This window comes from Melopsittacus undulatus (assembly GCF_012275295.1).
Source record: "Melopsittacus undulatus isolate bMelUnd1 chromosome W unlocalized genomic scaffold, bMelUnd1.mat.Z SUPER_W_unloc_9, whole genome shotgun sequence".
NCBI classification, from domain to species: Eukaryota; Metazoa; Chordata; class Aves; order Psittaciformes; family Psittaculidae; genus Melopsittacus; species Melopsittacus undulatus.
In genome coordinates this window covers 41,729-330,086 of record NW_022993951.1, presented here as the reverse complement: position 1 = coordinate 330,086, position 288,358 = coordinate 41,729, and the positions used below count along the sequence as shown (strand labels likewise).

The 288,358-nt window shown below is 43.5% G+C and overlaps 1 protein-coding gene across 1 annotated transcript; it reads left to right on the top strand.

The window, feature by feature from the left end:
• The first annotated feature begins 54,801 nt into the window (after positions 1 to 54,801).
• On the top strand, positions 54,802 to 258,330 carry LOC117438313 (C-Maf-inducing protein-like). The gene is made up of 21 exons (XM_034073862.1): positions 54,802 to 55,608; positions 118,031 to 118,156; positions 160,181 to 160,231; positions 200,486 to 200,647; positions 201,867 to 201,905; positions 203,790 to 203,852; positions 204,377 to 204,457; positions 206,230 to 206,333; positions 206,901 to 207,005; positions 207,708 to 208,061; positions 228,668 to 228,733; positions 229,786 to 229,812; positions 236,103 to 236,151; positions 237,937 to 238,044; positions 240,566 to 240,682; positions 242,122 to 242,262; positions 243,224 to 243,271; positions 244,007 to 244,153; positions 253,574 to 253,679; positions 254,798 to 254,868; positions 257,929 to 258,330. The coding sequence occupies exons 1-21, from the start codon at positions 55,312 to 55,314 to the stop codon at positions 257,980 to 257,982; spliced, it is 2,316 nt and encodes a 771-aa protein (XP_033929753.1). The 5' UTR covers positions 54,802 to 55,311; the 3' UTR covers positions 257,983 to 258,330.
• Positions 258,331 to 288,358: the final 30,028 nt, after the last annotated feature.

Here is a 288,358-nt window from a genome sequence, read left to right as displayed (position 1 = left end):
TGGTCTCTTTTCTTGCAGCTCCCAAAGTCCATTGTCTTGTGGTCACCTCATATCCTAGGTATAATACTTGCTGTTGGGCTATTTGTGTTTTCTGTGGAGAAACTCGATAGTCATTAAGTCCCAAGAAATTTAGCAGACTTACTGTCTAAATAATACATTGTTCTTTTGTTTCAGTGGCTGTTAATAAGTCATCCACATATTGTAATAGCACATTATCTCCTGGTAGGTTTTCCCACAACTCCAAGTCCTTTGCTAACTGGTTTCCAGAAAAAGTAGGGCTGGTTTTGAACTCTTGTGGTAATACTGTCCAGGTCATCTGTATTTTTTTTTCCTGTGTCAGGGTTTTTCCACTTAAAAACAAGCAATATTTGGCTTTCAGTACTTAAAGGTAAACAAAAGAAGGCATCCTTCAGGTCCAATACGGTAAACCAAGCCAATTCAAATCTTAGTTTTGTTAGAAGAGTATATGGATTAGCAATCACTGGATATAAATCTCCTACTATCTTATTTATTGCCCTTAAATCCTGTACTATTCTGTAATTTCCATCTGCCTTTTGACAGGTAATATTGGAATATTATATTCTGACTTACATTCTGCTAATAATTTAGTTTCTATACTCATTTAATAGTCCCAGATGAATTGCTCTATTAGGGTCCTATTGTGGGTCTTAAAGCTAAGACTATATATTACTTATATTACTTAATGTGGAGACAGTATTCTCACAGGAGAATGGATATTTGGTACATGAACTCTGAATAACTCTGAAAGATACAGCAAGGCCATGAGAGGCCTGAGGAGGCTTAAGCAAGCAAGATAAGAAGAAGCTGGAATTCACTGAGTTATGAGAACTGTGGACTGTTGGCAAGCTTTCGAGGTCAAGTTCTCACACCTGTGCTTAATCAATTATATGTTAGTCCCTGTTCGGGCGCCATTTGCCGCGGAATGGACTCAGTCAGAGATCAGTATGATCAGACAAAAAGCCATTTATTGCAAAGCATTAACTCCTTATATACTATTGCTTGCACACACCTACAGCAATTTGGCATATCATGATTGGATACTTGTCTTGAAGACCCTTAGTGACTAACATATAATTGGTTAAGCACAGGTGTGAGAACCTGACCTTGAAAGCTTGCCGGCTTACATAATTGAAAGAATCCAGAATTGTTTTCTGAGGGTGCCTTTATATAAATATTAGACTGTAATAATTAGTATAAAAATATGTAATTTTGCTTTTCTTTTTGGTGAGGCTTTGAGTTTAAAACTGCTCAGTTCTGGGTGAAGATTATAATGAAGTCATGGTGATCTAAAATAATTTAAAAAAAAAAGAATAATTTTAAATTGTTCCTTAGTCTTGGATTAATTTTTCTTTAGTTTTCATTCTTGCATGCTACAGTAATTCATCTGTCTCTATTTGTTTATGTCCCTCTCTGGGCACTTTCTGAAATCTACCAACAACTTTTGGTGCAACTGTTGAGTTGAATTAGCTGAGGGGACTGGGCCATACTGAATGCTAAGGCCATCTCAAATGGATAGCCCCTGTTACAGGCAGAGGCAGCAGGAGTGAGGAGGGTCAGGTGCAGAGAGAAGGGAGAGGACAAAGAAGAGGGGGAGAGAGCAAGAGCTTGTTCCTTCTGCAGCAGGGAGCAGTGAGATCAGCTCAGGTTCTCATGCAACCTCATCCCAAATGCTCAAGCTGTTGTCATGGTCTAGAGCCATGGTTCCCAACCTTTTTTTTTTTTTTTTTGGCCTCAGGATGACCACCTCTAGATCGCATAGAAGCAGGGGCATGCATTAAAGGACCAGGATGTCCTTCAGTTACTTGTTACACCTATGGAAGATATGGGAAGTAGACAAAAAATGTGTTTCAATTGTAGATGAGGATGATACATTGCAGGAAAAAAAAGAGCCGTGCAATAGTGATGCTGCACCAGCTTTATCACTGGCTTTGCATTACCAGTTGTGGCACAAGTGAGGGTTGTCAGAACAGACAGGAGTTGCCAAGAATACTTTAGCAGTGAAGAAGGGAGAGGGGTGATATCTGAAAACCAGAAGTGCTTTTGAGTCCTAAGAAGTGCAAACTCATTCTATCTCATGGATTGATTTTCATGGTTAAAGGTATAAGTGCTTTACCTCCATTAAAATACATCTCTAAGAAAAATACATTCAATAGCATAAATAAACACTATAAATAAATGACAAATAAAACAGCCTAATAGCAGAGGATGTAGGATGCTTGTACTGCATTAAAATAGAACAAGTGGCTAAATTATGTTTTGTCAGGAAGAGAGGGATATCAATATTGTGAGGCAAACTCTAACCAATCCAGATACCGCAGGTTAAATTCTCCTGCCAAGGACCATTCCTCTAGGACTGTCTCTCAAGTAGAGTGGGGAAAGTGGAGAAAGTTACAGTGAGGGTACTCTCAAAGCCTGTCTGTGCCATCTGCAGCATATCATGCTGATAATTTACACTGATGGACATTGCTCAGGAGCAATGTTTTAAAGCCATGAGGTCATATGGCTTGCCCAGGGGTGTTCAGTTTTCAATCAGTCCAGTCACATTTCACCACATTTAAACACATTTGTCTGCAGAAATGGCACTGTGTCACAGAGATGGCTTTTGCAGTCTCCCTATGTTTGATGCAGCTTCATTAATGTTAAAGCGCTTTCACCTGTGACTTTGGTGGAAGATTCTTCTTCCTAAAGCTCCCATCCAATCTCCCCTCTGTTATTGAAAGGCTCCTGTTGATCTGATGGCTGGCATCATGTTTGGAACTTGGTAACATTTTAGCCTGTCCATGCACACCTCTTCCCCACCAGGCCAGATTTTAGACATGCTACAAAAAAGGGGAAGAGCAGATTAAGGGAGGAGAGAGATGCTAAGGTGATAGGTACAATAAAACAAAGTTTAAGTTAATTCCTTTGTTACATATAGTGCTGTAAGGAGTGGTTTGTAAGCATTTCAATGAAGAAAGATGTGCTTAATATTTGTTCTGATCTTGAAGCTGACCTAGGGAGCTATCTGAGCTGTCACCTGTCAGCCACAGAGCAGATGAACCACAAAACCGCCCTTCCCTCCCGTGTTCCCATCTTTAACGTTCTGAGTGCCATCGTGTGGAGAAATTATGCAATAACTTTTTTAACATGGAACTATGCTGATGCACGTCGCCATTTGACAACCTGGAACATTCCACCCCCTGGTGAACTCGCGTTGTTAAGTAATCATGCACTGTTCTTAGGATTTCTTTCTCTTCTCCAAAATACGCTGTGCAACTGGTGCAACTTCCTTGCCTCTAGCTGGCTGACATCTCTCAACATCACAACAGAAAAGCCTCACATGCTCTGTTGAGGAGCTGAGGAACATTCTAGATTGATTTATCAATGCAGTTCTGTTTATTCACATGACTAGGCTGACAGAAGATAGATGTTACAGCCTTTATGTACCTGTTAGGGATGTTAGAACTCTGTTATGTGAGCCATTACTACAGGAAGATTGTAAATTCCCAAGCTATCAGTGTGAAGAAAAATGAAAGAGAATCCTTACAACTGGAGAAAGGGAAATAAAACCCACATATTCAAGAAGGAGAAAATGGAAAACCCAGGGAACTACAGACCAGTCAGCCTCACCCCTGTGTCTCGCAAAGTCTTGGAGCTGATTCTCCTGGAAAGCATGCTAAGGCACATGAAAAACAACAAGGTGCTTGGTGACAGCCAACATGGCTTCACTAAGGGCAAATCCGTCAGGCAGGATTTGGTGGCCTTCTATGATGGGGCTACAGAAATAATGGAGAGGGGAAAAGAAGTAGACATCATCTACCTGGACTGATGCAAAGCATTAGGCACTGTCCCACATAACAGCCTTCTCTCTAATCTGGAGAGACATCAATTTGATGGATGGACCATTTGGCGGATAAAGAACTGGCTGGATGGCTGCATGAAGAGTTGTGGTCAACAGCTCAATGTCCAATCGGAGAACAGTAACGAGTGGTATTCCTCAGGGCTGAGTGTTGGGACCGATCCTGTTCAACATCTTTGTCAGTGACATGGACAGAAGGACTGAGTGCACCCTCAGCAAGTTTGCCAATGACACCATGCTGTGTGGTTCAGTTGATACACTGGAGGGAAGGAATGCTATCCAGAGGGATCTTGACTGTGGCATTTCACGACACAGACTCAAGGTGATGCAGAGACTCAAATCCTAGTTTATTATCACCAAGCCCTTTTTATCCCCTTGTTCGGTATTTTCCCAACCTGCACATACATACAACATTCAATCTCTTTGGCCCCTGTAAAACTCTCCAAGTAAACAGTCCAATCACAGTGTTGCAGAACCTCTCACAACCCCCACATCCTCTGGCCTCCAACTGAGATTCCCACCACAACTACATTATCCTGGCCCATCCTCCCAAGGCTTGCTTGTTTACCTTCCCTGTCCTTCAAGTTCCAACTCATCACCCCAGGGCTTGTCAAAGCACCAAGGCCTCAGAGCTCATTCCCAAACTCTTTTTCATGCAAATCTTATCACCTTCACTCCCCACACTTGACATGCTTGAGTGGTGGGCTGATGCCAACCTTATGAAGTTGAACCATGGTTCAAGGTCCTATACCTGGGTCAGGGCAATCCTAGGCACAGCTACTGTGATAAACACATAAATGTGTTAGAAAAAGGGTGAAATTTTATGTTAAACATAATTATATTTGAAAGTTTGTAAATTTTGTTGTAAAGGCCTTTATATATTGTAATTTTGCTGTTCTGTACCTTAGTTAATCGTTTTGTACCTTAGTTGTAACTTTGCTGTTCTGTACCTTAGTTTTAATTTAGGCATGGGTGGATTTAAGAAAGTATTGTAAGACCTTATCCAAGCAGAACATGCAGGCTGACCAGAGGCAGCTAAGTGAAAACAAGAGAATACTGGCATCCACATAATGGTTGGGGCCTGTCCAAAGAACGGACAGGTGAAAAGGACAAAGCGAGGAAGACTTCTTACTTCATCTGAGGAAGACTCCTTACTTCATCAGGACAACCACCAGAGGGGGACTAAGCAAGCGCAGAAGAGGCTGATGTCATAATAGACTGATGAGGCAATCCCTAATGCATATGTATTAGTTAAGGTAGCAATTTAGGTTTAATATGCATTAATTGCAAAACTTTTGATGTATAAATTGCGAACGCAATGTGACAAGGTCGAAGCCAGATTTGGGCGAGTGCCTCTGGTTTCCCAGCGCTGCAATAAAGCACCTCATATAACCATTCCGGTGGTTATGTGTCTGTTCTTACGCTAACAAATGTATTGGCTTTCGCAAATCATAGGTGTGGTTATGCAGATATAACTCTATGAATTTACAATAAAAGAAACAAAGCTTGCTAAGGACACAAGATTAGACAACAAGTTGAAAATGGCCAGAACTCTTGAGCAAAACAAAGTCACACAGCAAAAGAATTTGTAAAGGTAAAAGAAAGAAAAGGGGGGTGTCTTGATATAAGAAAAGCTAGTGCCTGGAAAACATAGTTAAAATAATTTTTGGCTTAACTTAAGGTTGTAGAAAGAGAACAATGTGTTGTAAGTCTGTGGAACTTAGTGGCCCCACTAAACCTGAGTTAATTGTTTCACACTAATCTTCTAAAGTATCTTTAGCTTCAAAGAACAATGTTTATGTTGTAAGTCTGTGGTGAGATAACAGGATTTAGTGACCCCACTAAACATGAATGAGTTATTTCACACCATCCTTCTACTTATCAGTTAGTTTAGAGACAGTGCCTCCCAAACATCTGCGAGCTTGGGATACTCCTTGTCTGCCCATCCTGCAATAAATTTTGCAGGAAGGTTACACTGTTTTAAATCTTTGCTAGTTATCAGAATAATTACAGATATAGCTAATTTCAGCTAGTTGTGTGATTACTGGGGCGTCCATTTGTGCCAAAGGTGAAAAGTACACTGTGAGGAAGGCTGCTTACTTCATCTTGAAGAATCCTACTCACAAGAGGAAGACTGCTTACTTCATCCTCAAGACCTCTGCCCACAATCACCTGAGAGCAGTGTGCAGATGCCAAGAGGAGGAGACTTATGATAATAAGTTCCTGGAGCTAGTTATAATATTTCCCACCTATACGCAGGAATTATGAATATGTATGTGACTGATGCAATAGTGAAAGTATATAAACCTGTAACAAATACTAATCACTTGCACCTCTGGCTACGGTCACATGCCTGGTGCTGTTGCTTTTGCTTTATTGACTTTGTCCCTCAATAAAACCTTGTTATCTCATTTAGAGGAGTGAGTTCGTATTTCACAGCTACATATCGGACAGAGAAGAGATTCAGAGCAACCTTGTTGTCGTGGTTTAAATCAAGTCTCCCTACTCCCGGAGAGTTAGGAAGAAGAATCTAAAGAATGTAGCCCCCACGGATTGAGATAAAAACGGTTTAAACTAAATCTGCACAGTTCCCCCTCTGTTCCCCTTCCCCCCCCTCTCCTTCCCACTCCCGGAGGGATGGGAAGGAGAGCCGGAGGGATACAACTCCCACGGATCGAGGTAAAATCAGTCCAGCAATCAAGGTATAACAGAAGTAAACTACCGGTACCAATAACAAATCAAAGTTAGAGGAGACAAACAGAGAGAGAGAATACGATACCACCCGCTGCCACGAGGCCAGCAGCCGGAACCCCACAGCCGGAAGCCCCAGCCCGAGCTTCCCCTTCCCTTCCCGAGCTCAGCCCGGCGTGTTAACTCCTTCCCTCCCGGCCAGCTTCCAGTCCCCTCCCCAAGCAGGACGTGCTGTGGTATGGAATACCTCCCCGACTAGCCCAGACCAGGCGCCCTATCTCTCCCTCCTCACTGGCAGAGCATGAGCTACTGCTGAACCCATGACATTATCCACCCCTTATTCCATACCATTCACGTCATGCTTAGATCCCACATTTTTCAATACATCATCACATAGATATACACACACATATATATACATCTGCGCACACCCAGACAAACAAAAAGAAATCATTTCTTAATATATGGACCAATCCCTACAATGCAATTGAGTCCATTTGGTCCATGACATTAAGTTTGTAATAGTCCTTTATAGCAGGGAAGTCTGTGTGCAGTGCTGGATAGTTGCCTGCCGATATTGATCATCCCTTTACTGCAGAAGTCATCTGGTTCTATCAAAGTTCATTCTCTGTTGGGACGATGGTTAGAGGGAAGTCAGGGCCAGTTGCTGGTGACCTGAAGACATCTAGTTGATGGACTATATATAAAAAAAAATTACACAGCAAGCAACAACGTATAATTAAGTTCATTGGCTGTTTTCCCCTAAAATCAAATCCCCTTGAGGTATACATCGGACTTCCCCATCTTCCTGCATTACCCACCAAGTATATCCGGGTCCTTGAGCAAAAGCAATCCCACGAGTGGGTTTGCCTTGGCCTGAAACAGGAGTAACCCAGACTGTCTTCCCTAGCAAATTTCTCATGTGCACTACAGGCACCTTGTCCCCCTCTACAATATGTAAAAGTTCTGACTGGGCTGGGCCAGCCCTGTTAGCAGATCCTCTGGTGTTGACCAACCAGGTGGCCTTTGGTAAATGGGTATCCCAATGCTTGAAAGTTCCCCCACCCATTGCTCTCAGTGTAGTTTTTAACAGCCCATTGTACCGTTCAATTTTCCCAGAGGCTGGTGCATGGTAGGGGATGTGATATATCCACTCAATGCCATGTTCTTTGGCCCAAGTGCCTATAAGGTTGTTCCGAAAATGAGTCCCATTGTCTGACTCAATTCTCTCTGGGGTGCCATGTCGCCACAAAATCTGGTTCTCAAGGCCCAAGATAGTGTTCCGGGCAGTGGCGTGGGGCACAGCATATGTTTCCAGCCATCCTGTGGTTGTTTCCACCATGGTAAGCACATAGCGCTTGCCTCGGCGAGTTGGTGGGAGTGTGATATAGTCAATTTGCCAGGCCTCCCCATATTTATACTTCAGCCATCGTCCTCCATACCAAAGAGGTTTCAACCGTTTAGCTTGTTTAATTGCAGCACATGTCTCACACTCATGAATAACCTGGGCGATAATGTCCATTGTTAAGTCCACCCCTCGATCACGAGCCCATTTATACGTTGCGTCTCTGCCCTGATGGCCTGAAGCGTCGTGGGCCCACCGGGCCAAAAATAATTCGCCTTTATGTTGCCAATCTAAGTCCATCTGAGCTACTTCAATCTTAGCAGCTTTATCCACTTGCTGGTTATTGTGGTGTTCCTCAGTGGCCCGACTCTTAGGTATGTGGGCATCTACATGGCGTACCCTCACCACCAGCTTCTGCACCCGGGCAGCGATATCTTGCCATAATGCAGCAGCCCAAATGGGTTTACCTCTGCGTTGCCAGTTGCTCTGCTTCCATTGCTGCAACCATCCCCACAGGGCATTTGCCACCATCCATGAGTCAGTATAAAGATAGAGTACTGGCCACCTTTCTCGCTCAGCAATGTCCAGGGCCAGCTGGATGGCTTTCACCTCAGCAAACTGACTCGATTCACCCTCTCCTTCAGCAGTTTCAGCAACTTGTCGCTGAGGACTCCATACAGCTGCCTTCCATCTCCGATGCTTTCCCACAATACGGCAGGACCCATCAGTGAACAAGGCATACTGCTTTTCACTTTCTGACAATTTATTATATGGTGGTGCCTCTTTGGCACGCATCACCTCCTTCTCTGGTGACATTCCAAAATCTTTGCCCTCTGGCCAGTCCATGATGACTTCCAGAATGCCTGGACGACTGGGATTTCCTATCCGAGCTCGTTGTGTAATTAGTGCAGCCCATTTACTCCAAGTAGCATCAGTTGCATGATGTGTAGAGGAGACCCTGCCTTTGAACATCCAGCCCAACACTGGCAAGCGGGGTGCCAAAAGGAGCTGTGCATCAGTGCCAATCACCTCCGAAGCAGCTCGAACCCCTTCATAAGCTGCCAATATCTCTTTCTCCGTTGGGGTATAATTGGCCTCCGAGCCTTTGTATCCCCGACTCCAAAAACCAAGAGGTCGACCTCGAGTCTCCCCTGGAGTTTTCTGCCAAAGACTCCAGGTAGGACCATTCTCCCCAGCTGCAGTGTACAGTACATTTTTCACATCTGGACCGGTCCGGACTGGTCCAAGGGCCACGGCCTGAACTATCTCACGTTTAATTTGCTCGAAGGCTTGTTGTTGCTCAGGACCCCATTTGAAATCATTCTTTTTCCTGGTCACATGATAGAGAGGGCTTACGATTGAACTGTAATTTGGAATGTGCATTCTCCAGAACCCCACAGCACCCAAGAAAGCTTGTGTTTCTTTCTTATCAGTTGGTGGAGACATTGCTGTTATCTTATTGATCACTTCTGTAGGGATATGTCTACGTCCATCTTGCCATTTTATTCCCAAAAATTGAATTTCCCGTGCAGGTCCCTTGACTTTATTCCGTTTTATGGCAAAACCGGCTTTCAGCAGGATTTGGATTATTTCCCTCCCTTTCTCAAAAACTTCTTCTGCTGTATTACCCCACACAATAATGTCATCGATGTATTGCAAGTGTTCTGGAGCTTGCCCCTGTTCCAGTGCGGTCTGGATCAGTCCGTGGCAGATGGTGGGGCTGTGTTTCCACCCCTGGGGCAGTCGGTTCCAAGTGAACTGGACACCCCTCCAAGTAAAAGCGAACTGTGGCCTGCACTCTGCCGACAAAGGAATTGAGAAAAATGCATTGGCAATATCAATCGTGGCATACCACTTGGCTGCCTTTGACTCTAATTCATACTGCAGCTCTAACATATCCGGCACGGCAGCACTCAATGGTGGTGTGACTTCATTCAGGCCACGATAGTCTACTGTTAGTCTCCACTCTCCATTAGACTTTCGCACTGGCCATATGGGGCTATTAAAAGGTGAGCGGGTCCTGCTGATCACTCCCTGCCTTTCCAGTCTACGGATCAGATTATGGATGGGAATCAGGGAGTCTCGATTGGTGCGATATTGCCGCCGGTGCACTGTTGCGGTCGCAATTGGCACTTGTTGTTCTTCGACTTTCAGCAACCCCACAACAGAAGGATCCTCTGAGAGACCAGGTAAGGTGGACAACTGCTCAACTTCCTCAGTCTCCAAAGCAGCAATACCAAAAGCCCACCGGTACCCTTTTGGGTCTTTGAAGTACCCCCTCCTGAGGTAGTCTATGCCAAGGATGCATGGAGCCTCTGGACCAGTCACAATGGGGTGCTTTTGCCATTTCTTCCCAGTCAGGCTAATTTCAGCCTCTAGTACAGTCAACTCTTGGGACCCTCCTGTCACTCCAGAAATATAGATGGTTTCCACCCCTTGACAATTTGATGGCATCAGGGTACACTGTGCACCGGTATCAACTAGAGCCTTATATTTCTGTGGGACTGATGTGCCAGGCCATTTGATCCACACAGTCCAGTAAATACGATTGTCCCCTACCTCCACCTGGCTGGAGGCAGGGCCCCTCTAATAGTCATCGTCGTCAGAATCTTGGACACCTAAGTCGTATTGAAATGGATCATTCTTCTTTATCACAGGAGCTGGAGTAAAATCAGCTCTTCCGCTCCATCTGGGAACCTGTTCACCAGAGACTGAAGCTGCAGCTCTCATGGGGCGATCAATCTTGGCCCTTGCTCCTCTTTTCAATTCACCCACACGTTCCTCCAAGACTGAAGTAGGTTTTCCATCCCACTTTGTCATGTCTTCTCCGTGATCCCGCAAGTAAAACCATAGGGTGGCCCGTGGTGTGTATCTTATATATCTTCTCTCTCGAGCAATAGGACGCCTTTTGTTAATAGCTGAAACACGTATTGGCACACGTGAAGAGCTAGATAAATCAGACAGATTATCCCTCAACTGTCTGAGATCCTGTCTGAGATCCTGAGACATTTTTTCCACAGCTGAGATGATGGAAGGGGTAAGATTGTCTTCAAATTCTCGGAGTTTATGAACCATTTCATCCACTGTTGGTGGTACTATGTCATTCCAAGTTACCGTTGCCAATGAATGGGCATATGACGACGGTGCGTTTCGTGTAAGCTTTCGCCACATGGGTCGTGTGCATTCGACTTCATCTGGGTCTATGGGTACATCCCCATTATTCGGCTTGATGTGATAAATCATCTCTACGATAGCTGATTCCCTCAGGGACTGGATGCCTTTGTCTATAGTATTCCACTTGGCCGAACGACTCATAACATCATCCTTGTATGGAAACCTTTCTTTCACAGCTGCCAAAAGCCGCCTCCAAAGACTGAGGGACTTTTTCTCTCTTGCAATTGCTTTGTCAATTCCCCCTTCTTTAGCAAGTGACCCCAGCTGCTTGGCTTCTGTACCTGCTAGTTCGTGACCATCGGCCCCACTATCCCAACATCGGAGCAACCAGGTGATGATGTGCTCCCCTGGCTGACGGGTGAAATCTTTTCGCATATTCCGCAGCTCAGTTGAGGTCCGAGATCGAGAAGTCACCTCTTCTTCTTCGTCGTGTGATGATGACCCCTGATCAGATACTAGACCAGGTAGTGGATGCGTAGTTTCTTCATCCTGCCTCGTCCTTCTTGCCTCTCTTTTGGTTTTTCTCTTGTGTACAGGAGCAACCGATATTGGTACGAATTGGTCCTGTAGTTCAGCTGCACTGTCTATCGCAGTCGAGGTTTGAGTAGCTGCTGTACTTGTTGCTGGGGTAGCAGTTTGGGTAGCAACTGTACTTACTACTGGGGATGGTGTAGCTGCTGTACTTGGAATTGGAACAGCTGCGCTGACTTCTGTGTTGCTATCAGATCCAGGGGCATTTTTTTCCTTTTGAAGATGTTGGACAATGTCGATCAAGGCCCTATAAGCATAGGCCAAGCCCCAGCACGTTGCTGTAATTTGTCCATCTCTGGTATGGCCAGGACGACAACACACCTCATTTAGCTGTTTTACTAATTCTTCCGGATTCTTCACTTGTTCAGGAGTAAAATTCCAAAGTACTGGAGGGGCCCACTGACCTAGATGCTTGCCCATACTATCCCATACACCCTGCCACTCATGACTATCCAGCCTCTGGGAAGATTTCCTGGTCCTCCTATTTCGTCGTTTAACCCCAACACAGGACCAGACCTGACTCCGCTTAACTCTTGAAATCAGATGAAATAACTGTGGGCAAAACACACTCTGTATGCGTGCTAATATGGCGATCCCCATCGCAATCAGCATACAAGTCTCAACAGTATTGAAAGGCCATTCAAAAACTTCAAAACCCTCAAATGATGTTGCAGACCATCTGGAGAGAACACTGGGAGGATAGCAGAATGTCTCCTTCACAGGTTGACCACCCGAGAAGGAGAAAAAAGATGTGAAATTCCCAAGCATTTCTATTATATACCTCCCAAAATATAAAGTTGGTGACCATACCGGGAGCATAAACCAAATCAGTTTCATGATTAATGTTTCTATTGTATTACAAGTCATTACCATAAAGTACAATGAGACCAGAACCTTAGCCCAAATCCCATGATTGATAAACACTAACACAGCTAGTATATATGAAAAGTAATTGGTAAAATCCTGAAACCGTGAGAGCAAGAGAAAAAACTGTGAGAGCCAATAAAACAGCATTGTGACAAATGACTATAAATCCGCTCAGATCTGTTCTTATCTCAAACCCTCTGCCCCACGTTGGGCGCCAAAAAGTGTCGTGGTTTAAATCAAGTCTCCCTACTCCCGGAGAGTTAGGAAGAAGAATCTAAAGAATGTAGCCCCCACGGATTGAGATAAAAACGGTTTAAACTAAATCTGCACAGTTCCCCCTCTGTTCCCCTTCCCCCCCCTCTCCTTCCCACTCCCGGAGGGATGGGAAGGAGAGCCGGAGGGATACAACTCCCACGGATCGAGGTAAAATCAGTCCAGCAATCAAGGTATAACAGAAGTAAACTACCGGTACCAATAACAAATCAAAGTTAGAGGAGACAAACAGAGAGAGAGAATACGATACCACCCGCTGCCACGAGGCCAGCAGCCGGAACCCCACAGCCGGAAGCCCCAGCCCGAGCTTCCCCTTCCCTTCCCGAGCTCAGCCCGGCGTGTTAACTCCTTCCCTCCCGGCCAGCTTCCAGTCCCCTCCCCAAGCAGGACGTGCTGTGGTATGGAATACCTCCCCGACTAGCCCAGACCAGGCGCCCTATCTCTCCCTCCTCACTGGCAGAGCATGAGCTACTGCTGAACCCATGACACTTGTGGAGAAGGACTTGGGGCTGTTGGTTGATGAGAAACTGAACCTGAGACGGCAGCATGCGCTCACAGACAAGAAAGCCAATTATACCCTGGGCTGCATTAAAAGAAGTGTGACCAGCATGTCAAATAAGGTGATCCTGCCTTTCTACTCTGCTCTTGTGAGACCTCATTTGGAGTATTGTGTACAGTTCTGGTGTCCTCAACATAAAAATGATATGGAGCTGTTGCACCAAGTCCAGAGGAGGCCCACGAGGATGATAAGGGTGCTGGAGCACATTCCATATGAAGACAGGCTAAGAAAGTTTGGGCTGTTCAGCCTGGAGAAGAGAAGGCTGCATGGTGACCTCATAGCAGCCTTCCAATATCTGAAAAGGGCTTACATGGATGCTTGTGAGGGACTCTTCATTAGGGACTGCAGTGATAGAACAAGGGGTAATGAGTTCAAACTTAAACAGGGGAAGTTCAGGTTAGAGAAAAGGAAGAAGTTCTTTACTGTGAAGGTGGTGAAGCATTGGAACAGGTTGCCAAAAGTAAATGCTCCATCCCTGGCGGCGTTCAAGGCCAGGTTGGACATAGCCATGGGCAACATGGTTTAGTGTGAGGTGTCCCTGCCCAGGGCAGGGGGGTTGGAACTAGATGATCTTAAGGTCCTTTCCAACCCTAATTATTCTATGATTCTTACCCACAGGACATAAACTGTCTGGACAAATCAGTGAAGGTGAGCAGTAGAAACTGAGATCTGCTGCACTTCTTACCCAGTCATCAGAGCTGCTTAGGCAACTGTCTTACTGTTAATTGGAACAAGGGGGGCACAAAATCACAAAATGGAATATATAAAACTTTAGAATTAGTTTTAAGCAATGTTAAATTTGATGGCTTTGTAACAGTAGCAATGGAAAATTACTGAGGTGCATGGTACATACAAAAAATAGAGTACAGCTAGAGAACATACTGGCACAAGATAAATCGTTATAGTTGATGCAGTTTAAAGAAAAACAGTCTAAAAGAACAGGACACAGGGATAAGGAGTATCTGGGAATGGCAGGTGTCCAGGATGGGCTACAGTTAAACTAACTGATAAGTAGAAGGATAGGAAGATTATTATGTCTCTGGTGCTAAAGAACCAATTAAACTGGTATAAGTATCTCCTGCACATGCTTCAAAGGCTGCCAGAAGTGATGAAGATTGTTGGAAGAAGTAAACGACCCTCAGAGACCACCACCACATTTTTGTGCGTATGCAGGAAACTTTCTGGAAAATAACGTAATCCATACGTAGCCTCATGAATATGTATGTATGCCCAGGGACTATATAAGGATGGCTTGTGACTCCCTTATCTCCCAGCGCCACAATCATAGAATCATAGAATAGTTAGGATTGGAAAGGACCTCAAGATCATCTAGTTCCAACCCTCCTGCCATGGGTAGGGACACCTCACACTAAACTATATCACCCAAGGCTTCATCCAGCCTGGCCTTCAACACTGCCAGGGATGGAGTATTCACAACCTCCCTGGGCAACCCATTCCAGTACCTCACCACCCTAACAGTAAAGAATTCCTTCCTTAGATCCAATCTAAACCTCTGCTGTTTAAGTTTCATCCCGTTACCCCTTATCCTATCACTACAGTCCCTAATGAATAGTCCCTCCCCAGCATCCCTGTAAGTCCCCCTCATATACTGGAAGGCTGCTATGAGGTCTTCAGGCAGCCTTCTCTTCTCCAAGCTGAACAGCCCAAACTTTCTTAGCCTGTCTTCATATGGAATATGCTCCAGCACCCTTATAATCCTCATGGCATTCCTCTGGACTTGCTTTAACAGCTCCATGTTCTTTATATGTTGATAAAACCAGAACTGCACACAGTACTCCAAGTGGGGTCTCATAAAATGTCCTGGGTTCAGCTGTAGCAGATATTTTTCTCCTCCTTAGTAGATGGTGCAGTGTTGTGTTTGCAACTTTAGCTGGGAACAACGCTGATACCAAACTGATGCTTTTAGTTGTTGCTAAGTAATGCTTACCCACATCAAGGACTTTTCAGCCTCATGCTCTGCCAGTGAGGAGGAACACAGGAAGCCAGAAGGAAGCAGAAGCAGAACACTTGACCCAAACTAGCCAAAGGGGTATTCCATACCACAGCATATCATGCCCACTATATAAACTGTATACAATACTCCAAATGAGATCTCACAAGAGCAGAGTAGACGGGCAGGATCATCTCATTTGACCTGCTGGTCACACTTCTTTTAATGCATCCCAGGATACGGTTGGCTTTCTGGGCTGCAAGTGCATGCTGCTGACTAGGGTTCGGTTCCTCATCAACCAACACCCCTAAGTCCTTCTCCACAGGGCTGTTTTGAATCTCTTCTCTGCCCAGCCTGTAGCTGTGCCTGGGACTGACTTGACCCAGGTGCAAGACCTTGCACTTGGCTTGGTTGAGCTTCATGAGAATGGCATTGGCCCACCTCTCAAGCATGTCAAGGTCCCTCTGGATGGCATCCCTTCCCTCCAGCATATCAACTGACCCACACAGCTTGGTGTCATTGGCAAACTTGCTGAGGATGCACTCATTCTCGCTGTCCATGTCACTGACAAAGATGTTGAACAGGATTGTTCCCAACACCCAGCCCTGAGGGACACCACTCGTTACTGGTCTCCAATTGGACATTGAGCTATTGACCATAACTCTTTGCGTGCAGCCACCCAGCCAATTCTTTATCCATCAAGTGTTCCACCCATCAAATTTAAGTCTCTCTAGTTTAGAGACAAGGATGCTGTGTGGGACAGTATTGAATGCTTTGCACAAGTCCAGGTAGACGATATCAACTGTTCTGCCCCATCCATCAGTTCTGTAGCCCCATCATGGAAGGTCACCAAACTGGTCAGACAGGATTTGCCCTTAGTGAAGCCGTGTTGGCTGTCACCAATCACGTTGTTTTTCATGTGCTTTCCAGGAGAACTGGCTCCAAGATTTTGCCAGGCACAGAGGTGAGACTGACTGGTTTGAAGGTTCCTGGGTGATGAACCATAAGAATGGAGAATGACAGTATCTCAAACCCAAGCTGAACATCTATGACACTACATATGTCACAAAAGCCAACCACTTTTTTTTTTTAAATGTAGGATAACAATATTGCATAAGATTAGTTTATAAATCAAGGTTAAAAATAAAAGAAAACCAGATGATTTCCATTATCAGTTTTGAACAGAGCAGTAAAATATTCTCAACAGCTGGAAGAACACTTAATTTTCTTGTAGGACAAAGAAAACAGAAATTAAAAATTCTAAGCATGCAACAAACCACTGCAAATAAAAGTCAAATTAAAGAGTTAATAAGTAGTCTTAAAATCACATGTGATCAGCCCACTAAATAAATCAAATTAAACAAATATGAATTGTCAAAGCACACCAAATCTTTTCTGTGAGCATTCTTTTTCAGGAGAGCAGCAAAATTTACTCTAGCTTCATTCATTTCAACAGGACTTTGGTTTCAGTTTAACTAGCATGTTCTGAATTCACACAGAATCACAGAATCCCAAGGGTTGGAAGGGATCTCGAAAGATCATTTAGTCCAACCCCCCTGCAAGAGCAGGGTAACCTAGGGTACATCACACAGTGACTTGTCCAGGCGGGCCTTGAATATCTCCAACATAGGAGACTGCACAACCTTCCTGGGCAACCTGTTTCAGTGCTCTGTCACTCTCACAGTAAAGAAGTTCTTCCTGATGTTCACATGGAACCTCCTATGCTCCAGTTTATACCCACTGCCCCTTGTCCTATAACTGGATATCACTGAAAAAAGCCTAGCTCCATCATCCTGACACCCACCCTTTACATATTTGTAAACACTGATGCTCAGACCTTCACTTAGCTTATCCTGCCTCTATTAAGTATTTCATAAATATATACCTGAAGAGTGAAGGAAGACTCACACCTCCACAGAGGCAAACAATTTTTTTCCTCCCTGCCTAAAATAAAAGCATAGTTTGTTATTGCTTCAAGTTATAGCTATAAAAAAATGGATACATTAATTAGAACAGTGAAAAAAGCTTAAATTTCCGACTCAATTTGCAAATAATGACTAATAAATTCTCTTACTTGGTGCAGAAGACAGCTAAAAAATAGGTTAAAAGACTATCTGGAAGGAAATTTATTACCTCTTCTTAGTGGCAATCGTTACTTCTATAGCATATTCTCCTACCTTTTCAAAGTTTGTTTGCTGGGGTACCACTATTTTTCAGACTTTCATTCAAAGGGAGTTTGGCAGCAGCAGATACTTTCAGAATTAACTACATTAACTGCAAAAATCATACCAAGCACTGATGTGCAAGTCCACCTCCTACCTTACTGCTCCTGCAGCTGTGCTGCACAGGAGCTGCTGAGGCAGAGCCAAACGTTTTTATCCCAAACAGGCCCAAGGCCCTAAAAACCTGGCTCAGATTTCCTGGCAGCTCACCCAACCTAACTGTTGCCGGCCTATCTCCTCCACCCACCTGGCTGTGCCTCTTTTTCTAGTCCTGCTGCTGCTGCTCCTCAGACAAGGATCCTGAGAAAAAAACACCCGCTTCCTTTATCAAGTTCATGTTCTCCATGCTCGCCTCACTTTGCAAAGCCCCCGGCTGGGGTTGGAATGGGACAAGGCCACTTGGCTAAAGAACTGCATCATGGAAAAGAGATTAAAAGTTTTCTGCCAATTAACAGAGGGGAACCCACTTCTCATAGGAGAAAGAACCGGGAGAGTACCAGCACCAGGGGCAGGTGAAACCGCATTCTGATTGCCCACTGCATTTATGAGCCCTCGCCAGGCTTCAGCCACTTTGCAGAGACATCCAGGGTCCCACGCTTGCAGCCAGGGTGGAGATGTCCAGCCTCAGCCCAGGATAGACTGCAGCACCCTGCTCTTCCCAGCCGCAGAAGCTCCGAGTGCAGCGCACAAGGAGCACTTCTGCTCGCCGTGTCCAAACAGACGGAAAGGCAAACTCCTGTACTACTCTGCGCACCGAGTGGTGGTTATAACCACAGTCCATCCACCCTCCCCTCCCGGCAATCCTGACAGAGCACAACCAACGACTCTGCAACTCACCGGACAGCAACAGCGAGTCGGTTTCCAGCCTGTGATCGACGGACACCAGTAACAAGAACGGCAGTAGTGAAAAACACAACCCAATCTGCTGCAGCACTAGCCACGCCATCTTCACCACGGCAAGCAGGTGGTGCCGCGCCAAGCTCCCACCTTGTGGGGGTGTGTCAGGAGTGTGGAAAAGCTAGTGCCTGGAAAAGTACTTTTTACCTTAACTTAGGCTGTAGAAAGAAAACAATGTTTATGTTGTTAGCCTGAGGAATTTAGTGACCCCACTAAACATGAGTTAATTGTTTAACACTAGCCTTCTAAAGTATATTTAGCTTTAAAGAACAATGTTTGTGTTGTAAGTCTGTGGTGAGATAACAAGATTTAGTGACCCCACTAAACATGAATGAGTTATTTGACACCATACTTCTACTTATCAGTTAGTTCACAGACAGTGCCTCCCAAACATCTGCTAGCTTGGGATACTCCTTGTCTGCCCATCCAGCAATAAATTTTGCAGGAAGGTCACACTGTTTTAAATCTTTGCTAGTGATTTGGAGAAAACTCAAGGAACGAACGTGCCAACAAAGTTTTCAAGCTGACAAGCAGGTATTCTTTATTGCGGCACTGGGAGACACAGGGGATAACTCCTCCTAACATGTGTCTCTCTACTGCTACACAAGCCGTCCTTATATAGTCCCTGGGCATACATACATATTCATGAGGCTACGTATGGATTACGTTATTTTCCAGAAAGTTTCCTGCATACGCACAAAAATGTGGTGGTGGTCTCTGAGGGTCGTTTACTTCTTCCAACAATCTTCATCACTTCTGGCAGCCTTTGAAGCATGTGCAGGAGATACTTATACCAGTTTAATTGGTTCTTTAGCACCAGAGACATAATAATCTTCCTATCCTCCTACTTATCAGTTAGTTTAACTGTAGCCCATCCTGGACACCTGCCATTCCCAGATACTCCTTATCCCTGTGTCCTGTTCTTTTAGACTGTTTTTCTTTAAACTGCATCAACTATAACGATTTATCTTGTGCCAGTATGTTCTCTAGCTGTACTCTATTTTTTGTATGTACCATGCACCTCAGTAATTTTCCATTGCTACTGTTACAAAGCCATCAAACTTAACATTGCTTAAAACTAATTCTAAAGGTTTATATATTCCATTTTGTGATATTGTGTCCCCCTTGTTTCAATCCCCCCTTTTTCTCTCTTTTTGCAAATTCTTTTGCAACATTTTATATAATACTATTACCATCAAAAGCCCTTTTGAAATGATTTCCTATTTCTACTAGGTGCTTAATTTAATTCCTTTTCCAATCTTCATAATTGATCATAGTTTACAACACCAGAGGGAACATTGTATCATACCACAACTAATCAATATTAAAATAATTAACATCAGTATTCTTGCAGCCAGTTGCCTCAACCAGGAGAGATTAGGTAACCATGAAGTTAACTTTTTCCATATTCAAAACCGCAGGAGGTGTCATCCATGGCCATCTCATGAAATATCTAAGTTTGTTTCCAAATTTCCTCCAGATATGTTTCAATTCTGCCACTTTGGTCTATGTAGGAACAACAACTTCCCTTGATTATGGAACAAACTCCTCATTGCGATGCCAATAACATGTTTAGAGCCATTCGGTTTTATAATACCATCTTTGATAGGCTCGTTATATTTTGTTGTTCTGCCTGGATTATATCAATGTCTTTACTTTCCATTTCCTCTATGATTGTTGAGGTATTTACAATTGCCTTCTCTAATTCACTTACTCCCAAAGATGGAACTAGCACTCTCACAGAACTTTGAAATGCAGTATGCCATTCAATAATAGGGTTTAACCCTTAATCCGTTTAACGAAATTTCTAAAACAGGTCCCGGAATGATACCTGGCGATAATAGTAAAATTGGGTATTACAGCACCTAAGGTGCATGCCCCCTTCCAATTGGGGAGTAAGGTCTTATAACCATTTTCTCCACATAACCAATACCATCCTTTCCCTTTAGGAACGAGCCGCCACTGAACTACGATACCATCTATATTAATAGTGTGATTGCAATTTGAATGGTGACCTACATCTGTGGCAGTTAAGCAAGTATAGTCTCCTACCCTGGTTCCTGATGTAATACATCTTTGTGCACAGGTGAGATATTTATTACCTGGATTAGGATTAACTATTCCAAATCTCAACCTTCCCTTTGAATACAAATTGCTAGTGTTCACAAACAGATTTGTCCATGAAACAGTGTTAGGAATTGGAACTCCAATTGATGGGAATTCCAGGCTTTCTCCTGATTTAGGCAACTGTGCACACACCCAACAGTCACTATGATTAAAGACTTCAGTAACATTTTGCATTAATTTCAGGTATAACTTCTGGTCCCAAGCTTGTGCACCAGTTCTCATACGAGTCCAAATTATGACCGACACAATTTCATACATAAGGGTCCTGAAGGTTCGATCTGCCATGTCTTCTCTGGTTCTGGTGCTTTATTTCTTCCTGAATAATCATAGAATCATAGAATAGTTAGGATTGGAAAGGACCTCAAGTTCATCTAGTTCCAACTCTCCTGCCATGGGCAGGGACACCTCACACTACACTATATCACTCAAGGCTTCATCCAGCCTGGCCTTCAACACTGCCAGGGATGGAGCAATCACAACCTCTCTGGGCAACCCATTCCAGTACCTCACCACCCTAACAGGAAAGAATTTCTTCCTTATATCAAGTCTAAACCTCTGCTGTTTAAGTTTCAACACATTACCCATTGTCCTATCACTACAGTCCCTAATGAATAGTCCCTCCCCGGCATCCCTGTAGGCCCCCTTCAGATACTGGAAGGCTGCTATGAGGTCTCCACGCAGCCTTCTCTTCTCCAGGCTGAACAGCCCCAACTTTCTCAGCCTGTCTTCATATGGGAGGTGCTCCAGTCCCCTGATCATCCTCGTGGCCCTCCTCTGGACTTGTTCTAACAGTACCATGTCCTTTCTATGTTGAGGACACCAGAACTGAACACAATACTCCAAGTGAGGTCTCACAAGAGCAGAGGGGCAGGATCACCTCCTTTGACCTGCTGGTCACGCTCCTCTTGATGCAGCCCAGGATACAGTTGGCTTTCTGGGCTGTGAGTGCACACTGCTGGCTCATGTTCATTTTCTCATTGGCTAACACCTCCAAGTCCTTCTCCGCAGGACTACCATGAATTTCCTTTTTGCCCAACCTGTAGCTGTGCCTGGGATTGCTCCCACCCAGGTGTAGGACCTTGCACTTGGCATGGTTAAACTTCATGAGGTTGGCATCAACCCACCTCACAAGTGTGTCAAGGTTCCTCTGAATGGCATTCTGTGGAGACAGTGTTCTCACAGGAAAATGAATATTTGGTATATGAGCTCTGAATAACTCCGAGGGATACAGCAAGGCCATGGGAGGCCCGAGGAAGCCTAAACAAGCAAGATAAGAAGAAGCTGTAATTCACTGAGTTATGAGAACTGTGGACTGTTGGCAAGCGTTCGAGGTCAAGTTCTCACACCTGTGCTTAACCAATTATATGTTAGTCACTAAGGGTCTTCAAGACAAGTATCCAATCATGATATGCCAAATTGCTGTAGGTGTGTATAAGCAGTAGTATATAAGGAGTTAATGCTTTGTAATAAATGGCTTTTTGTCTGATCACATTGATCTCTGACTGAGTCCGTTCCGCGGCAAATGGCGCCCGAACAGGGACCCTCTATAAGTTCACATTGAAACGGAGGAGGGTGTGAATCGCTGGGCCGTGAAGAAATCGGCTGGAATCGATCTGGCTGGACCAAGATCGGGAGGCAGAAGCCTCGGAGGAGGGAATCCTCGGATCGGAGCCTTGTGAACCCGGAAGACACTGCGCAGTGCAAATAAGGTAAGCAGCCGGACGGTTGGAAGGGAGCTTAAGGATGGGAAACCAGTTAAGTAAAGAAGATGAAGTAATGCTTAAGCCTTTCCAATATATCCTCTCTGAGAGAGGGATAAAGTATGATGATGAAACTCTGAAGAGGCTTTTACTCTGGTGTAAAAAGAAAAAGCTAATTGTGGAGGTTGGTGAAGCTTTTAAGACTGAGACTTGGGAGAAAGTTGTTTTTGCGTTTGCTTGTGTTTGTTGTATTTGGGTTTTTTGTTTGTTTTTTGTTGGTTTGTGTTTGTGTGTGTTATGTTTGTTGTGTTTGTGGGACGATAATTCCCAAGGGTCAAAGGAGGCAAGGCCCCTTGCCACACTGTGGCGACTGTTAAAAGACACATTAACTGCTATGAAAGCTGAGAAGGAAGTAGCCATGTCTGCCTTTCCGATGTTTTCGGACTTGCCTGAGCAACAGCCGGCTGCTGCTGGTGCGCCGGTAGCAGCCGGAGTGTTGGTTTCGGGTGAGGCGGCTCCAGCTCGAAAGCCCATGCGTCAGAAAGTACGGATGTTTGAGGACCCAGTGCCCCCCTCCTACCCCGTAATATGCGATGAGGGGGCTTGGGAGAGGGAGGGTGTGCGACCACGACCACCTATGGTTAATCCTTTTCGTGATGCTACTGCCCCAGAGGCAGGCAATATCTCTCCCCCGGCCCACCACCCCCACCCCCCACCCCCTACGGACAGGGAGAGAGAACCTTTTGAGGAGTATAATAAAACTCCCACTTTACAACACCCCCCCTTCGCCTTTGACACCAGCACTTGCATCGCTCCCGTCGGAGCCGCAAATTAGCCAGGAATGGCATCGCTGGTTAAAGCTGTTAGATCAAAAGCTACAAGATTTACGAGACCGCCTGGAGGAGCTGGGGCCTAAAGATAAGGAGCAAGCTCTCAAGCAATCCACAGAAGTTAACCCTTTTCAGGTGCCGCTACCACCAACTCCGGCACTCTCTCAGCAAGCTGCTCCCAGTGCCCTGAGATGGCGTGGTCTTATTCAAGATGCGATTATAGATGGCACTATTTTACCGATTGATGTCCCTTCTGCATTTCCAGTTATTGTGAATGCCCAAGGGCAACCTCTCTGGACTCCTATGGATTGGAAGGCTATGAAAGCACTAAAAGGAGCAATTGCTCAATATGGGTTGTCTTCCTCATATACTCAACAGATGCTAACTGCCTTATTTTCTAGTATGCTGTTAACTCCTAGTGATTGTTATCGAATAGCTGCAATTTTATTAACCCCCTCTCAGGTCTTACACTTTAAGAGTGGGTTTGAAGAGTTAGCTGCAAGAGCTGCTGATGACAACTTAGCTCGCAATCCCACTGACCCTTTACATGGTATCACATCTGACATGTTACTAGGGAGGGGCCAATTTCATCCTGATGCAGTACAGGCTCATATGAGGGTTGAGGTTTTACGGCAAGCACAGCAATTGGCATTAGCTGCCTTAAAAGCTGTACCAGAGGCAGGAAAACCTAATCCCTCTTATACATCTGTAAAACAGGGAGCTACTGAGCCTTACATGCAATTTATCGATAGATTAACAGATGCTATTGGAAAAAATATTGATTTGGCATCTAATGCTAAAGAGTCTGTGCTTATGTCCTTAGCTATGGAAAATGCTAACCCGATTTGTAAGCGTATTTTACAGGCTTTGCCAAAATCTGCTGGATTACAAGAAATGATGGATGCATGCTCTAAGGTGGGCACAACAGAGGAAAAGGCGGAATATATGGCACATGCCTTTGCCGCTGCTCTCAGACCTCTTCTACAACAAGGTCAGGATGATCGAGGGGGCATGAAGGGTTTAAAATGTCATAATTGTGGACAGCTGGGACATCTTAAAAAACAATGCACTGCAAAGAAACGTCGCCCCCCCCAGGGCAGCAGCTCAAGCGTTTGTGTCAGATGTGACAGACGTGGTCACACAGCAGCAGCATGTCATTCTAGGTTTAAGAAAGATGGAACCCTGTTGGGAAACTTGGTGGTGAGCGCAACACCACCCCGCGCGATGACACAAAATCAGGGTGTCTGGACTGCGTCCCCTCCGCCACAGCAGGGAGTGCCGGAGTGGACGTGGCAACAGCAATAGATTTTACCATTACTGATACTTCTGTCCATTGCATTCCATCTACATTAAGTGGGCCCCTTGGTCATGGGTTATGTGCTTTGCTATTAGGACGCTCATCAACATCCAGGACAGGAGTCTTTGTATTACCAGGCGTAGTTGATGCTGATTATACTGGAAACATTGGGATCATGGTGCAGACACATGCACCCCCAGTACACATCCCCAAGGATTCTAAAATAGCTCAATTAGTCCCATTTGAAGCAAAAGTTCCCCAGATGGGGCAAAAAATCAGAGGAAATCAGGCATGGGGTTCCACAGGAATCCCACACATTTTGTTTGCATTGGATATTGCAAAGCACAAACCCGAGGACCAGGTCTCTATACGGGGCCATAATAATCAAATAATTAAACTGCCTATGCTAATCGACACGGGGGCTGATGTTACTATCATACCATATCGTCAGTGGCCAAAAGCTTGGCCCCTACAAGCCGTTGCCACAGGAGTTATTGGAATCGGAGGAATGCAATCGACAAAAATTAGTACAGAATTGGTGGATGTTTTTCTATCTGATGGCAGTCATACACGCATCAGACCATATGTCATGCACTCTCCAATTGCATTGCTCGGACGGGATGCTCTTAGTCAAATGGGAATGAGATTGACTACAAAAAATGTTTAATGGTGGCCATTGATGGACGGCCAACCTATAAATTATGATGGCTTACTGAAACACCTGTATGGGTTGATCAATGGCCGCTGACAAAAGAAAAGCTGTCCCATCTTCATGAATTGGTCGCTGAACAATTAGAAGCAGGCCATATTGTGCCTTCCACCAGCCCATGGAATACTCCTATATTTACCATCCCCAAGAAAAGCGGAAAATGGCGATTGTTACATGACTTGCGGGCTATAAATGCCATCATGCAAGACATGGGTGCCTTGCAAGCTGGTTTACCTAGTCCCACTATGATACCCGAAGGATGGGATTTAATGATAATTGATTTAAAAGACTGCTTTTTCACAATTCCCCTGCATCTGAGTGATCGGGAAAAATTTGCTTTCTCTGTCCCAGCAATTAACAAAGGAGAACCAGTAAAAAGATATGAATGGGTTGTGCTGCCTCAAGGTATGAAACATTCTCCTACTATTTGTCAGCTTTACAGCCAATTCATCAATACTTACAGCACTGTTTAATTTACCACTATATGGATGATATTCTGATTGCAACGCAGGATTTAAATAAGGACCACCTACTTGGACTATTACAATCAGAGTTGGCCACTCAGGCCTTTCCGGAAGCCTTTGCGATAAATTAGTTGCTCCAGCATGGGCAGGGCCACCAGTAGATATTTTTCAACAAGCCCGGACATCTCATGCCTTCTTCCACCAATCGGCAAACATGTTGGTTCGACAGTTCGGCCTGTCCTTGACAGATGCCCGAGGACAAGCTATCATTGAATGAACACATCAAACACTGAAACAGTTATTGGAAAAACAAAAAAAGGGGGAAGAAGGGCTTACGCCGGTACCAAGAATACAGAAAGCTGTATATGTTATGAATTTCTTGTGACTAACAGGAGACTTTAATGACCCTCCTGCTGTAATACATGGCCAGGCGTTAGGCTCAGGTTATATGAATAAGACTCAGGGTATCCTGGTCCAATACAAGGACATGGAAACTGGTGTTTGGAAGGGTCCTGTGGAAGTAAAATTAAGTGGTCGAGGATACATGTGTGTAATTACGGACTCCGGCCTGCGGTGGGTGCCAGCTCGGTGGGTGAAGCCCTGGAAAGAGCCAGCAGCACCAAAGGAGAACCAGGATATCCCCCTTGTCAACAGCTGAATGAGTTAACTGGATGAACTCTGAACTTCTTTACTGTGAGAGTGACAGAGCACTGGAACAGGTTGCCCAGGGGGGTTGTGGAGTCTCCTATGTTGGAGATATTCAAGGTCCACCTAGACAAGTTCCTGTGTGTGACGTACTCTGGGTTACCCTGCTCTTGCAGGGGGTTGGACTGAATTTTTCAAGGTTCTTTCCAACCCTTGGGATTCTGTGATTCTGTAATTTATCCAATACATGGGTCTTGTGAACTGTGGGTCTCTCATGAGTGTTTAAAATATAAATTATGATTATGGGTTAGGTTACCCTTTTGAATATAAGTATATCCATGTTTCCAGTGACCTTTGGAGACCTTTATAGATATGGCTGACCACTTCTTCCAACATAGGCTGGCCACCTGTGTTGGAATGAGTGTGCTTTTTGGTCAATATAAAAGCCCAAGCCTCATGCAATGTGAGGGAGGCAGAGCCTCTGCGGGGACGCCCGCTAAGGTTGAGCCTGCCACCTTGCACTGCGATGATGCTTCTTGGAGCTGATTTCCTGATACTCTTCACAAGGTCCTTGTGCTATGCTCTCTATGTGGGACTGTGTAGAGGGAGTAATGATTGTATGGATTTTGTGTTTCAAATATTGTAGTTGGGTGAAGTGTGCTTGTGGGATCCCAAGCGTGTGTGTGTGTGATGAGGGCAGACAGTGTTTTGTTTTGTTGTTGGGTTCATGCAATAGTTTTTACAACTATTGGGTAAGAATTTTATGCATGCTAAATAATTAACTCACTCTAGCTGTTATTAATGACTGCAGTTTTGATGTATATTGCTTCAAGCTTGTTTCCCAGACAATATGCATGTCTGATCAAAAAAAAAAAAAAAAAAAAAAAAAGGTAATGCTATGGCAAACTTGACTGTTAACACTGTACAGTTGACTTCTACAGCTGCTTCACATCCCCTTTGCATTAGAATGCTTCTGCTTTAAGGAGTCACTTTAACCTGTCTACTTCTCAAGAACTGATAACCCGGAGGAAGGGGTATATTTCTGTCCTACTACCTACAGGTCCACGGTGGCTGCCTGCAAAGTTTGTCAAGCCTTGCCATGAGCTGAACAGATGAGTGGAAGAACTCGATGCATCAGCTACAGGAGCTGACCTTGAAAACCCCAAGCAGAATGAGATAGAGAGAAACAAATGATTGTAAAACATCACTTGAGGGCAACTGAAAATTAACACCTTGAATATGTATGCTTGTAAAGTAGCTATTATTAGAGGTTGGGATTTCGCATATAAAACCACCTGTATTTACTAGCCAGTTGCTAATAAGAAACTATACCTTGTATTGTATGGAACTGTCACTTGTAAAAGAGATGTTAGAATATACAAATTTGCAGCAGCTGCTAGAAGATGCTAAGGCAAAAGGTAGAAAGATTCTAATATGATGGTACTGTTACAAAGCAGGTAATGGAACAAATTAAGAGGGTGGGAGAACTCCACTGGTAAGAAGTTTCTTTGGTTAGTCCCTCACTGCCATTGGCATCTTCAGCATGCTGATGCACTCTGTGATAGTTACTCTGCTAATGTAAATCTGTGTGTGCTTTGCTGTAGTAGTGACTTGTTACTGGGTGAAGCAGGTGAAACTGCATTGACAACAAGGTGCAAGGACTGAGATTGACCAAATGCCTGCTACCACAGTCAAGGGCAAGACTGGGTTGGCCTTTGTGTCTGCCACCAAGAAGAACCTTTAGCTCCGCTGCTGGCTGCAACCCAGCAGGCGTAGAGCGGTGGAGGCACATGCCATGCCAGACCTTGATGTGAGGGATGGCCTCCGCTGTTATCAGAGAGCCATCCAGGGGAAAAGGGCAGGCCCAGCTGTGTACAGCTATCAACAGGACCATACTGGCTGCCAGCGAAAAGTACAAAGCCGCAGAACTCAGCAACATAAAGAAACAGCAATGACAGAAATCTTTGTAATATCTGTTCTATTATTTGTGATCGTGGGTAATGGACAAGTATACTGAGCACATCTGTTAAATCCCCATTAGTCCATCCTGTTACATGGTGTGTAGGATTCACTGGTATGCCACATGTTATAAAGGTGACTTCAAGTGACTTCAAGTCAGACCAATCTTACTGAAATAATGCTACCTAGAGTAGTGGGTTGTTATGTTACACAAGTCAAGCAGTGATAGAGCAGACAATAAATTGTCAAAAACTTTTAATAAAATTAAAAAGGGGGAGATGTGGAGACAGTGTTCTCACAGGAAAATGAATATTTGGTATATGAGCTCTGAATAACTCCGAGGGATACAGCAAGGCCATGGGAGGCCCGAGGAAGCCTAAACAAGCAAGATAAGAAGAAGCTGTAATTCACTGAGTGATGAGAACTGTGGACTGTTGGCAAGCGTTCGAGGTCAAGTTCTCACACCTGTGCTTAACGAATTATATGTTAGTCACTAAGGGTCTTCAAGACAAGTATCCAATCATGATATGCCAAATTGCTGTAGGTGTGTATAAGCAGTAGTATATAAGGAGTTAATGCTTTGTAATAAATGGCTTTTTGTCTGATCACATTGATCTCTGACTGAGTCCGTTCCGCGGCAGCATTCCTTCCCGTTAGCCTATCAACAGAACCACACAGCTTGGTGTCATCAGCAAACTTGCTGAGGGCACACTCAATTCCATTGTCCATGTCAGCAACAAAAATATTAAACAACACCGGTCCCAACACCGATCCCTGACGGACATCACTCGTTACTGATCGCCAGCCGGACATTGAACCATTGACCACAACTCTTTGCATGCGGCCATCCTGTCAGTTCTTTATCCACCGAGTGGTGCACCTATCAAATTGATGACACTCCAATTTAGAGACAAGGATGTCATGTGGGACAGTGTCGAACTCTTTACACAAGTCCAGGTAGATGACGTCAACTGCTCCACCCCTGTCCATCACTTCTGTAGCTCCGTCATAGAAGGCCACCAAATTGGTTAGGCAGGATTTCCCTCTAGTGAAGCCATGCTTGCTGTCACCAAGCACCTTGTTGTTTTTCATGTGCCTTAGCATGCCTTCCAGGAGAATCTGCTGCAAGATTTTTCCAGGTACAGAGGTGAGAGTGACTGGTCTGTAATTCCCTGGGTCATCCATTTTCCCCTTCTTGAAAATGGTGGTTATATTTCCCTTTTTCCAGTCATCAGGAACTTCACCTGACTGCCATGATTTTTCAAATATTATGGCCAGGGGCTTTGCAACTTCATTCGCCACCTCCTCAACGAACTGTGGATGGATTTCATCAGGTCACATGGACTTGTGTACATTCAGGTTCTTAAGATGGTCTTGAACAAGATCTTCTCGTACAGTGGACCCAATGTCTAGGTTTTCATAGGACCTGCGTCCGCCTTCCAAGACTTGGGTGGTACAGTCAGAGCCTTTGCCAGTGAAGACCGAGTCAAAGAAGCCATTCAGAACTTCAGCCTTCTCCAAGTCCTGTGTAGCCAGTTCTCCTGACGGTTTCCAGAGGGGTCCTACATTGTCCTTAGTCTGTTTTTTAGCCACTAAATACCTATAAAATCCCTTCCTATTATCTTTAACATCCCTTGCCAAGTTTAGCTCCAATTGGGCCTTAGCTTTCCTAACTTGGTCCCTAACTCCCCTGACAACATCCCTGTATTCATCCCAGGCCACCTGTCCTTGCTTCCACTTTTTATAAGCCTCTTTTTTCCTTTGAATTTTTCTCAGCAGCTCCTTATCCATCCAAGGTGGTCTCCTGGCCCTTCTGCTGCACTTCCTTCTAGTCGGGATGCAACACTCCTGAGCTTGGAGAAGGTGATCCTTGAATATTAACCAAGAGTCTTGGGCCCCCTTGCCCTCTAGGGCTATATCCCATGGAACCCTGCTAAGCAGGTTCCTGAAGAGCCCGAAGTCTGCTCTCTTGAAGTCCAGGGCAGTGAGCTTACTGCATGCTCTTCTCACTGTCTTGAGGACCTCAAATTTGACCATCTCGTGATCGCTGCATCCAAGACTTCCCTGGAGAGTCACATTTCCAACGAGCCCTTCCCTGTTGGTGAGCATGAGGTCAAGCAGGGCACCTCTCCTTGTCAGCTCCTTTATTGCTTGCAGAAGGAAGCTGTCTTCCACACAATCGAGAAATCTCCTGGATTGCTTGTGCCAGGCTGTACTGTCCCTCCAACAGATGTCAGGGTGGTTGAAGTCCCCCATGAGAACAAGGGCCTGTGAGTGTGAGGCTTTTCCAATTTGTCTGTAGAGTTCTTCACCCACAAGTTCCTCTTAATCAGGCAGTCTGCAACATATCCCCACAGTAATGTGTCCCGTCACCGATTTCCCCTTAACCCTGACCCACAAACTTTCTGTTAACTGATCACCTGTCCCCAGAGAGAGTTACATACTCTCTAGCCTATCCCTAACATAAAGGGCAACTCCCCCTCCCCTCCTACTGGGCCTGTCTTTTCTAAAAAGCCTATAACATTCCATTCCAACACTCCAGTCAAAGGAGCCATCCCACCACGTTTCTGTGATGCCTATTATATCATAGCCCCGTAGATGTGCCCACATCTCTAATTCCTCTTGTTTGTTCCCCATGCTACGGGCTGTTGTATAGAGTCATCTGAGCCGAGGTACAAATGAAGCTGGCTCATTGGCTGGAGTGGTTGGAATATCTCTACAGTGCTCAGAGTATTTACTATAGGTGCTGGCAACTGACTGGGTGTGTTGGGATGGAGGGATGCCCCCCTCCCCCAACACATCTAGTTTAAGGCATCCTTGACAAGTCTTGCAAGCCTCCCAGCAAAACCACTCTTCCCTTTCCTTATCAGAGCAGTTCCATCAGCCCCCAGTAGGTCTGGCCAACAAATTTGGGCCCCATGTTACAGACCACCTGATCAAGAGGAACCTGTGGATGAAGAACTCTACAGACAAATAGGAAAAGCCTCACACTCGCAGGCCCTTGTTCTCATGGGGGACTTCAACCACCCTGACATCTGTTGGGGCAACAGTACAGCCCAGCACAAGCAAACAAGGAGGTTTCTCGATTGTGTGGAAGACAACTTCCTTCTGCAAGCAATAAAGGAGCCGACGAGGAGAGGTGCCCTGCTTGACATCATGCTCACCAACAGGGAAGGGCTCGTTGGAAATGTGACTCTCCAGGGAAGTCTTGGATGCAGTGATCACGAGATGGTCGAATTTGAGGTCCTCAAGACAGTGAGAAGAGAGTGCAGTAAGCTCACTGCCCTGGACTTCAAGAGAGCAGACTTTGGGCTCTTCAGGAACCTGCTTAGCAAGGTTCCATGGGATATAGCCCTAGAGGGCAAGGGGGCCCAAGACTCTTGGTTAATATTCAAGGATCACCTTCTCCAAGCTCAGGAGTGTTGCATCCCGACTAGAAGGAAGTGCAGCAGAAGGGCCAGGAGACCACCTTGGATGGATAAGGAGCTGCTGAGAAAAATTCAAAGGAAAAAAGAGGCTTATAAAAAGTGGAAGCAAGGACAGGTGGCCTGGGATGAATACAGGGATGTTGTCAGGGGAGTTAGGGACCAAGTTAGGAAAGCTAAGGCCCAATTGGAGCTAAACTTGGCAAGGGATGTTAAAGATAATAGGAAGGGATTTTATAGGTATTTAGTGGCTAAAAAACAGACTAAGGACAATGTAGGACCCCTCTGGAAACCGTCAGGAGAACTGGCTACACAGGACTTGGAGAAGGCTGAAGTTCTGAATGGCTTCTTTGACTCGGTCTTCACTGGCAAAGGCTCTGACCGCAGCACCCGAGTCTTGGAAGGCGGACGCAGGGACTGTGAAAACATAGACCTTGGGCCCACTGTACATGAAGATATTGTTCAAGACCATCTTAAGAACCTGAATGTACACAAGTCCATGGGACCTGATGAAATCCATCCACAGTTCGTTGAGGAGGTGGCGAATGAAGTTGCAAAGCCCCTGGCCATCAAATTTGAAAAATCATGGCAGTCAGGTGAAGTTCCTGATGACTGGAAAAAGGGAAATATAACCACCATTTTCAAGAAGGGGAAAATGGATGACCCAGGGAATTACAGACCAGTCACTCTCACCTCTTTGCCTGGCAAAATCTGTGAGTAGATTCTTTTGGAAGTCATGCTAGGGCACATGAAAAAGAGAAATGTGCTTGGTGACAGCCAGCATGGCTTTACTAGGGGAAAATCCTGCCTGACCAATTTGGTGACCTTCTATGATGGGACTATAAAAGTGATGGACAGGGGTGGAGCAGTTGACGTCATCTACCTGGACTTGTGCAAAGCGTTCAACACTGTCCCACATGACATCCTTGTCTCTAAATTGGAGTGTCATCAATTTGATAGGTGGACCACTTAGTGGGTAAAGAACTGGCTGGATGGCCACAAGCAGAGTTGTAGTCAATGGTTTAATGTCCAGCTGGAGACCAGTAACGACTGGTGTCCCTCAGGGATCGGTGTTGGGACCGGTCTTGTTTAATATTTTTGTCGCTGACATGGACAAAGGAATTGAGTGCGCCCTTAGCAAGTTTGCCGATGACACCAAGCTGTGTGGTTCTGTTGATAGGCTAACGGGAAGGAATGCCATTCAGAGGAACCTTGACACACTTGTGAGGTGGGCTGATGCCAACCTCATGAAGTTTAACCATGCCAAGTGCAAGGTCCTACACCTGGGTGGGAGCAATCCCAGGCACAGCTACAGGTTGGGCAAAAAGGAAATTCATGGTAGTCCTGCGGAGAAGGACTTGGGGGTGTTAGCCAATGAGAAAATGAACATGAGCCAGCAGTGTGCACTCACAGCCCAGAAAGCCAACTGTATCCTGGGCTGCATCAAGAGGAGTGTGACCAGCAGGTCAAAGGAGGTGATCCTGCCCCTCTGCTCTTGTGAGACCTCACTTGGAGTATTGTGTTCAGTTCTGGTGTCCTCAACATAGAAAGGACATGGTACTGTTAGAACAAGTCCAGAGGAGGGCCACGAGGATGATCAGGGGACTGGAGCACCTCCCATATGAAGACAGGCTGTGAAAGTTGGGGCTGATCAGCCTGGAGAAGAGAAGGCTGCGTGGAGACCTCATAGCAGCCTTCCAGTATCTGAAGGGGGCCTACAGGGATGCCGGGGAGGGACTATTCATTAGGGACTGTAGTGATAGGACAATGGGTAATGTGTTGAAACTTAAACAGCAGAGGTTTAGACTTGATATAAGGAAGAAATTCTTTCCTGTTAGGGTGGTGAGGTACTGGAATGGGTTGCCCAGAGAGGTTGTGATTGCTCCATCCCTGGCAGTGTTCAAGACCAGGTTGGATGAAGCCTTGGGTGGTATAGTTTAGTGTGAGGTGTCCCTGCCCATGGCAGGAGAGTTGGAACTAGATGATCTTGAGTTCCTTTCCAATACTAACTATTCCATGATTCTATGTTCAAGACACCCAAACCCTTGACTATGACACCACCCTTTTAACCATTTATTAAGCTGTCCAATCCTCCTAATCTTTGGAAGGTCCTCCCCTGTGTCTTGGAGAATTGTCGAAAAGACTATCTGAGCTCCAGGGCCCCTAACCCCCCTCTTCCAGGGCTCTGTAGTCGTTCTTTGTACTCCTCAGGCTACTACTATCTATATCCCTAGCACCCACATGTATCACTAGAAGCAGGTAATAGTCTGTTGGACTTACTAGAGCAGACAGCCTCTCTGCAACATCCCTGATCCGTACCCCAGGTAGGCAACACACCTCCCTTGTGACCGGGTCAGGCCGACAGATGAGCGCTTCTGTCCCTTTCAAGGCAGAGTCCCCTACTACTACAACCCGCCGCTTTTTCCTGGTGGCACCAGTAGAGATCTTCTGTACCAGTGCACTAGCCGGCTGTTTCTGGTGCAAGTGCATTTCCTCATCAGCCCCCTGCAGGACAGCAAAGCGGTTCTGGGTGGGTACATCAGATTTAGGAGGAAGCCCCTTGCTTTTAATTGCTCTCTTCCTCCTTTTGTTGTTTTTTTTTTGTTACTAATTCCCAGCTTCCCTGATCAACAGCCTCCTTTCCTCCATGAGTTAGAGGGGAATCTTGAGGCCCCTGCACTGTTTGGGCCTGGAGCAAGCAGTCCTGCTTCCTCTTAGCTTCCCTGACATCTTGCAGCTTACTGACAGCATCCTGCAGCTCAGGCACCTGCTGGAGGTGGAACTCCACCAGGGAGCAGCGAGTGCAGCCCTGCCCATTCTGCACCTTTCCCTCACAAGACCAGTGCAGGCACTCTCTACACTCAGAGCTCTGCACCACAGCCTCCCCTCTTACCGGCTCTGTCTGGGTGCCTATGCTGGCCACCACTGGGGCGGCCAAGGCAGAGCTCCCAGACCGGACCCTGGTCATACGGCGAGTGCTCACCATCCCGCTCGTCTGCCTGCACGAACTGCTGCGCAAACTGCCTCAACCCGCTCTGTTTGCCCGCTCTGTTCACCGCACTCCTGGTTGTCGCACTCCTTGGGTAGGTGTTTAACTAATAGTATTTGACCCACAACAACTGTTCCAACGAGGTGGTAGTTTCACACCGAATGCAAAAGAACTGCAATTGATTCCTCAAAAATTGTTCCTGGTCTCCCCTACAAGTAATAATATACTTCAAACAATTGGGACACTTGGCTCTAATATACCAATTGCAGCGTTTGCATATAGGACATGGACTGGTACTGGCCCTTATCCTATGGTTTCTTAAAATAATTTCAACTATATCTGCATTTCCCATGTCATATTTACAGGAGTCAATATGAATTCCCTCAGTTACTTATTCAAGTCTTCTTGAGGGTCAGCTTGGTGTCTCCAGGTTCAGTCACAACTTTCCATTCTTTTATGGGTCCTTTTACTCGTGATGCGTGTGTCCACCCTTTTTCAGCAGTTCTTATCGCTTTTTCTGTAGTTAAAAGAACAAGAAATGGTCCTTCCCAACGAGGGGATAAACTCTCTTCTTTCCAGCTTTTTATTAGTATCCTGTCATTCTAGTTCCAATTCATTCACTGGACCCACCCCATGGCACTCCTCCCTAGGGCAGTCTCACTTCCAGGGTCCAGACTCCCCATAGCACACACACCGATCCGGTTTCAAAGAAGAAGAGCCTACTCCCCCACGTCTGCTCAATATTCCTCCTCCACCAGTTTCAAAGCAACCACCACAGCCGTGGCTATAGCATGACTCAGCTTTTTCTTTATACACTTTCCATGTTTCCTCCTTTACTCCCATCTACATTTATTCAACAACCCCTCAGTCCCGTCTGTCAACATGTCTGTTTCCACTTGTTTGCCTATCCCAGCACCCATCCCATGCTCAAACACAGGAGCTGCTTGAGCTCCCCTCTGTTCCCCTAGTTTTCCCTTTTAATTTTCAGTTTTGCCCTGTCCTTTTCCAAAGCAAAAATTATGGGATCTAGTGGAGCTATATTAATTTTGCATTTAGTTTGTCACTCTGGGTGGTTTCTGCATACATTATTTCACTTCAAAACCAACATTACTTGTAACAATGTATTATTCAGAATTCCATTTTTAGGCCATTTCTCCTGATCTTCCAAAGGATATGAAGGTCAGCATTGGTTACAATATTTTACCAATGTTTTCTTGTTTACAGAGGCCCCAGAAGACCCTCTCAGTTCCTTCCAATGTGCCAAAATGTAACCCAATGAGCTTTTCTTCAGAATTTCCTTGTTTTGACCGGCTCCCGTTTTAGCCAATCTTTTACAAATCTCTATAGCTTCTCTTTCTCAGTGCTCTGCAAATGCACTTATGAAAATATGAGAGCACCTACACACAAGTTTTATGATATTCTTAAGGGGATCAGTAAATTAATATCTCTGGGTTCTGCAGATCAGCTCCCCTGTTGTTAGATCATAGTTTCAGTTCCAGTGAAATTTCCTTTGTAACCATGCCTCTTCAAATTTTCTTTGATACTTTTACAAACCCTTTCCCAGTTTTCCTTTCTAACCTCCCAGAAGTCCTCCGGAACTTTTGTGGCTTTTCCCACAAAATAATCCTTTTATTTCATTTCTCAGAGAATAACCAATTGGGTAATGTTATAAATTGAGACCACAACGGATCATAATCCAATTAAAATTTTATTAATTATAGCAAGTAGAATATGAGCAAAAACAGCGCTGGACGACAGGGGAGTCTGCGCTCCGCCAACTGCCGTGCTGAGCAGTTCAAACAGCCCCTTTTTATACATCTTTACTTCCTGTTTCTGTCGGTTCCTGGGCCTCTGGCGGTTATCTTATCTTGCACAAGCAGTGTTTGGTGGCTGTTTGCATAAGCGATTTCCTGGGCATCTGGCGGTGATCTTATCAGTGTCTGTTGGCTACTCTTTAAATTGGGCTTAACATAAATCTTAATAAACAATACCCTAGTCTATAGTTTCTTACAGGTAACTATAATTTCCCACCCGCCAGTGTGCGTGACTGTAAAAGTGGAATCTGCACCGAGGGCACTGCCACAATATCCATGCAAAATGCTACCCGTCACATACAGTTACACTCCCACAAGGCACACAGGGACTTTCTGAGCTACTTAATGACCGTACACAGACAAGAAGATACACAGGACAGAAAAACATAGCGAGAAGGGCAGCCGGACCCCCACACCCCTTTTTTTAAGCTGCTTACACAGACAAGACACACAGGTTTATACAGAAAGGACAGCGGAAGGTGCAGCCAGGCCCCACCCCTGCTCACACAGACAGGACACACAGGACCAAACAAACAAACAGAAAAAAAACGTAGACGCGTTGTCTGTCTCCGGCCGCTCTCCTCGCAGAGACACGGAACTGCGGATTGGGACTCCACACTCGCTTCGTAGCTCTGCTATGTCTCAGTCACACAGAAACACAAACTTACACATGGGATCCCACACACTCACACTATGGTTCCGCCTACCCTTCTCCTGCTTCTTATGGTAGCAGATCCGTCCTGGCTCCCAAAACTTGGGATGTAGCAAAAACCCGGACTCGCCCGATCCGCTCTCAGGATCTCTAGCAGCTGCTCTATCAGTCGAGGAGCCCCTTGCTTGCAAGCACTACCTGCCGAGGGGAACTTCGCTGTGCTCCAGACGTCTCTGCGTGCCTTATCAGCAGCCCCGGGCCATGCATCAGGCCGAATTTCCTCTTTAGTCCACACTTCCATACTGTAATGGACCTTTTTTTTCCTTACTCTTTCCTTCCTGGGATGGCCAAGAGCCCCAATATTTAAGGATTAACCCTGTTATAAATTGAGATCACAACGGATCATAATCCAATTAGATTTTTATTAATTATAGCAAGTAGAATATGAGCAAAGACAGCGCTGGACGGCAGGGGAGTCTGCACTCCGCCTACTGCCGTACTGAGCAGTTCAAAAAGCCCTCCCTTATACATCTTTTACTTCCGTGTTCATGACGTAGTTGAGGTACTCTGCGCATGCTTCAGCTGTTGCTAGGGGGTCGACCTCTGCCTCCCGGTGGTCGGTGAGGCCGAAGTAAGAAGTTTTCCTCCTTTGTTCCATAGTTGACCCTTCATTTATGTCCTTATATGGAGTGGTTTGTCTTATTTCTGCCAGTTCCTGGAACATCTTGCAAGCCAGTTTCTGTAACACCTTGTGGTCATCTTATGTTTGCATAAACGGTTTCTGGTTTAATTGGTGTAAGCGATTGTGGTTTAATTGGTGTAAGCGATTGCGGTTATCTTATCTTGCATAAACTGTGTCCGTTAACTGTGTGCATAAGCAATTTCATATCTTTTGTTGTCTAACCTTTATATTGGGTTTAACATATATATACCTAACATATATCTTAATAAACAATACCTTATTCTTTAGTTTTTCACAATCCCCCCTTTTTCTTTTTATCCTATTATTGTTTATTAGATGCTGCTTTCATTCTCAGCACTGCAAATAAACCTTTTTCCACAATCCCAACATTTATCACAACACTCACAGGGTAATACCTCACAATTACAATCAGTGTAGGCCCTACGTGGCATAATATATTCACAACAATCTTCATCCTTATCAATAGATACACTTTTATAATTTGCCCCAGACCTCGTAGTTAAAATAAGCAGTTTAGCTATGTCAAATCATTCCCTAATAAAGTGTAAAATATAGCATAATATACAAGGCCCAAATATAAGTCCCAAAATCAACATGATAAGCGGTCCTGCTAAAGTGGACAACAAAGTGGTTAGTCAAGGTGAAACATTAAACCAGTTTTCATACCATGACCTGCCCACTTCACGATCTTTTTTACGTTGATCTAACCTTTTCCGGAGTTCAGACATGGTGTCCTGGACTACTCTAGTATGGTCAGCCAAAGAACAACATTCTTCATTGAGAGCTACACATAACCCTCCTTCTTTTAAGAACAATAGATCTAATCCTAAACAGCAATCACTAAGATTAAATTTCCCACAGACCACTCCTTCTTGAGCCAACAGGTCATCTAAAACCACACGATTCTGATATATTGTAGTTTTCATTTTAGTATTTTGCTTTGTAATTAATCTTAATGCATTTTCTGTTTTATTTACTACTATTTCTACCACAGCTTGTGACCTTATAATTCTACTCAACATCCATATAGGAGTTCTGTATCCCCAGGATGCATCTTCGGCCCAAGTTGCCAAATCATAATAGATTATTCATTCAGGTGGCCACTCATTGTCTTTCCATTTTGTAACTCTCTTTTATATTGTTTTCTCCTTAATAAGAAGAAATTAGGTCTGATCATTCCTAATATACATGAACCTGTCCAATTTTGGGGTAAAAATGCAAAAGTTATTTTACCACAGATTCAATAATATCCATTTGGAGTAGGCCAACTGTTTGGTATGTTAGTTTCATTAGTCCAGTTACTGAATTGGTGATTTATTTCTATGGGATTTCCCCATCTTCCCCAGTCTTTCTTTGCTCTCTTCCACATATAACCCCCTTCACAAAGTAAATTTCTTATTGGTTTTACACCATTTTCTAAATTTTGCCAACAACTTTTTCCGATTATACCCATTTGCAAGATCCATTGTTGTCTCCTTTTGTTTCCTTTTCGATTTTTCCAGATTGTAGGGTCGCTTATATTACTCTCCATTGCCTCCCAGGCCCATCTCTTTCTCTGGTTAGTTCCCCTACAAACATAGCAGTTAGTTACATTCAATGCTTTAGATATATTTTCAGCAAGATTTACAAGGAGATTTTTAGCAACTGTGAGAATTTCATATTGGACTCCAGTTTTTTGTTTTTTTGTTTTGTTTTTGGTTTTTTTTTTTTTGATCTTAATACTAATAATCACAGCTGGGTCTTCCCCAGTTCCATATATTTTAAGTCCAATTTTAGTTACTTGCTTCTGTTTCCAATTTTTTTCAAATCTATGAGAGTTAAATTTATTGGATTGCAGGCACGGGTTGTACAGTTATTGTTTGTTTGCATTCTTGCTATTGAAGCTTGTAAAGTCTTACATTGATAATCACATCCCTAGCCTGCAGTATCCCAGCATACACAAGACTATCCTTTTCTTCCACAGAGGTGTGATGATTGATACCTAGCTGTTTGATTAGGTACATAATCAGGATTTATATGACATTGGTATCCACCTGGGCAAATATATTTTGGTTGGCTACTGTAGTACTGCCTCCACTCTGAACTTCCACTATGAGTATCTAAATCATCATCTATAATATCACATGCATCAAAAATTATTGACAGTGAGGTACTCAAATTGGTTATAACTTCATTATAACTTATTCCAATTAATCTTCCTTCTGAATTTGTTCTCACTGAGTTTGATTGTATATGCAACTGCCTGTCTTTGTTCCTTTGCATTCATAAAAGGTGTGGTAGACCAGCATTTGAGTGGTTACTCTCCCTTGTCTAGTTGTGGTAATGCATTCACTACAGTTGTTGTGAATGATTTTAGAAGCCACGGCATCTTCCCATATGGTTCCTATCAGAACCGACACCAAAAGAGGTCCGGTCAGGATCATAGTGCTCAGCGGTCACAGCCCCAGGGGTTGCAGCCCTCGGCAGACCTTTTCAGCTGCAGCACCGATTCCCTCCGGTCTTGCCCTCTCTGGTAGGTTAAAAGTATATTCCCCATCGGCTACTATGACAGTAGTATTTGACCCACAACAACTGTTCCAACGAGGTGGTAATTTCACACTGAATGCAAAAAGAACTGTAATTGATTTCTCAAAAATTGTTCATGGTCTCTCCTATGAGTAATAATATGCTTCAAACAATTGGGACACTTGGCTCTAATATACAAATTGCAGTGTTTGTATATAGGAGGACATGGACTAATACTGGCCCTTATCCTATGGTTTCTTAAAATAATTTCAACTATATCTTCATTTCCCATATCAGATTTACAGGAGTCAATATGAATTCTCTCAGTTACTTATCCAAGTCCTCTAGAGGGTCAGCTTGGCGTCTCTGGGTTCAGTCACAACTTTCCATTCCTTTATGGGTCCTTTTACTCGAGACGCATGTGTCCACCTTTTTTCAGCAGCTCTTATCGCCGTTTCTGTAGTTAAAAGAACAAGAAATGGTCCCTCCCAACGAGGGGATAAACTCTCTTCTTTTCAGCTTTTATGTAATTCTAGTTCTAATTCATTCACTGCAGCAGCCCCATGGCACTCCCCTCCAGGGCAGTCTCACTTCCAGGGTCCAGATTCCCCATAACACACACACAGATCCGGTTCCACAGAAGAGCCTACTCCCCCACCTCTGTTCAACATTCCTTCTCCACCAGTTTTAAAGCAACCGCTTTCTTTTTATTCACTTTCCATGTTTCCTCCTTTACTCCCAGTCCACATTTATCCAACAACCCTTCAGTCCCATCTATCAACATGTCTGTTTCCATTTGTTTGCCTATCCTGGCACCCATCCCATGCTCAAACACAGGAGCTGCTCGAGCTCTCTCCTTCTAACATCTTAACTTCTTAACATCTTTCCCCAATATCACAATCTGAACAACATTTCTTTAGCTTTTAGTTTTTCCTGTCCTTTTCTAAAGTCAAAATTAAGGCATCAGGAAGAGGTATATTAATTTTGCACTCTGTCATATCTGCATACATTACTTCATTCCATTTTCCTTATCACCTCAAAAACAACATTAATTATAACAATATATAATAATTCAAAGTTCCATTTTAGGTCATTTTTCCTGATCTTCTAAAGTGTATGAAGGTCAGCATTGGTTACAATATTTTACCAACGTTTTCTTGTTTACAGAGGCCCCAGAAGACCCTCTCAGTTCTTTCCAATGTGCCAAAATGTAACCCAATGGGCTTTTCTTCAGAATTTCCTTGTCTTGACCGGCTCCCATTTCAGCCAATCTTTTCTAGATCTCTATAGCTTCTCATCCCCAGTGCTCTGCAAATGCACTTATAAAAATGAGAGCACCTACACACAAGTTGTATGATATTCTTAAGGGGGTCAGTACAATAATATCTCTGGGTTCTGAAGATCAGCTCCCCTGTTGTTAGATCATAGTTTCGGTTACAGCAAAATTTCCTTTACAATCATGCCTCTTCAAATTTTCTGATACTTTTTTTTTTTTTTTTTACAAATATTTTCCCAGTTTTCCTTTTTTAACCTCCCAGAACTTTTGTGGCTTTTTCCACAAAATAATCATTTTATTTCTGTTCTCAGAGAATTACCGATTGGGTATCTATAATTTAATGGCTGTACACACACAAGAAGATGCACAGGACAGAAAAAAAGCAGCGAGAGGGGCAGCCGGACACTCCCCCTCCGCCCTTTTCTAAGCTGCTCACAGACAGGACACACACAGGGTTACACAGACAGGACAGCGGGAGGGCAGCCAGTCCCCCGCTCACAGACAGGACAGCAGGAGGGCAGCCAGGCCCCCGCTCACAGACAGGATACACAGGTCCAAAAAAAATATAGACGCTTCGTCCGTCTCCGGCCGCTCTCCTCGCGGAGACACGGAACCGCGGATTGGGACTCCACACTCGCTTTGTAGCTATGCTACGTCTCAGTCACACAGAAACACAAAGTTACACATGGGATCCCTCACTCACACTATGGTTCCGCTCACTCTCCTCACGGTTCTCAGAATCTGAGATACAACAGAAACCTGGTGGGTTCGCTTACCCTTCACCTGCCCCCCTAGCAGGTCCGTCCTGGCTCCCAAAACTTGGGATACAGCGAAAACCTGGGCTCACCCGATCCGCCTATACGTATTTATTATCTATCCCCGCTTCGTATTATAATGAGCCAGAAGGTCCTTTGCACTTGCGCAGTGCCCCTTCTAATCACGAGCAGGGGTTTCAGGATGAAGTAAATGAGTCTCCCTCTTCTTAACCTTTACACCTTTTAATCTTCAGACATGGACTTAGGGTTAGTCGGCGCCCAGTCTGCTTCTCCTGCCGCTTATTAATAGGACCAAACATTTGTGCTTTTGTTATGGTCTTAAGGCTTGATCGCCCAGTCTGCCTCTCCCTGGCTTATCAGCAGGACCTTTCATCTGCTTTTGTCAGTAGAATTAGCATCTGCTTCTTCCCCTCCAGCAGTAATCAATGCCTTGGCAAGATGGCAATGGCAGGTATTTAGGACAGACAATACTTTTGTTTAAGCATAGGAATTCTTTTAACTCCCTTATACAATTTCTCTGTATTACCTCCCTGTACATTGGTTACCCGTGTATCAGTTTCCCCTTTTTCTATAAAGTGAGTAAATTCTTTTATTCTATTATTTATGACAGACCTATCCATGTTACCTGGAGAAGGCCTTGGTTAAGTATATCTCTGAACCATCCAATAACTCCTTATCCAATCCACTTCCAACAATTTTAAGCTTTTGCATATTCTCCTGCAGTTTTCCCAGCTTAGTATGGATTGATTCAGAATGGTCAGATTACTTTCATACAGCACATACCTTTGAAATCCTCAAAACCTTTTCTGCAAGACACCCACTGTATCTTGCAGGATTCAGACCATCAGATGTCTGCTGCCTAAAAACCAAAACTTTTTTTACAAGACACCCACTGTGTCTTGCAGGATCCTAACTACAAGATGCCCACTGCCTCCTGTGATTGTAAACCATAGGACGCCCGCTGCCTCTTGTGCATAAAACCTTTTTGTACAAGACACCCACTGTGTCTTGCGGACCCAAATATCGGGACGATTTTTTTTTTTTTTTTTTTTTTGCCCATATTTTCATACAGTAATGGACCATTTTTTTCCTTACTCTTTTTTCCTTCCTGGGACGGCTGAATGTCCCAGTACTTTATCATTAACCCCAGGGGACCGTCCGGTGGTGCATCCGGTGGGCTGCTCCCTGCTTTATTCTTAGGATCTCTCCTTGGATCCTTTTCTGGGTTATAATTACGACTCTTACTCTGACCCATTGTCTTACTCCGGGGACCTCTGCCTGGGACCCGTCTTCCCTCCCCATATCTTAGTACAATATTCTATCATTTTTTTGCTTATCTTTCCCTAGGGTTCCAGGGAAATCTCTCCAATTATCTAAGGGGTATTCATGTGAGTCGAAGGCTTGCTGCCCTTCGCCCCCCATCTTCTGGAATATCCACAAATATACGCTCACTCGCTCCCCCTTGTTCCTGGCCCAGTCCCTCGCGGGAGATGGAAAACGCAGTACTTAAGGGTCCACACTCGCTTGGTTCAGTATATCGAACCTCTCATTCGTTATATTCCAGGAAACCCAATCCCGCCCGAACGGCAAACCTGCGAACAATTTCGCCGCGGACAATTCCGCTCTGCGAATTTCGCAAAATACTTACGCGTCCTGAGTCTTCGTCCGGACTCCAGTGCACAGAATTTTTATGGGATTTTACCGGTTTTTCCTTTGCTCATTATTCTAGAATTTAGGTTCGTCGGTAAGGTTGAGGTAGGCTGTTGGTCGCGGGGCCGCGAAATGTCGCGGGGCGCCTCCCCGGAGGACCAAAGCTCACCGTTCCTTATCCGAGTCACGGCACCAGAAATTGTTATAAATTGAGATCACAACGGATCATAATCCAATTAGATTTTTATTAATTATAGCAAGTAGAATATGAGCAAAGACAGCGCTGGACGGCAGGGGAGTCTGCGCTCCGCCTACTGCCGTACTGAGCTGTTCAAAAAGCCCTCCCTTATACATCTTTTACTTCCGTGTTCATGACGTAGTTGAGGTACTCTGCGCATGCTTCAGCTGTTGCTAGGGGGTCGACCTCTGCCTCCCGGTGGTCGGTGAGGCCGAAGTAAGAAGTTTTCCTCCTTTGTTCCATAGTTGACCCTTCATTTATGTCCTTATATGGAGTGGTTTGTCTTATTTCTGCCAGTTCCTGGAACATCTTGCAAGCCAGTTTCTGTAACACCTTGTGGTCATCTTATGTTTGCATAAACGGTTTCTGGTTTAATTGGTGTAAGCGATTGTGGTTTAATTGGTGTAAGCGATTGCGGTTATCTTATCTTGCATAAACTGTGTCCGTTAACTGTGTGCATAAGCAATTTCATATCTTTTGTTGTCTAACCTTTATATTGGGTTTAACATATATATACCTAACATATATCTTAATAAACAATACCTTATTCTTTAGTTTTTCACAAACCCCAAGGGACTGTCTGGAGGTATATCTGGTAATTCGCTCCCTGCCTTTCCTGGGACCTCTCCGTGGTCCCCTTTTCTGCGTTAGAGTTACGACTCCTACTCTGATCCTTTTCCCACTGTATCTCCTTTCAGTCAATCACTATCCCTTCTCTCCTTTAGCGGCCAAGTCCCTCGCGGGAGATTGGAAACACGCTTAGAAGAGGTCCACCTTGGTTTTAGCCTTGCTTTAGGATCAGATGACATCTGGCTTCATCACTCTGTGAGCCTTCAGATAATTTACTGTTTCCATTTTTCTTCCAACATAATCTATACTATCCTCCCCTGAGATGTTTTAATGTCTGGAATGAACTCCCCCATCTTTTCTGGTGAACACTGAGGCAGATATGTAATTGTAGCCAAATCTACCCCTTTTTCTCTCCAAATTATTCATTACTGTGTCCTTCTACTTTTTTTGAACTAACAACCTCATTTGATGCGCGGATAGACTCCACAACTAGTTAAAGTTGTAAAGTAGGTATGCTTTTATTCAGTGCTGAGGTGCATGGGGATAGCTCCTGCAAAGCATGCACACCTCAGGGTTGTTCTTCCTTTACATTTATTCTCTTAAGGTATACATAGACATGAGGTTGCTCAATCCGCCTATACATATTTATTATCTATCCCCGCTTCTTATTATAATGAGCCGGAAGGTCCTTTGCACTTGTGCAGTGCCCCTTCTGATCATGGGCAGGGGTCTCAGGATGAAGTAAATGAGTCTTCCTCCTGTGTGTAGGGGTCTTCAAGATGAAGTAAATGAGTCTTCCTCTTCTTAACCTGTACACCTTTTAATCTTCAGACATGGACTTAGGGTTAGTCGGCGCCCAGTCTGCCTCTCCTGCCGCTTATCAGCAGGACCTTTTATCTGCTTTTGTCAGTAGAACTAGCATCTGTTTCTTCCCCTCCAGCAGTAATCAATGCCTTGGCAAGATGGCAATGGCAGGTACTTAGGACAGACAATACTTTTGTTTAAGTAAAGGAATTCCTTTAACCCCCTTGTACAATTTCTCTGTATTACCCCCCTGTACATTGGTTACCCGTGTATCAGGTTAAATGTCTGACTTTGTTTTTTTCTAGGGGGAAAAAAATAAACAAAACCACATTCAGACACGCTGACATAGACACACAAAGCATGAACAGTGAGTGCTCACAGTCAACCAAGAATATGCTCACAGAGGCATGTCTGTATCAAGTGATGTAAATCAACACCCAGAAGCATTTATTAAGTTACACGGATATATACACAGAGGGCAGGCAGATTGGTTAAGGCTGGGTTTTTTTCTGGTTGATAAATGAAAACATCACTTTAAGGCTCACAGGAGAGTGTTTTGGAAAAGCACTGTCAGCACCAGATATTAAAGGTGATATCTCTTTATTCAGTCTTGCAGACTAATTGGTTTATCCTAGGACGTGACAACTCCTGCTGCATAACAATTGTGAACCCATACACTCATAATCAAAATTAGTATGAAAACAGCATAGCAGTCTTTCCTGAAACCATCCCCTTTTCCCTGGCAAGGCATGGTTCCTGCAACTTGTATCCCTAAACTCCCTCTTTAGATTGCTCTGGGTAGCCTTTTCTTCATTTTTTTCTTTCTAAAAGATATGAAAGCAATTATATGAATTATTTCCAGAACCTAGCTGCACACCTCCTAATGTGTTAAATAGACTTTTTCTTGATTGCCTATTGTTCTCTGTATATGGGGCATTAAATACTGCAGTGTACTAATGCCTGGTACTTGATTACGCCCACACTCATTTTGGGAAGCATTTTAGCCACAGAAGGAAATTAAGTGAATCAGCTGCATGAAGTAAACCAGCTGAATGCCTTTCTTTTCTTGCCTTCATGCAGGTTTTCTCATTAAAAACTACTGGTAAACTAACTGTAATCTCTTTAGATGACCTAGAACCATGGTATTCATCTGTATTCTCTATGCTTATATATGTAAGCATATATAGTTATATATGTAAGTATATGTTTATACTGAGTTCAGTTCTGTAGTATGAGACCTCTAAACATGTTAAATCAGCCCCATGGTCCCTACTTGAACCCTTCTACCCAGTGCCCCATTCCTTCTAACTTCACCCAACATTTTATTTCTTGTTTCACTGTTAAAATTTGGATAGTTTTTAAAACTGTAATGACCTTTGTTCTTGATTGCAGGACAACCAAGAGGCCAAACCCCAGCTGTCTGTACTCACAAACAAGACCCAGTACACACAGAATGCCCTTATTCTGCTACTGTTGACAATGGTAAACTAGCCAAATCCACGTGTTACATCCACTAATTCCTGCACCTCCTCCCTTTCCTCCCATCACCTGTGTAGATGTGGTAAACAAATGTAAATTGATACCTGCATCTGTGCAATTTGCTGATGGAGTTACCAAAGTCACAAGTTATTTTGCAGTAACAGCTGTGCCATCCCTAATACTCTCAAGGTCTTACTAAAGGCTTCAAGAGCTAGTGTTTTCCTGGTAGCTTTTTCTGCTTTTGTATCTTAAAGCTTTCCTCAGCATTAGTGAAAAGCTCAATCAAAATGCACTCTTTTTAGCCTTTTTTTTTATTATGAAAGGATAGCCTTATATACTGGAAGCTCATAGAAAATGCCTCCATTTTGCAATACTGTAATAGCTCAAACTCTGGTTTTGATGGTCAGCTGCAACCTTGGGGACTATCAAAGTTATATGTGTGATTTTGTGTTGTTTTTTTTTTCTAGTTATGATGCATTTCTTCTAGGTATATGGTACAGCCTGTCCATTACTGACCATCTGTTCTTTTCAGAGAATTCTCTGTATTTGTTATCTTCTTCCTCTGTTGCATATCAGCTGGGTACTGTCCTAAGCAAATTGCTGCCCTTCTCTTATTCTGTTTCCCCTTGGACTGTAAAGTCTCTAAGGATATTATGCTTTCAAAAAATCAGCTATACTCAGCTGATAGGTAAAGATTATAAAGTGTGTAATTACTACAGTGTACCCAAACATCTGATTCTTTCAGTTTGTATCTGGGAATATTTATATCATGAAAGATAACTATGTTAAACTGATGTTTCTCTCTGTCCTTTGTATTTGTTTTCTTAGACTTCTTAGGCCAAGGACTACATTATTTTTGCAAGGTGCTTAGCACAACAAAGCTACAACAAGCACTGGATGATGTCCACTATCATCAGATGAGAGTTTGTACTTTGCTATAAACTGCTCATATTAAGGTAAGGAAAGGACTGAAGACAAGCGAGAGAGTTTCAGCTGCCTTTTGTTTAACGTTGTTTTGAAATGATTGTAACACAGGAATTTATTACTAAAACCAGTAAAGATGTTATTTTATCTTCTCATTTTTGAATCTGATACCTCTTTACCAGAGGAAGTATCTGTGGATACTAATCCTCCTAATTCTTGATGCTCTTTCCTACTCGGCTTTTTTTCTCCCTCTGGTCTTTTAAAAAATAATCCAAGTCTTTTGGCATTTCATACACTTCTAATTTTACTTCCCCAGCATGTTGGTTCAGTGAGTTAAGATATACTTCCCTAATTCATGGACTACCTTTTTCTTTTTTCATTGTTCTTCCTCTGTTTTGGGGAAACTTCATCTTGCTGTGACAAGTTCTCAGCTGTGCATCATATTCTGTTTCCCTTTGACTTTTAATGCTTATCTATGTTACAGTGATGTTTTATATGTAAGAGATAATAGAGCATTTTGGACCGATGAGCACACAACTTGTAATGGCTGGTAGGATGTGACCTTTTGATGAAACAGGAAATAGTAGCTGGGGGTGGGAAATAGTAATGCAGGCTTTTCATTACATCCTGCCAAATGACAGGTTTTTACATACATCTTGATGGCAGTAAGTACTAAAAGAAAAAGGGATGTCAGCCTGATGAATTTTGTTGGGAGCTCTTCTTTTTCTAGGGCTTTTTCCATGACTGGGTCTGGTTGGCCCTGGAAGAACATAGATGCTTTTAGGGAAGAAGTTCAGCACTTAGGGCTGCTGTCACTCAGAAGGGTGAATACAGGGGAAGGACAGCTGATACATTAGCTGCACTATCTGATCAGGTGCAGCAAAGCAGAAAAGACATTTCCGGCTCTTCCTCTTCTTTGTATCTTCTGCTTATTTCTTTCCTATTTCCTTGTTTGTTTTAGTTGCTTCTTTGTTTCTGTTTGTTCAATTCAGACTTAGACCTGAGGTTATAGACTTGAGACTTTCTCTTTTCACTTATATAAATTCTTTCACCACACCAGGTCTGTTAATGCTGTTTCTTTTCAGATGTATTTTACCTACTTTGTATAGCGCTCCATGCTACTGATATCAGATCAGGTGAAAGTCAGACTGGAGCACTGTTCAGATCAGCAGATGGCAGGCTCCTTCTAGCAACTGATACCACCAGCTTCATCCTATACCCCCCCTACATCAGAGCATCTGATGGTGACAGGCAGGGGACAAGTACAATTTCTGCATCATGCACTCAAAAGTGTGCATTATGTCAGTGAGGAATCAAAGATATTTGTCACTAGAGTCTGCGCAGCACGCAGTTAGCCCTGTAGTGTAATGTGCATCAGCTGGGAAAAAAGAAACACAGCTACTACTGAGTAAAACAGAGAAGATGAGAAATCTGGATGTCAGAGATGTCAGAGAATTATAAGTTCATGTCAGAGTCTGGTTTCCTGCTTACTACTCCAACTGTGAGGTATCCTTCAAAATTAGTATTGGGCTCAGAAGTGGGTGATGAGAAATTCAGGGTAGAGATGCCTGTAAATGCAGTCTTTATTTTATGTGTGTGATCAGTGGTATCCTAATCAAGCCTTCCCTTAGGGCCAACTACAGGACTGCTCCTTGCAGGGTGGTTTCTTTAATCTTTATCTAGTTAGGTTTTAAATGTCCATCACCCCTTCTGGGAAACAATTCTGTCTCCCAAAGTTTTATAACTTACTGAATCTCCTTAGCACCACCATGCTGATTAATTTAAACAAACTTCAAATGCAGGCTGCTTAGCATTACTGAGACAGCATCTCTTTTATGTTTTATATGTTTGCTTGAATGTATTGTATTCCCCAGTTTCAGTAAAGAATGGTTTAAAAGTATTTTTTAATGATACAGTGTTGTTATGAAAATGAGCTGACTAGTGAACACGAATTTGCTCTGAGTCAACAGTGGCAAGTTGCAAGCATTGACTAATGGATTTCGTAATCCACACAGCACCTCTGTGCATAAGGGAAGAAAGCTGCATTATCTCTTATATGCATCGGGGATTCAAACATGAGAGGGACAGCTGCTGTGTGAGTCTGAATTGATATTGAATACAAGCTGGGAATTCCTGGTGCTTGCTTCCCTGCCTGGAAAAATTGTATCATGCATCTCTGTATGGACAGTTCCTAGGGACATAGTAAGCAGACAAGAGCAGCAGGGGTTTTTGACAGAAAGTGCAAATGTAGTAGGCCCTCACAGCCTCCAACAGAAAACTTCAGTGAGAGACAAAAGGATTGACTTGGGGAAAGAGGTTGCCAAAACACCTGTTAATACCATAACATTCTGTAAAATAAATCGGGAATAATTAAAAGGTGTAAGAAGGGCTTATTTTATTCCTTTTTCTTGTTTTCCCTTTTAAAGTATACTACAAATCCAGCAAAGCCCCTCTGGGGACAATGCTCTCTCCCCTGGTAAGTGCATCCCCTGCTGAGGCATCTCAAGGTTTGTATCTGGCCAATGTCACTGCATGGATTTACTCTCAAGCAAGGTGCCTTTAGGTAGTATTTTTTTCCTGTGTAGTTTTTGGCATATCAAGTGTTTTCTCATGGCTTTTTCAAGCCCCCTCCTGCTATGCAACCTGTGTTGTTGGCACTGAGCACTACTCACAAATTGCTGTCTTTTCCTTCAGAATGTCACATTTTTTGTTTTAACACATGGTTATAAGTGGGTGTTACCAAGCTTCTTAAGAAGCTATGTCAGGACAGTGCTTCTGTTTTGCTACTCAGCAATGACTTCTGCAGAACACCTGGTGGACTTGAGCATAGACAGGCAAGAGACCAAACTCTGAAAAGTGTTTTTTCTTAAGACTCGAGTCCCATCTGGTACTTGCAAACAATTGTGTTTCTGGGCCTTCCTGGTTTTACGGGCATAAAACTGAACAGGTGAGTGTTCTGAATAATACAGATCACAACCGAAGTAATTCTGAGGAAGGGAACAAAAAGATAGACACAGAAGTCTATCTGCCTTAAACTGCATGGTGAGTATATCCCAGTTTTCCAGGCTATGGTGTCTTTCAGGAAGTGATGATTCTCTTTACAAAGCCAATTATGAAACTGTGGTGAATAATAAAAACAGATCAAGATACAAGGAAAGGCAAATGAAAAGGCAGAGCTCAGGAGTAGGGCACGGGACTGGCAGATGGATCAGAGCTGTACTTCTGTCACTGACCTCTCTTCTGGAGGAACCCTCTTTACCTCTGCCTACTTCCCCACCAGCCTGTCTGGGTTTGGTCTACTTGCACTGGTATTTCTGCAGAGTGGAACAAGTCTCTCTTTTCTCCTTTAAATTTAACCCGTATCTAGAAGCCTTGACTTAAAAGAACTTGGTAGTAATATCAGTGACAAACTACTCAGTTTTTATTTCCAAAGCCTGTTTTTCTCTTTTAGCACAGAAATTAAGTATTTTATAGAAAATCTCACAAATTCTCAGATTATTCAAAACCAATAGCATACCCATAAGCACCTTGTGAGTAGCTAGAGGTACATTTCCACTGATGTACAATTTATTATGGATTATTTGCTCAGGGATTATTATATGAATTAATATCTCCCAATTTCACAATGAATTTATGATTGGATTTGCACACAAAAATTAGGTTCTGGGGAGAAAACAGCAATCCTCAAACACCATATTGAAATGCTGCCAAGCATGGCAGCATGCCTGAGATGTCTACTGGGCCACATAGAGACAAAAGAGAAAGTGTGGAAAAACACAAAGCCAGGAATGCAATTCATCTGACTTGTGTTAGTGTAATTTATAAGAGATATGAGAAGGGGTGTTAGTTTCCATGTGTTCAGCCTTGGGTCATATACCAGCCATTTACAGCAGGTTGGATGTGTGTTTTGGCAAGCTGTGCAAGCAGTGTGTTTCAATTTCATTTCCCTAGACAGGGCTTTTGGTTGTTCTGTTCTGGCAGGCAGTGTGAGGTTTCAAGCCTTGATTTTATCGTTCTGTGTTGAATTTACTTCAGAGAGAACACCTGTAGCCTGAGAGTATAGATTCAGTGGGAGCTGTAAATGCAGAGCACCTCTGAGGGCTTAGACATCTGTCCTTGACAGGGGTTGCTAGGAGCGGCACTGCCTGATGTGCTGGGCTTTTGAAACATTTCAGTGGATTTCAACACTTCAGAATGGTGGATTTATAGCGGAGGCTTGGATCTTTTCAGGTACCTCTTGGGTTGACCACTATAGACCAGCCTCGCTCTAATTTGACAGGAAATTCACTTAAGAACATCAGTCTCTTTACATATCTTCCTTCCACTGGCGCAGCTCTCGGAGGTGACAATTACAGTAGATTTAAAGCAGTGGTTTGAGGAGGTGGCTAGTTTGCACAAGCTTTCACAAAAATAGTCACACTAGTTGCGGTTCTTGCTGAGGGAAGTGTTGGCGCAAGTGAGTGTATGCGCATAGTCCTACTATTGACACTATTATTGTCTGTACCAGAACAGGGCCTCAAGTAAAACAAGAACAGGTCTCCCTTGTACCAGGCACCCTAGGAACTCTTAGAAACAGTAAACAGCTTACATCTAAACAAAGCTGTCCTTTTAAAATTTGGCTTGCAAGTCATCTTTTTATTATTCTTATTACAGATACACACATAGTTACAGGCTTTAATAGATCTGGTTTTATTTCAGTGTAAATGTGTGTCATTCACCCCTAAGCAGTATATGGTATCCAAAGCTCTGTGGGAACCACTTGTGCTGCTTAGTGCATAATGGATTTGTTTAAGTTCAGGAGTGTCGTGGTTTAAAACCCCACCTCAGTCTCCCTCTCACCACATCACATCCACCCCCCCACACCCCCCCCCCCCAAAAGGGATGGGGAGGAGAACCGAAGGAATGCAACTCCCACGGGTTGAGATAAGAGCAGTCCAGTAACTAAGGTATAACACAAATCACTACTGCTACCACCAATAAAAACAATGATAGAGGAAATAAACAAGGAGAAAGAATACGATACCACCTGCCGAAATGAGCCCGAACCAGAAGAGAGCTAGCCCAAGCCCTTCCGGCCAACTTCTAGTTACCTCCCCGGGCATGACGTGCTGTGGTATGGAATACCTCCTTGGTCAGCTTGGATTGGGTGTCCTGTCTCTGCTTCCTCCCAGCCTCCCCTCTTTCCCTGGCAGAGCATGAGACTCACAAAGTCCTTGGACAAACCAAACATTTGAGCAGTAACTCAAAACATATGTGTTATCAGCACCATTCCCAGCCTGAAAGTCAAAACACAGCGCTGCACCAGCCTACCAAGGAGAAAAAATGACCGTTACTGCTGAACCCAGGTCAAGGAGGTAAGTAATTACCAGGGCTATGAGATACTGGCAGTTTGAACCTCTGTAAATGAGGGTGGTTTTTTTGTTTTCTTGTTGGTTGTATTATTCATGTCATTAAATGAGTGTCTTTCTTCTAACCTTTGCCAAATTGTGTAATTCTGCATCATTCATGGAGTACTCCAGAAACATCCTAGCTTTTTATAAACAATTTGATTCTAACATGCAACAGAAATATCCCTCAAATTTGCTAGTAATTGATAGGTTACAAAACCTTCCCTCCTGAAATTGTTTAAACAGCAATTCTCTTGTCAAATGAAAGCCTGTTTCAACACAACAGCTCTATAGCACATGATGGACATGCTTGTAGTAACTGTAGTCCAGCCAGTCATGCATTGTTTTAAACAAGAGCCACTATACCAGGCTTTATGGCAAAGGATCCCAAACTCTTCCAGGGATCATCCCTTTCCCAACTTACCTCAATTAGAGAAGCATAAAGGTTTCTGCAAGTATTTTTCTAGCATCAAGTAAAACAGCCTTGTAAATTCCTTCTGCATTCTGGACCTTGGCAATACCCATGATTGGGTATTGATACTATGATGAGTTCCACAGTTTAATAGCAAGTGCATGTGTTATATAAAGTGTAATATTTTTTTTTGTTGTTGGCCCTAACCTGGTTGTTCAAATGAGGAAATTGGAAAGGAAATCCAAGTTTTACTGCTACTTTTTAAATAGCTGAGATAGTATAATTGAAGCAAACATAAATGGTGCCATTTCTCTTGCCATGCCATCCATACTGCACACAGCTGAGCTGTTAAACAGAGGTCTTAGAAGGGAATTATTTTTTTCTTCTGCTTCATGGATGGTCAGCATGGTACTAGTGAGGTGCCACGCTCACGGGCTAGTGCTCTGACCCCCTGCCATTCCCAGGCTGGTGCTTCAGGGGAGCACAGCAGTTACCAGTCCCCCCGTGAATCCAGAGGTTCACCAGTGAGGGAGCCACTGGTGAAGCGACAGGCATCAGGAATAGGGTTTTCCTCGCCCTTTTCTGCGGCGGCTGCGCAAAACCTTAATGCCGGAATGAATACGCCCGAAAATCAACCTGTAGCGTACCGTCACCTCACACTTCCCTCCTCCCCATGGCAGAATCGGCCACCCCCAGGGCTCCCGTCAGCTCAGAGACTGAACCAAAGCGAGATGTATTTCACTTCCCCCCTACCCCTTTTCCCTCACGTCCTACCCGCGCTAGGCGGTCCCCTCATGGCGGAAGGCCCTATAGTGGCGGGACTACCTCACGCAGGTGTACGGAGTAGTCGCGCACGTCCCACCCGCCCTGCTCCAGCCACATCCCCTGAGGGGGAGGGGACGCAAGCCCCTCTAACGGGAAGAGGCCTAAGGAGGGAGGAAGGGGAGTGGCATAACGACCGCGCGCACCGCTTCCCGCGCACTTCGCGCGGCCGCTGCCCTCAATGGCCATTGACGTCAGGGAGGGCGGCACATGATCCCGCTGTAGCCAATCTGGTGTGCCCAGTGCCTCTCTGGCGACAGGCTGTCGGCTGTACTTGTTAGTCTCACCATCTTCTTTTCTCGTGGCTGTAGTAGCGCGTGTGGATACCTTTCCCGTTCTCTGCACTCGCCTTGTTGGGAAGGGGGAAGGACACGCGTCTGGACGCCGCGCTGTCAGTCTTCACTGTCGGTTTTGTCAGCAGTCCCTGCCAGGAACCGACCCTCCGCTCGGCTGGCGTCCGCCCGCGAGCATAGACAAGACGCTCTGAGGGCGCGGGGGGCTCGCCGAGGGCGGATCTGAAAGTTTTAATAAGAATTTTTATCGCTTCCCTTTCCCCCTGTCCCCTCTCCCGCTCCGGTGTGATTCAGTCCCTTCCCCCATTTTTCCTTGGCAGGTTTATTTTTTTCTCGTAATAATTTTTTCTTTTTTAATCCGCTAGGTGGGGTTGGATTTTTTAATTATTTTGTTAATTTTATTTTACTTGGTTATACTAAATTCTACCGCCCATAGAGACTGGTGTCCCCGGGCGGCCGCTGCAGAGCGCCACCCCGACTCGCGGGGCTGCCATGGATCGCACCGGCGGCTCTGGTGGGGGCAACGACTGCAGGCAGACTGAGGAGAGCAAGCCGATGCTGGGTGAGATGTCTGCTCTTGAAGTGAATAATATGGGTGCCGCGCCGTGCCGGAGAGCCCTGCTCCACCGCAACGGCATGAGGTATAAGCTGCTGCAGGAGGGGGACATCCAGGTGTGTGTCATCCGGTACCCCCGGACGTTTCTCAGCAAGATCCTCACCTCCAAGTTCCTGCGGCGGTGGGAGCCGCACCACTTGATTCTGGCGGACAACAGCGTTACCTCGGCCACGGTAAGAGCCCGGCGGGGGACGGCCACAGCGCGGCCCCTGCGGCTTCCTCGCCCCGCGGGGCATGTGCGGGGAAGGAGACGCCTGCGCCGGTGTGTGTGGCAGGTCCGCGCGGGGCCTCTCCGGGGGCTGTATCTGTGTGTGTGTGGCTTCCGGAATGGCTGCGGGAGTTTTGTTTCCTATCAGTAATGCTGCGGATATTTAATTTTGCAGTTTCGGTTGGGTTTTTCGAGCAAGTTTATTATTATTATCATTATTATCATCATCCTTTTTTAATTATTGCTGTTATTAATATTATTTGGGCTTTTGCTCCCTCCCTTCTTTTGTAATTTTAATTCCTTCTCCACATGATACTGACGCGAAATTGTCCCACTGAGCTAGTTCAATCAAAACCCAAAGCTGGCAGATCCCTGCTGCCACATTGGCCGGGTTGGAAGTGAGGGATGCTTTTAATTAGAGAGCGAAGACATGGGGTTTTCACGGTGTGGATAGTTTAGGCCTGGTTTTGGGGCTCTGATTTTGACAGTCGTATCATACCCTGCCCAGGCACTGGCAATGTGATTGTAAAACATCGAGATTCCTTCAGGGTTTTCTTCCTGATGGAAAATGATGCTAGAGAAAAGTGCAAGGTGATGATATCAGTGGTACAGAAGCTGTACAATAGATAGATATAATCTTTAACACATACGACTTAAAATTTCACGGCCGGTGTTATTTGAACATTTATATAGTATGTGATATGACTATACTATTCCTAAGTATTTTATGTATATAAATAGCAAGAAGATACTAAAGCATTGTATGTACTATTGCAGGCTCCATTTTGTTCGGCAGTGCTCTTTGTGCTTGGTCTTGTGCCTTATATTTTTTTTTTTAGTATTAACTCACCGAGCACAGGAGAAAGATACCTGTAGAGAGAGGCATGATTGTGCTTCAGATGTTAATCTCTGCAATGTGGCAATACCAGGCATGAAGTTGTATTTGTACAGGATACATCAAACTCTGCTTGCTGGCAAAGCTGTTGACAAGCCATCTCTGAAAAAATGTATAAAGTCCTATGGGGTCGTGATTTAATTAACATTTAGGTGTTCTCATTCCTAAGTATTTTATATATATAAATAGCAAGAAGATACTAAATCATTGTATGTACCATTGCAGGCTCCATTTTGTTTGTCAGTGCTCTTTCTGCTTGGTCTTGTGCCTTATATTTTTTTTTTTAGTACTAACTCGCCAAGCAAATACTGTTAGTTGCAGAAATATCTGTACTTTATTATTTCAAATAGTGTCTTTGGTTTCCATGGGGTAACTAGGATAAGATCTGTGTTCACTTGTTGCCTGAATGTGTGGGTATGTTTAGCAGGTATCTTTCAGATGTTGGTTCTATGATATCTAAGTTTTACTTTTTTCTTTTTTTTTTTAAGCTGGAAAGGTATGATTTAAGCAATATCTATGGCAGTTTAACCCCGGGTAGATACTTAAACACAACTAATTTGGTTTTCAAGAGCTGTGAAGAAATATCCATACCGTCCATTCAAAGTGAGCATTGGGAGCACTCAAAAACTTTGATAACAGGGCTATTTTTACACATAGGGCTTTCCACTGGCAGGTTGCTTTATGAGCAGCTTGTAATTTATCTTCCCATCATCCCTTTGCAAATCATCTGGCATGACGAGTTTTACCGTATTCTATGTAATGTGAATGAAATTGAACAGGAAAATAATATCACTTTTTTTGCATTTGAAAGCAGAAGTTGTAATGACAGCTAAATCCAGATCTGGCAATTTTATGTCCCTGACTACAGTGGATAAGTCATTTGTTGATTCTGTCCTTTTTTGTTGTCACTTGACATATTTGAATTCAAGTCTTTGTCCCACAAGCTCTTACTTGTCAATGCCTAGGCTGTAATATAGGAGTTTTTGCATGGGGTTGTTTATCTGCAGCTTTTTCCATGAGTAGACACTGTATGTGCCCATATATAAGGTTGCATTATTCAGACTTTTTTTTTTTTTTGGAGAGATGTGATTACTTCTGCTTTTTTAATTAGACAGTCACATGTTTTGTGCTAGCAAGGCAACAAAGATAGCAGAAGCGCTACACAAGAATGCATTGGAACAAGCATTAGACTTGTTATTTTAGCTAATTTCAGGGATGAATAAACTAATTTTCTCTACAAAGTGCTTTTCCTGACATTGTCACAAATAATTGTTGCAATTTAAGTCCATGTTAATAAAAATATTATGAATTGGTATATGCACTCAGTTAACAAATAGAAAGGTGTATTAGGTTGTGGAGAGTCCCATAACTAGGTATTGGGTGTTTATCTGGTTTATATGTTGTTTCCATTGTTTCCTTCATCTTTCTCATTTGTGAAAGAATGGGTAAAATGTAGTACAGTTTCATCATTACAGTTTCACTCCCATCTTGGCCAAGCTTTCACTCTGATTAAGGTTTATTTGGTGAAAGTAAATAGAGATCTGTTTTTTTTATTATTTAAAAATGTAAATGCTAAAGTCTCAATAGGAAACATTGATACCTGGAAGCTGTTTGCCAGACATCAACTTGCCTGAGGATGAATCTGACTTTCTCCACCATGGGAGGAATATTGTTTATTTTATAAACACTTACCAAACTCATATGTAGCTCTCGTACTAATTTATTTTTTCCTAGTGAGATCTGTCCTTGCACAGCTGGAAGGGCAGCAGTTGTAAAAACTAAGACAGAAGTAAAATCAAATTTAATGTTCCTTGTGTGACTGTGTGTGTGAAGAAGAACCCTGGGGCTATCTTCAGCGGACATGTTAAATTTTAATTTTCAGTAGTTTAAAGGTAGCTGTCATAACTGAACTTCCATGCCTTTAATGTCCTCCTGCATTGTCTGTTTCATGTCTCTGCCCTGCTTTTCTTTTTCCTTCTTTTTTTTTCACCAGTTGGGAGTAGATGTTTAGGTCAATGAGTTCTAGAGTACATATGTATGAGCAGCATGCAAGGGAAGAATAAACAAGTGATTAATTTTCCCTGGCTAGGGGTCCAAGTGCAAGGTCCTACACCTGGGTCGGAGCAATCCCAGGCACAGCTACAGGTTGGGCAAAAAGAAAATTCAGGGCAGCCCTGCAGAGAAGGACTTAGGGGTGCTAGTCAATGAGAAAATGAACATGAGCTGGCAGTGTGCACTCACAGCCCAGAAAACCAACCGTATCCTGGGCTGCATCAAGAGGAGCGTGACCAGCAGGTCAAAGGAAGTGATCCTGCCCCTCTACTCTGCTCTCGTGAGACCTCACTTGGAGTACTGTGTGCAGTTCTGGTGTCCTCAACATAAAAAGGACATGGTACTGTTAGAACAAGTCCAGAGGAGGGCCACGAGGATGATCAGGGGACTGAAGCACCTCCCATATGAAGACAGGCTGAGAAAGTTGGGGCTGTTCACCCTGGAGAAGAGAAGGCTGCGTGGAGACCTCATAGCAGCCTTCCAGTATCTGAAGGGGGCCTACAGGGATGCTGGGGAGGGACTATTGATTAGGGACTGTAGTGATAGAAGAGGTAATGGGTTGAAACTTAAGCAGCAGAGGTTTAGACTTGATCTAAGGAAGAAATTCTTTACTGTTAGGGTGGTGAGGTACTGGAATGGGTTGCCTAGGGAGGTTGTGAATGCTCCATCCCTGTCAGTGTTCATGACCAGGTTGGATGAAGCCTTGGGTGATATAGTTTAGTGTGAGGTGTCCCTGCCCATGGCAGGGGGGTTGGAACTACATGATCTTGAGGTCCTTTCCAGTCCTAACTATTCTATGATTCTATGACTTCTCTAATTCCCATCTGGGTAGACATAACTGAAACCATTAAGTTACTCATTAATATACCTCAAGGAGGTGGAAACTTTGGCTTTTTATGTCCATTTCACATTTCTTGGTTTTGCCTTGGCAGGTAAGTTGAGATTAATGTAATGTTATATTCAAAGCTGGTAACAGTTCTGAAAAGATGTGTCTCTTATGCTTTTTCCTGTATAAAAGTGATGTGTGAGGGCAATAGTTTGTTGACAAGTTAGCTAATCAGAAGTGTATTTGAAACAAGAATGTAAATGGATTAGGGACCTGCATGTATATTTTTTTCGAGAGACAAAAACATACACAATTGATATTAAATGAGGCAGGGGAGGATGTTCTTTTTTAAACAGGAGAACAGGAGTAGAAAATTGTATTCTAATTGTTTTTTGAAATTCAACAATTCTGCTATTGCATGTCATGCCATCCTTCTTTTGGTAAAGATAGAGCAAAAATTCCTATCAGGCTGGACTACTTGTTTACTTTAGCACAGGTTCCCATTACAGAATCACAGAATCCCAAGGGTTGGAAGGGACCTCAAAAGATCATCTAGTCCAACCCCCCTGCAAGAGCAGCTAACCTAGAGTATATCACACAGGAACTTGTCCAGGCGGGCTTTGAATATCTCCAACATAGGAGACTCCACAACCTCCCTGGGCAACCTGTTCCAGTGCTCTGTCACTCTTACAGTAAAGAAATTCTTCCTGATGTTAACGTGGAACCTCCTATGCTCCAGTTTATACCCACTGCCCCTTGTCCTATAACTGGATATCACTGGAAAAAGCCTAGCTCCATCATCCTGACACCCACTCTTTACATATTTGTAAACATTAATGAGGTCAACCCTTAGTCTCCTCTTCTCCAAGCTAAAGAGACCCAGCTCTCTCAGCCTCTCCTCATAATGGAGATGTTCCACTCCCTTCATCATCTTTGTGGCTCTCCGCTGGACTCTTTCAAGGAATTCCCTGTCTTTCTTGAACTGAGGGGCCCAGAACTGGACGCAATATTCCAGATTCGGCCTCACCAAGGCAGAGTAGAGGGGGAGGAGAACCTCTCTTAACCTACTAACCACACCCTTTCTAATGCACCCTAGGATGCCATTTGCCTTCTTGGCCACAAGGGCACATTGCTGGCTCATGGTCATCCTCCTATCCATTAGGACCCCCAGGTCCCTTTCCCCTTCACTATTTTCCATCAGGTCAACCCCCAACCTGTACTGATACATGGGGTTGTTCTTCCCCAGATGCAAGACTCTACACTTGCCCTTGTTGAATTTCATCAAGTTTCTTCCTGCCCAACTCTCCAGCCTGTTCAGGTCTCACTGAATGGCAGCACAGCCTTCTGGTGTGTCAGCCACTCCTCCCAATTTAGTGTCATCAGCGAACTTGCTGAGGGTACACTCAGTTCCCTCATCCAGGTCGGTGATGAAAATATTGAACAGCACTGGTCCCAGCACCGACCCCTGAGGGACTCCACTAGTCACAGACCTCCAGCTAGATTCTGCCCCATTGACCACAACTCTCTGCCTTCTTCCTTTCAACCAGTTCTTGATCCACCTCACTACCTGATCATCAAGCCCATACCTTCTTAGTTTATCTATGAGGATGCTGTGGGAGACAGTATCAAATGCTTTACTGAAATCAAGAAAAACCACATCTACTGCTCTACCATCATCCCTCCACCTAGTCAGTTCCTCATAGAAGGCTATAAGGTTGGTCAAACAAGTTAGAAAAACACTGTAAAATTAAATTTCCCTTGAAAAACTTAGATTAAGTGGGAAGTATGCACAGCTCAGAAGTTTCAAAATGATCTTACAAGATTTTTTTAAGCTTTCCTTGAAAAGGAATATTGTAACATTATCTATATTTTAAATAGAATAATTATGAATTAACTATAATAATAAAAAGTAAACTGTTTGGTAAGCCAAGTGCTGTCCCTAAGCTCTGTGTTATTGATGGAGCTCTAGGAATGTGACTCAAAATTAGCTTGATAGACCTGCCATCATCACATGTATAAATAAGTAAGAACACATAAATAACAAAGTGTCGTGGTTTAAAGCCCCACCTCAGTCTCCCGCAGTACCACACACTACTTTGTTCCCCACCCCCCCCACCTTCCCACTCCCGAAGGGATGGGGAGGAGAACTGGAGGAATACAACTCCCACGGATTGAGGTAAAATCAGTCCAGCAATTAAGGTATAACACAAATCACTACTACTACCACTAACAAATCAGTGTTAGTGGAAATAAACAAGGAGAGAGAATACGATACCACCCGCCAAAACGAGCCCAGCCGGGAAGAGAGCTAACCCCTCCCCTCCCGGCCAACTTCCAGTTCCCTCTCCGAGCCCAACCCGGAAGAGTGCTAACCCCTCCCCTTCCGAGCAGCTTCCAGTCCCCTCCCCGAGCAGGACATGCTGTGGTATGGAATACCTCCCCGACTAGCCCATACCAGGTGCCCTATCTCTCCCTCCTCCCAGGCAGAGCATGAGCTACTGCTGAACCCATGACAGTCATTTATTGGAAAACATTAACTCCTTATATACTATTGCTTACACACACCTACAGCATTTTGGCATATCGTGATCGGATACTTGTCTTGAAGATCCTTAGTGACTAACATATAATTGATTAGGCACAGGTGTGAGAACTTGACCTCGAACGCTTGCCAACAGTCCACAGTTCTCATAACTCAATGAATTCCAGCTTCTTCTTATCTTGCTCGCTTAGGCTTCCTCGGGCCTCTCATGGCCTTGCTGTATCTTTCAGAGTTATTCAGAGTTCATGTACCAAATATCCATTCTCCTGTGAGAACACTGTCTTTACATTTCTTAATTGAGGTGATCCTACATTGAAAACTGTCAAAGAGGAAACACCTCTTGAAAAACGTCAGGCAGTGTTTGTTTGGATCCAGAATTGCTCTCTGTGGTAGAGTACTCTACAAAAGAAATAATTATGCAAAACCGCATTCTAAGAACAACATGGTTTAGGACTTTGTCTCATTACCTGAGTATAATGACCAAAGTTTGGACCCAACATGTAAACAAGCGGCCATTTAAAACAATTATGTGTTTTAAATTAGGAAACATAAAGGCATCAGAAGCGTAACTTTCCTTGTAGTTTACCTGTGGCCAAAGGCTTTTTCACTTTTTTTGCATGCTATAAATGAGATGCCATGGAAGTTGCATAGGGTTCTTCCAGTCACTAATCATCTTTAAAATTCTATTCCAAACCCCCAGATTTTATCAGCTGGTTTACCGTCTTCATTAATGTAGGGTTTGAGTCTGACCTGCAAAGAATGAGATCCTGCCTGTTATGTGATATGACTCCTCTTCTGCTGCAGTTCTGGGATTTATGGCAGATGACCTTAGCTGGAGGCTGTGTTTGTGTGTACTGACCATGGGAAGAGATTATTAACTCCATAAGCTTGTTTTTTTGTTGTGTTTTGAAGGAGCCTTACAGTTTTCGGTGATTATGCTGAACAATATAAAGTTGTTAGGTTCTGCACTTAGGGGTTTTTTTTTTTCACTTTCCTTTCCTTGATGGATTTTGAGACTAGCCTTAGAATAAGCCTTGAGTGGCTGCTCTTTTTGTGGCTGGATCATTATTTATAAAAATGAGCCGTACTACAGTTACCAGGGATGCTGTGCAATGGCATTTCTGGAGTAGAAATTGCAAGCATAAGGAGACAGGACTTTTTAAAAGAAAACCTCTCTTTGGCTGATCTTCCTTGCTTCTGAATGACATGTGGTTTTGTTTACATGAATTGTCTACATACATAGAACATTTATATATGTTCTATACATTGAGCAATCTATTTTACAGACAGTTATTAAAGATCTCAAATCTGCAGTTGTCTTGTAATGCTGTACCAGACATGCTGGAATTTCAGTATGAACTGCAGTCAAAGGCAGCCAAGTGATATTGCCAATGCATTTTTCTCAGTTCCCTTGGCAGCAGAGTGCAGGCCACAGTTCGCTTTTACTTGGAGGGGTGTCCAGTAAACTTGGAACAGACTGCCCCAGGAGTGGAAACACAGCCCTACAATCTGCCATGGAATGATCCAGACTGCACTGGAACAAGGGCAAGCTCCAGAACACCTGCAATACATTGATGACATTATCGTGTGGGGTGATAGTGAGGAAGAAGTTTTTGAGAAAGGGAGAAAAATATCCAAATTCTGCTGAAAGCCGATTTTGCCTTAAAATGGAGTAAGGTCAAGGGACCTGAACAGGAGATTCAAGTTTTGGGAAAAAAATTGGCAAGGTGGACATCGCCAGTTCCCCACAGATGTCATCAACAAGGTGTCATGGGTTCAGCAGTAGCAGTCATTTTTTCTCCTTCTTGGTGGCTGGTGCAGTGCTGTGTTTTGACTTTCAGGCTGGGAGCGGTTACTGGTGGTGCATACATTTTTGACTTACTGCTTAAATGTTTGGTTTTTGTCCAAGGCCTTTTCTAAGCTCATGCTCTGGCCGGGAGGAGGGGAGGCCGGGAGGAGGGAGAGATAGGGCGCCTGGCCTGGGCTAGTCGGGGAGGTATTCCATACCACAGCACGTCATGCTCGGGGAGGTAACTGGAAGTTGGCCAGAAGGGGGGGGTTAGGCCTTCCGGGTTGGGCTCGTTTCGGCGGGTGGTATCGTATTCTCTCTCCTTGTTTATTTCCTCTAACATTGATTTATTAGTGGTAGCAGTAGTGATTTGTGTTATACCTTAATTGCTGGATTGGTTTTATCTCAATCCGTGGGAGTCATATTCCTCCGGTTCTCCTCCCCATCCCTCCGGGAGTGGGGAGGGGGAGGGGGGGGGGGGAAATGGGTGTGTGGTACTGTGGGAGACTGAGTTGGGGTTTTAAATCACGACACAAGGTAACAGCAATGTCTCCACCAACTGATAAGAAAGAAGCAGAAGCTTTCTTGAGTGTTCTGGGGAATGCACATCCCAAATTACAGTTTGATTGTAAGCCTTTTCTATCATGTGACCCAGAAGAAAAATGATTTTAAATGCGTCCTTTAGCAACAACAAGCCTTTGAAAAATTAAGTGAGAGATAGTTGATGCAGTAGCTTTTGGACCAGTCCGGACTAGGCAAGATGTAAAAAATGTACTCTGCATCACAGCCAGGGAGAATGGTCCTACCTGGAGCCTCTGGCAGAAAGCTCCAGGGGAGCTTTCTCCAGGGGAGACTTGAAGTTGCCCCCTTGATTTTTGGAGTTGGGGATACAGAGGTTCGAGGCCAGCTATACCCCAATGGAGAAAGAGATACTGGCAGCCTATCAAGGGGGTTTGAGCTACTTCGGAAATGATTGGCACTAATGCACAGTTCCTCCTGGCACCCTGGTTGCCCATGCTGGGCTGGATGTTAAAAGGCAGGGTCTCCTCTACACATCATGCAAGCGATGCTACATGGAGTATTGGGCTGCACTAATTATACAAAGAGCTCAAATAGGAAATCCTAGTCGTCCAGGACGTCTTCCCTTGTTATTTCCCTTATCATTGTTATTATTGGTGGAAGCAGTATTGGTTTTGTGTTATACCTTATTTAGTGGACTGTTCCTATCTCAGGCCATGGGTGTTATATTCTTTTTATTCTCCTCTCCATTCCTCCGAGAGCAGGGGGAGGAAAAAGGGTTTTGGGGTGGAGTGAGCAAGCTACTGCGTGTTTCTGAGTTGCTGGCTGGGCTTAAACCACGATGCTCAGCTTCCCACGAAACTGTTTTGTGAAAACTTTGTCTTTCTCTAATACTTGGTTTTCAGTTTTGGCAGCATAGTAGTGCTTTTGTTGTTTAACTTGTGCAACAATAGATTAACGTGACTCAGCTGTGTGCTAGGAAAAACTAATTTAATTGTCTCTAGTGCCTTTGAGTTTTTTGTATGCTTCTGTGATAGTGTCATTTATCTTCAGTGCAGTACTGTAAATGGGAATGTTTCATAGTTTTCTGTTTGTGTTCCCTCTCATGGTGTGTCTGTAAACCCATCTTGGGGCTGGTGGCTGTGCAGATGCAGAGCACAAAGCCTCTATCAGGAGCCTTGCAGTCAGTGGAGTAAGAGGTACCTGGGTCAGTTCAGACCAGAGGGTCTCAGGGAGGTTTTCTCCTTCATCCCTCATAAAGCATCAGTCTGATACAGTGGCCTCATAGTATTTTTACTATTATTTTAATCTTGCTTCTCCTTTTCACTACACTTTTTGAGACCACTGAATACAGCTTTTCATCAGCTGCTCACACACCAGGGTCTAGTCTGAATGCTGACCATTTCTTTCAGGTGGTATATTTATGGTAAGACACAGAAATACCTTGAAGAATATGCTTGCCCTTTTCTTCCCTTCATCTTGGAACAGCAGTAGAACTTGGGTGGGAGTCTTCCCATTTTTATGTAAGACATTGTGTTAATTACACAGTTTAGATGTATTCTTGATGAAAATAATGTATTACCTAGTATAGAACAGTTCAGTAAACAGTATGATGCTGGTTTTTTTTCCATTTGTGCTTTGAGGTTGGTTGTTTCCTAAAAGAATATGTGTCCTTGGATAAGGTTGTTTGTGCACATAAATAACTGTTTCAACTTCTTTGGTAATTCTCTGATTAGAACAGAAGATAGTCCAGTTGTAGTTAGTAAACCAGTCTGTGAAATAAAAACAGTAATATTTTATATGTGGAGTAAACACAAAACTGCTAAATCCTTTTCAAGCATACCGTCTTCCTGTATTGTATTGATTACTAACATACCTTAGAATAGGATTCATAAATATTGACCTGCATGAGAACTTGGGAGGTGGTTGAAAACCAAGCGAACAACATTGCTTAGGCCCCCACCCTTACTGTCTCATATTTGTCCCTCTGCCATCCAGATCCTGATGACTTCTTGGGGCAGGTGCTCACTGAGAAATGTGGTTTCCTGTTAAATTAGCCTCTTGTACAAGCAATGCTCACACAGAGTGGTATTGGGTCCTGAAAAGCTCCAACCTTAGTGATTGCTTTTAGCTCCAGCTCATGCTCCTCAGGTGTTGAAGGGTCTATAACAGACAGATATGTTCATTATTTTCTGTTTAGTTTAATTTTAGATGAACCAGAAATGAGGTATGATTTCAATGAAAAATAATGCCAGGGGGGTGAAGAGTTGTTGAGATGCGTGAGGAAAGACAATGTTGTGTCAAGTCCGCAATACCTAAGAAGAATGTCATGTTCCTCAAAAATAGGCAGTGACTGTTTACCTTTCTAATTAATCAATTTTAGGTTAATCATTTAATAATTCTGCTTGAACATGAAACCTTGGAGTGGGTTTTTACTTTTGGTCACTTGCAGTTGATCTCTTAAGACATAAGTAATGTTTGCATGTCTTACGATAATACTTTTGTGTGTTTAGCTGAGTGATACCCTAGGAATTTTTGATTTGCAGCTGACCCTGCACTTAGTCTTCAAAATGGTATTTTCTCTTTTCGCCTTAGTTTCATTCCCTGTAAAACAGTATTAATCTTTAATTCTTTCACAATAGATTATAAAAGTATTAATCATCTAATATGTGTGCTTGTCTTCAGTGCAATAGTCAGTTAAATGAGTACACTCACGTCATAGGACTTGGATGGAGAAAGGAGTGACTGGGGTGTGAGACATCAGGAGCTGTGTGAGGGAACTGGCTGAGCAGAGAGGCTGGCTCAGCCGTTAAGTGCTTGATGAGTTACTAGTGCTACAGGCTGAAGATGAAACTTGAGTTACAGTTTGAGCTTGAGAATATGATAATCTTTACAGGTGGAACTGTAACATTATTTATTTTTACTCCACAGAACTTGGCTTGTTCCTGCATTCAAAAACAGAGTTCTAACTTGAAATGTAATAATGCAGTCAGCTGTCCACAAGTTAATTTCAAGGAGGAAAAGGCAATTAAAAAAAGAAGAAAAGCAGCATTTATTATTAATTTGTATTAAAAACAGCTTATCTTGGTCAATATTGACATATTCACTTGAAACCTGCCATTCCAAACAAGAAGCCCCTTGCAGGGAGTAGAAATACAAAAGCAAAATGATAGCTTTCCATGTGCTGTCTAAACTCTTTCAATAGCTGTGGCCTCTTCCTTTGTCTGTGTGGTACACAATTTCTAGGTTGTGCCAGGGTTATTGTAGTTTTGTCCTTGAAGATGGTTTTATTGCTGAAGGAGGAATAAGGACCTTACAATTGGAGTGTGATAAAAGTCTGTTAAAACTTGAAAAATTGCTTTTTGGACCTTGACTTTTATTGCTTGTTTTTTGTTGTTTTTTTTTTTTTTAATTTTAATGTAGTTTAAGGGGATTTTTGTAGTGGAATTGATCTATGTGAGGTGTTTTTTTTTCTATCCAGAGGAGTCATGAATTGCTGGAGGCTGGAAAATTATTACAGGGGAAATCACTGTGTTTCCCTATTCTTAGATTCTTCACTAGAGGTATATTGAGTGACAGTGTTAGAGAAAGAGGACAAGATGGGACATTTGAACTCATCAGTAGGGCTTTCTTACATTCCCTCTCTGCCAGGAGGGCAATTCTAGCAGTGGATGTGGGAAAAGGTGTAATCTGAAAAAGAGTATTTAGTTTGGTCTGGGTATTCTTGTGGTATGAGGGAGAATGGGTTTTGAGTCTCTGCTCTGAGGACATTTCTACATAGATATTTCAAGGTAAGCAGTAGTGAGAAAGTACAGTTAAATACCTCCTCCTGCATGATCTCATTTGTGCACTAATAACTTCATAAAAGGCAGGAAATTGGACAGAACAAAGCTTTAACGTGAATCCCCATTGTTTTACTTGAAAACTCTGGCTTTATAGCTCTGCAGGACTTGTATCTTTTCATCAGGATCAGAGAAGGAGTCCTAGATTGCATGTTTGTTTGCTTTTCTTTTTATCCTATTTCTATTTATTGGGAACAAAAAAAGGGTACCACAAAACAGTTTGTAAATAAAAAGTGGGTTTGTTTGCAGTGGAAATTATAATGTTTGCGCCTTTTGAATTAAAATTTCTTTCTTGAATCAGAATTCTCCTGCAGGATAAGAACTAGCAACAACACCAACAAAATACTTATCTAAGTGCTCTGGTTGTACAGGAAGGAGAAAGGAGGATTGCATGGAGGTACTGGCACATAACTCAGAATTTGGTTTTAACTTGCAGATACTTCTGCTGGTAAAACAGTTGCCAAACTTTTGATCCAAAAGAAGTCATGACAGTAATTACTTGTTCGTATGGTACAATGTTGTGTTTTAAGACAAGCTGGTAACTCAGAACCATGCAGCTGCTTGCTCACTCCCCCACATTCTTCCCCCCTTCTTATAATTCAAAACTATTAATACTACCACCAATAATAATAATGATAAGGGAAATAACAAGGGGAGAGAATATAAAACTAAAAGGGGAAAAGGAAAACAATAAACACATGTGATGCACAATACAATTGATCACTGCCTGTGCAGACAGTGTTCTCACAGGAAAATGGATATTTGGTACATGAGCTCTGAATAACTCCGAAAGATACAGCAAGGCTGTGGGAGGCCCGAGGAAGCTTAAGCAAGCAAGATAAGAAGAAGCTGTAATTCACTGAGTTATGAGAACTGTGGACTGTTGGCAAGCGTTTGAGGTCAAGTTCTCACACCTGTGCTTAACCAATTATGTTAGTCACTAAGGGTCTTTAAGACAAGTATCCAATCATGATATGCCAAAATGCTGTAGGTGTGTGTAAGCAATAGTATATAAGGAGTTAATGCTTTGCAATAAATGGCTTTTTGTCTGATCACATTGATCTCTGACTGAGTCCATTCCGCAGCAACTGCCCGCTGACTGATGCCCAGCCCAACCCGAGCAGCAATCTGGGCCTTTCAGGTAACTCCCCTCAGTTTATATAGTGGGCATGACGTGCTGTGGTATGGAATACTCCTTTGGCTACTTTGAGTCAGGTGTCCTGTCTCTGCTTCCTCACAGCTTCCTGTGCAACTCCTCACTGGCAGAGCATGAGACTGATCAGTTTAAGCATTACTTAGCAGCAACTAAAACATCAGTGTATTATCAACACTATTCTCAGGCTAAAGTCAAAGTCACAACACTGCACTAGCTACTAAGAAGGAGAAAAAGAACAGTTACAGCTGAACTGAGGACATAAAACCACTGAACTCTCTTCAAGAATAGCTATGAGACTAGTAGCAATGATTGTGTCTTAGGGATCTATTACTGCTCCCTCTGCATAACACTATTTTGTGGGAATATTGATCTTGGAATTGATACCACCTGTCTGGATTCTAGTGCATCTTGGTTGTGATTTTTGAGAAGTGAATTGCATCTTTTGGATTTTTTTTCTTTCTATTTATACTCCTTCACTTTAACTGCCCAGAAGATACTAAAGCATCAAGGGTGTAAATGAATTAACTGATTCGATAGGAAAACTACCAGCGTGCTATCACATTTGTGCACCTCAGATCACATCTGATGGTGATTGTTCTCTCTAAGAATGCTGTCATGGTTTAAGCCCAGGCGGCAACCCAGAACCACGCAGCCGTTCGCTCACTTCCCCCCCTTCCTCCCCCTGCTCCCGGAGGGATGGGAAGGAGAATTGACAGAATGTAACTCCCATGGGTTGAGATAAGAACAGTCCAGTAACTAAAGTATAACACAAAACCACTACTGCTACCACGAGTAATAATAATGATAAAGGAAATAAGAAAGGAAGAGAATAGCACTGCTCACCACCCTCCGACCGATACCCAACCCAACTTGAGCAGCGATCTACCCTTCCGAGTAACTCCCCCAGCTTATATACTGGGCATGACATGCTGTGGTATGGAATAACTCTTTGGCTAGTTTGGGTCAGGTGTCCTGTCTCTTCTTACTCCTGACTTCCCGTCCTCCCTGGCAGAGCATGAGACTCAAAGTCCTTGGTCAGACTAAACATTATTTATCAACAACTAAAAACATTGGTGTTATCAGTGCTGTTCCCAGGCCAAAAGTCAAAAACACAGGATTGCACCAGCTACTAAGAAGGAGAAAAATTACTATTACTGCTGAACCCAGGACAGTATCCACCCCTTATTCCATACCATTCATGTCGTGCTCAGATCTCACATTTTTCAATATACCATCACTCTTGTCTCATATATATATATATATATATATATATACACACCCACACACACACAAAGAGAGTGAGAGATCGTTCCTTAGTGTATGGACTAATCCCTATAATGCTGCTGAGTTCATCCAGTCCATGATGTCAGGCTCCTTCTCTTGTAACAGTCTGTTCTGAGTTCAGCAGTAGCAGTCATGTTTTCTCCTTCCTGGTAGCTGGTGCAGTGCTGTATTTTGACTTTCGGGCTGGGAACGATGCTGATAGCACCTGTGGTTTTAGTTACTGCTCAAATGTTTACTCTGGCCAAGGAATTGCTGAGCCTCATGCTCTGCCAGGGAGGGCGGGAGGCTGGGAGGAAGCAGAGACAGGACACCTGATCCAAATTGACCAAAGAGGTATTCCATACCATAGCACGACATATCCAGGATGTAACCGAGAGTTACCCGAAAAGGGCTCTGGGGGCTGGAGTAGGTATTGGTCGGTGCTTGGTTGGGCAGGGTGGGTTGAGTTATTGGTCAGCGGGTGGTGAGGTGTTGTATTCTCTTCGCTTGTTATTTCCTTCATCATTATTATTATTATTATTATTATTGGTGGTAGCAATAGTGATTTGTGTTATACCTTAGTTATTAAACTGTACTTATCTCAACCTGTGGGAGCTACATTCTTTTGATTCTCCTCCCCAACTCTCCGGGAGTTGGGGGAGCAAGGGGGGGAGTGAGTGAACGAGCTGTGTGGCTAGGTTTAAACCATGACACAGTCTTTCAGAGCAGGACAAACGGTGTGCAGTGTTGGATTTTTGCCTGCTGACGACACCTTGGAACTTGTCTGGTCACTGCTGAGCTCTTCTGCTTTTGCCAAAGTTCATTCTTTGTTGGAATGATGGTCGGAGGGAAGTCGGGGCAGTCGCTGGTGACCTGAAGACATCTAGTTGATGGACTATAAAAATATTACACAGCAGGCAACAGCATGCAATTGAGTTATTTGGCTGTTTTCCCTCAAAATTAAATCCCCTTGGGGTACACATTGGACTTCCCCATCTTCCCACATTACCCACCAAGTATATCTGGGTCCCTGAGCAAAAGCAATCCCACGAGTGGGTTTGCCTTTACCTGAAGCAGGAATAACCCAGACTGTCTTCCCCAACAAATTCTTTATGTGTACCACAGGAGCTTTATCCCCTTCTACAGTATGTAAAAGTTCTGACTGGGCTGGGCCAGCCCTGTTGGCAGATTGTCTGGTGTTGACCAACCAGGTGGCCTTTGGTAAATGTGTATCCCAATGTTTGAAAGTCCCACCACCCACTGCTCTCAGTGTAGGTTTTAACAGCCCATTATACCGTTTGAGTTTCTCAGAGGCTGGTGCATGGTAGGGGATGTGATATACCCACTCAATGTGGGAATTCTTAAAGAGCCAAGGCCACGTAGTGAGTGATCCCGATACCCTGAGCCTTATTACTGTAAAGTAAGAAGATTCTTGGCAGGCATAAGCAAGGTCAATTGTCTTGTTAGGCCTCTGTAATTTTCCACTGAAAACGTGCAGAGAATGATCTCTGCCAAGGTTGTTGTTTCCCACTGTATTTTTAGAGTAAAATATTTAATTGCAATTATAACAAGTTATAAACATTAGCTTTGTAAACGGTAGTAACCTCTAGACTAACCAATTAGAGCTCAGTATTCAAGGCTGTTACATAAGAAACCTAAGGGTGTAAGGGTATAAAAGGAGCACTGTATCTGAATAAACTTTGGCAATCGCTTGATCACACTGTTCATCTCCGCGTTGTCTGTGACTCCTGCGTCAACACTCTTTTGCCCAAGTGTCTATAATGTTGCTCTGGAAATGAGTCCTACTGTCTGACTCAATTCTCTCTGGGTGCCGTGTTGCCACAAAATCTGTTTCTCAAGGCCCAGGATAGTTTCTCAGGCAGTGTTGTGGGGCACAGTGTATGTTTCCAGCCATCTGGTGTTTGCTTCCACCATGGTAAGCGCATGGTGCGTGGGTTGGTGGGAGTGTGATATAATCAACCTGCTAGACCTCCCCGTATTTGTACTTCAGCTCTCATCATCAATACTAAAGAGGCTTAAACTGCCTGGCTTGCATAATTGCAGCACATGTGTCATAGTCATGAGTAGCGTGGTCCATTGTTAAGTCTACTCCTCTATCATGAGCAAATCTGTATGTTTCATCTCTGCCCTGAAGGCCTGAAGTGTCATAGGCCCACTGGGACAAAAAAAAATTCACTCTTATGTTGCCAATCTAAGTCCATCTGAGCCACTTCAATCTTAGCAGCTTTATCTACTTGTTCGTTATTGTGGTTTTCTTCAGTGGCCTGACTCTTGGGTACGTGAACATCTACATGGTGTACCTTCCCTACCAGGTTCTGCACCTGGGCAGCATTATCTTGCCACAGTGCAGCAGCCCAGATGGATTTACCTCTGCGTTGCCAGTTGCTCTGCTTCCATTGCTGCAACCAGCCCCACAGGGCATTTGCCACCATCCATGAGTCAGTATAGAGATAGAGTACTGGCTGTTTTTCTTATTCACCAATGTCCAGCATCACCTGGATGACTTTCAACTCTGCAAACTGAGTTGATTCACACTCTCCTTAAGCAGTTCCTGCAACTTGGCGTCGGGGACTTCATATAGCTGCCTTCTGTCTCTAATGCTTTCCAACAATATGGCAGGACCCATCAGTAAACAAGGCATATTGCTTCTCACATTCTCATGATGCATTGTATGTTGGAGCCTTGTTAGCAAGCATCACTTCCTCCTCTGGTGACATTCCAAAGTTTTTGTCCTCTGGCCAGTCCATGATGACTTCTAGAATGCCTGGACGACTGTGATTTCCTATTTGAGCTCGTTTTGTAATTATTGCAGCCCATTTACTGCATGTAACATCGGTTGCATGATGGGTAGAAGAGACCCTGCCTTTTAACATCCAGCCCAGTACAGGCAACCAGGGTACCAGGAGGAACTGTGCATTAGTGCCAATCACTTCTGAAGCACTTCTGAGGCACCCCTTCATAGGCTGCCAGCATTTCTTTTTTAGTTATAGTATAACTGGCCTCGAACCTCTGTATCCCCAACTCCAAAAATCAAGGGGGCAACTTCAAGTCTCCCCTGGAGAAAGCTCCCCTGGAGCTTTCTGCCAGAGGCTCCAGGTAGGACCATTCTCCCTGGCTGTGATGCAGAGTACATTTTTTACATCTTGCCTAGTCCGGACTGGTCCAAAAGCTACTGCATCAACTATCTCTCACTTAATTTTTCAAAGGCTTGTTGTTGCTAAAGGACGCATTTAAAATCATTTTTCTTCTGGGTCACATGATAGAAAAGGCTTACAATCAAACTGTAATTTGGGATGTGCATTCTCCAGAACACTCAAGAAAGCTTCTGCTTCTTTCTTATCAGTTGGTGGAGACATTGCTGTTACCTTGTGTCGTGATTTAAAACCCCAACTCAGTCTCCCACAGTACCACACACCCATTTCCCCCCCCCCCCCTCCCCCTCCCCACTCCCGGAGGGATGGGGAGGAGAACCGGAGGAATATGACTCCCACGGATTGAGATAAAACCAATCCAGCAATTAAGGTATAACACAAATCACTACTGCTACCACTAATAAATCAATGTTAGAGGAAATAAACAAGGAGAGAGAATACGATACCACCCGCCGAAACGAGCCCAACCCGGAAGGCCTAACCCCCCCCCGTCTGGCCAACTTCCAGTTACCTCCCCGAGCATGACGTGCTGTGGTATGGAATACCTCCCCGACTAGCCCAGGCCAGGCGCCCTATCTCTCCCTCCTCCCGGCCTCCCCTCCTCCCGGCCAGAGCATGAGCTTAGAAAAGGCCTTGGACAAAAACCAAACATTTAAGCAGTAAGTCAAAAATGTATGCACCACCAGTAACCGCTCCCAGCCTGAAAGTCAAAACACAGCACTGCACCAGCCACCAAGAAGGAGAAAAAATGACTGCTACTGCTGAACCCATGACACCTTGTTGATGACATCTGTGGGGAACTGGCGATGTCCACCTTGCCAATTTTTTTCCCAAAACTTGAATCTCCTGTTCAGGTCCCTTGACCTTACTCCATTTTAAGGCAAAATCGGCTTTCAGCAGAATTTGGATATTTTTCTCCCTTTCTCAAAAACTTCTTCCTCACTATCACCCCACACGATAATGTCATCAATGTATTGCAGGTGTTCTGGAGCTTGCCCTTGTTCCAGTGCAGTCTGGATCATTCCATGGCAGATTGTAGGGCTGTGTTTCCACTCCTGGGGCAGTCTGTTCCAAGTTTACTGGACACCCCTCCAAGTAAAAGCGAACTGTGGCCTGCACTCTGCTGCCAAGGGAACTGAGAAAAATGCATTGGCAATATCACTTGGCTGCCTTTGACTTAGAATCATAGAATCATAGAATAGTTAGGACTGGAAAGGACCTCAAGATCATGTAGTTCCAACCCCCCTGCCATGGGCAGGGACACCTCACACTAAACTATATCACCCAAGGCTTCATCCAACCTGGTCATGAACACTGACAGGGATGGAGCATTCACAACCTCCCTGGGCAACCCATTCCAGTACCTCACCACCCTAACAGTAAAGAATTTCTTCCTTATATCAAGTCTAAACCTCTGCTGTTCATGCTGAAGTTCTAGCATGTCTGGTATGGCAGCACTCAATAGTGTGACTTCATTCAGGCCATGATAGTGTTCTGTTAGTCTCTACTCTCCATTAGACTTTTGCACAGTGGGTCTAGACTTTTGCTGTATGGGGCTATTAAAGGGTGAGCGGGTCCTACTGATCACTCCCTGCCTCTCCAGTCTATGGATCAGATTGTGGATGGGAATCAGGGAGTCTCAATTGGTGCGATATTGCCGCCGGTGCACTGTTGTGGTCGCAATTGGCACTTGTTCTTCGACTTTCAGCAACCCCACAACAGAAGGATCCTCTGAGAGACCAGGCAAGGTGGACAGCTGCTCAATTTACCCTGTCTCCTAAGCAGCAATATCAAAAACCCATTGGTACCCTTTTGGGTCTTTGAAGTACCCTCTCCTGAGGTAGTCTATGCCAAAGATGCATGGACTCTGGACCAGTCACAATGGGGTGCTTTTGCCACTTCCTCCTAGTCAGGCTGATTTCAGCCTCCAGTACAGTCAACTCTTGGGATCCTCCTGTCACTCCAGAAATATCGATGGGTTCCACCGTGTCGTGGGTTCAGCAGTAGGAGTCATTTTTTTCTCCTTCTTGGTAGCTGGTGCAGTGCTGTGTTTTGACTTCTGGGCTGGGAACTGTGCTGATAGCACCTATGTTTGTAGTTATTGCTCAAATGTTTACTCTGGCCAAGGACTTTGTGAGCCTCATGCTCTGCCAGGGAGGAGGGGAGGCCGGGAGGAAGGAGAGACAGGACACCTGACCCAGGCTAGCCAAAGAGGTATTCCATACTATAGCACGTCATGGCCAGGATGTAACCGAGAGTTACCCAGAAGGGCTAGTGCCCTGGGGGGGGGGGGTTGGTGGAGGTGTTGGTCAGTGCTCGGTCGGGCAGGGTGGGGTGAGTTATGGGTCGGCAGCTGGTGAGATGTTGTATTCTCTTCACTTGTTATTTCCTTTATCATTATTATTATTAGTGGTAGCAGTAGTGTTCTTATCTCAACCCATGGAAGCTACATTCTTTGGATTCTCCTCCCCAACTCTCCGGGAGTGGGGGAGCAAGGGGGGGAGTGAATGCTCGAGCTCTGTGTGGCTTGGTTTAAACCACGACACATCCCTTGACAACTTGATGGCATCAGGGTACATTGTGCACCGGTATCTACTAGAGCCTTATACTTTTGTGGGACTGATGTGTCAGACCATCTGATCCACACAGTCCAGTAAATCTGATTGTGCCCTACCTCCACCTGGCTGGAGGCAGGGCCCTTCTAATAGTGATCACAACATTGGTCACTTAAGTCTTGTAGAAAGGGATTATTCCCAGCATCTGGCTTGTGATAGATCCACTCTACAACGGCTGATTCCCTCAGAGGCTAAATGCCTGTCTCTGGAGTAGTCCACATGGTTGAACGACTCATCATCCTTTCTTTCACACCTGCCAAGACCTTCCTCCAAAGGCTGAGAGACCATTTCTCTTTTGCAATTGCATTGTCAATTCCCCCTTTCCTAGCGTATGATCCCAGCTGCTTAGCTTTCCTACCATCTAGTTTGTGTTTTTCAGCTCCATTGTCTCAGCACCGGAGCAACCAGGTGGTGATGTGCTCCCCTGGTTGACGAGTAAAATCTTTTCACATACTCTGTAGCTTGGTTGAGGTCCGAGACAAAGATGTCACCTTTTCTTCTTCTTCCTCTCATTCATGTAATCATAACTTCTAATCAGATTCTGTCCCCTGTAGTAAGTGCATTGTTTCTTCATCTTGGTTCATCTTTTTTGTCTCTTTTTTTTGCTTTTCCCTTGCGTACAGGGGCAACCGATATTGGCATGAATTGGTCCTTTGGTTTAGCTGCAGTGATTATCACTGTGGTTGGAGTGGCTGCAGTATCTGTTGTCACGGTTTGAGTAGCTGCTGTACTTGTTGCTGGGGCTGGTGTAACATTTGTGCTTGGAGCTGCATTGTCTGTTGTGGTCGGAGTTTGAGTAGCTACTCTATTTGTCGTTGGGGTTTTTGTAGCTGCTGTAGTTGTAGCTGGAGTAGCTGCGTTGTCTGTTGTAGTCAGATTTTGAGAAGCTGCTGTACTTGTTGCTTGGTTTGCTGTAGCTGCTGTACTTAGAGTTTGAGTAGCTGCATTGTCTGTTGCTTTGCCATCAGATCCAGAGACATTTTTTTTTCCTTTTGAAGGTGCAGGATTGTGTTGAACAGGGCTCTGTAAGCATAGGCCAAGCCCCAGCACATTGCCATGATTTCTCCTTCTCTGGTATGACCAGGATGACTACACACCTCATTTAAATGTTTTACTAATTTTTCTGGATTTTGCACTTGTTCAGTGGTGAAGTTCCAAAGTACTGGAGGGGCCCAGTGGCCTAGATACTTGTCCATACTATCTCACACACCCTGCCACTCATGACTGTCCAGCCTTGAGGAAAATCTGTTGATCCTCCTATATCGTCATCTAACCCTAGACAAGACCCAGACCCGACTCTGCTTAATTTTTGAGATCAGACAAAATGGTTGTGGGTAAAACACACTCTGTATGTGTGCCAACATGGTGATCCCCATCACGATCAGCAGGCAGGTCTCAAGGGTACCCAAAGGCCATTCAAAACATTCAGAACTCTCAAATGATGCTGTAAATAGTCTGGTGGGGGTGCTGGGAGTATAAGGGAATGTCTCCTTCATAGTTTCTCCACCCAAGGAGGGGGAAAATAATATGTAATTGCTAAACACTTCCATTTTATACCTCCCAAATTATAGAGGTGATGACTACACTGGGAATGCAAGCCAGATCAGTTTCGTAATCAATGAGTCTGTTGTATTACAAGTCATTACCATAAAGTACAGCTAAACAAGGACCTTAGCCCAGGCCCCCAGCTGATAAACACTAAAACAGCAGATACCATCTGTAAGTATGGTATGACATGCTGAAATTCTGAGATCAAGAGCAACAACTTTGAAAGGCAATAAATCAGCATTGTGACGAGTGACTATTAATCCAAAACAATAAATGCTTATCACAAACACAATTAGACACACTCTAGTCAGATCTCTTGTTATCTCAACCCTTTGTGCCCCACATTGAGCGCCACAAAGAACTGTTATGGTTTAAGCCCATGAACTTAGAACCAGAACCAGGCATCCACTTGCTCACTCCCCCCCCCCCCCCCCCCCCCCCCCCCCCCCCCCCCCCCTTTCGCTCCTGGAGGAATGGGGAGGAGAATCGAAAGAATGTAACTTCCTCGGGTTGAGATAAGAACAGTCCTGGAACTTATGGTATAACACAACACCACTACTGCTACCACCAATAATAATAACGATAAGGGAAATAACAAGGGAATGACTGATAGCCAGCCTGACCTGAGCAGTGATATAGCCCTTCGAGGTAACTGCCCCCAGTTTATATACTGGGCATGATGTGCTGTGGTATGGAATACTTGTTTGGCTAGTTTGTGTCAGGTGTCCTATCTCTGCTTCCTCCTGGCTTCCTCTCCTCCCTGGCAGAGTATGAGATTCAGAAAGTCCTTGGTCATATTAAACATTACTGAGCAACAACTGAAAACATCAGTGTTATCAGTGCTGTTCCCAGGCCAAAAGTCAAAAACATAGCACTGCATCAGCTACTAAGAAGGAGAAAAATGACTGCTACTGCTGAACTTAGGACAAATGCTTGTTCTGCACATAGGCATGTTTTGGTGAGAGGTGATTGTGGTATTACCACGCAGCAACGTCCATGGGCATTATGTGGACAGGCTCTGTGCCAGGTAGTTAGGTGCTGCGCAATTGCATCACTTCTGTCCCTTTGTTAGTCTCTCCTGAGTATCTGTGTCATGTAGAAATTAAAACAAAATGTCATACAACTGTGTTCCCACAGCAGCTATTAGTTTTCTTGTTGGAGGACTTAAAGGCTGAAGAACAAACTGGTGGTTGAGCTGTATTGCTATGTACATAGGGGCTGCTCTGTAGTGAAATATGGTGGTGGCCTCATCATGATGCCTTTCACCTGCTCATATCTGTTGTTGCATTCATTTTTGAAACTAACTAGTCTAAATTCTGTTGTGACAACAGGAGTGCAAACAGGCTGTGTTAATTTGTGTTCAGTATGGACACCCAGTGGCTCTGATGTCAAAAGTGACTTGTGCCGCACTAAAAAAGTAGATAGAGAAGCTGTTAAACAATCCAATTTAGCAAAGTTAATAAGTAGTTCAGCAGCTGAAGAGGCCAGATGGACAGCCTATGTGACAAGTGTTTCAAATGCCCTCTCTGTCTAGTGTTACTAGTGGAGCTTGTCCTATGGATAGATTACCAATGTTTTGCCTTGGACTGCTTGGGTGAACAGTTGGGCCAAGAGCTGCTAATGCTCTGGGACTTTGTCTAAAAGGTGGAATGTAGCAGTGTAAGCTAAAGAAAGGGAGTAAAAAGCAGAAATTAGGAAAATAAATATTCCAGAAACTGAGCTGAGAGCTCTCTACTTTCTTCCTCCTTCCTTGCCCTCTCAGAAGAAATGTAAAAGAGGGTTATATACAATCTGAGGGTAAAATAGTTGCATGGAAAGGCAGTTAGAAAACCTTGTCACTAATTTTAAATGTATTTAATGAAATGCTGTGCTAATTAATGTGCTGAAATTGAGCCATTTCGAGCAGAAACCCAGAATACCAGTACTTAGACCTATAAAAAAGCTGGTTGTGTTGTAGGTATTCAGGTGATGCTGCTGGTGTGGTCTTTGCAGTTAATTGAGTTGTGGAAGCTAAGAAAGGAGGACCTCAGCTTGACTTGATGCTGCAGAATTTTTACCCTGGTTAGTAATTTTGAAGACTTGCTTGCAAGCAAGGGTTCAATGGGCACACTCACAAAATTGTGTTGGTAGTGATGTCAGAAAAATTTACTAGCTGCATGTTACCCAGAAGCCTCAGAATCTTTTGCCTCAGAAATGTAAGGAGAATGGGAATGAAAACTGATCTATGGGCTTTTTAAGAATGCCAGTTAGGAGAAACTGAAGGAGATACTAATTTGATTTTTGCTAACACAAAGCTAATGATAGAAAATTGAATGATTTGATCTATTTTTAATAGTTCTCTAAATCTTGACCAGTACATTATATTCTGTGAATGGGACATTTGAAAAGATTTGGCTTGCCATTACGTTCTATAAATTAGAGTAAGTACACTAGCAGTTAGCTAACTAAATAAAATAGATAATACAGGAGTGTAGGCTAGTAAAAGCATTACCAAAGGAAAAACAGAAGAAAAAGGGAAAAACTGGAATTTCTTTAAAGGAACTAGGAGCTATTACTTTCAAACCTCATTAACTGTTTTCCTTTTCCCCCTATTTAGAAGTGTCTTACCTCAAAGGTAATTGGTTTTATGCTCATCCAACATTAATGGTATTAATTTTTAATTGACAGTAGCATTGTCCATCTGTCAGTGCAAACCTAATCTGTTAAACAGATGAAGTCAGCAAGTCTACAAGTTCATTGTAGGTCAGCAGGCAACACTTGCGTATATGTGTTCAAGGTTCTCTGTTAAATAATGGAGAGACTTTTATGGAAATACACAAATGCAGAGACTTCTGAAACCAAATGTGCCTTGATATGCTAATACAGGATGGCAGATGAAGTGTCCTAGCTCATGGTTAGAGGTTACCTAAAGCTGGTAATCTCCTTAGCCAAAATCTGAAATTTGTCTCTTTGACAAATGTCCAGTTTTTCAGTAGGGTGGAGCCCTTTGGAGATGCTGATGAAGAATGCTACAGAATGCTTAATGTTTCTCAAATTTGTTCTCTAGTTGAACATCCTCATTTGGAAACCCTATCTCCTCCATGTTCACTGCCCCCTGAGTTTGGATTACAAAAGACATTTTGAATGGAAACAATTGCTGCATGTGTTTTTGCTTTTGCACTTTTTAAAGTTGGCTGTGCAGCTGTGAATAGAGGAGCATGTATATGTATCTGTGGGAACATATTCCTGTTTGGATGCTAAAATATGCTTTTGAACAAGTTAAATTTAACACTGTGCTTTTGGTTTGGACAGAGATAAGCATCAGAAGCATGAGGAGAGCAGATTCCATTGCTACACTTAAAACAGTGTCTAAATGGTCTTTATGAAACACCCAGATAGTGTGTCTGTTTTGTACCTGACTGGTGGGAGCTAGAGCAGTGCTGTTTCTAAAAAGTGGGCAGATACAGGCTTAGATTCCTCAGGGATTTTTACTATTGCAATAACGTCCTCCAAGAGCAGTTTAAAGTAGGCTCTTGCATCTCACCATGCTGCTCCAGATTTAAACTGTGTTGCCTAATCCAATGATACTTGGATAGAGAGTTTACTCATCTTTATCACTTGAGCAGTGCGTGTCCTGTGTTCTCGGCTGTTGTTGGGCTTGTATCTCAGGTAAAATCTCCCTGAGCTCATGTCAGGCTATGTGTTCCTCTCTGGACTGCAGAGAAGAAAAGTAGATTCTGTCAGCCTCTGTAGCTACAAATCCAGTTGTAAATTCATCCTAAAATACTCTACACAATGCCTATGACTAGCTGGCATGTCGTACTAGCCTTTTAGCTAAAAAGCTAAAATTTTGGGTTTAAAATCCCAGGTTTTCTTAACAAGGGTATTACCAGACACTGCTAACTAGCTCTGTTTCTTTTACAAAAGAGGAATGTCCTTCCAGTTTCTGGAGTGATGGCAATTGCTAAAGAACTAACTTCATTGGGAGGAGTTGCTTTCCACCATTCATTGTTTGGAAACTAATTGCTCATTGTTTCAAACTCCACTGAGAGTACCTGCACTGAGATCAGGTTGGCCAGTAAAAGCATTTTGAGAAAGGAGATTTTTCTTGTTGCTTTTACCCAAACGGCTGTTCTGAGCCAGTTGGAAAGGTTCTACAGATATTTATGGAGTTTGGGCCCCAAACTGACCCATAGTCTTTATCAGCCAGTATAATATCTGCACTCTTGTGTGTGGTGGATCTCTTCCTAGCCCAGTGTCTGTGATGAGGCAACATTGTAAAGTTTGGTCCACAGAGAAATGATTTTACTTGTTTACTAAAAGTGCTTTGCTAAGGTGAGATGGTTTGCCTGGTGGAGGTAGACCTGAGGTGGGAAGAGACCTCACATAGGAGTGTTCAGAGAAAGCTCAGTTTATCTGCCTTTACTCTCACCATCCTTAGCTGAGCTGAGAAATTGGCATTTGTAATTTTTGCTTTCAGTGCCAGCATTGGCTGCCAGGAACTGCTGCCTCCCTGGGCAGGGCTCTCAGAGTGGAAAACCAAGGGAGCACAGAAGAGTTGTTAATTACTGCAGATAGACAAATTGTCTTCTGAAGGACCAATCAAGGCCTAAGCACCCTAGTAAAGATATGCTTGGGTAAGGAGTACTAGAGGAATCTGGACAGGCTAGATCCATGGGCTGAGGGCAATTGTATGAGGTTCCACAGTGCTCGGTTCTGGGTTCTGCATTTGGGTCACAACAACCCCGTGCAATGCTATGGACTTGGGGAAACATGGCTGGAAAGCTGCTCAGTGGAAAAGGACCTGAGGGTGCTGATCAACAGCCAGCTGAACACGATCCAACTTGTGACCAGATGGCCAAGAATGCCAATGGCATCCTGGCCTGTATCAGAAATAGTGTGGTTAGCAAGGACAGGGAAGTGATCATCCCCCTATACTGGGCACTGGTGAGGCCGGAACTTAAATCCTGTGTTTGTTTTTGGGCCACTCACTCCAAGAAAGACATTGAGCTGATGGAGTGGGTCCAGAGGAGGGCAATGAAGCTGGTGAAGGGCCTGGAGCACAAGTCTTCTGAGGAGTAGCTGAGGGAACTGGGGTTATTTAGCCTGGAGGAAAGGATGCTGAGGGGAGACCTTATTGCTCTCTACAAATATATGAAAGGAGGATGTAGTGAGATGGGGGTCAGTCTCTTCTCCCAAGTAACAAGTGATAGGACAAGTGATAGGATTTGAACTAGATGGTCTTTAAGGTCCCTTCCAACCCTAACCGTTCTTGATTCTATGACAAAAGGAAATGGCCTCAAGTTGCACCAGGGGAGATTTATACTGGATATTAGGAAAAAAAATATTAACTGCAAGGGTTGTCAACCATTAGAACAGGCTGCCCAGGGAAGAGGTTGAGTCACTATCCCTGGAGGTATTTAAAAGATGTGTAGATGTGAGGCTTTAGGGACATGGTTTAGTGGTGGACTTGGCAGTGCCAGGTTAATGGTTGGACTTGGTGATCTTAAAGGTCTTTTCCAACCTAAATGATTCTACGATTCTACATCCTGAGAACTCTGGGGAAACTTTCCCTTGAAATATGAGCAGAAAATTTAAATCTGTTGGACTACAAATGTGTTCACAATAATTTCAGCGCTGTATGAAGTTTTCAGTTTTTGAGAGCATGAGAGAAGCAAAGAGAATGGACTTGATGTGAATGCTGCAATGTGGTGTGGCATTCTGACATTCTCATAGAACGGCTTTTGATAAAAGTCTGGGCTGATGAAGGTCACCACCTGCATAATATATCTCCCAGCAAACTCAGGTACCAGGACTATTAAACTCTCCATCACTTTCAATTCAGTCCCTTTCTCCTACTCTGCTTTCTTCACATCACACACTATTTACCAGTTCAGGGCAGGTGAAGATGAGTTCAGCCATTGCATTGTGGGTCCGCCCATGTTTAGGGAAGGTTCTTGCATTTGCACAAAGATTGCACATGAACAGCAAATTACACTTTTTTTGGGAATGGTACTTCTGTTTTAGTGTATGTTCAACTCCAGCTAATAACTGACGATAACAAGTGCCAAGTACCAATCAAAGAGGAGGTTGAAGGGCATGAACAGAAATGCATGGTGGTTGCTGAAGACGTCATTTGCTCAAGTTCATCAGGAAATTTGGTGATTGTAAGTTTTGCTGGTCAGTGAAGTGTTAGTGTTTTAGAAGTAGGCAGGATTTCCAGCAAATATGAACATAAAATACATTTGCTGTGAAAGAAAAAAGTACTTTTGTGATAGTTAGGAACATACTAAACTCAGTCCTTTGAAGCACAACAAATTGTCATGAGGTGTTTTTTTAAAACATTAGATCTACTTAATTTTTTATTTTCAAATGACTGTCTAGTGGTGATTTTTGTAAATTCTACTTTGTAAAGTACACTAATGATTAAAAAAATGTCAATTTTTATACCATTTTCACTAACTTTTATCCTGTTCTAGACATTGAGTCTGGATGAGGTACATTAGAAGTAAATTTGTGAAGAATTATCTACTGTTTCACACACACCTGGGATGTGTGGCTTTTATTGTGGTGTACGTTATGAATACAGGAGTTGGGTGGAGACTCATAATTTTACTGTTTAGTGTATAAATAGTAATTACAAATGGAACTTGAACATCTAGCAATTTCTAACAGTATTTGACCAAGAGTGATCTGTGCTTTTATGACTGTAAGAATGCAAATTGTGCTGAAGATCCTCTCTTCCTCCAGAATCCTTTGTGCATGTCTCCCTGTGTGTGTATAGGTATATGTCTGTGTGTATAAATATATGTGTATATATATATATATATAAATATAAGGACAGGCAGCCTGGGAAGAATACAGGGATGTTGTCTGGAAAGCTAGGGACCAGGATAGGAAAGCTAAGGCCCAGTTTAGAATTAAACAAGGCTAGGGAAGTGAAAGATAACAAGAAAAGATTCTATAGTTACATTGCAAATAAAAAACAGACTAGGGACAACGTGGGCCCTCTCTGGGAGCTATCAGGAGAACTGGCTACCCTGGATTTGGAGAAGGCTGAGGTTCCTAATGACTTCTATACCTCAGTCTTCACTGGCAAATGCTCTGACCACACCACCCAAGTCTTGGAAGGCAGATGCAGGGACTGTGAGAATGAAGACCTTGGGCCCACTGTAGGGGAGGATCTGGTTCGAGACCATCTTAAGAACCTGAATGTACACAAGACCATGGGACCTGATGAAATCCATCCACAGGTCCTGAAGGAGCTGGTGAATGAAGTTGCAAAGCCACTGTCCATCATACTTGAAAAATCATGGCAGTCGGGTGAAGTTCCCGATGACTGGAAAATGGATAATAAAACCCCCATTTTCAAGAAGGGGAAAACGGATGATCCAGGGAACTACAGACCAGTCAGTCTCACCTCTGTGCCTGGAAAAATCTTGGTGCAGATTCTCCTGGAAGGCATGCTAAGGCGCATGAAAAACAACAAGGTGCTTGGTGACAGCCAGCATGGCTTCACTAAGGGGAAATCCTGCCTGAACAATGTGGTGGCCTTCTATGACAGGGCTACAAAAATGATGGGCAGGGGAAGATGAGTTGACATCATCTACCTGGATTTGTGCAAAGTGTTCAACACTGTCCTGAATGACATCCTTGTCTCTAAATTGGAGAGACATCAATTTGATAGGTCGACCACTCAGTGGATAAAGAACTGGCTGGATAGCCACACACAAAGAGGTGTGGTCAATGGCTCAGTGTCCGGTTGGAGACCAGTAACGAGTGGTGTCTATCAGAGATCAGTGTTGGGACCAATCTTGTTCAACATCTTTTCCGCTGACATGGACATTGGTGATATAAGGAATAAACCTAAGCAAGTAATATGAGGAATAAACATACCTGCTTTAATAAGTCCCTCTGAGTTCTAGAGTCTGATTCCATGCTTCAGTTTGACAATCTCTGTCCGGCTGCAGGACCTGCTGAGGACGGGACTCCTCTGCGCACCCCCTAGATTAATCGTGAGGATTCCCCAATCACTCAGATCACCGCAGGGGCAGACAAGGAGCATCACTAGTGAATCGTCAGGTATGTTTGAACGAGGTAAAGGGGATACCTGTAAGTCGTAAGTAGACATCCTACGGGAGGTAAAGAGTGCGGGTGCTCGTACAAGGGTTTGGTAGGGTATCGATAAAAGGGTGGTAGGTAAAGGGGTATAGACAGCTGCTAGCATCAGTTTGGTATACACCCACAAGAAGCAGGGGGCATCTTGTGCTTTGGGTCCTACAAGACACAGGGGTGTCTTTTGGAAATGGTTTTGGATCTTATTGGTATTCGACTTATTTTGTGGCTTTTTACAGTAAATGCTTTTGGTCTTGTGATTTTGGTATTGGTGACAGGATGTTATACTGTGTTATTACTTGTTGTTTGTTTGATTGAATTTTAGCCTCTGTCTCAAGTGTTGTAACTGTGTGGAGTATGTCTATGGGATCCCATGTGTGTGCGAATGTGAGATTGATAATGGAAAATCAGCAGAGTGGAGAGATCTTGATAAAAAGTCCTTTAGGGTGCATTTTGGCACATTGGAAAGAACTGGGAGGGTCTCCTGGGAGTTCAGTAAACAAGAAAAAGTTGTTAAAATATTGTAAACAATGGTGGCCTTTGTATACTTTGGAAGATCAGGAAAAAGGGCCTAAAATGGAACTCCTATCTATCATGGCTTGACTTCGCGAACAGAGATTTGGGAAAGGGTTTTACCCAAGCTTTCTACAAGCGCGCTGATGACTAAAAAGGCCAGTGTGGGATAGGCAGATCCAGTTGCAAAAAGCACAGGGAAAGGTCTCCTTGAGTGGTATAGATGAGGCACGATTTTTTCAACATTGTCTTTTCTCCTCGAGACTAATTCTGCATGTGTTCTCAAAGGAGACAACAGTGTTATGTATAGTGTGTCTCCAAGTCTCCTGATTGGAGGCCAAGGTGGACCACTGATGGTAATCAATATGGCCAAGGCTAAGGTATTGTTTTAGGAAGTCCTTATATCTCCTCTTTGGAGCACTTCTCTTACAGCAGTCGGTGGCGAGTTCACCGTAAAACACAATCTTAGGGAGACAGTGATCCTCCATCCTGGAGATGTGCCCTGCCCAGCGCAGCTGCAATTTCAGCAATATGGCGTCTATACTGGTCACCCCTGCCTGTTCAAGGACAGTAACATTTGACACAGTCAGTCCAATGAATGTTTAGAATTGTACGGAGGCAGTGCTTATGGAAGCGTTCGAGGAGTCACAGGTGATGGCGGTAGATAACCCATGATTCAGACCCATATAAAAGAGTAGACAGTACAATGGCTCTATAGACACTAATCTTTGTACTTTTATTCAGGTGTTTATTGCACCAGACTCTTTTATGGCGTTTTCCGAAGGCTCTGTAAGCCTTTGCTATTCTGTTGTCTCTCTCTTTGTTGATCGTGACATCCGAGGAAGTAATGCTTCCCAGATAGCTGAACTGCTGAACTGACTTAAGCTCTGACTTGCCAATGGTAATGTGAGTATGTTGATAATCTTCTTGTGGTGCAGGTTGGTAGAGAACTACTGTCTTCTTCAAGCTGACTTCCAGGCCAAAAAGCTCAGCCGCCTCCTCAAAGCAAGATGTTAAACACTGCAGAACTGCTTCTGTGTGGGCACCAAGGGCGGCATCATCAGCAAAAAGCAGTTCATAGACAAGATGATTTAAGGTCTTAGTGTGGGCCTTCAGCTGCCTTCGTTTAAATAGGCTCCAATCGGTACGATATCGAATATAAATGCCGTTTTGTTCGTCAGGGTCTACCATAGCCCTTTGAAGCATCATGCTGGAGAAGATTGTGAATAAAGTTGGTGCAAGAATGTAGCCTTGTTTCACACCATTGGTTATTGGCAAGGGCTCAGAGAGTGCATCGCCATATCTGACTTGGCCTTGCTGATTCTTATGTGACAGAATAATAATTTAGAGGAACTTGGGGGGACAACCTAATTGTTCCAAGATCAGCCACAGGCCTTTCCTGCTCACAGTGTCAAAAGCTTTGGTGAGGTCACCGAAAGTTACATAGAGCCCCTTATTCTGTTCTCTACACTTTTCTTGCAGTTGCCTGAAAACAAATACCATGTCTGTGGTACTTCTATTAGCTCTGAAACCACATTAACTTTCAGGTAGAAGTTCTTCTGCAATAGAGGGTACTAATCTGTTCAATAGTATTCTTGCAATGATTTTTCCAGCAATGGAGAGCAGAGTTATACCTTAGTAACTTGAGCAGTCTGACTTTATACCTTTTTTCTTATACAGAGTGATGATGATTGCGTCATGAAAATCTGATGGTAATTTACCTTGTTCCTAACAGTGCACAGCTAGCTCGTGAAATTTAGCATGAAGTGTTTGGCCTCCGTGCTTCCAGATTTCAGGTGGGATTCTGTTGACCCCAGCTGCCTTGCCAGTTTTCACCTCTTTTTAAGAGTCTCTCCCATGGTAGGGTCTATATCCAATTTGTTTTTCACTGGATGTTGTAAAATGTGCTGTATTCCTGCTCCTTGGACTACACAGTTGTAAATGTTCAGACCAAGGATTCAGGATGGAGGTTTTATCTGTAAGAAGCGTTTGGCCATCTGCACTAAGTAAAGGGCTTTGAACCTGGTATGTGGGTCCATACACTGCTTTCAGAGCCTTATAGAATCCTCTGTAGTCACCCAAATCTGCATATAGTTGAGTCTTTTCTACTAGGTCGAGCCACCACTTTTTCTGGATGTCTCGAAGCTTCTGTTGGAATTTACTGCATGCAAGACGAATGTCTGCTTTTTTTACATGGCAAAGTGGCTCAGTGAGATGTGCTTGATGGGCAGATCTCATCTTTGTCAGCAATTCCTGGACCTCCTGATTGTTATCATCAAATCACCCCTTGTTTTTCTTTAAGGAGAACCCAAGGGATTCTTCAGAGGACTGCAGGATGCTGTTTTTAATATGTTGTCAAAGTGCTTCAGGAGAAGAATCTATAAGATGGTCTTCAAGCCTAGTTTGAAGGTTACCCTGAGATCTGTCCTCATTGCAGCTATTTGAAGATTATTAACTTTGATCTTCCTCCTCAGAATGCCACCCCTCTTAGGTTTGTGCTTGAAGTGGAAGTTAAGTTTGCAGTGCACAAGACAGTGGTCTTTTTGACATTCTGCACTAGGCATCACTCGGATGTGACAGACATCACAAACATTTCTCTGGTGCACTAAGACATAATCAATAAAGTGCCAATGTTTAGATTGAGGATGCATCCAGGTTGTCTTCAGGCTGTCTTTCTGCTGGAAAATAGTATTGGTGATGCTAAGCTGCTGCTCTGCACAAAACTCTAGCAAGAGGCGTCCGTTATCATTGCAGCTACCAACACTGTGCTTGCCTAGTACTCCTTTCCAGACTTCAAAGTTCTTACCTACTCAGTGTTGAAGTCACCAAGGATTATGATCTTATCATCTATAGGAACCTTTTGAGTGAGGCGGCGCAGATCGGAGTAGAATTTGTCTTTTTCTGCAGGGTCAGCTTGCAAAGTTGGAGCATATATGCTGAAAAGAACAGCATGTTGCTTATTGTGTAGTGGAAGGCATAAGGAAATAATACAATCGGAATGACCTATCAGCAAATTTTCAAGTTTAGAGTTTTTAACCATGAAGCCAACTCCAGAAAGAAGACTTTCAGTTTTGGATTTGCCTGACCAGTAGAGTGTATAGCCGGCACCATGTTCATTAAGGCTACCTTCCTCATGAAGGCGAACTTCACTGAGAGCAGCAATATCGATGTTGAGTCGTGACAGTTTGTGGGCAATTAGCGCAGAATGGCTCTCAGGACACCCACTGTCTGCTGTATCAAGCATGGTTCTGATGTTCCAACATGTGAGTGTCAATTTGGACACACCTTTGGAGGCAGGTGTATGCTTTTGTCTCTTTGTCTTTAATCGACCGCAACAGAAGATGCCTGTTGGCCACGGCTAGCCAACCAGGTGGAGGGGGAGATGAGCTTTGATTAGGCCGCCTTTTCTAGGCCTCTGTCCATATGGAGCAAGCAGTTCTCTCCTTGAATAAAAAAAAGCTGCTTTGTCATTCAGGATGTTGCCAAACAAGACTGTTATCTTCTGGGTCAGTCTCGAGCGACCAATGTCATGAACCACCTGCATGCAGGGTTGGGTCTGTGACTTCCAGTGTACCTTATCACCTGCTGTTTCGTCCCTTGCCTGTCGCTACAGGACTTTTCAAGTGTTGGTAAACCCTTTGGGCCTGCGCAGTAGAATTTTTAGGTGAGGCACAGCATGCATGGAACTGGCGCCACCCTTTACCCCTGATGTTTGTCTGCCAGGGCTTAGCATGCTTTGACTGTGACAGCAAGGTCCTCAGGTCGTATGTTTGATTAGAGTATCCTTCTCTTAGATGGATGGGCAAGGAAAATGGTTTGATGTAATGTCTGCAGATATATTTTTCACTTTAAGAAACTACCTGGCATGACAGACAGAATGCAAAATTAATATTGCTCCCCAAGATCCCTTAATTTTGGCTGTGGAAAAGGAGAGGGAAAAACAGAAAGCTTATCTGGAGAGGTGTTCAGCCTGTGATGTTTGGGAAATGTTTAAAGTTAAAAAAAAAAAAAGAACAAAACCTCCGAAATAATCAGCAAGATAGGTTGGAAAATTATGTATCAGAGATACCTCCAAGAGGAGCATCCTCTGCATCTATCTTATTTGATATTGATAAGGAGGAGGAAATGACTGTCACTGGCAACAAGCAGCAGATTCACATTTAGAGTTAAGAAAGGGTTAAACCAGAAGTGCTGTTGCAGAGGTAGGCATCTGTAGCCCCTGCTTAGCAGGGTGAGCAACTGTGAGGAAAAAACCTCACCTGTCACTGCAGGGCTTTGCAAGTGTGAGTAAACCCTTTGGGCCTGCGCAGTGGATTTTTTAGGTGTCACAGCATGCATGGAACTGGCCCTGCCCTTTACACCTGAGGTTTATCTGCCAGGGCCTAGCGATCTTAGATGGTGACAGCAAAGTCCTCACATTGTAGGTTTGGTTAGAGTATCCTTCTCTTAGATGGATGGCCTTACAAGGCTAGATATGCTCCATCTGCCTGGGTTTCAAGTTAGATTTGTCCTTTTAGGACGGTTGCCTGAAGGCTAGTGGGCCCATCCTGCCCATGGACACAATTTGTCTGACTCTTCAGTTGAGACCTGTCTGGCATGGGAGACCCTACCAGCGGCATATGCCACCACCAGCATAGCTTTCAACCTCAAAAGGGCATGCAAGCTCTTTCCCCATGACAAGGGAGTGTCCGTGAAAGAGTAGCCAGGTAACTAAACCATTGGCAACTGACCATGAATCCGTAAGGTCACAGCATTGTCTTCATTCTTCTTGTTTAATTGCCACATATATGGCATATAATTTGGCATACTGGCTGCTTTTACCTTCACCCATAGTGACTTGGAACCTATTCTGGTGTGGGTTATAGGCTATGGCTTTCTAAAAATGTTTCCCATTAATATATTTAGCTGACCCATCAGCAAACCAGGCATGCTTCCTTTCATCTCCTGTCAATTGGTCTGGGCATTTTCCCCATTTTACCCGTGATTCTTGTTTGCTGTCCAGGTGATCTCCATTTGCTGGTTCACTTGCACGGGCACTGGCAACTTTCTCATGAAGCACTGCCACTCCCCCATCCCCTACTTTAGCTGAGTCTTGGATATACTATTTCCATTTAATTATGCTAACTTCCTGAGCATGACCTATCCTGTGTGTCTTTGGTGAACTGTTTACCCACTGCATTATCAGAATTTGAGGCCTCAGTGCCACATTATGCCTCATTGTCATTTGTTCCATTTCCACTAAGGCCCAGTAACCTGCCAATAACTGCTTCTCAAATGGTGTGTATCCTTGTCCAGCTTCAGGTAATTTTTGGTTTCAAAATCCAAAGGGCACTTTCTTCTTACCCTGCTTCTTCCAAAGACTCCAATTAGCATAATTATAATTTACAGAGACATTCAGTTCTACATCTCCGGCCTGTATTGGCCAGAGGTCCAGAACCTGTTGAATTGCTTGTTTAGCTGCTCATTTTCCCACTCAAATTCATATTTCTTTCACGATACTTTATATAATAGAGCAAGTATTTGCCCCAAGTGAGGGACGTGTTGTTGCCAAAAGCCAAACAAGCCAATAAATCACAGAGCTTCCACTTTACTTTGTGGGGTAACAAAATCTAAAAACTTCTGCCCAAACTGTGAAATTTTTAGGAATTCAGTGGCACTGTGGTCATTGGGCAGGTTCTTGAATTTTGTCTGTATTAGTTTCCCATCCTTTAATTTTCATATTCTGCAACACTAATTCTAATTGTTTTTGTATTTCTTTCTCAGTTTCTCCCTGAATCATTATGTTGTCAATATAATGTATCATTTGTACCATCTTTGTCCAAATGTTCTACCACAATTTGGTAGCAGAGGGTGGGACTATGGAGCCACCTTTGAGGTAAGTGGATAAATGTATATTGCCTACCTTGCCTACCTTGCCAAGTAAAAGCGATCTGATCCCAATGTTCCTCAGCAATGGGTATTGTAAAGAAAGCATTAGCTATATCAATCACTGCATACCAAGTTCCAGGGTGCTGTTGTATTTTTTTAACGTAACTATGTCTGGTATCGCAGCTGTTAGTGGTGGGGTGTACTTGTTAAGCTCCCTATAGTCAACTGTCATTTGCCATGTCCCATTACTCTTCTTAATAGGCCATATAGGATTATAAAGGGAGTAGTTGTTGGTTTTAATACTCTCATATTTAATAAATGTTTAATACCCTGTGAAATCTCTTTGTGTCCTCCTGGTATACAATACTGTTTCATTGTGATTACCTTGGTGGTAGATGGGATTTGTATCAGAGGCATTTTAACTTTCCCATCTAAAACTGGCCAAGCTGATACATATATCCTGGTTCTGAATTGGTGCTTACCATCAGGTAAACATAAAGTCAATCCTTTAAAAATGTCAATTCCAGTTATATATTCAGGGACAGGAACAATCATCAATGAATAAGTTCGTTTAGGCAGAGTGCCAATTTTCATCTCAGTTTTTGTCTGTACTACTTTGTTTGCCACCTAGTCCTGTAATCAAAACATTGTTCCCTTTAATATTTTTAGGATTATCATAAATTAAATAGGCCTCTGCTCCAGTATCAATGAGGGCCTTAACTGTTTGACAAGATCTATATTTCCAATAAATTTGAAGCTCTATGTGAGTACGATGATCTGTCCTTGCCCATCCTTGTGCTGGAGCATGGCCCTCATCTCAGTCAGTTTTGAAAATTCTCTCAATTATTTTAATGTTTTAACATTTTAATATATGGGCACAGATAAAGTTTGGTGTACAGATCCCATTCCTTTTCATCCCCCAGAACCATCGACTCACCAATGGTAGCCCTCCAATGGTAAGTGTACCACCCCGTTGAGGCTCGAAGTGGGGAGCAGGTCAAATTGCTACATCTGTTGACATCAACTTTGAGCTTTAATTGTTTACCCTTTTCACAGATTTATGCAACCCACATTGCTTGTACAGTCTCCACTTTTCATTGGTGGAAATCCTGTCAATCTTATCTTGGACCATCCCATCTTCCAGCAAGGCAGCAAACATAGACTGAGAGAGTCCATTCTCTTTCCCCTTTCCCCTCCTGGTATCGTCTCTTGTGTTTTCTTTGGGGCCCTATTCCCCCAAATCTCCTAACTGCTGGATTTTTTTTTCTATGACTTCTCCTATGGGTTTTTCAGTTTCATTTATCAATACAGTCATCATAATACCTTTATATGCATGTGGTGCAGTCCTAATAATCCTGTTCCGAATTGAAAGTGGTAGTGGAGTCTGCAGCATAGCATCTGCATCTCGGACAGAAGTAGAAGTTTTCATTCCCTCCTCCTTAACACACTGAACACAGTCCCGTAAAGTATACCAAGGTCATTCTGCACCAGGCTATTCCCCTTCAGTGGGGTATTTTCTGCTACAGCCTTTCACTACCACTGCTAACAAATTAGTCTCATCCTTGGTGCCTCAGGTGTCCTGAACAAATGACACTACAATTTTCTTAACATTGTCTGGATCCAATTTAACTCCCAAATCATGTGACCTGATGGCTCAAGAAAGCAAAGATTCTCCAGGCTTTTGTTTGAACCTGTCCATAATATCATTAATTGTGTGCTGAGTTAAATCTTCTACCACATCCCACCTAACCAGATGACCTGGAGGGTCGTGTTTCAATTTTCTTCATAATATTCTTTGCTTCAACAAACATCTCACCCTCTGAACTACTATCCAAATCGATTGAAACCCACACATCTCCATCTCATTTCTCAGGGTCCCAATTCCTTCCTGCCTCTATGATCGCTGTGTGCATGTTTTTCTGGTTAACTCAACCCCTTTGCTTTTGATATTTATATTGGGTGACACAAACAGCTACTTTTTCTGCTACAGTTTGATAAGTATACAATTTATCAGTTAATAGGCAATTTGGGCACTGGACCATAACTATTTTTCCCTGCAGTTTACAAACTTGTTTCTCTGAATCAGTCTTATCCTGCATTTGCTCTATGCTGACATTGCTTTCAGTATGCAGCCAGCTGAATCCACCCTTGTCTCCCCAGAGCAATCAATTCCTCCCCTTTTTCTACTGAAACTTTTTGCAAATAATTAACTATATCAGGAGGTTCTGCCTCATTCAAACAGGAGTCCCAATTCTCACATAAACCATAACACAACTGTTCAGCAGCTATGTTACGATAAGGTAATTGTTCCCAGCTGGGGATATCCAGCTCCACCATCTTAGAAACTGCCGCGGAAAGGACTCGGTCAGAGATCAATATGATCAGACATTCTTTATCTTAAAAATAAAATGACATTTTGTTTTGTGTCCTGCAGACTACGCCAAATTGTTATGCTGATAGGCAGGGTAAGCCACAAAGTGACCATGTACTAGCTGTATAGTGTGCACAGTTTATTAAGCAAGCACACTAAAGCGAATAAGCTCACTAACACAAATAGGGTATATATATCTCGATAAATGCAGTAAATAAGTTCAACGAAGCAAATCAGAGATCTATATAGAAAGAGTAAAGTACAGAGGAAAATTAACAGCACATGAAATCATTACTGCATAGAGAAAACAGAGATTAAGAAAAAGTACATCACCAATTATCACCCAGGCCCACAGATGGGAAGGCCCGTTGCAGCCGATGCCAGTCTCAGGTAATTGGGAAAATTCTCACATGTCACATCCAGCCCCCTATAGGTGAGGCTTCAGATTTGGCTACAAGAGGGTCCTGTTTTTATACCCTTAGAAAAACAACTGCCTTTATGCCAGATCTCAAATTGTTTACTCATGGGGCTGTGCAGTTTCTCATCTCACTGTTGTCCATGACAAGAGCGTGTCCCAGCGTGGGCAAGTATGAAGATCATAGGCAGCTTCACACCTTTGTTTTCCTGTCTCTTTCCGACAAACAATCACAGTGAACTTAAACATATATACTCTACCAAGTGTACTTTGACAAAAAGAAACCATACTTTGTTATATCTGTCAGTCATAAGAGGGAATCAACTCTCAGCTAGGAACCCATCCATTACACACTCCCAGCCAACTCGCTGTCCAAAAATTTACTGAGGGTGCACTTAAACCCCTCATTCAGATCATCTATGAAGATATTAAACAACACTGGCCCTAACACCAAGCCCTGAGGGACAACACTAAGTGACCAGTTACCAACTAGATGTGATGACATTTACAACCACTCTTTGGGCTCAGCCATCCAGCCAGTTTCCAACTGTCATGGTTTAAGCCCAGCTGGTAACTCAGAACCATGAAGCAGCTTGCTCATTCCCCCCATTCTTACCCCCTCCATGCTCCTGGAGGGAGGGAGAGGAGAATGGAAAGAATGTAAATCCCACAGGTTAAGAACAGGTGTCCTGTCTCTGCTGCTTTGTGGATTCCAGTGCCCCTCCTCTACTGGCAGAGCATGTTATCAGCATTGTTCTCAGACTAAAGTCAGAAACACAACACTGCACCAGCTACTAAGAAGGAGAAAAGTAACTGCTACAGCTGAAACCAGAACACAAACCCAGCGAAGAATAAACCTATCCAGGCCATGAGCAGCAAATTTCTCCAGGGAGACAGTGTCAAATGCTTTACTTAAATCCAAATGAGCCTTTCCCTCATGAACCAGTTGGGTCACCTTACCATAGAACCCCCAGCTCCTTTTCTGCTGAGCAGCTTTCCAGCCACTCTTCCCCAAGCCTGGAGCGTTCCATGGGGTTGTTGTGGCCCAAATGCAGGACCTGGAATTTTACCTTGTTTAAACTCATGTCATGGCCACAGCCCGTCTATCCAACCTCTCCAGATCTATCTGCAGAGCCTTCCTGTCCTGCAGCTGACCAACACTCCCAGCCAACTTGGTGTCATCCACAAGTTTCCTGAGGGTGAACTCAAACCCATCATCCAGATCATCAATGAAGATATTAAACAAGACTGGCCTAAAACTGAGCCCTGAGGAACACCACTAGTGACTGGTTGCCAACTAGATGTGATGCCATTTACCACCACTCTTCTGACTGAGCCATCCAGCCAGTTTCCAACCGAAAAAAAATCCACCTATCCAGGCCATGAGCAGCCTATTTCTCCAGGAGAACGCTGTGGGAGACAGTGTCAAATACTTTACATAAATCCAAATAGACAATGTCCACAGCCTTTCCCTCATCAACCAGGTGGGTCACCTTACCGTAGAAGGAGATCCGGTTGGTCAAGCAGGACCTGCCCTTCATGAACCCATGCTTACTGGCCCTGATCCACCCGTTTTCCCACACTTGCTCTATGTTCTCACTTAGGATCATCCGCTCCATGACCTTCCCTGGCACCAAGGACAGGCTGATAGGCCTGTAGTCTCCAGGGTCATCCTTCCTGCCATTTCTGTAGAGAGGCATCACATTGGTCAACCTCAAGTCCTCTGAGACCTTCCCACTAGACCAGGACTGCTGCTAGATGGTGGAGAGTGGCTTAGCAAGCTCCTCTGCCAGCTCCTTCAGCACTCTTGGGTGTAACCCATCTGGCCCCATGGACTTGCAAGTGGAGCGATAGGTCGCTAACTGCTTCTTCCTGAATTATGGGGACTTGAATCAGCTCCCCATCTCTGCCATCCAACTCAGGGAACTGAGTACCCTGAGGATGGCTTGTGTGACTATTAAAGACTGAGGCAAAAGCAGCATTAAGTACCTCAACCTTTTCCTCATCCTCAGTCACTAGTTTTTCCCCTAGTGCACAGCAGAGGATGGGAGGTTCTACTTGACCCTCCTTTTATTGCTAATATATTTGGAAAAGTACTCTTTATTATCTTTTATAGCAGTGGCCAGATCTAGTTCCATCTGTGCCTTCGCCTTTCCAACTTTCTCTCTACATAACAGCATCCTTGTACTTTTCATGGTGTAACGGTCCTTTCTTCCACAGGTGATAAATTCTCTTTTTCTTTTTTTTTTTCTTCCTGAGTTCAAGCAACAATTCCCTGTTCAGCCAGGCTGGTCTCTTTTCCCCACCGATTTGATTTTCTGCACACAGGCACCACCTGCTCCTGCACCTTAAGGGTTTCATTCTTGAAGAGTGTCCAGTCTTCCTGGACCACTTCGTCCTTCAGTAATGTTTCCCAAGGAATTCCGCCAACCTGCATACGGCATAGAGGTAGCGTTGGTTTGCTTTGCTAACCAACACCCCAACTTTCTGAGAGTTGTTAAAGCTCGAGCTGCAGCAACTCCTGGGGCTAGCAGTGAAGGTGCTATAGTTTCACTGGGTCCCCAGAACCCTACCTTGTCATTACAATCACTGTTAAAGGCGTGAATGCTCTGATTTCCCCTATTCTTCCTCCTCTGAGCCAGAATAGAGGAAACGTTAGGAGTTAACAGTGTTAACTTCCCTAGAGAGCATGGTCCTCCTTTTACACACGAAGGAACCTCTTGCCATGCTCTATCACCACAGATTAAAAATATCCCATAAGGTAATTTTAGAGGGGCATCAGTAGATTTTGAAATATTGCTGCTGGTGTAATTACACCAAATGGTCTGATTGCAATATTCTGGAACAAATGCATTTACTATCTGCACAGGGGAGGCGGATTTCCGTCCTGAATAATTCAAATATACACAATAATCCATTTTTACCGAACCCAACAATTAGATTTCTTGAGATTCGATACCGCTATGCGGAAGATATACAGTCCATCTATCCCAATAGTCTGTTATGTTTTTACCCTGGAGCTGTAATGGCTTGGCTGGTTTAGGGATTGGCCAAATGTTGAGAGGGATATTGACCAGGCACGTTGAAAAAGGATTGCTTGGCAATGCAGTAGCTAGGCAAATAGAGTCCTGACCCGTCATGTTAGCCAGAGTTATCCAAACATTGGTCTTCGGCTGTAACGGGAACCAAAAGGCATAATTTACATTCAGCACAATCGCAAAGACACTTATTATTACCAAGGCACGCATTATTGTTCCATTGAGTCCTCAGCTGGCTGTGTTAAAAGATGATCTGCTTGACTGTTTCCCTCTGGCTTCTCCTGTAACCACGGCTTAACCCACTTCGCTGGAATCCACCTCGGCCCAGCCTCTGTTGAAACACAAACATAACCATGCCCAGTCATTGTCACTTCCATTGGTCCTTTCCACACACCTGTACTTAATTCTCTAAATTGCACTCGCGCACATGTAGTCTTAACACATCCTGATGCTAAAGCATTCCCATGAACAACTATTGGTGACTCTGAACGGTTCCCAGTAAGTCGCAAAAAATTCATGGTATATATGACTTCTGCTAAACGCTCCCCTGGGGGACTAGGGGCTCCCCCTTTTTGTTTAGCAAGAAGAGATTTCAATACTGCATGTGTACACTCTATAATAGCTTGTCCCGTAGGCGAATACGGGATACCAGTGCTATGGCGGATACCCCAAAGAGAACAAAAGTGAGCGAAAGAGCGAGAAGTATAAGCAGGACCATTGTCTGTCTTCAGTGACACCGGAACTCCTAGTGCAGCAAAAGCAAGGTGAAGGTTGAAACAAGGGGAACACAAAATTGGAATATATAAGCCTTTAGAATTAGTTTTAAGCAATGTTAAGTTCAATGGCTTTGTAACAGTAGCAGTGGAAAATTACTGAGGTGCATAATACATAGAAAAAAAATAGAGTACAGATAGAGAACATACTGGCACAGGATAAATCGTTATAGTTGAGGTAGTCTTAAGAAAAACAGTCTAGAAAAACAAGACACAGGGATATGGAGTATCTGGGAATAGCAGGTGTCCAGGATAGGCTATGGGTAAACTAACTGATAAGTAGGAGGATAGGAGGGTTATTATGTCTCTGATGCTAACGAACCAATTAAACTGGTATAAGCATCTACTGTGCGTGTTTCAAAGGCTGCCAGAAGTGATGAAGATTGTTGGAAGAAGTAAACGACCCTCAGAGACCACCACCACATTTTTGTACGCATGCAGGGAGCTTTCTGGAAAGTGATGTAATCCATACGTAGCCTCATGAATATGTATGGCCAGGGACTATATAAGGATGGCTTGTGTAGCAATAGGGAGACACACATTAGGAGGAGCTATCCCCCGTGTCTCCCGGCACCACAATAAAGAATACCTGCTTGTCAGCTTGAAAACTTTGTTGGCAAGTTTGTTCCTGGAGTTTTCTCCGAATCAATTTGGGGACCCAGATGGGACCCTCTCTGCTCGGCTGCAGGACCCGCTGAGGACAAGGCTCCCTAGGGCTCTCGGGAATTTTTCCCGGAGGGACCCCTCGACTCATTCGGATCACTGCGGGAGCAGACAAGGACCATCTTCATAAAAGGTATTCTTTTCTATAGTCTGTAAGGTGCAGGGGGCATCTTGCATAAAGACTGCATTGGTAATTGGGTTGGTTTGGTAAGCGTATGCAAGGTTTGGAAGCCTTCCGTAAATCGAGATAAGAAATCTCATAGGTACAGGCATATACCCGGCTGCTAGTATCCCTTTGGTATACACCCACAAGAAGCAGGGGGCTTCTTGTGGTTTGGGTCCTACAAGACACAGGGGTGTCTTGTGGAAATGGTTTTGGATCTTGTTGTGGCTTGTTACATTAAGGATTTTGGTCTTGTGATTTTGGTATTGGTGACAGGATAACTGTGTTATTAATTGTGTTTTGTTTGATAGAATTTTAGTCTCTGTAACTGTGTGGAGTGTGTCTGTGGGATCCCTAGTGTGTGTGAGTGAGAGACTGATAATGGAAAATCAGCAGAGTGAAGAGGTCATGCAAAAGAGTCCTTTAGGGTGCATTTTGGCACACTGGAAAGAACTGGGAGGGTCTCCTGGGGGCTCGGTAAATAAGAAAATGTTGATAAAATATCGTAACAGATGGTGGCCTTTGTATACTTTGGAAGATCAGGATAAATGGCCTAAAAATGGAACCTGAACTATAACACATTGTTACAGTTAATGTTGTTTTGAGGCTGCAAGGAAAATGGCATGAAGTAATGTATGCCGATACGTTTTTCACTTTAAGAAACAACGTGGGATGACAGACGCAATGCAAAATTAATATGGCTCTGCCAGATCCCTTAGTTTTGGCTTTGGAAAAGGACAGGGAAAAACTGAAAGTTAAGATGGAGAGATGTTGTTCAGCCTGTGATACTGGGAAAACATGTTTAAAGTTAAAAAACAGTAATCAGGAAGATAGGCTGTAAAATTATCACAGGTACCTCCGAGGAGCACCCTCTGCATCTCTCCTCTCTGATATTCATAAGGAGCGAGAGATCACTGTCACTGGCACCAAGCGGCAGATGCATATTCCGAGTTAAGAAAGGGTTAAACCAGAAGTGCTGTTGCAAAGGCAGGCATCTGCAGCCCCTGCAGAGCAGGGTGAGTGACTGTGAGGGAAAAAAAAAAAAGGAAAACCAAGGGGGAAAGGAGGGGAGCTCACGCAGCTCCTTTTTTTGAGCATGGGATAGGTGCTGGGGCAGGCAAACAAGTGGGAACATACATGTTCATGGACGGGACTGAGGGGTTGTTGAATAAATGTGGACAGGAGGAAGCATGGAGAGCGTATAGGAATCGGGAACAGGTAGAAAAGAAAAAGCTGGGTCCTGCTATATCCACGGCTGCAGTGGTTGCTTTGAAACTGAGGGGGGAGAGTTAGGACGCTGGAAGTGAGACTGCCCTTTGGGGGGGAAGTGCCATGGTGTGGCTCTAGCGACTGAATTAGAACCAGACTGACAGGGACCTAGGGAATCTACCTTAGCAGATCCACTGGTTAAATTAAAAGTAGGAACTAGAGGAAAAAAAGTGGAATTTTAGTGGATAGAGGAGCAACTTACTCGGTGTTAAATCTGAGAGAAAGGAATTTGTTATAGATGTGGGAGCTACTGGCCACCAAGAAAAAGAGAAAAAAAACCCCACAAACAACCCGAGGCATTCTTTCTGAAACCCTTAATGTATAAATTGGGAAAACAAATAGGAATGCATAAATTTTTATGCATGCCAAATTCTCTAAAATCTTTCTTAGGGTGAGAAGCAACATTTAAAGAAGGCAGAATGGAATTTAGAGTTAAAAACAAGCAGTTAATTGCAGTTTTGAGTTTATCTTTAATTCAACAGAAAAGCAAACAGGAGGACCTCCCTGAAATAGAAGAAATCCTTAATCAGGTATATCTGAGAGTATGGGCATCCGAAGTTCCAGGTAGGGCAAAAAATGCTTTTCCTGTTAAAGTGGAAATAAAAGGGGAGCCTGCCCAATTAGAATAAAACAATATCCCTGAAAATTAGAAGATCAAAGGGAATTAAAAAAAAAGTAATTGATAAATTTTAAAATATAATTATTAATTGAATGTGAATTGGAATATAATATTCTGGACAGTTTAGTTTTACTAAAACTAAAAAACATTTTACTAAAACTAAAAAACATTTAGTTTTACTAAAAGTTTTTTACAATTTCGTATGTCTGCTCTATCACTGCTGGACTTGTGTAAGATTACAACCCACTACTCTAGGTAGCATTATTTCAGTAAGATTAGTCTGATTTGAAGTCACTTGATGTCACCTTTATAACATGTGGCATACCAGTGAATCCTATACACCATGTAACAGGGTGGAATAATGAGGATTTAACACATGTGCTCAGTATACTTGTCCCTTACCCACGGTCACACATAATAGAACAGATATTACAAAGATTTTACACAGATTTCTATCATTGCTGTTTCTTTATGTTGTTCTGCGGCTTTACACTTTTCGCTGGCAGCCAGTATGGTCCTGTTGATAGCTGTACACAGCTGGGCCTACCCTTTTTCTCCTGGATGGCTCTCTAATAACAGCAGAGGCCATCCCTCACATCAAGGTCTGGCATGGCATGTGTCTCCACCGCTCTACACCTGCTGGTTGCAGCCAGCAGCGGAGCTAAAGGTTCTTCTTGGTGGCAGACACAGAGGCCAACCCAGTCTTGCCCTTGACTGTGGTAGCAGGCATTTGGTCAATCTCAGTCCTTGCACCTTGTTGTCAATGCAGTTTCACCTGCTTCACCCAGTAACAAGTCACTACTACAGCAAAGCACACACAGATTTACATTAGCAGAGTAACTATTACAGAGTGCATCAGCATGTTGAAGATGCTGATGACAGCGAGGGACTAACCAAAGAAATTTCTTACAGTGGAGTTCTCCCACCCTCTTAATTTGTTCCATTATCTGCTTTATAACACTACCATGATATTAGAATTTTTCTAGCTTTAACCTTAGCATTTTCTAGCAGCTGCTGCAAATTTGCTTTCTTTAACATCTCTTTTACAAGTGACAAATCCATACAATACAAGGTATAGTTTCTTATTAGCAACTGGCTAGTAAATACAGGTGGTTTTATACACAAAATCACAACCTCTAATAATAGCTACTTTACAGGCACGCATATTCAAGGTGTTAATTTTCAGTTGCCCTCAAGTGATGTTTTTTTTTTTTGGTTTTTTTTTTTTGGATCACACATGCATATTGTCTAGAAAACAAGCTTGAAGCAATATACATCAAAACAACAGTCACTAATAACAGCTAGAGTGAATTATCATTACCCTTTTTTTTCTTTTTTTCAAAGTCGCTCACCCTGCTTTGCACAGCTAAAACCACCGGCCTATCGGCAACTGCACTTTTGCATTAACCTTTTCTTGCCCGAAAGGTTAAACTGCTACCTGTTAAAACTTTTACATGAACCTGACAACAAAAAATATACAGAACACTGTCTGCCCTCATCACAAACACACACAGACACACACACACACACATATGGGATCCCACAAGCACACTGCACACAACTACAATATTTGAAACACAAAATCCAGACAATCATTGCTCCCACTGCACAGTCCCACATACAGGACGTGGCACAAGGACCCTGTAAAGACTATCAGGAAACCAGCTCCGAGAAGCATCATCACAGTGTGGGGTGGCAGGCTCAACCTTAGTGGGTGTCCCCGCAGAGGCTCTGCCTCCTTCACATCGCATGAGGCTTGGGCTTTTTTACTGACCAAAATGCACACTCATTCCGACACAGGTGGCCAGTCTATGTTGGAAGAAGTTGCCAGCAGTATCTATAAAGGTTTCCAAGGGTTGATAGGAACATGAACATACTTATGTTTACCAACTTCAAGTACATGAGTATCACAGAGAGACTGTATCAAAGGAGTTGTATACGGGGTCCCAACTCCACGGTCTGACACATTCTGCCCGTTACCCCTGATAAGAGCATACAAGAGACCTTCCCATCTCAGGTGGGAAGCACACACACCACGGGAAACCGTGCAATACATCCACATCCCCCACCCATCTCACTTCTCCCTTTACAGCTACCCATTTATCGTGAGGATATGGGGGATATAAATCAGGCTTCTTTTCCGGATGAATAGGCTCCAGGTCAAAAGCACCATCCAGGTCAGCATTGGCATTATCAGGCATCAGAATCTCAGGATCAGCAATAACAAACTGATGAATGTGCACAGGCTCCTTCTCGGGGTCAATAGGGCTCAGGTCGAAAGGATCGTCTTCATCCTCATCTTCAGTCTTCACAGCCATGGCAGCAACCAGCGGAGGTTTGGGGGGGAGGGTGGGGGGGGGGAGTTGCACGCTGGTCTCCATGATCTCATTTTTTTTTTGACTTTAACATCTCTAAAACAGTTCTCCAAATGACTAACAAACTTTTCACAGCTTCATTGCCTTTCGTGGCTGCATTCCACAGCTTAACTCCTGCCCCATTCCACAAGGATATCTCAAATCCGGTAGACTCATAAATCTCTGGGTAACGTGTCTTCGACCATTTCAACATTAACTTTAGGTCTTTCTCTTTAAGGGTTGCTCCCTTCACCTTAGGAAGGACTGAAAACATCCATAAATCAGGGGCTTCTTCCTTAGTAATTTTCTCCCAAGTCTCGAGATTAAAAGCTTCACCGACTCCCACAATTCTTCCCCTATCTTACGCCATTGATCTTTGGAGAATAACTGTCTCGTATTTTCTAACAACCCCCTTCGTTGGCACCAAAATAAAAAGTCCACAAGTTCCTGTCGGGGTATCGAGTACCCTGTTTTCTTCGCTACGCATAGCACTCCTTCTATTGTAGCCTTTTCTATCGCTGATACAGCGAAACCCATCCCGAACCAGACCGCAGTCTGCCTGACTCACCGGTCAGCCGTGGCCACGTAATTTGAGCTCCTTTCCTGCCTCTCTCGGGCAGCCGGGATCTCCACCTTCTCTCGTCCGCGGTCTCTCTCTCTCCTGGTATCACGTTGGGGTCACCAGAATGCCGCGGCCAGGTGGAGGGGAGAAAACACCGATACGATGTAGGTTCACAAAATGCTCCGTTTATTGATTACAAGGCTGCTCTTAATATACTGTCTTACACGCGATCACGCATTACTTGATTGGCTGCTTCACTTTGCCCACGAGGGGTACACGCTCCACTTTACCTCTCCTGATTGGTTTCACACCTTCGCTTCAGCTTAGCGTTACATCATGCTTCTGGCATCTTGTTATTGCGTTCCTGTTTTGCTGATCTTGACGCTTCTTCTTTTAGCCTGGGGTCAGAGGTTCACTTTCTCACAGCTTGCTGTAAGCCTGTTAAAGCGCCCATGCTCGACCCCCAACAAACTTGGACAGTATTGCCTAAAGGGTTTAAAACAGTCCAGCAATTTCTGGAAATCAGCACGAGAACTAGGATCATGGAAGCCACCTGCTCAGATGGGGACTCTGTTACAATATGTGGATGACCTATTAATTGCTACAAAAATAAAGGAACAATGTATCCAGTGGACAGTGGAATTATTAACTTTTCTGGGACTGAATGGTTATTGGGTATCCAGACAAAAGGCCCAACTAATCCAAACCCTAGTTTCCTACCTAGGATATGAAATAACAGGAGGACAGAGAGGACTTGGAGCTGCTACAAAAGAAGCCATCTGTCAGACTCCACGACCATCAACTGGCAAGGATCTCCGGACATTACTGGGAATGACTGGATGGTACAGACTTTGGATCCATGATTACGGTGTTCTGGTAAGACCACTATATGAACTGTTGAAGGGAAACCCTCCCTCTTTAGAATGGATTGATTCAGCAGAGGGGGGTTTTAGAAATTTAAAAACAGAGCTAATGAGAGCTGCAGCTCTGTGACTTCCGGATGTAACTAAATCCTTTTGGCTATATTCCTATGAAGAACAGGGAATAGCTTTGGGGGTCCTTGCTCAAAAACTAGGACCCTACAGAAGGGCAGTGACGTGTTTTTCAAAACAGCTGGATGAAGCCAGCAAAGGATGGCCCAGATGCCTAAGGGCTGTGGCAGCAGTTGTCATGAATATTGAAGAAGCTCGCAAATTCACCTTGGGACAAAATTTACTGTGCTAATGTCCCATGTTGTATCAGCAGTCCTGGAACAGAAAGGAGCCCACTGGTTATCTCCTTCATGTTTTTTTAAATACCAGGCCACCCCTGTGGAACAAGATGATATAGAAAGTGTGGTCACTAACGTCAATCCAGCATCCTTTTTGCAGGAACAATCGACAGAACCACTAACACATGACTGCTTGGCCACTATAGAGACTGTATATTCGAGCCGACCAGACTTGAAAGAAAAACCTCTGGAAGATGCTGATTCTTGGTTTACTGATGGTAGTAGCTTCATGAAAAATGGTAAACTAAAGGCAGGATATGCCATTAACACCACTTCACAGGTAACAGGGGCTAAACCTTTACCCTGGAACACCTCTGCCCAGAAGACAGAAATAATAGCATTAACGAGAGCCCTGGAATTGGCTAAAGATAAAAGGATAAATATTTGGACTGATTATGCACATGGTGCTATCTGGAAAGAACGAGGACTTTTGAACAAACATGCTACAGGAATTCTACAATTACTGGAGGATGTTCAGCTACCTGAAGAAGTAGCTGTTATGTACTGTAAAGGACATCAACAATTCGACTCTGATCAGGAAACTGGAAATAATTTGACCAATTTTGAAGCCAAACGAGCAGTTGAACAATCACAAATCATGTCCTTAATCCCTGATGGAAAACTAACAATTGAAAAATCTAAACCTAGGTATTCAAAAGAGGATAGAAAATTGATTGAGGATCTAAAAGGACAGGAAAATAAAGAGGAATGGGTTCAGATACCTGACGGGCGCATTGTAATCCCCTATAACCAACTCTGGAAGTTAGTTCAGGGAGAACATAATAAAACTCATTGGGGTAGCAACTCTTTAGATAAAAATTTAGACAAACAAATTGTAGGAAGAAATCTATACACCACAGTTCAATCCGTGACAAAACAATGTCAGCTATGTCTTAAGAATAAGCATAAAACTAGCATGAAAATAGAAATCAAATTGGGACAATTGGGAGAGGAATTTACCCGGGACAGCACTGGCAAATAGATTTTTCTGAATTATCAAGAAAAGGGGGTTGTTGATATTTGTTGGAGTTAACAGATACTTTTTCTGGCTGGCCAGAAGCATTCCCTTGTAGAATAAATTATGCAAGACAACTGATTAAAACATTATTTAAGGAGATAATACCTCGCTTTGGAGTACCAGCGGCAATTTCTTCCGACTGAGGTTCACAGTTTAGTGCAAAATTGTTTCAAGAAATTTGCAAAAGTCGGAAATTGATTGGCAAGTACATGTTCCATACAGTCCTCAGGCCAGTGGGCACGTAGAAAAGATAAACCATCTGTTCGAACAACAAATTAGTAAAATATGTCAGGAAATGAAATTATATTCCTACCAAGGTTTACCACTGGCTCTAATAAGAATTCAAACTCAGTCGAAAGAAGAGGTTAGCGCATTTGAAATTTTATATGGAAGACCATAACAGTCCCAGTTTAAGGTAGAAAGTCTTCAGGAAGTGAGGGAAGGCTATCTCCGACAGTTTTTGATCAATCTGGGAAAAGGAGGAGTTTGTTCCATAATCAGTGAAAGTTGTTGTTCCTACATAGACCAAAGTGGCAGAATTGAAACAGATCTGGAGGAAATTTAGGAACAAACTAAGATATTTAATTAAATGGCCATGGATGACACTTCCTGAAGTTTTGAAGAAATATGGAAAAAGTTAACTTCATGGTTACCTAATCTCTCCTGGTTGAGGCAACTGGCTGCAAGAATATTGATGTTAATTATTTTAATATTGATTAGTTGTGGTATGATACAATGTTCCCTTTGGTGTTGTAAACTATCTATGATCAATTATGAAGATTGGAGAAGGAATGAAATTAAGCACCGAGTAGAAATGGGAAATTATTTCAAAAGGACTTTTGATGGTGATGGTAATATATAAAATGTTGCAAAAGAATTTGCAAAACGGCAGAAAAACGGGGGAATTGAAACAAGGGGAACACAAAAATGGAAAATATAAACCTTTAGAATTAGTTTTAAGCAATGTTAAGATCAATGGCTTTGTAACAGTAGCAGTGGAAAATTACTGAGCTACATAATACATAGAAAAAAATAGAGTACAGATAGAGAACATACTGGCACAAGATAAATCATTATAATTGATGTAGTCTTAAGAAAAACAGTCTAGAAAAACAGGACGCAGGGATAAGGAGTATCTGGGAATAGCAGGTGTCCAGGATAGGCTACAGGTAAACTAACTGATAAGTAGTAGGATAGGAGGGTTATTATGTCTCTGGTGCTAACAAACCAATTAAACTGGTACAAGCATCTACTGTGCGTGTTTCAAAGGCTGCCAGAAGTGATGAAGATTGTTGGAAGAAGTAAACAACCCTCACAGACCACCACCACAGTTCTGTACGCATGCGGGGAGCTTTCTGGAAAGTGATGTAATCCATACGTAACCTCATGAATATGTATGTATGGCCAGGGTCTATATAAGGATAAACACCAGAGGGAACATTGTATCATACCACAACTAATCAATATTAAAATAAGTAACATCAATATTCTTGCAGCCAGTTGCCTCAGCCAGGAGAGATTAGGTAACCATGAAGTTAACTTTTACCATATTTCTTCGAAACCATAGGAGGTGTCATCCATGGCCGTCTCATGAAATATCTTAGTTTGTTTCCAAATTTCCTCCAGATCTGTTTCAATTCTGCCACTTTGGTCTATGTAGGAACAACAACTTTCATTGATTATGGAACAAACTCCTCCTTGTGATGCCAATAACATGTCTGGAGCCATTAAGTTTTATACCACCTAAGATAGGCTGGTTATGTCTTGTTGTTCTGCCTGCATTATATCAATATATTTACTTTCCATTTCCTCTATGGTTGCTGAGATATTTACAATTGCTTTCTCTAATTCACTTACTCCCAAAGATGGAACTAGCCCTCTCACAAAACTTTGAAATGCAGTGTGCTGTTCAATAATAGGGTTAAATCTTCGCTTAGTCCATTTAACGAAACTTCTAATCCAGGTTCCGGAAGGATAAAGTCTTATAAGCATTTTCTCCGCATAACCAATACCATCCTTTCCCTTTATGAAGGGGCCACCACTGAACTACAATACCATCTATATTAATAGTGCAATTGCAATTTGAATGGTGACCTACATCTGTGGCATTTAAGCAAGTATGGTCTCCTACCCTGGTTCCCAATGTAATACATCTTTGTGCACAGATGTAATATTTATTGCCTGGATTAGGATTAATTATTCCAAATTTTAATCTTTTGTTTGAATACAAATTGCTAGTGTTCAACCACAGATTTTTCCATGAAACAGTGTTAGGAATTGGAACTCCAATTAATGGGAGTTCCAGGCTTTCTCCTGATTTAGGCAACTTTGCACACAACCAACAGTCACTACGATTAAAAACTTCAGTAACATTTTGCATTAATTTATCTAAAGAGTTGCTACCCCAATGAGTTTTATTATGTTCTCCCTGAACTAACTTCCAGAGTTGGTTATAGGGGATTACAATGCGCCCGTCAGGTATCTGAACCCATTCCTCTTTATTTTCCTGTCCTTTTAGATCCTCAATCAATTTTCTATCCTCTTTTGAATACCTAGGTTTAGATTTTTCAATTGTTAGTTTTCCATCAGGGATTAAGGACATGATTTGTGATTGTTCAACTGCTCGTTTGGCTTCAAAATTGGTCAAATTATTTCCAGTTTCCTGATCAGAGTCGAATTGTTGATGTCCTTTACAGTACATAACAGCTACTTCTTCAGGTAGCTGAACATCCTCCAGTAATTGTAGAATTCCTGTAGCATGTTTGTTCAAAAGTCCTCGTTCTTTCCAGATAGCACCATGTGCATAATCAGTCCAAATATTTATCCTTTTATCTTTAGCCAATTCCAGGGCTCTCGTTAATGCTATTATTTCTGTCTTCTGGGCAGAGGTGTTCCAGGGTAAAGGTTTAGCCCCTGTTACCTGTGAAGTGGTGTTAATGGCATATCCTGCCTTTAGTTTACCATTTTTCATGAAGCTACTACCATCAGTAAACCAAGAATCAGCATCTTCCAGAGGTTTTTCTTTCAAGTCTGGTCGGCTCGAATATACAGTCTCTATAGTGGCCAAGCAGTCATGTGTTAGTGGTTCTGTCGATTGTTCCTGCAAAAAGGATGCTGGATTGACGTTAGTGACCACACTTTCTATATCATCTTGTTCCACAGGGGTGGCCTGGTATTTAAAAAAACATGAAGGAGATAACCAGTGGGCTCCTTTCTGTTCCAGGACTGCTGATACAACATGGGACATTAGCACAGTAAATTTTGTCCCAAGGTGAATTTGCGAGCTTCTTCAATATTCATGACAACTGCTGCCACAGCCCTTAGGCATCTGGGCCATCCTTTGCTGGCTTCATCCAGCTGTTTTGAAAAACACGTCACTGCCCTTCTGTAGGGTCCTAGTTTTTGAGCAAGGACCCCCAAAGCTATTCCCTGTTCTTCATAGGAATATAGCCAAAAGGATTTAGTTACATCCGGAAGTCACAGAGCTGCAGCTCTCATTAGCTCTGTTTTTAAATTTCTAAAACCCCCCTCTGCTGAATCAATCCATTCTAAAGAGGGAGGGTTTCCCTTCAACAGTTCATATAGTGGTCTTACCAGAACACCGTAATCATGGATCCAAAGTCTGTACCATCCAGTCATTCCCAGTAATGTCCGGAGATCCTTGCCAGTTGATGGTCGTGGAGTCTGACAGATGGCTTCTTTTGTAGCAGCTCCAAGTCCTCTCTGTCCTCCTGTTATTTCATATCCTAGGTAGGAAACTAGGGTTTGGATTAGTTGGGCCTTTTGTCTGGATACCCAATAACCATTCAGTCCCAGAAAAGTTAATAATTCCACTGTCCACTGGATACATTGTTCCTTTATTTTTGTAGCAATTAATAGGTCATCCACATATTGTAACAGAGTCCCCATCTGAGCAGGTGGCTTCCATGATCCTAGTTCTCGTGCTGATTTCCAGAAATTGCTGGACTGTTTTAAACCCTTTAGGTAATACTGTCCAAGTTAATTAAGTTTCCCTTCCTGTGTCAGTATTTTCCCATTCAAAAGCAAATAAATTTTGTCTTTCTTTGGCCGATGGTAAGCAAAAGAAAGCATCCTTTAAATCCAAGATGGCAAACCATTTCTGATTATTATTATTCAATTTAGTCAATAAATCATACAAAGTAGCTACTACTGGACAAATATCCTCTGCAATTTTGTTGACTGCTATCAGATCTTGAGCCAGTCTGCAACTTTTATCATCCTATTTCTTTACTGTCCAGAATATTATATTCCAATTCACATTCAATTAATAATTATATTTTAAAATTTATCAATTACTTTTTTTTTTAATTCCCTTTGATCTTCTAATTTTCAGGGATATTGTTTTATTCTAATTGGGCAGGCTCCCCTTTTATTTCCACTTTAACAGGAAAAGCATTTTTTGCCCTACCTGGAACTTCGGATGCCCATACTCCCAGATATACCTGATTAAAGATTTCTTCTATTTCAGGGAGGTCCTCCTGTTTGCTTTTCTGTTGAATTAAAGATAAACTCAAAACTGCAATTAACTGCTTGTTTTTAACTCTAAATTCCATTCTGCCTTCTTTAAATGTTGCTTCTCACCCTAAGAAAGATTTTAGAGAATTTGGCATGCATAAAAATTTATGCATTCCTATTTGTTTTCCCAATTTGTACTTTAAGGGTTTCAGAAAGAATGCCTCGGGTTGTTTGTGGTTTTTTTTTTTCTCTTTTTCTTGGTGGCCAGTAGCTCCCACATCTGTAACAAATTCCTTTCTCTCAGATTTAACACCGAGTAAGTTGCTCCTCTATCCACTAGAATTCCACTTTTTTTCCTCTAGTTCCTACTTTTAATTTAACCAGTGGATCTGCTAAGGTAGATTCCCTAGGTCCCTGTCAGTCTGGTACCAATTCAGTCTCTGGAGCCACACTATGACACTAATCCCCTCAGGGTAGTCTCACTTTCAGCGTCCGAACTCTCCCCCCCCCAGCGAGTCCTGCAGCCGAGCAGAGAGGGTCCCATCTGGGGTGCCAAATTGATTCAGAGAAAACTCCAAGAACAAACTTGCCAACAAAGTTTTCAAGCTGACAAACAGGTATTCTTTACTGTGGCGCCAGGAGACACAGGGGATAACTTTTCCTGATGTGTGTCTCCCTATTGCTACACAAGCCATCCTTATATAGTCCCTGGCCATACATACATATTCATGAGGTTACGTATGGATTACATCACTTTCCAGAAAGCTCCCCGCATGTGTACAGAATTGTGGTGGTGGTCTCTGAGGGTCGTTTACTTCTTCCAACAATCTTCATCACTTCTGGCAGCCTTTGAAGCAGGCGCAGTAGGTGCCTGTACCAGTTTAATTGGTTTGTTAGCACCAGAGATATAATAACCCTCCTATCCTCCTACTTATCAGTTAGTTTACCCGTAGCCTATCCTGGACACCTGCTATTCCCAGATACTCCATATCCCTGTGTCCTGTTTTTCTAGACTGTTTTTCTTAAGACTACCTCAACTATAACGATTTATCTTGTGCCAGTATGTTCTCTATCTGTACTCTATTTTTTTCTATGTATTATGCACCTCAGTAATTTTCCACTGCTACTGTTACAAAGCCATCAAACTTAACATTGCTTAAAACTAATTCTAAAGGTTTATATATTCCATTTTGTGATTTTTTTGTTCCCCTTGTTTCAAAGTAGTTCAAATAATCCTGGGTTATTGGTTTAGAAATAGAAGCTGGGTCCTGAACCACAAGATCAATAATTCGAGTGGACCTTTCATAATTAACTGCGCAAATTGCTCTGGTCTGGTCACAATAGTCTTTTTGGGTTGAAACAGAAGAAAAATCCATTTTAATATACGCAGCTGACCTTCAGGTAGCTGGCCGATAATGCCAAACAGGTGGGCATTCTGAGAACTGGAATTGAGGATAAAGAACAAAATCAGTAGGTCATGGATTCTACGAGAAACCATCGCCAAGCCAATCTTGTCTATGATGCAAAGCCTCTCTCTGGATATCAGATAATTGCCGTAGGGTGTCGCCTTCTGATGCCTGTCCTAACAATGGCATTAATGGCGCTAAGTCATCATTAGTGATTCCACAAACAGTTTGAACCCATTTAATGTCTCCCATCAACTTTTGAACATCTGTTAATGTTTCAATCTTACTTGTTAAAACAATCTTTTGAGGCTTAATTGAACTGCCAGTTATCTGCCACCCCAGATAGTTCCAGGGGGCTTGTCACTGGATTTTTTCAGGGGCAATAGTCAATCCTCTTGTTCGCAATGCTGTGGCAATGGTTGCTAAAATATCATCTGGTAGATTTTTTGCTGCAAACAGGATGTCATCCATATAGTGATAAATCAGCATATCACGATACTGTCTATGCAACGGAGTTAGTGCCCATGCCACATAAGTCTGACAAATTGTGGGGGAATTTTTCATACCTTGTGGCAAAACGATCCAATGATATCACTTTGCCGGCGTCTGTTTGTTAACACTAGGCACCATAAATGTGAACTTTTCACAGTCCTCTGGATGAAGTTTTATAGTGAAGAAACAGTCTTTCACATCGATTATCAGCAGTTCCCAATCCTCTGGAATGATAGTTGGTGAGGGCAGCCCTGGCTGCAGTGCACCTATATCCTGCATTAACTGCATTAACTGCTCTCAGGTCATGTAACAGTCTCCACTTTCCTGATTTTTTAGGGTTAGTGAACACCGGGGTGTTCCAGGGACTAGTGGACGGGACTATATGTCCTGCCTGCAATTGCTTGTGCACTAATTCCTGTACCTTTTGCTAGATCACTGCTCAGGTCGGGCTGGGTATCGTTCGGTGAGTGGTTGTATTCTCTTCCCTTGTTATTTCCCTGATTATTATTATTGGTGGTAGTGGTACTGTTTTTGTGTTATACTTTAGTTACTGGACTGTTCTTATGTCAACCTGCAGGAGTTACATTCTTTTGGTTCTCCCCATCTCTCCGGGAGCACAGTGTAGAAGGGGGGGAGTGAGTGAGTGGCTGCTTGCTTCTGGGTTGCCGTCTGGGCTTAAACTGTGACATGGAGTCAGAGGGCCATACCAGATTAGTTAGTTTTCTCGTGTCATCCCTTATCCTGCCCCCAGGGAGGCAGCAGACTTCTCTGTGAGTCTGGTCAGGCCGACATATGGAGTCCTCTGTTCCCCTTAGTGCGGAGTCACCAATTACCACCACTTTTTTTTTCTCGTATAGCTGGTCAGAAAATGAAGTGTTCTCTGACTTTTCTGTGGGAGCTCTTCTAACCTGGATCCCTTATCATCAACTTCCTCATTTTCCTGGTCCTGTAGTACCAGGTCTCATATTGTTCTGTCTGTACAAAGTGCCAGGCAAACTGTCGCATTATGCTCCCAAGGGCAGTGTTTTATCTGCTTGGGGTGATGCCATCCCTCTTGTCACTGCTCCCTATGACTCCACTGCTTAAGTTGGCAGAGATGACATCTCATGGGAATGTCCTGATGAGGACTTGAGGCTCTTTTGGTGGTTCTTGCTATTCAGGATCAAGACTCCTGGAACCTGTGTTTTCTTCAGTCTGGTGCTGAAGGCGTCCTCTCTGGAGCTGCTCACCTCGGCAAATCATGAGAATATAATTCATAAACGTAATGAGCTCTATTCTCTGACAAGTCATGGCCAATCCAAGGGTTTTCCACATGGTGGGATTAATCATTTTTTAAGAAAGCATTTTCTCTGCCATAGCAATACTAGTCAGCTTCTTTACACTCTAGCAAAGCGAAATAAATTATGTCTTTGAGGACCTCTGTTAATTATTCAGATTACTTTAACGACATGAAGACTTGCATAAAGTATGGTGTATGTATGCATACTTGATAGATAGACAGCTATATTTCTGTGTGTTTACTTATGTTCAGGACATAAGTTTATGCATGTTTGTATACGTACATATATATATTTCAGCTTATCTCAGAGATATTGCTGAGGTGAGTAGCTCGAGAGAGGACATCTTCAACACCTGAGCGAGGGGATCCTCATGGGGGATTTCAACCACTCCGATACCTGTTGGAGGGACGGAACAGCCTGGCACAAGCAGTCCAGGAGGTTCTTCGATTGTGTGGAAGACAGCTTCCTTCTGTAAGCAATAGAGGAGCCGACAAGGAGAGTTGCTATACTTGACCTTGTGCTCACCAACAGGGAGGGGCTCATTGGAAATCTGAAGCTCTGAGGCAGCCTTGGTTGTAGCGATCATGAGATGGTCAAGTTCGAGATCCTCAGGACAGTGAGAAGAGCATGCAGCAAGCTCACTGCCCTGGCCTTCAGGAGAGCAGACTTTGGCCTCTTCAGGAATCTGCTTAGTAAGGTTCCATGGGATATAGTCCTAGAGGGCAGGGGTGCCCAAGGCTGTTGGCTGATATTCAAGGATCACCTGCTCCAAGCTCAGGAATGTTGCATCCTCACTAGAAAGAAGTGCATCAGGAGGGACAGGAGACCCCCTTGGATGGATAAGGAGCTTCTGAGGAAACTTCAAGGGAAAAAAAAAGAGGCTTATAAAAGGTGGAAGCAAAGACTGGCGGCCTGAGAAGAATACAGGGATGTTGTCTGGGAAGCTAGGGACCAGGTTAGGAAAGCTAAGGCCCAGTTAGAATTAAACTAGGCTAGGGATGTGAAAGATTACAGGAAGGGATTCTATAGTTACATGGCAAATAAAAGATAGAATAGGGGCAACGTGGGCCCTCTCTGGAAGCTATCACGAGAGCTGCCTACCCTGGATTTGGAGACGGCTGAGGTTCTTAATGACTTCTGTACCTCAGTCTTCACTGGCAAAGGCTCTGACCGCAGCACCCAAGTCTTGGAAGGGGGACGCAGGGACTGTGAAAACCTAGACCTTGGGCCCACTGTAGGAGAGGATCTGGTTCGAGACCATCTTAAGAACCTGAATGTGCACAAGTGCATGGGACCTGATGAAATCCATCCACAGTTCATGAAGGACTTGGCGAATGAAGTTGCTAAGGCACTGTTCATCATATTTGAAAAATCATTGCAGTCAGGTGAAGTTCCCAAAAACTGGAAAAATGGTAATGTAGCCCCATTTTCAAGAAGGGGAAAATGGATGACCCAAGGAACTACAGACCAGTCAGTCTCACCTCTGTGCCTGGCAAAATCTTGGTGCAGATTCTCCTGGAAGTCATGCTAAGGCGCATGAAAAACAACAAGGTGCTTGGTGACAGCCAGCATGGCTTCACTAAGGGGAAATCCTGCCTGACCAATTTGGTGGCCTTCTATGATGGGGCTAAGGAACTGATGGACTGGGGAAGAGCAGTTGACATCATCTACCTGGACTTGTGCAAAGCATTCAACCCTATCCCACACAACATCCTTGTCACTAGGTGGATAAAGAACTGGCTGTATGGCCGCATCCAAAGAGTTGTGGTCAACAGCTCAGTGTCCGGCTGGAGACCAGTAACAAGTGGCGTCCCTCAGGGATCAGTGTTGGGACTGGTCTTGTTCAACATCTTTGTTGGTGACATGGAGAGTGGGATTGAGTGCGCCCTCACCAAATTTGCTGATGACACCAAGCTCTGTGGTTCAGTTGATGTGTTGGAGGGAAGAAATGCCATCCAGAGGGACCTTGAAACACTTGTGAGATGGGCCGATGCCAACCTTATGAAGTTTAACCATGTCAAGTGCAAGGTTCTACACCTGGGTTGGAGCAATCCCAGGCACAGCTACAGGTTGGGCAGAGAATGGATTCAGTGCAGCTCTGCGGAGAAGGACTTGGGGGTGTTGCTAGATGAGAAATTTAACATGAGCCGGCAGTGTGCTGTCACAGCCCAGAAAGCTAACTGTATCCTGGGCTGCATCAAACGGAACAGTAGGTCAAAGGAGGTGGTCCTGCCCCTCTACTCTTCTCTTGTGAGACCTCACTTGGAGTATTGTGCACAGTTTTGGTGTTCTCAACATAAAAAGGGCATGGAGCTGTTGGAATGAGTCCAGAGGAGGGCCACAAGGATGATCAGGGAACTGGAGCACCTCCCATATGAAGATAGGCTGAGGAAGTTTGGGCTGTTCAGCCTAAAGAAGAAAAGGCTGCATGGAGACCTCATAGGAGCCTTCCAGTATCTCAGAGGGGCCTTATAGGGATGCTGGTGAGGGACTCTTCATTAGGGACTGTAGTGATAAGACAAGGAGTAATGGCTTCAAACTTAAATAGGGCAAGTTTAGATTGGATATAAGGAAGAAATTCTTTACTGTAAGGGTGGTGAGGCACTGGAATGGGTTGCCCAAGGAGGTTGTGAATGCTCCATCCCTCGCAGTGTTCAAGGCCAGGTTGGACAGGGCCTTGTGTGACATGTTTTAGTGTGAGGTGTCCCTGCCCATGGCAGGGGGGTTGGAACTAGATGATCTTAAGATCCTTTCCAACCCTAACTCTTCTATAATTCTATAATTGTACTTCTGTAATGCCTAAGAGTTACTGCGGTACTAATAAAGATTTTCAGGTTTATTTCCTTGCTACTACCAATTTATGTTGTACATGTGATTTCAAATTACTTTTTTATGTTTTATTTGTTTCTTTCACTTTAAAATGGGCATCAGCAGTCTGTGCAGGAAACCAGTACTTACATATAGGCTTAGGTTAGTAGGTTGGTTGCTCTACTTAAACTTGTTTGAGTTCAAAAGCTGAGGCTTGAATCTTTGGAGCCCCAATAACCACTGTCAAATGAAGCAGTCTAGATTTTGATGATTGCTTGATCAACCTTGCAACCAGGTAGAAGAACAAGTGGATTTAAACTACTGCTGTTCTGTCTGTATGATTGAGGTGCTTCTTCATATGCGGTTAGCGCATGTATGGCCAGATTCTTTCATGTTTAGTTCAACTTGAATTTGCCTTCCATTGATTTTGGGTCCAGAGCAAATGTAGTTTGACATTTTTGTATTTCAGGCACCTAGGTCTAGCCTGGTTTTGTTTTTATGTGAGTGATCTTAACACTTGAGTGAGTTGAATGAGGGTGTCTGGGTGGATCTCTCTGTTGAATGGCCTGTATAGGAATTTTGCTTTCCAATTAGATATTTTTCAGATATTTTCAACACCAAGACTAACTTTAATAGTGCTGTTCTTACTTTCAAATTGTGAAGCTTCTGATGACTAAGTAAACATTTCTTTCCCCTCTCCTTTGTTTTCTTGCAGCCAACTGGGTACATGGAAAACTCCATTTCGTACAGTGCTATTGAAGATGTTCAACTGCTCTCCTGGGAGAATGCTCCTAAGTACTGTTTACAGCTCACAGTCCCTGGGGGTACTATCTTACTGCAGGTACCATAAACACCAAAATACAATTTTCTTTCTCTCTTACTATAAATTTCCTTTATCTCGTCTGCTATGCATGAAATCTTAATTAAATGGACTCAGAAAAGACAGAAAACTCAGTGCTGTCAAATTATCTAACCACCAGAAAATTTGATCAGGGTGATAAGTCTGAAATTCTTTATGTTGACAGTCAGAATGGAAATTTTGGGCCACAGTGGTTAAATCTTCTTCCTGATTTTGTGCATCAAAATAATACCCTATGGAGAGGCACATTGATTCGGGACTGGAACAATTGTGGTTTTGCATATAGTCCTATTCCTGCATGAAACAAATTAAAAATTTCATCCTTCAATTCATATAGGAAACCCATAACTTGCACTGATACTGACAGGTATCTTTTTAAAAAATATATTTTATCTTCACTGGAAGACATATGTAGACATTTGTATGTCTACATATGCTAGTTCTCTAAGTGTTGTTTTCAAACTGAACATGCTGTGTTTACGTTATTCCAGATTTCTTCATCCTCTCATGAGGCTTAGGTCAGTGCAAGTTTTAGAGACAGAAAAGGACTCCACTGAACTTTGGAACTGCTTTCAAATAGGAAAAGCAAAGCACTTGAAAACCCAGCTGCTGTGCCCACAAATAACTTTGAATAGTCAGAACGTAGGCTAAGTTGACTCCAACTTAATTCTTACCACATTGTTTCAAAGACAATTTTACCTGTTTCCCTTTGGGAATTTACTTTTTCACTTGAATATACAGCTATGACTATTGTATATGCATTTCATGCAGAGATTGTCAAGAGACTGGGTGAGCAATTTCTGCAGAAAATGTGAAGATCAGTTTAACCTGTGGATAACTCCTGAAAAATCAAAACGGATATTTTTTCTTGAAAAAGTATGAATCACTGGATTGATCATAATAGAACTTGTGTATTTGGGTGTGTACACTCACACATTAACTCTACTGCTTTTGCACAAAATGCTGTCCAATAGATAAAAATATGGGAACATACTGAATGATGTGATGTTTTTAGTTGCTGGACAGAATGTTTACTCTGACCAAAGAATTTCTGAGTCTCATGCTCTGCCAGGGAGGAAGCAGAGACAGGACATCTGACCCAAACTAGCCAAGGAGGTATTCCATACCACAGCACGGCATGCCCAGTATATAAGCTGGGGTAGTAACCCGGGAGGGATCACTGTTTGGCTCAGGCTGGGTATCGGTCGGCGGGTGGTAAGCGGTTGTATTCTCTTCCCTTGTTATTTCCCTTATAATTATTATTATCGGTGGCAGCAGTAGTGGTTTGTGTTATACTGTACATTCTTTAAATTTTCCTCCCCGTCCCTCCGGGGGGGAAGGGGGGGGGCAGTGAGTGAGTGGGCTGAGTGGCTGAGTTGCCGACTGGGCTTAAACCACGACAGTTCTTTCTGGCGTCCAACGTGGGGCATGAAGGATTGAGATAATGACAAATCTGACCAGAGTGTGTCTAATAATATTTGTGATAAGAATTTATTGTTTTGGATTAATAGTCACTCGTCACAATGCTGATTTATTGGCTCTCAAAGTTGCTGCACTTGATCTCACAGTTTCAGCATGTTGTACTTTACTTACAGCCCGTATTTGCTGGTTTAGTGTTTATCAGCTGGGGGCCTTAGCCTAAGGCTCTTGTTTCACTGCACTTCATGGTAATGACTTGTAATGCAATGAATCATTGATCATGAAACTGATCTGTCTTGCGTTCCCAGTGTGGTCACCACCTCTCTACTTTGGGAGGTATATAATGGAAGTGTTTAGCAATTACACTTTTTTTCCCTTCCTCGAGTGGTCAGCCTATGAGGGAGACATTCCCACACACGCCTGCAACAACTACAGCAGCTACTCAAACTCCAACGGCAGCACACAGCACATCTACTCCAGCTCCAAGCACAGCAGCTACACCAGCCCCAGTGACAAGTACAGCAGCATTGTTTGAAACTTCTGAGGGTTTTGAATGGCCTTTGGATACCCTTGAGACCTGCCTGCTGATTGTGATGGGGATCATCATGTTGGCACACATGCAGTATGTGTTTTATCCACGACCATTTTGTCTGATCTCGAAAGTTAAGCAAAGTTAGGTTTGAGTCTTGTCTAGGCTTAGATGACATTAAAGGACCACCAAGAGATTTTCCCCGAGGCTGGACAGTCATGAGTGGCAGGGTGAGGGGAACAGTATGGGCAAGTACCTAGTCCACTGGGCCCTTCCAGTGCTTTGGAAGCATTGCAGATGTAAGGCAGCTGTATGGAGTCCCTGATGACAAATTGCAGAAACTGCTGAAGGGGAGGGTGAATTATTTTGAGCATGGTGGACCCATGACACTTCAGGCCATCAGGGAAGATATGCAGCATAGAGATGGACTCATGATAGAGGGGTGGACATAACAATGGACACTATTGCCCGTGTCATTCATGAGTGTGAACACTGCACACAGCCTCTCCTGCTCTGAAAGACTGTTACAAGAGATGGAGCCCAACATCATGGAATGAATGGACTCAGCAGTCCTATAGGGGTTGGTCCATGTACTAAGGAATTATCTCTCTCTCTCTCTGTGGATGTATATATATGTATATCAATTCAAAAAAATTCCAGGAACATAATTGCCAACAAAGTTTTCAAGCTAACAAGCAGGTATTCTTTATTGCAGCTCCGGGAGACACAGAGAATAACTCCTCATAACCTGTGTCCCCATATTGCTACACAAGCCATCCTTATATAGTCCCTGGCCATACATACATATTCACGTAAGGATTACATCATTTTCCAGAAAGCTCCCCGCATACATACAGAATTGTGGTGGTGGTCTCTGAGGGTCACTTACTTCTTCCAACAATCTTCATCACTTCTGGCAGCCTCTGAAGCATGCGCAGTAGATGCTTATACCAGTTTAATTGGCTCGTTAGCACCAGAGACATAATAATCCTCCTATCCTCCTACTTATCAGTTAGTTTAACTGTAGCCCATCCTGGACACCTGCCATGTTCTTCCTGATACTCCTTATCCCTGTGTCCTGTTTTTCTAGACTGTTTTTCTTTAAACTACATCAACTATAACAATTTACCTTGTGCCAGTATGTTCTCTAGCTGTACTCTATTTTTTTTTTCTATGTACCATGCACCTCAGTAATTTTCCACTGCTACTGTTACAAAGCCATCAAACTTAACATTGCTTAAAACTAATTCTAAAGGTTTATATATTCCATTTTGTGATTTTGTGTTCCCCTTGTTTCAATCCCCCCTTTTTCTTTCCTTTTGCAAATTCTTTTGCAACATTTTATATATTACCATTACCATCAAAAGTCCTTTTGAAATAATTTCCCATTTCTACTTGGTGCTTAATTTCATTCCCTTTCCAATCTTCATAATTGATCATAGATAGTTTACAACACCAAAGGGAACATTGAATCATACCACAAGTAATCAATATTAAAATAATTAACATCAATATTCTTGCAATCAGTTGCCTCAACCAGGAGATATTTGGTAACCATGAAGTTAACTTTTTCCATATTTCTTCAAAACCCCAGGAAGTGTCATCCATGGCCATTTTATTAAATATCTTAGTTTGTTTCCAAATTTCCTCCAGATCTGTTTCAATTCTGCCACTTTGGTCTATGTAGGAACAACAACTTTCATTGATTCTGGAACAAACTCCTCCTTGTGATGCCAATAACATGTCTGGAGCCATTCCCAAAGATGGAATTAGCCCTCTCACAAAACTATGAAATGCAATACACCGTTCAATAATTTGGTTAAACCCTCGCTTAAGCCGTTTAATGAAACTTCTAATCCAGGTTTCGGAAGGATACCTGTCAATAATAGTAAAAGTGGGAATTACAGCACCTAAGGTGCATGCCCCCTTCCAGTTGGGGAGTAAGGTCTTATAATCATTTTTTCCACATAACCAATACCATCCTTTCCCTTAAGGAATGAGGCGCCACTGAACTACGATACCATCTATTTTAATAGTGTGATTGCAATTTGAATGGTGACCTACATCTGTGGCATTAATCAAGTATGGTCTCCTACCCTGGTTCCTGGTGTAATACATCTTTGTGCACAGGTGAGATATTTATTACCTGGATTAGGATTAAGTATTCCAAATCTCAACCTTCCCTTTGAATACAAATTGCTAGTGTTTACCCACAGATTTGTCCATGAAACAGTGTTAGGAATTGGAACTCCAGTTGATGAGAGTTCCAGGCTTTCTCCTGATTTAGGCAACTGTGCACACACCCAACAGTCACTACGATTAAAGACTTCAGTAACATTTTGCATTAATTTCAGGTATAACTTCTGGTCCCAAGCTTGTGCACCAGTTCTCATACGAGTCCAAATTATGACCAACGCAATTTCATACGTAAGGGTCCTGAAGGTTCGATCTGCCATGTCTTCTCTGGTTCTTGTTCTTTCTTTCTTCTTGAATAATGCATCCAAGCAGGTTGTTCCTTTATCTTCACTGCTGTAAAGGTGGTCAGTAATATCTGGTACGGTCCACTCCACTTCTCCTGTAGAGGATCTCCTGAAAAATTCTTAACATAAACCCAGTCTCCAGATCTGAAAGGGGGAATCGGATAATCCAAACCTCTGGCTCTTGTCCCTGCTATTCTCTTATTATCTCCTCGAATTGTTTTCCCAGATTGATCAAAAACTGTCGGAGATAGCTTTCCCCACTTCCTGAAGACTTCCTCCTTTAAACTGGGACTGATATGGTCTTCCATACAAAATCTCAAATGGGCTAACCTCTTCTTTCGACTGAGGTTTATTTCGAATTCTTAATAAAGCCAGTGATAATGCTTGATACCAATGTAAATTTGTTTCCTGACATATCACAGAATCACAGAATCCCAAGGGTTGGAAGGGACCTCGAAAGACCAGCTAGTCCAACCCGCTGCAAGAGCAGGGAAACCTAGAGTACATCACACAGGAACTTGTCCAAGCGGGCCTTGAATATCTCCGTCGGAGAATCCACAATCCCCCTGGGCAACCTGTTCCAGTGCTCTGTCACTCTTACAGTAAAGAAGTTCTTCCTGATATTCACGTGGAACCTCCTATGCTCCAGTTTACTCCCATTGTCCCTTGTCCTATCATTGGATATCACTGAAAAAAACCTAGCTCCATCATCCTGACACCCACCCTTTACATATTTGTAAACACTGATGAGGTCACCCCTCAATCTCCTCCAAGCTAAACAGACCCAGCTCCCTCAGCCTCTCCTCATAAGGGAAGTGTTCCACTCCCTTCATCATCTTTGTGGCTCTGCGCTGGACTCTTTCAAGCATTTCCCTGTCCTTCTTGAACTGAGGGGCCCAGAACGGGATGCAGTCCTCCAGATGCGGCCTCACCAAGGCAGAGTAGAGGGGGAGGAGAACCTCTCTTGCCCTACTAACCACACCCTTTTTAATGCACCCTAGGATGCCATTGGCCTTCTTGGCCACAAGGGCACATTGCTGGCTCATGGTCATCCTCCTGTCCACTAGGACCCCCAGGTCCCTTTCCCCTTCACTACTTTCCAGCAGGTCAACCCCCAACCTGTACTGGTACATGGGGTTGTTCTTCCCCAGATGCAAGACTCTACACTTGCCCTTGTTGAATTTCATCAAGTTTCTCCCCGCCCAACTCTCCAGCCTGTCCAGGTCTCACTGAATGGCAACACCGCCTTCTGGTGTGTCAGCCACTCCTCCCAATTTAGTGTCATCAGCAAACTTGCTGAGGGTACAACTCAGTTCCCTCATCCAGGTCGGTGATGAAATTTTGAAACAGCACTGGTCCCAGCGCCGACCCCTGAGGGACTCCACTAGTCAGAGACCGTCAGCTAGATTCTGCCCCATTGACCACAACTCCCTGCCTTCTTCCTTTCAACCACTTCTTGATCCACCTCACTACCTGATCATCAAGACCACACTTTCTTATCTACGTGGTAGACAGTATCAAATGCCTTACTGAAATGAAGAAAAAACACATCTACCACTCTACCGTCATCCCTCCACCTAGTCAGTTCCTCATAGAAGGCTGTAAGGTTGGTCAAACATTACTTCCCCCTCATAAAACCATGTTGGCTGTTCTTAAGGACCCCCTCATCCTTGATATGTCCAGAGATGGAGTCAAGAATAAGTTGTTCCATCACCTTTCTAGGGACAGAGGTAAGGCTAACCGGTCTATAATTACCCGGGTCCTCCTTCTTGCCCTTCTTATAGACTGGCGTGTCATTTGCCATCCTCCAGTCCTCAGGCACCTCTCCCATTTCCCATGACTTACCAAAGATGATGGAGAGCGGCCCAGCAATGAACTCTGCCAGCTCCCTCAGCACCCGTGGGTGTATTCCATCCAGACCGATTGATTTATAGATGTTCAGATTGCATAGCTGATCCCTAACCCAATCCTCATCTACCAAAGCAAACTCCTCCTTTGTCCTGACTCCTTCTGGGGCTATAGGAATCTGGGGCCGCTGGGGAGAGTCTGCAGGAGTAAATACAGAGGCAAAGAAGGCATTCAGCACCTCTACCTTCCTTATATCTTCTGTATCCAGGGCATCCACCTCATTCAGCAGTGGGCCTATATTGCCTCTTGTGTTAGCTTTATTCGCTATGTATTTGAAGAAGCCCTTTCTATTGTCCAGTCTGTCTCTTAATTCGTACCCACAGACATTCCACTTGCTCCTCATCTGCCCCCAGACAGAACTCAATACATTCTAGTTGCTCTCTCACATAAAGGGCGACTCCACCACCTCGCTTTGCTGACCTATCTTTCCTAAAAAGGACATAGCCATCCATGACCACATTCCAGTCATGTGAACTGTCCCACCATGTCTCTGTAATTGCCACCAGATCATAACCTTTAGACAGCACACAGACTTCTAACTCCTCCTGTTTATTCCTCATGCTGTGTGCATTGGTGTACAGGCATTTCAGGGAGCGAGCAGAGCACGCTGATGGCACCCTTGGGAGGCAGGATGCCTTCTGGTCTTCATTAACACTAGAACAATGCCCCACTAGTTCAAACCCAGCTACAACCCCCTCGCACTTTGAATCTAACCTGAAGCTCTGTGAGTGAGCTCTGCTAACTCTTGCCCTAGTACCCTTTTTCCTCTGCAGGAGAGGGTCTAAACAACTATCCTTTCCCACAAATGAAACAACAGATTGATAGTCCTTCCTAGTCCACCATCCTTCAAGCCCTAGCATGTTTCTCTTGGGCTTGTTCCCAACAGGCCCAGTTAAATCCCCTCCCCCCTTCATATGTAGTTTAAAGCCCTGTCAATAAGCCCTGCTAACTCCTTCCCCAAAAACCTTTTCCCCCTCTGGGACTGGTGTATCCCACCTGCCACTAGCAAACCAGGCATCTCATATAGCAGCCCATGACTGAAAAACCCAAAACCCTGCCTCTGGCACCAGTCACGTAGCCATACATTAATCTGCAGACTCTTCCTATTTATCTCTTCACCCTTGCTCGTAACAGGTATGGAGGCAAACACCACTTGCACTCCAGACCCTTTAACCAGCCATCCCAGGGCCCTGAAGTCTCTCTTCATTGCCCTTGCCCTCCTTGTAATAATTTCATCACTGCCAACCTGAAAAACCAGCAGTGGATAGTAGTCAGAGGGCTGCACCAGATCAGAGAGTTTCTTTTTAACATCTCTAATCTGAGCCTCAGGTAGGCAGCAGACTTCTCTGTGGGATGGATCTGGCCCTTCTGTCCCCCTCAGAAGGGAGTCACCCACCACAATTACTCTTCTTTTCTTCTTGGTTGGGGAAGTTCTAAGGCATGGGTGTGAATGACAAGCCCTAGGTGACTCACTAGATAGATTTACTTCTCCATCTCCATTTACCTGGCCCTCTAGTTCCGAGACCTCATACGTGTTATTCAAGGGCAACTGGGAGGGAAGAAGGGATTGCGAGGGTTTTCGCTTACCTCTCCAAGGAGAGACCTCCCTCCATGCATCCTTGTCCCTTAAGTTCTCTCCTTCTGTCTGATGGTAGGAGGGAAGGGGATCCATCACTTGTTCAACCACTTCCCTCTGCCCTTGCCTTAGCGTGTGGCTCCACCAATCTATTTCACTTTTGCATTCTCTGATGACTCTCAACCTTTCTACCTCCTCCCTCAGTTTAACCACCTGCCTGAGCAGATCATTTATTTGCTCACAGCGAACACAAGCAGTGTCACTGGCTCCCTCCAATACAAGTGCCAGGCTCAGGCATTTGCTGCAGCCAGAGACCTGCACGCCTGCATGTCTGCAGGAAGGCTCAGTCTAGATACCCACATTATTACTCACTACAGCTTTTTATCGTGTTGTAACCATGATCTATCTGGTCGATCGATCCGTCTACGTCTCTCCACACAAACAAGCACTCCTTCCTCATCCTGCACTCCAGGTGAGTCCTCTTAATGAGGCGGTTAGCCCGCTTGCCTGCCCGCTCGCCTGCCCGTGCAAACTGCCGCGCAAACTGCCTCGACCTGCTTTGTTTGCTCGCTCCATTCGCCCTGCTCCTGGTCGCCACTCTCCCTGGGTAAATTCTTAACCACTCACAGCTGGTGCCACTCCTCCTGGCTCCACCCTCGGTGTGTCATCTCCTCGCATGAGCTGAGTCACTGGTTCCTGGGCAAGTCGTGTCGAGGACTTCAGGCTCCCTCCTCAGTGGATCTTGTCACTCTGAGGTGAGGCTCCTGGATGCTGATATCCCCCGCTTCGCTCCGGAGTTGCAGGCATCCTCTCACAAGCCACTCACTCTTTATACTGCGGAGTATAAATAAGGACTACAGAGCCCTGGGAGAGGTGGTTAGAGGCTCTGGAGTTCAGATAGTCTTTTCGAAAATTCTCCAAGACACAGGGGAGGACCTTCCAAAGGCTAGGGGGATTGGACAGGTTAATAAATGGTAAAAAGGGTGGTGTCATAGAATCATAGAATAGTTACGATTGGAAATGATTCGGAGAAAACTTAATGAACAAACTTGCCAACAAAGTTTTCAAGTTGACAAGCAGGTATTCTTTATTACGGCGCCGGGAGACATGGGGGATAGCTACTCCTAACGTGTGTCCCGTATTGCTCTACAGGCCATCCTTATATGGTCACTGGGAATATTACATCATTTCCAGAAAGTTTCCCGCATTCATACAAAAATGTGATGTTCGTTTACTTTTCCCAGCTTAATTAACATTACAGACATAGCAATCATCCTGTTCTTTTACTTATCAATAGGTTTAACTGCTCCCATCCTGGCCATCAGCTAGTCCCAGGTGCTCCCCACCCCCAGGTCATTTTCCATTCTGTTTTTGTCACACCTTTTGTATTGAGGTTCTGAGGACCTGAAACTGCCTTCAGGCAAAAAGGGTTACTTTTCATTACAAAGCCATCAAACTTATCATTACTTAGAACTGATTACATTTTGTGCCTCCTTGTTTCAATCCCCCCTTTTTCTGTCCTTTTGCAAATTCTTTTGCAACATTTTATAATACCATTACCATCTAGAGTCTTTTGAAATAGTTTCCTGTTTCTACTTGATACTTAAATTTCACTTCTTTTTCCAATCTTCATAACTTATCATAGATCATTTACAATACCAGAAAGAAAATTTTGTTATACCACAAGTAATCAATATTAAGACAATATTAATATCCTGTAACCAGTTGCCTTAAACAGGAGAGATCAAGTAACCATGAAGTTAACTTTTTCCATATTTCTTTAAACCCCCAGGAGGTATCATCCTTGGCCATTTTATGAAAGATTTTAGTTTATTTCCAAATTTCCTCCAGATTTGTTTCAGGAACAGCAACTTTCACTGATTATGGACCAAACCCGTCCTTGTGAAGCCAATAACATCTAGAGCCATTCGGCTTTGTAATACCATTTTAGATATCCCCTACAAATTTGTCCATGAGATAGTGTTGGAAACTGGAATGCCAATTAATGGAAGGCCCCGATCTCCTGATTCAAGCAACTGTGCACACACTCAACGGCCACTACAATTAACAATTTTGGCAACATTCTGCATTAATTTCAGGTATAAGTATTGGTCCCAAACTAGTATGCCAAGTTAACATATAAGTCCAAATTATGACCGATGCAATTTCATACACCAGGAGCCTGAGGGTTCAATCCGCCATGTCTTCTCTGGTTCTGGTGCTTTCTTTATTCTTGAATAATGTATCCAAGCAGGTTGTTCCTTTATCTTCACTGCTGTAAAGGTGGTCAGTAATATCTGGTACGGTTTGCTCCATTTCTCCTGTAGAGGATCTCCTGAAAAATTCTTAACATAAACCCAGTCTCCAGATCTAAAAGGGTGAATTGGATAATCCAAACCTCTTGCTCTTGTCCCTAATATTCTTATTTCTGCTAATTGTTTTCCCAGATTGACCATAAACTCTCAGAGATAGCCTTCTCCCACTTCTAGAAGACTTTCTCCTTTAAACTGGGACTGATATGGTCTTCCATATAAAATTTTACATGGTCTAGCCTTTTCTTCCGACCGAGCTTTAGTTCAAAGCCTTAATAGAGCCAGTGGTAAGGCTTGGTACCAATATTAATTAATTTCCTGACATATTTTACCAGTCTGATGTTTTAATCAGATGAACCATCTTTTCTACTTGCCCACTGACCTGGGGCCTGTATGGTACATGTAGTTGCCAATCAGCCTCTAATTTTTGCTAGTTTCTTGTAACTATTTTGCTCTAAAGTGCGAGCCTCGGTCGGAAGAAATTGCCTCTGGTACTCCAAAACAAGGTATATCATTCAACTGTATTCCAATTGTTTGTCTTACATTATTTATTCTACAAGGGAATGCTTCTGTCCACCCTGAAAAAGTATTCGTTAACACCAACAAATATTGGTAACCTTCTATTCTTGGTAACTCGGGAAATTTTTTTTGCCAATACTGTCCTGGATAGCTTCCTCCCTAGTTGTACCAATTTGATTTCTATTTTCAAATTTTAGGATTATTCTTGAGACAGAGCTGACATTGTCACTAATTGAACTATAGTATATAGATTCCTTCCTACAATTTGCCTATCTAAGTATTTATACAAAGAGTTGCTACCTCAATGAGTTTTATTATGTTCTTCCTGAAGTATCTTCCAGAGTTGATTACAGGGAATTACAATTCGCCTATCAGGTATCTGAACCCTTTGTTTTCCTGTCCTTTGAGATCTTCAATCAATTTTCTATCCTCCTTTGAATATCTAGGTTTAGATTTCTCAATTGTTAGTTTGCTGTCAGGGATTAAAAGAATGATTTTAGATTGTTCAGCTTCTTGTTTGGCTTCAATATTGGCCATATTATTTCCAATTTCCTGATCAGAGTCACCAGCTTCCAGTAGTCATAGAATTTCTCTAGCATGTTTATTTTTTTTTTTCCTGTGTGTTCAAAACTTTTCATTCTTTTCAGACATCACCATGTTCATGGACCACAAATGCATATTTAGAATCAGTCCAAATATTTCTCCTTTTGTCTTTAGACAGTTCCAGGGCTCATGTTCAGCATGTTCCAGAGGTTTATTTGGTAAAAAAACATGAAGGAGATAACCAGTGGGCTTCTTTCTGTTCCAGAACTGCTAATACAACATGGGACACTAGTACAGTAATCTTTTGTCCCAAGGTAAATTTGCAAGCCTCCTCCATGTTCATGACAACTGTAGCCACAGGTCTTAGGCATCTTGCCGCGGCCAGGTGGAGGGGAGAAAACACCGACACGATGTAGATTCACAAAATGCTCCGTTTATTGATTACAAGGCTGCTCTTAATATACTGTCCCACACGCAATCACGCACTACTTGATTGGCTACTTCACTCTGCCCGCGAGAGGTACACGCTCCACTTTGCCTCTCCTGATTGGTTTCACACCTTCGCTTCAGCTTAGCGTTACATCATGCTTCTGGCATCTTGTTATTGCTCTCCTGTTTTGCTGACCTTGACGCTTCCTCTTCCAGCCTGGGGTCAGAGGCTCACTTTCTCACAGCTTGCTGCAAGCCTGTTAAAGCGCCCATGCTCGACCCCCAACATCTCCCCCTCTTTTTTCAAATAAGGCATTCGTCATCTGCTGCATGCGTTGCATAGTACATTGTAACAAACAAGGTTCAAAAACAAAATTAACAACATAATCATTATTGGTCCACTAAACATCATGATTAAACTCCTTAACCAACTACTTATTCCTAACGATTTTAACCAAGAGTCTATAGGATTTGTTTCTACAGTATTTTCTTTAAGTTCAAACAATGATCAGAAAGATTGTGAAGGATGTAAAGCAGCTGCAGAAGTAAACTGTACAGTGTTAACAGTCAAGAAGTTTGCTCCATCATTACACTCCCCCCCTTTTTTTTTTTTTTTTTTTTTTAGTGGTCAACCATAAATACCTGCTGCACTTATGCATTGACCCTTTCTTGCCCAAAATGTTGAACTGCTACCTGTTAAAACTTTTTACATGAACCTAACAACAAAAAATATACAGAATACTGTCTGCCTTCATCACACACACACAAACACACATATATGCATATATGGGATCCCACATACACTCTCCACAGAACTACAATATTTGAAACACAAAATCCAGACAATCATTGCTCCCACTGCACAGTTCCACATACAGGACGTGGCACAAGGACCTTGTAAAGACTATTAAGAAACCAGCTCCGAGAAGCATCATCGCAGTGCAAGGTGGCAGGCTCAACCTTAGCGGGCGTCCCCACAGAGGCTCTGCCTCCCTCACATCACGTGAGGCTTGGGCTTTTATACTGACTAAAATGCACACTCGTTCCAACACAGGTGGCCAGCCTGTGTTGGAAGAAGTGGTCAGCCATATCTATAAAGGTCTTGTGAGATACCAGAGGGACTCCAATCAAACATGTTCGAAATGGATCAGATGGGGTTGTTATGGATAAACAAAAGGAATCCTGCCCTATCTCATTAACCCATGTTACCCACATGTTTTGCCGATGATCCATGTTATGTGACATCATACTTCCCTGTTCCATCAGAACCACAGGTGCTGCCAGACCTAATTTCTTCATTTCGTTTTTCTTCCAAAAGTTCCCTAGCTAGATTCCACAAATAGTTTATTAAGACACCATCTGCTGTCCTCTCGTTTCCTCAGAATCTCCCTTCTTTTCCAGCCACGGTTTTACCCATTTAGCTGGGACCCATCGAGGTGGGTCATCACCTGTAGAGACACAAGCATATCCCCGTCCCCAGGTGAATAAAGTTTCTTTTTCTGTTCCCCAGGCCCCTTTTTTAGGGTCCCAAGTACGGACAGGCATTTTTAAAACAGAATTTTGTGAAGTATAGTGCAAATGTATCGGAATAACAGTTTGCTTATCATTGGTTGAAACAGGATTTTTCCAATTTAAAACATAACATGCTTTAGCTAACATATCGTGTGGCGAGAGGGTTATCTCCCCCTCTTTTTTCAAAGCGCCAAGCAAGCGTTTAATATCCTGATGTCGTCTTTCGACAATGCCCTGGCCAGTAGTATTGTAAGGTATGCCTGTAACATGTTTAACACCCCATTGCTTTAGAAATTGTTCACTCCAGTGTCCTACATAACTTGGCGCATTGTCTGTCTTTATCGTTTCAGGAACCCCTAGGACAGCAAAAGCCTGTAACCAGTGTTGTTTCACTGCTTTAAAGGCTGTTGTAGTTAGTGCTGAGGCCCATGCTGCATGACTATGAGTATCAACTGAGACATGTAAATATTTCAGTCGACCAAAAGGGGGGTATTCTGTAACATCAGTCTGCCATACTTTTCTTGGGCCTAAGCCTCGCGGGTTAACTCCCTGTTGTTGTAATGGAGCAATACGGGCGCAATCAGGGCAGGCTGCGACAATATTTCGAGCCTGAGACCTAGATAGTCCAAATTCCTGCTGTAGACCTCTTGAGGATTGATGAAAAAACTCATGTGACTGACGAGCCGCTTCAAAGTTCTGTAGCACGACTGGTCCTGCAACGGCTCGGTCAATTACAGCATTACCCTGGGAAAAGATACCAGGTAAGTTGGTATGACTTCGCATGTGGCAGCACCAGATGGGCTCCTTACGTTCTTGAATTATACCCTTTAGGTGAATTACCAATTCTTCAATTTCCAATGTTCCAATTTTACCTATTTTTGCACAGTCAATACGATTGACTACACTGACTGCATATGCTGAATCGGATACAATATTTAAGGCTTGTGAGGAAAACCAATTTAAGGTTTCAACAATGGCTTGTAGTTCTAAGATTTGCACTGATTTTCCTGTGTCAGTCCATGTCTTTAGTTTCCAATTTTGATTGTCTTGCCATGCGAAGCCATATTTCCCAGTACGTCCACTGGCATCAGTGAATACAGTAAGTGCATTTGATATAGGTTTTTGTTTCACAATAGGCCCTCTCATTATAATAGAGGTTGTTTGAAACAGCGGATGAGAGGGATAATGTGTTGACAATTGTACCCCATTAACTGCAAGAGCAAAGGTCATAGAACATAATGACCATTCTTGGATTAAATCAGTAGTTTTCCAAGGTAGTACAAATACAGAAGGATCAACACCAAACACCAACCTGACACGTTCTTTGGCTTTTAACAATAGGGACCCAATATAATCCTGGAGCGTGGTAACAGATGCAGAAGGCTGATACGATGGGAAAACCCATTCTAGGATCGCTAAGTGTTTTTCAATTTGTTGCGCTATAATAGCAGATCTGTATTGCTGTGATCCATAAACCAAAACCATAACTGGATATTCAGGGTCATATCTATAAACCTGTTGTTGCTCAATTTTTGTCTCAATTACTTTAAGAGAGTCATCACCTTCACCGTTTTCATTATTCTCTGTGACCTCTGAATTCTTGATTTCTGCTAATGGATCCCTTGAGGAGCCTACTCCAAAGCCATACTGGAACTCTAGTTCTTCATGAACTAGCTCATCTTCACCTGTCAACTGGTGTGGCTCATTCCACATCGCATCAAATTCTGCTCTCGTCTCTGGTAAAATCTGGTTTTCCCTCAAAGTCATTACCTTTTTATTGGAGACATTGTCTTCATCAGGCTTTTGCCTTACATCTGTAGTGGCTTTAGCCTCATAAAGTTGCTTCTCATTTAATTCCTTGATGAGAGAATTCAGTTTCTGAATCTTTCCACGCGAGGACTGTTTTACTTGTTTATATTGCTCAGCTTCCTTGAGCTGCTCTTCTGCATCAGAAAGTTGCAACTTAAGCCCATCAATCAAACCCTTGTATTTAGTTTCAATTTCAGATTTTTTTCTCTCAAAGTCTTCCTGTTGGTTCTCAAGTCTCTTCCTCAAAGATTCTTTATTAACTTCCAAAACCATTTCTTCTTCATATACCTGCCTGGCTTCTGCAATTTCCCTTCTGTGGCACTTCTCCAGCTCAGCCCTCAAGTTCTCCAACTGTCTGCAAATATCCTTCTCATGGCTGATTGTCAGTTCTTCAACATGTTGTTGTTCTTTCATTTTGCATAAAGCTATTTCATTTTTCAATTCTCTTATTTCTGAGTCCCAGACAGAAAGGGCACATTGTAATACAGACAACCTTTCTGATGCCACTAGATCTTGGAGACTTTTAACATCTTGTTCTTTTTCTTCCGTGCTTTCGCATAGCTGTTGAATTGTATCTTCCATATTCTCTTCCATTTGGGCAAATGTATTTTCTTTATCTTTGGCATTCTTTTGAGAAGACTCAAGCTGTACTTCCAGGTCATGTGCTTTCTCACGCAGCATCTCCAAATGTGCATTTTGCTCTCTGATACGGTTCTGAAACAAGGACATCTGTTGCTGGGCTTCTAATGCTTCATTTTTCTCAGGGCTTGTACTCCTCAGCACCTCATTAACCTCTGTCTCTGTTGCTGTCTGTAGTAGGTTGGCATCTTCAGCCTTAAATTCTAGTAGGTTGGAGTCTCCAGTCTTAATCTTGAGCAGGTTGGAGTCTTCAGCCTTAAACTCTAGTTGTTTTAGCTCTAAGCGTTCCTGCCACTTTACCAGAAACATTGTAAAAGCCGTAGCCCCTAGGAGAGTTTCCATAAGCAATCTAATATCGGCAGGAACAAGCTCCTGGTATTTCATAAAGGCTGTCATCTGTCTTCGTACAACCGAATTAGTGGCTCCGTAGGCCATAACACTTTGTTGTAATTTTGAGACCAAATTCCAGTCTAAAGGTGTCCATTCTGCTCCATTCTGTGTAACCCGTACTGGAGCAGATATTAATGGTTCTAAAGTAACCTCCTCATTCAAATTAGCTTGTGTGATAACTCCTTTCCATCTCCGCCCCATGTCAAAAGAATGATCTGTAGGGATATATTCGTTTACTCTTTTAGGGATATACCCCTTTGCCCTCTCATCCTCTAACATTCCTTCATCTAAATCATCCTGTAAGTCTCTTTTTTCTTTTTCTGTTAATCCTTCCCCTGCCCCATACAAGCGTTTTATTTTTTCATGACCTTCTTTAATCGTTAGCTTTCCCTGTCTAATTGCCCTCTTGATCCCTTCTCGTCCCCCGGCGTCTAATTTCTCCTTTTGGTCCAACTGTTTTTCAATATTCTTGATTCCTTCTTTAATCGCATCCATGGCTTTTTTATACATTTCTTTCTTTTTACCCGTATCACCATCCTTGTCTAAATTTTTCACAGCTATCATTAACCTTGCCATTTGGTGGCGCTGTTGCCTTAGTTCTTTCACAAGTTCAGCATAAGGCGATTCTTTTTGTAGTTCGTCAGACGGCAAGGGTACATTTTCGGGCAGTACCTCCATAGGTTCTGGCTCAGGGGGTGCAGATGGTTGCGTGGGCAACTCATCTGAGGGGTCCCAGGAGATAATTAAGTCATCAAACTCCCCCTTCTTATGCACTGGTGCAGCAATTTTTGTTTTTTCAGGAGAGGTACGGGGGGGCACTGGATCAGGGAGGGGGCCCCACTCGATTAAGTCCGTTTCCCCCAAGTCCGATTTTTTCGTACTCTCACTCAAGGCACCCTTCAACGCAGCTGCGATTTCCGCTTCTGCATGCATTTGATCAATCATGAGCTTAATGGAGCGGTAAGTGCGTGTTAATTTCTTTGCCCCTTTATGCTCTGTCTGAACGCTCTCCCACAATTCTTCTCCTATCTTACGCCATTGATCTTTGGAAAATAACTGTGCCGTACTTTCTAACAACCCCCTTTTCCGGCACCAAGACAAAAGGTCCACAAGTTCCTGTCGGGGTATCGAGTACCCTGTTTTCTTCGCTACGCATAGCAATCCCTCTATCGAAGCCTTTTCTATCGCTGATACAGCGGAACCCATCCCGAACCAGACCGCAGTCTGCCTGACTCACCGGTCAGCCGTGGCCACGTAATTTGAGCTCTTTTCCTGCCTCTCTCGGGCAGCCTGCCTCTCTCGGGCAGCCGGGATCTCCACCTTCTCTCATCCGCGGTCTCTCTCTCTCCTGGTATCACGTTGGGGTCACCAGAATGCCGCGGCCAGGTGGAGGGGAGAAAACACCGACACGATGTAGATTCACAAAATGCTCCGTTTATTGATTACAAGGCTGCTCTTAATATACTGTCCCACACGCAATCACGCACTACTTGATTGGCTACTTCACTCTGCCCGCGAGAGGTACACGCTCCACTTTGCCTCTCCTGATTGGTTTCACACCTTCGCTTCAGCTTAGCGTTACATCATGCTTCTGGCATCTTGTTATTGCTCTCCTGTTTTGCTGAACTTGACGCTTCCTCTTCCAGCCTGGGGTCAGAGGCTCACTTTCTCACAGCTTGCTGCAAGCCTGTTAAAGCGCCCATGCTCGACCCCCAACAGCATCTGGGCTCTCTTTTGCTTGCTTCATCCAGCTATTTTGAAAAATGCACCACTGTCATAACAGTTGTTACATTTTGTGCCTCCCTGTTTCAGAAAGGACCTCAAGATCATCTAGTTCCAACCCCCCTGCCATGGGCAGGGACACCTCACACTAAACCATATCACCCAAGGCTTCATCCAACCTGGTCTTGAACACTGCCAGGGATGGAGCATTCACTACCTCCCTGGGCAACCCATTCCAGTACCTCACCACCCTTACAGTAACGAATTTCTTCCTTATATCAAGTCTAAACCTCTGCTGTTTAAGTTTCAACCCGTTACCCCATGTCCTGTCACTACAGTCACTAATGAATAGTCCCTCCCAAGCATCCCTGTAGGCCCCCTTCAGATACAGGAAGGCTGCTACGAGGTCTCCACGCAGCCTTCTTTTCTCCAGGTTGAACAGCCCCAACTTTCTCAGTCTGTCTTCATATGGGAGGTGCTCCAGTCCCCTGATCATCCTCATGGCCCTTCTCTGGACTTGTTCTAACAGTACCATGTCATTTCTATGTTGAGGACACCAGAACTGCACACAATACTCCAAGTGAGGTCTCACGAGAGCAGAGTAGAGGTGCAGGATCACCTCCTTCGACCTGCTGGTCACACAGCTTTTGATGCAGCCCAGGATATGGCTGGCTTTCTGGGCTGTGAGTGCACACTGCTGGCTCATGTTCATTTTCTCATTGACTAACACCCCCAAGTCCTTCTCCGCAGGACTACCATGAAATTCCGTTTTGCCCAACCTGTAGCTGTGCCTAGGATTGTTCCGACCCAGGTGTAGGACCTTGCACTTGGCATCAAGCAGCAAGCTCACTGCCCTGGACTTCAAGAGAGCAGACTTCAGACTCTTCAGGAACCTGCTTAGCAAGGTTCCATGGGATATAGCCCTAGAGAGCAGGGGGCCCCAAGACTCTTGTTTAGTATTCAAGTATCACCTCCTACAAGCTCAGGAGTGTTGCATCCCGGCAAGAAGGAAGTGTAGCAGGAGGGCCAGGAGACCCCCTTGGATGAATAAGGAGCTGCTGAGAAAAATTCACAGGAAAAAGAGGCTTATGAAAGGTGGAAGCAAGGACAGGTGGCCTGGGATAAATACAGGGATGTTGTCCGGTAAGTTAGAGACCGGGTTAGGAAAGCTAAAGCCCAGTTAGAGCTAAACTTGGCTAGGGATGTGAAAGATAAGAGGAAGGGATTTTATAGGTATGTAGCAGCTACAAAACACACTAGGGACAATGTAGGCCCCCTCTGGAAGCTTTCGGGCGAACTGGCTACACAGGACTTAGAGAAGGCTGAGGTTCTGAATGATTTATTTGCCTCGGTCTTCACTGGTAAATTCTCTGACCACACCACCCAGGTCCTGGAAGGCGGACGCAGGGACTATGAAAATCTTGACCTTGGGCCCACTGTACGAGAGGACCTGGTTTGAGACCATCTTAAGAACCTGAATGTACACAAGTCCATGGGCCCTGATGAAATCCATCCGCGGGTCCTGAAGGAGGTCGCGAATGAAGTTGCAAAGCCACTGGCCATCATATTTGAAAAATCATGGCAGTCAGGTGAAGTTCCCAATGACTGGAAAAAGGGAATGACCCAGGGAATTACAGACCAGTCAGTCTCACCTCTGTGCCTGGCAAAATTTGGGAGCAGATTCTATTGGAAGACATGCTAGAGCACACAAAAAACAAGGTGGTTGTTTACAGCCAGCATGGCTTTACTAGGGGAAAATCCTGCCTGACCAATTTGGTGGCCTTCTATGACGGGGCTACAGAAATGATGGACGGGTGGAGCAGTTGACGTCATCTACCTATACTTGTGCAAAGCATTCAACACTGTCCCACATGACATCCTTGTCTCTAAATTGGAGAGACATCAATTTGAAAGGTGGACCACTCAGTGGATAAAGAACTGGCTGGATGGTCGCACTCAAAGAGTTGTGGTCAACGGTTCAATGTCCGGCTAAAGACCAGTAACGAGTGGTGTCCCTCAGAGATTGGTTTTGTGACGGGTCTTGTTTAACATCTTTGGGCAGGGACACCTCACACTAAACCATATCACCCAAGGCTTCATCCAACCTGGTCTTGAACACCACCAGGGAAGGAGCATTCACTACCTCCGTGGGCAACCCATTCCAGTACCTCACCACCCTAACAGTAAAGCATTTCTTACTTATATCCAGTCTAAACCCCTGCTGTTTAAGTTTCAACCCGTTACCCCTTGTCCTATCACTACAGTCCCTAAGGAAGAGTCCCTCCCCAGCATCCCTGTAGGCCCCCTTCCGATACTGGAAGGCTGCTAAGAGGTCTCCATGCAGCCTTGTCTTCTCCAGGCTGAACAGCTCCAACTTTCTCAGCCTGTCCTCATATGGGAGGTGCTTCAGTCCCCTGATCATCCTTGTGGCCCTTTTCTGGACTTGTTCTAACAGTACCATGTCCTTTCTATGTTGAGAACACCAGAACTGAACACAGTACTCCAAGTGAGGTCTCACGAGAACAGAGCAGAGGGGCAGGATCCCCTCCATCGACCTGCTGGTCACGCTCCTCCTGATGCAGCCCAGGATACGGTTGGCTTTCCGGGCTGTGAGTGCACACTGCTGGCTCATGTTCATTTTCTCATTGACTAACACCCCCATATCCTTCTCCGCAGGACTACCATGAATTTCCTTTTTGCCCAACCTGTAGCTGTGCCTAGGATTGCTCCGACCCAGGTGTAGGACCTTGCTCTTGTCATGGTTAAACTTCATGAGGTTGGCATCAGCCACCTCACAAGTGTGTCAAGGTCCCTCTGGATGGCATTCCTTCCCTCCAGCATATCAACCGAACCACACAGCTTGGTGTCATCGGCAAACTTGCTGAGGGCACACTCAATTCCATTGTCCATGTCAGCGACTAAGATATTAAAGAAGACCATTCCCAACACTGATCCCTGAGGGACACAACTTGTTACTGGTCTCCAGCCAGACATTGAACCGTTGACCTGAACTCTTTGAGTGCGACCATCCAGCCAGTTCTTTATCCACTGAGTGGTCCACCTTTCAAATTGATGTCTCTCCAATTTAGAGACAAGGATGTCATGTGGGACAGTGTTGAATGCTTTGCACAAGTATAGGTAGATGACGTCAACTGCTCCACCCGTCCATCATTTCTGTAGCCCCGTCATAGAAGGCCACCAAATTGGTCAGGCAGGATTTTCCCCTAGTAAAGCCATGCTGGCTGTCAACAACCACCTTGTTTTTTGTGTGCTCTAGCATGCCTTCAAAGAGAATCTTCTCCAAGATTTTGCCAGGCACAGAGGTGAGACTGACTGGTCCTTAATTCCCTGGGTCATTCCCTTTTTCCAGTCTTTGGGATCTTTACCTGACTGCCATGATTTTTCAAATATGATGGCCAGTGGCTTTGCAACTTCATTCGCGACCTCCTTCAGGACCCGCGGATGGATTTCATCAGGGCCCATGGACTTGTGTACATTCAGGTTTGCAGATGACACCAAGCTGTGTGGTTCAGTTGATATGGTGGAGGGAAGTGATGCCATCCAGAGGTACCTTGACACGCTTGTGAGGTGGGCTGATGCCAACCTCATAAAGTTTAATCATGTCAAGTGTAAGGTCCTACACGTGGGTCGGAGCAATCCCAGCACAGCTACAGGTTGAGTAAAAAGGAAATTCAGTGCAGCCCTGCAGAGAATGACTTGGGGGTGTTGGTCGATGAGAAAATTTACATGAGCCAGCAGTGTGCGCTTACAGTCCATAAAGCCAACCGTTTTCTGAGCTGCATCAAAAGTAGCGTGACCAGCAGGTTGAAGGAGGTGATCCTGCACCTCTACTCTGCTCTCGTGAGATATCTCTTGGAGTATTGTGTGCAGTTCTGGTGTCCTCAACATAAAAAGGACATGGTACTGTTAGGACAAGTCCAGAAAAGGGCCACAAGGATGATCAAGGGACTGGAGCACCTCCCATATGAAGACAGGCTGAGAGAGTTGGGGCCATTCAGCCTGGAGAAGAGAATGCTGCGTGGAGACCTCATAGCAGCCTTCCAGTATCGGAAGGGGGCCTACAGGGATGCTGGGGAGGGACTCTTCCTTAGGGACTGTAGTGATAGGACAAGGGGTAATGGGTTGAAACTTAAATAGCAGGGGTTTAGCCTGGATATAAGGAAGGAATTCTTTACTGTAAGGGTGGTGAGGTACTGGAATGGGTTGCCCAGGGAGGTACTGAACGCTCGATCCCTGGTGGTGTTCAAGACCAGGTTGGATGAAGCTATGGGTGATATGGTTTAGTGTGAGGTGTCCCTGCCCATGGCAAGGGCGTTAGGACTAGATGATATTAAGGTCCTTTCCAACCCTAACTATTCTATGATTCTATATTTTACTAATCTGTTGTTTAATCAAATGGCTTATCTTTTCTACTTGCCCACTGTCCTGAGGCCTGTATGGAACATGTAGTTGCCAATGGATTTCCAACTTTTACTAATTTCTTGTAACAATTTTGCGCTAAACTATGAACCTCAGTCGGAAGAAATTGCTGCTGATACTCCAAACCAAGATATTATCTCGTTAAATAATGTTTTATTTAGTTGTCTTGAATTATTTATTCAAAAGGGAATACATCTGGTTAGCCGGAAAAAGTATCTGTTAACACCAACAATCATTGATAACCCCGTTTTCTTGGTAATTCAGAAAAATCTATTTACCACTGCTGTCCCGGATAATCTCCTCTTTCATTTGTCCCAATTTGATTTATATTTTCAGTTTTATGATTATTCCTACGACTCAGCTGACATTGTTTTGTCACCGATTGAACTGTTGTATATAGATTTCTTCTTACAATTCGTTTGTCTAAATATTTATATAAAGAGTTGCCACCCCAATGAGTTTTATTATGTTCTCCCTGAACTAACTTTCAGAGTTGGTTATAGGGGATTACAATTCACCCATCAGGTATCTGAACCCAATCCTCTTTATTTTCCTGGCCTTTTAGATCCTCAATCAATTTTCTATCCTCTTTTGAAGACCGAGGTTTAGATTTTTCAATTGTTAGTTTGCCATCAGGTATTAAGGACATGATTTGTGATTGTTCAACTGCTCGTTTGGCTTCAAAATTTGCCAAATTATTTCCAATTTCCTGATCAGAGTCGAATTGTTGATGTCCTTTACAGTACATAACAGCTACTTCTTCAGGTAGCTGAACATCCTCCAGTAATTGTAGAATTCCTGTAGCATGTTTAACCTGCTTCCTTTGTGTTCAAAAGTCCTTGTTCATTCCAGATGTCACCATGTGCATGAACCACATCAAATGCATATTTAGAATCAGTCCAAATATTTATCCTTTTATCTTTAGCCAATTCCAGGGCTCTCGTTAATGCTATTATTTCTGCCTTCTGGGCAGAGGTGTTTGATGGTAAAGGTTTAGCCCCTATTACCTGTGAAGTGGTGTTAATGGCATATCCTGCCTTTTGTTTACCATTTTTCATGGAGCTACTACCATCAGTAAACCAAGAATCAGCGTCTTCCAGAGGTTTTTCTTTCAAGTCTGGTCGGCTCTAATATACAGTCTCTATGGTGGCCAAGCGGTCGTGTATAACTGGTTCTGTCGATTGTTCCTGCAAAAAGGATGCTGAATTGACGTTAGTGACCACACTTTCTATATCATCTTATTCCACAAGGGTGGCCTGGTATTTAAAAAAAAAACACGGAGATAACCAGTGGGCTCCTTTCTGTTCCAGAACTGCTGATACAACATGGGACATTAGCACAGTAATTTTTGTCCCAAGGTGAATTTGCGAGCTTCTTCAATATTCATGACAACTGCTGCCACAGCCCTTAGGCATCTGGGCCATCCTTTGCTGGCTTCATCCAGCTGTTTTGAAAAACACGTCACTGCCCTTCTGTAGGGTCCTAGTTTTTGAGCAAGGACCCCCAAAGCTATTCCCTGTTCTTCATAGGAATATAGCCAAAAGGATTTAGTTACATCCGGAAGTCACAGAGCTGCAGCTCTCATTAGCTCTGTTTTTAAATTTCTAAAACCCCCCTCTGCTGAATCAATCCATTCTAAAGAGGGAGGGTTTCCCTTCAACAGTTCATATAGTGGTCTTACCAGAACACCGTAATCATGGATCCAAAGTCTGCACCATCCAGTCATTCCCAGTAATGTCCGGAGATCCTTGCCAGTTGATGGTCGTGGAGTCTGACAGATGGCTTCTTTTGTAGCAGCTCCAAGTCCTCTCTGTCCTCCTGTTATTTCATATCCTAGGTAGGAAACTAGGGTTTGGATTAGTTGGGCCTTTTGTCTGGATACCCAATAACCATTCAGTCCCAGAAAAGTTAATAATTCCACTGTCCACTGGATACATTGTTCCTTTATTTTTGTAGCAATTAATAGGTCATCCACATATTGTAACAGAGTCCCCATCTGAGCAGGTGGCTTCCATGATTCTAGTTCTCTCGTTGATTTCCAAAAATTGCTGGACTGTTTTAAACCCTTTAGGTAATACTGTCCAAGTTAATTGAATTTCCCTTCCTGTGTCAGTATTTTCCCATTCAAAAGCAAATAATTTTTGGCTTTCTTTCGCCAATGGTAAGCAAAAGAAAGCCTCCTTTAAATCCACGATGCAAACCATTTCTGATTGTCGTGGTTTAAAGTCCACACACTCCTTTGTTTCCCTCATCCCCCCACTTTTCCACTCCCGTAGGGATGAGGAGGAGAGCCGGAGGAATACAACTCCCACGAATTGAGGTAAAATCAGTTTAGCAATTAAGGTATAACACAAAATCACCACTGCTACCACCAACAAATCAATGTTAGAGGAAATAAACAGGGAGAGAGAATACGATACCACCCGCCAACACCAGCCCAGCCCGGAAGAGAGAGCTAACCCCTCCCCTACTGGCCAGCTTTCACTTCCCTCTCCAAGCCCAACCCGGAGGAGAGAGCTAACCCCTCCCTGAGCAGGATGTGCTGTAGCATGGAATACCTCCCCGACTAGCCCCGACCAGGCGCCCTATCTCTCCCTCCTCCCTGGCAGAGCATGAGCTACTGCCGAACCCATGACATTATCCACATCTTTTTCCATACCATTCACATCATGCTCAGATTCCACATTTTCAATATACCATCATATATTTATATATATATATATACGTCTGCATACACCCAGACAGAGAGAAATAAATAATTTCTTAATACATGGACCAATCCCTATAATGCTATTGAGTCCATTTGGTCCATGATGTTAGGTTTGTAATAGTCTTTTGTAGCAGGAGAGTCTGTGTGCAGTGCTGGATTGTTGCCTGCTGATGTTGATCATTCCTTTACTGCAGAAGTCATCTGGTTCTATCAAACTTCATTCTCTGTTGGGACGATGGTTAGAGGGAAGTCAGGGCCAGTCGCTGGTGACCTGAAGACATCTAGTTGATGGACTATAAAAATATTACACAGCAAGCAACAACATATAATTAAGTTCATTGGCTGTTTTCCCCTAAAATCAAATCCCCTTGAGGTATACATCAGACTTCCCCATCTTCCTGCATTACCCACCAAGTATATCTGGGTCCTTGAGCAAAAGCAATCCCACGAGTGGGTTTGCCTTGGCCTGAAACAGGAGTAACCCAGACTGTCTTCCCTAGCAAATTTCTCATGTGCACTACAGGAACCTTTTCCCCCTCTACAACATGTAAAAGTTCTGACTGGGCTGGGCCAGCCCCGTTGGCAGATCATCTGGTGTTGACCAACCAGGTGGCCTTTGGTAAATGTGTATCCCAATGCTTGAAAGTTCCCCCACCCATTGCTCTCAGTGTAGTTTTTAACAGCCCATTGTACCGTTCAATTTTCCCAGAGGCTGGTGCATGGTAGGGGATGTGATATACCCACTCAATGCCATGTTCTTTGGCCCAAGTGCCTATAAGGTTGTTCCAAAAATGAGTCCCATTGTCTGACTCAATTCTCTCTGGGGTGCCATGTCGCCACAAAATCTGGTTCTCAAGGCCCAGGATAGTGTTCCGGGCAGTGGTGTGGGGCACAGCATATGTTTCCAGCCATCCTGTATTTTCTCTCTCGAACAATAAGACGCCTTTTGTTAATAGCTGAAAGGTGTGTTGGCACACGTGAGGAGCTAGATAAATCAGACAGATCGTCCCTCAACTGTTTGAGATCCTAAAACAGTTTTTCCACAGCTGAGATGATGGAAGGGGTAAGATTGTCTTCGAATTCTCGGAGTTTATGAACCATTTCATCCACTGTTAGTGGTGCTATGTCATTCCAGGTTACCGTTGCCAATGGATGGGCATATGATGACGGTGCGTTTCGTGTAAGCTTTCACCACATGGGTCGTGTGCATTCGACTTCATCTGGGTCTATGGGTACATTCCCATTATTCAGCTTGGTGTGGTAGATCATCTCTACGATAGCTGATTCCCTCAGGGACTGGATGCCTTTGTCTATAGTAGTCCACTTGGCCGAACGACTCATAACATCATCGTTGTATGGGAGCCTCTCTTTCACAGCTGCCAAAAGCCGCCTCCAAAGACTGAGGGACTTTTTCTCTCTTGCAATTGCTTTGTCAATTCCCCCTTCTCTAGCAAGTGATCCCAGCTGCTTGGCTTCTGTACCTGCTAGTTCGTGACCATCGGCCCCATTATCCCAACATCGGAGCAACCAGGTGATGATGTGCTCCCCTGGTTGACGGGTGAAATCTTTTCGCATATTCCGCATCTCAGTTGAGGTCCGAGATCGAGAAGTCACCTCTTCTTCTTCGTCATGTGATGATGACCCCTGATCAGATACTAGACCAGGTAGTGGATGCGTAGTTTCTTCATCCTGCCTCTTCCTTCTTGCCTCCTTTCTGGTTTTTCTCTTGTGTACAGGAGCAACCGATATTGGTACGAATTGGTCCCCTAGTTCAGATGCAGTGATTATCACTGTAGTTTGAGTAGCAACTGTACTTGTTGCTGGGGTAGCTGCACTGTCTGTCACAGTCGAGGGTTGAATAGCTGCTGTACACGTTACTGGGGTAGCTGCACTGTCTGTCACAGCTGAAGTTTGGGTCGCAACTGTACTTGACGCTGTGGATGGTGTAGCTGCTGTACTTGGAGTTGGAACAGCTGCGCTGACTTTTGTGTTGCTCTCAGATCCAGGGACATTTTTTTTCCTTTTGAAGGTGTTGGATAGTGTCGAACAAGGCCCTATAGGCGTAGGCGAAGCCCCAGCACGTTGCCGTAATTTGTCCATCTCTGGTATGGCCAGGACGACAACACACCTCATTTAGGCGTTTTACTAATTCTTCTGGATTTTGCACTTGTTCGGAAGTAAAATTCCAAAGTACTGGAGGGGCCCACTGACCTAGGTGCTTGCCCATACTATCCCACACACCCTGCCACTCATGACTGTCCAGCCTCTGGGAAGATCTCCTGGTCCTCCTATGTCGTCGTTTAACCCCAATACAGGACCAGACCTGACTCTGTTTAACTCTTGAAATCAGATGAAATAATTGTGGGCAAAACACACTCTGTATGCGTGCTACTATGGTGATCCCCATCACAATCAGCATACAAGTCTCAACAGTATTGAAAGGCCATTCAAAAACTTCAAAATTCTCAAATGATGTTGTAGACGATCTGGAGAAAACACTGGGAGGATAGAAGAATGTCTCCTTCACAGGTTGACCACCCGAGAAGGAGAAAAAAGATGTGAAATTGCTAAGCACTTCTATTATATACCTCCCAAAATATAAAGTTGGTGACCATACCGGGAGCATAAACCAGATCAGTTTCATGATCAATGCTTCTATTGTATTACAAGTCATTAACATAAAGTACAATGAGACAAGAACCTTAGCCCAAACCCCATACTTGATAAACACTAGCACAGCTAATATATATGAAAAGTAATTGGTAAAATCCTGAAACCGTGAGATCAAGAGAAAAAACTGTGAGAGCCAAAAAAACAGCATTGTGACAAATGACTATAAATCCTGTCAGATTTGTTGTTATTTCGTGGGTTTGTGCCCCAAAAACTGTCGTGGTTTAAAGTCCACACACTCCTTTGTTTCCTTCCACCCCCCCACCTTCTCACTCCCGGAGGGATGGGGAGGAGAGCCAGAGGAATACAACTCCCACGGATTGAGGTAAAATCAGTCCAGCAATCAAGGTATAACAGAAATCACTACCGGTACCAATAACAAATCAATGTTAGAGGAGACAAACAGGGAGAGAGAATACGATACCACCTGCCGCCACGAGGCCAGCCCGAAAGAGAGAGCTCACCCCCCCCCCCCCCCCCCGGCCAGCTTCCAGTTCCCTCTCCGAGCCCAGCCCAGAGGAGAAAGCTAACCCCTCCCCGAGCAGGACGTGCTGTGCTATGTAATACCTCCCCGACTAGCCCATACCAGACGCCCTATCTCTCCCTCCTCCCTGGCAGAGCACGAGCTACTGCCGAACCCATGACACTGATTATTATTCAATTTAGTCAATAAATCATACAAATTAGCTACTACTGGACAAATATCCTCTGCGATTTTGTTGACTGCTATCAGATCTTGAGCCAGTCTGCAACTTTTATCATCCTATTTCTTTACTGTCCAGAATATTATATTCCAATTCACATTCAATTAATAATTATATTTTAAAATTTATCAATGACTTCTTTTTTTTTAATTCCCTTTGATCTTCTAATTTTCAGGGATATTAATTTATTCTAATTGGGCAGGCTCCCCTTTTATTTCCACTTTAACAGGAAAAGCATTTTTTGCCCTACCTGGAACTTCGGATGCCCATACTCCCAGATATACCTGATTAAAGATTTCTTCTATTTCAGGGAGGTCCTCCTGTTTGCTTTTCTGTTGAATTAAAGATAAACTCAAAACTGCGATTAACTGCTTGTTTTTAACTCTAAGTTCCATTCTGCCTTCTTTAAATGTTGCTTCTCACCCTAAGAAAGATTTTAGAGAATTTGGCATGCATAAAAATTTATGCATTCCTATTTGTTTTCCCAATTTGTACTTTAAGGGTTTCAGAAAGAATGCCTCGGGTTGCTTGGGTTTTTTTTTTCTGTTTCTCTTGGTGGCCAGTAGCTCTTACGTCTGTAAAAAATTCTTTTCTCTCAGATTTAACACCGAGTATGTTGCTCCTCTATCCACTAAAATTCCACTTTATTTCCTCTAGTTCCTACTTTTAATTTAACCAGTGGATCTGCTAGTGTGGATTCCCTAGGTCCCTGTCAGTGTAGCTCCAGTTCAGTCACCAGAGTCACACCATGGCACTACTCCCCCAAGGGCAGTCTCACTTCCAAACTCTCCCCTCAGTTTCAAAGCAACCACCACAGCCGTGGCTATAGCATTACCCAGCTTTTTCTTTTCTACCTGTTCCCGATTCCTATGCGCTCTCCATGCTTCATCCTGTCCACATTTATTCAACAACCCCTCAGTCCCGTCCGTGAACATGTCTGTTCCCACTTGTTTGCCTGCCCCAGCACCTATCCCATGCTCAAACAAAGGAGATGCGTGAGCTCCCCTCCTTTCCCCCTTGGTTTTCCTTTTTTTTTTTTTCCTCACAGTTGCTCACCCTGCTCTGCAGGGGCTGCAGATGCCTGCCTTTGCAACAGCACTTCTGGATTAACCCTTTCTTAACTCGGAATGTGCATCTGCCACTTGGTGCCAGTGACAGTGATCTCTTGCTCCTTATGAATATCAGATAGGACAGATGTAGAGGGTGCTTCTCTTGAAGGTACCTGTGATAATTTTACAGCCTATCTTCCTGATTACTGTTTTTCAACTTTAAACATCTTTCCCCAGTATCACAGGCTGAACAACATCTCTCCATCTTAACTTTAAGTTTTTCCCTGTCCTTTTCCAAAGCCAAAACTAAGGGATCTGGCAGAGCCATATTAATTTTGCATTGCGTCTGTCATCCCACGTTGTTTCTTAAAGTGAAAAACGTATCGGCATACATTACTTCATGCCATTTTCCTTGCAGCCTCAAAACAACATTAACTGTAACAATGTGTTATAGTTCAGGTTCCATTTTTAGGCCATTTTTCCTGATCTTCCAAAGTATACAAAGGCCACCATCTGTTACAATATTTTATCAACATTTTCTTGTTTACCGAGCCCCCAGGAGACCCTCCCAGTTCTTTCCAGTGTGCCAAAATGCACCCTAAAGGACTCTTTTGCATGACCTCTTCACTCTGCTGATTTTCCATTATCAGTCTCTCACTCACACACACTAGGGATCCCACAGATACACTCCACACAGTTATAGAGACTAAAATTCTATCAAACAAAACACAATTAATAACACAGTTATAACATCCTGTCACCAATACCAAAAACACAAGACCAAAATCCTTAATGTAACAAGCCACAACAAGATCCAAAACCATTTCCACAAGACACCCCTGTGTCTTGTAGGACCCAAACCACAAGAAGCCCCCTGCTTCTTGTGGGGGTATACCGAAAGGATACTAGCAGCTGGGTATACGCCTTTACCTATGAGATTTCTTATCTCGATTTACGGAAGGCTTCCAAACTTTGCGTACGCTTACCAAACCAACCCAATTACCAATGCAGTCTTTATGCAAGATGCCCCCTGCACCTTACAGACTATAGAAAAGAATACCTTTTATGAAGATGGTCCTTGTCTGCTCCCGCAGTGATCCGAATGAGTTGAGGGGTCTTTCCAGGAAAAATTCCCGAGGGCCCTAGGGAGCCTTGTCCTCAGCGGGTCCTGCAGCCGAGCAGAGAGGGTCCCATCTGGGTCCCCAAATTGATTCAGAGAAAACTCCAGGAACAAACTTGCCAACAAAGTTTTCAAGCTGACAAGCAGGTATTCTTTATTGCGGTGCCGGGAGACACGGGGGATAGCTCCTCCTAACGTGTGTCTCCCTATTGCTACACAAGCCATCCTTATATAGTCCCTGGCCATACATACATATTCATGAGGCTATGTATGGATTATATCACTTTCCAGAAAGCTCCCCGCATGCGTACAGAATTGTGGTGGTGGTCTCTGAGGGTCGTTTACTTCTTCCAACAATCTTCATCACTTCTGGCAGCCTTTGAAACACGCACAGTAGATGCTTATACCAGTTTAATTGGTTCGTTAGCATCAGAGACATAATAACCCTCCTATCCTCCTACTTATCAGTTAGTTTACCCATAGCCTATCCTGGACACTTGCTATTCCCAGATACTCCTTATCCCTGTGTCCTGTTTTTCTAGACTGTTTTTCTTAAGACTACATCAACTATAACGATTTATCTTGTGCCAGCATGTTCTCTAGCTGTACTCTATTTTTTTTCTATGTATGTCCTGGTTTAAAGCAAGTCTGCACAGCTTGTTCACTCACTCTCCCCCTTGCTCCCCCAACTCCCGGAGAGTTAGGAAGGAGAATCCAAAGAATGTATCCCCCATGGGTTGAGATAAGAGCAGTTTAATAACTAAGGCATAACACAAATCACTACTGCTACTACTACTACAAATAATAATGATAAAGGCAATAACAAGTGAAGAGAATACAACACCTCAGCAGCCACCGACCCATAACTCACCCAACCCTGCTCGACTGAGCACTGACCAATACCTCCTCCATCCCCCCAGAGCTCCAGCCCTTCCGGGTTTCTCCCGGTTACATCCTGGGTATGACGTGCTATGGTATGGAATACCTCTTTGGCTAGCCTGGGTCAGGTGTCCTGCCTCTCCTTCCTCCCGGCTTTCCCTCCTTCCCTGGCAGAGCATGAGGCTCAGAAAAGGCCTTGAACATACCAAACATTATACAGTAACTCAAAACGTACTTGCTATCAGCAACCGTTCCCAGCCCGAAAGTCAAAACACAGCACTGCACCAGCTATCAAGAAGGAGAAAAATGACTGCTACTGCTCAAACCAGGACAATGTACCATGCACCTCAGTAATTTTCCATTGCTACTGTTACAAAGCCATCAAACTTAACATTGCTTAAAACTAATTCTAAAGGTTTATATGTTCCATTTTGTGTTCCCCTTCTTTCAATATATATGAGATAAGAGTGATGATATATTGAAAATGTGGGATCTGAGCATGATGTGAATGGTATTGAATAAGGGGTAGATGCTGTCCTGGGATCAACAGTAGCAGTTATTTTTCTTCTTGTTAGTAGCTGGTGCAGTGCTCTGTTTTTGACTTTCAGCCTGGGAACAATGCTGATAACACCGATGTTTTTAGTTGCTCATTAGAATGTTTACCCAGGACTTTCTGAGTCTCATGCTCTGCCAGGGAGGAGGGGAAGCTGGGAGGAAGCAGAGACAGGACACCTGACCCAAAGTAGCCAAAGAGGTATTCCATACCACATGCCCAGGATATAGAACTGGGGGCAGTAACCTGGAAGGGCTAGATCACTGCTCAGTTGGGCTGGGTATTGGTTGGCAGGTGGTAAGTGGTTGTATCCTCTCCCCTTCTTATTTCCCTTATCATTATTATTATCGTGGCAGCAGTAGTGGTTTTGTGTTATACCTTAGTTCCTGGACTGTTCTTATGTCAACCCATGGGAGTTACATTCTTTAGATTCTCCTCCCCATCCCTCTGTGAGCAGGGGGAGGAAGAAGTGGTGGAGTGAGCGAGCGTCTGCATGGTTCTGAGTTACCGGCTGGGCTTAAACCATGGCAGTTCTTTGTAGTGCCCAACATGGGTCACGAAGGTTTGAGATGACGACATATCTGACCAGAGTGTGTCTAATTGTATTTGTGATAAGCATTCATTGTTTTGGATTAATAGTCACTCATCGCAATGCTTATTTATTTGCTCTCAATGTTGTTGCACTTGATGTCAGTGTTTCAGCATGTCATATCTTACTTACAGACAGTATTTGTTGTCTTAGTGTATATCGGCTACAGGGCTTGGGCTAAGGTTCTTGTTTTGCTGTACTTTATGGTAATGACTTTTAATACCATAGACTTATTGATTATGAAAGTGATCTGGCTTGCGTTCCCAGTGTGGTCATCACCTCTGTCCTTTGGGAAGTGTATAATGGAAGTGTTTAGCAGGCCTTTTCCCCTCCTCATTTGGTCAGCCTATGAAGGAGACATTCCCTTAGGTTCCCAGCTCCCCCATCATACTATTTCCACATCATTTGAGATTTCTGAAGGTTTTGAATGGCCTTTGGATACCCTTGAGACCTGCCTGCTGATTGTCATGTGGATCACCATGTTGGCACACATACAGAGTGTGTTTTACCCACAACCATTTCGTCTGATCTCGAAAGTTGAGTCTTGTCTGGGGATAGACAATGATATAGGAGGACCAGGAAATTTTCCCAGAGGCTGGACAGTCATGAGTGGCAGGGTGTGTGAGATAGTATGGACAAGTATCTATGCCAGTTGGCCCCTCCAGTACTTTGGAACTTCACCACTGAACAAGTGCAAAATCCAGAAAAATTAGTAAAACAGTTAATTGAGGTGTATTGTCATCCTGGTCATACCAGAGAGGGCCAAATCATGGCAATGTGCTATTGCTTGGCCTATGCTTACAAAGACCTGTTCAACAGTATCCAGCACCTTTAAATGCAATAAAATGTTTCTGGATCTGATGGCAAAGCAACAGACAACGCAGCTACTCCAGTTCCAAGCACAGAAGCTACACCAGCCCTAGTGACAAGTGCAGCAGCTATTCAGACTATGAGTACAGGAGACAATGCAGCTAATCCAATTCCAAGCACAGCTGCTACACCAGCCCCAGCAGTAAGTACAGTAGCTACCCAAACCCCAACAGCAACAGGCAGCACAGCTGCTGGCGCTACTCAAACCCAAAGCACAATGGCTACACCAACTGCAACAACAGATACTGTAGCCACTCCAACCACAGTGGTAATCACTGCAGCTAAAGCAGAGGACCCGTTCATGCTAATATCAGTTGCCCCTGTACGTAAGGGGAAAAGCAAACAAGCGGTACAAAGAGCAGTGAAGAAAAATGAAGAAATAAAGCACTTACTACATGGTAGATCATGTAATCCGGTGTTATTATTATGTGAGTCAGAGGAAGAGGAAGAAGAAGTAGTGACTTCTAGACCCCGGACCTCAACTGAGCTGTGGTATATGCGAAAAGATGTTACCTGTCAACCAGGGGAGCACATGGTCACCTGGTTGCTCCAATGCTGGGACAATGCGGCCACAAATTAGATGGTCACAAATTAGAAGGTAGGGAAGTTAAGAAGTGGGGATCACTTGCTAGGGAAGAGGGAATTGACAAAGCAAATGCCTAAGAGAAATGGTCCCTCAGCCTTTGGATGAAACTCTTGACAGATGTGAAGGAAATGTTTCTGTACATTTTCTTCAGCCAAGGTCACTTCTCTAGAGAAAGGCATCCAATATCTGAGGTAATCAGCCATTGTACAGCTGATCTATCACAAGCTGGATGCTGGGAATGCACCCATAGATCCAGATTAAGCTGAATTTACAAGACCTATGTGGCAGAAATTTACACAGAATACACCATTCATTGGGAACAGTGACCTGGAATGACGTAGTACCACAAACAGTGGATGAACTGATTCATCAACTCCGAGCGTTCGAAGACAATCTCACCCCTTCCATCATTTCAGCTGTGGAAAAACTGTCCAGGAGTTCAAACAGTTGAGAGACAATCTATCTGATCTGTCCAGCTCCCCACGTGTACCAACACATATCTCAGCTATTAACAAAAGGCACCCTACTGCTCCAGAGAGAGAGAACATATAGGAGGTACATGCCACAGGCCACCCCATGGTTTTAGCTGCGGTATCACAGAGAAGACATGAGGAAGTGGGATGGAAAAACTACCTCATCTCTGGAGGAATGGGTAAGTGAATTGAAGAAGAGAACAAAGGTCAAGGATGATTATCCCATGAAAGCTGCGGCTTCAGTCTCTGGTGAACAGGTTCCCAGATGGAGTGGAAGAGCTGATTTTGCTCCAGCTCCTGTGACAAAGAAGACTGATCTCTGTCTAGAAGACATAAGTGACCAATGTTGTGATCACTATTAGAGGGGCCCTGCCACTAGCCAGGTGGAGGTAAGGTACAATCGGATTTACTGGACTGTGTGGATCACATGGCCTGCCACATCAGTCCCACAATAGTATAAGCCTTTAGTAGATACCAGTGCATAGCACACCCTGATGCCATGAAAGCTGTCAAGGGGTGACAGCAGAATCCTAAGAGCTGACTGTACTGGAGGCTGAAATCAGCCTGACTGTGAGGAAGTGACAAAAGCACCACACTGTGACTAGTACAGAGGCTCTATGCTGTTGGTTGGCAGGTGGTTAGCTGTTGTATTCCCTTGTTGTTTTCCTTATCATTTTTATTGATGGTAGCAGTAGTGTTTTTGTGTTATACCTTAGTTACTGGACTGTTCTTATGTCAACTTGTGGGAGTTACATCCTTTTGATTCTCCTCCCCATCCCTCTGGGAGCAGGGGTAGGAAGCGGGGGGAGAGTGAGCAAGCATCTGCGTGGTTCTGAGTTACCAGCTGGGCTTAAACCACAACACCATGTCTGCTGGATCATTTGTCCAAGAAAATCATGGTACACGTTGCAAGGATCTATGGTGCACAGTCCAACAGTTCATCATTTCTTGGTCATTAATTGTTTGCTGGAGACCCTGTAGGACCACAAACTGTGTGACACCTTCTGTATCTAGAGATGATTTAGTTATAGCTCTTCTGAAATGGCTCTACCTGCATATCATGAGAAAATTAGCCCAAGTAAGTGTCATTCAGTATACCAAGGCTAGGTGCCAAGCTGGTCTGTGGTTTCCATACTGTTCTACTTTTTTAGAGATGTGGAACAGCAAAGCTGACTATGAGTTGGGAACCCAATATGACTAAGTGGTAATAATATTATGTCCAGCTCTCCTTTGCTTTAATTTCAGACTGACTGATGGGTTTGTCCATACACAGCTCTGATGCGGAATGGACTCAGTCAGAGATCAATATGATCGGACAAAAAGCCATTTATTGCAAAGCATTAACTCCTTATATACTATTGCTTACACACACCTACAGCAATTTGGCATATCATGATTGGATACTTGTCTTGAAGACCCTTAGTGACTAACATATAATTGGTTAAGCACAGGTGTGAGAACTAGACCTCGAAAGCTTGTCAACAGTCCACATTTCTCATAACTCAGTGAATTCCAGCTTCTTCTTATCTTGCTTGCTTAAGCTTCCTTGGTCCTCTCATGGCCTTGCTGTATCGTTCAGAGTTGTTCAGAGTTCATGTACCAAATATCCATCCTCCTGTGAGAACACTGTCTCCACTCTGACATTTGTTTATTTAAATAAAACCCAACAAACTGAACACACAGAGAATTACAGTTCTGAGAAAGTAACATCTTAGCATGGCTGATTTCGTATTTTCTTGGAAAAGATCTGTGTCCTTATGTAACCTCATAGGACTCAAGAAGGAAGTGGAGTGAGCTGGGCTTCTGTTATGTTTAGTGCTGATTGGCTGAGTCAACTGGATCAGATTACATTAGAACTCTATGAGAATTTCAGCATAACTGAAAATACAAACTATAAAAATGTTTTGAGTATGACTTGGTCCTTGGTAGTGTCTCAATTCATCAAATGTGGTCAGATTAAGGGAGTATAAAAATAGATTTCCCTTATACAGTTGTAATGTGTATTCAAAAATCCACACCAGTACTAAAACTTATGTTTAGTATACTTAAGACATCAAGATGAAAAAACTGTATTTATCATGTAGTTGAGTTCAGCTGAAATTCTTTAATATATGCTGTGTTTCGGCTTTTTTCTGAGAACAGTGCTGATAACACGCCAGTGTTTTAGTTGTTGCTAAGTAATGTTTTCTCTGATCATGGACTTCTCAGTCTCTCATTCTCTGCCAGTGAGGAGGGGCACAAGAAGTTGGGAGGAAGCAGATACAGGACATCTGACCCAAACTAGGCATTCCATACCACAGCACATACAGTATATAAACTGGGGGGAGTCACCCAGAAGGCCTAGGTCACTGTTTGGGTCCAGCTGGGTATTGGTCAGCGAGTGTTGAGCAATTGTATTGTGCATCACTGTTTTTATTGTTTTCTTTTCCCTTCCTTTTATAGTGTCCTGGGTTCGGCAGTAGCAGTCATTTTTCTCCTTCTTGGTAGCTGGTGCAGTGCCGTGTGTTTGACTTTCAGCATGGGAACAACACTGAGAACACCAATGTTTTCAGTTGTTGCTAAGTAATGTTTACTCTGACCAAGGGTTTTCTGAGTCACATGCTCTCCCAGGGAGGAGTGGAAGCCAGGAGGAAGAAGAGACAGGACACCTGTCTCAAACTAGCCAAAGAGGTATTCCATACCACAGCATGTCATGCCCAGTATATAAGCGGTGGGGGGGGGAGTTGCCTGGAAGGGCTAGATTGCTGCTAGAGTCAGGCTGGGTATCAGTTGGAAGGCGATGAGTGGTTGTACTCTCTTCCCTTGTTCCCTCTTAACATTATTATTATTGGTGGTAGCAGTAGTGGTTTTGTGTTATACCTTAGTTGTTAAACTGTTCTTATCTCAACCAGTGGGAGTTACATTCTTTTGATTCTCCTTCCTATCCCTCCTGGAGCGGGGGGAGGAAGAAGGGGAGAAGTGAGTGAGCTGCTGTGTGGTTCTGATTTGCCATCTAGGCTTAAACCACAACAGCAGCAGAGATGGGAAATATTTTTAGGAGGATAATAGCAGATTTCACTTACAGGCCTGCCCATGTCATGGAGGTGCAACACTGGAGTTTGCATCAGCAGTGTAAATTTTTTTTACAGTCTGCATTAAGCAGCAGTGTGTGTTCTATGCGGGTTTGACTTCCTGCAGCCCTGAGCTGTTCTGCTCTGCTGATCCTTTGGTTGATAATAAATTGGTGCATAGAAGCCAGCAATATTTTATGGGTCACAGTAACGAATATTAGCTGGAGGAAAGCATATCAAAATCCTATCACACTGAACAGAAAGCAAGTGAGGGAGACAGATAGATAAACATAGAATGAAACCAGGAAGAGTTAAAAAAATCTAGATCATCAATTCCCATTTATTGCCACATCTTTTCAGATGGCCAAATCCCTTAGAAAGGGTATGTGTGAAGAATGTTGTTGTAAGGAAAAGTGGGAACTTTTTGCTGCACAGTCAAGCCTCTTTTTGTATTCTGAGTAACACACATGCCAGTAAAAGGGGATGTCATAGTGCTTACTGTTAAACGAATTTGGTAGCATGGCATGTGTGGTATGGTAGAAATGACAAATTTTCTGCTGATGTTTGCTGCTGTAGAAGAATTGATATCAGTGGAGATATGAGTATATTAGCTAGAGGTCTTCACCATCATTTCTGGAATGGTTGGTTTCCTGCAGAATTTCTGTTCTGTTTCTCAGCAGCACACAGGTTCCTATTTTGTCTCCTCCTTGCCTGGGTAGAAATCACTGCAGGGGCTGTAATGCTGGAATGAAATGAGTGTTCAGTTTCCTACTTCTGTGATAAAAAAAAAATCTGCTTTTAAAATGTTTGCTGCTTTTTAATAAAAAAGTGTATTCAAACTTATTGACTAAGAAATGAAGTAGTTTGGGTGCAGAGAAAAATACTTCCCCTTTTTGAGCAAAGATGTAAACTTATTCATGTTGACCAAAGCTCTGCATATGCAGACATTTAATCTTTTGCACAATTTTGCTCCCCTGAGCAGTCTGTTTGAAGCTGATTAAATTAATCCTATGAGCAAACTTGGTACTGGAGCTGATCTCAGGTGGCTTTTCCTCCCTGACTGAACATTTACACCCTAAAAATTAGACTATAAAATCTTTCAGAACACAATTCCAGGATCAACTCATCTTAAAAAAAAAAAAAAGCTATTCTTTTTGTTTCAATATGTAGAAAATTCATATTCTGATATGTCTGCGTTCTTCATGAAATGGGATGTTGTCCTGGTTTGAGCAGTAGCAGTCATTTTTTCTCCTTCTTGATAGCTGGTACAGTGCTGTGTTTTGACTTTCGGGCTGAGAACGGTTGCTGATAGCAAGCATGTTTTGAGTTACTGTATAATGATTGGTTTGTTCAAGGCCTTTTTCTGAGCTCATGCTCTGCAGGGAGGAGGGGAGGCCGGGAGGAAGGAGAGACAGGACACCTGACCCAGGCTAGCCAAAGAGGTATTCCATACCATAGCACGTCATACCCAGGATGTAACCGGGAGAAACCTGGAAGGGCTGGAGCTCTGGGGGGATGGAGTAGGTATCGGTCAGTGCTCAGTCGGGCAGGGTGGGGTGAGTTATGGGTCGGTGGCTGCTGAGGTGTTGTATTCTCTTCACTTGTTATTGGCTTTATCATTATTATTTGTAGTAGTAGTAGCAGTAGTGATTTGTGTTGTGCCTTAGCTATTAAACTGTGCTTATCTCAATCCGTGGGGGCTACATTCTTTAGATTCTCCTTCCTAATTCTCCGGTAGTCGGGGGAGCTCTGGGGGGGGAGTGAGTAACGAGCTTTGCGGACTTGGTTTAAACCACGACAGAAGTTTGGTTTTGATAAACTCTGTAGTCAGCCAAGATTATTTATCATAGATTTATTATGCTTTACTGCCTAGAGGTCTACTGGAAGAGCAATAGATTCTCATTATTTCATAAACAAATAATATGTAATACATATCTAAATGAGCATTATTCCATTTAATTCAGAGAAACCAGTCCAAATTTATGTCACTGAGGCATCAGTATCTGACCTTGAGAATAAGCATGGTTTTGGTAACCATTCATCATTTGTGCTTCCAGTATTCTTGCCAATATCAGTGAACTGAACCAGTGTCAGGAAATAAAATTCATTCCGTGATGTGGATTTTGAATAATTATCTGAAAATGTGTTGAGGAATGAAATTTCATGAATGATGCTTTAATTTGCTAGAAGTATGTGGCATTTAGCTGGTGAGGTACCTCACTTTTTATTTTTGCTCGGTTTTTAACATAGATTTGTATGCTACGCTGTAATTTTCACTGGTTGTGTAAAGCATTTTGAATTCTAAGTAGAAATTGCTCATTGGCGGCGATGAGATAGCATTGGAAAAGCCAAAGGGCATCTCTACCCACTCAAAAATTTCAAACTTATGTCACCTTGCTAAGGCATGCATATTTATGTCACTGTAGATGCTTTTATATTTTTTGATACTGAGTCTTTTGACCTTTGGAAGCATTGAACTATTCCTTCATTGGCTATGAACCTGCCTTCACACTGAGCGTTTCTGGCAGCTGTGCTCAATATGGACAAAAACAGGCAATCGCCTGGAGTGATTATTGCAACATTTATGCCATTGCTGCAAGCAGTCTGTGCATGTAGTTGCACGTCTGTGTGTATTACACTTTTCACTCTGTTTTAATAGCACTGAAAGAGCTAAGATGCTGTTTGAATTGCTTTGGGGTCAGCTGAGGAGCAGTACAAGAAGAGAAACTAGAATATGGATGCCTTCCCCCCATGTAAAATTTCAACCCAACTTCCTACTCTGCTCCTGGTGATTAATAGCAAAGGCAAATGTCCTACCTAAAGATCTGATCAAAGCCTGACTAAAACCAGGGAGGACTTTTCAGTCTTTGTCTTGTACACTGTTTTATAGGAGGTTAATGTTTTGTAAGGTTTTGGTTCAGTGTTTTGCATTTGACTCAGGGAACTACAAGCAAGTCAGTCTCACCTCTGTGCCTGGCAAAATCTTGGAGTAGATTCTCCTGGAAGGCATGCTAAGGCACATGAAAAAAAAAAAAAAGGTGCTTGCTGACAGCCAGCATGGCTTCACTAAGGGGAAGTCCTGCCTGACCAATTTGGTGGCCTTCTATGATGGGGTGTCGTGGTTTAAACTCTGTCAGCCATGCAGTCTTGCTTGCTTACTCCCCTCCTTCCCCAACCCCCCGCTCCCAGAGGGACAGGGAAGAGAATCAAAAGAATGTCACTCCCATGGGTTGAGATAAGAACAGTCCAGTAACTAAGGTATAACACAAACTACTACCACCACCAATAATAATAATGACAAGGGAAATAACAAGGGAAGATAATACAATACCACCCGCCGACTGATACTGTTATGCCTTAGCTATTAAACTGTGCTTATCTCAACCCATGGGGGCTACATTCTTTGGGTTCTCCTTCCTAACTTAACTCTCCGGGAGTTGGGGTAGCGAGGGGGGGAGTGAGTGAACGAGCTGTGTGTGGACCACGACACCAGCCCAACTGAGCAGTGAACTAGCCCTTCCGGGTTGCTCTCAGTTACATCCTGGGCATGACATGCTGTGGTATGGAATGCCTCATTGGCTAGTTCGGGTCAGGTGTCCTGTCTCTGCTTCCTCCCGGCTTCCCCTCAGAAAGTCATTGGTCAGAGTAAACATTTGAGCAGTAACTAAAAACATCTGTGTGATCAGAGCTGTTCCCAGGTTGAAAGTCAAAAACATGGCACTGCACCAGCTACTAAGAAGGAGAAAAAATGACTGCTACTGCTGAACCTAAGACATGGGGCTATGGAACTGATGGACAGGGGTAGAGCAGTTGATGTCATCTACCTGGACTTATGCAAAGCTTTAGACACTGTCCCACATGACATCCTTGTCTCTAAATTGAAGGGACATCAATTTGATAGATGGACCACTCAGTGGATAAAGAACTCTCTGGATGGCCTCATGCAAAGAGTTGTGGTCAACGGCTCAATGTCCAACTGGAGACCAGTAACAAGTGGTGTCCCTGAGGGATCAGTGTTGGGACCAGTCTTGTTCAACATCTTTGTTGGTGACATGGACATTGGGATTGAGTGCACCTTCAGCAAGTTCACTGATGACACCAAGCTCTGTGATTCACTTGATGTGTTGGAGGGAAGGAATGCCATCTAGAGGGACCTTGAAAACATGATGTGTGACATGTTTTAGTGTGAGGTGTCCCTGGCCATGGCAGGGGGGTTGGAACTAGATGATCTTAAGGTCCTTTCCAACCCTAACTGTTCTGTGATTCTATGATTTGCAGCAAGATCTTCATGTCACTGCTTTTTGTGAAAATAAACTGGTTATAATGTGATGTAGCTTTGAGCGAAGATTTTCCTTCATTCTGATGAGGCTGGGTGTAAAGTTAACTAGGTTCAGAAAGTTCAGAAGAGTATGGTGAGTGTAGCCTCATTAGTTTTAGGGCACACATGCGTGATTTGCTTAGTTTTGGCTGGGTGATCTGAAATGCTGGTAGAAACTTAATGATTCTGTAACTTTTGGTTGTTACAGGCTGCAAACAGTTACCTGCGGGACCAGTGGTTCCATTCTTTGCAGTGGAAGGTAAGTTCTGCACTTCACTGTCTTCCTTGTCTGCCTCTAAGAATACCTTTTAGTATTCCCTATTCCTTCATTGTAAGAATGAATGGATAAAGTCCTTGTCTTTCATAAACCTAGATCAGAACATGTATGCAGTTTTAACTTGTTTATAACGTGAATGAAGTGGACAAATTAACTTACATAGCCCAGCTTTATTAGCATGTGATTGGCTTCAAAAAGTAGATAGGCAGTAAATTCACATTTAAACAGTATAGTGATAGGATAGTTTTTGTTTTGTATTATGAAGTGTAATACGTTACAGAATGCCTACAGCCCAACCACATGCTCTGGACTCTAGAGATACTTGGGGGTTTTGGTGTGGTTTTTTCCGAGAAACCAGGGAGAAAGGGTGTCTTTTAGAGTTGCTTACTGTAAGTAGCATCAATCAGTTATGCATCAGTCTGTGTTTATGCTTTAGAATGATTTTGATTTAAGGGCAGTTTTCATTTCAGATGTCTTGAGCCCGTTCTCATTTTCAGTGAGAACGATGGATTGACTGCCCTCAGTAGGGGAAGTGGATCACAGTGACAAGATTGTCTCTCAAAAGCAGCACATTCCTCTTCAAAAACTGTAGCTGTTGCCCTTTGGATGGAATCTGTATGCATTTTGATGCAGCTAGAAACAAGTTTTGGCCAGATGCTGAATATGGTTGTCCTTTCTTGTCTTGTGGTGGAAACACAAGCAGTAGCCTTTCATCTGAGGACTTGTCTTTGGCAGGGCCCCAGTGAAGTCAGCCAGGTTGGCTGTGTAGCATATGAAGATTTCAGCCTGCTGACAGCAGCCACATACAAAAATATAAGGAAGCCCCTCCCACCAAACTGTTTTTGTTGTAGGTGTATTTTATAGTTGCAAAATAGTTGTGTGGCAAAACTACAGTATAGTTGTGCTTTGTATAGCCATCAGCATGTGGCAGAATTGTATTCTGAGCAGATCCAGGTTCTTATCAGTAAAATCCAAGTGTCAAGATCTTTTCCAGACCACTGGCATATTCTCCAGCCTGTTACCCTGATTGCCTAAATGAGTGTGGGACAGCAGTGCTGATAGTAGAAGGCTGGGCTGTGGTGTGGCACTTTATTTTGGCCTCTTGACAGTATCATTAACACAATGCCTAGCCAGTCTTGCTTTCTTTGCAACTCCTGAGGGTAGCAAAGAGCTTAAAGCATGCAGAGACAGTATCTCCATGTGTCCGTTATTTTTCCTCCTGCTTTGGCAGGCAAGGATGATAAGAGAAAGCATAGACAGAAATGATGCTGGAATTTCTTTTTCTACCTTGCCCCAAACAAGGATGGTACTGATGTGCTGGTGGCATGTGCCTGCTTTGCTCCTGTAGTGAGGGGAAAATTTGTGTCAGAGGTGCAACTCTGTAAAAAAAAAGTAAAGACTGGTAAAAATGCAACCTGGCCCTACCACTACACACCCCATCAATTAAATTGTAGAAAGAAAGGAAAAAAGAAAAAGCAAGCCTAGACAGAATGACCTAGCTTGCTCACATGCCTTTCACTCATGGAGAGAGAGCTTTGCTCTGTGGAAGTTGTTTTTAAAGGAGCATTTCTTAAACTTTCCAATGCTTCTGGGGAACTGAGTAATTTAACTTGTTGAAAAGTAGAATTTATTTTTGCTTCCTTGCTTCTCTCCCCACCCCCATTAAGTTCGTTTCTGAAAAACAAGTGAAACATTATCTTGATTTGAAACTTTCCCTTTACCAAGAATAGCAAGTAGCTTTTTCCCATAAGAATAGTGACAGGGTTCAGTCACTGCCCAGGTACTTTACAATAACAAATTCCTCTTTACTAAAATGAAGATAGTTTTGATGGGTTTTGTTGCTTAATAGTTCAGAGGAAGAACACCTGGTAGCTTTCTGCTCTTTACTTTGGTTGATATTTGTCAGGTTTAAGTGAGATCACAACCGAACTAAGAGGCAAGACAAGAGGTGTATCTAGAAGGGGAGCAGAGTGCAGTTATGTGGTCTACCTTAGGTTTATCACTTTATTAGCACCATAACTTATGACTTTAAAAGCCAGGTGCCAAGGTTCATCTCACTCCATAATTTGTATGGTTTGATGACTAAGTACGTAGTGAGGGAACCCACAGAAAACCAGGAAGCATATTCTTTTGGAATGGGTCATTTACACAAAGGACCGGCCGGCAGAGAGATTGCTGCAGCTGTATTATGATTGGGTGGCTGTGTTGATGAATGATATATTTGAGGGTCTCCAGCTGAACCCAGAGTCCCATTCTACTAGGCACTAGATGTAGGTGGAGCAGAGGACCTTCACTTCCTCTGCCCTGCCCAAACAAGAGCCCATTTTACAGACAGCAAACTAATATTCCGAGTGTTTCTAAGCAGTAGGGATTGCCCCTCCCCAAATTACAGTTGTGGGAGCAGATTCTGTCAGTGTCCTTCTGGGTCCTTTTCTTGTGCTTCAAGCTTTTGGGAGTCACATGCTGCATGCAATCTGAGCTACCTGGAAAATGTCTGGATGCAGTGAATAGCAGTGTTGTTAAATATTTGGGGAAGCCTTTTAGGTTCAGGCACATATTGGTTATCTTTTGGTCTTGTATGAAGGTGCTATGGTCTGTGAGATAGCTTTTATGTAGTGAAGTTTTAAGGATTAACATGCTGTGGGAATTAAATTTGCCAGCCAGCACCCTGGAAATAATTTTTTGTTTTAGAGACAAACATTGAAATAAAAATCAAGAATAATTTATTTCTGCAGTCCAGAGAATAATAAAAGAGATGCTACAGATAAACAGAAATAAAAGAAACCCAAGCACATAATTATCCATGTTTTAGATCCAGCTCCAAGTGGTTTTCTGTGTTATCCAACTAACCAGCTGTCAAGATGCTTACACAGCATCTTAGATGCGACTTTCTCCTTTAATGCTGTGCTCATTGAAGAGAGCATGGATGTAGGGACAGACTGTTCCTTATGTAGTAATTTTCTTTTTTGGTTTTCCATTTAAATCCTCCCAGTAAGGGGATACAAACAAGCAACAATGCAGATAGATGCTCTCTGGGAAAATGCCAAGGCTACATACTTTCTTATTTGTGTGTGTCCCAAAATTACTTGTCACAGTACCCCTCAAAGCCAAGCTTAGCTGTGTTCGACCCCTACAGGAGTGGTTGGTTACCCCTGTATCTAGCCTAGATCGAAAAAGGGCAATGAACTGCATGCGTTATTCTCTTTTGTATAGTCACAAAAAGTGTTATCTTTACTGATACACTGTTATGACTTATCAGCTTCCAAATACCAAAGATTATAATGGATCAACCAATCTCCTTGGTTGAAAGGAACATTCCTTACACAATGGATTAATGATGTATGTTTGAGGATCTGGAGAGTTGTGAACATGTTCTGTTTATTCACTAGGCAAAGATAGTTTTGCTTAGCTCTAACCTGAAGGAAATCAGGATTTCTAAAAATCAGCTGAGGTGGTAAATAATCCTTGAGCTGTGATACACATAGATATCCAGATTAAATGAGGAATTATTGTGGAGACAATGCTTGTTGCTTGTTTGTATCTTGCCATCCGCAATTTCCCTCCCTTGTTTCCCCATCAGTTGGGTACTCCAAGGTTCACAGCCTATTTGACACGAATAATCTACGTGCTAATTACAATCATAGAATAGTTAGGATTGGAAAGGACCTCAAGATCATCCAGTTCCAACCCCACTGCCATAGGCAGGGACACCTCACACTAAGCCATATCACCCAAGGCTTCATCCAACCTGGTCTTGAACACTGCCAGGGATGGAGCATTCACAACCTCCCTGGGCAACCCATTCCAGTGCCTCACCACCCTAACAGTAAAGAATTTCTTCCTTATATCCAGTCTAAACCTCTGCTGTTTAAGTTTCAACACATTACCCATTGTCCTATCACTATAGACCCTAAGGAAGAGTCCCTCCCCAGCACCCCTGTAGGCCCCCTTCAGATACTGGAAGGCTGCTATGAGGTCTCCACGTAGCCTTCTCTTCTCCAGGCTGAACAGCCCCAATTTTCTCAGCCTGTCTTCATATGGGAGGTGCTCCAGTCCCCTGATCATCCTCGTGGCCCTCCTCTGGACTTGTTCTAACAGTACCATGTCCTTTTTATGTTGAGGACACCAGAACTGAACACAATACTCCAAGTGAGGTCTCACGAGAGCAGAGTAGACGGGCAGGATCACCTCCTTTGACCTGCTGGTCACACTCCTTTTGATGCAGCCCAGGATACGGTTGGCTTTCTGGGCTGTGAGTGCACACTGCTGGCTCATGTTCATTTTCTCATTGACTAACACCCCCAAGTCCTTCTCCGCAGGACTACCATGAATTTCCTTTTTGCCCAACCTGCAGCTGTGCCTGGGATTGCTCCCACCCAGGTGTAGGGCCTTGCACTTGTCATGGTTAAACTTCATGAGGTTGGCATCAGCCCACCTTACAAGCGTGTCAAGGTCCCTCTGGATGGCATTCCTTCCCTCCAGCATATCAACTGAACCACACAGCTTGGTGTCATCGGCAAACTTGCTGAGGGCACACTCAATCCCACTGTACATGTCAGCAACAAAGATGTTAAACAAGACCCGTCACAAAACCAATCCCTGAGGGACACCAGTGGTCTCTAGCCGGACATTGAACCATTGACCACAACTCTTTGAGTGCGACCATCCAGCCAGTTCTTTATCCACCGAGTGGTCCACCTATCAAATTGATGTCTCTCCAATTTAGAGACAAGGATGTCATGTGGACAGTGTTGAACGCTTTGCACAAGTCCAGGTAGATGACGTCAACTGCTCTACCCCAGTCCATCACTTTTGTAGCCCCGTTATAGAAGGCCACCAAATTGGTCAGGCAGGATTTTCCCCTAGTAAAGCCATGCTGGCAGTCACCAAACACCTTGTTGTTTTTCATGTGCTCTAGCATGCCTTCCAAGAGAATCTGCTCCCAGATTTTGCCAGGCACAGAGGTGAGACTGACTGGTCTGTAATTCCCCGGGTCATTCCTTTTTTCCAGTCATTGGGAACTTCACCTGACTGCCATGATTTTTCAAATATGATGGCCAGTGGCTTTGCAACTTCATTCGCGACCTCCTTCAGGACCCGCGGATGGATATCATCAGGTCCCATGGACTTGTGTACATTCAGGTTCTTAAGATGGTCTCAAACCAGGTCCTCTCGTACAGTGGGCCCAAGGTCTAGGTTTTCACAGTCCCTGCGTCCGCCTTCCAGGACCTGGGTGGTATGGTCAGAGCCTTTGCCAGTGAAGACTGAGGCAAAGAAGCCATTCAGAACCTCAGCCTTCTCCAAGACCTGTGTAGCCAGTTCTCCTGAAAGCTTCCAGAGGGGGCCTACATTGTCCTTAGTCTGTGTTTTATTCGCTACATACCTATAAAATCCCTTCCTATTATCTTTAACATCCCTAGCCAAGTTTAGCTCCAATTGGGCTTTAGCTTTCCTAACTTGGTCCCTAACTACCCTGACAACATCCCTGTATTCATCCCAGGCCACCTGTCCTTGTTTCCACTTTTATAAGCCTCTTTTTTCTTGTGAATTTTTCTCAGCAGCTCCTTATCCATCCAAGGAGGTCTCCTGGCCCTCCTGCTGCACTTCTTGCTTGCCGGGATGCAACACTCCTGAGCTTGGAGAAGGTGATCCTTGAATATTAACCAAGAGTCTTGGGCCCCCTTGCCCTCTAGGGCTATATCCCATGGAACCTTGCTAAGCGGGTTCCTGAAGAGACCAAAGTCTGCTCTCTTGATGTCCAGGGCAGTGAGCTTACTGCACACTCTTCTCACTGTCTTGAGGACCTTGAATTTGACCATCTCGTGATCACTGCATCCAAGACATCCCTGGAGAGTCACATTTCCAACGAGCCCTTCCCTGTTGGTGAGCATGATGTCAAGCAGGGCACCTCTCCTCGTCGGCTCCTTTATTGCTTGCAGAAGGAAGTTGTCTTCCACACAATCGAGAAACCTCCTGGATTGCTTGTGCCGGGCCATACCATCGCCCCAACAGATGTCAGGGTGGTTGAAGTCCCCCATGAGAACAAGGGCCTGCGAGTGTGAGGCTTTTCGTGTTTGTCTGTAGAGTATTTCATCCACAGGTTCCTCTTAATCACGTGGTCTGTAACAGATCCCCACAGTAATGTGTCCCATCACTGATTTCCCCTTAACCCTGACCCACAAACTTTCTGTTAACTGATCACCTGTCCCCAGAGAGAGCTCCATACTCTCCAGCCTATCCCTAACATACAGGGCAACTCCCCCTCCCCTCCTACTGGGCCTGTCTTTTCTAAAAAGCCTATAACCTTCCATTCCAACACTCCAGTCAAAGGAGCCATCCCACCATGTTTCTGTGATGCCTATTATATCATAGCCCCGTAGATGTCCCGCCTCTGTTTACATCTCCCCTTACTCGATTTTCTATGCCCTTTCCTCTTATTTATCTCTTTTTATGGTTGAATTTCATAACTCTCTGGCAGACATGTGGTACCCCAACATACTGTTTAACCACCCTGCACCTGCTTAGTTTCATAGGTTGTACAAATAGTATTATTTTCAACCACAGAGTATATCTTTCGTCCAGAGATGATATTGTCTTTACCTACAGAGTGTGTCTTTCTAAGTTATGGTATCTCAAACCCTTTGTTTCATTTCTTTAGTAACTTAGCCCCAGCCCCAATATGTGAAAACAATACTGTTTCTTTCACAGCCCCACCTCACTACAACCTCCTTTCAGGTAGTTGTAGAGAGCCATAAGATCCCCCCTGAGCCTTCTCTTCTCCAGACTAAACAAACCCAGTTCCTCAGCCATTCCTCAAAAGACTTGTTCTCCAGACCCTTCACCAGCTTTGTTGTCCTTCTCTGGACATGCTCCAGCACCTCAATGTCTCTCTTGTAGTGAGGGGCTGTCGTGGTTTAAATCAAATCCTCACAGTACTCTCACTCATTCCCCCCCTTGCTCCCCCAACTCCCGGAGAGCTAGGAAGGAGAATCCAAAGAATGTAGCCCCCACGGGTTGAGATAAGAACGGTGTAATTGCTAAGGCACAACACAAATCACCACTGCCATTACTACTACAAATAATAATGATAAAGCCAATAACAAACAAAAAGAATACAACACCCCACGAGCCACCGACCCATAACTCACTCCACCCTGCCCGGCCGAGCACCGCATGCTCCCTCCTCCATTTCCCTCCAGAGCTCCACCCCCCCTGCTCTCTCTCTCAGTTGCATCCTGGGCATCACGTGCTATGGTATGGAACATCTCATTGGCTAGCCTGGGTCAGGTGTCCTATCTCTCCTTCCTCCCGGCCTCCCCTCCTCCCCGGCAGAGCACGTGCTCAGAAAAGGCCTTAAACAAAAACACCCTCAAAACATGCTCGCTATCAAGCAACTGTTCCCAGCCCAGAAGTCAAAACACAGCACTGCACCAGCTACAAGAAGGAGAAAAATGACTGCTACTGCTCAACTCATGACAGGGGCCCAGAACTGAACACAGTATTCAAGGTGCAGCCTCACCAGTGCCATGTACAAGGGAATGATCATTGCCCTGGTCCAGCTGGCTATGTTATTTCTGATAGAGGCCAGGATGCCATTGGTCTTCTTGGCTGCCTGGGCACAAACTGGCTCGTGTTCAGCTGGCTGTCAGTCAGCACCTCCAGGTCCTTTTCCACTCAGCAGCTTTCTAGCCACTCTTCCCCAAGCCTGGAGCGTTCCATTGGGTTTTTGTGGCCCAAATGCCTGGAATTTTGCCTTGTTGAACCTCATGCAATTGGCCACAGCCTGTCTAACCAGCCTGTCCAGATCCATCTGCAGAGACTTCCTATCCTTCAGCAGATCAACACTCCCAGCCAACTTGGTGTCATCCACAAATTTGCTGAGAGTGCACTCAGTCCTCTTATCCAAGTCATGTGTGAAGATATTAAACAAGACAGGCCTAACACCAAGCCCTGAGGGACACCACTAGTGACCAGTAGCCAACTAGATGTGATGCCATTTACCACCACTCTTCAGGCATGGCCATCCACCCAGTTTCCAACCCAGCAAAGAATCCACCTACTCGGGCCATCAATCTTATCTTGGGCTATCTCATCTTCCAGCAAGGCAGCAAACATATCTTTCTGTGAGACTTGATTCTCTTTCATCTCACCCCTCCTGTTATCACCTCTTGTGTTTTCTTTGGGGCCCCATTCCCCCAAATCTCTGAACTGCTATTTTTTTTCTGTGACTTCTTCTATGGGGTTTCCAGTTTCATTTATCAATAAAGTCATCATAATACCTTTATACGCATGTGGTGCAGTCCTAATAATCCTGTTCTGAATTGAAAGTGGTAGTGGAACCTGCAGCATAACATCTGCATCTTCAACAAAAACAGCAGCTTTAGTAGCTGGTGCAGTGCTGTGTTTTCAGCTTTAGTTATGGACTATTCTTATCTAAAACTGTAGGGTTTATATTCTTTCAATTCTCCTCCCCATCCCACCAAGAGCGGGGGGAAAAAGGGGTGGAGTGAGCAAGTGGCTGCATGGTTTTGAGTTACCAGCTGGGCTTAAAGCACAACATAGAGGAACCTGCTCCAAAGTCCCCCAACGCAAAGGCAGTGAAAGCTTAAAAAAACCTAACCACTCTACCAGGTCTGAAAATATCACCAGTGTGTCATAAAAAGAGAAAACTTTCTGTCAACATCTTGTCTGTTTTTCATCTATTCATTTATGCTCTCTCAAAGCAAGATCAATGTTCTCTTGCTGAAACATTACTGTTACCTCTAGCAAACTGAGATCCAAAAAACAGAAAACAAGGCTGAGACTTTTCAAGTAACTTCTGATAACAGATAGCCTAAGGCTGTCAAGTTTGCATGGGAAAATTAGAGCCAATGGACTTCATGTGCTATAAGGATGTCCTAAGAAAAAAATAAGAAAAAAATCCCCAAAAAATGACACACCCCTCCACACACACAAAAAAAGTTGTAGCAGAGAATACTTAACTACAAAAAATAAACATTATCACCGCATGAAGAGCAATGGGATGTCACTGCAGAGCCCCAAGCAGGCAGACACAGCTGCCTTTCATGTTATCTTTCAAACAGAAAAGAACAGATCTTGTCAGTAAACATCAACCTAACCATGAGATGGGGCATCAGAAACTGAAAAATATAGTTCATCAGAAAGCTCTAACAAGTACCAGCTTCTTGGCAACAAAGATCCATTAACATACATCTTTGACCCTCTATCTGTCCCCTAGTCCCTAGAATATAAAGTCCAATCTGAAACTCCATCAGGATGCTCAAAGTCCAGCAGGAGAGAGGCTCTGACTATCTTAAAAGCCTTCTCATGGTCTCCCATAGCAGGTACCTATGCATTACACAAAAAGCATAAAATCATCAGCCAAAAACTTGTGGGTTGCCTTTTATTCATTAAAGCAAGAAACTTGCTCATCCAGAACTCGTGTCACTGCCATGGTTTAAGTCCAGCCATTAACTCAGAACCATGCAGTGGCTCGCTCACCACCCCCCTGCCCCATTCTTCCCCCCTGCTCCTGGTGAGATGGGGAGACGAACTGACAGAATGCAAATCTCACAGGTCCAATAACTAAGGTATAATACAAAACTACCATTACTACCAACACTACTAATAATGATGTTGTGGTTTAAGCCAAGCTGGCAACTCCAGAACCACATAACTGCTCGCTCGCTCACTCTCCCCCGTCCTTCCCCCGCCCACAGAGGGATGGGGAGGAGAATAGAAAGAATGTATCTCCCACAGCCTGAGATAAGAACAGTCCAGGAACTAAGGTATAACAAAAACCACTACTGCTACCATCAGCAATAATAATGATAAGGGAAATAACAAGGGAAGAGAATACAACCACTCACCACAAACCAACCGATACCCAGCCCGACCTGAACAGTGATCTAGCCCTTCCGGGTAACTCCCCCCAGGTTATATACTGGGCATGATGTGCTATGGTATGGAATACCTCTTTGGCTACTTTGGGTCAGGTGTCCTGTCTCTGCTTCCTCCTGACTTCCCATCCTCCCTGGCAGAGCATGGGACTCAAAAAGTCCTTAGTCAGAGTAAACATGACTGAGCAACAACAAAAAACATTGGTGTTATCAGTGCTGTTCCCAGGCCAAAAGTCAAAAACATAGCACTGCATCAGCTACTAAGAAGGAGAAAAATTACTACTAGTGCTGAACCCAGGACAGTATCCACTCCTTATTCAATACCATTCATGTCGTGCTCAGATCTCACATTTTTCAATATACCATCACACTTGTCTCATATATATATATAAATACATCCACACACACACAAAGAGAGTGAGAGACTATTCCTTAGTGTATGGACCAATCCCTATAAAGCTGCTGAGTTCATCCGGTCCATGATGTTGGGCTCCATCTCTTGTAAAACTCTTTCACAGTAGGAGAGACAGTGTGCAGTGTTGGATTCTTGCCTGCTGATGATAACGCAGAACTCACCTCGTTTCATCAAAGTTCATTCTTTGTTGGGATGATGGCCAGAGGGAACTCGGGGCCGGTCACTAGTGACCTGAAGACATCTAATTGGTGGGCTATAAAAGTGCTACATAGCAGTCAACAGCATATAATTGAGTTCATTAGCTGTTTTCTCCAAAAACCAAATCCCCTTGAGGTATACATTGGACTTCCCCATCTTCCCACATTACCCACCAAGTATATCCATGTAACTGAGCAAAAGCAATCCCACGAGTGGGTTTCCCTTTACCTGAAGCAGGGATAACCCAGACTGCCTAAACCAGCAAATTCTTTATGTGCACCACAGGAACTTTATCCCCTTCTACAGTAAGTAGAAGTTCTGACTGGGCTGGGACAGATTAACTCCTCTGGTGTTGATCAATCAGGTGGCTCTTGGTAAATGCATATCCAAATGTTTGAAAGTCCCAACATCCATTGCTCTCAGGACCATTCTCCCAGGGTGTGATATAGAGCACATTTTTTATATCTGGCCCGGTCTGGACTGGTCCAAGGGCTACTACATGAGCTATCTCTCATTTAATTTGCTCAAAGGATTGTTGCTTCTCAGGGCCCCATTTAAAATTATTCTTTTTCTAGGTCACATGATAGAGAGGGCTTACAATCAAACTGTAATTTGTGATGTGCATTCTCCAGGACCCCACAACACCTAAGAAAGCTTCTGTTTCTTTCTTAATAGTTGGTGGAGACATTGCTGTTATCTTGTTGATCACATCTGTGGGTATCTGGAAAGGTCCATCTTGCTGTTTTATTCCCAGAAATTTAATCTCCTGTGCAGGTCCCTTGACATTATTCCGTTTTAAGGTAAAATAGGCTTTCAGTAGGATTAGGATTATTTTCCTCCCTTTCTCAATAACTTCTTCCTCACTATCACCCAATACGATAATGACATCAATGTACTGCAAGTGTTCTGGAGCTTCCCCCTGTTCCAGGGCAGTCTGGATCAGTCCATGACAGATAGTAGGGCTGTGTTTCCACCCCTGGGGGAGTCAATTCCAAGTGTACTAGAAGCCCCTCAAAGTAAAAGCGAACTGTGGCCTGCACTCTGCAGCCAAAGGAATTGAGAAAAATGCATTGGCAATATCAGTTGTGGCATGCCACTTGGCTGCCTTTGACTCTGGTTCATACTGAAGTTCTAGCATGTCTGGTACTGCAGCATTCAAGGGTGGTGTGAATTCATTCAGGCCATGATAGTCTACTGTAAGTCTCCACTCTCTGTTAGAGTTCCACACTGGCCATATTGGGGCTATTAAAGGGTGAGCAGGTCCTAGTGATCACTCCTTGGCTCTCCATTATACGGATCAGTCTATGGATGGGAATCAGGGAGACTTGGTTGGTGCGATATTGCCACCAGTGTGCTGTTGTGGTCACAATTGGCACTTGTTCTTCGACCTTCAGCAACCCCACAAAGGAAGGATCCTCTGAGAGACCAGGCAAAGTGGATTTCTGCTTAATTTCCTCTGTCTCCAAAGCAACAATACCAAAAGCCCCCCTTTTGGGTCTTTGAAGTACCCTCTCCTGAGATAGTCTATGCCAAGGATGCATTGGAGCCTCTAGACCAGTCACAAAGTGGTGCTTTTGTCACTTCCTCCCAGTCAGGCTGATTTCAGCCTCCAGTACAGTCAACTCTTGGGATCCTCCTGTCACTCCAGAAATATAAATGGGTTCCACCTCTTGACAGCTTGATGGCATCAGGGTGTGCTGTGCACTGGTATCTACCAGTGGCGTATACTTCTGTGGGACTGATATGCCAGGCCATGTGATCCACACAGTCCAGTAAATCTCATTGTCCCCTACCTTCACCTGGCTGGAGGCAGGGCCCCTCTAATAGTGATCACAACATTGGTCACTTATGTCTTCTAGACAGAGATTAGTCTTCTTTGTTACAGGACCTGGAGTAAAATCAGCTCTTCCACTCCCTCTGGGAACCTGTTCACCAGAGATTGAAGCCACAGCTTTCATGGGATGATCATTCTTGACCTTTGTTCTCTTCTTCAATTCACTCACCCATTCCTCCAGAGATGAGGTAGGTTTTCCATCCCAGTTTCCTGTGTCTTCTCTGTGATCCCGCAGCTAAAACCATAAGGTGGCCTGTGGTGTATACCTCCTATATCTTCTCTCTGGAGCAGTAGGGCACCTTTTGTTAATACCTGAGGTGTGTGTTGGTGCACGTGGGGAGCTGAATAGATTGGATAGATTGTCTCTCAATTGTTTGAACTCCTGGTACACTTTTTCCACAGCTGAAATGATGGAAGGGGTGAGGTTGTCTTTGAACTCTCTGAATTGATGAATCATTTCATCCACTGTACTGTCATTCCAGGTTACTGTTGCCAGTTAATGGGCATACGATAATGGTGCATTCTGTGTAAATGGGTCTTGTATATTTGACTTAATCTGGAGCTATGGGTGCATTCCTGGCATCCAACTTGTATTACAAGTCATTACCATAAAATACAATGAAAGAAGAACCTTACGCCAAGGCCCCCTGTAGATGAACACTAAGACAGAAAATACCATACAACATGCTGAAACTTCAAGTTCAAGGGCAACAACTTTGAGAGGCAATAAATCATCATTGTGACGAGTGACTATTAATCCGAAACAATAAATGCTTATCACAAATACGACTAGACACGCTTTGATCAGATCTGTCATTATCTCAACCCTTCGTGCCCCTCATTGGGCGCCAAAAAGAGCAGTTGTGGTTTAAGCCCAGCTGACAACCCAGAATCACGCAGCCGCTCACTCACACACCCTCCCCCCCCCTCCCCCCTTTTTAGTTCCCCTGCTTCCAGAGGGATAGGGAGGAGAATCAAAAGAATGTAACTCCCATGGTTTGAGATAAGAACAGTCCAGTAACTAAGGTATAATGCAAAAACAGTACTGCTACCATCAATGATAATAGTGATAAGGGAAAAAACAAGGGAAGAGAATACCACCACTCATGACCCCAGACCAACCTGAGCAGTGATCTAGCCCTTCTGGGTAACTCCCCCCAGTTTATATACTGGGCACAACATGCTGTGTTATGGAATACCTCTTTGGCTAGTTTGGGTCAGATGTCCTTTCTCTGCTTCCTCCCAACTATCCCTTCTCCTTGGCAGAGCATGAGACTGAGAAAGTCCTTGGTCAGTGTAAACATGACTGAGCAACTACTGAAAATATGGCTGTTATCAGCATTGTTCTCAGGCTGAAAGTCAAACCCACAGCACTGCACCAGCTACTAAGGAAAAAAATGACTGCTACTGCTGAACCCAGGACAGGTAAACACTACTGAGCATCAACTGAAACATTTGTGTGTTATCAGCATTGTTCTCAGACTAAAGCTGAAAACACAGCACTGCACCAGGTACTAACAAGGAGAAAAATAGCTGTTACAGCTGAACCCAGGACACTCCCATAAAGTATGTATGCAGCAGTGGCAGCTGATCACCATCTGTGCTTTGCATTAGGTGGACATTAATCACTTCAAATCTGGGATCTTTATATCTGTGTCAGCACAGCAGTTTGTCCAATTGAAAGAGTCTTTTGGCAACATACTGAGATGCCAGCCTGTATCTGAGCTGCTGCTTGTAGCTGCACTGCCTTCATCCAGCCATATGCACACATGGCTTTTATACCTGTAGATGTCTCCTGCATTACCAGAAAAGGCATTTTTAAAGGAGTCAGAAGTCAAGCCAATTCATGGCCTGGTGGTGAAATTTGAGTAGAAACTAGATAATTTTCTATCTTGCTTTAGCTAAGTCAGGACCAGCTCTAAATTTTCCCCTCTAGACCTGGATGCTGTCCTATTCAAACTAATATTAGGTCTGAAGATAGAGGGGTGTCAAAACCAGCTGAATAAACAGGTGAGCTTGTTGTTGTGTGTTGTATTTATTCTCTGAAGAGAAATAGATACAATTGCTGGAGTTTGTTGCCTTCTCATGAATTCTGAACTGCTGGCCAAGAGGGATCTTTGGGTTTTGTGCTGCTGGATTGTTCCTCCACATTGTTCCAGGGCTGACCTTCAGGCTAATTATTTGCACTTCAGGACTTCCAGGTCATGGTGACCACTAGTTTCACCAAATCACAATTTCTCATCTATAGCTATCATAATACAGAGTTGCACCAACATTTGTCTCTCACTGAGGTTCCTAGATGCAGAAAAATCTGCTTTAGGAGATCTCTCATGATGACAGGACAAGAGTGGTAGTCTTTCACAGGAGTTTAATTATCCTCCTTGCATGATGCATTGGGTTGCAAACCCAACTCTGTGAGTTGATACATGCTAAGTGCTTTGTTAAACTGTTGTCATGGGGCCCAATTCTGCATTATGGATGTTATAAGGACTCTTGGTGTCAGAAGACCTATGTAAGCCTGAAGGAGCAAAAGGGATCTAGGTGGTGTTTTAAAATTTTCTTTCCTTTCTTGCACAGTTTTGTCTTACATTTATTTCTTCCAATATAATTAGTGCATTGAGTGCATCATACTATTCATAATGTATTAGAGGATTATAAAACTGCTGCTGATATAAAAAAAACCCACTAAAACATTATGCTGTGAGAGTCACAACCTGTATCATCTGCCCTAGCTCTTGCTATAAGTCACATGCTCATCTTGTCTGTCACACCCCCTTGTCTTTTTTGTTTACCCCAGAATAGCAATTGTTTCAAAATTTAGAAAAAAAAAACAAAACCAAAAAACCAGAAAGCAATGCTAGTAAAAGTATTCCCTTTATTCAGAAGCCATTACATCATAGCTGTTTATCATAGCCTGGTCTCTGGTGCTCTTTACTGTAGTATTTAAGATGGGAATACTAGATTAGGCTGTGTGACCAGAGGCAAGATCCATCAAGGACAACAGGGTGGTTGTGAGTGACTGACTTGCATTGGCTGGTCTCTGAAGGTGAGGTGGGCAGTGGTTTTGGTATCACCCCAGTGGTCTCTGATCCTCTGTGAGGAAGCTAGCTTGGGAATGAGAGAACTGAACGTTGAGAGACTTGATTCAGTCTCATATGTCATACATCATTTGTACGAAGGAGAGAGAAAACAAGCAAATTTAAGTGATTCAGTGGCATTTTGGTAGGCTAAAGACTTGCAGGAGCTTTGGGATTTTGTACTGTTGTGGTGCAATAAGATGTAATATAAAAACATGGAACAGATGCAAATAGATCTGGTATGCCCCTAGGAGAAACAGGACAATCCACAGCTCCAAAGCCCAGCAATCTGAAGACAGAAATAGCCTGCTTTTCTGAAGTCCCTTTTAAGGTGCCTGCAAGTATCACATCAGTATCCAGTAGCTGTGCCCTGGGTTCAGCAGTAGCAGTCATTTTTTCTCCTTCTTGGTAGCTGGTGCAGTGCTGTGTTTTGACTTTCAGGCTGGGAACGGTTGCTGATAGCAAGTATGATTTGAGTTACTGCTCAGATGTTTGGTTTGTCCAAGGCCTTTTCTGAGTCTCATGCTCTGCCAGGGAAGGAGGGGAAGCCGGGAGGAAGGAGAGGCAGGACACCTGACCCAGGCTAGCCAAAGAGGTAGCACGTCATACCCAGGATGTAACCGGGAGAAACCCGGAAGGGCTGGAGCTCTGGGGGGATGGAGGAGGTATCGGACGGTGCTCGGTCGGGCAGGGTGGGGTGAGTTATGGGTTGGTGGCTGGTGAGGTGTTGTATTCTCTTCATTTGTTACTTCCTTTATCATTATGATTATTATTAGTAGTAGCAGTAGTGATTTGTGTTGTACCTTAGTTATTAAACTGTTCTTATCTGAAGCCGTGGGGGCTACATCCTTTGGATCCTCCTTCCTAACTCTCCGGGAGTCGGGGGAGCAAGGGGGGGAGTAAGTGAACAAGCTGTGCAAATTGGTTTAAACCACAACAAGCTGTGTTATCCCTAAGGCTCTGCAGCAGCTTTCTAACACAAACATGTTCCTTGAGCTGTGCACATCTCTCTTGCTGATGGCATTGATAATGCAGGTACACAAGAGAGAGAAGCAAATTTCAAAGCCATTTATCGTGTTGCAAGTGCTAGAAACTCAGAAAAATAATACATTTCCCAAGGAGGAGAAAGTGAAACAGGTGGATAAACATCCATTTGGATGATTTGGTTTTGCTGACTGGTGAGAGGGAAGGAGGGCAGGTGCATCTGTAAAGAAGCTAAACATACACACACACACACCCCGTGCTTGCACAACTAGTTCCGATCTTCTTTTATTTGCTACAGCATGGTAATATATAGCATACAGGTATGGGTCTGAGCTATGAAGCCAAACAGAAATCACATCAATCACAGTGACTGTTTTCAGTCACTATAAATTCCATTCTATAAACAGTCACTCACCAGACGGATTTCCAACCTGACCTTGCACTCATGCACACAAACACTCCTTGACTTGCTCAAGACCCACGTGCACTATCAGCAATAATTATTATTATTCTTTAATCATCCACATAGCAGGAGCAGAAAGGCTTGCAGTTCCCACAGGCTGGGAAATCCAAGAGTGCCCACTGGTAGCAATGGAGAATAATAAGGAAAAGGGATGATGTGACTTTTTAATCCAGTTTACATATCTGGGAAGAAATAATTACTTTGTGTACTACCCGGTGCTACCTAAGCTTAGTGGCATTTCCTGGAAAATAGAAGGGGGATGGATTAACTTTAAGAGATTCTCTTTTTTTTAGCGGTTAATTCAGCGTGTTAGTAGCTGCTTAATCCCAATTCGAAGTGATTTCTCAGGTGGCAGGTTTTTCTGATCAGAGTTCTTATATGCTTGAAATGACTGGCATGTGTTTTGCAGCCTTGCAAATGAGGTAAGGTCTTGTTTCTCATGCCTGAATGGGATCTGAAAGGTGTAGTGCCAGGGTGTGGGGGTTTCTGCACAGCAGGTATGCTGCCTGGCTATTCTCCACTGTGGCCTTGCATATAGCTTTTTCTTTGGCAGACTTGGTCAAAGTGGAATGACAATAAGATTGTGCATATTCTTTTTTTCCTACACAATACTTCTCTGCAGTGACAAAGTCATTTATTCCCACCACAGGCTGAGAGCTGGTGGATGTCAAGGGCTAGGCTATACAGGCACAGTCATCATGTGTGGAATATAAAGTGCATGAATGTAAAGGTATTAGGAACATGGATCAGTCCAGCTTCGTGTCAGAGGCATGTAATGTGATCAGTAATGGTAGGTCACTGCACAAAGAAGCACACAGCAAGGACCACATTTAGGTGGCAGTTAATGTCACAGTACTTTGTGTCGTCTGCTTTCTCTTTGATACATGCTAAACTCCACAGTCACACAGTGGCTGCTATAGTTAATTTATTTAACACTATTTTTTTTCCTCCCCCCATGCACTGCAATGCAGTTAGTCCACTGAAGGTTTTGGAAAGTGTGGAGTGTATATGGTACACTTATTCCAACTTTTCATCTAGTAGTCTTTTCTATTATTATTTTTATTATTATTATTAAAATAGAATATGATTTTGCTGACTCCAGCTCATACTGCATAATCTCAAATACAGGAGCACATCAGACTTGCATACCTCTGGAAACTGTGGGTTGTGCCAGAACATCAATATCCTGATGTCCAGCCAGTGTCTGTGTTGAGCATTTGCTGCTCTGGTGAAAAGGGCCAGAAAGGCTGCAGCAGGCAGCAGTGAGGTCCTGCAAGAGGAGGTACTTGTGCCTAAACATGTTTGAAACCTTCCCTCTGATGATGAGTCAGGGGCTGTTACAGATCAAGCAGTGTCTGGATCCTGTCCTAATTATGTGAGTCCAGCAACCTCTGCATGAAGGGTTTTGTCACTCATTCTGTGTAAGAGCTTAAAGCAACTCAGGAGGGTTTCTGAATCCCCACCAGCCTGCAGATAGGGCAGATCTTCCCTGTACGTGTGGGACAACCGTGTTGTTAAATTGTATTGAAGTTGTTGAAATATTTCAGTTTTTCCTCCTTCCCAAGATGAGGAGGAACAGGTGTTTTGTGACTTTTGCTTAAAAACTCAAACAAAAACATCTAAACCCCCAGGACAACATATTTTAAAATATTTCTTCTTCAGGGAAGATGTTACATAGGATTTGCAACCCAAGATAGCAGCTGTGTCTCTACCAATGCTTTTTGCAAGTACGGAGTGGCTTGTGCTTCTTCTAGGAATGTGTCTGCAGTCATAATGGAATTGCATAGCCAAAAAAACCATTAAAACAAACCCCAGTTTGGCTCTCACATGAAAAATACAGAACAGCAGTTGCTGTGTGCAGGATGGAAGCTGATGTTTTACCAACCTGAACTCTAAAGCTGATGCTGGAACTGGGGCCTGAAGAATGGGAGTGTTTTCCAAAAGGAAATGAAAGCAGGGATGGATGGTTTTGGGGAATGAAACAATGCCAAAACCCGTCTTCTCTGTGGACAGGACTGATTACATTAGTAACCACATTAGCCCATGCAGAGTGCAGCTGGAGCCACACCTGGACTTTTGTATTTTCTAGCTGGGGAAACAGCATCCTGAATGCACACCTAAAGATATAGCTGGGTCTGGACCACCCAGGCGTCTTTCCGCATCATAGTGACTGAAGAGATGAGTGGAGGGAGTTGAGAGAAAAACAAGACACCAGCAAAGACAACGCCCAGTTTCTCTGCTTGGAAGTGGGAAAGTCTACAAAAGATGACCTCTTACCCCTTAGGGGGCTGGAAGGAAGCCACAATTTTTGAGTTGCTTTCAGTTTTTGGAGGCACACATATTGCACTAAGGTTCATCTTCAATGGAGCCTCTGAATTTCAGATCTGCTTGACCACTGTTGTTAGTTTTCTTTTTTCCCTTGGATAAAATATCCTTCCCTTCTGTCCTGGGTTCAGCAGTAGTAGTCATTTTTCTCCTTAGTAGCTGGTGCAGTCCTGTGGTTTTGACTTTCATTCAGCCTGGGAACAATGTTGATAACACCGATGGTTTTAGTTGTTGCTAGGTAATGTTTACTCTGTCCAAGGACTTTCTCAGTCTCGTGCTCTGAAAGGGAGGAGGGAAGTTGGGAGGAAGAAGAGACAGGACAACTGACCCAAACTAACCAAACGGGTATTACACATCATCCCCAGTATATAAACTGCAGGGAGTTACCCAGAAGGGCTAGATCTCTTCTCGGGTCGGGCTGCATATGGGTCAGAGGGTGGTGAGCAGTTGTATTCTCTTCTTTTGTTATTTCCCTTATCTTTAATATTATTGGTGGTAGCAGTAGTGGTTTTGTGTTATACCTTAGTTCCTGGACTGTTCTTATGTCAACACATGGGACTTACATTCTTTTGATTCTCCTCCCCATCCCTCCAAGAGCGGGGGGAGGAAGGGGAGGGATGGGGAGTGAGCTATTGTGTATGTGATTCTGAGTTACGGGCTGGGCTTAAACCACAACATTTCTTTGTGGCGCCCAATGTGGGGTATGAAGGGTTGAGATAGCAACAGATCTGACCAGAGTGTGTCTAATCACATTTGTGATAAGCATTTATTGTTTTAGATTAATAGTCACACGTCACAATGCTGATTTATTGCCTCTCAAAGTTGTTGCTCTTGATCTCAGACTTTCAGCATGTCATAACTTACTTACAGATGGTATCTGGTGTTTTAGTGTTTATCCGCTCAGGGGCCTGGGCTAAGGTTCTTGTTTCACTGTACTTTATGGTAATGACATGTAATACAATAGACTCATTGATTATCATTGACGTCCTCAGGACAATGAGAAGAGTGTGCAGCAAGCTCACTGCATTGGACTTCAAGACAGCAGACTTTGGTCTCTTCAGGAACCTGCTTAGCAAGGTTCCATGGGATATAGCCCTTGAGGGTAAGGGGGCCCAAGACTCTTGGTTAATATTCAAGGATCACCTGCTCCAAGCTCAGGAGTGTTTCATCCCGACTAGAAGGAAGTGCAGCAGGAGGGCCAGGAGACCTTGGATGAATAAAGAGCTGCTGAGAAAAATTCACAGGAAAAAGGAGGCTTATAACAGGTTGAAGCAAGGACAGGCAGCCTGGGATGAATACAGGGATGTTGTCTGGTAAGTTAGGGACCAAGTTAGGAAAGCTAAGGCCCAATTGGAGATAAACTTGGCAAGGGATGTTAAAGATAATAGGAAGGGATTTTATAGGTATGTAGCGAATAAAAAACAGACTAAGGACAATGTAGGCCCCCTCCGGAAGCTTTCGGGAGAACTGGCTACACAGGACTTGGAGAAGGCTGAGGTTCTGAATGGCTTCTTTGCCTCGGTCTTCACTGGCAAAGGCTCTGACTGTACCACCCAGGTCCTGGAAGGCGAACACAGGGACTGTGATAATCTAGACCTTGGGCCCACTGTAGGAGAGGATCTGGTTTGAGACCGTCTTAAGAACCTGAACGTACACAAATCCATGGGCCCTGATGAAATCCATCTGCGGGTCCTGAAGGAGCTGGTGAATGAAGTTGCAAAGCCACTGGCCATCATATTTGAAAAATCATGGCAGTCAGGTGAAGTTCCCAATGACTGGAAAAAGGGAAATATAACCCTTATTTTCAAGAAGTGGAAAATGGATGACCTGGGGAATTACAGACCAGTCAGACTCACCTCTGTGCCTGGCAAAATCTTGGAGAAGATTCTCCTGGTAGGCATGCTAGGGCACACGAAAAACAACAAGGTGGTTGCTGACAGCCTACATGGCTTCACTAAGGGGAAATCCTGCCTGACCATTTTGGTGGCCTTCTATGACATGGCTACGGAAATGTTGGACAGGGGTGGAGCACTTGATGTGCTCCACTACCTGGACTTGTGCAAAGTGTTCGACAATATCCCGCACGACATCCTTGTCTCTAAATTGGAGTGTCATCAATTTGATAGGTGGACCACTCGGTGGATAAAGAACTGACAGGATGGCCGCATGCAAAGAGTTGTGGTCAACGGTTCAATGTCCGGCTGGAGACCAGTAACGAGTGGTGTCCCTCAGGGATTGGTGTTGGGACCGGTCTTGTTTAACATCTTTGTCGCTGACACGGACATTAGGATAGAGTGCGCCCGCAACTAGTTTCCTATGACACCAAGCTGTGTGGTTCTGTTGATATGCTGGAGGGAAGAAATGCCATCCAGAGGGACCTTGACATGCTTGTGAGGTGGGCTGATGCCAACCTCATGAAGTTTAACCATGCCAAGTGGAAGGTCCTACACCTGGGTCGGAACAATCCTAGGCACAGCTACAGGTTGGGCAAAAAGAAAACTCAGTGCAGACCTGCGGAGAAGAACTTGGGGATACTGGTCGATGAGAAAATGAACATGAGCTGAGAGGATGTACTTGCAGCCCAGAAAACCAACTGTATTCTGATCTGCATCAAAAGAAGCATGACCAACAGGTCAAAGGAGGTGGTTCTGCCCCTCTACTCTGCTCTTGTGAGACCTTACTTGGAGTATTGTGTGCAGTTCTGGTGTCCTCAACATAGAAAGGACATGGTACTGTTAGAACAAGTCCAGAGGAGGGCCACGAGGATGATCAGGGGACTGGAGCACCTCCCATATGAAGACAGGCTGAGAAAATTGGGGCTGTTCAGCCTGGAGAAGAGAAGGCTGCATGGAGACCTCATAGCAGCCTTCCAGTATCTGAAGGGGGCCTACAGGGATGCTGGGGAGGGACTATTCATTAGGGACTGTAGTGATAGGACAAGGGGTAATGCATTAAAACTTAAACAGCGGAGGTTTAGATTGGATATAAGGAAGAAATTCTTTACTGTTAGGGTGTTGAGGCACTGGAATGGGTTGACCAAGAAGGTTGTGAATGCTCCATCCCTGGCAGTGTTCAAGGCCATGTTGGATGAAGCCTTGGGTGATATGGTTTAGTGTGAGGTGTCCCTGCCCATGGCAGGGGGATTGGAACTAGATGATGTTAAGCTCCTTTCCAACCCTAACTATTCTGTGATTTTATGATTCCATGATTATGATACTGATCTGACTTACATTCCCAGTGTGGTCATCACCTCTATAATTTGGGAGGTATAAAATGGAAGTGTTTAGCAATTACACATTTTTTCCCCTCCTCAGGTGGTGAACCTATGAAGGAGACACTCCCTTACCTTCCCAGCACCCTCACCAGTCTATTTACAACATCATTTGAGATTTCTGAAGTTTTTGAATGGCCTTTGGGTACCCTTGACACCTGCCTGCTGATTGTGATTGGGATCACCATGTTGGCAGACATATAGAGTGTGGTTTACTCCCGACCATTTTGTCTGATCTCAAAAGTTAAGGAGAGTTGGGTCTGGGTCTTGTCTAGGGTTAGATGAAGATATAGGAGGACCAAGAGATTTTCCCCAAGGCTGGACAGCCATGAGTAGCAGGGTGTGTGGGATAGTATGGGCAAGTATCTAGGCCAGAAGGCTCCTCCAGTGCTTTGGAACTTCACCACTGAAGAAGTGCAAAATCCGGAATCACTAGTAAAACACTTAAACAAGGTGTGTTGTCATCCTAGTCATACCAGAGAGGGCCAAATCATTGCAATGTGCTGGGGCTTGGCCCGTGCTTACAAAGCCTTCTTCAACACTATCTAGCACCTGCAAAGGGAAGAAAATGTCTCTGGATCTTATGGCAAAGCAACTGATAATGCAGCTACTCCAACTCCAAATATAGCAGCTACAACAACTGTAGTGACAAGTACAAGTTACTCAGTCTCTCACTACAACAGATAACACAGCTGCTCCATCTCCAAGACAGCAGTTCGACAAGCCCCAGTGACAAGTACAGCAGCTACCCAAACTCTGAGTACAGCAGGCAATGCAGTTAATCCAATTACAAGCACATCTAATACACCAACCACAGCAACATATACAGTAGCTACCCAAACCCCGACAGCAACAGACAGCGCAGCTGCTGTTGCTACTCAAACCCAAAGCACAATGGCTGTACTAACCACAACAGATACTGCAGCCACTCCAACCACAGTGGTAATCACTGCATCTAAACCAGAGGACCAATTAGTGCCAACATTGGTTGCCCCTGTACGCAAGGGGAAAAGCAAACAAGCGGCAGAAAGAGCAACCCATATAGTGAAGAAAAATGAGGAACCAATGCACTTACAGCATGGTAGAGCATCTGATCCAGCGTTGTTATTATTATGTGAATCAGAGGAAGAGGAAGAAGAAGTAGTGACTTCTAGACCCCGGACCTCAACTGAGCTGTGGAATATGTGAAAAGATGTTACCTGTCAAACAGGGGAGCACATGGTCACCTGCTTGCTCCGATTCTGCAACAATGGGGTTGACTGTCACAAAATAAAAGGTGGGGAAGCTAAGAAGCTGGGATCACTTGCTAGGGAAGAGGGAATTGACAAAGCAATTGCAAAAGAGAAACGGTCCCTTAGCCTTTGGATGCAGCTCTTGACAGATGTGAAAGAAAGGTTTCCCTAAAAGAGCTATGTTAGGAGTCGGGCAGCTAACTGGACCATGATAGAGAAAGGCATCCAGTCTCTCAGGGAATCAGTAGAGATCATAGAATCATAGAATAGTTAGGATTGGAAAGGACTTCAAGATCATCTAGTTCCAACCCCCCTGCCATAGGCAGGGACACCTCACACTAAACCATATCACCCAAGGCTTCATCCAACCTGGCCTTCAACACCGCCAGGGATGGAGCATTCACTACCTCCCTGGGCAACCCATTCCAGTACCTCACCACCCTAACAGTAAAGAATTTCTTCCTTATATCCAGTCTAAACCCCTGCTGTTTAAGTTTCAACCCGTTACCCCTTGTCCTATCACTACAGTCCCTAATGATTAGTCCCTCCCCAGCATCCCTGTAGGCTCCCTTCAGATACAGGAAGGCTGCTATGAGGTCTCCATGCAGCCTTGTCTTCTCCAGGCTGAACAGCTCCAACTTTCTCAGCCTGTCCTCATATGGGAGGCGCTCCAGTCCCCAGATCATGCTCGTGGCCCTCCTCTGGACTTGTTCTAACAGTACCATGTCCTTTCTATGTTGAGGACACCAGAACTGCACACAATACTCCAAGTGAGGTCTCACGAGAGCAGAGTAGAGGGGCAGGATCACCTCCTTCGACCTGCTGGTCACACTCCTTTTGATGCAGCCCAGGATACGGTTGGCTTTCTGGGCTGTGAGTGCACACTGCTGGCTCATGTTCATTTTCTCATTGACTAACACCCCCAAGTCCTTCTCCGCAGGACTACCATGAATTTCCTTTTTGCCCAATCTGTAGCTGTGCCTAGGATTGCTCCCACCCAGGTGAAGGACCTTGCACTTGTCATGGTTAAACTTCATGAGGTTGGCATCAGCCCACCTCACAAGCATGTCAAGGTCCCTCTGGATGGCATTTCTTCCCTCCAGCATATCAACAGAACCACACAGCTTGGTGTCATCGGCAAACTTGCTGAGGGCACACTCAATCCCACTGTACATGTCAGCGACAAAGATATTAAACAAGACCGGTCCCAACATCGATCCCTGAGGGACACCACTCATTACTGGTCTCCAGCTGGACATTGAACTGTTCACCACAGCTCTTTGAGTGCGACCATCCAGAAAGTTCTTTATCCACTGAGTGGTGCACCTATCAAATTGATGACACTCCAATTTAGAGACAAGGATGTCATGTGGGACAGTGTCGAACGCTTTGCACAAGTCCAGGTAGATGACGTCAACTGCTCTACCCCAGTCCATCATTTTTGTAGCCCCGTTATAGAAGGCCACCAAAATGGTCAGGCAGGATTTTCCCCTAGTAAAGCCATGCTGGCAGTCACCAAACACCTTGTTGTTTTTCATGTGCTCTAGCATGCCTTCCAAGAGAATCTTCTCCAAGATTTTGCCAGGCACAGAGGTGAGACTGACTGGTCTGTAATTCCCCTGGTCATCCATTTTCCCCTTCTTGAAAATGGGGGTTATATTTCCCTTTTTCCAGTCATTGGGAACTTCACCTGACTGCCATGATTTTTCAAATATGATGGGCAGTGGTTTTGCAACTTCATTCGCCAGCTCCTTCAGGACCCGCGGATGGATTTCAACAGGGCCCATGGACTTGTGTACATTCAGGTTCTTAAGATGGTCTCAAACCAGATCCTCTCCTACAGTGGGCCCGAGGTCTAGATTATCACAGTCCCTGTGTTCGCCTTCCAGGACCTGGGTGGTACAGTCAGAGCCTTTGCCATTGAAGACCGAGGCAAAGAAGCCATTCAGAACCTCAGCCTTCTCCAAGTCCTGTGTAGCCAGTTCTCCCGAAAGCTTCCGGAGGGGGCCTACATTGTCCTTAGTCTGTTTTTTATTCGCTACATACCTATAAAATCCCTTCCTATTATCTTTAACATCCGTAGCCAAGTTTACCTCCAATTGGGCCTTACCTTTCCTAACTTGGTCTCTAACTACCCTGACAACATCCCTGTATTCATCCCAGGCTGCCTGTCCTTGCTTCCACTTTTTATAAGCCTCTTTTTTCCTGTGGATTTTTCTCAGCAGCTCCTTATCCATCCAAGGAGCTCTCCTGGCCCTCCTGCTGCACTTCCTTCTAGTCAGGATACAACACTCCTGAGCTTGGAGAAGGTGATCCTTGAATATTAACCAAGAGTCTTGGGCCCCCTTGCCCTCTAGGGCTATATCCCATGGAACCTTGCTAAGACCAAAGTCTGCTCTCTTGATGTCCAGGGCAGTGAGCTTACTGCACGCTCTTCTCACTGTCTTGAGGACCTTGAATTCGATCATCTTGTGATCACTGCATCCAAGACTTCCCTGGAGAGTCACATTTCCAACGAGCCCTTCCCTGTTGGTGAGCACGAGGTCAAGCAGGGCACCTCTCTTCGTCGGCTCCTCTATTGCTTGCAGAAGGAAGCTGTCTTCCACACAATCAAGAAACCTCCTGGATTGCTTGTGCCGGGCCGTACCGTCGCCCCAACAGATGTTAGGGTGGTTGAAGTCCCCCATGAGAACAAGGGCCTGCAAGTGTGAGGCTTTTCCTATTTGTCTGTAGAGTACTTCATCCACAGGTTCCTCTTAATCAGGTGGTCTGTAACAGATCCCCACAGTAATGTGTCCCATCACTGATTTCCCCTTAACCCTGACCCACAAACTTTCTGTTAACTGATCACCTGTCCCCAGAGAGAGCTCCATACTCTCCAGCCTATCCCTAACATAAAGGGCAACTCCCCCTCCCCTCCTACTGGGCCTGTCTTTTCTAAAAAGCCTATAACCTTCCGTTCCAACACTCCTGTCAAAGGAGCTATCCCACCATGTTTCGGTGATGCCTATTATATCATAGCCCCGTAGATATGCCCACATGTCTAATTCCTCTTGTTTATTCCCCATGCTATGGGCATTTGTATAGAGGCCTCTGATCCGAGCTCCAAATGAAGCTGGCTCACTGGCTTGAGCGGCTAGAATATTACTACATTGCTCAGAGTATTTATTATAGGTGCTGGCAACTGACTGGGTGTGTTGGGATGGAATGATGCCCCCCTCCCCCAACACAACTATTTTAAAGCATCTTGCAGCTTACTGACAACATCCCGTAGCTCAGCCACCTGCTGGAGTAGGACCTCCATCAGGGAGCAGCGAGCGCAGCCCTGCCCATTTTGCACCTTTCCCTCACAAGACCAGTGCAGGCACACTCTACACTCCAAGCTCTGTATCGCAACCTCCCCACTTACCGGCTCTGTCTGGGTGCCTACGCTAGCCACCACCAGGGCGGCCAGGGCAGACCTCCCAGACTGGACCCTGGTCATATGGCAAGTGCTCACCATCCCGCTCGCCTGCCCGCATGAACTGCCGCACAAACTGCCTCGACCCGCTCTGTTTGCCCACTCTGTTCGACACGCTCTTGATCGCCGCGCTCCCTGGGTAGATTTTTAACCATTCACAGTTGGTCCCACTCCTCCTGTCTCCGTGCCCAGTGAGTCACCTTCTCGCAGTAGCTGAGCTCCTGGGCAAGTCCTGTCGAGGACTTGAGGCTCCCCCCTTAGTGGCTCTTGTCGCTCTGTGGTGAGGCTTCTGTACGCTGATATCCCCCGGCTCCGCTCTGGTGTTACAGGTGTCCTTTCTCAAGCTACTCCCCTCAGCAAGTGACTAACAATGGCCGCTGATGGCCGGTTTGAGATGACCTATCGCAATTCAGATGCTTGGAATGATTTTGTCGATCAAGATTAATTGGAATGTACATGACCAATATAGCAGAGATATACACGGAGTGCACCATCATCATATTCCCACTCATTGGCAGAAATAAACTAGCATGAAGTAGTACCACCAACAGTGGATGAATTGATTCGTCAACTCCGAGCGTTCAAAGACAATCTCACCCCTTCCATCATTTCATATGTGGAAAAACTGTCCCAGGAGTTAAAACAATTGAGAGACAATCTATCCAATCTGACCAGCTCCCCACATGTACCAACACACATCTCAGCTATTAACAAAAGGCACCCTACTGCTCCAGAGTGAAGATATAGAAGGTACACACCATGGGCCACCGTATGGTTTTAGCTGTGGGATCACAGAAAAGACATGAGAAAGTAGGATGGAAAACCTACCTCAGCTCTGAAGGAACGGGTGAGTGAATTGAAGAAGAGAACAAAGGTCAAGGATGATCATCCCATGAAAGCTGAAGCTTCAGTCTCTGGTGAACAGGTTCCCAGATGGAGTGGAAGAGCTGATCACTATTAGAGGGGCACTGCCACTAGCCAGGTGGAGGTAGGGGACAATGAGATTTACTGGACTGTGTGGATCACATGGCCTGGTATATCAGTCCCACAGAAGTATAAGCCTCTGGTAGATACCAGTGCACAGCATACCCTGCTGCCATCAAGCTGTCAAGAGGTGGAACCCATTTATATTTCTGGAGTGACAGGAGGATCCCAAGAGTTGACTGTACTGGAGGCTGAAATCAGCCTGACTGGGAGGAAGTGACAAAAGCACCACATTGCGAGTGGTCCAGAGGCTCCAATCACAGAATCACAGAATCACAAGGGTTGGAAGGGACCTCAAAAGATCATCTAGTCCAACCCCCCTGCAAGAGCAGGGTAACCTAGAATATATCACACAGGAACTTGTCCAGGTGGGCCTTGAATATCTCCAACGTAGGAGACTCCACAACCCCCCTGGGCATCCTGTTCCAGTGCTCTGTCACTCTCACAGTAAAGAAGTTCCTCCTGATGTTCAATGCATGCTTGGCAGAGACTGTCTCAGGAGAGGGTATTTCAATGACCCCAAAAGGGGGGCTTTTGGTATTGTTGCTTTGGAGACAGAGGAAATTAAGCAGAAATCCACCTTGCCTGGTCTCTCAGAGGATCCTTCCTTTGTGGGGTTGCTGAAGGTCGAAGAACAAGTGCCAATTGTGACCACAACAGCACACTGGTGGCAATATCGCACCAACCAAGTCTCCCTGATTCCCATCCATAGACTGATCCGTATAATGGAGAGCCAAGGAGTGATCACTAGGACCTGCTCACCCTTTAATAGCCCCAATATGGCCAGTGTGGAACTCTAACAGAGAGTGGAGACTTATAGTAGACTATCATGGCCTGAATGAATTCACACCACCCTTGAATGCTGCAGTACCAGACATGCTAGAACTTCAGTATGAACCAGAGTCAAAGGCAGCCAAGTGGCATGCCACAACTGATATTGCCAATGCATTTTTCTCAATTCCTTTGGCTGCAGAGTGCAGGCCACAGTTCGCTTTTACTTTGAGGGGCTTCTAGTACACTTGGAATTGACTCCCCCAGGGGTGGAAACACAGCCCTACTATCTGTCATGGACTGATCCAGACTGCCCTGGAACAGGGGGAAGCTCCAGAACACTTGCAGTACATTGATGTCATTATCGTATTGGGTGATAGTGAGGAAGAAGTTTTTGAGAAAGGGAGGAAAATAATCCTAATCCTTCTAATAGCTTACATGGAGTAAGTGGGTTGCCCAAATTACACAACAAGCTCTGGTAGGAAATCCCAGTCATCCAGGAATTCTAGAAGTCATCATAAGAGTGAATTATTTTTGGCCCGGTGGGCCCACAACGCTTCAGACTATCAGAGCAGAGATGCAATACATAGCTGTGCTCATGATCGAGAGGTGGACTTGGCAGTGGACACTATTGCCCAGGTGAGTCACGATTGCAAAATATGTGCTGCAATTAAGCAAGACAAGCGGTTAAAGCCTTCCTGCTATGGAGGATGATGGCTGAAGTAGAAATATGGGAAAGCCTGGTAGGTTGACCAAATCACACTCCCACCAACCTACAAAGCAAGCACCATGTGCTTACCATTGCGGAAGCAACCACCGGAGGTCTGGAAACACACTGTGCTCCATACATCTGCCTGGAACACTATCCTGGGCCTTGAGAAACAGATTCTGGAGTGACACGGCACCCCAGAGAGAATTGTGTCAGTCAATTGGACTCATTTCCGGAATAACCTTATGGACACTTAGGCCAGATAGCATGGCATTGAGTGGGTATATCACATACCCTACCATGCACCAGCTTCTGGGAAAGCCAACAGGGATGGCCCAGCCCAATCAGTACGTTTACATGCTGTAGAAGGGAACAAAGTTCCTGTGGTGCACATAAAGAATTTGCTGGGATAGACAGTCTGGATTATTCCTGCTTCTGGTAAATGCAAACCCACTTGTGGGATTGCTTTTGCTCAGGGACCCGGATATACTTGGTGGGTAATGCGGGAAGATGGGGAAGTCAGATGTGTACCTCAAGGGGATTTGATTTTACAGAAAACAGCCAATGAACTCAGTTACATGCTGTTGCCTGCTATGTCGCACTTATATAGCCCACCAACTATATGTCTTCAGGTCACCAGTGACTGGCCCTGACTTCCCTCCTGCCATCATCCCAACAAGGACTGAATTTAGACAAAAACAGACAATCTGCAGTGACCAGAAGTGTTAGGCGGTGTCATAAGCAGGTAACAATCCAGCACTACACACCATCTCTCCTGCTCTGAAAGACTGTTACAAGAGATGGAGCCTGACATCATGGACTGGATGAACTCCGCAGCTTCATAGGGATTCGTCCATGCACTAAGGAGTGATATATCTTTGAGCAGATGTGTATATATATATATATGAGACAAGAACAATGGTACATTTTTTTAAAATGTGGGTTCTGAGCATGATGTGAATGGTATGGAATAAGAGGTGGATACTGTCCTAGGTTCAGCAGTAGCAGTCAATTTTCTCCTTCTTAGTAGTTGGTGCAGTGCTGTGGTTTTGACTTTCACCCTAGGAACAACGCTGATAACACCGATGTTTTTAGTTGTTGCTAAATAATGTTTACTCTGACTAAGGACTTTCTGAGTCTCATGTTCTGTCAGGGAGAAGGGGAAGTCAGAAGGAAGCTGAGGGAGGATACCTGACCCAAACTAACCAAAGGGGTATTCTATACTACAGCATGTCATGCCCAGTATATAACCTGGGGGGAGTTACCCAGAAGGGCTAGATCATTGCTTGATTTGGCTGGTTACCGGCTGGCAGGTGGTGAGCAGTTGTACTCTCTTCCCTTGTTATTTCCCTTATCATTATTATTATTGTTGGTAGCAGTAGTGTTTTTACATTATACCTTAGTTACTGGACTGTTCTTATCTCAACCCATGGGAGTTACATTCTTTTGATTCTCCTCCCCATCCCTCTTGGAGCAGGGGGAGGAAGGGGGAGGCAGGGAGTAAGCTATTGTGTGTGATTTTGAGTTACCAGCTGGGCTTAAACCATGACACTATCCCAGCCTCTCATCCCACATTCTTGCTGAATGGTATCTTTGCAGCACTGGAGCACACCAGAAAGCAGAAGTCCAGAAGGATGCTTAGTCATATTACAGCTGTGTGCAAAGGTGATGGAGACATATATATTTAGATATATAATACGTTTTTGGGACAAGTTGTTCAAGCATTAATGTCACAGCTGCCCATTGTCATGCTGTGTGGCAAGTAAGGAGGCTGCCCTGTTATTGTGGTTTAAACCAAGTCCGCACTCACTCCCCCACTTGCTCCCCCAGCTCCTGGAGAGTTAGGAAGGAGAATCCAAAGAATGTAGCCCCCACGGCTTCCGATAAGAACAGTTTAATAGCTAAGGTATAACATAAATCACTACTGCTACTACTACTACAAATAATAATGATAAAGCAAATAACAAGTGAAGAGAATACAACACCTCACCACCCACCGACCCATAACTCACCCCACCCTGCCTGACCGAGCACCGACCGATACCTCCTCCATCCCCCCAGAGCTCCAGCCCTTCCGGGTTTCTCCCGGTTACATCCTGGGTATGACGTGCTATGGTATGGAATACCTCTTTGGCTAGCCTGGGTCAGGTGTCCTGCCTCTCCTTCCTCCCGGCCTCCCCTCCTCCCTGCAGAGCATGAGGCTCAGAAAAGGTCTTGGACAAACCAAACATTTGAGCAGTAACTCAAAACATACTTGCTATCAGCAACCGTTCCCAGCCTGAAAGTCAAAACACAGCACTGCACCAGCTACCAAGAAGGAGAAAAAATGACTGCCACTGCTGAACTCAGGACACCTGTGCACCTTCTGGTCCCACATCCACTTTGCACTTGGTCAAAGCAGAAATGTGTTTATTCAGTGTTTCATCCTTTTAAATTTTTGTTTCAGCATTCCTTTCCTTTGCAGTCGTTCTGTCCAAGTGGTGTCTGAGCAAAGGACAAACTGTGCCTGGGAGTAGTATCTGTGTGGTTGTTCCAGTTGTGCATTATTAACAGTTGAACCCATTAAATTCTTTTGCCTTTGAAGCATTGTGATCTGCGTGTTTGGGGTTCTTGCCTGGATTAGTGAGATCTGGAACAAGGTGGTAGAGACTGGTAAGGGAAAAAATAAGTGTATGATTGTAGATTGAATCAAGGGGTAGGGGAAGATTATGTTATGGGGAAGCACAGCAATGGGGTATCAACATTCAACTTGCTTGCTAAGTCCCCAGTGCATGTTGGTGGTGCTTTTACTTAGAGGTGCTATGAGCTAGCAAGTAATATGGAAGCCTGAGAATCAGAAGACCTCAGTTCTGCTCTGGTCCTGAACTGCCATATAACCTCAAGGAAAACAGCTTGGTTTTCTTGCTCTGTCTCTCCTTCTTGCTTTAAATCATCAAGACCATGAGCTGTTCAAGGCAGGGACTGTCATTTGGTACATTTATTCAGAGCATAGATTCATGGGTGCCAATCTCAGTGCAGTAAATAATGGTGATTTCATCAGGATGTTTATTTACATGAATTGGCAAAAAAAATGAAGTATTATTTAGTCCTTAACCGAGTGAGAATCAGGACATGTCTAGCTTATAATGTTTCCCCCCATTTCTCTGGCCTGTAGCAAGGAGTTTTCAGGCAAGTGAGCATTAACCAAACCGATTGCATTCAGAGAAGCGACCAAAGTAGAGGAGCTGATGCACTTCAGCATTTATCACTGGCTAAAATGTAAAATGCAGAAAATGCCTTGACCTGAAAATACGGTAGAGTGCAAAAGTTTGCTGCTGTTGTTGTGAAACTGTTTTAGAGAACAGCACATTAGTCTTTCTGTGCAAAACCTTCAGAAGGTCATGAAGAATATGGATACTGCAGCATGAGCAGTCTGAATTCCTTGATTTAGAAGAGTTTCTATAATCTCATCCTGGCTCCAGGCCTTTGCCTGGAATGGGACTTTTTATAGACTTAGTCTTTTCAGGTGAATTGCTTTTTTTCTTCATATTGGTATATGCTGTAATTAGGAACTTGGTTCAGAAGGCTTTCAGTGGATCCTGCTAGTGATTTAAGTCAGACTCTGGCTACCAGGGAAAATTCTCCTAGCAACAAGTTACTCTTGCATATTTTTCAGAATATTGGGAAATAAGTGATGCCTGCTAGTGCTAAAAGCAGAATATGGATCTAGCATGGCATGGGGATGCGTTGTCATCTTTGTTTCCATGAAAGTATTGAGTTAATAGACAGAATGCCAGCAGGTGGTGCTCAAAAATGCATGGTGCAGCTCCTGGGCTTTGTAGGACAAGCTAAGCATGTGGATTGAACATCACAAGCAACTATTCCTGTTTCTCGTGCAGCATTTTAACAAAATGTGCTGCTACAGTGGAGAAGACTGTTCTGGTGTCTGCTCTTTGTGTCCTTTTTTCTTCTGTACACTCTCATTTAGCAAGAGGCACCTCCATTTAACATAAGCACTGCCAACTAGCTTGGCTCAGCCATCTCCACAATGAGCTGGGGAGGGCCTCTGTGTGGGAGGTTGACCTTTTCCCTTTTCTGGAACTGACCTCGTTGCTCAGCAAAAAATAAACAATTGCTGGCAGACACAGCCCTCAAAGTCAGCATATGCGCCTGCAGTAGCTCCAGCTTCTCCAGTAAAGAAGTGATGAGTTACGTTGCTGTGTGGTAAAGGGCTGAAGAGCAGAGCACTAGAATTTAACAGGCTGTTCTGGATTAGGGTTGGCAATTTTTTGTAATGTAATGAAGATATTATTTGCAGATAGGTTCCCAAGAGCACAGAACATTTCCTGGCCACCAGTAGCAAAGTAAAGAAAAAATTTGGTCATAAAGAAGGCTAACTTTCTTGCCTGTTTTGGATCAAGTGTTTTAAGACGTTCCTAATATGAAAGGCCTTGCTAGGGCTGAAAAAGGCAGTTGTTCCATGCTGTCCAATTTTGTGCATTTGTCTCCATTTTTCTTAGATGTCAACTACATCAATGTTATCATCTTTTCTAAGGAAGTGGTGTTTGAGCAAGGACTATGGAGTGAGGCTATTATGGGATTGAAAAACATATAAAGATGTTACTGAAAAAGCTAAAAGTTTTCTAGGCTCTCCTGAACTTTCTCTTCACAGCAGTGTTCAGGAGCTTTTGAACACTGATGGCAAAAAACACTGCTTACAGATTTTTGTCACGTTTGCTTGCTTAATAACACTGGAAAAGTAGTTTTTCACATGTGGACTTCAATTCCTCCTCCTCTAAAAGAGGACTGAGGCTTAGGTCTTTGGGTTTCTGCAAGATTTAATTAGACTGATTTGAGAATGAAGGATGCCCTATCAGTGTCACTTAATTCCCCATGCTGCTTCTTCTGGGTACTTATTAAATTCAGTGGGTTTGCTTTTAAAGTCAGCATAGCAAGATTTTGGAATTACACTATCTGTGTGGTTCTGGCTGGTCAGTAACTAGGAGAGTCAAAGTCCATGTTGCCATCGCTCACATAAATTGTCACAGGAGCTGCTGCTTTTAGTGAAATTCCAGAGAAACTGTATTCCCATCCCAGTATTTTTCTTCTACATGCTATTAATGATGAATGTTGTGTATTTTCAGCAGCTGAAGGCATCTTTTGCATCTGCATCCAGGGGGAATGAACTCCTCACACATGTTGACATGCCTGTTCTCAGATATGGGTTTTTACCAGGCAGCTTTGCTTTTAAGCTTGTGAGTGATTATTGTTTCTCCTTGCTCTGGAATCAGCACAGGTAGAATAAAGCAGATGGTTTGGTGTTGGCTAGGTGCTTGCTGATGCAGAGCAAATTGCTTCTGTAACTGACTGATAGGTTTCAAGCTTTAATTGAAGCTTTAAGCAAGGTGCTCAACAGAGAAAAGCATTCTGATGAGAAAAACAGCAGCGTTTTTGATGATGAGAAAAACATAGACAAAGGTTCAAGATAGCAGAGTTCAACCCTCTTGGGGATGGCTCCTCTATTTATTTATTTATTTTCTGCTGCTTTCCCACCATCATTCCAGACCTCTGTAATGTTGTTTGCAGATTACAGCTTAGTACGTCAGTGCAGCACAACCATTTGTGCTGAAAACATGATGCAGAAACTGATAAGTTTGGATTTTTATTTTTTGGTGGGCTCAGCATGTCTGCAAAGGTAGCTGTTCCCTGATGCTCCCTTGGAGTCACTGTCTGCCTGGTCTGAGCAGCAGCTTGTTTAGGTCTCTCTTGTGTAGCAGGGAGTACAGCTCCTGCTGTCTTTTATGTACATCATCATCATAATCACTTTAATTTTTAATGGACATGTCTAAAAGGGAAAGGAAACTTCCCCTACTCCTCCCTCTCCCCCAAGCAAGAGTGGATTTGACAGCTGAAGAAAGATATTTGTGGTGGGTTGTCTGAGCAGCATCCTGTTGGGCAAGAGGGTTTCCTTCAGCAGCAAAGGGCAGCCCAGAGCAGGCAGCTCTTGTGCTCTGCCAGACCCCACTTCTCATCCAGCTTCGAATTCTGCTTTGAATTTGATTTCTTCATATTACAGAACCAAGGAATAGATTTCAATGTGGAAAAAGTATCTGTTGAGCTAGCTTTGTTTAGTGTCCTCAGTAAGAAAAAAGTTGCTTCAAGTTACAAAGCTGGCTGGTTGGCTTTGAAGTTTAGATTTTACTTAGTTCTGGAGTAGGTCTAACAGCAAGACCCTAAAGAAAGGCACTATATGAATGTGAAATACGAATTCACTCCTCTAAACAAGATAACAAGGTTTTATTGAGGGACAAAGTCAATAAAGCAAAAGCAAACAGTGCTGGGTGCATGACCGTAGCCAGAGGCGCAAATGATTAGTATTTATTACAAGTTTATATACTTTCACAATTCCATTAGTCACATACATATTCATAAGTCCTGCGTATAGGCAGGGAACATTATAACTAAGTCCAGTAATTTATTATCATTAGTCTTCTCCTCTTGGTGTCTGTTCACTGCTCTTCAATGATTGTGGGCAGGGGTCTTGAGGATGAATTAAGCAGTCTTCCTCACAGTGTACTTTTCACCTTTGGCACAGTTGAATGCCCCAGTAATCACACAACTAGCTAAAACCAGCCATATCTGTAATTATTCTGATAACTAGCAAAGATTTAAAACAGTGTGATCTTCCTGCAAAATTTATAGCGGGATGGGCAGACAAGGAGTATCCCAAACTAGCAGATGTTTGGGAGGCTCTGTCTCTAAACTAACTGATAAGTAGAAGGATGGTGTGAAATAACTCATTCATGTTTAGTGGGGTCACTAAATCTTGTTATCTCACCACAGACTTACAACACAAACACTGTTCTTTAAAACTAAAGATACTTTAGAGGACTAGTGTTGTTATAAATTGAGACCACAACGGATCATAATCCAATTAAAATTTTATTAATTATAGCAAGTAGAATATGAGCAAAAACAGCGCTGGACGACAGGGGAGTCTGCGCTCCACCAACTGCCGTACTGAGCAGTTCAAACAGCCCCTTTTTATACATCTTTACTTCTGTGTTCATGTCGGTTCCTGGGTCTCTGGCGGTGATCTTATCAGTGTCTGTTGGCTGTTTGCATAAGCGATTTCATCTTTTTGTTGCCTAATCTTTACATTGGGCTTAACATAAATCTTAATAAACAATACTCTAGTCCATAGTTTCTTACAGTGTGAAACAATTAACTCAGGTTTAGTGGGGCCACTAAATTCCACAGGCTAACAACATAAACATTGTTCTCTTTCTACAACCTAAGTTAAGCTAAAAAGTACTTTATATTTTACAGGCACTAGCTTTTCTTATATCAAGCATGCAAACCCCTCCCCCCCTTCTCTTTACAGATTCTTCTACTATGGGACTCTGTTTTGCTCATCTTGTGTCTTTATCAAGCTTTGTTTTTGTTACTATACACTTGTATAGTTATATCCACATAACCACACCTATGATTTGCAAAAGCCAATACATTTATGTGTTTATCACATGAATAATAGAAAATCAACTCTGATTCAAGTTTCCTAAAGATTCTAAGAAATCTGTAATTATGGTAGAAGTAATGCTGGTGGCATTTGCTCAGTTCTGAAGTTCCAAACACATTTGTTAGTGTCTGCAGTATGTGGTTTCATGTTCCTTTAGCATTACAGTAGCTTAAAATGCACTGAAAGTGTAAACTACTTGCCAGTGTGCTTTTGTTCTTGCATGAATTTAATTTAAAAGATAATTAAATTGCTTTATCAGCCTTTTACATGTCAGCCCAGTGCCACCCTCTTCTCCCCCCTCTAACAACATTGACAAACCCAAGGCATCTGAAATCTTTATTTTTCTGTATTGTTCTCATGTGTTTCAGATAGGGTATAGAGGTGACTGTGTTTTCTGTTGAGCATTAAATATCCTGCCATGGTGGAAAAGAAGCAGTTGATAAGCAGAGAGCCAGCCTGTTCAGATGATTCCTGCAGAGGCTGCCCTCTGCGAATGAAGGAGGAAATGCCATATAGCAGCAAAACTCCAAAACAAAATAGAGCAGGCTGACCCTTTGCAAAGTTCTCTGCCTTTATTACACTGGCGATTGAAAGACCAAAATGTGCAGCTGAATCTGCAAGCTTCACGACATGGGCAGTTTTTGTGATTTTCCTGGAAATGCTGCCTAGGAATGTAAGATCCATTTTTTAGTGCAAAACACTGATGTTTTAAAGTAAAAAAAGAAGCACCAGCCTGTGTTATTTAAGAAACCTGAGTATCTATCCAAACTTCTTGACATCCCTTTGACCAGAGGACCAAATTCACACATAGTGATGAGTGGAAGGGCATATGAACAAAACCAAGTGCTGTGGTCCTGGCAGTTGCTCTCCTCGGGCAGCAGAGCTCCTTCCCTGCTAGCTCTGGGTCCAAGTGTTACATCCAGTGCTGCTCCAGTGCTGCTTGGCTTAGCAAGCCTCTCCTGGTTCCAGTGCACCCTTTAGACTGTTTTGGGGAGAGGCCTTCTAACGCTCGTCATTGTTTCCTTAAACTTACAGAGTTGCATCAAGCCAACTCTGGGGATTTGGGAGGGTTGGTTTTCTCTAAAGAATATTATTTATAATACAAAGCAGCCTCTACTCCAGTTATTTGTGGCAACATGGCTGCTGAGGAGGTAAGAATTGTCTTCTGCTGGTCTGTGGATGGGGCAACTGATGAAATAGCTTTGGGCATGTCCATATGTAGTGCGGGGGTATGCAGAGAACTGGGACATATGGGATTAGGCAGCCAGGAATGCTTTTCTTGAGAGTAGAAATGCTATTGCATGGAAGACTTGGAGACTTTATAAGTTAGTTTCTGTTACAACTAGAGGATGACAGTGTGACTTTTCAGGATCTTTTAAGACAGAAAAAAAAGCCTGTGTGTTTACTGGGATTTTGCACTTTGATGCTATTGATTTTTATTAATTCTAAATGTGAATTCATCAATTAGCAGTGTAGAATAAAGTGTCTATAGAATGATGCTTTGATGGCTTCTCCCCCTGTAATAACGGGTACCTCTTATTAGCATGAGAATAAGGTGCTTACAAGAGGAGATGATGGAAAAGAAAACCTCATATGTCTATACCAATTTCTTCTGTGGAAGAAATAAAAACCTGATTTCCTTTTTTTCACTTTAAGTTTAAAACTCCAGAGCATCTTTCTTTCCATGTTGTTGTGGTTTTTATTTTGTCAATCTAGCATTTCTGGGTAACTCTCTCCAGTTTATATACCGGACGTGACGTGCTGTGGTACGGAATACCCCTTTGGCTACTTTGGGTCAGGTGTCCTGTCTCTGCTTCCTCCCAGCTTCCCCTCCTCCCTGGCAGAGCATGAGACTCAAAAAGTCCTTGGTCAGAGTAAACAACTAAATAATCTCAAGGGTACCCAAAGGCCATTCAGAACCTTCAGAACTCTCAAATGATGCTGTAAATAGGCTGGTGGGGGAGCTGGGAATGTAGGGGAATGTCTCCTTCACAAGTTGACTACCCAAGGAGGGGAAAAAAATGTGAAATTGCTAAATACTTCCATTATATACCTCCCAAATTATAGAGGTGGGACACTAGGAATGCAAGGCAGATCAGTTTCATGATCAATGAGTCTTTTGTATTACAAGTCATTACCATAAAGTACAGAGAAACAAGAACCTTAGCCCAAGTCTCCCAGACGATAAACTCTAAAACATCAAATACAGGCTGTAAGGTATGACATGCTGAAACTGTGAGATCAAGAGCAACAACTTTGAGAGGCAATAAATCAGCATTGTGACGTGTGACTATTAATCCAAAACAATAAATGCTTATCACAAATGTGATTAGACACACTCTGGTCAGATCTGTTGCTATCTCAACCCTTCATACCCCACATTGGGTGCCACAAGGAACTGTTGTAGTTTAAGCCCAGCCAGTAACAGAACCACACAGCTGCTCACTCACTCCCACCCCCTTCCTCTCCCCACTCTTGGAGGGATGGGGAGGAGAATCGAAAGAATGTAACTCCCATGGGTTGAGATAAGAACAGTCCGATAACTAAGGCATAATACAAAACCACTACTGCTACCAACAACAATAATGATAAGGGAAATGACAAGGGAAGAGAATACAACTGCTCACCACCTTCCAACTGATACACAGGCTGACTCGAGCAGTGATCTAGCCCTCCTGGGTAGCTGCCCTAGCTTATATACCAGGCATGAATGCTGTGTTATAGAATACCCCTTTGGTTAGTTTGGGACAGTTGTCCTGTCGCTGCTTCCTCCTGACTTCCCCTCCTCCTTGGCAGAGCATGAGATTGAAAAAGTCCTTGGTCAGAGTAAACATTACTTAGCAACAACTGAAAACATCGGTGCTATCAGTGTTGTTCCTAGGGTGAAAGTCAAAACCACAGGACTGCACCAGCTACTAAGAAGGAGAAAAATGACTGTTACTGCTGAACCTAGGACACATTTAAATGTTTCAAGTACAGCTTTTCAGCAAACAAAAAAGCAAAACTCAAAATACAAAACAGCCCACTTGGCAGTTGCATGTAGGAAGCACATATTCACTCACTTGTTTCAAGTTGTTCATGGTGGTGTCAGCATGACCCTTTCATTTTTCTTGCAGAAGAAGATTTACAAGTACAAGAAGGTGCTCAGTAACCCTAGCCGCTGGGAGGTGGTGTTGAAGGAGATCAGGACACTGGTGGACATGGCACTGACATCTCCACTTCAGGATGACTCCATTCACCAAGCACCACTGGAGATTGTCTCAAAGCTGTTCTTAGAGGTATGACCTCAGTAGTGCCCCTGCAAGACATTGTCCATTTAGACGATAGACAAACAATTAAAAGTTTGTGGTGGGTTTTATTTTAACTTGGGCTTTCAAAATTCTGCCTTTGAGTCTGCTCCTGACTTCTGCTGACTTGAGTGGAATTTGTAATTGCTGGGGAGGAGAATTTCACACTTATTAGGTAGATTTCTAGAAACAAAACAAAAAATTTCTCCTGAGGCTTTTTGTTTGGTTTTGTTGATTGTTTGTGATACATTTATCACTGGTCTGATTCATATCTTATTTAAAGTCAGTGACAAGCCTCCCTTGGACTTCCATTGGCTTTGTTTTCATGACTGATAATTCTTGTAGCAATAATGTATATATCAATAAATTTATTATGCAGCTATTTATTATTACCAGTTCTGTCAAAAAAAAAAAAGTTGTTCTTCAGAGGTTCAGCGGTATCTATCCTCCTTTTATGGCATCTATTTGAAATAATTAACCTTTCATGGACAGGAAATGTAATGCCAAGCAGGTTTTTCATGTCAGTTCTGATGTACAAAGATTTGTGATAGCAAAAATGTTGCTATCTGCTTTTCTTGCAGTAGGCAAAGATCTTAGCAACTCACAACTCTATAACCTCTGAATGGATCATGCTGCTGAGAAAGACAAAAGCAATCTCTTTTACTCAGGTAGTAGCATAGGTGACTTCCAGTAAATTTATTGGCTTTCACTGGTTCTATGATTGAAGAAAAAATTTCAGAAAAACTGCATCAGTTAGTTTGCCAACAAATGGTATACAACACAACAATCCTATTATTAATTTTTGTAAAAACAAACAAAAAAACCCCACAAAAAATAAAACACACACAAAAAAAATACAGCCTGTTGTAAGAAAACATTTTTGAGAAATGTATTGCTGGCTTCAGTTTTCCAAATGATTGAGACCTGCTCTGGCATCCTGGTGTTTGTACACTCAGCTTTCATGGCTGGGGTGACTTGGATCTGAATGTGCTGAGGGAGAAATGGAAGCTTGCACAAGGCCTCATATCAGAGAGTATACCACCTTCTTTAAGAGAATGATTTCAAGGCAATGATTTTTATTATGAAAATAAGGAGTTGCAGTCTTGAGCTTTTCTGCTTGTATCTAGTGGTAGCCAAGAGGACTGTGTATGCTGATGTGCCAATTGAGAGTACTCTTTGCTCAGTCATTTCTTCTATACAACTCTTTCAGAACAACTTAACCACTCAAGACCATGAGAACATTATTGTGGTGAGTATCTTTCTGACAAAATCCAAGGACAAATCTGTATTGTTTGTTAATAGTTCTGTTAATGCTTGCCTCTGCCCCAGTGAAGCATGCAAATGTGAAAGCATTTCCACCAATGCTGGTGAATTTAAGCAGGGTCGCACTCATTTGTTCTACTGGGATTTGTGTGGTTTTGTCATTTCTCTTTTCTTGTTTCATAGATAAGTAACAATAATATTTCCTTGTCAAGAACAGCACATTGAGGGTTAATGGCCTCCTTACTCGGCTACACAGTGCAATTTTCACATCTATATATGTACTTGAAATAGTCAAAACATCATCTCCAGACATGCCCTATAAAACCCTTAGGCTTAGTAGTTTTCTGAGGGGCTAATGTTACCATATACAAAATGTCTCCATTGCTGATGGTATGTGAGCAAGTGATTGTTTTTGTAAGTGTAGATATGTGTATGTGTCATTGCAGTTTAACCCCCTGCTTACTTGATTTATAAAAATATCTTCCTCAACTTTTTTATTTTCTGTAGCTTGCATTTATTTAGACATAGAAATAAGCTAATCAAATGGCATCTCTTTGTGCAACAAAATATAAAATCTCAACATTTTATCAAAAAGGTAGAACTTGGTTCCCCATCACTGTAATTTAATTTCAGTCACTGTCAATTTCCAGATTTACCCAGTAATATAATATAGAACCTCACTACCACCCGATCTTATCACATCCCTTTGACACTTTCTGCAATATGACAAGGTGGCATGTAGCTGCCAGTAGGTGTGACTGCTGCTTGATATATCATTTTAGCTAGAATCAGCCACTGAGATAAGTTTATGAAGTGGTATTTACTTCTCTTTGAGATCTGCTGCAGCTTTCGTTTTACCCTAGTGCCAAGGGCAATTCAGGCCTCAGATATAACTACTTGTTCTGGGGAAAGGATTTTCTAATAAAAGATGCAAAGTGGCCCTGTTGTGAGCAGGAAAGTTGGATTAGGTGGCCTTCTTAAAGAGACAAGAGGGAGGGCAAAAACACAAAGCAATCTGCCTTGGTAAAACTCCTGATGCCATTCAGATAAAATATCTGGTGTTCACTTGCTTAATACAGTGTCCTAGCCACTGTATTTAGAGTCTTATTTTTAAATGGGTACTGGTAATCCCTTTAGCTCAAGACTTGAAAAACCAGAAGGCAGTATCACATAGAGAGAATAAAGTATTCTAGTTCCATTTTCTAATTTACCAAGGAAATAGCAACCACATAAGTTCATTACACCTTCAGTGGCAGGTATGACCTCTAATGCATTTATTAAGCGTAAGCACATTGGTTTGCATAGCAACAGAGAAGGAATGGTTGATCTCAACTTGCACAAAGTTAGATGCTTGATTTTGATAAATAGTGTCCACCAAGGTAAGAACAGTGCTATGGTATTTGTAGTGACTTATTTCTCACAAAAAGAGCTTGAATTCTTTCATAAAGGATGTAAGGATGTGTGTGTATTTATTTTTTTTTTTTTCTTTTGGGGAGATGTTGTAACTGAAACAGGTAGTCTGATTCATCCTTGCTGTATTGCATCCTGAAACAATTGGCTTGCTCCTGTTTTTATTTAAGCCATTATTAAAATTGTGCTTCTTTTGTTGTGTTATATATTTATACTGATACAGTTAAAGGCAAAATTTCACAAAGGGTGCATAGCAAAGGTGTGCTTGAGCTTACATGTAAAATAAACACATGTAAAATAAACACACAGCCCATCTCTAATTTCTATATTGGTGTTTTTGTCATTCCTTTTTAAAAGTGAGCTGCTTTTTTTCCCTCAAGCAAAATATTTCCCTGCAAGATGCTTACTCCAGTTGCAATCCTCTAAATTGTTCTCTCTCTTTCTGTCTTTCTTTTTAAAGGCAACTGCACCTTTGCTGGAAAACAACCATCCTCCTCCTGAACTCTGTGAATTCTTTTGCAAGGTATCAGAACAGCTTTGCTTTCTGAAATAATTGTCTATGAATGTAGTTCTTTGAGGGGGCGGTTGTTTGTTTGTTTTTTTTTCCTATAGTGCCTTACCTCATGCCCAAATTGTTTTCAGCTTTTGGTCAACAACTAAATATTTAACAGCACCATTATGATAAATAGATCCATATTCTTCATGCATCAGATTGCATAGTCATGATGACCCATTTACTTTTAAAACTGCTGGCAAATTTTAAAAGGGGTAGAAGTCTCAAAAACCCTACATTTCAGTGAGTTTTGTGGAGAATGAGAAGCAGGGAAAGGAACTCATGTACTTCATAAGCTCCCGTGGTAATCCTCCATTAGATACCAACAAATACATAGGAAGAAGCAGCATTAAAAGTACCCTAATCCCAGGAAAGATTAATTTAGCCCTTGGATCTTGTTAATTTTGGGGTAATCCATGCATGAGGTGCGAAGCCAGAGGAGACCCCTTTTCATGACTTCCGCAGCTCACAAAATGACTTGTTACTCATTACAGCATTGCCGAGAGCGCCCACGGTCCATGGTTGTGATAGAAGTGTTCACACCAGCGGTACAGAGGATTCTCAAACACAACATGGTGAGTGTACATGTTACAGGAACTTGGTCAGCTTGGAGAAGTTTGTCCTGGGTTCAGCTGTAAGTTATTTTTCTCCTTAGTAGCTGGTGCAGTGATGTATTTTGGCTTTAGTCTGAGAACAATGCTGATAACACACCAACGTTTTTAGTTATTACTAAGAAATGCTTACTCCAATCAAGGACTTTTCAGTCTCATGCTCTGCCAGGGAGGAGGGGAAGCCGGGAGGAAGCAGAGACAGGACACCAGACCCAAACTAGCCAAGGGGGTATTCCATACTACAGCATGTCACGCCCAGTATATAAACTAGGGGGAGTCATCCAGAAAGCCCAGATCGCTGCTCAGGTCAGGCTGGGTATTGGTCAGTGGGTGGTGAGCAATTGCATTGTGCATCACTTGTTTTTTGTTTTTTTTTTTCCTTTTCCCTTTTTAGTTTTATATTCTCTCCCCTTATTATTTCCCTTATCATTATTATTATTTGTGGTGGTAGTAGTAGTTTTGTATTATACCTTAGTTACTGGACTGTTCTTATCTCAACCCATGGGATTTACATTCTTTCAATTCCCCTCCCCATCCCTCCGGGAGCAGGGGGGAAGAAGGGGGAGGAGTGAGCAAGTGGCTGCATGGTTCTGAGTTACCAGCTGGGCTTAAACCATGACAGATGATTTTAATTGCAATACCAACTGTGAAATCACTCACAGTCCCTTTGCTGGATGAACTTACCAGGTAGCCATTCAGTGCTAGCAAAGAGTGACACTTGAAGGCGTGGTTCTGCCTAGGCATTTTTGGTAATTTTCTGTAGCTGTAAAACCTTTGAGATGTTTATATAGGTTGTGCTATAGAAGTGACTGAAACCAAAATGAGTAACAAGGTTTCAGTGATTTGGGAGTGTATCCTCCCTTTTACAGACCTCCAGTTTGTTACCCCTTGTGGCATTTCTTTAAATTTCAGTTGCCATTTATTTTTTCAGTATGACTCTTCTTCCACAGCCAGCTGCTTGAGAGATAACTGGAAGGGCTTGTTTATCCTCAGTGAGCCTTGTTCACCACTTTAAATTTATCTTTGTAGTTCAGTAACACCTGTATAATAAGATTGCACCTGTGTAAATGTGAAGAAATGTGCTGGAACATTAAGCAGACAGCAGATTCTACTTTTACATCTAAAAATATCAGGTGATGTGAGGAGATGCAGGATTTTAGTTAGCAGGTGCTTTTCCGACTGGAGGATTTTAAGAAAGTGAGCTCACCTGTCAAATTCACTTTGTAGCTGGAATAAAACCCCTGGAGAAAGAACTGGTCTCTAGTTTTATACTTGATTGCTTATTGATTGCATGTCAAAAACTTTTTCTCAAAATCCAGAATAGATAGAATGTAAAAAACGGAAGTAAAAAATTATTTTTTTAGTTGCATTTCAAAAAAACTTGGAGTTATGAGTGTAAGCAAATTTGCAAGACAATAAAAATTAATTTCAAAATAAAAGTGTAAAGTGAAGTGTATAAAAGAAATGTAAGTGCAGATGGGGTTTTGTTTTGTTTCATTAAACGTGTCTTTTGTTTCAAGGTGGGTATGGGGGAAAGAGGAGAATTGGCAAGCATGCCATTATTAGTGGGAAGAATGTTACTTCAGCATGGAGTGGTACTGTGCTCTTGAAGCTGTCAGCATAATACAAAGTGAATTTGGTTGTGTTCGAGTTTATTTTTTTTGACAACCCACAATTTTTATGTCCATTGTAGCCATGGTTTCACGATCTTCACTGAGTCTCTACTTTTTGGACAGGATTTTGGGAAGTGCCCTCTGTTGCGGCTGTTTACTCAGGAGTATATTCTGGCTTTGAATGAGCTGAATACTGGAATGGAAGTGGTGAAGAATTTTATTCATAGGTTAGTTACATTTAATTTATAGTATATTTCCAGTCCTATTTACATGCTGGGCTTAAACCACGACACTGTTACTTCTCACGGCCCTGTTTATCTCTTTTCTTGCTGTTAAGAGTAGTTGGTGCTTTTTGTTGCTGGCAAACAGCAAATAAATTAGAAGAGTCCATGAGGCAGTGTTGCTGAAGTTTCTTTTTCATAATTTTATTTTTTATTTTAAAACTAATTCTCAAAATATGGCTGGTGTTTTCTGCCTAGTTACACCCTAGAAGCAAATGAACTTGGCTGTGTGTACATTCTTTTTATGCATTTAGACTCAGAGCCTCTCCAAAGAAATTCCCATTAACTTGGGACCACATAATGCCCAGTCATGGTGAAATTTTGGGGGGGACTGTAGAGATACATTTCATAAACAAGGCCATTGGGTAGGGATTTACAGGGTTAAAATAACTCTGTTATGGCCCTTCTGAAGTTTCCCAAGGCAGTCTATACAGTTCTGGCATCCCATTCTGTCTGACTGCTTTTGCCCACAGAAATCTTTACAATTATTTCACCTTGGGTTTTGTTTTTCAGCATGCATGGTCCATCTGGACAATGCCCCCATCCCAGAGTCCTGCCAAATATTGTAGCTGTCTGCTTAGCAGCCATTTATTCATGTTACGAGGAATTTATCAACAGGTCAGTATGAATTCCCAGTTGACTGCATGTTACTCACTTCCAAACACATGGCATCTGTAAACAAGGTCAGTGTGAGCATGGGTGTGGGTATGTGAGAGCATGTCTTTTCATTGCTAGCATTACATGTGGGAATTCTGGTCAATCATATGCATGTTTTTGGAGATATGTGATTATATTTCAAGCTCTGTGCTTGAAAACTTGAAAGATGCTGAACCTTCATTCACTTGTACTCACTGAAGTATGTTTTGGGGCAGTGAGCATGACAATCTTTTATTGCACATCTTTAGCTCTCATGCTTGAAAATGGGGGAAGTGCTGGTGCTGCCAGGAGCTCAGCAGTTACTGCAAGTTGCAGTAACTTCAGGGATGAAGTTCAACAGCCAGATGTTCAACAGACTAGGATGCTGATCTTGACCACTCTTGAGATATTTCTCTAAGGCAGCCATAACCATCCTTTTCAGGCCAACAGCAGATGAAAGTGCTCAATAAGAGTCTTTGTGAAGTAAACACTACCCAGAGCAGTGTCCAGTATTTTTAATTTATTTCAGTAATTCAATTACATGGAAGAAAGCAATTCAGTGGGCTGCAGTGAAATGCAGTGTGAAATTGCAAAAGATCTTGGCTTCTCAGTGTTGAACTCTCTCTCCTGCTCTCTACTGCTATGTCTGTCTATTGAAATTATTTGTTTATATTTTAAATTCAGTCGAGACAATTCACCAAGCCTGAAGGAAATCAGGAATGGCTGCCAGCAGCAATGTGACCGAAAGCCTAATCTGTCACTCCGCCTTCTTCACACAAGTCCTGACCTGGTCTCTCAAGAGGCCATCTTGACTGAATCCTGTCTCAAACCAGTTATTGTCACTTCAAATGAAATTCACATGGAAGTGGAGTGCAACAACACAGCTAATCAGAAGATGATAGCCAACGTTGGCAATGACAGTGAGCCCAACCTAATTGACTGCTTGATGGTCAGTCCTACCTGCAACGCCATGAGCATTGAGCTGAGTGCCCAGGCAGACAGGATCCTTGGCTGTTATGTTGAAATTCTCAAGATGCTGTGAGTAACTATTCTAAACAGGTTTTTGAACAATGTCATCTTAACAATGGAGGCTTTTCCCACAAACCTGTCATCTTCAACATCTGTGGCCAGCAAGCACATGGTTATAAATCTTAACCCCAGCTCTGAAGAGTCCAGCCTTTGAAAGAGATATCTGGCACTGCTAGTATGTTCTAAAAATAGCATTAGGAAGATGAAAATGGAAAGCTTATTTGTATAGTGAGCCTCAGGCATATTACAGAAGATGAGATATTGGTGCCAGTGGTTTCTGTTTTGTTCTTGCCCACCAAAAAAATAAAAGTCAACTTATCTCTAGAAAAAGACAGGCCTGTGCTAGGCTCAGTGCCTGAGCAGTGATAGGCAGTGGTGCTCCCCTAGCTTCAGCAGGAGTTGGATGAGGTCAGCATCTTGTCTTCCACTTAGGTGTTTTTCCTTCACATGTTTGTAAAAGTTTTATTACTTGTTTGGATTTACTTGTATTAGAGTGGAGCCTCTGTTTGTCAATCAGTTGCTTTGATTCAGCAGACCTGTATTAGTGAACAAATGCTCAAATAGCCTTTACAAAATGATGGCTCCATGGTTTCCTGGGAAGCAAATCCTCTGAATATCTTGAAAAGGAATATAAAATAAAAAGTTCTTCAGGAAAAGCTTGTTTTTCTCCTTAATAAATAAATTAAAAAGAGAAAACAAAAGGTGGACTGCAGAATGGAAGCTTGTAATAGAAGTGTAGTAAAATAACCCCAAAAAAAACTCTGTTGACTTGGACAGCCAGCTCTGCTACTGAGTTGCAGTATGCCTTTGGGCAAAAATGTTATATATCTACATTAATTATTTTTAAGCAATGGAGGATTTTGTGAAAGTTTTGTCCTACGTTTCAATTTTTTTCAAGATATATAGTACCAATCTGTAACACAATTCTTTAAATCACTGCAGGGCTGGCTTGCAAATACATCCATAACATCCACACACTCAGAACTGTAGACAGGACAGATGAATCTAAGATACTGTTCCTATTAGATTCTTGAGCAGGAAGTTGCTTGAAAGCTAATTTTATGGGTTTGGGGTTTTGGGAGGGGGGGGATCTTCTTTTTGGTGGTGGTGGTTTTTTGTTGTTTTTCTGTTTGTTTGGGTTTTTTTTCCTGGCCTAGCCTAGCTTCTTCTGCCTTTAGAAAAGTTTTATAATTAATGTTTTCTTCCTACTGGCATGTTCTGCAACTCTTTTTCGTGGTGATACTACAGAACTGGTGCAACTCTCCTCAGATTGCCTTGCCAGAATCCACAATCTGCTTGAGAAGTCACAACCTATCAGAGTACAGGATGGTTTCTAAGGCAGAGCCACTGATTTGGGTTCCCTTTCATTCCTATTCATCCCTTGATTTTCTTCGGACCTGAAAGCATTAATGCAGAAATGAGTTCTGCTTATTCTGCCAATGGTTTGTTGGGAGGTTTTAGATAAGTTGTTTGTTTTTGTGCCTCAGTTTCCTTATCTTTAAAATACAGGTAAAGGTTTTGAGTGTTGATTTTTAAACTCCTAAACCACTGATAGAAAAGCATTGTAGAAGAGCTGGTAGTTATTGACAAAAAAGCAAAGTAATGCTGTTGCGATGCTTATTTCTTGCATGCTCAAATTCTTATTGAACAATGGCTTTTAGGTGTCTGACTCAATATCATCATCAAAACAAAGGAGTCACCAACAATAATATCTTTTTTTTACATAATTAACTTAGGACAGCAGGGAATAATTTATTTGGGCAGATTTTAGTTATTGAAAGTCTAGCAAATAAGGTTTCTTAACAGTATCTTCAGCAGAGGACATTTTATTGTTCACCTAACTCCTACACAGTCCTCCTCTGGACTTACTCCAACAGTCTTTCTTCTGTTGAGGACACCAAAACTGCACATAGTACTCCAAGTAGGGTCTCACAAGAGCAAACTAGAGGGGAAGAATAATCTCCTTTGACCTGCTGGTCACGCTCCTATTGCTGCAGCCCAGAATATGGCTGGCTTTCTGGGCTGAGAGCTCATGCTGCCGCTCATGTTCAGGTTCACATCAATCAACACTCCTAAGTCCTTCTCCACAGGGCTGCTCTGAATCACTTCTCCACCCAATTTCTAGCTGTGAAATCTTTTGGTTCATCACATTAAATTAGAGGTTCTGAAAGCTGTTTAGTGCTGTCTAGCACCTACTTGCATGTTAATGTTTCCATGTATTAGAGAATTTCTTGTACAGCCAAAGTTGTGCTTGAACAGCACAACTGTGGTTAGAGACATTTACAGTAAAAGGGGCTGTATGTCCTCTTCCTTGGACTGGAACAGGTCTCCACTGCTCACAGATGGTGTGATAGTATCAGGAAACAGCGAATGCAAGTTTGCCGAAGGAGCCAACTCTACCCTGGTCCCACAGACCCCAGAGAGGTGTTTGGGCATCTAAAAGGACACTTTTCTGTCCTCAGCAGCCAGGGCAGGGCCTTACTAGGGCCTTTCTACACTTCTACCTTTTCTTCTTTTGGAAAAACAAACAACTCCTGCTCAAAGGTGACTGAACATGAAAAGACACCTCACAGTTTTGAAGAGAGTAGGTTTATGCCTTCTATGACATGGGGTCCGATGAGGCTTTTTCTCAGCCTGCCCTGTAGCCCTGAGTGAATTGTATCTTACAATTCAGAGGAGTTGAACCTAGAGCAAGGAAAAAATGGGATAAGATACTGTCCCAGCTTCATCAGTAGCAGTCATTTTTCTCCTTCTTAGTAGCTGGTGCAGTGCTGTGTTTTTGACTTTCAGCATGGGAACAATGCTGATAACACTGATGTTTTCAGTTGTTGCTAAGCATTGTTTACTCCGACCAAGGACTTTCTGAGTCTCATGCTCTGCCAGGGAGGAGGGGAAGCTGGGAGGAAGCAGAGACAGGACACCTGAACCAAACTAGATGAAGGGATATTTCATACCACAGCATGTCAAGCCCAGTATAGAAACTGGGGGGAGTTACCCGGAAGGGCTAGATCACTGCTCAGGTCGGGCTGGGTCTCGGTCAGGAGGTGGTGAGTGGTTATATTCTCTTCCCTTGTTATTTCCCTTATATTATTAGTGATATGCAATCATTGCTTCAGATTAATAGTCACACATCACAATACTGATTTATTGGCTCTCAAAGTTGTTGCTCTTGATCTCAGAGATTCAGCATGTCGTACCTTACTTACAGATGGTATCTGTTGTTTTAGTGTTTATCGGCTGGGGGACCTAGGCTAAGGTTCTTGTTTCGCTGTACTTTATGGTAATGACTTGTAATACAAAACACTCACTGATCATGAAACTGATCTAGCTTGCGTTCCCGGTGTGGTCATCACTTCTATAATTTGAGAGGTATATAATGGAAGTGTTTAGCAATTGCACATCTTTTGTTTCCTCCTTGAGTGGTCAACCTATGAAGAAGACATTCCCTTATGCTCCCAGCTCCCATAGGAGACAATTTATAGTATCATTTAAGAGTTCTGAAGGTTTTGAATGGCCTTTGGGTACCCTTGAGGCCTGCCTGCTGATTGTGATGAGGATCACCATGTTGGCCCACATACAGAGTGTATTTTACCCACAGCCATATTGTCTGATCTCTAAAGTTAAGCAAATTTGGGTTTGGGTCTTGTCTGAGGTTAGATGATGATATAGAAGGATCAAGAGATTTTCCCCAAGGCTGGACAGTCATGAGTGGCAGGATGTGTGAGACAGTATGGGCGAGTATCTAGTACACAGGGCCCCTCCAGTGCTTTGGAACTTCACTACTGAACAAGTGCAAAATCCGGAAACACTAGTAAAACACATAAAGGAGGTGTGTTGTCATCCTGGTCATACCAGAAAGGAACAAATCATGGCAACATGCTAGGGTTTGGCCTACGATTACATGTGGAGACAGTGTTCTCACAGGAGAATGAATATTTGGTACATGAGCTCTGAATAACTCCAAAAGATACAGCAAGGCCATGAGAGGCCCACGGAAGCTTAAGCAAGCAAGATATGAAGAAGGTGGAATTCACCGAGCTATGAGAACTGTCGACTGTTGGCAAGCTTTCAAGGTCAAGTTCTCACACCTGTGCTTAACCAATTATATTTTAGTCACTAAGGGTCTTCAAGACAAGTATCCAATCATTATATGCCAAATTGCTGTAGGTGTGTGTAAGCAATAGTATATAAGGAGTTAATGCTTTGCAATAAATGGCTTTTGGTCTGATCGTATTGATCTCTGACTGAGTCCATTCCGCAGCAACTACAGAGTCCTGCTCAACACTATCCAGCAACTTCAAAGGGAAAAAGAGGATATAAAAAAGCGGAAAAGGCTAATGTAACCCCATTTCCAAGAAGGGGAAATTGGATGACCCAGGGAAATACATACCAGTCAGTCTCACCTCTGTGCCTGGCAAAATCTTAGAGCAGATTCTCCTGGAAGGCATGCTAAGGCACATGAAAAACAACTAGGTTGTTGGTAACAGACAATATGTCTTTTCTAAGAGGAAATCCTGCCTGACCAATTTGGTGGCCTTCTATGATGGAGCTACGGAATTAATGGACAGGGGTAGAGCACTTGACATCATCTACCTGGATTTGTGCAAAGCGTTTGACACTGTCCCCCACAAGATCCTTGTCTGAATTGGAGAGACATCAATTTGATGGATGGACCACTCAGTGGATAAAGAATTGGCTGGATGGCCACACGCAAAGAGTTGTGGTCACTGGCTCAGTGTTCAGCTGGAGACCAGTAACGAGTGGTGTCCCTCAGGGATCAGTGTTGGTACTGATCCTGTTCAACATCTTTGTTGGTGACATGGACAGCGGGATTGAGTGTGCCCTCAGCAAGTTCACTGATGACACCAAGCTGTGTGGGTCAGTTGGTACGCTGGAGGGAAGGAATGCCGTCAAGAGGGTCCTTGACACATTTGTGGGGTGGGCAGATGCCAACCTTTTGAAGTTTAACCATGCCAAGTGCAAGGTCCTACACCTGGTTTGGAGCAATCCCAATCCATATACATGATGGGCAGAGAACAGATTCAGAGTAACCCTGCAGAGAAGGACTTGGGGTTTAGTGTAAGGTGTCCCTGCCCATGGCAGGGGGGTTGGAACTAGATGATCTTAAGGTCCTTTCCAACCCTAACTATTCTATGATTCTAAGATGTCTCTGGATCTGATGGCAAAGCAACAGACAATGCAGCTACTCCAACTCCAAGTACAACAGCTACACCAACCCTAGTGACAAATACAGCAGCTACTCAAACCCTGACAGCAACAGACAGCGCATATGATAGTGCTAATCAACCCCCAAGCACAGCAGATTTACCAACACAGATGGGGCTGATGATCACAAACTAGAAGGTAGGGAAGCTAAGAAGCTGGGATAACTTGCTAGGGAAGGGGAAAATGACAAAGCAATTGCAAAAGAGAAACTGTCCCTCAGCCCTTAGAGGCGGCTCTTGCAACTATGAAAGAAACGTTTCTATACGAGGGCAACGTTATGAGTCATTCGGCAAACTGGACCAAGACAGCGAAAGGCATTGAGTCTCTGAGGGAATCAGCCATTGTACAGCTGATCTATTGTAGGCCGGATGCTGGGAATGCATCCATAGATCCAGATGAAGTCGAATGTACATGACCCATTTACACAGAATGCACCATCATCATATGCCCACTCATTGGCAGAAATAACCTTGCATGACATAGTACCACCAACACTGGATAAATTGATTTGTCAACTCCGAGCATTTGAAGACAATCTCACCCCTTCCATAATTTCAGCTGTGGAAAAAGTGTACCAGGAGTTCAAACAATTGAGAGACAATCTATCCGATCTGTCCAGCTCCCCACATGTACCAGCATACATCTCAGCTATTAACAAAAGGCACCCTACTGCTCCAGAGAGAAGATATAGGAGGTACACGACACGGGCCACCGTATGGTTTTAGCTGTGGGATCACAGAAAAGACATGAGAAAGTAGGATGGAAAACCTACCTCAGCTCTGAAGGAACGGGTGAGTGAATTGAAGAAGAGAACAAAGGTCAAGGATGATCATCCCATGAAAGCTGAAGCTTCAGTCTCTGGTGAGCAGGTTCCCAGATGGAGTGGAAGAGCTGATTTTGCTCCAGCTCCTGTGACAAAGAAGACTAATCTCTGTCTAGAAGACATAAGTGACCAATGTTGTGATCACTATTAGAGGGGCCCTGCCTCCAGCCAGGTGAAGGTAGGGGACAATGAGATTTACTGGACTGTGTGGATCACATGGCCTGGCATATCAGTCCCACAGAAGTATACGCCACTGGTAGATACCAGTGCACAGCACACCCTGCTGCCATCAAGCTGTCAAGAGGTGGAACCCATTTATATTTCTGGAGTGACAGGAGGATCCCAAGAGTTGACTGTACTGGAGGCTGAAATCAGCCTGACTGGGAGGAAGTGACAAAAGCACCAGTTTGTGACTGGTCTAGAGGCTCCAATGTATCCTTGGCATAGACTATCTCAGGAGAGGGTACTTCAAAGACCCAAAAGGGGGGCTTTTGGTATTGTTGCTTTGGAGACAGAGGAAATTAAGCAGACATCCACCTTGCCTGGTCTCTCAGAGGATCCTTCCTTTGTGGGGTTGCTGAAGGTCGAAGAACAAGTGCCAATTGTGACCACAACAGCACACTGGTGGCAATATCGCACCAACCAAGTCTCCCTGATTCCCATCCATAGACTGATCCATATAATGGAGAGCCAAGGAGTGATCACTAGGACCTGCTCACCCTTTAATAGCCCCAATATGGCCAGTGTGGAACTCTAACAGAGAGTGGAGACTTACAGTAGACTATCATGGCCTGAATGAATTCACACCACCCTTGAATGCTGCAGTACCAGACATGCTAGAACTTCAGTATGAACCAGAGTCAAAGGCAGCCAAGTGGCATGCCACAACTGATATTGCCAATGCATTTTTCTCAATTCCTTTGGCTGCAGAGTGCAGGCCACAGTTCGCTTTTACTTTGAGGGGCTTCTAGTACACTTGGAATTGACTCCCCCAGGGGTGGAAACACAGCCCTACTATCTGTCATGGACTGATCCAGACTGCCCTGGAACAGGGGGAAGCTCCAGAACACTTGCAGTACATTGATGTCATTATCGTATTGGGTGATAGTGAGGAAGAAGTTTTTGAGAAAGGGAGGAAAATAATCCAAATCCTGCTAAAAGCCAGTTTTGGCATAAAATGGAGTAAAGTCAAGGGACCTGCAGAGGAGATTCTATTTTTGGGGATAAAATGGTACGATGGACGTCGCCAGATGTCCATAGATGTGATTAACATGATAACATCAATGTCCCCCCAATTAATAAGAAACACAATCTTTCTTAGGTGTTGTGGGGTTCTGGAGAATACACATCACAAATTACAGGTTGATTGTAAGCCCTCTCTATCATGTGACCTAGAAAAAGAATAATTTTAAATTGGGCCCTGAGAAGCAACAATCCTTTGAGCAAATTAAATGAGAGATAGCTCATGTAGTAGCCCTTGGACCAGTCCAGACCGGGCCAGATATAAAAAATGTGCTCTACATCACACCCTGAGAGAATGGTCCTATCTGGAGCCTCTGGCAGAAAACTCCAGGGGAGACTCGAGGTCGACCGCTTGGTTTTTGGAGTCAGGGATACAAAAGCTCTGAGGCCAGGAATACCCCAACTGAAAAAGAGATATGGGCAGCCTATGAAGGGGTTTGAGCTGCTTCAGAAGTGATTGGCACTGAAGCACAGCTCCTCCTGGCACCCTGGTTCCGTGCTGAGCTATATGTTCAAAGTAAGGATCTCCTCTACATATCATGCAACTGATGCTACATGGAATAAGTGAGCTACACTAATTACACAACAAGGTCGAATAGAAAATCCCAGTTATCCAGACATTCTAGAAGTTATCATGGACTGGCCAGAGAGCAAAGGTTTTGGAATGTCACCAGAGGAGGAGGTGATGTGTACTAAAGAGGCCCCACCATATAATGAAGTGTCAGAAAGTGAAAATCAATATGCCTTGTTTACTGATGGGTCCTGCCATAATGTGGGAAAGCATTGGAGATGGAAGGTAGCTGTATGGAGTCCCTGACGACAAGATGCAGAAACAGAGTCCTTGACAACAAGCTGCTGAAGGAGAGGGTGAATCAAATCAGTTTGCTGAGGTGAAAGCCATCCCCTGGCCTTGGACATTGGTGAATGAGAAAAGTGGCCAGTACTTTATCTCTATACTGACTCATGGATGGTGGCAAATGCCCTGTGGGGGTGGTTGCAGCAGTACAAGCAGAGTAACTGGCAATGCAGAGGTAAAACCATCTGGGCTGCTGCACTGTGGCAAGATATTGCTGCCCGGGTGCAGAACCTGGTGCTGAAGGTATGCGGTGTAGGTGTTCATGTGCCCAAGTGTCGGGCCACTGAGGAACACCAGAATGACCAACAAGTGAATAAAACTGCTAAGACTGAAGTGGCTCAGATGGACTTAGATTGGCAACATAAGGATGAATTATTTTTATTCCAGTGGGCCCATGACATTCCAGGCCATCAGGGCAGAGATGCAACATATAGATGGTCTTGTGATCAAGGGGTGTACTTAACAATGAACACTCTTGCCCAGCTTATTCATGACTGTGAAGCATGTGCTGCAATTAAGGAAGCCAAATAGCTAAAGCCTCCTGGTATGGAGGACGACTGCTGAAGTACAAATACGGGGAGGCCTGGCAGATTGACTATATCACACTCCCACCAAACCACCCAGGCAAGAGCATTGTGCTTACCATGGTGGAAGCAACCACCATATGGCTGGAAACGTATGCTGTGCCCTACGCCACTGCCCACTATCTTGCACCTTGAGAAACAGATTTTGTGATGACACGGCACCCCAGAGAGAATTGAGTCAGACAATGGGACTCATTTCCAGAACAACCTTATGGACACTTGGGCCAAAGAGCATGGCACTGAGTGGGTATATCACATCCTCTACCATGCACCAGCCTCTTTGAAAATCAAATGTTACAATGGGCTGTTAAAAACTACAATGAGAGCAGTGTGTGTGTGACTTTCAAACACTGGGATGCACATTTACCAAAAGCCACCTGGTTGGTTAACACCAGAGGATCTGCCAACATGGCTGGCCCAGCCCAGTCAGAACTTTTACGTGCTTTACAAGGGGATAATGTTCCAGTGGTGCACATAAAGAATTTGCTGGGGTAGACAGTCTGGGTTATTCCTGCTTCAGGTAAAGGCAAACCCACTCGTGGGATTGCTTTTGCTCAGTTACATGGATGTACTTGGTGGGTAATGCCGGAAGATGGGGAAGTTCGATGTGTGTCCAATGGGATTTGATTTTAGGGGAAAACAGCCAATGAACTCAGTTACATGCTGTTGCCTGCTATGTAGCACTTTTATAGCCCACCAACTATATGTCTTCAGGTCACCAGTGACTGGCCCTGACTTCCCTCTGACCATCACTCCAACATAGAATGAACTTTGACAAAACCAGATTAGCTCAGCATTGACCAGAAGAGTTAGGCGGTGTCATCAGCAGGCAACAATCCAACACTGCACACCGTCTCTCCTGCTCTGAAAGATTGTTTCAAGAGATGGAGCCTGACATCATGGACTGGATGAACTCAGCAGCTTTATAGGGATTTGTCCATGCACTAAGGAATGGTATCTCTCTCTTTTTGTGTGTGTATATATATATGTATATATGAGACAAGAGAGATGGTATGTTTTTAAAAATGTGGGATCTGAGCATGATGTGAATGGTATGGAATAAGTGGGGGATACTGTCCTGGGTTCAGCAGTAGCAGTCATTTTTCTCAGTAGCTGATGCAGTGCTGTGTTTTTGACTTTCAGCCTGAGAACAACTCTGATGACACAGATGTTTTTAGTTGTTGCTAAGTAATGTTTACTCCTACTAAGGACTTTCTCAGTCTTATGCTCTGCCAGGGAGGAGGGGATGTTGGAAGGAAGCAGAGACAGGATACCTGACCCAAACTAGCCAATGGGGTATTCCATACCACAGCACATCATGCCTGGTATATAAACTGGGGGCAATTAGCCAGAAGGGCTAGATCACTGCTTGGGTCAGGCTGGGTATCAGTTGGTGGGTAGAGAGTGGCTGTATTCTCTTCCCTTGTTATTTCCTTTGTCAATATTATTATTGGTGGTAGCAGTAGTGTTTTTGCATTATACTTTAGTTACTGGAGTGTTCTTATCTCAACCTGTGGGGTTATATTCTTTTGACTTTCCTCCCCATTCCTCCGGGAGTCGGGGGAGGAAGAAGGGGGAGGAGTGAACAAGTGGCTGTGTGGTTCTTAGTTTCCGGCTGGGCTTAAACCCCGACAGGTATGCATCTGAGGGCCTTGGCCGTGTTATTATTTTCTGCTAGCAGAGGTGTTACCTGAAAGATTTTTCATCTTTGCAAGCTGCTCATTCTGGATAAACAAGCTGCTTTCATGTAGTTGCTCTATTGTCCTCTAAAAATGGAGATCTCTGGGCTTCCACTCTCTTGCTGTTAAGACTTACAGCTTTCTGAACACAAGCACCCATTGGAGCTTCCCCTGCCTTCTATGCATTCCACAATATGTCAGTGGCATGCTCTGATTATCCCAAGTAGATTCTTTTATGTCATGTTTATCAGAGTTACCATGGGTTGCTAATATGTTTTGGATTGTTTGTGCTGCATATAACACATGGGCAGATTTTCATTTTGATGAAAGGTGATCCCAGGGAAGTAAAATCTGTTATGTTCGCAGGCCAATAGTGATGATGGCCCAAAGTCACAGTGTTTGGGGATTATTTAATTATTATGGTTGGCCATTGTTCTGGCTTTCCCCTAAAAAAGGTTTTTGGGCCAGTAAATCTGTGTGTAGAAGCAAGTGACTGATCTGACAGCCTTCACCTGCCTGGCACCCTGACCTCCAGCCCAGCACACTGTGCTGCTCACCTGAAAGTGCAAATCCTGCAAAACTCAGAGGGAATCATTCTCCCCCTCTGCTTTTATAAGTCCAGTCCTGGGATTTAAGCTGTGTGATGAGCATGAGTGTTCAGCTCAGCAACCTTTGAAGAGCTCCAAAAGGAGTTTGTCACAGGTGCTCCCTCCTCTTCCTGGCACAGCCTCTTTGTCTATCCCATTGCAGTGGTTGTTAACTGTAGCCAGAGTTAATCTATCTCCCTTTCTTTCCCTGCTCCAGACACTTCTGTCTTGTGTTAGAGCTTTGAATGTATTGAAAAACAAAAACAGAAAAGAAAAAAGCAACTGTCTGAAGTGAGAGAAGAGTGCAGATGAGATGAGCACAGACAGAAGGAAGATGATTTTGAAAAGGGAATAGGGAGGAGGAGGAGAAACACCATAAGCTTTTAATAAGTAGTTTAGTTTTATTCTTGTGCCATGTTTGTTTCATGTTTCCTAGCTCAGATTGAAGGGATTATAGGCTGTGTAGATTTCATGTTTGGGTCCCATTCATGTGACCAAACTATATATTTCATAGCACATGGTTTTCTTCTCCTCCTAGGAAAACAGGCTATAGTTTATTTTCACTGTCCTCTCACAGACCTGCTCTGCAAATGGATGCCATATATAACTCCCACTTCAAGAAAACCTGGAGTGTGATACTGTCCAATTCTGTCTGCAGTTTCACTTGGTCTTAGTCTATTACAAAGCAGCTTTTTTCTTCCTCTTGAAATTTCCTTTGAACATCAGCCATGAAAAATTGTTTGGTACACATTATTACTAATCACAACTCCACAGATTGCTCAAGGAGGAATTTTAGTGGTGTAACATTTAATCTGAGATGTCACAGAAACTAATCTTCCAAGTGGGTCTCAGTTTTTAAGCTTCTGCTAGGAAAGAGTTGTAGGTACTGTATCTCATGTGATGTGAAATGCTTTTAACACCTTTGAATTTCCTAACTCAGCCTTTTCACTCCTGCTCAAAAATCTGTTTTTAAAGTTGCTTGCATCTATCAATAAAAATGTGTTGGTTTTAGAGTAAAATCAGCCACTGGTTTAGTAGGAATTTCCAGAGGATATGTATATAAAAAAAAAAGGAAAAGACTGCTCATTAGACTTGTCAGTTCTTTGAGGACCCAAACATCAGCACTGATATTGCTTCTTAAGAATACCCTACTCATGCACATAAGTTTTCTTTATGTCCATGAACATGCCGTTGTGGACTGTCCAACGTAATGTGTATTATTAGTTTATAGAACTTTCTGCTTTATGTGGTTCAATAAATGGATGAGACTTTTGGAAATGCATCCATCTTCAGTTTCTTTGGGCTGGAATCTTCTCTTTGCAAAAAAAAAAAAAGCATTATTTTGGAATGGTTCATGTACGTATGTTGTCTATTCCTAATGCTATCAGTAGTTACTGTCCATTTGAGAACATTACACTTCCTTCCTAAAGAGTGAAACAAGGAGGCACAAAATGTAATCAGTTCTAAAGTAATGATAAGTTTGGCCTTGTAATGAAAAGTAACCGTTTTGCCTGAAGGCAGTTTCAGGTCCTCAGAACCTCAATACAAAAGGTGTGACAAAAACAGAATGGAAAACGACCAGGGGGTTGGTAGCACCTGGGACTAGCTGATGGCCAGGATGGGAGCAGTTAAACCTATTGATAAGTAAAAGAACAGGATTATTGCTATGTCTGTAATGTTAATTAAGCTGGGAAGGACCATCACATTTTTGTATAAATTCGGGAAACTTTCTGGAAATGATGTAATATTCCCAGTGACTATATAAGGATGGCCTCTAGAGCAATACGGGGACACACGTAAGGAGGAGCTATCCCCCGTGTCTCCCGGCGCCGTAATAAAGAATACCTGCTTGTCAACTTAAAACTCTGTTGGCGAGTTTGTTCCTGGAGTTTTCTCCGAATCAATTTGGCAACCCAGGTGGGACCCTCTCTGCTCGGCTGCAGGACCCGCTGAGGACAGGGTTCCCTAGGGCCCTCGGGAGTTTTTCCCGGAGGGACCCCTTGACTCATTCGGATCACTGCGGGAGCAGACAAGGACCATCTTCAGAAAAGGTATTCTTTTATATTTAAGGGGGGATCCTGCAAGACGCAGTGGCAGTAGGCGTCTTGTAGAAGGCATTGTAAATTGGTTTGGTAAGCGTATGCATGGTGAGGAAGCCTTCCGTAAATCGAGATAGGAAATCTCGTGGGTAAAGGCGTATACCCGGCTGCTAGCGTCCGTTTGGTATACACCCACAAGAAGCAGTGGGTATCTTGTGGTTTGGGTCATGCAAGACGCAGTGGCAGTAGGCGTCTTGTAGAAAAGGTTTTTACCGGTTTACAATCACAGGAGGCAGTGGGCATCTTGTGGTTTGGGTCCGCAAGACACAGTGGGTGTCTTGTACAAAAGGTTTTACGCACAAGAGGCAGCGGGCGTCCTGTGGTTTACAGACACAGGGGGCAGTGGGCATCTTGTGGTTTGGGTAAAGGTGTAAAACAAGAGGCAGCGGGCGTCCTGTGGTTTACAATCACAGGAGGCAGTGGGCATCTTGTGGTTAGGGTCCTACAAGACACAGTGGGTGTCTTATAGGAAGGGTTTTGGATTTTACTGGTATTTGACTTCTATTGTGGCTTATTACAGTTGTGATTTTGGTCTTGTGATTTTTGGTATTGGTGAAAGACTGCTATAAATGTGTCTCTGTTTCAAGTATTGTAACTGTGGAGTGTCTATTCTGTGGCTTGTTATAGTGATGATTTTCGTCTTGTGATGTTAGTGTTGGCGACAGGTTATAACTATTAATTGTTTGATACGATTTTAGTCTCTGTCTCAAGTGTTGTAACTGGGTGGAGTGTGTGTGTGGGATCCCGTGTGTGTGTGTGTGTGTGTGTGAATGCGAGATTGATAATGGGAAATCAGCAGAGTGGAGAAATCTTGAAAAAGAGTCCTTTAGGGTGCATTTTGGCCCATTGGAAAGAACTGGGAGGGTCTTCTGGGGGCTTGCTAAATAAGAAAACATTGGTGAAATATTGTAACCAATGGTGGCCTTTGTATAGTTTGGAAGATCAGGAAAAATGGCCGAAAAATGGCCTAAAAATGGAACTTTGAATTATGATACATTGTTATAATGTTTTTGAGGTGGCAAGGAAAATTGAATTAAGTAATGTATGCAGATATGACAGATGGAATGCAAAATTAATATACCTTCCCCAGATCCCTTAATTTTGGCTTTGGAAAAAGACAGGGAAAAACTTGAAAGCTAAGCTGGAGAGATGTCGTTCAGATTGTGATACTGGGGAAAGATGTTTAAAGTTAAGGAAAACCAAGAAGGAAAGTAGGGGAGCTCGGGCAGCTCCTGTGGTTGAGTGTGGGATGAGTGCTGGGGGAAGTGCATGGGATGGCTCCGGTGGCTGAATTGGAGCTAGACTGACGGGGACCTGGGTAATTACCCTAGTAGATATACTGGTTAAATTAAAACCGGGGACTAGAGGAAATAAAGTAGAATTTTAGAGGATACGGGAGCAACTTGTTCAGCGTTAAGTCAGAGGGAAAAGAATTTGTTACAGATGTGGGAGCTACCGGTCACCAAGGAAAAAAAAAATTCTTTCTGAAACCCTTTCAGTACAAATTGGAAAAACAAACGGGAATGCATAAATTTTTATGCATACTAAATTCTCCAAAATCTATATTAGGGCTAGAAGAAGCATTTAAAGAAGGTAAAATGGAATTGAGAATTAAAAATCAGTTAATTTCAGTTTTGAGTTTATATCTTCAACAGAAAAGCGAACAGGAGGACCCCCCCTGAAATAGAAGAAATCCTTAATCAAGTATATCTGGGAGTATGGGCATCTGAAGTTCCAGAAATGGCGATAAGAACTGCTGAAAAAAAAGGTGGACACACGCGTCTTGAGTAAAAGGACCCATAAAAGAATGGAAAGTTGTGACTGAACCCAGAGACGCCAAGTTGACCCTCAAGAGGACTTGGATAAGTAACTGAGGGAATTCATATTGACTTCTGTAAATTTGATATGGGAAATGCAGATATAGTTGAAATTATTTTAAGAAACCATAGGATAAGGGCCAGTACCAGTCCATGTCCTATATGCAAACACTGCAATTTGTATATTAGACCTAAGTGTCCCAATTGTTTGAAGTATATTATTACTCATAGGGGAGACCAGGAACAATTTTTTGAGGAATCAATTACAGTTCTTTTGCATTCGGTGTGAAATTACCACCTCGTTGGAACAGTTGTTGTGGGTCAAATACTACTGTCATAGTAGCCGACGGGGAATATACCTTTAACCTACCAGAGAGGGCAAGACCGGAGGGAATCGGTGCTGCAGCTGAAAAGGTCTGCCGAGGGCTGCAACCCCTGGGGCTGTGACCGCTGAACACTATGATCCTGACCGGACCTCTTTTGGTGTCGGTTCTGATAGGTACCATATGGGAAAATGCCGTGGCTTCTAAAATCTTTCACAACAACTGTAGTGAATGCATTACCACAACTAGACAAGGGAGAGTAACCTCTCAAATGCTGATCTACCACACCTTTTATGAATGCAAAGGAACAAAGACAGGCAGTTGCATATACAATCAAACTCAGTGAGAACAAATTCAGAAGGAAGATTAATTGGAATAAGTTATAATGAAGTTATAACCAATTTGAGTACCTCACTGTCAATAATTTTTGATGCATGTGATATTATAGATGATGATTTAGATACTAATTGTGGAAGTTCAGAGTGGAAGCTAGCCAACCAAAATATATTTGCCCAGGTGGATACCAATGTCACATAAATCCTGATGATGTACCTAGTCAATCGGCTAGGTATCAGTCATCACACCTGTGGAAGAAAAGGATGGTCTTGTGTATGCTGGAATACTGCAGGCTGGGGATATAACTATCAATGTAAGACTCTACAAGGTTTAATAGCAGGAATAGCTGTACAACCCATGCCTGCAAGTCAGTAAATTTAACTGAAATTTAACTGAAAAATTGGAAACAGAAGAAAACTAAAATTGGACTTAAAATATATGGAACTAGAGAAGACCCAGGTGTGATTATTAGTATTAAGATCAAAGAAAAATATAAAGAGTCAATACAACATCATGTATTATCATGAAATGGAAACTGGAGTCCAATGTGAAATTCCCACAGTTGCTAAAAATCTCTTTAAATCTTGCTGAAAATATAGCTAAAGCATTGAATGTAACTAACTGCTGTGTTTGTGGGGGAACTAACCAGGGAGAGAGATGGCCCTGGGAGGCAATGGAGAGTAATATAAGTGACCCTGCAATCTGGAAAAATCTAAAAGGGAACAAATGGACCAGGCCAACAATGGCAGATTGACTTTACGGAACTGCCAAGGAAAGGGGGGTATAGGCATTTGTTACTAAATTGAACAATAATCAAATGGTTTGCCGTCTTGGATTTAAAGGACTTTTTCTTTGCTTAATATTGGCCAAAGAAAAACAGAATTTATTGGCTTTTGAATAAGGAAAATCCTGACACAGTAAGGAAAACTCAACTAATTTGGACAGTATTACCTGAAGGGCTTAAAACCAGTCCAACGAGTTTTGAAATCAGTTAACACTGGAACTAGAAACATGGAATCCACCCACTCAGAGGGACTCTGTTACAATATGCAGACATGGATACATGCTGGTAAGACCACTATATGAACTGTTAAAAGAAACCTCTCTCTTTGGAATAGACCGATTCTGTAGAGGAGGGCTTTAAAACAGAGCTAATGAGAACTGCAGCTCTGTGACTTCCGGATGTGACTAAATCATTTTGGCTATATTCCTATGAAGAGGGAATAGCTTTGGTCCTTGCTCAGAAACTAGGACCCTATAAGAAGACAGTGGTGCATTTTTCAAAACAGCTGGATGAAGCAAGCAAAGGATAGCCCAGATGCCTAAGAGCTGTGGCTGCAGTTCTCATGAACATTGAAGAGGCTTGCAAATTTACCTTGGGACAAAAGATTACTGTACTAGTGTCTCATGTTGTATTAGCAGTTCTGGAACAGAAAGAAGCCTACTGGTTATCTCCTTCATGTTGTTTTTTGGGTTTTTTTGGTTTTTTTTTTTACCAAATTTGAAAGAAACCTGGAACATGCTGAACAAGAGCCCTGGAACTGTCTAAAGACAAAAGGATAAATATTTGGACTGATTCTAAATATGCATTTGTGGTCCATGGACATGGTGACGTCTGAAAAGAATGAAAACTTTAAAAAAAAAATAAATTTAAGCTGGTGACTCTGATCAGGAAACTGGAAATAAGTTGGCCAATATTGAAGCCAAACAAGAAGCTGAACAATCTAAAATCATTCTTTTAATCCCTGATGGCAAGCTAACAATTGAGAAATCTAAACCTAGATATTCAAAGGAGGATAGAAAATTGATTGAAGATCTCAAAGGACAGGAAAAAGGGGGTTGGGTTCAGATACATGATGGGCGAATTGTAATTCCCTGTAATCAACTCTGGAAGATACTTCAGGAGGAACCTAATAAAACTCATTGGGGTCGCAACTCTTTGTATAAATACTTAGGCAAATTGTAGGAAGGAGAAAATACAAATCAAATTGGTACAACTGGGGAGAAAACTACCCAGGACAGTACTGGCAGATAAATTTTCCTGAGTTACCGAGAACAGGTTACCAATATTTGTTGGTGTTAATGGATACTTTTTCAGGGTGGCCAGAAGCATTCCCTTGTAGAATAAATAATGTAAGACAAGTAATTGGAACATTGTTGTATGATATACCTTGTTTTGGAGTACCAGAGGCAATTTCTTCCGACCGAGGCTTGCACTTTAGAGCAAAATAGTTACAAGAAACTAGCAAAAATTAGAAGCTGATTGGCAACTACATGTACCATACAGGCCCCAGGTCAGTGGGCAAGTAGAAAAGATGGTTCATCTCATCAAAACATCAGACTGGTAAAATATGTCAGGAAATTAATATTGGTACCAAGCCTTACCACTGGCTCTATTAAGGCTTTGAACTAAACCTCGGTCGAAAGAAAAGGCTAGACCATGAAAAATTTTATACCATATCAGTCCCAGTTTAAAAGAGAAAGTCTTCTGGAAGTGGGAGAAGGCTATCTCTGAGAGTTTGACCACCTTTACAGCAGTGAAGATAAAGGAACAACCTGCTTGGATACATTATTCAAGAATAAAGAAAGCACCAGAACCAGAGAAGACATGGCGGATTGAACCCTCAGGCTCCTGGTGTATGAAATTGTATCGGTCATAATTTGAACTTATATGATAACTGGCATACTAGTTTGGGACCAATACTTATACCTGAAATTAATGCAGAATGTTGCTAAAATTGTTAATTGTAGTGGCCGTTGAGTGTGTGCACAGTTGCCTGAATCAGGAGATCAGGGCCTTCCATTAATTGGCATTCCAGTTTCCAACACTATCTCATGGACAAATTTGTGGGTGATATCTAAAATGGTATTACAAAGCTGAATGGCTCTAGATGTTATTGGCTTCACAAGGAGGGGTTTGTTCCATAATCAGTGAAAGTTGCTGTTCCTGAAACAAATCTGGAGGAAATTTGGAAATAAACTAAAATCTTTCATAAAATGGCCAAGGATGATACCTCCTGGGGGTTTAAAGAAATATGGAAAAAGTTAACTTCATGGTTACTTGATCTCTCCTGTTTAAGGCAACTGGTTACAGGATATTAATATTGTCTTAATATTGATTACTTGTGGTATAACAAAATTTTCTTTCTGGTATTGTAAATGATCTATGATAAGTTATGAAGATTGGAAAAAGAAGTGAAATTTAAGTATCAAGTAGAAACAGGTAACTTTCAAAAGACTCTAGATGGTAATGGTATTATATAAAATGTTGCAAAAGAATTTGCAAAAGGACAGAAAAAGGGGGGATTGAAACAAGGAGGCACAAAATGTAATCAGTTCTAAAGTAATGATAAGTTTGGCCTTGTAATGAAAAGTAACCGTTTTGCCTGAAGGCAGTTTCAGGTCCTCAGAACCTCAATACAAAAGGTGTGACAAAAACAGAATGGAAAACGACCAGGGGGTTGGTAGCACCTGGGACTAGCTGATGGCCAGGATGGGAGCAGTTAAACCTATTGATAAGTAAAAGAACAGGATTATTGCTATGTCTGTAATGTTAATTAAGCTGGGAAGGACCATCACATTTTTGTATAAATTCGGGAAACTTTCTGGAAATGATGTAATATTCCCAGTGACTATATAAGGATGGCCTCTAGAGCAATACGGGGACACACGTAAGGAGGAGCTATCCCCCGTGTCTCCCGGCGCCGTAATAAAGAATACCTGCTTGTCAACTTGAAACTCTGTTGGCGAGTTTGTTCCTGGAGTTTTCTCCGAATCAAGAGACACCATACTTTTGTGCCAAGTTTGCAGTAAGCTGCAGCAAATAATCTGGCTTTTAAAACTTAAATCCAAAGGGTAGCAGCAATAAGAGGAGACGGTAGGGTCTTCTACATTGTCTTCTACAGACATCCTAAGGTGCTTTACCCTATGTGAGATTTACTACTCTTACTTCCATGTGTACTCAATAGTATTAATTGGAGTGAGAATGGTCTCACAGGTGGTGTTGGGATCTGGGCTTTGGCTGGTGGGTTCTGTGCCCTGTTTTGGTGCTGACTTGCCCAATTCTTTTATCTTCTGTGCTCTTCATCCATCCTACAATGATTGTACCCTTCATGAAGTGCATTGGTAGGGCAGTTAATTAGTGCTAACTAGCCACTAAATGTTTGAGATAATTTAAAGGAGAGGGGTGGCAGTGTGCAAAGTGACATTCCTGCACAACAAGCCACACTGCTCCACCACATGTGCTCAAGCAGCTGGTATTTTGCAGGATGATATGCTGCCAGATTAGTTTGCACTGACAAATGCATGCAAAATGTTTTCTTTATCCTAGTTCACATGAGCATCCCCTTATGGATGCCTCCTCATAGAAGGACAGGCTTGTATATTGACAGCAGAGATGAAAACAAAATGCATCAGGTGGGAACTGTGGTGCTAACACAGCAGAGGGGAGACATTTCATACTGGGTCCACGGGCCTGAGTTCTATGCTGTGCTTATTTTCATTTATCCTCTTTCACTCCTAATAATTTTCATAGTGCTTCCTTATCTAGTCTCTCTCCTCTTAAGCTAAAGACTTTGTACTGTTTAAATTGACCCATTCGTGCCAAGGTCAAAATGGATTGAGGGGTGCCTTTGTTTTCACAAATGTGCTTATGTCTTATAGCAAAAACAAACAAAAAAATAAAAATTCCAATTAAATGCAGAGCAGAGCTGTGAATAGCAATGGCCTGGTAATTGCTGTACCAACTTAGATGAAAGTATTGCTTAGTGTTTAATTGTCAATAGGTTTCATAAACAGCAAATGTCTTTAAGCTGACATAAAGAAAGCCTCTCTGGAGGTCATTATAAATACCAGATTTACTGTTCCTCAGTGGAGAATGTGCTAAAAATGGTAAGGGAAATGTCACTATGGGTTTTTTGAGTGTCTTAGTAAAACAGAAGGGTTGTTGGTGCCTACAGTAAGAAGCTTTTAACTCCTTGAACTAACTGTTGATAAACCATATTTAAAACTTGGTAACCTGTTAACAAAATGTTAATTTTTCAGGTCAAACTATGATGACTGGAGACCAGCTTTGGCCAGCTTGCTTCAACCTATCCCATTTCCCAAGGAGTAAGTTTCCACTCACTTAGTATTTACTGGGTTATTCTTGTTACTGTTGTTTTATGGTGAAATATAACATCAAGTTAAAATTGATAGTAATAGAAGCTTTGTGCCTCTAGTATTGATTTAAAACTGAAAGTTGATTTTGGCTGAGGCAGAGGGACATCTTTATCTTCCTCCCCCATTTCTCTTAAGATGATCCTGAAGAGAAAAATGGTTAACTGCAGACAAGCAGACAGTAAAGGAAGAAAAGCTGGTGTGGAGAAGAGTGAAGTGAATAACTTAGTGGAGGAGGATGCTTTACTGGTGTCACAGAGACTCATATCATTTGTATTTTGTGTTAAATGAAGAAGCTAACCTACAGATCAGCCAAGCTTTCTCAGAAACTTATTACTGAATAGTAGTATTTATAAAATGCAAACCTCTGTGGACAAACATTACAATCTGTAATTGTACAATTTACTAGTTTATCACATCCCCTAATGAGCTGATGTCTTAAATCAGAGGTCTAATCCTCTATGCCAGGTTACCTGGGCTACAAGAAGAACTTGGAGATAAACAACAGAGACATTTACCTAAGTCAAACATGTATCCTGAGGAAGGTGTAAACCATACATACCACAATGCAAAGCACTTCACAGAATGACCATTGATTGATTTATTAATGCATGATGTTAATTAGTTGTGACCACACCTTAATTGTGCTGTAATTAAAAAATTCACCTGATGCTTCTAGGTAGCTAAAATTCTGTTTGTAAAGATGTAGCCCTATTGTGAGTCTTCTCATTTGCTTCTTTCTGATTCAAAGACTTCACTGATGTTAGTCTGTTCTTCATTCATTTACCCACCCCCAATTAATGTAAGAAACTTTGCCTGTTAGCTGATCTTTTTGGAAGGATTATTCTTTTTGTCTTGTGTGCTGTAGTTGCTTAGTAAATCCTTTTATTATGTGGAAAGAACTGAGAAGAGGTTGTGTTTTGCTTTGCTTTATTTTTTTTTCTTTTTCATTGCCTCTCTCCTCTTTCTCCCAAATCCTCATACTCTTTTGTTTTAAATTTCAGGGCTCTTGCACACAAGAAATTCACGAAGTAAGTTTTTGGTGTTTGTTTTATTGAAGGGGGGTAATTACTTAAAATACTTGTACAAGTCAGGAATAGCAATGGTACATTACTCAATATCGTGTCTCTAATGTTTTTTACCTCTGAGGGGCTGTAAGCATGTTCTGCTAGTAGTAAAAGGATGTAATGTTCTTTTGTAATTTACTGTGACAGCACGATCCCAAGGACTAAAGGCACTGGGTGCTGATAGGATTTTGTTGTGGTTTAAAACCCCACCTCAGTCTCCCGCAGTACCACACACCCCTTTTTCCCCCCCACCTCCCCACTCCCAGAGGGATGGAGAGGAGAATCGGAGGAATATAACTCCCACGGGTTGAGATAAAAACCAATCCAGCAATTAAGGTGTAACACTTGCCATTTTCTTGCCATAATGCAGCAGCCCAGATGGGTTTACCTCTGCGTTGCCAGTTGCTCTGCTTCCATTGCTGCAACCACCCCCACAGGGCATTTGCCACCATCCATGAGTCAGTATACAAAGTACTGGCCACCTTTCTCGCTCAGCAATGTCCAGGGCCAGCTGGATGACTTTCACCTCGGCAAACTGACTCGATTCACCCTCTCCTTCAGCAGTTTCAGCAACTTGTCGCTGAGGACTCCATACAGCTGCCTTCCATCTCCGATGCTTTCCCACAATACGGCAGGTCCCATCAGTGAACAAGGCATACTGCTTTTCACTTTCTGACAATTTATTATATGGTGGGGCCTCTTCGGCATGCATTCACCTCCTCCTCTGGTGACATTCCAAAATCTTTGCCCTCTGGCCAGTCCATGATGACTTCCAGAATGCCTGGACGACTGGGATTTCCTATCCAAGCTCGTTGTGTAATTAGTGCAGCCCATTTACTCCAAGTAGCGTCAGTTGCATGATATGTAGAGGAGACCCTGCCTTTGAACATCCAGCCCAGCACTGGCAAGCGGGGTGCCAAAAGGAGCTGTGCTTCAGTGCCAATCACTTCTGAAGCAGCTTGAACCCCTTAATAAGCTGCCAATATTTCTTTCTCCGTTGGGGTATAGCTGGCCTCAGAGCTTTTGTATCCCCAACTCCAAAAACCAAGGGGTCAAACTGGAATCTCCCCTGAAGTTTTCTGCCAGAGGCTCCAGGTAGGACCATTCTCCCCAGCTGCGGTGTACAGTACATTTTTCACATCTGGACCGGTCTGGACTGGTCCAAGGGCCACTGCATGAACTATCTCGCGTTTAATTTGCTGGAAGGCTTGTTGTTGCTCAGGACCGCATTTGAAATCATTCTTTCATAGCTGCCAAAAGCCGTCTCCAAAGACTGAGGGACTTTTTCTCTCATGTAATTGCTTTGTCAATTCCCCCTTCTCTAGGAAGTGATCCCAGCTGCTTGGCTTCTGTATCTTCTAGTTCATGACCATCAGCCCCATTATCCCAACATCGGAGCAACCAGGTGATGATGTGCTCCCCTGGTTGACGGGTGAAATCTTTTTGCATATTCCGCAGCTCAGTTGAGGTCCGAGATTGAGAAGTCACCTCTTCTTCTTCTTTGTCATGTGATGATGACCCCTATCAGATACTAGACCAGGTGGTGAATACGTAGTTTCTTCATGCTGCCAACTCTTTCTTGCCTCTCTGTCATGGGTTCAGCAGTAGCTCATGCTCTGCCAGGGAGGAGGGAGAGATAGGGCGCCTGGTCTGGGCTAGTCGGGGAGGTCTTCCATAAAACAGCACGTCCTGCTCGGGGAGGCAACTGAAAGCTGGCCAGGAGGGGATGGGGGAGCTCTCTCTCTTCCGGGCTGGCCTCGTGGCGGCAGGTTGTATCGTATTCTCTCTCCCTGTTTGTCTCCTCTAACATTGAATTATTATTGGTACCGGTAGTGATTTCTGTTATACCTTGATTGCTGGACTGATTTTACCTCAATCCATGGGAGTTGTATTCCTCTGGCTCTCCTTCCCATCCCTCCGGGAGTGGGAAGGTGGGGGGGGGGGGAGGGGAAACAAAGGGGGAACTGTGCAGATTTAGTTTAAACCACGACACTCTCTTTTGTTTTTTCTCTTGTGTACAGGAGCAACCGATATTGGTACGAATTGGTCCTCTGGTTCAGCTGCAGTGATTATCACTGTAGTTTGAGTAGCAACTGTACTTGTTGCTGGGGTAGCTGCACTGTCTGTCACAGTCGAGGTTTGAATAGCTGCTGTACTTGCTGCTGGGGTAGCTGCACTGTCTGTCACAGCTGAAGTTTGGGTAGCAACTGTACTTGTTGCTGGGGATGGTGTAGCTGCTGTACTTGGAGCTGGAACAGCTGTGGTGACTTCTGTGTTGCCCTCAGATCCAGGGACATTCTTTTCCTTTTGAAGGTGCTGGATAATGTTGAACAAGGCCCTATAGGCATAGGCCAAGCCCCAGCACGTTGCCGTAATTTGTCCATCTCTGGTATGGCCAGGACGACAACACACCTCATTTAGGTGTTTTACTAATTCTTCTAGATTTTGCACTTGTTCGGAAGTGAAATTCCAAAGTACTGGAGGGGCCCACTGACCTAGATACTTGCCCCTACTATCCCACACATCCTGCCACTCATGGCTGTCCAGCCTCTGGGAAAATCTCTTGGTCCTCCTATGTCGTTTAACCCCAATACAGGACCAGACCTGACTCCGCTTAACTCTTGAAATCAGATTAAATAACTGTGGGCAAAACACACTCTGTATGCGTGCTACTATGGTGATCCCCATCACAATCAGCATACAAGTCTCAACAGTATTAAAAGGCCATTCAAAAACTTCAAAACTCTCAAATGATGCTGTAGAGCCTCTGGAGGGTGCACTGGGAGGGTAGAAGAATGTTTCCTTCACAGGTTGACCACCCGAGAAGGAGAAAAAAGATGTGAAATTGCTAAGCACTTCTATTATATACCTCCCAAAGTATAAAGTTGGTGACCACACCGGGAACATAAACCAGATCAGTTTCATGATGAACGCTTCTATTGTATTACAAATCATTAACATAAAGAACAATGAGATAATAAACTTAGCCCAAATCTCATGATTGATAAACACAAACACAGCTAATATATACTGAAAGTAATTGGCAAAATCCTGAAACTGTGAGATCAAGAGAAACAACTGTGAGAGCCAATAAATCAGCATTGTGACGAATTACTGTAAATCCTGTCAGATCTGTTGTTATCTCAACCGCTCGTGCCCCACGTTGGGCGCCAAAAGGAACTGTCGTGGTTTAAAACCCCACCTCAGTCTCCCGCAGTACCACATACCCCTTTTCCCCCCCACCTCCCCACTCTTGGAGGGATGGGGAGGAGAACTGGAGGAATATAACTTCCACGGGTTCAGATAAAAACCAATCCAGCAATTAAGGTATAACACAAATCACTACTGCTACCACTAATAAAAACAATGATAGAGTAAATAAACAAGGACAGAGAATATGATAAACCTGCCAAAACGAGCCCAACCCGGAAGAGAGCTAACTCCCCCCCTTCCGGCCAACTTCTAGTTACCTCCCCGAGCCTGACGTGCTGTGGTATGGAATATCTCCCCAGCTAGCCCAGGCCAGGCGCCCAATCCTCCCTCCTCCCGGCTTCCCTTCCTCCCTGGCAGATCATGAGGTCAGAAAAGGCCTTGGACAAACCAAACATTTGAGCAGTAGCTCAAAACGTACGTGCTATCAGCAACCGTTCTCAGCCTGAAAGTCAGAACACAGCACTGCACCAGCTACCAAGAAGGAGAAAAAAATGATTGCTACTGCTGAACCCATGACAGATTTACAAACATATTTGTCTCTAAACATCTCTGAAAACATTTCTAGGTGATTGTGAATATACACTGTTCTTGGTAATCACTTTTAGACCTCACATTTTCTTCCTGTGGAAGCACTTCAACTTGGTTCTCTCTAAAGTGCATGCATATATATTGTTTAAGGTGTAATCATAGAATAGTTAGGGTCAGAAAGGACCTTAAGGTCATCTAGTTCCAAAACCCCTGCTATGGGCAGGGACACCACAAACTAAACCATGTCACACAAGGCTTCATCCAAACTGGCCTTGAACACTGTGAGGGATGGAGCATTTACCACTTCTTTGGGCAACCTGTTCCAGTCCTCACCACACTCACAGTAAAGAACTGCTTCTCTAGACTTATCAAGTATGAGGGGGTCATTAAGAACAGCCAACATAGTTTTACCAGGGGGAAGTCATGTTTGACCAACCTTACAGCCTTCTATAAGGAAGTAACTAGGTGGAGGGATGATGGTAGAGTGGTAGATGTGTTTTTTCTTCATTTCAGTAAGGCATTTGATACTGTCTCCCACAGCATTCTCATAGATAAGCTAAGGAAGTGTGGTCTTGATGATCAGGTAGTGAGGTGGATCAAGAAGTGGTTGAAAGGAAGAAGGCAGAGAGTTGTGGTCAATGGGGCAGAATCTAGCTGGAGGTCTGTGACTAGTGGAGTCCCTCAGGGGTCGGTGCTGGGACCAGTGCTGTTCGATATTTTCATCAATGACCTGGATGAGGGAACTGAGTGTACCCTCAGCAAGTTCGCTGATGACACTAAATTGGGAGGAGTGGCTGACACACCAGAAGGCGGTGTTGCCATTCAGCGAGACCTGGACAGGCTGGAGAGTTGGGCAGGGAGAAACTTGATGAAATTCAACAAGGGCAAGTGTAGAGTCTTGCATCTGGGGAAGAACAACCCCATGTACCAGTACAGGTTGGGGGTTGACCTGCTGGAAAGTAGTGAAGGGGAAAGGGATCTGGAGGTCCTGGTGGATAGGAGGATGACCATGAGCCAGCAATGTGCCCTTGTGGCCAAGAAAGCCAATGGCATCCTAGGGTGCATTAGAAAGGGTGTGGTTAGTAGGGCAAGAGAGGTTCTCCTCTCCCTCTACTCTGCCTTGGTGAGGCCGCATCTGGAGTCCTGCGTCCAGTTCTGGGCCCCCCAGTTCAAGAGGGACAGGGAATTGCTTGAAAGAGTCCAGCGCAGAGCCACAAAGATGATGAAGGGAGTGGAACACTTCCCTTATGAGGAGAGGCTGAGGGAGCTGTGTCTCTTTAGCTTGGAGAAGAGGAGACTAAGGGTTGACCTCATCAGTGTTTACAAATATGTAAAGGGTGGGTGTCAGGATGATGGAGCTATGCTTTTTTCAGTGATATCCAGTGGTAGGACAAGGGGCAATGGGTGTAAACTGGACCATAGGAGGTTCTAGGTTAACATCAGGAAGAACTTCTTTAGTGTGAGAGTGACAGAGCACTGGAACAGGTTGCCCAGGGGTGTTGTGGAGTCTCCTATGTTGGAGATATTCAAGGCCCGCCTGGACAAGTTCCTGTGTGATGTACTCTAGGTTTCCCTGTTCTTGCAGGGGTTGGACCAGATGATCTTTCGAGATCCTTTCCAACCCTTGGGATTCTGTGATTCTGTGAACTTCCCCTGTTTAAGTTTGAACCTGTTACCCCTTGTCCTATCACTACAGTCCCTAATGAAGAGTCCCTCTCCAGTATCCTTGTAGGCCCCCTTCAGATATTGGAAGGGTGCTATGAGGTCTCCACACAGCCTTCTCTTCTCCAGCCTGAACAGCCCCAACTGTCTTAGCCTGTCTTCATACAGGAAGTGCTCCAGCTCCCTTATCCTTGTAGCCCTCCTCTTATGTTGAGGATACTAAAACTGTACACAGTACTCCAAGTGAGGTCTCATGAGAGCAGAGTAGAGAGGCAGGATCACCTCCTTCAAGCTGCTGGTCATGCTCCTTTTGATGCAGCCCAGGATACTGCTGGCTTTCTGGTCTACGAGAACACACTGCCAGCTCATGTTAAGTTTCTCATCAGTCAACACCCCAAGTGCTTCTCTGCAGGGCTGTTCTGAATCTCTTATTTGCCCGACATGTAGCTGTGCCTGGGATTGCCCCAACCCACGTGTAGGACCTTGCACTTGGCTTGCTTTAACTTCATGAAGTTGGCATTGGCCACCTGTCAAGCGTGTCAGGGTCCCTCTGGATGGCATCCCTTCCCTCTAGTGTATCAACTGAACCACACAGCTTAGCGTCATCAGCAAACTTGCTGAGGGCACCCTCAATCCTACTGTCCATGTCACTGACAAAGATGTTGAGCAGGATTGGTCCCACCACTGATCCCTGAGGGATACCACTCATTACCCATCACTGGACATTGAATGTGTATTGAGCCAATGACTACAAGTCACTCTGTGTGACCATCCAGCCAATGTGACATTTGCATGAATACTGCAAGCAGCAACTGCTTTGTCTTGTCCTTTTATTTTTTTTTTCCCCACAGGGAGCTGAAATATGTGATTCAGAGATTTGCAGAAGACTTGAGGCAAGAAGTGAGTCTATTGACAGGTTACACAAAGTATTGATTTGAAGAGTTGCAAGTACACTTGTTCAGAAGCTCTCTCCTCAAGTAGTTTATTTCAAAACATTATGTGGTTTCACTGTGCTTAAGTCTCTTAGGGAGTAATAGTCACTCAGGGCACATGATGTTAATATGGATGGTTTCTTGCCTTATGTGTAAACATGTGTTGTGACCTCCTTGTCTGGCATCAGTTGAAGTCCTTGCTCTGCAGTAAACTGCAACCAGCAAGATTTTCCCATTCTGAATCTCTCAGAGCTTTTGATCTTCTGTACAAAACAAAAAAAAAAATAAAGGAAAGCAAAATCCATGGGTCCTTACAGCTTATGAAATAACAGGCTTTATTTAGCTGCTTTTCAGTTGCATTGTGTGCAAATGGCCATAATTCCCATGAGTTAGCAGGATAAAGGGGTGGGAGGTTATTCCAGATTTCGAGGATTCCAGGTGAGAGAAAACGAGAGACAAATAGAGAACTCACAACTAGTTCATTATTATAGGAAAATACAGAGATAGTAAAGGATACAGTAAAGGATACTTCTGATGTTTGGTTATCTTACCAACCCCAAGGACCCTGTGAAGACTATCAGGAAACCAGCTCCAAGAATCATCATCGCAGTACAAGGTGGCAGGCTCAACCTTAGCAGGTGTCCCCGCGGAGGAAACGATGACCTGGGTGGTATGAGGTTCTGCCTCCCCCGCATTGCATGAGGCTCAGGCTTTTATACTGACAAAAATGCACACTCATTGCAACGCAGGGGGCCAGCCTACATCAGAAGAAGTGGCTAGCAATAACTAGAAAAGTCTCCAAGGGTCAAGACTTTTTTGGGGTGTTCTAAAGTGGAACTTTTTGGGTAGGAACCTTTGGGCTGGACCTTCTTGGGAGCAGCCAAAGCTCGACTCTCCAGGGAGGATCCAAAGCAGAAAAACAGTAATTTTCTATCTTTGTGCATTTCACCACAGACCATTATCTATTGTCCCTGACACAGGTGTTTTACTGGAAGGAGTGCGTAGCTGTAGCCTCATGGTGGCTGACTGCTTCATAGCTGCATGTGTAGTTTGTTCAACATCGTCAGCTGGAAAAAAACTTAATTATGACTCCTATATTAAACTGTGGAAACAGATACATTAATCACTACAGTGGGCAAAATTTAGACTAATGGTAGCTCACTGGTGCCAGTTCTTCTGTGCAACTTCTGTCTTATGTATCCCTGTTAAATTTTCCTTGTGGATTTCCTTCACCCTGACTCTGGTCACATTTTATTATGGCAGGAGTAATAAGAATTTTTAATTACTGGAAAGAGCAAGCCATTAGCCACTGCATTTGGTGTGCAGATCACATCAAATTATAGACACACATGGCGGGAGGATGGGGGGAAATTGGCAGAAGCTCAGAAATTTGAGTCTTTTTGTTTTGTTTTCATTTCTAGTTTGGTTTTGTTTCCTTTTGGTTGATGTTGTTTTCTGTTTTGGTTTTTCAAGTGAAAGGAGCTGTTCTATATTGGAGCAATTTTGTGTTTGATTTGTGTAAGGGGAATTAAAAAGGCCATGCAATGAGCAATGATACCGTTTTCCTCCTTGTTTATACTGCAAAAATGTATGTTGTGAGTGGAGACTCACCTGCAGCTCTGTAGATTGGAATATTAACTATTAATTTCTAACAGTGCCTGGTTTTGTAGTGACTTCTTTTGGCCAAGCATGGGAGATACTGGTGCTTACTGGCAAGAACTGTAACCTTCTCAATGTCTTCACTTTTTGGCAGGTCCACTCATGCTTGCTGAGTGTGCGGGCTGGCAAGGATGGCTGGTTCCAGCTCTACAGCCCTGGAGGAGTGGCATGTGATGATGATGGAGAGCTGTTTGCCAGTATGGTATGTGTCTGCAAATTGTGAGTTTAGTAACTTCTTTGCAGTAAGTAGGTAATGTATAGTTTGCAGTAAGAAGACTTACTTGTTTTTGTCAAAAATTCATCAAAATCATGGTTCTGCAAACCACAAGTGTTCACCAGGAAATCTAAATCTTTGTATTGCCAAATCCACTGAACTTCCTTGCAGTCACAATTTGGTTAACATGTTAGCTTTCTCTTGAACTTGGTGTGTTTTTTTTTTCACTGGTAGTGTAATGCACAGAACCATGCATGTATATATGCGTGTGCATATGCATTTATGTATTTTTGTATTTATAAATACATGTGTTTGTGTGTCTGTATGTGTGTCTCAGAATATGGAATATTGGGAGACAGGGGAAATAGACTGTTCTGCACATCCACACCTATAGTTTTCATTTATAGGCTATCCTGGAATTTAGAAACAAGAGTAATATTGAATTAATCAAAGGATGGATGGATAGATAGATATAAAAAAATTGTTGGCAGTTTCTCTGCCCAATTACATTAGAAACCAGCATTCAATTTCCCGTAGTTCTTTTGTAACTCTTAGAAAGACTAGACAGAAAATAACAAGTTTTAATCACTGATGCTGCCACTGTCTTCCTGTGCAGCCTGAGTCAAGTCACATAGGTCTCACTGTGAATTAATTCTCCATATAGCAAGTAAGATGGTAATTATATTCATTCCTTTCCCTGGTAAGGGGAATAACATCTTTTGAATGTTAGTAATTTTAAAATGGGTGTTGGGTGTACAGTGAAGTGACTTTCAGGGGGATCTATACTTTGTGCATCTCCCCCATGCTGAACATTTTGGGACATAAAGAACATGCATGTCTGTTTATACATTTAAATCCAGATGGATCAGATACCTTTGAAATAGACAATGAACAAAGACTGTTCACAAAATGTTTCATCCCTTTTCACTGATGTCCTGGTGCTGTGTCTTTTATGTTTGGAAAGAAAACTTCTTCAGAACTATATAATTTCTCCTGAGAGCTTTTGTGGTCCAGGATATTTATGAGCATCAGGAGATGGCATGCATGAGAGCACAATGCTAACATACATCAATATGCAGTACTCTGTGCCCTTTGTAAGGATGTTGATAAATACTTAAAGAGCTGCTAACTGCTAACCTTAAAGTTTGAAAAACATCCTGTTCAGATATGGGCCTTGCATTAAGTGGCATTGTCAGTATTTTCCATCACTCAAGAAAATCTCCTAAAAAGTTTAATTATAACTGCATGAAATTAAATCCTTCTTGGCTTACTGTTTTTAAAGGTCACCTGAACTCATGGATAATTAAGAAAAAAAGATTTTGTGTTTTTTTTCTAAAGATCTTTATGGCAGTGAAGCCATGAGGAAGAAGAATTGCATTATAGCACACGATCTGCATAAGACTGACCCTACCATGGCATGCTTGTGATATTTTCAGCAGTACTGAACATAGTCCAGGCAATATCATCAATCAGGGGAACCACAGAATGAGTTTACAAGCTTATTGTAAAGTAGTGCTGATGTTGAGTCTACATAATGGAGCTCTTACTGCCCAGGTCATTGGAAATTACAAATTCTCACGTAGTGCTCTGTCAGGAAGCTGTCTGGGCCATAAAATAGGACTTTAGCTAGGAAACTGAAATTCTCTGCAGCTAATCTGTAAGGCTTTTCAATTGGAAAGAATATTGCCAACATCTTCTGTGAGAAGAGACTCTTACATTTGATTTGTGTAAGTGGCTTTGTATTTCTGCCATAGGTGTTACTATGTGATATCATCCAATGCTTTCTGGAGCCTAGGAGTCTGCAGGACACTTTTGTCAGCTAGTGGACTCAAGAGTTTTACTCAGGCAGTGTTCTCAGCATTTCTTTCCTTTCAGGGAAAACTGAAAACTGAGCAAAAGGGAAAGCAAGATAATGACCCAAGAGCATGTAAAAGCACATGGAGTCATCTCTGACTTAGGGCTCAGGACTGCTTTCTTAAGACATTCCTTCCTTTCCCAGTCAGTTCCTGTCTGTTCATTCTGAATAGGTGATTTTGTCTGTCACCACCCTTTAACTGATGCTAGTGAATCAGACAGCAGATTGCCAGCACCACTGCTTTTTACCTAGACATCCAGCCCACACAACTCTTGCTCACCAGCTGGCATTTCCAGAGAAACTGAACCAAAACCAAAATCTCCTGTGGTTCCCCTGGGGGTGTGTTCATCGTGTTACTAGGGGTGGGGGCAATTTCACAGCTGCTCTGATGTTTCCTGGGGAGACTATATCAGGCCTCTGGGCTGTCAGCTGAGCTCCTTCATGGAGGAAAACTACCTGCTCCCTCAGATCTCACTAGGTATCTCTTCCAATAAAGCTGTTGAGAGACTGCAAGCATGATCATAATGAGGGACCCCTTTTCTTTAAGTTTGTCACAAATACTTATATTTGTTTGACTGCCTAACAATGTCCCTTCCAGAGGTATATGTGTTTCTTAGTCTTACACCTCTAATTTTAGCTCTTTTTCTCAAATAGGTTCATATTTTAATGGGATCCTGCTATAAAACAAAGAAGTTCCTGCTTTCACTGGCTGAAAATAAATTAGGACCTTGCATGCTACTGGCCTTGAGGGGTAACCAGACAATGGTAGAGGTAAGCCCTAAACATATGTGGTCATGTTTTATGAGCAGTATTCAGATTCGATTTCACACTGTCTTTCCTGGAATTAGGTCTAGTGGAACTAGAGAAGCCAAGTTCAGGTTTGTGTCATATCAAACACCAGCAGTTGTGTTTCTCTTCATTAAGTGGAATGGAATATTGTTGCTATGCAGGTGTCAGTGAGAATTACATGAAAAGTGGGTGCAAGAATTTTTGGAGAGAGATTTCTCTAATGCAGTTGGAGAGGCTAAGATGAGAAATAAATGGCCATGATGATGTAGGCTGTGGAGGGGGGTCAGAACTCACAACCGCAAGGTTTTTCCATGACTAAATACCTAATGCTTGTCTTGCTACCTGCAAAATGAGCAGTGCATAAGTAGTGCATTTACAAAATCTTATTTACTTACATTAATAAATATTTTTGTGCTTATGATTGGTTATTTTTGTTGCACTAATAGTTTATACATAATTTTTCTGGGTTTCTTTAAAGATGTTTCTTGATAAATGCCATCATACATGGAAATAGAGGATGGTTAAATAGGTGGAAGGAGTTACAATTTTTCCTTAAGTTATATCTCTGCGTGCTAATTTAGTCCAGTAAATAAAAGTGTGTTGCATGAATTTGAATATAATGTTTCTTGATTTTTTCATTAAAATAATTAGAATGATGAAGGGAATAATAGCTTTGCATTTTAACTGCAATGGCATGATGTGTAGCTGAAAAGGCAAGGCATCATGAGGGGGGGCAGCTCATGTCTGAAGCCCATGCAACCCACTAGAATCATTCCCTGGTGTCTAACTTGCTCCTGGCAGCCCCTTGCCCAGGGGCAAGTCAGGCATATTCCCAATAAGATGGAGGGTGTCCTGGCCACAACAGCAAGCTTCCAGCATCATCTTCTCTGAGAGCCTCCCTGACCTTTCCTCATTCTGCCTCATAGACAGAATACACTTCACCTGCATTCTGCTTGCACAGAAACCCCAGCCCTTAGGGACAGAAAATCCAGCACTTAGGGAACTGCTTGACTCTGCTGCTCGTGTAATATCCCAAGTGTTTCAATCTGCAGTCTTGTCGGTGTACCTGGGAAATACTAGATCGATTGTACCTGTCCTGAAGCGGGCTGTGGCATGAATCCATCTTCCAGGACTGAAACAAAGTAATTGCACCTCTCAGTCGGAAGGAATAAGCACTAATGGAAGACAGGATAGATAGGCTGACTTTCAGACATTAAAGTTCATTCTTTACAAATAAAAATTGGTTTATTGTGTTGGAAGGTCAGCAAAGGTTGCTTTGATCCTCTAATCTAGTCTGCATAATGTGTGCTCTAAGAACTTATCCAAGTAATTTAAACTAGCATGCCCAGTGTAATTAGGATGTTTGGAAGAAACTGAATCTAAGTACTGCAGTGATCACTCTTCTTTCATTCTGCTGCTAGATTTTGTGTTTGATGCTGGAATACAATATCATTGATAATAACGACACCCAGCTCCAGATCATCTCTACCCTGGAAAGCACGGACATGGGAAAGAGAATGTATGAACAGCTGTGTGACAGGCAGAGGGAGTTAAAAGAGCTGGTATGTCACCCTGCATGCAGTATTGCCATAGCACATTGTGGTCTGTCCTCTCCAGAAATGGAGATACAAAAGAAAGACAAGCAGGGTGTGAAATTCCTAGTTAACAGCAGGATAGGAGCAGTATTTGGAGGATTTTACTGAGAATGTATACACTGTGATATTTACTCATGTCTAATCCCATACTATGTTTATGAATGATATTCAATAACCTGCTTAGACTCTGTGTGAAAGAATAAAGGTGAAATCCTGCTGTCTTAAGATCTTAAAAGTCAGCTTGTCAAATTCTGCCACCTTTTGACATATGAGTAGCAAATGATTCTAGTCCTGGCCAGCTTTGACATTCACAGCAGTTCACTGAGATGGTATTTAGATCTAGTTCTCAGAACTAGAGTCTATGAGAAAAAGATCTCCCCAGCCCCCCCCCCCCCCCCCCAATGATGACATGATCTACAGGTTGAAGATGTGCTTTCATTAGCACTTTTCCACCTATGCAAACATACCCACATTCTTTCTCTTCCCTCTTTCACATTTATATTTGTCTTTTTTAACCCCTGCTCCCAGCCTGAAAAGCATATGCTTTTTGTTAAGGTGTTTTTTAACAAATGGTTTTATCAGCTGTGCAGTCTCAACCCCTTTGCTATCTTAGTCCAGCATCTTAAGGCTATTTCATTTAAAGTGAAAGTAACCACTTAATGGCAGGCTGACTCAGACAAAATACTGACCCATGGCACGAAGACCACTAACTGCAGTTAGTGGATGTCCCCTGGGTAGCAACAGGCCTGCATCTAGCACACTCAGGAAAACATCTGTCAGTGCAGAAAGAGCAGGGACAAGGTGGAAGGGCTGACAGGGAGCTTTGAAATTAGAGCAGGGTTCACCCTAGTGAAGAGCTTGCTGTACTTCAGTTGGTCTGAAGTGTAGAAAGGCAACTTGTTTGAACAAAATATCTTCTCTTTTACAGCAAAGAAAAGGCGGTCCCACAAGGTTAACACTGCCATCCAAGTCCACAGTAAGTTAATCACATCAATAGAAAAACAAGCTTTATCTTGCCATATTTAAACACTTGGTTTATGTTTGCCATGTGGCACAGTAGTTTTGGTCAGTCAAGACGGGAGCCATGCCACTTGCTCTGTCACTGTAACTGGAGTTTACACAAGTAAGGGCATATTTCTGTGCAGTAGTTTCCAACACAAGTCCAAGCATCAGGCTGTCAGATTTATTCTGGTGTGCAGATTTGGAATGGGAGATTTGAGGGAAGAATTTTACATTAAAAAACAGACTTCACAATGTCCACTTCTGGATCTTAGACATGAAAGTCTGAAAGAGACCCATCATTGTTGCAGTTAAGCCTGGTGTAAAACCAGAATAACTTCACTGAGGCCAAGTAATGATCCTGAATATGGTTTTGATTTAGAACTTGCAGTGAAATCTTCATTAAGTTAAAAGGCCTACTGAAGCCTTTGTGTCTTGTAAAGATACACACACAAAGAAAATTTTTGTCCTGATGTCTGGATAAATTTTTCCCCAGGTATGTGAAGCAACACTGCCACAAGAGCCCAGCTGCTTGCCAAACAAACAGAAACTTCTCTGTGTGGTTCTCTATTACTGTAAACAAGTCTTATAATTGTGCAACTCCTGCTGGTTAACAGTATCGGTGACACCACTGCAGACTGCAGGCTGAGGAGTCAATAATCTTGCTTTAAGATAAATAACAAGAAATAATCAATCTCTTGTTTGCTTTCAGGATGCAGACCTGGTCCGCTTGCTAAGCTCGGGATCTTTTGGAAATTTGGAAAACCTCAGCCTAGCATTTACCAATGTGACAAGTGCTTGTGCTGAGCACCTCATTAAACTGCCTTCACTCAAGCAGCTGAACCTGTGGTCAACTCAGGTAAGTGCTTTGCAAACTGAAACTCAGAGCAGGAATTAGATACTAATTCCGAAATTTCATGTTTCATCAGCACAAGAAGAGTGAGTGAAGAGGCTTGCTTAGAATGAGTTTGGTTTTGTGCTGTTTTTACAGGGCCTTTCTATGGTCTAGCTCATTTTGGAGGCTGATTTTTCTTTTCTACCTTTTTTTTTGTTAATTTTATTTTATTTATAATTATGAAAGAGTTGCTGCTTGGGTTGAATGTTCCAATTAGGCATTGTTGATACTGTGTACTTTGCAGTACACGTGCTGCTGTTTGTCTGATAAGTCCTTATGCTTTCACCCATTTGGGATGAAAAAAATGAACCTGTGCAGCTCATCTGGTCAAGTAAAACACAGAGTCTGTGCAGTGCAGGCAGTGAATTGCTCTGAATGCTGATCAACCAGAATTTCTTTAAAAACAAAAGCAACAAAAAGAAACTCAAACAATAAATAAGTAGAAGGAAACTATAATGAGAATGGGGTTGTTTTCTAGAGCAAAAAAGAAGCCAAGTTAACTGAATAAATTGTTCAGCTGTTAATTGAAAGAGCTTTTAATTTTTTTTTTCTACATTTCCCTGCTGGTTTTGGTCTCTGAGGTTCTCCACTGAACATTTTCTGTTAGTACCTGTTTGTAGTGCTTGCTGAATGTTATAAAAATTTCCCATAAACAGGGCTTTATCCAAATTAACTTTATTTACAAATGATTAATAATTTGAGAGACAATAAGCAAAGCAGCGCTGGGTGCGCAGGGGAGTCTCTGCTCCACCAATGACGCACGAATGTTCTCCTGGTTTCCATCCTTTTATACACTCTTATATCCGGTCCACATCCTGTATACGTGTCCTTTCATGGTATCGTTTGAGTCTGTGCCATCCTGTTGCTAGGGGTCTGTCGTGGTTTAAACTAAATCTGCACAGTTCCCCCTTTGTTTCCCCTCCCCCCCCTCACCTTCCCACTCCCGGAGGGATGGGAAGGAGAGCCGGAGGAATACAACTCCCATGGATTGAGGTAAAATCAGTCCAGCAATCAAGGTATAACAGAAATCACTACCGGTACCAATAACAAATCAATGTTAGAGGAGACAAACAGGGAGAGAGAATACGATACCACCCGCCGCCACGAGGCCAGCCGGGAAGAGAGAGCTCACCCCCCGGGCCAGCTTCCAGTTCCCTCTCCAAGCCCAGCCCGGAGGAGAGAGCTAACCCCTCCCCTCCTGGCCAGCTTCCAGTCCCCTCCCCGAGCAGGACCTGCTGTGGTATGGAATACCTCCCCGACTAGCCCAGACCAGGTGCCCTATCTCTCCCTCCTCCCTGGCAGAGCACGAGCTACTGCCGAACCCATGACATTATCCACCCCTTATTCCATACCATTCACGTCATGCTCAGATCCCACATTTTCAATATACCATCATATATATATATATATATATACATCTGCATACACCCAGACAGAGAGAAAGAAATCATTTCTTAATACATGGACCGATCCCTATAATGCAATTGAGTCCATTTGGTTCATGATGTTAGGTTTGTAATAGTCTTTTGTAGCAGGAGAGTCTGTGTGCAGTGCTGGATTGTTGCCTGCTGATGTTGATCATTCCTTTACTGCAGAACTCATCTGGTTCTATCAAAGTTCATTCTCTGTTGGGACGATGGTTAGAGGGAAGTCAGGGCCAGTCGCTGGTGACCTGAAGACATCTAGTTGATGGACTATAAAAATATTACACAGCAAGCAACAACATATAATTAAGTTCATTGGCTGTTTTCCCCTAAAATCAAATCCCCTTGAGGTATACATCGGACTTCCCCATCTTCCTGCATTACCCACCAAGTATATCTGGGTCCTTGAGCAAAAGCAATCCCACGAGTGGGTTTGCCTTGGCCTGAAACAGGAGTAATCCAGACTGTCTTCCCTAGCAAATTCCTCGTGCACTACAGGAACCTTGTCCCCCTCTACAATACGTAAAAGTTCTGACTGGGCTGGGCCAGCCCTGTTTAGCAGATCCTCTGGTGTTGACCAGCCAGGTGGCCTTTGGTAAATGTGTATCCCAATGCTTGAAAGTTCCCCCACCCATTGCTCTCAGCTCCAGGGACATTTTTTTTCCTTTTGAAGGTGTTGGATAGTGTCAATCAAGGCCCTATAGGCATAGGCCAAGCCCCAGCACATTGCCGTAATTTGTCCATCTCTGGTATGGCCAGGACGACAACACACCTCATTTAGGTGTTTTTCTAATTCTTCCGGATTCTTCACTTGTTCGGGAGTAAAATTCCAAAGTACTGGAGGGGCCCACTGACCTAGGTGCTTGCCCATACTATCCCACACACCCTGCCACTCATGACTGTCCAGCCTCTGGGAAGATCTCCTGGTCCTCCTATGTCGTCGTTTAACCCCAATACAGGACCAGACCTGACTCCGCTTAACTCTTGAAATCAGATTAAATAACTGTGGGCAAAACACACTCTGTATGCGTGCTACTATGTTGATCCCCATCACAATCAGCATACAAGTCTCAACAGTATTAAAAGGCCATTCAAAAACTTCAAAACCCTCAAATGATGTTGTAGACCATCTGGAGAGAACACTGGGAGGATAGAAGAATGTTTCCTTCACAGGTTGACCACCCGAGAAGGAGAAAAAAGATGTGAAATTGCTAAGCACTTCTATTATATACCTCCCAAAATATAAAGTTGGTGACCATACCGGGAACATAAACCAGATCAGTTTCATGATCAATGCTTCTATTGTATTACAAATCATTAACATAAAGTACAATGAGACAAGAACCTTAGCCCAAACCCCATACTTGATAAACACTAGCACAGCTAATATATATGAAAAGTAATTGGTAAAATCCTGAAACCGTGAGATCAGGAGAAAAAACTGTGAGAGCCAATAAAACAGCATTGTGACAAATGACTATAAATCCTGTCAGATTTGTTGTTATTTCGTGGGTTTGTGCCCCACGTTGGGCGCCAAAAAACTGTCGTGGTTTAAACTAAATCTGCACAGTTCCCCCTTTGTTTCCCCTCCCCCCCCCCCTCACCTTCCCACTCCCGGAGGGATGGGAAGGAGAGCCAGAGGAATACAACTCCCACGGATTGAGGTAAAATCAGTCCAGCAATCAAGGTATAACAGAAATCACTACCGGTACCAATAACAAATCGATGTTAGAGGAGACAAACAGGGAGAGAGAATACGATACCACCCGCTGCCACGAGGCCAGCCAGGAAGAGAGAGCTCACCCCCCGGGCCAGCTTCCAGTTCCCTCTCCAAGCCCAGCCCGGAGGAGAGAGCTAACCCCTCCCCTCCTGGCCAGCTTCCAGTCCCCTCCCCGAGCAGGACTTGCTGTGGTATGGAATACCTCCCCGACTAGCCCAGACCAGGTGCCCTATCTCTCCCTCCTCCCTGGCAGAGCATGAGCTACTGCTGAACCCATGACAGGGTCTTATTCTGCCTTCTTGAAGGCTCCTCAATCTTCTTCCTCATTCCGTGACCTTTAAGCAGCAAACCATATATTTGCAGCAGTGCTAACCTTGCACAGGCATTGTTTATCTGCAGTTAGCATAAGACTTATCTTGCATAAGCACATATTAATCTTTTTACCCCTAAATAACTGACACGAATCAAAAGTAATTTTCTTCACAATTCCCCCATTTGTCTTTTTGTAACTTATTGATTCATGGGTTTTTTTAACTTAATAGCTGTTTTTCGAGTTTTAGACAATACTGGTATTGTCTCATTTCTTAGTACCATCAAAGAATGAGTTTTCTCGTTAGAGATTATCTCTGAGTCTAATGGAACAGTTGTAAATTGCGTGTTTTGTATAATGGTATGTATCAGTCTAGTAAAGCATGGAATTATACATGAAATTATTAATAAACCCCCAAATATTCCCAACAGTACTATACCCATCTTTGTAATCCAATCCCCATTAAAAAATTGTCTCCAAGATTCTAGTCCTCCAAGGTTGATTCCATTCCAGGTTTGTACCGGGACGTGAGTTATTTTCTTCATTTCCCTTACCAGTTCACTTATAGCATTTCCCTCATCATCTATTTTTAAACAACAATTATTAAGGTTGAATTTTTCACACACACCTCCCTCCTGAGCTAACAAATAATCCAAGGCTAAGCGATTTTGATATATTGCAGTTCTCATTTTGGTATTTTGTTTTGCGATTAATCCTAATGTGTCTCCTGTTTTATTCACCACTATTTCTACTGCAGCTTGTAATCTTATAATTCTATTCAGCATATATATAGGAGTCCTGTATCCCCAGGACTCATCTTCGGCCCAAGTAGTCGGATCATAATAAGAAATTATTCATTCAGGTGGCCACTCATTATCTTTCCAACTTCCTATTTGTAATTCTCTTTTATACCATTTTCTCCTTAATTCTTCCGTTTCAGTGTATAACTGGACTCCTAAACGTTCCCCTCGGCTTATACGTAATAAAAAGAAACTAGGTCTAATCGTTCCTAATATACATGATCCTGTCCAATTTTGAGGCAAAAATGCAAAAGCTATTTTACCACAAATCCAATAATGTCCATCTGGAGTGGGCCAACCATTTTGGTATGTTGGTTCCATTAGTCCAGTTACAAAATTGTGTATTAATTTCTATAGGATTTCCCAATTTTTCCCAGCTTTTGTTTTATTCCATGTGTAACCCCCTTCACAAAGTAAATTTCCTATAGGTTTTCCATTGTTTTCTAGATTTTGTCAATAACTTCTCCCCACTATATTTGTCTGTAAGATCCATTGCGGTTTTCTTTGATTTCTTTTTTGATTTTTCCAAATTGTGGGGTCACTTATATTACTCTTCATTGCCTCCCAGGGCCATCTGTCTCCTTGATTGGTCCCTCCGCAAACATAACAATTAGTTACTTTCAATGCTTTAGCTATGTTTTCTGCAAGGTTTACAAAAAGGTTTTTAGTAACTGTGGGAATTTCATATTGGACTCCAGTTTCTATTTCATGGTAAAAGGAATTGAGTAATAAGTGGTGTTGCACTGACTCTCTAGATTTTTCTTTGATCATTACTTGTAAAACCACCCCTGGATCTTCTCCAGGTCCATAAATCAATAGTCCAATTTTAACCTCTTCTTGTCTGGATTCCAGATAGTTAAACTGACAGAGTTACAAAAATGGGCTGTGCAATAGCAACAGACAGTTCGATTGTCTTTCTCCTTACACATATCATATTTGGTTTGATTGTGTATACAACTACCCACTTTTGTTCCTTTACATTCATAGATGGTGTGGTATACCAATGTTTTTAAAATGATTCTCCCTCCCCGAGTTGTGGTTATGCATGTGTTACAGTTGTTTTGTTGATTTCCAGGAGCCACAGCGTCTTCCCATACAGCTCCTATCAGAAGCAGCACCAAAAGAGGTCTGGTCAGGCTCATAGTGCTCAGCGGTCACAGCCCCAGGGGTTGCAGCCCTTGGCAGACCTTTTCCGCTGCAGCACCGATTCCCTCCAGTCTTGCCCTCTCTGGTAACTTAAAGGTATACCCCTTATTGGCTGTAGCAGCAGTAGTAGTTGACCCACAACACTTTATTTCAGGGAGGTGATAATATTACACCAGATGTAAAGGAACAAAAATCTATCCTTCTAAAATTATTCCTAAGTTCCCCTACGTTTCTCTTATCATTATTCACAGGAGTCAATATAGATTCCCTCAGTTACCTATTTAAAGCTCTTCTGAGAGTTAATAATTACAATTCTCTAAACACAATGCCCAAAAGGTATCTTAAGATAATAATAATAACACCGATTTTCCTATAATATTCACATTCAACAAAACATCAATTAGTTTTACTTGTATATATTTTATCAGTTATCTGATTCACGTGTGAATCTCAGCTTCAGTTCACCAGGTAATGATGTTACTTTCCAATTCTTCGATTCAGTTGTTTAGAGAGGTCCTTTAACTCGGGATGCATGAGTCCATCCCCTCTCTGCCGTTCGAATCGTGGTTTCTGTGGTTAAGGGAACAAGAAAGGGTCCCTCCCAACGAGGGGTTAAACTACTTTCTTTCCAACTTTTTGTCATTCTAGTTCTAATCCATTCACCGGAGCCGCCCCATGGCGCTCCCCCCAGGGCAGTCTCACTTCCAGGATCCAGACTCCCCCTAGCACACATACCAATCCGGTTCCACAGAGGAGCCTACTCCCCCACCTCTGCTCAACATTCCTTCTCTTTTGTTTTCCTTGTTTTGACCGGCTCCCATTTCAGCCAATCTTTTACAAATTTCTATAGCTTCTCTTTCTCAGTGATCTGCAAATACACTTATGAAAATATGAGAACACCTACACACAAGTTTTATGATATTCTTAAGGGGATCAATAAAATAATATTTCTGGGTTCTGCAGATCAGCTCCCCTGTTGTTAGATTATAGTTTCAGTTACAGCAAAATTTCCTTTGTAACCATGCCTCTTAAAATTTTCTTTAATACTTTTTGCAAATCCTCTCCCAGTTTTTTTTTTTTTTCTTTTAACTTTCTGGAAGTCCTCCGGGACTTTGTGGCTTTCTCCACAAAGTAATCTTTCTCTTTCTGGTCCAAAATAACTGATTGGATAACTATAATTTTCCACCCACCAGTGTTTCATAAGACACACTGGGCAATATCTGCTCCAATGGCACCCTGTGTGGCTGTTAAAGTGGAATCTGCACCGAGAGCATTGCCACAAAATCCACGCAAAATGTTACCTGTCACATACAGTTACACTCCCACAAGGCACACAAGGATTTTCTGAGTTACTTAATAACTGTACACACACAAGAAAATACACAGGACAGAAAAACGCAGTGAGAGGGGCAACCAGACACTCCCGCTCTCCCCTTTTCTAAGCTGCTCACCTAGACAGGACACACAGGTTTACACAGAAAGGACAGCAGGAGGGGCAGCCAGGCCCCCCGCTCACAGACAGGACACACAGGACCAAAAAAAATATATAGACGCTTCGTCCACCTCCGGCCGCTCTCCTTGCGGAGACCGCGGACTGGGACTCCACACTCACTTCGTAGCTCTGCTACGTCTCAGTCACACAGAAACACAAACTCACACATGGGATCCCACACACTCACACTATGGTTCCGCCTACCCTTCTCCAAAACTTGTATTGTCGCTTGCAAGCCCTACCTATCAAGGGGAATTTCGCTGTGCGCCAGACGTCTCTGCGCGCCTTACCAGCAGCCCCAGGCCATGCGTCAGGCCAAATCATAGAACCATAGAATAGTTAGGATTGGAAAGGACCTCAAGATCATCTAGTTCCAACCCCCCTGCCATGGGCAGGGACACCTCACACTTTCCTCTTTAGTCCACACTTCCATACTGTAATGGACCTTTTTTTTTTCTTACTTTTGCCTTCCTGGGACGGCCAAAAGCCCCAGTACTTGATTATTAACCCCAGGGGACGGTCCAGGGGTATATCTGGTAAGTTGCTCCCTGCTTTATTCCTAGGATCTCTCCATGAGTCCTTTCCTGGGTTAGAATTATGACTCTTATTCTGACCCATTGTCTTACCCCTGGGACCTCTGCCTGGGCCCCTGGGACTGGGACCTCTACTTGGCCCCCCCCCCTTTGGGTTAGTTACAACCACTACTCTGACCCATTTGCCGGGTGTATTCTCTTTCACTCAATTACTATTGCTTCCTTCCTTCAGCGGCCAAGTCCCTCGCGGGAGTTTGGAAATGCACCTAGAAGAGGTCCACACTCATTTCACGAATCCTGATAGCCTGACCTGTGTCTTGACAGATTCAGGGTACCCGGTTCGTGTCTCACCATGCACTCCTTCTCTTCACCGATCGGTTCCCTTACTGGAACCACGGTTAAAGGAAAACCACGCAACCTTGTTGCATCTCACATACACACACACACTGGCTTTTTCCTCCCAACCGAACGATACTTACAGTCCATTGTTCTCATCCGGATCTTCGTGCACAAGAATTACGGGGAATTTTATACTGCAGTTTTCAGGGAGCTCGATTCCTCTGGTTATTGTCTCTCTGTTCATTGATCTCGTGGAACTGCTCAGGACTAGAACCCCCGAGCCACAAAGTGTGGGGTGCCTCCTCATAAGAGCTATAGTCCCCAGCAGCCACACAGAGATCACGTCAGGGTCACCAAATTGTTATAAAAATTTCCCATAAACAGGGCTTTATCCAAATTAACTTTATTTACAAATGATTAACAATTTGAGAGACAATAAGCAAAGCAGCGCTGGGTGCGCAGGGGAGTCTCCGCTCCACCAATGACGCACGAATGTTCTCCTGGTTTCCATCCTTTTATACACTCTTATATCCGGTCCACATCCTGTATACGTGTCCTTTCATGGTATCGTTTGAGTCTGTGCCATCCCGTTGCTAGGGGTCTTATTCTGCCTTCTTGAAGGCTCCTCAATCTTCTTTCTCATTCCGTGACCTTTAAGCAGCGAACCATATCTTTGCAGCAGTGCTAAGCTTGCTCAGGCATTGTCTATCTGTGGTTAGCATAAGACTTATTACAATCTTGCATAAGCACATATTAATCTTTTTACCCCCAAATAACTGACACGAATCAAAAGTCATTTTCTTCACACTGAAAATATGTTTATTCTCAGCACAACCAAAAAAGCAGCATTTTTTTCACTCAAATGTCATGTAAATAATCTTGTTTTGTTTTCCTAACTACTTTTGTATCCTAGAAATTTCCTCTTTTTGTGTGGGGAATATGAAGTACAATCTGATTGCTTGCTTGTTTTAAGAATGTCTTTTATATCTTCCACATTTGTTCTAACAACGTAACTTTTGGATTTGAAAACTTTTATGCTTCTTGCTCAAAATGTGTTTGATTTGACTGGACAAAGAGCCTGCTTTTTATCATCTTTTTTTCTTTAGTATTAAAAAAAAAAGACAGTTTAGATTCCATTTATTTTGTGATATCCTGGTTTCCATTAATCTAGAATTTAGAAACAGCAGAAACTAAGTGAGTCAATAGAACAATTACCAACCAATAGTACATTTTTCTTGAGACCAACATAGCTAATTAATACCAATTACATTATGCTCTTGTTTTGTGATGTGGTTGGGAACTGGCTGAGACCATCATAACCATCTTGTATAGCTTGAGCGGGACTGCTCTCATACAAAGTCCAGGCTTCAAAGGCACCATTCTAATTAAATGGTGGCCTTCTGTTAAGTGTGCCCAAGTCACTTAATTTTTCTGTTTCCCATCTGCAAAATGGGGATAAAACTATTTGCTTTCTCTCCTGTCATTTGAGATTAAGGAAAACAATCAAAGTGTGGCTTTGAGGGCTCATCTGTGAATCTCATTTCAATGTGCCCTGTTTGCACTGAGCTACTTGCACATGATATTTGTGCATTGTTTGAAAACTCTGCTTGTGCCCCACAGTTTGGAGATGCAGGGCTGCGGCTTCTCTCTGAACACCTCACGATGCTGCAAGTGCTCAACCTCTGTGAGACTCCTGTCACGGATGCTGGGCTTCTGGCACTTAGTTGTAAGTGACCAAAATAAGCTACAGAAGAAAATGACATGGGTTCGGAGGAATTCACATGGGTTCAGACAGAAGACTGATTTCTCAGCTGCCACAGCTCTGCTTCTGCAAGGATTTAGAACAGGCTATGGTTGTGTTTGGGTTTAAACTTCCCTCCTCCCTGCCCACTCAAGTGGCTGTTAATCTGCAAGCAGGGGAAGCAGGAGGGTGATCTGAGCCCCATGATGCTCAGTGGCCTCCTATGGGCTTTGCTGTCCCAGACAGTACTCTGGCTTCTGCCTCTGACTTTACCAGTGGCATTCGTCTTGATCTCACGTAGTGACCTGTTGCCCTGGGACTTCCCAGCTTTTTTTCATTAACACTCTCCCCTTGCTTGGATGGGAGTCTGACCTTGTGCTGCAGGAGGGGAAGATTGCAAAACCATGTAGCAACATATTAGTGAGTTTAGCAACTGTGAGCAGCAGGTTTCATACCCTCTCTGGCATTTTTTTGTTCCTTCTTTTTTTGGGGAGGTGAAACTCGCTATTCTTAATTTAAATAGGGTGAGGCAGAGTGGAGCCATCTAAGCAGCATTCAGGATTCCCCCATGCACTGAGAGCTGCTCAACGTGCCAGAATGAAACCCTTTCCTGCATCCAACAGCATATTATAAACCTCGCCTGTTGGATTTTCAGGGCTCCTTTAATAGGCTTGATCCTACACAGACAGGCCAGTAGTTACGGCTCATCTTAGGAAACTATTCTGCTAAGTACTGGAGCCTAAAATTGAAATGGGGGGAGGGAGGACTGCTAGGTCAGCATGGCCCCTCTGTGCACCATGCAGAGTACTGAGAACGGGCACTATTCAGAATAATGTGCAAGAAACTGATTATGAGAAGTTGACTATACTCCTTTGAAGTCAGTGGATTTAAGCATATGCTTAAGGGCCCTTCCTAAATAGGGACTTTTTCCTGGATAAGGGCCCAAACAGCTGTTTATCCATTTGTACTTCCATATTTTACACTATTCAGCTTTTTCCTGAGTGTACTGCACAGTCACATCTTGTTTATGCTTTGACCTACCGTAAGCTTAATATTTTAAGAAAATGCAGCATGATGAGGAATATCTGTGTTTTCTCTTTTAGCCATGAAGAGCCTGTGTAGTTTGAATATGAACAGCACCAAACTTTCAGCAGATACCTATGAAGATCTCAAGGTATTTCTGAATTGCATCCACTAAAGCTGAAAAGTAGGTGGTCCAGGAGGACTTGCAGATTTCACAAGTGCATAGTGGCAGAGAGAGCTGGCTCCATGGAGTAGGTAGCATGAAAGTCATCTGAAGATGGTGAACTGGATTATTTTGGGGAGATAATTACTGAAAACAGCGTTGTGAGGTTGCTGGCTTTGACAGACTGTTGTGGGGTTTAAGCCCAGCCAGCAACTCAGCCACGCAGCCACTCACTCACCACACCTGCCCCCCCCCCCCCCCCGCTCCCAGAGGGATGGGGAGGAGAATCAAAAGAATGTAACTTCCACGGGTTGAGATAAGAACAGTCCAGTAACTAAGGTATAACAAACCACTACTGCTGCCACCAATAATAATAATGATAAGGGAAATAATGAGGGAAGAGAATACAACCACTCACCACCTGCCAACTGATACCCGAGCAGTGACCTAGCCCTTCTGGGTAACTGCCCCCAGTTTATATACTGGGCATGACGTGCTGTGGTATAGAATACCTCTTTGGTTAGTTTGGGTTAGGTGTCCTGTATCTGCTTCCTCCCAGCTTCCCCTCCTCCCTGGCAGAGCATGAGACTCAGAAAGTCCTTGGTCAGAGTAAATATTACTGAGCAGCAACTAAACCCATCAGTGTTATCAGTGCTGTTCTCAGGCTGAAAGTAAAAAACACAGCACTGCACCAGCTACTAAGAAGGAGAAAAATGACTGCTACTGCTGAACCCAGGACATGGACTCAGGAAACATTTAATATGTTGAATAGATGAGTAGGAGATGGAATCAGAAACTGAATCTTTTTGCCAGTGCTATCAACAGTAAAGGTTTCATAAATAGGAGCGTATTGGTTGTTTCTGATGAGTATACAGAGACAGGTAAAATCTAGTGCAGATCTCTAGAGCTGTGTCCTGTACTGTTAACAGGATGAAAAGTAATGTGGCTGAACAGCATTACAGAGTCATGATTCAGAATGCCAGGGGAGAATTAAAAGCATTGGGGAAGGTGCAATTTTCTCTTTGACACCTCTTGGACTGGAATTGGGCTTTAAATAGGAATGCCTGCACTAATGCCCAGTTCCTGAGTTTGATATGTGAGATTTATACTGTGAATGTACAACTGCTTTGGTAAAATGGTGTAAAGCACTAGGATGTAGCTGTGGGAGGGTAACAGTCCAGGTGGTTTCAAAGACTACCTGAGTTCGGTTTCATGACTTCACATGGACTTTGTCTTCACACTAGTATTGCATGAGTCACATCTCCCAAAGTCTTACCTATAAGGGTTCAAGATGAAACTCAACATTATATTGTCTTGTATGCTGAAACCTTAGACTGTGCCAGGCTTACAACCTTGGATTGAGTTTCAAACTTGAGGCAAGTCCTGAAGCTGCTCTGCTTTCAAAATTCACTGCAAACATCTCTCCGGTTCTGGCTGTGGAGCCAGGGCTCCCCTGGGGCCTCAGTTGCAATGCTGCTAGCATGGATAGTTCAAGATTTCAAAACTTGTGTCACAATTGTATATGCAAAGAAGTCACCTTTGGAATTAACAGCTGGCTTGCAGATGAGTTCACACAGTGGAGCTTGTGTCAGGCCTCAAGTATTTACAGACAATCAAGGTCAATGCTGTATTTGGCCCAGGGCTCTGAAATGAAATCTATTGAAAGGCTCCCCCAGTCCTACCCCTGCTTCTGAACCCCTTGGCCACTAAGTTCATACTGAAACTCATGTTTTCCTAACTGGTTTCCTCTGCTCTGTTATTGCATTAACAGTCCTTAGCAGCAACACAGGAAAGTAACTTGCCAGGACAAACAGCAAAACTGGCTGTGAGCAAAGTCTCAATGATTGCAGAGAATTAAAAAACCTGAGGAAATGGGCATGTGTCACTTTTTTCCCCTCTCTCAATTAAGACTTATCTTAATGGCCATTTTTTTAGAGCTCTGTGTGTGTTCAAAAGGAAGGTAATAGTTTCCCTGGGGCACATGGTTGTAGGTCTGTTGGGAACAGCTTAGACTTCAAAGAATGCATTTTTGATAAAAATCTCTCCTTCTCCCCTTGGTTTGTGAGAGCATTTGGGGCACATGCCAGTGATGACATTTCCTTTCGGCTTCATCCCCCATCCCACTAAACATACTTGCACACACACAGACACCCACATATGTACCAGGCAAGCTGAACCAGACAATAAACTCACACCCACTACTGAAGTCGTTATTGCCTAACTAAAAAATTATTTGCTGGCGGTGTCTGTAGGATTATGACTAGCTCTTATCAAAATATGCACGCACATAAATCAAGGAGTGAGGTAATAATGACTCCTAGAAACTTCTAACTTCTCAATTATGCCCTGGCCTAATTAAACATGTTTATTTGTTCTGAGAGAATTAGCCATATGATTATGGTCAGAGAGCATGGAAATGGAATCGACAAGTAGAAATACTGCAAACAGCCAAATGCCCTCTGCCTTGCACAGGGTAATTCAGGAACAATATGTCCAAATGCAGTGGAGTTACAGAAAGGAGACCACAGACACCAAAAGTTGCTAACACTCTCAATTTTTTCTTTAAATCAGGCACTGAATGAGTGTGGAGGCTGAAGAAGGAATGTGGGGTTGTCTGCTGCTGTTTGAGTCCACTGCCTTCATAGATGGGGTTTGACAAACAAAATTCCAAATTTTCATGGAATCATAAAATCACAGACTGGTTTAGGTTGGAAGTGATTAAAGCTGATCCAGTTCCAACCCCCTGCCACTCTTCTAATAGACCAGGATGCTTAAAGCCCAATTTTACTAAACATTTGTATAAACAACAAAGATTTTTATTTTTTTTTATGAAGGCTCCACACTGTGTCCCTAGCCTATATGTTCCAGCTCACTGCTGAGCTCAACACTGGTACTCTGCAGGGCTGAGGGTGTAGTGCATCTCCCTGCAGTTCTGTGGCCAATAGATCAATCCTCCCAGGTTGCTGATAGTACGGATTTGACAGGAACTTTTTTTCCTGAGTCCTGAACATGTCATTAATTCTGTCCTTTTCCTACCCTCCTGCACAGGCGAAACTACCCAATCTGAAAGAAGTAGATGTCCGCTACACCGAAGCATGGTGAACTCTCCCTGCTTCTGACTCTTCTCTTTTGCTTCTCATGGGAAGAAAAAGATTTTTAAGACAAACAAAGAAAAACAAACCGTAAAGTAACTTCTGGCTAATCCCTGTAGAGCAGTGAATCCTGGGACTTGGTGGCAGGAGTTATGGTTGTGGGGGAGAGCAGTGGTGTTATGTGTGTCGGGGGGGATGGGGCAAGCCTGGACCCAGCCATATTCTTTCAGATTTGTGATTTCAGAATCCATGTAATTTACATTGGAAAGAAAAAAAAATAGACTTTTGTAGCAGCAAGAGGATTATAAAGAGGAAAAGAACACCTTTGAATTTTATTTGGCTTTTTGTTTTATGCCATGTGGAGAAAAAAAAAAAGTATAATTCATCATTATTTGCTTGGGTTTCCTTGGCTGGCACCCAGCCAGTCAAAACTCCTCTGTCACCAGGTTTGCTCTGGAAAATCCAACCTACAGAAATCTCAAGAGAAAAAAAAAATATTTTCACCTTCCCCTGTATCCTTGCAGTTGTTATGCAAAGTAATTTTGTTGTACATAAGATTTACATAATGCACCTATTTAAGAAAATGGTTCACAGGTCTGGGACCTGTCTTCTATTTATGAATTGTTATTTCTTTTAAACTTTTTTTCATATAGTACTGTATGAACTACTTTGCTGTCTTATTTTATTTTTTTTAAGGAATTGTCCTCCTTGAAGAGTTGTCTCTCAATAACACATATTGTATTATGCACCCTTTCTGTCATGACATTCATCTCATTTTTGATTTCAAAATGCCTCAACTGTTATCAAATAGGAAGGAAAATATCTCTCAAGGGGGTATGGTTGTTGGGGGAGGGGTGCAGGGATTAATAAAAGTCACATTTCCTTCTGAAGCCTGAAAGCTTTCTTTAGTCTTTTAAACCATGTCAGGTTTAAACATGGGAGATGGGGGCAAGATGCTGTTTACTTTGCCAATGAGGTATTCATCTAAATGTAGATTTTACAAGTTGCCTCTGCTGCTTTCTGTTTATGTCCAGTATTTCAGAAAGAGAAAAAAAAGCTCTCCCTCCATGTTGTGCATCAGCTTATTCTGTTCCCCTCCCTATTCTTTGCATGCATTGTTCTACACATTTATCTGGGGAGATTGAAGAAATAGTGTTGTTGCTGATCCAATAGCTCTGAAGTGTCTGTAAATGTGACTGCTATATTTTTCAAATTCCACAATTGCTTAGATTATTTTTTTAATAATTGTGGTTTCTTTTATATCTATGCTGTTGACTTCTTTTCATAATGAGCCTTCATTGTACAAAGTTGCTTATTTAAAAACCAAACCAAAACAAAAAGATGTTTTTCCTGTTTAACACCTTTATTTTATTCTTCAGCACCTCAAGGTTTCACATACAGCCAATGTAATTTTTTATATATAAATATATATAGTTAATCTTATTCAATGAAGCCAAGCTTTTGAGTTTCATTGTTTTGCTTTTGCGTTTCATTGTTTGGCCTTTGCTTTTATTTTAACCTTTGTTGCTGCATAGACAACCCCTGCCCAAATCATGGGGTTTTCCCTTTTTTTTTTTAAATAAATGAAATAGGAAAATAGGAATTCTCTTAACTCATATAGTATGCCAGTTTATTCCCCCCTTCAAATCCCAAACTGTATGAGGATGAACTATGGAGAGGAGAAAAATAAAAAAAAAATTAAGCCAAATTTTTCCTTAGCCCTGTTGCTTTTACCAATAGTTTACTACTACCGTTCTGTAGCTGTGTAAAAAGAAATGTGAAATAATTTCAGGCAAAAATAAACTGTAAGTGAATATATTTTAGCTGTGTGCTTTGTGTTTTCTTTGAAGATAGTTTTTTCTGGCCTGGTGACATGGAGATGCTGTGGGAGGTGCAGAAACACCAGAGCTAGAGGACAATGGCTTCCCAAGGACAGGGTCTCAAAGAGCCACAGGCTCTCACAGCTTGCTCCATGTGCTGTCCCGCTCTGTGCACCTTGGTGTGCCTCAGCCCTGCCCCTTTCCTCCATCTGCAAAGCAGGTGCACCAGCAGGCAGACGGAGTGGGTGTTTTCCACCAGTCACCAGGTTTTGAGGTCCCATCACATGGAAGGGACAAGGAGGAGGAAGACAGCCGAGCCTCTGTGCATCCAGTTCTTGTATCCCTACCCAAGACTGTTTATCTCTGCACCATTCCTAATCCTTCACAGGCTCAAAAAGTCCTTGCACTGGCTATTAAAAGCTGCATTGGTGGTTTGGTTTTTGTTTTTCTCACTGGTTGCCTGAAGTGTGAAGTAGTACTGGGAATGCTGGGTGTCATGGTTTAAACCAAATCCTCACAGTTCGCTCACTCACTCCCCCCCTCACTCCCCCGACTCCTGAAGAGTTAGGAAGGAGAATCCAAAGAATGTAGCCCCCATGGATTGAGATAAGAACGGTTTAATTGCTAAGGCATAACACAAATCACTCCTGCTACTACTACTACAAATAATAATGATAAAGCAAACAAGTGAAGAGAATACAACACCTCACCAGCCACCGACCCATAACTCACACCACCCTGCCCGACCGAGCACCGTGTGGTACCTTCCCCATCCCCCAGAGCTCCTGCCCTTCCGGCCCTCTCTCCCAGTTGCATCCTGGGCATGACGTGCTATGGTATGGAATACCTCATTGGCTAGCCTGGGTCAGGTGTCCTGTCTCTCCTTCCTCCCGGCCTCTCCTCCTGCCCGGCAGAGCATGTGCTCAGAAAAGTTTGAGCAGTAGCAGTCATTTTTCTCCTTCTTGGTAGCTGGTGCAGTGCTGTGTTTTAACTTTCGGGCTGATAACGGTTGCTGATAGCAAGTATGTTTTGAATTACTGCTCAAATGTTTGGTTTTGTCCAAGGCCTTTTATGAGCTCATGCTCTGCCAGGGAGGAGGGGAGGCCAGGAGGAAGTGGTGGCACAGGTGGTTTCACCTGGATAACGACTCCTTCCTGCCTTTCAGCTGCTGCTTGCTCATAATATGAACCATGAAAAAGATGCCTGATTTGTGAGGCTATTGCAGCCCATCTTCCTAGGGACTGTGAATACCAGGGGTTTGTATAACCTACAGCCTTTGGTTTCAACCAAAGAGAACAATGAAGTGTCAAGATCAGTTAGCAAAACAAAGCAGGCAGTTTGCAAGATAAAGCAGGATGTGCAACTCAAAGACAGACCAAACTTTGTCAATATTTGAAACCCTTAGTGTTTTTCCTAATCAGGATGACAAGGAAGTAAGGGAGTGGAAATTTACTGCTTAGCACTTAGTAGACAATAAAAGGTGCAATAAAGGTCTTCAGATTTCACCAGAACTGGAGTCCATCTTTGTGTCCTGGTTTAAGTGCAGTCAGTAACCTACGCTCACTTCCCCCCTTTCTTCCCCCCCTGCTCCCAGAGGGACAGGGAGGAGAATTGAAAGAATGTAACTCCCATGGGTTGAGATAAGAATAGTCCACTTACTAAGGTATAACACATACCCACTACTGCTACGACCAATAATAATAATGATAAGGGAAATAACAAGGGAAGAGAATACGATATCACCCATCAATACCCAGCCCAATTGAGCAGTGAATCTAGCTTTTCGGCGTAACTCCCAGTTTTCATCCTGGGCATGATGTGCTGTGGCATGGAATACCTCTTTGGCTAGTTTGAGTCAGATGTCCTGTCTCTGCTTCCTCCTGGCTTCCCCTCCTCCCTGGCAGAGTATGAGGCTCACAAAGTCCTTGGTCAGACTAAACATTTGAGCAGTAACTAAAACCATTGGTGTTACCAGCACTGTTCCCAGGCTGAAAGTCAAAAACATAGCACTGCATTAGTTACTAAGGAGAAAAGTGACTGCTACTGCTGAACCCAGGACAGCATCCACCCGTTATTCCAAACCATTCATGTCATGCTCAGATACCACATTTTTAATATACCATCGCTCATATATATACATATATATATCCACAGCAAGAGATCATTCCTTAATACATGGACCCTGCTGAGTCCATCTGGTTCATGATGTTGGGCTCCATCTCTTGTAACAGTCTTTCAGAGCAGGAGAGTCTGTGTGCAGTGTTCACACTCGTGAATAGTGTCCATTGTTAAGTCCACCCCTCGATCATGAGTCTATCTCTATGTTGCATCTCTGGCCTGATGGCCTGAAGTGTCATGGGCCCACCATGCTCAAAATAATTCACCCTCCCCTTCAGCAGTTTCTGCAACTTGTCATCGGGGGCTCCATACAGTTCCCTTCCATCTCCGATGCTTCCAAAGCACTGGAGGGGCCCAGTGGACTAGGTACTTGCCCATACTGTTCCCCTCACCCTGCCACTCATGATTGTCCAGCCCTGGGGAAAATCTCTTGATCCTCCTATGGGGAGATAGGGTTATCACAGAAGAATGGATATTTGGTACATGAACTCTGAATAACTCTGAAAGATACAGCAAGGCCATGAGAGGCCCACGGAAGCTTAAGCAAGCAAGATATGAAGAAGGTGGAATTCACCGAGCTATGAGAACTGTCGACTGTTGGCAAGCTTTCAAGGTCAAGTTCTCACACCTGTGCTTAACCAATTATATGTTAGTCACTAAGGGTCTTCAAGACAAGTATCCAATCATTATATGCCGTATTGCTGTAGGTGTGTGTAAGCAATAGTATATAAGGAGTTAATGCTTTGCAATAAATGGCTTTTGGTCTGATCGTATTGATCTCTGACTGAGTCCATTCCGCGGCACTCCTATATCATCATCTAACCCTAGACAAGACCCAAACCCGACTCTGCTTAACTTTCAAGATCAGATGAAATGGCTGTGGGTAAAACACACTCTGTATGTGTGCCACCAAGGTGATCCCCATCACAATCAGCAGGCAGGTCTCAAGGGTACCCAAGGGCCATTCAAAACCTTCATAACTCTCAAATGATGCTGCTGTACTTGTCATTGGGGCTGGTGTAGCTGCTGTGCTTGCCGGCTCTCTCACCACCAGCTTCTCTTTTTCTGAGTCCAGATCTTCCTCCTCTGCCTTGCCGGAAAGTGCTACATAGTCTCCTGAATCCTCCTGAGGCTCGAGCTTGCGGAGTTCAGTAGGCTGCTGCCGGGGGATGCTCTTGGCCACCACGGGGCTGTGCTCCACAGTGGGACATGGCTCCACTGCCACCTCCTCCCGCTGCTCAGCAGCAGCCTATTTCCCAGTCTCCGGCCCCACTCCCGCCGCCGCTTGATCCCTGGGGCTGCTCTCCCAGGCCACTTCAGCCGCTGCTGGCTGCCGGGGCCATTCTTTCTCAGCTCTCCGCAGCCTCAGGAAGATGGAGGTGAAGACGAGGGCCAGGATGGTGAAGAGCAGCGGGACAGCCAGATACAAGTCCATGGCCACGTCCATCCCACCCTGCTGCCAGAGCCCGCCTGTATTGCAAGTCATTACCATAAAGTACAGTGAAACAAGGTGTGGGAATTCTTAAAGAGCCAAGGCCACGTAGTGAGCGATCCTGATAACATGAGCCTTATTACTGTAAAGTAAGAAGATTCCTGGCAGGCATAAGCAAGGTCTATAGTCTTGTTAGGCCTCTGTAATTTTCCACTGAAAACGTGAAGGGAATGATCTCCGCCAAGGTTGTAGTTTCCCACTGTATTTTTAGAGTAAGGTATTTAATCGCAATTATAACAAGTTATAAACATTAGCTTTGTAAACGGTAGTAACCTCTAGACTAACCAGTTAGAGTTCAGTATCCAAGGCTGTTACATAAGGGTGTAAGGGTATAAAAGGAGCACTGTATCTGAATAAACTTTGGCAATTGTTTGATCATATTGATCGTCTCTGCATTGTCCGTGACTCCTGCGTCAACAACAAGGACCTTAGCCTAAGCCCTCCATCTGATAAACGCTAAGGCAGCAAATACTGGCTGTAAGTAAGGTACAACATGCCGAAACTGTGAGATCAAGAGCCACAACTTTGAGAACCAATAAATCAGCATTGTGATGAGTGACTATTAATTCGAAACAATTAATGATTTTCACAAATACGATTAGACACACTCCGGTCAGATTTGTAATTATCTCAACACTTTGAGCCCCACGATGGGCACCAAAAAGAACTGTCATGGTTTAAGTGCAGTCAGTAACCCATACAGCCCACTCGCTCACTCCTCCCCCTTTGTCCCCTCCCTGCCCTGCTCCGGGAGGGATGGGGAGGAGAATTGAAAGAATGAATCTCCCACAGATTGAGATAAGAACAGTTTAGTAGCTAAGGTAAAACACAAACCCACTACTGCTACCACCAATAATAATAACGATAAGGGAAATAACCAGGGAAGAGAATACGATATCATCCATCAATACCCATCCTGACCGAGCAGTGCATCTAGCCCTTCCAGGTAACTCCCAGTTTTCATCCTGGGCATGACGTGCTGTGGTATGGAATACCTCTTTGGCTAGTTTGGGTCAGGTGTCCTGTCTCTGCTTCCTCCTGGCTTCCCCTCCTCCCTGGCAGAGCATGAAGCTCACAAAGTCCTTGGTGAAACTAAACATCTGAGCAGTAACTAAAACCATTGGTGTTATCAGTGCTGTTCCCAGGCTGAAAGTCAAAAACATAGCACTGCATCAGGTACTAAGAAGGTGTCCTGCGTTCAGCAGTAGCAGTCATTTATTCTCCATCTTGGTAGCTGCTGCAGTGCTGTGCTTTGACTTTCGGACTGGGAACGGTTGCTGATAGCAAGTATGTTTTGAGTTACTGCTCAAATGTTTGGTTTGTCCAAGGCCTTTGGGATAAATCATCAGAGTCAGCAACCAGTGGCATAGCTCGGCTGAACTCAGAGGAGTCGGGTGGGGGAGCACTGAAGATGTCCGAACACAAACCTTATCACCTAGGAAAGGTGAGAAGGCCAGTGGGGGAGCGCCAAGGAGGTTCATACATAAGCAATCACCTGGAAAAGTTGAGTAACCAGGAACTGTACAATGGGGTCAATATTACTGAGGAGGAAGCCTCCGTTTTATGGATGTTTAAAGTCCTTCTCACAAGAAAGGAAGCAACCTTTAAAAGACAGACATAAAATTAATGTTGAAATGGCTGAAGGTGTGTTATCCAGAGATTGATGAGTCCACCATATTTGAGGTCTCTTTGTGGGATGGTGCAGGAGTTATATGGTGGGACGCAGCCGCAAAAGGCAATGACAATGTGAAAAAAATTGCTAGTAATTTGGAGAACTATTTTAGAAATGCTAAAGTCAAAAAATTAGGTAGTGGAGCACAGTGCCCCCCCCCAAAACTCCGTCGGTTGCCACTGCAGTTGTGAAGACTGAGGATGGGGATGAAGATGACCCTTCTACAGACTCTTATGAAATAAGCAGTTGGAAGAGTGTGGGACAGCAGTTACAAACTGTACAATCCAATGACCATGATATTAATCCTGATTATTTAATTCCTTGGCACATAGTTTTTGCTGCACTGTGCTCTCTTCAGCCATGGGTAGCAGATGATAAACTTGCACAAACTGACTCAATTACAGTACCCTCAGATCACCTGAAAACTGTGGGAGGAAATGTTTTAATTGCGCTTGATAACACTAACACGGCTGATACAAATGAAACTCCAGAACACATTTATGAGGAGCCTGTGCACATTCATCAGACTCCTGTGGTTCTGACACCTGATAATTCTGATGCTGATCTGGATAGCCCTTTTAACCAGGGGCCTATTGATCTGGAAAAGGAAGCTGATTTATATCCCCCAGATCCTCATGATAAATGGGCAACTGTAAAGTAAGAAATGAGACGGGGGGGAGATGCAGATGTATTGGGTGCTTTCCCTGTAGTGTAAATGCCGGATCAAGTTTTTAATGGGTAGCAGATTAACATTTCGGGTAAGAAATGGTTAATGCAAAAGTGCAGTTGCCGGCAGGTATTTATGGCTGCTGCTGAGGAGGCAGGCTTTTATAGCTGGTGCCAAGCAGGCCAGTGTTTATAGTTGTGCAAAGCACTTGACAGAAGAAAAAAAATAAAGCCCTCTCTACCTACTGGAGTATTGGGGCAGTTTGTAGAGACACCACAAACAAAAACTGCTAACTGAAAAAGCGAGAGGGGTAGCGTAACCACAAGCTTTATTAGCCACCACCCAAGCAGCATCAGGGTGGCAGAGAAAAAAAAATAGGTAATGACACAGAAAACTCGTTGACTGTTAACATTGTGCAGTTTGCTTCTGCAGCTGCTTTACATTCCTTTTGCATCAGAATGCCTCTGCCTTAGAATCATAGAAACATAGAATAGTTAGGGTTGGAAAGGACCTTAAGATCATCTAGTTCCAATCCCCCTGCCATGGGCAGGGACACCTCACACTAAACCATATCACCCAAGGCTTCATCCAACCTGGTCTTGAACACTGCCAGGGATGGAGCATTCACTACCTCCCTGGGCAACTCATTCCAGTGCCTCACCACCCCTACAATAAAGAATTTCTTCCTTATATCCAGTCTAAACCCCTGCTGTTTAAGTTTCAACCTGTTACCCCATGTCCTATCACTACAGTCCCTAATGAACAGTCCCTCACCAGCATCCCTATAGGCCCCCTTCAGATACTGGAAGGCTGCTATGAGATCTCCACACAGCCTTCTCTTCTCCAGGCTGAACAGCCCCAACTTTCTCAGCCTGTCTTCATATGGGAGGTGCTCCAGTCCCTTGATCATGCTCGTGGCCCTCCTCTGGACTTGTTCTAACAGTTCCATGTCCTTTTCATGTTGAGGACACCAGAACTGCACACAATACTGCAAGTGGGGTCTCACGAGAGCAGAGTAAAGGGGCAGGATCACCTCCTTCGACCTGCTGGTCACACTTCTTTTGATGCAGCCCAGAATACGGTTGGCTTTCTGGGCTGTAAGTGCACACTGATGGCTCACGTTCATTTTCTCCTCAACCAACACCCCCAAGTCCTTCTCCGCAGGGCTGCACTGAATTTTCTTTTTGCCCAGCCTGTAGTTGTGCCTGGGGTTGCTCCCACCCAGGTGTAGGACCTTACACTTGTCATGGTTAAACTTCATGAGGTTGGCATCAGCCCACCTCACAAGTGTGTCAAGGTCCTTCTGAATGGCATTCCTTCCCTGTAGCATGTCAACAGAACCACACAGCTTGGTGTAATCAGCAAACTTGCTGAGGGTGTATTCAATCCCATTGTCCATGTCAGCAACAAAGATATTAAACAAGACTGGTCCCAACACCGATCCCTGAGGGACACCACTCATTACTGGTCTCCAGCTGCACATTGAACCGTTGACCACAACTCTTTGAGTGCGGCCATCCAACCAATTTTTTATCCACCGAGTGGTTTAACCTGTCTACTTCTCAAGAACTGATAAGCTGGGAAAAGAGTATATTTGTGTCCTCCTACTTACAGGTCCATGGTGGCTGCATGCAATGTTTTTCAAGCCTTGCCATGAGCTGGACAGATGAGTGGAGGAACCTGATGCCTCAGCTACAGGAGCTGACCGTGAATACCCCAAGCAAAATGAAATATAGGAAGAGAAAAACAAATGACTGCAAAACATCACTTGGGGGCAACTGAAAAGTAACAACTTGAATATGTGTGCTTGTAACATAGCTATTATTAGGGGCTGTGATTTTGTGTATAAAACCATCTGTATTTACTAGCCAGTTGCTAATAAGAAACTACACGTTGTATTGTATGGATTTGTCACTTGTAAAAGAGATGTTAGAGCATGCAAATTTGCAGCAGCTGCTAAAAATGCTAAGGCAAAAGCTAGAAAGATTCTAATATGATGGTAGTGTTATAAAGCAGGTAATGGAACAAATTAAGATGGTAGGAGAACTCCACTGGTAAGAAATTTCTTTAGTTAGTCACTCGCTGCCATCAGCATCTTCAACATGCTGCTGTACCCTGTAGTAGTTACTCTGCTGATGTAAATCTGTGTGTGCTTTGCCATAGTAGTGACTTGTTAGTGGATGAAGCAGGTGAAACTGTATTGACAACAAGGTGCAAGGACTGATGTTGACCAAATGCCTGCTACCACAGTCAAGGGCAAGACTGGGTTAGCCTCTGTGTTTGCCACCAAGAAGAACCTCTAGCTCCACTGGTGGCTGCAACCCAGCAGGTTTGGAGTGGTGGGGACACATGCCATGCCAGACCTTGATGTGGGGGATGGCCTCCCCTGTTATCAGAGAGCCATCCAGGAGAAAAGGGCAGGCCCAGCAGCCTGTGGTTGGCATATGGTGGAGATATCATCTAGTCCAAATCCCCTGCTCAAGTAGGGTCATCTAAAGCAGGTATTGATAGTAGATATATAAAACAAAAAAGGGGAATGCAAGGATATTCTCCACACGAACAGTTAGCAAAAGCGCAATTTGTACTAAATTTTGTAAATGTATCTAGTTTTGATTCTCTTTCCACAATACGATTCCTTGCCCAAACCACTATTTCTATATAAAGACCTAATAACTTTGATCGATTGTTGCAAACAGATATTCAAGACAGAAAGCATAGAATTAAGCATTTTATAGGTTGGCTTTTATTTGCTATAATATCGGCTATTGTAATATTAGCTGCTGCATTGTCGTGGTTTAAAACCCACCCACAGTCTCCCTCTGACCACCCCCCCACCCTCCCCGCTCACGGAGGGATGGGGAGGAGAACCGAAGGAGTGCAACTCCCATGGGTTGCAACAAGGGCAGTCCAGTAACTAAAGTGTAACACAAATCACTACTGCTACCACCAGTAAAAACAGTGATAGAGGAAATAAAGAAAGGGAGAGAATACGATACCACCCGCCAAAACAAGCCCGACTCGGAAGCGAGCAAACCCGAGCCGTTCCGGGTAACTCTCCATTACATCCTGGGTATGACGTGCTGTGGTATGGAATACCTCTTGACTAGCCTGGGTCAGGTGTCTTGTCTCTTCTTCCTCCCGGTCTCCCCTCCTCCCTGGCAGAGCATGAGGCTCACAAAGTCCTTGGACAAACCAAACATTTGAGCAGTAACTAAAAACATTGGTGCTATCAGCACCGTTCCCAGCCCAGAAGTCAAAACACAGTGCTGCACCAGCTACCTAGAAGGAGAAAAAAAATGACTGCTACTGCTGAACCCAGGACACACATCTACCGCTATTGCATCACTAACAAAATCAGTACAAACAGTTCACACTGTTAGCCAGGCTTTGCAAAATGTCACTAATGAACTTAGTTTTCAAACCACAATTGATTTAATCATTTTGTTAATCATTTTTATGTATTCTAATCTGTGTGCCTTGCTTGTTTCAATGGCTACAACTACTTATTGATAAATCTATAAAAGCTGTCTTTTAGTAAAACAGAAAGGGAGATATGTGGGTGATGGGACAGAAATTGTTATCAAAATGGATCCTGTCCTGGGTTCAGCAGTAGCAGTCATTTTTTTCTCCTTCTTGGTAGCTGGTGCAGTGCTGTGTTTTGACTTTCGGGCTGGGAACAGTTGCTGATAGCAAGCATGTTTTGAGTTACTGCTCAAATGTTTGGTTTGTCCAAGGCCTTTTCTGAGTCTCGTGCTCTGCCAGGGAATGAGGGGAAGCCGGGAGGAAGGAGAGGCAGGACACCTGACCCAGGCTAGCCAAAGAGGTATTCCATACCATAGCATGTCATACCCAGGATGTAACCGAGAGTTACTCAGAAGGGCTAGTGCTCTGGGGGGTTGGAGGAGGTATCAGTCGGTGCTCGGTCGGGCAGGGTGAGGTGAGTTATGGGTCGGCGGGTAGTGAGGTGTTGCATTCTCTTCACTTGTTATTTCCTTTATCATTATTATTATTATTATTGGTGGTAGCGGTAGTGATTTGTGTTATACCTTAGTTATTAAACTGTTCTTATCTCAATCCATAGGAGCTACATTCTTTTGATTCTCCTTCCCAACTCTCCGGAAGTTGGGGGAGCAAGGGGGGGAGTGAGTGAACGAGCTGTGAGGCTTGGTTTAAACCAAGACGATCTGGGTGTTATTGCTCTGGTTGGGCTTAAGCCTTGGGTATGGTAAAGGAAACACCAGGTGCTCTTGAGCTTAGGCCTTGGGAACATGAAGAGAACAAATGAAACATCAAAATCGTTTAGCAAAACAAAGCAGGTGGTTTGCAAGATAAAGTAGCATGTGCAACTCAAAGACAGACCAAACGATATAAATATTTGTAACCCTTACTAGTTTTGCTAAATCAGGATGGCAAGGAAGTAAGAGAGTGGAAAGTTACTGCTTAGCACTTAGTGGACTATAAAAGGGATGTCAGAGGCACAATAAAGGTCTCCAGATTTCACCAGAACTGGAGTCTGTCTTTGATACGCCACATATATATATATATATACACACACACATCCACCCACACACAAAGAGAGACATATCCTTCCTTAGTGCATGCCCGAATCCCTATAAAGCTGCTTTCATCTGGCCCATGATTTCGGGCTCCGTCTCTTGTAACAGTCTCTCAGTGTGGTCAAGGACTTTTTCAGTCTCATGATGTGCAAGTGAGATGGGGCACCAGAATCTGGGAGGAAGCAGAGACAGGACACCTGACCCTGATACAGGGGTAACCAGTGTACAGGGTGGTAATACAGAGAAATTGTACAAGGGGTTTAAAGGAAATCCCTTGCTTAAACATAAGTATTGCCCCACCAGGGACACACCAGGTTTCCGCTGCATCTCAAATTCTGAGAACCAGGATGGACCTGCTACCATATGAAGCAGAAGGGTAAGAGGAAACATAGTGTGAGTTTGTGGGATCCCATGTGTGTCTGTGCTTCTGTGTGACTGAGACATAGCATAGCTATGAAGAGAGTGTGGAGTCCCAATCCACGGTTTCCTGTCTCCTCGAGGAGAGCGGCCCGAGACAGATGAAGTGTTTATGTTTTTCGGTCCTGTGTATCCTGCCTGTGTAAGTGGGGGGGGGGGGGGGGAGTGCTGACTACCCCTCCTGCTGTCCTTCCTGTGTAAACCTGTGTGTCTCATCTGTGTAAGCAGCTTAGAAAGGGGGATCCAGCTGCCCCTCTCACTACGTTTTTCTGTCCTGTGTATCTTCTTGTCTGTGTACAATCATTAAGCAGCTCAGAAAGTCATAGAGTCATAGAATCATAGAATCATAGAATAGTTAGGATTGGAAAGGACCTCAAGATCATCTAGTTCCAACCCCCCTGCCATGGGCAGGGACACCTCACACTAAACCATATCACCCAAGGCTTCATCCAACCTGGTCTTGAACACTGTCAGGGATGGAGCATTCACTACCTCCCTGGGCAACCCATTCCAGTACCTCACCACCCTAACAGTAAAGAATTTCTTCCTTATATCCAGTCTACTGTGTGCCTTGTGGGAGTGTAACTGTATGTGACGGGTAGCATTTTGCGTGACTGTTGTGGAAGTGCTCTCGGTGCAAAGTGGAATCTACTTTTACAGCCACGCAGGGTGCCAGTGGGGCAGATATTGCTTGGGGTGTCTTACAAAACGCTGGCGGGTGGAAATTATAGTTACCCGATCGGTTATTCTTTGGGACCAGAAATTAAAGGATTACTTTGTGGAGAAAGCCACAAAGTCCTGGAGGACTTCCGGGAAGTTAGAAGGGAAAAACTGGGAAAGGGTTTGTAAAAAGTATCAAGGAAAATTTGAGGAGACGTGAATACAAAGGAGAAAGTAAAATGGGAATGAGCCAAAGTAAAGAAATATTAAGAAAGAGCCCCTTGGGGTGTATTTTGGTACATTGGAAAGAAATTACAGGGCCTGGAGGCACGGAAAATAAGAGAACCCTGATTAGATACTGTAATCAATAGTGGCCTCTATAAATTAGAAGACGGGGCAAAGTAGCCACTTAATGGAACATTGGATTATAATACTATGCTACAACTAATGTTATTTTTCAGAAGGGAAGGGAAGTGGGATGAAGTATCATATGCAGATATGTTCTTCACTCTCCGAAACCACCCGGAATGGCAGGGAGCCTGTACTGCCCCAGGATCCCTTGGTGTTAGCCCTTGAAAGGGATAGGGGAGAAAATAGGAACAAGCCCAAGCAATGTTGTTCATCATGCAATATTGGTCAAAGGTGCACTAAACAGGATAGAATTCACCAAGATACAGATCAGGAGTTTGTAGATATAGTCAAACCCCCACCAAAAAGAAGGGAAAGTATGGATTTGGACAATGTCGTTTCTCCTCCAGGGAGTCCGGTCTCCTCGTGAACCCGGCAGAAACGTGTCCTGCAGGTACTTCTTAGAGAGGCAATAGGACCTGAAGGAACTACGATGCTAATTAGAGTACCCTTTTCTACCCTGGATCTGGAAACATGGAAAAAGGTTGCAAAGGATTACCGTAACGACCCTGTAGGCATTACAAAGCATTTGCAATTTATAGTGAAACAACATAACCCAGATTGAAATGACATACAGTTGCTGCTAGAAGCAATGACAAAAATGGAGAAGCAATTAATATTAAAAACAGCAGGGGATCTGGCTGAGGACTACTATTGAGCAAAGCAACAAGATGCAAAGGAGCTTTTTCCGCTCCAAGACCCGAAGCGGGACCCAAATGGATCAGCACAGCGAGAGAAATTGCAGGCATACCAAGAATGGATTATTAAAGGGGTAGAAAGGGCCATCCCAAAACCTATAAATTGGTCAATTTTGTACGAGGTAAAGCAGGGCCCCTCAGAATCGCCATCTGAGTTTCCAGATCGATTGAGGGAAGCAATCCGTAATACACCACTAGATCCAGGCTCAGAGGTGGGAATACGACAATTAGTGTCTCTCCTTTTGGGACAATCCACGGGGGATATTAGAAGAAAATTTCAAAAATCGCGACCAACGGAGGGAAGAAATTTAGAAGTCCTCTTGGACGAAGCATGGCGAATATTTAGTATTCGGGAGGAAAGTTGCAAACAAGGAATGCAGAGATTAGTGGAGGTGGTGGAAGAAGGGGGAATAAGGGAGCAAAGACAAGGGTCTTGACTAGGTAAAGATCAGTGTGCATTGTGCAAGAAATTTGTACACTGGAAAAGCGAGTGTCCGGAAAATAAAAGAAACTGCCGTACAAACAAAATCAGAAAGGGGAGGGTGGTCGCACACGTGAAAGAAGAATGATGAGAACTGGGGGAATCTTCCCTAGCAGATCCACTGGTTATGATGAAGCTAGGGGATAAAGAGAAAGAGGTGGAATTTTTGGTTGACGCGGGCTCAACATATTCAGTTTTAAATGAAGCTCTGATACCCTTAGGGATGAATATATTACTGTAAAAGGAGCAACTGGCCAAAGTGAAAAGGTGTATTTTTGTAAACCATTAAAATACCAATTAGGAAAACAATGGGGCATTCACAAAATTTTATATATGCCCAACTCCACAAAGGCTCTCTTGGAGAGGGATTTATTAGAACAGTTGGGGGCAGTCATCACCTTCAATAAAGGCGAGATCACCTTAAAGGTAAATGACCAGCAATACATAGAAATGCTAAGTTTAATTTTAATTACACATCAAACAGGGGAAAAGATTAGAGAGGATGTATTAGACCAAGTATTTCCGGGAGTATGGGCTACATACAGATATACCTGGAAAAGCCAAAAATGCACCCCCGATACAGGTCAAGCTCAAGGAAGGGAAAGAGTCAGTCAGAATCAGACAATACCCTTTGAAAAAGGAAGACAGGGAAGGAATCTGCCCAATAATTGAAAACTTCTTTCAATTAGGGCTATTAAAGGAGTGTCAGTCTGATTTTAACACCCCTATTTTACTGGTCTATAAACCTGATGGGACATATCGGATAGCGCAGGACTTACGAGCTGTGAACAAAATAACTGAAGATCTTTACCCTGCGGTAGCAAATCCATATACCCTGTTAACATGCCTGACACCAGAGCTAACCTGGTTTACTGGTTTAGATTTGAAAGATGCCTTTTTTTGCCTCCCTCTCCACAAAGCCAGCCAGAAAATCTTTGCATTTGAATGGGAAAACCCTAGGAGTGGACGCAGAACTCATCTCACATGTACGGTGCTGCCTCAAGGATTCAAGAACAGTCCCACCCTGTTTGGAGAACAACTGGCAAAAGATTTAGAATCCTGGGAAGCCCCACCAGAAGAAGGAAAACTATTGCAGTACGTAGATGACATCTTAATCACTGCCCAGACAGAAGAAGCTTGTGTGGCCTGGACAGTAAGCTTTTAAATGTTTTAGGACTTCAAGGGTACAGAGTATCCAAGAAAAAGGCCCAAATAGTAAAACAAAAGGTAATTTACTTGGGCTACGAGATAAGTGCCAGACAACGAACCTTGGGACGGAACCGTAAAGAGGCAATATGCCAGACCCCAAAGCCACAGACAGTAAAAGAATTACAAACCTTCCTGGGAATGACAGGATGGTGTAGGCTGTGGATTTACAACTACGGGTTGCATGTAAAGCCTCTATATGCACTAATTGCTGATGGAAGCAGAGATCTTTAGTGGACCAAAGAGGCTACCCAAGCCTTCAACCAACTAAAGGATGCTCTAATGTCAGCTCTGGCCCTAGGACTTCCAGACATGAGCAAACTATTCCTTTTGTTTTCTCACGAGAGACAGGGAATTGCCTTGGGAATACTAGCTCAAAACTTGGGCCCATATTGGCGAGCAGTTGCTTATTTTTCTAAGCAATCAGACTCTACAGCTAAAGGAAGGACAGTGTGCCTTAGAGCCATAGCGGCAGTCGTGCTGAATATTCAAGAAGCACGCAGATTCACTCTAGGCCAGAAATTCACAATGCTAGTGTCCCATACAGTGTCTGCAGTACTGGAGATAAAAGGTGGATGTTGGCTTTCCCATCAGAGGTTCCTAAGATATCAAGCCATCATGGTGGAACAAGATGATATAGAGATAGTAACATTGTCAACCCAGCTTCTTCCCTCAGCGGAAATGAAGGAGAACCTATACATCATGATTGCCTAAAAACCATTGAGGACACATATTCCAGCCGTCCAGACCTAAAAGATACCCCTTTGGATGACGAAGAAGCCTGGTTTACTGATGGAAGCAGCTATGCCATCAGCGGAAAGCGGCATGCTGGATATGCGATCACCACTTGCAGAGAAGTAATAGAATCTGGACCACTACCAACAAATACTTCAACACAAAAGACGGAACTGATCCCTCTAACTAGAGCTCTGGAACTAGCAAAAGGAAAAAATATAAACATCTATACAGACTCACGATATGCATTTGGAGTTGTGCACGCACATGGAGCCATCTGGAAAGAAAGAGGACTGTTGAACTCACAAGGGAAAATTATAAAACATGCACAAGAATAGTGAGATTGTTGGAAGCAGTCCAACTACCTGAGAAGGTAGCAATTATGCACATTAAGGCACACCAGAAGGTGAGCTCGATGCAGGAAGAAGGAAATGAGCTGGCGGACAGAGAGGCAAAAGAAGCAGCAAAAGGAGAGGTAACTATGGAAGGAGCTTTAATTTCTGATGGGAACATTCCTTTAGAAGGTAAGCCAAATTACAATAAGGAAGGTCAGAAATTAATCACAGATCAGGATGGAAAACTAAATAAGGAGGGGTGGGCTCGGACACCGCAAGGGAAAATAATTGTCCCCTCTTCTTTGTTACGTGCCCTTATGAGAAGTGAGCATCAGAAAATACATTGGGGAGTGGATGCTTTACATAAATACTTAATAAACAGAATCATAGCTAGAAATTTGTATGCTACCATCCAAAAAGTAACTCAACAATGTGATCTCTGCCTTCAAACAAATCCCAAAAATACTCCCAAACTCAAAACGGGACAAATTGGAAGGGGTAATGTGAAACAAGGGGAACAGAAAATCACAAAATGGAATTTATAAACCTTTAGAATTAGTTTCAAGCAATGTTAAGTTCAATGGCTTTGTAACAGTAGCAGTGGAAAATTACTGAGGTGCATAATACATAGAAAAAATAGAGTACAGATAGAGAACATACTGGCACAAGATAAATCGTTATAGTTGATGTGGTCTTAAGAAAAACAGTCTAGAAAAACAGGACACAGGGATAAGGAGTATCTGGGAATAGCAGGTGTCCAGGATAGGCTGTGGGTAAACTAACTGATAAGTAGGAGGATAGGGGGATTATTATGTCTCTGGTGCTAGTGAACCAATTAAACTGGTATGAGCATCTACTGCGCGTGCTTCAAAGGCTGCCAGAAGTGATGAAGATTGTTGGAAGAAGTAAACGACCCTCAGAGACCACCACCACAGTTCTGTACGCATGCGGGGAGCTTTCTGGAAAATGATGTAATCCATACGTAGCCTCATGAATATGTATGTATGCCCAGGGACTATATAAGGATGGCTTGTGTAGTAATAGAGATACACACGTTAGGAGGAGTTATCCCCCGTGTCTCCCGGCGCCGCAATAAAGAATACCTGCTTGTCAGCTTGAAAACTTTGTTGGCAAGTTTGTTCCTGGAGTTTTCTCCGAATCAAATGGACCAGGCCAACAATGGCGGATTGATTTTACAGAACTGCCAAGGAAAGGGCAGGAAAACTAACTTGCGAAAGATATAGTCATTTGCTGGTACTAACAGACACCTTGTCAGGTTGGCCAGAAGCCTTTCCAACTACAAGCGCAAAAAAACGGGATGTAACGAAAATATTGTTACAGGAAATAATACCACGATATGGAGTTCCAGCCATTATATCTCCAGACAGAGGACCACATTTTATTTCAAATGTGGTACAACAAATTAACAAACAACTAGGTGTTGATTGGCAACTTCATACTCCCTACCACCCTCAGTCAAGTGGTCAGGTGGAGAAAATGAACCATCTAATTAAATGACAAATTGTGAAATTGGGTCAGGAGGACAGTTTACCTTGGCCCCAGTCACTTCCATTAGCTCTGTTAAGAATTCGAACTAAACCAAGGAGTCGAGAAGGGTTGAGTCCTCTTGAAATTCTGTATGGAAGACCATATGGGGTCCAACAGGGAATGTCTCTCCAAGTGGGAGAAGAAACTATGAATAACCATATAATAGTGTTAGGAAAACAACTCAGGAAAATTGAAAAACATGTCGCTGGAACTCGAAGCAGAGGACTGGATAGTCCCATACATAATATACAACCTGGAGATTATGTGCATATAAAATCTGTCAGACCCACAGGGGAAGAAGATCTCGAACCAAGGTGGAAGGGGCCATTCCAAGTATTAATCACAATTTTCACCGCTATCAAAATTAGAGAACAAAGCGTCTGGATTCATCATACTCGAGTCAAGAAGGCACCAAAAGCTCCCTGGAAAATCACATCAAGCGGTAATAACAGTCTGAAATTAAAACTAACTTGCGAAAGATAAAGCGAAGTAGCATACTTAGTTAAAATGAAGCAGTTAAAATGAAATCCTTTATATCTATACCATGGTCCAAGCCATAGAAGAGGAAACATTAATACTGGGGTCAAACACGAATGTCTGGCTCACATGGGCAAACAAGACTGGGGTTACTGATTTCTGTCTGACCTTGGCACAGGTGGGAAATCCTTTTCAAACATGCTTAATTAGCATACCATACTTGAGCCCCCTTGATTTTCAGGGATGGGTAAGGAATCCCTCGGTTCTAAATTTTACCACAGTGACCAAAATGATCAAGAGGGCTCGAGGAACTGATTGGACAGTTGCATCAGCCCAAATGGGAGGAATAATAAAAAAACTGGAATCATTCCACTATTCCGATGCAAGAACTCCAACTCCTGGGATCTGACAAAACTAATCAGAGCTGTATAACTTTTAATACATGGTGAAGTGAAGTGAAGTCCCTGAGACTAAAGTAGCTAGCAGAAAGACAAGGTACCATAATATAACCGCTTACTGCTCAGGATCATCTCTAGTGTTACGATACAGCGATGAAGTACCCAAAACTCTACTCCCAGGATATTTCTTGATATGTGGAGACCATGCATGGTCAAGAATTCCTTCCAAACCCTTTGGAGGACCATGTTATCTAGGCAAATTGTCTCTGTTTGCAGCCTCCAAAATCATTTAGTCCAAGACATGAAGGGCAGCCTTCGCAGAGACAAACGTTCCATCAAGAAATTAGGCCCGAATTGTGATTCTACTTTAAAAATTTGGAATCACACAGCAAGATTTACCACATGTAGCTGTGGGGAAAGCATTGGCAGATATGCATCGTTTGGCATGTTGGGCGGCTAAACAATTAAATATAACTTCAGATGTGATATCCTCACTTGCCACAGACACAGATAGTGTAAGACATGCGCATCTTTACAAAATTGAGCAGCAATTGATTTTTTATTATTGGCCCATGGACATGGTCATGAGGATTTTGAAGGTATGTGCTACATGAACTTATCTGACCATTCTGAATCAATCCATGCTAAGCTGCAAAAATTGGAGGAGAATATGCAAGAGCTTAAAATTGTTGGAGGCAGATTGGATGAATGGCTAAATAACCTAGGAGTTACTGGATGGTTCAGAGATATACTTAAACAAGGCCTTCTAATCTTAGCTATAGTACTACTCATTTTAATGATTGTACTTTGCATAATACAATGTATATCAAAATCACTTCATAAATCAATAGAAGGAACATGGATAGCTCTGTCATAAACAATATAGTAAAAGAATTTACTCACTTTATAAAAAAGGGGGGATTGATACAGGGGTAACCAATGTACAGGGGGGTAATACAGAGAAATTGTACAAGGGGGTTAAAGGAATTCCCTTGCTTAAACAAAAGTGTTGTCTGTCGTAAATACCTAACATGCCTACTAAACAATACCAAGGCATTAACTACTGATGAAGGGGAGAAGTAGACTGATAAGGGGGAGAAGCAGATGTTTAGTTCTACTGATAAGGGACAAAAGCAGATGTTTGGTTCTACTGATAAGCGGGGCAGAAGCAGACTGGGAACTGACCAAACACTAAGGCCATGTGTGAAGATTAAAAGGTGAAAAGTTTAAGAAGAGGAAGACTCATTTGCTTCATCTTGAGACCCCTGCCCATGACCAGAAGGGGCACTGCACAGGTGCAAAGGACCTCCTAGCTCATTATAATATGAAGCGGGGATAGATAATAAATATGTATAGGCGTATCGAGTAACCTAATGCATATGTATACCTTAAGAGAATAAATGTAAAGGGAAAACAACCCTGAGGTGTGCATACTTTGGAGGAGCTATCCCCATGCACCTCAGCGCTGAATAAAAGCATACCTGCTTTAAAACTTTAACAAGTTGTGGAGTCTATCCGCGTATCAACCCAAAGTAGCCAAAGGGGTATTCCATACCACAGCACATCATGCCCAGTATATAAACTGGGGAGAGTTACCTGGAAAGCCCAGATTGCTTCCCGGGTTGGGCTGGGTATCTTTTGGCAGGTCTGAGCAATTGTATTCTCTCCCTTGTTATTTCCCTTATCATTATTATTATTGCAGTAAGAAGGCATCATTTGTGATCAGTGCTACTGGATTTGCAAATTTACTGTTCCATTTGCTGGGGTTGTATGTTGCTAGAAAAAAAGAATAACGTGGCAAATGTCTTATTTGATTTATTTTTATTTGATTGGGGGCGTTCTCTTTTTTCAATCTGCTTTCTGATGGGTGGTGCTAAAGTCATCTGTTAAGATTGTGTTGGATACATGTAGTGAAAGAAGAGACATAAAAACTGATGGGTTCACTTGGTAAGGTTTTGTATTTTGTGAACTGCAGAATCTTGTGGAGAGCAGCAGAATGACTGTGTCCCCTCAGCTGTGATTGCCATTAGCTTTGGGTCTTTGGTGCATTATGTAGCACTAATATTAAAAACCAAAATAAAACCACCCAAAAAAACTTTATAAGAAAATCCCGTAATATTTCATAGAGTATTGCTAAGATTTTTTTAAAGTATAGACTTATTTCGCACAGAGTTAGTTCACTCCAGTGAATCTGGGGTTTAGGGAGAGGGCAGGACTCTTGCTAACACTGTGAGAGGTGATTTCTACTGCTGCTGTTGTTTGCCAGTTCTGTAAACCCCAGTGAAATGCCAGGACTGGAACACAGTATAGAAACCAGGGCACCTGATTTTTGGTCTTAGCATCTGATTCACTGGGGGCTGCATTTTCCTGGACTTGGGGGAATTGGGAAAACAAAAACTCATGTCATCTTACTAAATCCTCAGGTTTCACGTATGGTTTAAATGATTTTCCTAGAGCACTTTGGGGCCATTTAGGAGAAAAAGAAGATGCAGGAGTGTGTGTGGAGACAGTGTTCTCACAGGAAAATGGATATTTGGTACATGAGCTCTGAATAACTCCGAGGGATACAGCAAGGCCGTGGGAGGCCCGAGGAAGCCTAAGCAAGCAAGATAAGAAGAAGCTGGAATTCACTGAGTTATGAGAACTGTGGGCTGTTGGCAAGTGTTTGAGGTCAAGTTCTCACACCTGTGCTTAACCAATTATATGTTAGTCACTAAGGGTCTTCAAGACAAGTATCCAATCATGATATGCCGTATTGCTGTAGGTGTGTGTAAGCAATAGTATATAAGGAGTTAATGCTTTGCAATAAATGGGTTTTTGTCTGATCATATTGATCTCTGACTGAGTCCATTCTGCAGCAAGTGTGTACTTCTTATTTTTCATAATGCAGTTGCATGTGGCTATACTAAATTTACTCTACTTTTGTATTTAAGTAACTCAGAGGGGATGTCTTTTAGCCTCTTGAATTTTGTTTGTAGTCTGAATTCACACCTATGATGTTTCCCTTTGTGGAGAGCATTAGACTTGCTTATAGCTCAAGACAAAAGTGTCAACCTCTGATTTAGTCACATAGAGCATCATCTGAGTCATTGCCATCCTCAGCCTGGTTCAGTCTCAGCCTTCTTAAAACTGCTAATTTCTGTCTCCAAGTAATGTCAGTGTATATTAATGAATGTCACTAATTGATTTAAGTGGTTCATGAGACAACTAAGATCTCAAGGAGTCCAAACTTCAAGTATAATGACTGCTGATTGTATCTGACTTGGGTAGTGGCTGGAGTCATCTCTGGGAGTGGTCTGATAATAAGATAGCACTGTCATTTCAAAGTCATTTTAATTAGGTGGTGTGGAGTACAATTGTGTGATGTAGATTATTAGGGAAAAAACAAATCACATAAAGCTTCAGTCACTGTGGGTTTTCTTTTTTTTTTTTTTTCCTCATAAACCTTCAGCAACTGTGGACTGCATCACGAAGCTCAGAACAGGTTTGGACATTGCTAAGAGGACCAGCAAAGTCGGGGTGCAGTGACTAATGAAATGCATGATGATTTGTGTGTGTATGCCTTAGACACTTTTTTTTTATGGCAGTAAAAGTGTCACCTTCAGCTCTTTTCCTCCAATATTTTAGTGGTCTGACATGGCCATTTACGTTTTTGTGCTGATGGACAGTTCTCATAATGGGCCTTGTCAATAGCTTTGTGTATTTGTTGTGGCAGTTTTGAGAGCCTGTGGTACTTGTTTCTTGGGAAGGACAATACAGTTGCCATTCCTCTTTGATCTAGTATGCTTTTTTCCTGGTAGGAAAACAGAATGGGTACAGCATTAGTCAAGAACCATAGTATTTAATGTCTGAGAAGAAACACTGCAATTGTCTAGTCCTTGAAACCTAATCCAGTGAGTTTTGTATTGACTTGCACTAGCTTTTCATTCTGTTCATGAAAGTGTGAGGGAATAGATGACAAGTTTAGGGGTTGAATCTCAGTTCTTTACTCATGTAATGAATGTTGTTGCAACTACTGGTGGCTTGTCTCAAGTGCATCTGCAAGATCTGGTCTTCTAAATGAAGTGCAGCAACAGTTTTCCTAATGACTTGCCCTAGCTGCTCTGAGTTACTGAAGGACAGAGTTATTTTTCACTCTCTTCTCATGAGTAAAAGCCTAATGCAGCCACTGAAATAACCAATTTGGTGCTTCATGATACAGCCTTTGTTCTTGAAAGTACCAAGGCTTGTATTCATCCTGAAGAGAGTACTCTGTATGCAATGTTGTTGAATCTTGTGTGTATCTGCAGCTGTATATTTAAAGTTGGGTATACTACTTCTAGGCTGACAACAATATATTTAATTTAGTGCTAGATCACTGCCAGAACTACCTGTGTGGGCTGTGTTTTAAGAGGTGCTGTTAGAATTCAGTGACATTTCCAGCACATCTGCTGCCACTGACTCAATCCTGCTGCATCGCTGCCTCTTGCAGGGGTCAGAGCAGCAGGCTGGAACATTGTGTTTCCAGCTCTGTGTAATAATTTCTCAAATTAATTATATACTGGAAAGTAACTGAAAATATTGATGAAAATATTAATGAAAATAAAATGATAGAGGGGCTGATGACTACATGTATCTTCCTTGTAACTGAGCATGTAGAGACTCTGCTTAGATGAGATAAAAAGAAAATGGGAGGCGACAAGAATTTCAGAGGTGTGGTTTGTCTGGCACTGGTGTTTCTGGCTGAGCTTGTAATGCTCTGATATGTGCAAGACATGCTCATAGGCAGTTGCACCTTTGAAAATATTGCTCTTTCTTCATGCCTAATCCTTGCATCACAGGAATAGCTCTGAATGTACAGTAAAGCCTTTGATTTGTATGCTGAGAGAGGTATTGACAGAAAATTATTAGGATTGCCTGTGGAGGTGTTAGGATGTGGGCCAAAATGAAACTTTATATCAGTACTTTGGATCTGAGTCTGATTTTCTTATTTTGCAAAGAACAGGATTTGAGGTTAAGGTTCTCAGCTTAAATCTGAAGCAGAGAAGCATATTCCTTAATTGTTCTCTGAACTCTTTTGACTATGTTTAGTGATCCAAAATCTTGCAAAACATTGGAGTACTTGGAAGTAATCTCCTACAGTGTTTATAGTGTTAAATTTGGTTTTGGTTTCTGTTTTATTCATTTCCAGCGAGAGCTGGTAAGTTGTTGTAAGGGAGCAGGAGTAGTCTAATTTGGAACTCAAAGATATGTATTTTTAAATTATATTTTTCAGAAAGAGAAAGCAAAATGGTCTTTCTCAGCAGGATGCAGGCTAGAGAAAAAGGCAGATGTTACTTTATTATGCAAATTTATATTTCCTTTCCAATAATAATACTTCCCTAAAATGCCTTCTAGTTGAAGCTTGCTGATCACTTGGGCCTTTTTCAGCAGTTACCATGGATGCTGTGCCATATTTTAAAATGCTTTCTATTTAACTTTTTTCTTTGTCTCTGGGGAAATGATTGATAAACAATCTCTATATTAAGCATTCTTCTTTAAATCTGGGAAGATGTATGTAGGAAAATTAAGTAGCTATATTCTTGATGCTCAACCCTGCCTACTAAACTCTGCTCTGGTTGTTTTTCTGATAAACCAGATTTTTCTCTGTAGTTCCAAACATAATAGTGCCATGAGATTCTGTTAATCTCTTCTGTTGATTCAGAGAAAGCTCCAGGAACAAACTTGCCAACAAAGTTTTCAAGCTGACAAGCAGGTATTCTTTATTGCGGCGCCGGGAGACACGGGGTATAGCTTCTCCTAACGTGTGTCTCCCTATTGCTACACAAGCCATCCTTATATAGTCCCTGGGCATACATACATATTCCTGAGGCTATGTATGGATTACATCATTTTCCAGAAAGCTCCCCACATACCTACAGAATTGTGGTGGTGGTCTCTGAGGGTCGTTTACTTCTTCCAACAATCTTCATCACTTCTGGCAGCCTTTGAAGCACGCGCAGTAGATGCTTATACCAGTTTAATTGTTTCGCTAGCACCAGAGACATAATAATCCTCCTATCCTCCTACTTATCAGTTACTTTAACTGTAGCCCATCCTGGACACCTGCTATTCCCAGATACTCCTTATCCCTGTGTCCTGTTTTTCTAGACTGTTTTTCTTAAAAATATGTCAACTATAATGATTTATCTTGGACAAGAATTCTCAGGATGTTCTCTAGCTGTACTCTATTTCTTTTTCTATGTACTATGCACCTCAGTAATTTTCCATTGCTACTGTTACAAAGCCATCAAACTTAACAGTGCATAAAAATAATTCTAATGGTTCATATATTCCATTTTTGTTCCCCTTGTTGCAGAACTATGCAGCAGAGAGATGGTGCTAGGACTCCTCTGCACACAGTGAACTTCGCAATGGTAACGCTGGCATTGCTGTCACTCCTCTCTTTTCCTCCTAAAAGTCCATGTGAAAGCAACCTCTGGTGTGAAAACACTAGGCTGAGGTGCTACAGAAAAGCACGCCCATTTGAACTGTGCTCCACAGCGGGATGGGCAGCAGAGAGAGATGGTGTTGGAACTCTTCTCCACACCGTGAGCTTTGCAATTGTGACTCTGACACTGATGTCACTGCTCGCTTTTCCACTTACAGGTCCATCTGAATGCAAACTGTGGTGTGCTCTCACTCTCCTGCCCTACTGCAGAAAAACACAAACTTCTGGACTGTGCCTCATATCCGAACTACCACCAAGGAGAGATGGTGGTGGAACTCTTCTGCACACAGTGAGCTTTGCAATGGTGACACTTGCATTGCTGTCACTAATCACTTTTACACCTAAAAGTCCATTTGAATCCAACCTGTGGTGTGCTCTCACTCTCCTGCCCTAATGCAGAAAAGCACGAACGTCTGAACTGTGCTTCACATCCGAACTACCAGGAGGGAGAGATGGTGCTGGGACTCTTCTGCACACAGTGAGCTTTGCAATGGTGACACTGGCATTGATGTCACTCCTCGCTTTTACACCCAAAAGTCCATTTAAATCTAGCCTGTGATGTCAAAACTCTTCTGCCCTGCTGCAGAAAAGCACGAAAGTCAGAACTGTGCCTCACATTCGAACTACCAGGAGGGAGAGATGGTGGTGGGACTCTTCTGCACACAGTGAGCCTTGCAATTGTGACACTGACATTGCTGTCACTGCTCACTTTTCCACCTCCAAGTCCATTTGAATACAAACTGTGTTGTGCACTCTCTCCTGCCCTACTGCAGAAAAGCACAAACTTCTGGACTGCACCTCACATCCGCACTACCAGGAGGGAGAGATGGTGCTGGGACTCTTCTGCTCACAGTGAGCTTTGCAATGGTGACACTGGCATTGCTCTCACTGAACCCTTTTACACCTAGAAGTCCATGTGAATCCAGCCTGTGGTGTGAAAGCACTCTCCTGCCCTGCTGCAGAAAAGCACGAACCTTTGAACTGTGCTTTGCTTCCGAATTGCCAGCAGGGAAAGATGGTGCTGGGACTCTTCTGCTCACAGTGAGCTTTGCAATGGTGACACTGGCATTGCTGTCACTCCTCTCTTTTCCACCTAAAAGTCCATTTGAATCTATCCTGTGGTGTGAAAACACTCTCCTGCCCCAATGCAGAAAAGCACGAACGTCAGAACTGTGCTGCACATCCAAATTGCCAGCAGTTAAATATGGTGCTGGGACTCTTCTACACACAGGGAGCTTTGCAATGGGGACACTGGCATTGCTGTCACTCCTCGCTTTTACAGTTAAAAGTCCATCTGAATGCAAACTGTGGTGTGCCCTCACTATCCTGCCTTGCTGCTGAAAAGTACGAACTTCAGAACTGTGCTTCACATCCTGTGGAGATATTGTTCTCACAGGTGAATTGTTATTTGGTACATGAGCTCTGAATAACTCTGAAAGATACAGCAAGGCCATGAGAGGCTCAAGGAAGCTTAAGCAAGCAAAATAAGAAGAAGCTGGAATTCACCGAGTTATGAGAGCTGTCTATTGTTGGCAAGCTTTCGAGGTCGAGTTCTCACACCTGTGCTTAACCAATTATATGTTAGTCACTAAGGGTCTTCAAGACATGTATTCAATCATGATATGCCAAATTGCTGTAGGTGTGTGTAAGGAGTTAATGCTTTGCAATAAATGGCTTTTGGTCTGATCATACTGATCTCTGACTGAGTCCATTTCACGGCAAATGGCGCCCGAATGGGGACCCTCTATATTTTCACATTGAAAACTGAATAAATATTTTCACACTGAAAGTGAATTAATTGAAACATGGGGAAAACGGCTGGGTTCTATCAAGCAGGACCAGGATCGGGAGGTAGATGTCTCAGAGATAGAAGCCTCGGAACAGAGCCTTGTGAGCCCGAAAGACACTGCACAGTGCAAACAAGGCAACAGCTGTCACGGGTGGAAGAGAAAAAAAAAAATTAAAAAAAATAAGCTCTTCCAACATATCCTCTCTGTGAGAGGGACAGAGTATGTGGAAGCTAATGCTAAAAGGATTACTGCTCTGGAGTAAGGAGGAGTTATTTGGGCAGGTTGGTGAAGCCTTGATCTCGAGACTTGGGAAAAAATTACTAAAGAAGAAGACTCCATTTCATGGATGTTTTCAGTCCTTCTGAAGGTGAAGGGAGGAACCCTTAAAGAGACAGACTTAAAGTTACTGTTGAAATGGTTGAAGGTGCATTACGCAGAGATTGATGAGTCTACCGGATTTGAGATCTCTTTGTGGAATGGAGCAGGAGTTAAACTGTGGGATTCAGCCACGAAAGGCAATGACACTGTGAAAAAGTTGTTAGTCATTTGGAGAACTATTTTAGAGACGTTAAAGTCAAAAAAGGAGAACGTGGAGCCCAGTGCCGCCTCCCCCCACCCCCGCCCTCCCCCGCAACTTCTGCCGGTTGCCGCTGTGGCTGCAAAGACTGAGGACGGGGATGAAGACGATCCTTTTGACTCAGGCCCTACTGACCCCGAGAAGGAGCCTGTGCACGTTCATCAGTTTGCTGTTGCTGATCCTGAAATTCTGACACCTGATAATTCCGATGATGACCTAGATAGTCCTTTTGACCTGGAGCCTAGTCATCCAGAAAAGAAGCCTGATTTATATTCCCCAGATCCTCATGATAAATGGGTAGCTGTAAAGGGAGAAGCAAGACGGGTGGGGGATGCAGATGTATTGTGTGCTTTCCCGCTGGTGTATATGCTGGATCAAGACCCGCAATGCAAAGGTCTCTCGTATGCTCTAATCAGGGGTATCGGGCCGAATGTGTCAGACCGTGGACTTGGTAACGGGTTGAAAGTTAAACAGCAGAGATTTAGATTGGATATAAGGAAGAAATTCTTTACTGTTGGGGTGGTGAGTTACTGGAATGGATAGCCCAGGGAGGTTGTGAATGCTCCATCCCTGGCAGTGTTCAAGGCCAGGTTGAATGAAGCCTTGGGTGATATGGTTTAGTGTGAGGTGTCCCTGCCCATGGCAGGGGGGTTGGAACTAGATGATCTTGAGGTCCTTTCCAACCCTAACTATTCTATGATTCTATGATTCTATATACAACTCCTTTTGATACAGTCTCTCTGTGATACTCATGTACTAGAGGTTGGTAAATATAGGTATATCCATGTTTCTATCGACCCTTGGAGACCTTTATAGATATGGCTGGCCACTTCTTCTGACATAGGCTGGCCACCCATGTCAGAATGAGTGTGCATTGTGATCAGTATAAAAGCCCAAGCCTCATGTGATGTGAGGGAGGCAGAGCCTCTGCAGGGACACCTGCTAAGGTTGAGCCTGCTACCTTGCACTGCGATGATGCTTCTTGGAGATGGTTTCCTGATAATCTTCACAAGGTCCTTGTGCCACATTCTGTCTGGATTTTGTGTTTGAAATATGGTAGTTGTGTGGATTGTGGTTGTGGGTTCCCATACGTGTGTGTGATGAGGGCAGATGGTGTTCTGTGTATATTTTGTTGTCGGGTTCATGTAAAAGTTTTTAACGGGTAGCAGTTTAACATTTTGGGCAAGAAATGGTTAATGCAAAAGTGTGGTTGCCGGCAGGTATTTGTTGCTGCTGAAGCAGGCAGGCAGCGGCTGCTGAGCAGGCCCGTGTTTGTAGCTGCATAAAGAAGGGTGAGCGACTTTAGAAAAAAAAAATTATTTCATAAGAGTTCGGTACCCATGTTCAGAAGAAGTTGCCCTCCGATTCGGCTCCCAGTGCTCCCCCGGTGGAACGGCCAGGATGGACACCGGAGCGAAGGAGTGAAAAAAAAAAAAAAAAGGTATTGGGGCAGTTTGTAACCTGGGGGTAAATCCAAGACTTGGAGGAACAGATTGGTTGAAATAAGAACTGCTAAAGCGAGAGGGGTAGTGCAACCACAAGCCTTTATCAGCCATCACCCAAGCAGCATCAGTGTGGCAGAGAAAGAAAAACAAAAAGAAAAAGGGGGTAATGATGGAGCAAACTCCTTGACTGTTAACACTGTGCAGTTTACTTCTGCAGCTGCTTAACATTCCGTTTGCCTCAGAATGCTTCTGCATTAAGGAATCACTAACCTCTCTACTTCTCAAGAACTGATAACCTGGGAGAGGGGGTATATTTGTGTCCTCCTACCTACAGGTCCATGGTGGCTGCCTGCAAAGTTTGTCAAGCCCTGCCATGAGCTGGACAGATGAGTGGAAGAACTCGACGCATCAGCTACA

What these genes read in the sequence shown, in the direction of transcription:
- LOC117438313 (XM_034073862.1), top strand. Translation starts at nt 55,312, where the DNA reads ATGGATCGCACCGGCGGCTCTGGTGGGGGCAACGACTGCAGGCAGACT. An exon ending in ACCATGAGAACATTATTGTG is followed by an intron (nt 201,906 to 203,789) that starts GTGAGTATCTTT and finishes TTCTTTTTAAAG; the next exon opens with GCAACTGCACCTTTGCTGGA. An exon ending in TGAACCTGTGGTCAACTCAG is followed by an intron (nt 244,154 to 253,573) that starts GTAAGTGCTTTG and finishes TGTGCCCCACAG; the next exon opens with TTTGGAGATGCAGGGCTGCG.